Here is a 255,464-nt window from a genome sequence, read left to right on the forward strand (position 1 = left end):
ACCAGAGTCCACTGGTTCTCAACCTTTCAGCCAATGGGAATTAATAAATAGGGAAAAGTTAACACAATGAGTTATAGGGTGGGAGGACGTTACACAGACAGGGAGGAAATGAGGCCATGAATGGTAACACAAATTTTAAACTTGAGATATTGGGCCAATCGGCACGGTGGCACAACGGGTCACTGTCTGTGTGGAGCTTGCACGTTCTCCCCGTGTCTGCGTGGGTTTCCTCTGGGTGCTTCAGTTTCTTCCCACAGTCCAAAGATGTGCAGGTTAGGTGGATCGGCCGTGCTAAATTGACCCTTAGTGTCAGGGGACTAGCAGGGTAAGTATGTGGGGTTATGGAGATAGGGCCTAGGTGGAATTGTGGTCAATGCAGACACAATGGGCCAAATGGCCTCCTTCTACACTGTAGGGCTTCTATGAACCTAGAACTGTTTGCAAACTTTTCTGTCTGGTTCATTTTCAATGTTTGTTAATCCAGTCAGTTGAATGCTGAGCTTATTCATGAAGGCCCCGCCTTCTCAACCTTGCCCCTTATCTGAGGTGTGGTGACCCTCAGGTTAAATCACTACCAGTCAGCTCTCCCTCCCTCAATGGGGAGAGCAGCCTATGGTCATCTGGGACTGTGGTGACTTTACCTGTATCTTGAAATATGTGCTAACTAGGTTGTCTTGCCCTTGAAGGACCCAGTTTAGAATAAAGGCCAATGGAAGGATTTCATTGCAGTAATGAAGCGGAATCTGTAATGTTACTGTCTTCACATGTGTGCACTTGGCTAGTCAATCTGTACGAGCTCCACCTTGCCAAAGCTCAATCCTGTGAACCAGTGTCTGTAAAACGGGTTTATCAGCGGATTGTGACTCAGCCTAAATTTCAAGTTTGACACTCATGACCTTATCAGCATCGCTCCCATTTGAAATGAATATTCGCTATGATATTTCATTCCCTCTGACTGAATTCAATTGAACTTTGACATTTGTAAGTTTACAGTCCACTGCCTTCTCTTGCCTACTTAACCATTCTGTCCACAAAAGGCAAGCCGGAAAGGAAATCTTCCCTCGGGAAAAGAAAGAACTATTAAAATTTAATCATCCAAAAATTAATTGCTTCTCTCTTCCTGTTGCTGTATGATTATTCCCTGGTATAACTCCTTAGGATGCCAATCGCCCAGAGTACAATGCCTTGATTTCAATCTTTTTTTTCCAAAAATATTTGATTTGATTTATTATTGTCATATGTATTAGTACACAGTGAAAAGTGTTGTTTCTTGCATGCTATACAGACAAAGCATACCGTTCATAGAGAAGGAAAGAAGAGAGTACAGAATGTAGTGTTACATAGCTAGGGTGTAGAGAAAGGTCAACTTCACTTAATACTTTATTCATAAATCTCTGATTTATTCCAAACATTCCAAAATGACCATCACACAAAAAGCAATAATATTCAGGTTAGAGTAGAATCATAGACTCCCTTCAGTGCAGAAGGAGGCCATTCGGCCCATTAAGCCTGCATCAATAACAATCCCACTCAAGCCCTATCCCCGTAATCCCACATATTTACCCCGCTCATCCCCCTGACATCCCTCTAACACTAAGGAGCAATTTAGCATGGTTAATCAACTTAACCCGCACATTTTTGGACAGTGGGAGGAAACCGGAGCACCCGGAGGAAACCCACGCAGACACAGGGAGAACGTGCAGACTCCACACAGACAGTCACCCAAGCCAGGAATCAAACCCGGGTCCCTGGCGCTGTGAGGCAGCAGTGCTAATCACCGTACAACCGTGCCGCTCGAAGGTTCTTTTACAAACATCAAGTGGCGTTCTGAGATGCTTCAATACAGTAAAAGAAACATTTCAGACATTTCACAATGCTCTTACTAATGTTGCAAAGCTCCTTTAAAGATTGTCCACATTGAAAAAGTTGCACTCTGAGATAGATAGGTTCTTGATTAATAAGGGGATCAGGGGTTATGGGGAAAAGGCAGGAGAATGGGGATGAGAAAAATATCAGCCATGATTGAATGGCGGAGCAGACTTGATGGGCCGAGTGGCCTAATTCTGCTCCTATGTCTTATGGTCTTATGGTCTGTGGTTCAGTACAGCTGAGATACGTGTAATATTCACTGTATACACACAGTGAGTCATTGGTCCTGAGGGGGTTCCCCTTCCCTCAGTTCACTGTGGTTGAAAGGTCTCAGACAGCAACCTTCCCCCACTGCGCCTCTGCAGCAGCTGCCCCAAGCTTTAGTTTAAAGTTTATCTATTAGTCACAAGTAGGTTTACATTAACACTGCAACGAAGTTACTGTGAAAATCCCCGAATCGCCACACTCCGTCGCCTGTTCGGGTACACTGATGGAGAATTTAGCATGGCCAATGCACCCTAACCAGCACGTCTTTCGGACTGTGGGAGGAAAGCGGAGCACCCGGAGGAAACCCACGCAGACATGGGGAGAACGTGCAGACTCCGCACAGACAGTGACCCAAGCCGAGAATCGGACCTGGGTCCCTGGCGCTGTGAGGCAGCAGTGTGGCACTGTGCTACCCTCTACGTCCCAGCACGTAGTCCCGGACTTTGGAATGTGCCAGTCTGCAACACTCAGTCGGGGATGACTGATTTTAAAAATATCATTGTGGTGGATCTGATATCTTACGAGTTGGATAACATTTTTACCATGGGACTTCCTGATTTCACATGTGAAATGAGTCCCTTTTTTATTATCTCTGTCGAGCAAGCAGGCTGCAGCAGTGATATACTTTTGATACGTTGCTCCATTTTTAGAAGAAGGACCTGAAACAACAACTGACCAAAAATACAATCGGCTTCGAAACACATCAGGCAGCACCACGAAAGTGTGGCCATTTTAAATCACAATCATGAAATGTAAATGGTGTTGGGACACAGGAAGATCACCAGTGAGACTTTCTCGCCCAGCCGATCACTTGGAAATGATTAATGTTTAAAAAGTAAGGAAAATCAAGTTAATTTTTTTATTGTTAAATGACTTCCAAACTCGGGAAGGAAGATGCAATACTGCTCAGGGAATTGATCCAATCAGGTTATAATATAAAGCCTAACCACTTAAACGGAGCTCACATTTAGGTCAGAGACGGCACGGTGGTTAGCACTGCTGCCTCACAGCACCAGGGACACGGGTTCAATTCCAGCCTCGGGTAACTGTGGAGTTTGCACATTCTCCCCGTGTCTGCGTGGGTTTCCTCCACATGCTCCAGTTTCCTCCCACAGTCCAAAGATGTGCAGATTAGGTTGATTGGCCAGGCTAAATTGCCCCTTAGTGTCGGGGGCGGGGGGGGGGGGGGGGGGGGGCTAGCAGCGGTTACACAGATAGGGTCTGGGTGGAATTGTTGTCAGTGCAGACTTGATGGGTCAAATGGCCTCTTTTTGCACTGTAGGGATTCTATGATTCTATGAAATATTTGTGATGTGGGTTTCATAAATTGTAACCGTGACGGAATACTAATTATCTTGGCACCATTGATTCTTGTGGCTGAGAAATTGCCAGTAATTCATGCCCAAGTTTGCATTACCTTCCCAACCTAAATCTGATGGCACCTTTCAATTCTGTTCAGGTCATTGGAAAATGTATTCCAGTCATCTTTCCTCTTCTTTGGAAGGATCAGTTATTTACTGCACACATCACCATCCATCCTGACGAGATTCAGTGTAGATGTAAGAGAGAATGTTCATTCCTTGTTGAACTAGTGACGGTGTAATCGAAGACAAATTGACAATCTCACTGGCAGATGTTCAAGCATGTTCCACCTGTTATGCAGACCCATTTGAAGTAATTGGCTCCACTGAAGCAGTGGACCGAGGATTGGCATAAAACCTATTTGCCATGATTAGTGACAAACATTTCTAGCCCCGTTTCTCCTTTTAGCCTCTCAAAAAGATGTAATTTCTAACCAGACTTGACTATCCTAATGTAGTCCTACGCAGCCTCCCACATCTCTACCCTTTAGAATCATTGAATCCCTACAGTGGCACAGTGGTTAGCACTGCTGCCTCACAGCGCCAGGGACCCGGGTTCGATTCTCAGCTTGGGTCGCTGTCTATGTAGAGTTTGCACGTTCTCCCCGCGTCTGCGTGGGTTTCCTCCCACAGTCTGAAAGACGTGCTGGTTAGGTGCATTGGCCATGCTAAATTCTCCTTCAGTGTACCCCAAACAGGTGCCAAAGTGTGGCGATTAGGGGAATTTCACAGTAACTTCATTGCAGTGCTAATATAAGCCTACTTGTGACACTAATAAATAAACTACGGTGCAGAAGGAGGCCATTCGGCCCATCAGTTCTGCACCATCTCTCTGACAGAGCATCTTACCCAGGCCCTATCCCTGTAACCTCGCATATTTACCCCATTAATTCTAACCGAGCCATCTTGTAACACTAAAAGATAATTTAGCATGGCTGATCAGCCTCTTCTGCACATCTTTGGACTGTGGGAGGAAACCAGAGCACCCGGAGGAAACCTGTACAGATACGGGGAGCATGTGCAAACTCCACACAGACAGTCATCCAAAGCTGGAATTGAACCTGGGTCCCTGGTGCTGTGAGGCAGCAGTGCTAACCACTGTGACACTGTGTCACCCTCACAAAAAATACCATAAATCCATCATCCCTGATGCACTCATCATTGTTGTAAAATGTATTTCTCAATAGATATAAAAATATTGAAAAGATGGAAATAAAGATTGTATGGCTGACAGTCAAGTATCATCCAATTGGGTAATGAATCATTTTGCTTTCCAATTTAGTAGGAAGGCAGTACGTCACAAGGATGGATGAGTTGGCCAACATAATGGCTGGAGTGTGGGGGCAAGCCTTGTGATGAAAGCTCCAGGGATATGTTTAATCAGAGTTGGCAACCCTAGAAGAGCAAGGTTGCCAAAGTTAGTTGGGCGGCGAACATGTGATTGCTCTGAAAGCATTGGAAGTTATCACAGCGTGTTCCCACACTCCCTCAGACTGTTGGCCTTGTGCACAATGTGTCTCAGTGAAGCAGATTCGTTTTCACCACTATCTGGATTGTGTGTGAAGGAAGACTGGAAGACAAGATCGGAAAAAGCCGAGGGTTGTTTATCGAGAAAGTAATGCAGACTCAAACAGCTGAAAATCTCTCACAGGGCCTGCACCAACTCACACATACACACAGGCCGACATTTTGACTTTAAACAAAAGTGTCAAACAAGGGGTACTGATTTAGCCACCTGGTTTACAGTTACATTGTTCTCAGAAAGGTAGATGGAGCTTAATTTGGGGAAATATGAGGCAGGGAGAATAGAAAATGGAATTTGTTTTTTTTAAATAACAGACTGTTAAATATTGGTGTTCAGAGGGACCAGATATCCTTGTACAAGAAACACAAGAAGATAACATGCAGGTTACAGCAAGTAATTAGGAAGGCAAATTGTATTCTGGCCTTTAATCTAAGGAGTTGGAAGACAAGAGGAAGGAAGCTTCTCAGCCTTTTGGCGAAGAGCGTCAGATCAAGCCCAAGATCGGGTGCAGTGCCTTATCTTGGGGGGGGCGTGGGGGGTTTGGGGGGGGGGAGCATGGGGGGTGGGGGGAATGTGAAATTGCACAGGATTTCCCCTGGGGTCCTGCCCATCCTGACCCTGTGCAATTTCACAGTTGGGAGGCCATGCCTACTAAGACCCATTAAGTGGCCACTTAAAGACCACTTTGGGGCCTTTCCTACGCAGCCTCAATTTTTTGGCTGACAGGAGCGAGTGCGGGTAGGGTAGGAAACAGAAATAAATTTTTCTCCATCTCCGGCGGGATGCCGCAATCTGAAGGCCCTTCAAATTTGGGGTGCCATCCAGGATCTTGAAGCTCTGACTCTCCCTTCCCATTGGCCTACCCCCTGACATTACAATCACCCGCTCCTGATTTCTCCCCCAGCCATCCCACCCAGGCATCCCATACTCTCAGTCCCTGGTCTCCTAGGACTTATATTTGTGAAAGTCCTGACCCAGGCAGAGCGTTGCAGTACTTCTTCTGGCCACTGCAGTACTGTGCCTGGATGGGTTGGAGAGCTGTTGGCCAATCTTCCACAGACAGAACTTCCTTCCATTGGGTGAACGGAAGTCTCCCCCATTGCCAATCAATGTCCAAGGCTCGGCGGTAGTGTGTTATGCATTGACTCTTAGAATGGTGAGTGCCAAACAGAATCATAGAATCCCTACTGTACAAAAGGAGGCCATTTGGCCCATCAAGTCTGTACCAACCACATCCCACCCAGGCCCTATTTCCATAACCCCACACATTTACCCTGCTAATCCCCCTGACACTAGGGTCAGTTTAGCATGGCCAATCTCCTAACCTGCACATCTTTGGACTGTGGGGGGGAACCGGAGCACCCGGGGAAAACCCACGCAGACACGAGGAGAAAGTGCAAACTCCACACGGACAGTGACCTGAGACCGAAACTGAACCTGGGATCCTGACGCAGTGAAGCAGCAGTGCTAACCACTGTGCCACCATGCTGCTCAAACGATCATCGCCCTTGAAATTCTACCGATAGCATATATGCAGTTTTCATCTCTATAACCTATAGTACCTAAGGAAGGATTTATTTGCCTTTGAGGCAATGCAATGACAGTTCACGAGATTGTCTCTGTGGATAAGAGATTGATTCCTAAGAGGAGAGATTGATTGGAATGTGCCTATAGTCTTTGAAGGTTGAAGAATGAGAAGTGAGCTCATTGAAGTACAAGATCCTGTAGGGTTTAAGAGATGGTAGTTACTGAATGACTGTATCCCTTGACTGGGCAGTCTAGAACAAGAGGGCGTAGTGTTAGAGCGGTGCCATTTGGCACAGAAATGAAGAGAAATTTCTTTACTGAAATGGTTGTGAACCTTAAGAATTCTTTAATCCAAAGAGCTATGTTGCTTAGTCATTGAGTAAATCTAAGGCCTAGTTTGTTAGATTTTTGGACTTGAAAGGAATCAAGAGACCTGGGAAATGGGCAGGAACATTGAGTTGAAGTTGAAGATGAACCATGATCTTTATTAAATGGTGGTGCAGGCTCCAGGGCCTTACAACCAACTCTTGCTCCTATTTTTTAATGTTCTGAAAAACAATTCACTGTAATCAGGGTTCATTACTACATCTGGTCTACATTAATCTAGTTCAGCAGAAGGTAATAGGTGCAGATTTCAGATCATTGTTTAACACGGCCTGCTTATAGAAACAGCCATAAGCCTTGCGCACAAGAAAGCTATTGGGAAAAAGACAGGCGGTACTTTCCACTACCCCTCCCCCCAACCTCCATGGCGGGGGAGGGAGTCGCCATTAGCAGGACCGGGAGATCCCGCCTGCAGGAAGGGCCAGAAAATCCAGCCTAAAGTGCGGCAAGCTGATAAATAGCCTGGGCCTTCCCCTAATTTACCCAGGTGGAAATGCCTTTGCATAGAGGTGCTGATCTCATAACAGAGCTCTGCTTAGAATTGGTCAACACGACAGAACCGTTAAGCAGAATCCAGTCATATAGAATATAGAATGCAGAAGACTCGGCCCATTGAGTCTGCACTGACTCTCTGACAGACTAACTTGCCCAGGCCCTCCCCCCTCTCTATCCCCATAATCCCACACATTTACCGTGACTAACCCACTTTAACCTACGCATCTTGGGACACTAAGGGGCAGTTTAGCATGGCCAATCCACCTAACCCGCACATCTTTGGATTGTGGGAAGAAACCAGAGCACCCGGAGGAAACCCACACAGACACGGGGAGAATGTGCAGACTCCACATGGACAGTGACCCGAGGCCAGAATTGAACCCGGGTCCCTGGTGTTATGAGGCAGCAGTGCTAACCACTGTGCCACCATGCCACCCACTGTGCCGCATCACCTACTTCTGTTATTTCAGGTTGGCATAGCACCATCGAAGTTAGCAAGGTAAATGTGAGTGAAGGAGGTTGTCATAGTTTGTTCATCTGTGAAAGAAATTACTAAGCATCCTTCGCAGTATCAAAACAATTGGTTTCTTTACCACGCTACCCGGCTGTCCATGCTGTACGTGATCACGGTGGAAGGATAAATGTTTGACATCGGGCTCATATTTCCTCTTGTTAATTTGAACTGTGACCTCTTGTTTCACGGCCCTGGATTAACTTGAAATAGCTTTCCAGATTTATCTTTTCCAAGCCATTTGCTATCTGTCCGTGCAGACCCGCTGCAAACTGATCACGCACAAGTACAAGGCATCTTTTCATACTTTCCATCTGATGCTCAGCCAATAATACAGTTACTATTTCAAGGCGACATTAAATGTTTAATAGACTGGGGCACACCAAGCCATTTAGATTACAGACACGTGAGCTTGGATGCTGCCCAGTGACACAAATGCAACTGACCCCATCCCACCCTCCGCCACTGCCCGAGCACAGTGATCTTTTACAGTGACCTCCGCCCCTCTGAGTGACCTCTGTGCTGCACATGCACATTAACAGTAGCGGTGGTCTGTCAGACAGAGAGAGAGAGAGAGAGAGCTGTCAGGCCCCTGTTACTACAGGCAGCCGGAAGCAGCAACCCCTCCCCCCCCCCCCGCAATCGTGGGGGCACGGAGCCCAAGAGGCAGCCCCCGCCGTCCTCCCGCCGCCCAGACAGATCACGGCCCTCCATTGCCTCCTCCACTGATCGCAGGCAGAGTGACAGTGGGTCTCCCCCACCCCCCGCCCGGTACACCCCCCCTCATTGGCCCCGTCCCCTAGCACTGCCCAGTGGGCATTACCCAGGTGTCCAGTGGGCATTGCCCAGGTGCCAGGCTGGCATTGCCCAGGTGCCAGGCTGGCCCAGAGTGGCACTGCCAGTCTGGCACTGCCAAAGGGGCACCCCCACCTTGCACTCAGCCTCCCCAGGGGACCTCAATGGCCCCCGGTTCCACTGGCAAGGCCAACATGACTGTTCCCAGTTCATGGAGAGCAGGTATTTTCTTCGCTGGAGAGGACCTCTCCCGGCGAGGCCATAAAGGCAAGTGAGCCCGGACAATTGAGTGCCAGGCTCACTAAACACATTGAAATCAACATTTAAATAAATTTAAAATTAATTAACTAGCCTCTCACCCACTTCTGGCGAGAGTCTGACTGTGCTGGAAATGTGGGTGTCTTAAAATCGCGACAGGCGCAAAAACAGAAGCCATTTGCGCTAGCCGCTTTACACCCGATTTTACAACATTTTCCCGCTGCAAAACGGGCATGGAAAGGTTGCACATTCCACCCACTGTGTAAGTAAGCACATATCTCACATGAGAGCCTTTCTTCGCAATATCGATCAGCACTTATGTGTCGTATAATATTAAATATTAAAGTAAAACAGCTCTTTGCATAATTTCGAATAACTTTTCATCCCATTAATTATTATGAGGTGACTCTAGCAACGATAAAAGGTTGATCTCGGTATCCTGTGTGTGGTGGGAGGCTCATCTCCATTGCCAGAAAATTATCCAAAAACGTTGACCTCACGTTATCTCGAAGAGGGCTGGAGAATGGCAGATGTACAAGGGGATGAGCTGTCTGTGACTCACTCTTTGTATCATCTTTGTACCATCTGACATCTTTGTATCAGTACCAAGATTGCTCTGTGCAATTGGAGGCACATAAAGTAAATTAAAGTTTATTTATTAGTGTCACAAGTAGGCTTACATTAACACTGCAATGAAGTTACTGTGAAAATCTCCTAGTGGCCACACTCCAGCGCCTGTTCGGGTACACTGGGGGAGAATTTAGCATGGCCAATGCACCTAACCAGCACATCTTTGGAGTGTGGGAGGAAACCGGAGCACCCGGAGGAAACCCACACAGACACGGGGAGAATGTGCAGACTCCACACAGACAGTGACCCAAGCCATGAATCGAACCCTGGCCCCTGGTGCTGTGGGGTGGCAGTGCTAACCACTGTGCCACCGTGCCGCCCAATTGCCTCCTGAGTTGCGCAAAACCACAGAATCACAGAATTGTTATGGTGCAGAAGGAGGCCATTTGGCCCATTGTGTCTGCCCTGGCTCTCCAGATGAGCAACTCACCTAGTACCATTCCGCAATGGCATCATGCATTGTCATGTCACTGCTCCTGTGCTCCATCACACCATTGCAAACAAGACCACCTCGCGATGTCTGGTGACTTGTCAAAGTGAAAAAGAGTGGCTATCTACAAGATCAATCCCTACAAGGGTTTTGAGTTTTTCTCTGTCACTAAGGCTGCTCAGTGTAAGTCAACCTGAGATACTTCTTGGATTTGGGATCCTAAATCAATCATAGAGGAAGTGTGAGCTTTCATGAGAGATTTGTCTGTATGTCTACCTTTTTTAAAATCCTTCATGGGATGTTGACATTACTGGCAAAGCCAGCTCTAATTGCCCTTGAACCGATTGTCTTGCTAGGCCATTTCAGGGGGCAGTTAAGGGTCAACCACATTACCATAGGTCTGGAGTCACATGTAGGCCAGACCAGGTAAGGAGGGCAGATTTCTCTCCCTAAAGGACATCAGTGAACCAGATGGGATTTTATAACAATCTTGGGGTCTTTTAAGAGACTTCTGGATGAGTACATGGGATTTAATGGGATTGAGGGCTATAGATAGGCCTAGAGGTGGGGATGTGATCGGCGCAACTTGTGGGCCGAAGGGCCTGTTTATGCTGTGGCTTTCTTTCTATGTAATCGATGGTAGTTCCATGGTCACCTGAAGAAGGGGCTTAAGGCTCCGAAAGCTAGTGGCTTTTGCTACCAAATAAACCTGTCGGACATTAACCTGGTGTTGTTAAACTTCTTACTGTGTTTACCCCAGTCCAACGCCGGCATCTCCACATCACCATTACTAGACCAGCTGTCAATTCCAGATATTTTCAATGTGGTTGACTCTCAGCTGCTCTCGGGCAACTAGGGATGGGCAATAAATGCTGGCCAGCCAGCGACGACAATATCCCACGAATGAATGAAAAAATATACTTTTATTAATTAATTTTAAATTCCACAGTTCTCATGATGGGAATTGAAGTAGTCTCTCCAGAGCATTAGCCTGGGCCTCAATCAATCCAATGGCATTAGCAATATGCCCTTGCTTCCCCTCTATAGATTTTTTTACCCCACCGAAACCAGAACTATTGCTTCATCAGTGTGGGAACCAGTTGACCTTCTTTTCCAATGCTGAGGATAGGGAGCCACGTATCTGCTCAATACAATGAATGTGTTCAAAATACAGACAAAGCATACCGTTCATAGAGAAGGAAACGAGAGAGTGCAGAATGTAATGTTACAGTCATAGCTAGGGTGTAGAGAAACATCAACGTAGTGCGAGATAGGTCCATTCTAAAGTCTAACAGCAGCGGGGAAGAAGCTGTTCTTGAGTTGGTTGGTTGGTACCTCAGACTTTTGTATCTTTTTCCTGACGGAAGAAGGTGGAAGAGAGAATGCCGGGGTGCATGTGGTCCTGTTAGAAAATAGAACCACTAAGGACTGTACGCTACAATTCATGAGGGGCATTCAGACTTCTGTTCTGTACCTACTAACCCCTCGGGTAGCCCCATATCTGCTCAGGTTCAGGCCAGCACTTTGCTGTACTAACCCACTGGATCACATATCCAGCTCTACCCATCACAGCACCCCCACTGCCACCTCCCCTACCTCCCTTCTTCCCAGCCTCAGCTTCCCTTTTATATGCACCAGGCTTCCCAACCCAATCCTAATCCACCTTTTTGATTTGATTTTGATTTGATTTGATGTATTATTGTCACATGTATTAGCATACAGTGAAAAGTATCGTTTCCTCCATGCTATACAAAGCATACCATTCATAGCAAAGGAAAGGAGAGAGTGCAGAATGTAGTCTTACAGTCATAGCGCGGGTGTAGAGAAAGATCAACTTAGAGCGTGGTAGGTCCATTCAAAAGTCTAATGGCAGCAGAGAAGAAACTGTTCTTGAGTCGGTTGGTACGTGACCTCAGACTTCTATATCTTTTTCCCGACAGAAGAAGGTGGAAGAGAGTATGCCCAGGATGCGTGTGGTCCTTAATTATGCTGGCTGCTTTTCCAAGGCAGCGGGAAGTGTAGACAGAGTCAATGGATGGGAGGCTAGTTTGCGTGATGGATTGGGCTACATGAACGATCTTTTGTAGTTTCTTGCGGTCTTGGGCAGAGCAGGAGCCATATCAAGCTGTGATACAACCAGGAAGAATGCTTTCTATGGTGCATCTGTAAAAGTTGGTGAGAGCCTTTAACCAATTACATGTTAGTTGACATTTTGCGATATGTCTTATGCTTCTAACAAAAGAGAAGTAGGAAACGTGAGAAGATTAATTAAACAATGTGTGTGAAAGTTAAATAGAAATATTGGGAGATGAGAGGGAAAGAGCGAGACAGAGTGAAGAAGAGATTCCAGAAAGAGTGATAGAGAAAGAGTGAGGACTCCAGAATGAAAGAATGTGTCAAATGGCTAGTCTTGAGTGAGAAAAAGAGAGATAAAAAGAATGGAATAGAAACAGGAGAAAGAGGACTTGGGGAATTACAGAATTGGAAAACCGCAGTGAGACATTTTAGATTTTAAAGATTTATACTTTTACAAATCCTTATCATGTTCACACACTTTGAACAAAATTTTACATGCATAATGAAGAAATTTGGAATTGCTGTGTTTGTTTAGCAGAGGCAAATGTGAAAGGCAGCCTGTGTCAGCAAAATCCGGCAAATAGCAGTCGGATGGAAAATGAGTTAATCTGTTATTTGATAGGACTGCAAAAAGGATGTATGTCAACTAATGCACTTATTACTTTTCTCTGAGTTATTTAATGGGATCTTGAAAGCATTTCTGGACTCCCCTCTGAGCAAGGAGACAAATCCTCGGTTTAGCTTCTCATTAGGTGAATGGCCCCTTGGACTATTCAGTGCTGCCTCAGTAATATCCTGGACTGCAAATATTAGGCACTCAATAAAGTAAGTTGACTTGTTTTGAATGTGAGTAATGTGAGAGGTTTGCTATTATTTTGTGTAAAGTGAGGGCTTGAGATCTGTGAGTACAAACAGTCCAGATACAGGCAGCATGGTGGCACAGTGGTTAGCACTGCTGCCTGACAGCGCTAGGGACCTGGGTTCAATTCTGGCCTTGGCTGACTGTCTGTGTGGAGTTTGCATGTTCGACCCGTGTCTGTGTGGGTTTCCTCAGGGTGCTTTGGTTTCCTCCCACAGTCCAAAGATGTGCAGGTTAGGTGGATTAGCCATGATAAATCCAGATGTATGGCATTTTGTACTTGAGTACAAAGAGGTGTAGGTTAGATGAATGGCCATGCTAAATTGTCCGTTAGTGTCCCAAGATGTGTAGGTTCGGGGATTAGCTGGGTAAATATGTGGGGTTACAGGAATAGGCCTGGGTAAAAAAACTCTGTTGGAGGATTGGTGCAGACTCAATGGGCCTAATGGCCTCCTACTGCATTGTAGGGATTCTATGATACATGCGCATTTCCTCTTGGTGAAGTGCAGTTCTTTATGACGTTGGGCAGCTAAGTCCTGTGCTCCTGTTGAATGCCATTGACTGAGATTTTAACTGAGAGGAAAGCATGTTACTATCTATTTCTGTGCCACAAGCCAAACTGCTAAAAGAAAAGCAAAATATTGCTGGAAATCTGAAATGAAACAGACAATACTGGAAAATCCCAGCGGGTCCGGCTACATCTACAGAGAAACAGAATTAACATTTCGAGTCCGTATGACTCTTCAGTCATGTTTCTCTGTTTACAGGTGCTGCCAGACCTGCTGGGTTTTTCCAGCATTTTCTGATCTTATTTTGTCACTATTCTTAGAACAATACACAGTGATACTAATCCTGCCGTAAATTTAAATGTCAAAACCTTTCTGGCAGGAACTGAGAAGGCTGAATAAAGGGGAGCCAGTTTGTTCCTTCTCACACGGTTGTAACAATGGTTCTTTTGCCTGTCGTGTTCCTTCCACAATAGGATTGGCAATTCTGGTTAAATATATTTATTTTGGGAGGTTTCATCACCTTGCCTCCAACAGTTTGCCTCCTTAGGCCACCATTAGTCACCTGACTGATCCATTCTCACTGCACACGACCTTCCCACACCAATTGGAAACCCAACAAACTCCTCCTCACCTGTGTGGGTTTCCTCCGGGGACAGTTAATTCTTGACTGTCACTTAAACAGCAATTTTTCCAATCTCCATCATTTTTTATAACCAGTAAATGAGTGTTCAATGAATAAAACTCACAATTATTTTAATTCCCAAATGATTTTCTCTTGGCTTGTGTCCAGAGATTCATCTTTAGTTCAGAGACACAATAGCCCTGGATAGGGCAGCACGGTGGGACAATGGTTAGCACTGCTGCCTCACAGCGCCAGGGACCCGGGTTCGATTCCAGCCTTGGGTGACTGTGTGGAGTTTGCACATTCTCCCCATGTCTATGTGGGTTTCCTCCGGGTGCTCCGGTTTCCTCCCACAGTCCAAAGATATGCAGGTTAGGTGGATTGGCCATGCGTCCAAAGATGTGTGGATTAGGTGGGGTAAATATGTGGAATTACTGGGATAGGGAGGGGGATGGGATTGATAAGATGCTTTGTCGGAATGTAGGTGCAGACTCAATCGGCCAAATTGCCTGCACTGTAGGAAATTGTTGATTTGTAGAAATTTGTAGAAATTGTGGATTGAACAGTGTAGATTTTAAGTAAAAAGAGAAAATGCTGGATAAACTCAGCAGGTCTGACAGCATCTGTGGAGAGAGAAATACAGTTAATGTTTTGAGTCCAGGCAACCCAGATAGAAGTTCTGCAGAAGGATCAAATGGACTCAAAACATTAACTGTGTTTCTCTCTCCACAGATGCTGCCCTGCCTGCTGGGGTTAACCAGCATTTTCTGTTTATATTTCAGATTTCCAGCATCTGCAGTAGTTTGCTTTTATTTGATAGTTCCAGAATTGTTGGCTACCTTATTCAGCCGGAATATCTTCATAGCAAAGAAGGTGGCTATTCAGCCCATCATATCTGTGCCAGCTCTTTGATAAAGGTCATCCAATTAGTCCCACTCTCCTGCTCTTTCCTCAGAACCATACAATGTGTGTCCAATTGCCTCTGGGGATTTACTATTGAATCTGCTGCCTTTCAGATCCAGATCTTCCAGCTGATTACCAATGTATTTTTGCACTGTGTCCCTAGCTGTATGGTTTCTTCCATCATTTGCTCTCTGGCTAGCAAAGTTATAGATCATGCAGCATCCTACGCTCTAATCTTTGAATAAGTCTTGTGTGGTGGAGGCCCTTGCTGCCATTGACAGAGTTGTACCCCTGTGGTAGAGGTTGTCTGCAGGCCATCTTCAACCCAATCACAAAAGTTCTCTGCTCCTATGTGAAGAGCAGTCGACAAAGGCAACTCAGCTGACACAACTGAATCTAGGCTCATAGAATTTATCAAAAAAATCATTCTGAGGAAGTAGGCACCACTGACAAGGCCAGCATTGATTGCCCATTCTTAGTTGCCCTATGAAAATGGGCCTTCTTCTTGAATCTTTGTTTGATGCAACTTTCTAGGCCATTCCAGAGGGCAGTTAAGAGTCAACCACTGCAGACCAGACCAGGTAAGGACAGCAGATTTCCTTCCCTAAAGGACATTTGTGAATCAGAAGGTTTTTTTTTATGACAATGGTCATTTGACTTTTAATTCCATATTTTTTTTTAATTCAAATTTCACTATCTGCTGTGATGGGCTTCGAACTTGGGTCTCCAAACTAGGTAAAGACAGTGAGATTCCTTTCGTAAAGGACATTAATGAATCACTAGGCTGAATAGGCAGGAGTAAGGAAAGGTGATTCACCTCAGATGCAACTGAACTACCTCACAACATTTACCTCATCCACTTCTTCCTTCAGTAAATAACAAATAAATGAAGGACTGTGGAGGAATGGAGACATTTAGGGGTCCAAATAGAGGAATAAATAAGGAAGAATCACTGTTGGAAAAACCGCAGAGTTTTGATTGTAACAATGATAAAATTTGTTGGCAAAGATCTGGGGCAAAAACTTCCATTCATGGAGTGAGCACCAAGTGCAAACATGGAATGAGCTCAAAGTCACTCAAATTATACTGCATCATCACTAGTGACTGGGAGGGAAATCACCTCCCCATCCCCTGGAATATCGAGACTTGTCCCATTGGAGTTCATTATGACTTTACTGTTATTCAATAAAGAGTCAATTATAAAACACAATTCATATATTTAATATTGTCATAAGTGAATGGACAATTAGGTGATTACTATGAACAAATTGAGCATAGGAACATACAAATTAGAAGCAGGTGTAATTCATTTATTTTTATTTACTTATTAGTGTCATAAGTAGGCTTACATTAACACTGCAATGAAGTTACTGTGAAAATCCCCTATTCGTCACACTCCGGCACCTGTTCGGGTACGCTGAGGGAGAATTTACCATGGCCAATACACCTAACCAGCATGTCTTTCAGACCATGGGAAGAAATCGGAGCATCCAGAGGAAACCCAGGCAGACACGGGGAGAACGTGCAGATTCCGAACAGTCAGTGACCCAAGCTAGGAATTGAACCCGGGTCCGAGGCACTGTGAGGCAGCAGTGCCAACCACTGTGCCACCTCGTTCGTTCACCTTCTTGAGCTTGATCCATCATTGGCTGATGTGATTGTGGTCTCAACTCCACTCTCCTGTCTGCCCTCTTTTACCCTTTGACTCCCTGGTCAATCAAGAATATATCTTTCTTTTTATATTCATTACAGGGACATGGGTGTTGCTGGCTGGTCAGCATTTATTGCCATTCCTTAGTTGCCCGAGGGCAGTTTAGAGTCAACCAGATTGCTGTGGCTCTGGAGTCACATGTAGGCCAGACCAGGCAAGGACAGCAGATTTCCTTCCCTAAAGGATATTAACGGACCAGATGGGTTTTTCCAACAATCAACAATGGTTTTATGGTTATCAGTAGATTCTTAATTTCAGATATTTTTTATTGGATTCAAATTCCACCAACTGCTATTGCAGGATTTGAACCCGGGTCCCAATAACATTAGTTGAATTTCTGGATTAATAGTCTCGCAATAAAAGCACTAGGCCATCGCCTCCCCATATACTACCTCAGGTTGTGCAGGGCAATATATCTAGTAACAAAAAATCAAGTAGTATTACTTATAATTTTAAAATAAATTTCTAGATACTACTCCCACTACTTCCTTAGTTTCTGTTTATAACTCACTGAATCGTTATTGGACTCCAGTCAAGTTCCCCTTTTTCTCCGTGGCGGGTTACATGCAGTCGTCTCTCTCACTGAAAATTGAAAAGATCACTTTTGCGTGTAAGTAAAGTTTGCTTTTGAATAGGAATCTGAGCAGTACCCTGAGGTTTTGTCTTTTCACAATTAACTTGTGATTTTGATTTGAATTGAGATGATTTATTATTGTCACATGTATTAACATACAGTGAAAAGTATTGTTTCTTGCGCGCTATACAGACAAAACATACTGTTCATAGGGAAGGAAACGAGAGAGTGCAGAATGTAGTGTTACAGTCATAGCCAGGGTGTAGAGAAAGATCAACTTAATGCAAGGTAAGTCCATTCAAAAGTCTGACAGCAGGGAAGAAGCTGTTCTTGAGTGGGTTGGTACGTGACCTCAGACTTTTATATCTTTTTCCCGAAGGAAGAAGGTGGGAGAGAGAATGTCCGGGGTGCGTGGGGTCCTTAATTATGCTGGCTGCTTTGCCAAGGCAGAAGGAAGTGTAGACAATTGGGGAGATAAGCAGCTTTTTACAAGCATCCAGCTTGGCTGCTTCATCTCCACATCCTTGCTCTATACCATAGACACCGGTTCCATTTCATATTTTTTGTACCTTCCCCATCAGATCCTGCAGCTTTCCTGGGTCTGATCTGGAGGGGAATTGTTGGCGTTGCGTAGGGCTAGTTAAGCCGGACAGTGCAGACGCCCACCATTTAGCCCGGTTCTCTTGGCCTCAAGTACACTGAAAGAGGATTGTTTCTGATTTCAGCTGAATCAACACCAGGATTTGGCAAAGCGGTGCCAATGAGTGCAGAATTAATACTGCTGCTGCTCAGAGCTAAAAGGCATCATTCACTCAAAGCTAAGGGGAACATTCCCTGCTTCGAGTGCATGTGGGCACACAGCAGAAAAAGACTGCCAAATGCCACTGAATTTTCAGCAGATTTGACAGCATCTGTGGAGAGAGAATAGAGCCAACGTTGAAAAACGCTGGCTCTATTCTCTCTCCACAGACGCTGTCAGACCTGCTGAGATTTTCCAGCATTATCTGTTTTTTGTTTCAGATTCCAGCATTCACAGTACTTTGCCTTGACCACTGAATTTTGCTGTGTTCATTAAATCATTTCCGCGTCATGTTTTGAGCATTACTAAACCTCCTGCATGGGTAGCTCCGCTTACCAAATGTAGAAGAGGGCTGAACTGCCACCCAAAAGTGAGATGGGGGTGGGGGGTGGTGCGGGAAGGACATTTTCTCCCCATTCATTTAAGGGGAGGTAGTGGTATTGTCACTGGAATACTAACCCAGGGTAATACTCTGGAGACCCGGGTTCGAAGCCCACCACAGCAAAAGGTGAAATTTGAGTTCAATACAAATATGGAATTAAAAGCATAATGATAACCATGAAACCATTTTTTAAAAAAATCTTCTGATTCACTAATGTCCTTTAGGGAAGGAAATCTGCTGTCCTTACCTGGTCTGGCCTACGTGTGACTCCAGAGCCACAGCACTGTAGTTGATGCTGAAATGGCCCAGCAAGTCAGGGCAATTAGGGATGAGCAATGAATGTTGGGCATTCACAATACAAATAAAATCTGCAGATTCTCTCTGGACTGCCTTTTCATTTCACCCTTTAGGTTAGCTCAGTGAGGTATTTAGCGTGTTCATGTTCCTGGTCATTTGAGGCTTGTCTCGGTTACAGTACTTCCCCGAACTTGTTTTCTTTCACTTGAGGAACCCCTCACCTGACAATGTAGCTGAGGTCTGGAATTCACCATGTGGCAATGCACAGTGGTAAAATGGTATATTAGCCAAGTACTGGGGCTGATGCAAGCACTTGAGAGCTAATATGAGTCACATAACAAAGATTTTGCAATGGGAAATAGGGAGCTGAAAACACAGAGCAATGTGCTTATTCCGCATTTACAATACTTCAACAATTGGAACTTCTTCAACTGTCTTCTCCATTAACTATTTGGGAGATTAACTTTATGCTAAACATCAAGACGAGGACATGGGGCACAATGGAACAGAACATTTCTTTTTGTGATGCCCCAGGGTCATAGAATCATAGAATTACCACAGTGCAGAAGGAGGCCATTCGACCCATCGAGTCTGCACCAACAACAATCCCACCCAGACCCTATCCCCATAACCCCATATATTTACCCTGCTAATCCCTCTGATTAGCAATAGGGCAATTTAGCATGGCCAATCCGCCTAACCCACACATCTTTGGATTGTGGAAGGAAACTGGAGCATCTGGAGGAAACCCACGCAGGCACGGGGAGAACCACACAGACAGTGACCCAAGGCCGGAATTGAACCCGGGTTCCTGGCGCTAAGAGGCAGCAGTGCTAACCACTGTGCCACCGTGCTGCCCCGGATCTGCATTCCATAGGGAGCTTCAGATTACTGGGTGGAAAATTGCCCCGTGATTGTAGAATATGAGCAGCTAGCGGCAAAGACTGCATAGTCCTCCAAAGTGAGCATCAAACATTCGCAGGTCCGAACTGACACAGCCAGTGATAGGGTGTAGCTATCTCCGCATCAGCAATTGACTTTGAAAATAGATAGGACATCACTTGTCCATAATTAACATTGGGATAGGTATTTATCCAGAAAACTGGGGAATGAGCATGTGCAACTCCAAACATCCCAGCCATTTATATTTAGACTAAGAGCTACTCGGCCTTTAGTAAAAAAAAATTGTTAGTAGAATAAGTGATATTATAACTAATATGTCCTGCCTATGGTATACTCCTCTAATAAACTCTGTTCATTGTGCTATATAATGTTCAACATTTCAGAGTAATGTGTCACATCAGACAGAAAGTGATCTTGCTGGAATTATCATTGATTATCCCATTCTGGGGAACTCATGTTGCTCATTGCTAATCCTGTAACTGATAGGTTTTCAGCATGGTGGCACAGTGGTTAGCACTGCTGCCTCACAGCACTAGGGACCCATTTTTAACTCCCAGTTTGGGTCACTGTCTGCGTGGAATCTGCACGTTCTCCCCGTGTCTGCATGGGTTTCCTCCGGGTGCCCCAGTTTCCTCCCACAGACCGAAAGATGTGCTGGTTAGGTGCATTGGCTATGCTAAATTCTCCCTCAGTGTACCCGAACAGGCACCAGAGTGTGTAGGGGATTTTCACAGTAACTTCATTGCAGTGTTAATGTCAGCCTACTTGTGACTCATAAATAAACTTTAAAAACTTTAATCATCATATTCTCGAGAACTCATAGTACTCAATGTTAATCTTGTATCTGACAGGTTTTTAGTATTAACTCCTAAATGCAAATGGGGTTTGGGGCTCAACATCAAGGCTTATTTAATTGTCAGATTGTAATTGTTTGATGTGATAAATCAGTGGTTGTATGATTACTAAGTGTTGAGCGCAACCTCTGAACAAAGTTTGCCACAAAAAAGAATACTCATTTACCCTTCTCCCAAATTTCTCTCCTCTTTCTTGAAGGCAGGGAGGTCTTGTGGTGCAGTGGGTAGCATCCCTGCCTCTGAGCCAGACATTCAGGGTTCGAGTCCCACCCCAGGGCTTGACAGCCAACGAAGGTGCGTTTATAATGAGACTCCTGGTCAGCTATGTTTGATGCAGAGCAGCGCCTGTCAAGCAATAAACCTCTGGCGACAGACTAGTGACCTGTTCCAGGAATTACTAGCTATGGAAACAGACAGTGCTGCCTGAATGCACCACTGGCTGCGGGAAGAGAATTGGAACTGACATCAGCCCCACTTATCTGGACTGCAGGTCCACGGGGAACAAGTATCTGTCCCAAGCAGCCAAACTTCATCCCTGAGTCCAGACAGTCTGTATTGGTAGACTGAGTTGTAGGGAAGATGTTTTGACTTGTGGATGCGTCCAAAACTAGAGGCTATAAATATATAAGATATTCAGAATCTGGAACTGCTACGACAAGGTGTGGTTGAACAAATGGCATAGATGCATTTAAAAGCACATGAGGGAGAAACGAATCGAAGAATGTGCTAACAGATTATATGAAGACAGATATAGGAGATATGTGAAGTAAAAATGCCAGCAACAGCTTGTAATGATATGGTGCCGTTAATGTAGTAAATTTTCTTGGGATGGAAACAGGAGTGTTATCAGAGAAAATTTGACACAAAATTACTTAAGAAGATATGAGGGCAAGTGGTCAACGGCGTGATCAAAGAGTTATGCTCCATCTGAACTCTCCAGCCAATGAAATGCTTTAACTCTATCTGTATTCTATCAAATCCTTTCATCTCAATGAGAATATCTGTGTACACGCAAGCAAATACAAGGTGTGCCTATGGAACCCCTCTTCATAATTTAATGCTCTTCGCCCCAGGATCATTCTGATTAGTCTGTGCTTTACCTGATTTGATTTGATTTGATTTATTATTGTCACATGTATTGTTACACAGCGAAAAGTATTGTTTCTTGCACGCTATACAGACAAAACATACTGTGCATAGGGAAGGAAAAGAGGGTGCAGAATGTAGTGAATGTTGTGTAGTACCCCTTCCAAGTCCAATATATCAGCATATAACAGTAATGTTAATTCGTTCACGGGATGTGGGTGTCGCTGGCTGGGCCAGCATTTACGCTCATCCATGGCAGCATTTAAGAATCAACCACATTTGCTTTGGATCTGGAGTCACATGTAGGCCAGACCCAGTATGGGCAACAGATTTCCTTCCCTAAAGGGGAACCAGATGGGTTTTACAACAATCGACAATGGTTTCATGGTCATCATTGGACTTTTCATCCGATTTCTATTGAACTCAAATGTCACTATCTGCCGTGGTGGGATTTGAACTCAAGTCCCCAAAGCATTACCCTGGGTTTCTGGATTACTTGTTCAGTGACAATACCACTACGCCACTGCCTATGCAACTGTAACATAACTTCCATCCCTTTCTAGTCTGGCCAGTTTGAGATAAAGGTTTTTAATTTTTTTTGTATCGGTCCATTATTTCCATGATTTTCTTTTGTTCGCTGTGACTCTGTTGGTAGCACCATTTTTTAAAAAATCTTCTGATTCACTAATATCCTTTAGGGAAGGAAATCTGCTGTCCTTACCTGGTCTGGCCTACATGTGACTCCAGAGCCACAGCATTGTAGTTGACGCTGAAATGGCCCAGCAAGTCAGGGCAATTAGGGATGAGCAATGAATGTTGGGCATTCACAATACAAATAAAATCTGCAGATTCTCTCTGGACTGCCTTTTCATTTCACCCTTTAGGTTAGCTCAGTGAGGTATTTAGCATTTAGCACCCTATCACCTCTGAGTCACAAGACTCCAAGTTCAAGTCTCACTCAAGAACTTGAGTAAAAAAACTCCAGGCTGACACTCCTGTGTAAAGCACAGGAAATAATTTGTAAGTATTTAGGGTATTTTTTTTAATCCATTCGTGGGGCATGAGTGTTGCTGGTTGGCCAGCATTTATTGCCCATCCCTAGTTGCCCTTGGAGGGCAGTTGAGAGTCAACCACATAGCTGTAGCTCTGGAGTCACATGTCAGCCAGACCAGATAAGGACAGCAGATTTCCTTCCCTAAAGAACCAGATGATGGCTTTTTCCAACAATCGACAATGGTTTCATGGTCATCAGTAGATTCTTAATTCCAGATATTTTTTATTGAATTCAAATTCTGCCACTTGCTGTGGTGGGATTTGAACCCGGGTCCCCAGAACATTAACTGAGTTTCTGAATTAATAGTCTAGGGATAATACCACTAGGCCATTGCCTTCCCTGCACTGTCAGAGGTGCCACCTTTCAAATGAGATGTTCAAGCAAGGCCCGACATCTGCTTGCTCTGGTGGATGTGAGAGGTTCCCTGGCGCTATTTCATAAAATAACAACAGAGTTACCCTGATGTACTGGCCAACAGTTAACCCACAATCAACATCTGAAGAACCGATTATCTGATCAAGACCACATTGCTATTTGTGGGATTTTGCTGTGCTCAAAGATGGCTGCCAGATCCTGCATTACTACAGTATTTAAGTGGCTGTAAAACACTTTTGAGACATCTGGTGATCATGAAAAGCTCTATATAAATGTATGTCTTTCTTTATTTGATTTGATTTATTATTGTCACATGTATTGGGATACAGTGAAAAATATTGTTTCTTGCGCACTGTACAGACAAAACATACCGTTCACAGAGTACATTTTGATTTGATTTGATTTATTGTCACATGTATTAACATACAGTAAAAAGTATTGTTTCTTGAGCGCTATACAGACAAAGCATACCATTCATTGAGAAGGAAATGAGAGAGCGCAGAATGTAGTTTTACAGTCATAGATAGGATGTAGAGAAAGATCAACTTAATGCAAGGTAAGTCCATTCAAATGTCTGGCAGCAGCAGGTAAGAAGCTGTTCTTGAATCGGTTGGTACATGACCTCAGACTTTTGTATCTTTTTTCCGACGGAAGAAGGTGGAAGAGAGAATGCCTGGTCCTTAATTATGCTGGCTGCTTTGCTGAGGCAGCAGGAAGTGTAGACAGAGTCAATGGATGGGAGGCTGGTTTGCGTGATGGATTGGGCTACATTCACGACCTTTTGTAGTTCCTTGCGGTCTTTGGCAGAGCAGGGGCCATACCAAGCTGTGATACAACCAGAAAGAATGCTTTCTATGGTGCATCTGTGAAAGTTGGTGAGTTGTAGCTGACATGCCAAATTTCCTTAGTCTTCTGAGAATGTAGAGACGTTGGTGGGCTTTCTTAACTATAATGTTGGCATGGGGAGACCAGAACAGGTTATTGGTGGTCTGGACACCTAAAAACCTGAAGCTCTCGACCCTTTCTACTTCGTCCCCGTTGATGTAGACAGATACATCTATTCCCCTATTTATCTTTGTTCCTCTGTCTGGACCCCTAAATCTCTCCATTCCTCCACCGTCCCTTGCTTCTGCCCATTTTGAAAATACAGTGATTTCGGGCCAGGATAAGCATGGCTGCCGGGATTTTACGACCTCGCTCGGGCGAGGCAAGTAAAATCCTGCCCGAGGCCAATGGAGAATTCTGTTCTGTGAGCCTCCGCGGTTAAATTCCAGCCAGTGTGTCTGTCACAGGCGGATGCAGTCGGCCATTTCAATTATAATTTTACTTCAACGAGACGCTAATATCCTACCGAGCGGGGGGGTGCGGGGGGGCCAAGCTTTCTTCTGCCCAAATTTTATGATCTCACATTTCCCCTTGTCTGCCATGGTTTTGTCCAACCCAATCCCTCCTCCAACTTTCTTCTCCCATCCTCGATATTTACTGTGCCACCTAACTCAGTATTGTTCGTAAACTTGGAACACGATAGCTTTTTTTATTTCTTCATCTAGACCTTGTTGTGAAAAGCTGAGGCTCCAGTCCAGATCCCTCGGGGGGGGGGGGGGGGGCACTAGTTGCATCCCGATAATTGGAAAACAATCCATCGTAGTTAGCGAACTTATCAACTGGGCCATTTAGGGACTCAGAAGAATACGTATTCCACAAAAGCTGAGATGTTTTCTCAGCTGCGGCATTTGAAAAGTTAGCAAAACACATTTGACAAACAAGGACCCACAACTGATGGTTAAGGCTGATATATATATTTTTTTACAACATGCGCGAATTGCACTGAATTTACTTTGGCAAAACTTGTATTTTTGTAGTTTGCTGGGTTTCTGAAGGGACTTACAAATTATTTCCTGTGCTTTGCAGCTCAATGCGTCTTATTTTGCAAAAAATAGCCGTTCCACATGGCTTCCTGATCTGTTACGGTTGTGCTGCATGCAGCTGTACTGCTGTTAATAAACCTGGAGCATGCCTCGCTCACTTACTTTCCTTCTGAATGTGATAAAAGTAAAAATCTGAATCCTGACACTTAACAAAAATCCCAGCACGGCTAACTCAGCGCCTATTCTTCCAACAGTGGAACTGACCCTCGTGAAGTAAGTAAATTATAAATGTCATTTTAAAATTTGATTTGATTTGAAACAATTTTGCGATATTTATCCGGTCACACGCTAGAAGTTAAGCTTCTTTCTGTTTGTGGAAATCCAGCCGGTCGTCACGGCTTTTGGATAGAAGCGTTATGGTGCAGAAAGAGGCCATTCAGCCCATTGAGCCTGTGCTGGCCAAAAAAAGAGAAAAATAAAAAGGAATTAACTGCTCGTTTTAATCCCACGTTCCAGCACCTGGTCTGTAGCCTTGTAGGTTACAGCATTCCAGATGCAGATCCGGGTGTGCTCCAGCCTCAACCACCAACTTAGATTCATAGAATCCCTACAGTGCAGAAGAGGCCATTCGGCCCATCGAGTCTGCACCGACTCTCTGACAGAGGATCTTAACCAGGTCCTCTCCCCCATCCTATCCCCATAACTCCACATATTTATCCCACTAATCCTCCTAATCTACACACCGTGGGACACTAAGGGGCAAATTAGCATGGCCAATCCACCTAATCTGAACATCTTTGGACCATGGGACGAAACCAGAGCACCCAGAGGAAACCCTCACAGACATGGGGAGAACGTGCAGACCCCACAAAAAAAAGTGATCCGAGGCTGGAATTGAACCCGGGTCCCTGGCACTGTGAGGCAGCAGTGCTAACCACTGTGCCACCGTGCTGTGGAACATTCCATCTGCCACAGCAAATTCCTGTGCTAAGGGAAACAACCCCAGCCTATCCAGTCTTTCCTCACAGCTGGATACATTATTCCACTTCAGACCCCATCTCTGAAAGATTTTTATTTTTTGCTACTCTTTGTTTTTTTGCAAAATAAATCAGTGCTGCAGCTCTGGTCAATATGCAACATAGGATACAATGAACAGAACAGAATTAGCATTGAAGAGTTTGAGAAAGGGACTTCAAAGTAATAATAGCTGCATCGCTTCCAATTGTGGAGAAGCCAACAAAGTAACTGAGAGGTTAATGGAATGTGATATATATGAACGTTACAGCCCATGTCCACAGAGATTTTGCTGAGGCTTTAGGAAGCACGTGATATTTAAATTGCCTCCAGTTGTGGTCTCAACTGTTGCAAAAAAGGACAAGCATTCATTGGAAGAATGATTCCCAAGTGTAAAGGGAATAAGCTGTGAGGAATCTAACGTTCGACAGTCTAGAGTGGAGACAGTGGGTGTTACAATCGCTCAATGCTGGACAGGAATTGCATCTGCTGAGACAGTTCATTGTGAACTTGGACACTGGGACTCAGTGGGCTTCATTCCACCAACCTGAACTTGTAAAATCTTGTTTCTGAGAAAGGGGCGACTTCATTCAGGTGAATGAAATAAATGGTGCGCTTGAATCACATAAAGTAAGTGTGCAGATACAGCAAGCAATTAGGAAGGCAAATGGAATGTAGGTGTTAGAAGAGGAATAGAATATGAAAGGAGCTTTACTACAGCTGTACAAGACCACATCTGGAGTACTGCATGCAATTTTGACCTCCTTATGAAAATAAAGATGTAACTGCTTCAGAAGCAGTTTGGAGAAAATTCACAGGATTAATTCCTGGGATGAGTCTCATGAAGAAAGATTGGACAGGTTGGGACCATCCCCATTGGAGTTTAGAAGAATGAGAGATGATCTAACTGAAACATATAGGATCTTGATGAGACTGGGTAGGGTGGATACCTGGAGGATGTTTCCTCTTGTGAGGGAGACTAAAACTAGGGGGATGTAGTTTTAAAGTAAAAGAACCCCCCTTTTAAGACAGAGATTAGGAGAAACCTTTTCTTCCCAAGGATCGTAGGTGTGTGGAATTCTCTCCCCCAGAACGTGGTGGAGGCTGGGCCTTTGAATTTATTCAAGGCAGAGTTAGACAGATTTTTGTTGGGCAAGGGAATCGAGGGTAATGGGGGGCAGACAGGAAAGAGGAGCTAAGACCACAACTAAAACAGCCACGATCTTATTGAATGATGGACCAGGCTGGAAGGGCTGAATGGCCTACTCCTGCTCTTTTGTTCCTATGTTCTTCCATTTATATCATCCACACTGACCATGTAGGCTCACGAACATCTATATCTAGACACCGTCTGTCATAATCATAGCGGCCAATTATAACGATACTGCTTATGTTGTATTAAGTGCACTGCTATTTCAGGTAGTCTTTCTTATGAAATCCTTCTTTTATCCTTCTTCGATAACTTCAGCTTTCTGTCCTCCATTACTTTTCTTTGTCTCTTGGTCTCTGCTCTCACTGTGCCACTTTGATGCTCTACTGTTCCCTTGGATAAAGGTCAGAGATACAGTGCCACAATTCACATTTGTTACATGTTCATCACTTACATTGGACAGACTGAGCTAGTGGCAGTGCTCATGCATTCAGTAATGGTGTCCATATTAATCAGGTTACTCTATAACTATCACTATGTTTTATATTCATTCATGGGATTTGGGCATTGCAAGCTATGCCACCATTTAGTGCCCATCTCTAATTTCCCTTGTGGAGGCGGTGGTGAGCTCCCTTCTTGAATTGTTGCAGTCCATGTAGGTACATCCCCAGTGCTGTTAGAAAGGGGTCCCAGGACAGTGGCAGTGAAGGAACGGTAATTGGCTGGGTTGGATTTGTTCTGCTTTTGTGGACATAGCTGGGTAATTTTCCACAATATGGGTAGATGCTGGTGTGGTAACTGTACTGGAACAGCTTGGTTAGGGGAGCAGCAAGTTCTGGAGCATGAGTCTTCAGCACTATTGCCAGAATGTTGTTGGGGTCCATAGCCTTTGTCCAGTGTCTTCAGCTGATTCTTGGTATCACATGGAGTGATTCAAACTGGCTGAAGACTGACATATGTGATGCTGGGGACCTCAGGAGGAGGTCGAGATGAATCATCCACTCGGCACTTCTGGCTGAAGATGGCTGCAATTGCTCAAGCCTTATCTTTTGCACTGTGCTGGATTTCCCCCTCATTAAGGATGGGGGATACTTATGGAGTCTCCTTCTCCTGTCTACTACCATGCACAATTGGATGTGGAAGATTGCAGAGCTTAGGGTGCCAACTGATTTTTAGCTTTGCCTGGTGTTGCTCCTGGCAGGCTCTCCTGCACTCTTCATTCAACCAGGATTGATTCCCTGGCTTGATGGTGACGGTAGAGTGGGGGATATGCCGGGCCATGAGGTTACAGATTGTAATTGAGTACAATTCTACTGCTGCTGATGGTCCAGAGCACCTCTTGGATGTTCAGTCTTGAGTTGCTAGATCTGTTTGAAGTTTATCCAATTTCGCATGGTAGCACCACACAACACTATGGATGGTATCCATAATGTGAAGATTGAACTTTGACCCCACAAGACTGTGTGATCGTCACTCCTACCAATACTGTCATGGACAGATGTATTTACGATGGGTAGATTGGGAGGATGAAGTCAAGTATGTTTTTTCTTTTTGATGGTTCCTTCACCATCTGCCGAAAACCTAGATCAGCAGCTATGTCCTTTAGGATCCAGCCGGCTCAGTCAGTAGGGTGGTACTGAGCCATTCTTGGTGAGGGACATTGAAGTCCCCCACCCAGAGTATTTTCTGCACCCTTACCATCCTCAGTGCTTCTGCGAAATGGTGTTTAACATGGAGTAGTACTGAGTAATCAACTGAGGGGATGCTAGGTGGTAAACAGGAGGAGATTTCCTTGCCCATATTTGACCTGATGCTGAGACTTCATGGGGTCCAGAGCCAATATTGAGAACTGCCAGGGCAACTCCCTCCTGACTGTATAGCACTGTGCTGCCACCATCTCTGCTGGATCTGGCCTTTTGTTGGAACAGGACCTACCCAGGGATGGTGAAAGTGGTGTCTGGAAAATTGTCTGGAAGATTTGACTCTGTAAATATGACCCTGCCAGGCTGTTGCTTGACTAGCCGATAGGACAGCTCTCCCAATTTTGACACAAGTTGTTAGTAAGGAGGACTTTGCAGGGTCAACAGGGCTGAGTTTGCCATTGTCATTTCCGGTGTTTAGGTCAAAGCCAGGTAGTGCGTTCAGTTTCACTGCTGTTAGACTTCATAGTGGTTTGGTACAACTAAGTGGCTTGCTCGCCCATTTCAGAGGACAATTAAGAGTCAACACATTGCTGTGGATTCACATGTAGGCCAGACTGGTAAGGATGACAGATTTCAGGATGAAACAGAGTTTGCACATTCTCCTCGTGTCTGCGTGGGTTTCCTCCGGGTGCTCTGGTTTCCTCCCACAGTCCAAAGATGTGTGGGCTAGGTTGATTGGCCATGCTAAAATTGCCCCTTAGTGCCCTGGGATGCGTAGATTAGAGGGATTAGCGGGTAAAATATGTAGGGAAATGGGGGTAGGGCCTGGGTGGGATTGTGGTCGGTGTTGACTCGATGGGCCAAATGGCCTCTTTCTGTACTGCAGGGTTTCTATGATTCTATGATTTCCTTCTCTAAAGGACATTCGTGAACCAGATGGGTTTTTACAACAATCGTAAATTATAAATTGCTAAGTGTTTGGGATAATTGGTCAAGTACGGTAATAGAGAAAAAGGTCTAAGATGCCAAGACGTTGTGTGAGTTGGGATACCGGAAGGATCCAATGTGATAGGTTGATTGGCCATTTTACTGTCCGTGGCTGTTCTAAATGTTCCTCCCCACATGCAGCCACATGAGGTGCCGGATATGAGTAAATCATTAGTATGGATCCATGAGTAATCTCTGGGATTTGACCCACATAAGTAAAAATAATAAACATTTCCGTAGTATCAGAAGACTATAGGCAGCATCCTGAAAGTGACTGAGCTGAAGCCAATATTTTTGTACGGTCCTGTGATTTACTGGTTTAAAAAAATTGGCAATTTAATCTCCAAACTTTTCAGTTTGTGGCACTGTCTTCTGTGTGCAGGGACAGAATTGTTTCTGGCCATTTTGCTGCAGCTTTGCATTCCTGTTAATCCCATATTATTTGCAGAAAACCAAAATGATCACCAACAATTGTCAAAAGAATGTGATGAGACAATAAAGTACAGGGGTTAACAATCTAACATGTGACATCCTGGGAACCAACCCTGACACCAGAAAACCTTAGGAAGGAACAACGTCTGAGGACACATTACTTACTTACTCACTCACTCCTGGTGGTATGGTGGCACAGTGGTTAGCACTGTTGCCTCACAGCACCAGGGACCTGGGTCCAATTCTGGCTTCGGGTGACTGTGTGGAGTCTGCACGTTCTCCCCGTGTCTGCGTGCATTTCCTCTGGGTGCTCCGGTTTCCTCCCACAGTCCAAAGATGTGTGGGTTAGGTGAATTGTTGGTGTTAAATTGCCTCTTAATGTCAGGGGGATTAGCAGGGTAAATATGTGGGGTTATGGAGATACGGTCTGGATGGGGTTGTTGTCGGTGCAGGCTCAATGGGTTGAATGGCCTCCTTCTGCACTGTGGGGATTCTATGACACACACACACACACACTCCCTCCCACATACATACACACACTCCCTCCCACACACACACACTCCGTCCCATACACACACACGCACACTCCCTCCCACACACACATACACACACTCCCTCCTACATACACACACACGCACACTCCCTCCCACATACACACACACGCACACTCCCTCCCACACACACACACGCACACTCCCTCCCACACACACACACACTCCCTCCCACACACACATGCACACACACACCACACACATCCACACGCACATCCCCTCCCCCTCTCACACACTCCCTCCCACACACACACGCACACTCCCTCCCACACATACACACACACACACGCACACTCCCTCCCACACATACGCACACACTCACTCACAACACACATTCTTGAGTTTCAATTTGAGTTGCTTTCCTTCATAATGCTCAGTCACTTCTGCCTTTGACCAGTGTTGAATGTGTCAGCTCAGCTGCATCTGTTCTGGAACAGCCCCTAGTCCAATGCCTTGACTACTGTTGCTGAATATACAGAAGAACAAAATATGCATTGCAAAATCCCAGGCTGTGGAAAGTTGCAGACCATATTAGATGGACAGATCTGATATGTGGGTTTTCCTTTCCTCCTGCCGCTTTCCTTAAAAAAAATTCTTGAACAAGTTCCACAGTCTGTGCTAATTGAGGGCAAGTTGAGTTTAAAATGCTACAGCTGTCAGCTTTCCTCACTCCGAGGTTTGATTGAGAAACATCAAAGATGTGCATGAGCAACTGTGGCATTGGATATGGTAACCCTTACTCAACCCCCAAAGGTCAGGAAGGTGGAAGTATAGAGGAACAATGATAGTGATGATTCACTGTATCAGGGGGTAACTATTCGATAGCAATCCCTCTGGCTTGAATACTGAATAGTTATGTGCTGAAAATTGTCTTGGTAAGATTGACATGAAAATTAGTTAGTGAGTTTGTGTAAAATCCCCCATTTGCTAACAAAGGCTTCAATGCATTTAGATAAAATATTTATATGCTAATATTGAAGGCACTATTTAACCCAGGAGTTCCTTGTTTTCCTTCTATATGTGCCTTACATAGTGTGTTCAAGGCATATGACTCCACTTTAGAGATTAATGAAATGCACCCAAAACTTTCCATTTAACTTTCAAGGACCAGTAGTCATGTTCTCCTGACAGGATGGAGACAACAATAAAAAAAATGGAAAATAAAACAAAACTACTATTGTTTACAAATATTGTTCTGATGCCTTTCTTTCCTGAAGATACTGACTCAATCTGGCACTCAGTCTTATGAGCAATAGCCATCATGCTCATTACAATGAAGGAACGTTACCAGATTGAGAGAATTGTTCTCTGAGGAGAGATTAAATAGATGGTCTCTGGAACTAAGAGGAATGAAAGATTACCTTAATGAAACAAAAATAATTCTTAAGGGATTTGACAGATTAGATACTGGGTGGATGTTTCCCCTGTTTGGAAAGAACTAAGGATCACAGTCTCCGAATAAGGGTTTGATCATTTAGGACTGAGATTGCTCAGAAGGTTGTGAATTTTGGGAACTCCCTACCCCTGGGCTCAACGAAGACAGAAATTGACATATATTTGGGTGTTAGGGATTGTAGGGATGGGGGAGTAGAGGTACAGGCTCGAAGGGCCAAATGGCCTACTCCTGCTTCTATTCCCTAAGTTCCTATGGAAAGTTAAAATAGCTCTGACAGAGGTGTTCAGAGTCGCAACAGGTTTAGTTGAGGTAAATAAGGTAAAATCTGTTTCCACTGGTCAGCAACTTGAGCTCAGTAAGAAGTCTCTCAACACCAGGTTAAAGTCCAACAGATTTATTTGGTAGCACGAGATTTCGGAGTGCTGCTCCTTGAGGGCATAGAAATATCACCGAACGGAGGCAGAGTGGTTAAGACCATTTTTTAAATGCAGAGAGCTATGGAAGTCCTGACTGAAACAAGGTTGAAAGTAAAATCCACAACAACTTTAAAAGTGAAGTAAGTCATTCTGAAAGAAATGAAGAGATATGGGGAAAGATGGGTGCTGTCTAAAATGTGGTCCCCTCAACCCTGATTGTAGGTTTGGGTCAGTGAGAGGGTTAATTCAAACCAGCAGGAAATGCCTTTATTGTACATGACTATGTGCCCCACAGTGTGAACAGGCATGAGTTTGATTCATGCACGGATGTGTTCAGATTGTCATTTACAGTGAACAGCCTGCTGTGACTACAACCCACAATATTGTGTCAAGGAGGTACACACTGCACTCACTAATTGATTAGCCACTGGCTGTTCAGGAAGCCACCAGAATGCTGAAGTTGCTAAAAATACACAATGGCAGGTTTGCAATTACGCGTTAGGGGACTTACTTCCCATACAGAGGGAAACAGAGGTCTGCTGAATTGGATAGCAAATATCATGATAGTCAAATTAGGGCAGAACCAATGCACATTTTTCTATCGTTTGTAGTCTTTCTCCCCTTCTTGGTCTTTATGGTCCTGTCTCCCTTCTTTCCTTCCTTCCTCTATTGATTAAATGTCACAAAAATATGTAACCCACTCAACATCATTAAAGTATGAAAGCAGTGCAGTAACAAATTTTCAGTAATATCCTCATAGGCAGTTTAGGATTGTATTAGACTGAGTCAAATTAGATTATACCAAGATTAAATTATTACATTTACATGAACAACTCCACTAAGAAGAAACAAAAGCAGCCTCAGTAAAATGCCATCTCCGCTTAAAATTTCAATCCTTTGCAAATAAAAAGATCAGCCACAGTTAGTAATTCGCCCCAAGTAAAATTAACTGGGCAGTCATACCATTCCTGCATATCTATTTTGCCTGTGAATTAATTAAACATACCCAACTGAAAAAAGAATAAGTTGGAGTATCACTCTCTGTGTGGAATTTGCACGTTCTCCCCGTGTCTGCATGGGTTTCCTCCAGATGCTCCGATTTCCTCCCACAGTCCAAAGATGTGCAGGTTAGGTTGATTGGCTATGCTAAATTGCCCCTTCGTGTCCCGGGGTGTGTATGCTAGAGGGATTAGCAGGGTAAGTATGTGGGGTTACGGAAATAGGGCCTGGGTGGGATTGTGGTCGGTGCAGACTCGATGGGCCGAATGGCCTCCTTCTGCACTGCAGGGAATTCTATGATTTCTATGATTTCGATGATGGAAGTCCAAGGATCTCAAACGACTGGGTAACTAGCTCCCTGCTCTGCCTAAAGCAATTGTTATCCAGTTCCCCCCTCTCTGTGAATATTAACGGATAGCGGTAAATCACCTCCAGAATATTTACTGAACCAACTCAGGCCCTGCCAAAGAATCCCTTCCTTTGTTTGAAAATGGCCAGTGTCAAGCACCCAAAGAACAGCACTCCTGTCACTGCAGAAATTGGTTAATATCAAAACATAAACAAAAATGACTTCAGTGAATTAAGGAGCGCAGAAATTCGATGGGAATCAGAGCTTTAAACATGCTCCAGGATTATGCCACAAACCTTTCTGTGCCCAGGAAGCCTGGTTTGAAAACATATGATCTAAAAAAAAATTCTCATTAGCAGGTTATTTTGATTTCTGTTTGTGGGATCTTGCTGTGTAAAACAACAGCTGCTGTACTGCTGCCCCACCTGACAACAAACGCTGCTTATCGAGTTAATCTGTGGCATGGGTGGGACCATTTTGAAACATTTCTGAGAAAGGGCGCTATGTAAATAGAAGCCCTATTGCTCTTTGTACGCACGCATGGGAATTGCGGACAAGAAGTGTTCAGCTGATCTGTTGGGCCTGCTGTGTAACCTTAAGCAATGTGACTCACAAAGCCCACGCACCTCCGCTCTGTACCTACCAGCAGGGGAAAGGCGAAATAAAATTAAAAGCCAGTGTCAATATATGGAGGCGGGTGGAGGGTGGGGGAGGGGGGCGGTGGAATCTCTAAACGGGTTCCTCTCTGATCCTCTCCAAAATGGTGCAGGAAACCATGTATTGACCATTCCTTATATTATTCCACCTACCATTTATATGCTGTGCTCTCTACCCCAGGCAGCAACCGATCCTAATCTCACAATATTGTCCATTAGCTCTATGTTGTCACTGAAGTGTCTGTACATAGCTACATGGCAAAACCGGGCTCCGGTTACCTCCTGAACAGCGTTGGGCAAGAAACAGCTGACTCCTGATATGCCTGAGGATGTCTGAAAGATCCCAAGTATAAAGCTTGAGATAGAGGTAATCTTCTCTGTTACTGATAATGTATATAAAAGTCATTGACTGCTTACGCAGGTCCTTGGACATATTTTGGCAGCAAACTTTGCTCAGGACTCTCTGAAAATTCCCTTTATTAAATTCCCTTCAATTTAGTTTCCAGTCTGCCTTGATCACTGAAACTATAATGGATTCTAATACTGATCGCTATCCTGGATTCCAACACTGATCCCTGGTCTGCCTCATTGGCCCCACCCACTGGCACTGCCCCCACAGGCCCCGCCCCCTCCCATTGGCCCCACCCCAGCACTGCCCAGTGGGCTTCGTCCAGGTGCTAGGCTGGCATTGCCCAAGTGCCAGGGTAGCACTGCCAGTCTGGCACTGCCCAAGGGGCACCGACGCATTGCACTCAGCCTCCCCAGGGGGCCTCAATGGCCTCCGGTTCCACCAAAGAGGCCAACCCGACTGTTCCCCGTTCATGGGGAATAGCTGTTTTCCTCACCAGAAAGAACCTCTCCTGGCGACACCACAAAGGCAAGCAAAACCAGATGATTGAGTGCCGGGCTCGATAAGCACATTAAAATTAACATTTGCACAAATTTCAATAAATTAACCAGCCTCTCACCCATTTCTGGCAAGAGGTTGACCACGCTGGAAATCCAGGTGTCGTAAAATGGTGACAGGCACACGAACCGCCACCATTCGCACTAGCCACTTTACGGCCAATTTTACAACATTTTCCCACTGCAAAATGGGCGTAAAGCGGCCGTAAAATTCCACCCACACAGTTTATAACCAAATATTTGTCATTCTTGACCAATGGGAAGAGTGCTCCTGGAATCACCCCATAACAATCTAACCTTAACTTGTACCCTTTTGAGAGAAGACCCATCTTCAGACCATTCTCCTAGCCAATCAATATTGCATTCTTGACCTCTGTTTATTGTTGATGCTAGACTCACTGAAGCCCAAATGTGCAAAATGTGTCCTAACTATAACTCCATGTGTTCTTTGCTAAATGACAGTGTTTTGGTACTTAAACAGATGCTAACTTAAAGACTTCTTAACATTCCAGTAATGCATACAAATTAAAGCTTTTCAAAATGAAGTTTGTGTACAGTACAATTTGATAACTTAAGCCTTATTAATTACACAAATGTACCAACATGGCGAAGTCTAACACCACCTTTGAAAGCTTTCTCAAAACATGTATTTTCGCCATTCCTTCGACATTGCACTGAGGAGTCAATGTAGATTTTGAACACAACCTTCTGACTCAGAGGCTGGAGCCGAGGCTGATGCCTCATTTACTTTGGTTGTTTCTACCAGAATTATATGACTCATTTCTGTTTCACCAGAGGAGAAAGTGTGGCCCTTTTCAATCAGTGTTATTTTAAACAGGTTGTTATCAGGGCTAAAATAAAGCTGACTGAATAATCTCTGGACTAATGAAATGCATTCCCATATATACCCACAAGGTGGCATTTTAAAACATCCTAAAAATATTCAGCTAAATAATCGTCAGCATGTTAAGTAAGTTTATTTATTAGTCACAAGTAAGGCTTACATTAACACTGCAATGAAGTTACTGTGAAATTCCCCTAGTCGCCACACTCCGGCGCCTGTTCGGGTCAATGCACCTAACCAGCACATCTTTTCAACATTGTGGGAGGAAACCCAGGGGAGACACGGGGAGAATGTGCAAACTCCACACAGCTAGTGACCCAAGCCGGGAATCGAACTTTGGTCCCTGGTGCTGTGAGGCAGCAGTGCTAACCACAGTGCCACCGTGCTGCCCTCTAGAATAAGGCAATGTCATTACTGTTTAAAAGCCAACTGATAAGAAAGATAGAAATTGGTCTCAATGTCAAAATCATTTATTCCTCAGTAATAAATGGTATATTTTGGAGTTCTAGAAATTCCGATTGTATAATCCAGTCACACCCACCCCAAGACTGGAATTTTACAATCCCAAGGTCCAAGGTTAGTGGACCTTTAAATGTTCCGTCAAATTTTCTATCCCTCCCGCGACAATTCCTGTGGTGGATGGGGCCATTTACGTGTAGGCTTTTAGTGAGTTGTAAAGTGTAAACATGGAATTCTTACAGATTGCCAACATTCATGCTAACTCATGCTAGCTAATTTCCACTGAGATCTTGGTCCATGGGCTTGGTTCCGAACTCACTTTCTGTCTTTAGACCTTCTGTGTATGATTCACTCTACAGGGGTCATTTTCTGATTCGGTACTTCCCAAGGGAAACTTTATTCATTGGAGCGTGTGTTGGATATTTAGGTTTGAACTCTGCACTGTAACCTGAATTTTCAAGTTCAATGGTCAGAAGATTGTGTGTGGCCCTGGCTCAAATTTCCAATTTGGGCTTCCCCGTGGACAAGGCTCACTATCACAGGGGCGACACCGTCGCACAGTGGTTAGCACTGCTGCCTCACAGCGTCAGGGATCTCGGTTCAATTCCAGCTTTGGGTGACTGTCTGTGCGGAGTTTGCACGTTCTCCCCGTGTCTGTGTGGGTTTCCTCCGGGTGCTCCAGTTTCCTTCCACAGTCCAAAGATGTACAGGTTAGGTGGGTTGACCATGCTAAATTGCCCCTTAGTGTCCCAGGATGCATAGGTTAGGGGGATTAGAGCGGAAAATATATGGGGTTACGGATATAGGGCCTGGGTGGGATTGTTGTCGGTGCAGACTCGATGGGCTGAAAGGCCTCCTTCTGCACTGTATGGATTTTATGATTCTATTTTATGATTTATGAATTGGGAAATCACCCCACTGCATGCATACATCTAGTTATTGGTGGCAGACGGGTTCGGGTGCTGGTGGAGAGGGGGTGGGGAGCACCTGCAGGGAACAAATCTTTTGCGGCGGAAGAGAGGGCAAGGTGATGTTAAATGGAGGCTGCTGTTGGTGTCCCCCCACCAACCTTCCCACCCTAGGTCTGAGCCAACCCTCCGTCCCCGCCACCCCCCACCGCCGCTGAACTCCTTCAACTGGAGCAAGGATGGGCAGGCTGGTCTAGGCCTCACCCATCCAAGCGTAATATTGTGGCGAGGTCGGGATGCACAGTAGCCCGGTAGGAAGGTCAGCCCCTGCTATAAACCCACAGGCAGGGGATTGTAAAATTCTGCCCTAAGTAGAATGTAAAGCAATGTTTGTGTTTAACGGTCTCCTTATGTGTAATCATGTGTTTATGACAAAAAAAGTGATTTATCTTACCCCCACCGTACCAATTTCCTCTTCTCCAGCAAGCTGTACAGAGAAAATTCTATTAAACTGTATTGGTCCGAAGAGAGGCCAGAGGACAACTGGGTACGGCTACTGGGCTCCTGAGTGTTAGAACATTCTGGAATGCCAAGTTGTTTCAATTTAGCTGGCTTTGTGTTAATACTGGGGAGCCCCAGGAAAGTGGATTAAGTCACCTTGTCTATTAAGCCTGGCAATGTGGGATGCAGCTTAACATCGATCATTGATGACTGGTTGCTGCTTCAGGTGTTGCCGTCATTAATAATGGGGTCTGCGGTTAATTCAAGTGTCAGCGTATTTGCAGAACTCCAGTTTGCCTGACACTCCAAATCCTCCTTAAACTCTTCACAGGGACATTAAATCAATTGTTTGCTGAACTGAAATTTAGCAAAGTGATTGTGCCGTTTCATGTAGAAAACCTAAGGTGAGCTCAATGAAGTATGTCTAGATGCCATTAAAATTCACACAGTCACAGAATTGTTACAGTGCAGGAGGTCATTTGGCCCATCGTGTCTGCACCAACTCTCTAAACGAACATTATGGATTAGTGCCATTCCCTGGCCTTTTCCCCACACCCCTACACATTGTTTCTATTCAAGTAAAAATTGCTCAGTTCTGGTCGCCTCATTACAGGAAGGATGTGGAAAAGATTGAAAGGGTGCAGAGGAGATTTACAAGGATGTTGCCTGGATTGAGTGGCATGCCTTATGAGGATAGGCTGAGGGAGCTCGGTCTTTTCTCCTTGGAGAGACGTAGGATGAGAGGAGACCTAATAGAGGTATATAAGATGTTGAGAGGCACAGATCGGGTGGACTCTCAGAGGCTTTTTCCCAGGGTGGAAATGGCCGCTACGAGAGGACACAGGTTTAAGGTGCTGGGGAGTAGGTACAGGGGAGATGTTAGGGGGAAGTTTTTCACACAGAGGGTGGTGGGCGAGTGGAATTGGCTGCCGTCAGTGGTGGTGGAGGCAAACTCAATAGGGTCTTTTAAGAGACTCCTGGATGAGTACATGGGAATTAATAGGATGGAGGGTTATAGGTAGGCCTAAAAGGTAGGGATATGTTCGGCACAACTTGTGGGGCCGAAGGGTCTGTTTTGTGCTGTAGTTTTTCTATGTTTCTATGTTTCTAATGTCCTCTTGAATGCCTTGGTTGAACCTACCTCCACCACACTTCCAGGCAGTGCATTCCAGACCTAAACCACTTGCTGTGTGAAAAAGTTTTTTTTCTCATGTCACATTTGCTTCTTTTGCAAATCACCTGAAAACTGATTGTTACTGATACATTCTTGGATTGGACTGGGGCTGGTGTTAGGAATGGGTTAACAGACCTTCCAATTAAGTCCAAATTTGATGTCAATTATTCAGTAGAAGTCACTGATATATAAAAGGGCTATAGGTGGCACTGGGTGTTGATGAAGAATTGTGTGTGGAATTGGATCAGAGAAATAAAGATAGTTTATGAAGAAGCAGAACTTGTGTCTCATTTACTGAACTGCAACCAGGAGGTTCAAACGGCTAGTAGTCAGCAAAATCTAATTTTTGGCCACTTTTCAACTTCAAAAATCAGATGTTCCCTGCTGCAAGCGATAGGGCCACATGTGTCGTGTGCTGACCTTTGCTTGATACCACTAACTTGATGTGTGCACAACTCAGGATCCAACCTTTAGTAGAATGGGAATAATCCTGAGCTTAGATCTTTGGTGATGTTGCTTACAGACTATGTTCCAATTGGAAGGGATATTAGAACATTGCTCTAAATCCTGAATCTCTTCAATTTGCTTGCTGATTGTTGACTTTATTTCAAACTCTCTTTTTGGGCTCTTGTTCATTTTTTTGAAGTTGAATACTGTCCAAAAGAAAACATATTTATATTTACCAGGTTTCTCTGAGCTTAAACAGGGCAAGAAACAAATGTTGTGTCTAGAGGAGATGTGAATAGCAGAATCATGGGCAGTTGCCATCCAAAAACAAAACAGATAGAAACAAAACATCTAAAACCCCAAGAGAAAGGAACAAAATGAGGACAAAGGTTATGATCTAAACTTGCTGAACTCAGTGTAAAGTTTCCAGTTGCAAGGTATGAGGTGTGGTTCCTTGAGCTTTGTTGAGCAGAGGGCCAAGGACCTGAGTACTGTGTACAGTTTTGGTCTCCTTACTTGAGAAAGGATATATTAGCACTGGAGAAGGTGCAGAGGAGATTCATTAGGTTGATTCTGGAGTTGAGAGGGTTGGTTTATGAGGAGAGACTGAGTAGACCGGGACTATACTCACTGGAATTTAGAAGAATGAGGGGGGATCTCATAGAGACAAGGGAATAGATAAGATAGAAGCAGGGAGGTTGTTTCCACTGGTGGGTGAAACCAGAACTAGGGGACATAGCCACAAAATAAGGGGGAGCAAATTTTAGGACTGAGTTGAGGAGGAACTTCTTCACCCAAAAGGTTGTGAATCTGTGGAATTCCCTGTCCTGTGAAGCAGTTGAGGCTACCTCATTGAATGTTTTTAAGGCAAGGATAGATAAAGTTTTGAACAACAGTAAAGGAATTAAGGGTTATGGTGAGCAGGTGGGTGAGTGAAGCTAAGTCCACGAAAAGATCACCCATGATCTTATTGAATGGTGGAGCAGGCTCGAGGGGCTAGATGGCCTACTCCTGCTCCTAGTCCTTATGTTCTTATGTTCTTAAGGACAGCGGTCAGCACCAGAGCAAGGTGGAGAATTCAAATACCCTAGGAATAAGAATATCAGGGTCATGCTTGCAGACTGAAGGGAGCTGTTCCACAAAGTGGTCATTTAACCCACATTTGGCTTCTCCACTGTCTAGAAGAGTGCATTGTTTGCAGCGAATACAATCTACTAAATTGAAAGAAGGATGAGAAAATTGTTGTTTCACTTGGAAGGAGTATTTGGGGCCTTAAATAATGAAAAATTAGGAGATATACTTGGGTGGAAAGATGCTGTTGGAAGGGAAGGGAATTTTAGAGGAGACTGAGGAGTGAACCAGGGTGTTGCTGAGGGAATGGTCCCTTAGGAATGCTGAAAAGGATGGGAGGGGAAGCTGTGCTTGGTGATGTTGTCACGCTGGAGGGAGCAGGAATGGTAGAGGATGATGGAGTGAATGTGGAGGCGAGTGGGCTGGAAGGTGAGAATAAGGAGAATTCTCTCGTGGTTCTGAAAGTTGGGGGTTGGGGGGAATGTAAAAACAGAAGTGTGCAAAATGGACACTGTTGGAGGCTTGATCAACCATACTGGGAGGGGAATACTTGGCTGAGGAAAAAATAAGACATACTGGAAGTGCATCATTGGATTGGGGGAAAGTGGGTGAATGGAACCAAGTCCTCCGGGGCTGTGAGGAAGTGTGGCCAAGGTAGCTATAGCAATCAGCAGGCTTATGGTGAATTTAGATTGCCAGCCTCTCCACAGAAATGGAAGCAGAGAATTTGAGGAAGAGAAAGGGAAAGTCTGAGATGGACAATGTGAAGGCTATAGAAGGGTAAAAATTGGAAGCAAAGTGGATGAAATTATCCAGTTGAGGGTGAGGTCGGGAAATGGCACCAATACAGACAGCAATGTATCGGAAAAAGACTGAGGGAGTGAGCCTGAGTCAGACTAGAACAAGGAATGTTCCACATATGCCACAAAAAGGCAGACATAGCAGGCAAGTGCGTACCCATGGCAACACCGTTTTATTTGGAGGAAGTGAGTGGGGTTAAAGGAGACGTTGTTCAACGTGAGAACAGGATTAACCAGGTGGAGGAGGATGGAAATTGGTTATGCCTCCAGTCAAGAAGAAGCAGAGAGCCGTCAGTCGGTACTGGAAAGGGGCGACAGGGTGGTGGTGGTTGAGGGGGGGGGGGGGGGGGGGTGGAGGGGAGGAATGTTGTCGAGAGCTTGGATGACTATGGTCAAGAGGAGAGAGTTAGAGCCAAGAAATTGTTAAAGTGATGAAGAGTTACAAACATAGGTGGTAAGAGACTGGACAACAGGAGACAAAACCGCCAGGAAGAGATGAGCTCAATGGGGCAATGAGTCTGCCACAGCAATCCTGTTTGTGGACCTTGAGAAGGAGATAAAGGTGAGCTGTTCAAGGGCTAGGAGGTCGGAGGCCATGGAGGGAAGATCTCCAGAGTTCATGAGGTCAGTGATGGTGCTGGAAATGATGGCTTTGAGGTTCAGTGGTGGGGCCTTAGTCCAGGGTGAGGTAGGAGGAAGCGCAATCAGCCTCTGCTAGGTCGGGGTTTTATCCAGAGACCAAATATTGCCAAAACTTTAGCGAATACAAAGACTTGCGAAGGCAGTATCCTGGTGAAAATACATTTCTTTATTGACCAACGTATACTAGAAAGGCAGCTGGGCAGTCCAACTCCTTTCTAAAGTTCCATTAATTTCATCAACATAATTATACATTTTCCAAGTTCACTTTCCTACCCTCTGGTTCATCCCTACCAGGTATGAATCAATCATCATTAGTACATGTCAATCATCATTAATAAATGTCATATACCTTGGCCAATTACATTCTACCCTCTGACAGCATGGGAATTCATTGCTCCATAGAATCCAGAAGCTCCTGCCCTCTGTCACCTAGCAACTTGTACTACGCAAGTCAGAGAGTTCAAAGGTAGCCGTTCCACTGTCTCTTAGCAACGTCTATTATGTAGGTTGCAGGGTTCAAATGTTCTTTCCCACTTCTGGCGAGGCATCCCTTATCAGTAAAAATAAATAATCCTGTTCATTTCTAGTGACTGGGAACTTGCACTTTCCATGACTTATACTGATAACAAAACTGTACTCTGTGACTACATTGTTTTTAAAGAATGCGGATCTTTTCACTTAGCTATCATACCATTATGCCTTGGGGCAGCCTGCATTTTGGCCGAAGTGTACAAACCATCTTCAAAAATACATGTTTAAATCTTCTATCTATGGTTATATGTGTTTATATACAGACAGTACCTCTGTAAGATATTTACGGCAGTCTGTGATTTTTATCCAAAATTAATCCACTCAGCCTTTGTTAATGTTTTAGAATCATAGAAACCCTACAGTGCAGAAGGAGGCCATTCGGCCCATCGAGTCTGCACCGACCACAATCCCACCCAGGCCCTACCCCCACATATTTACCCGCTAATCCCTCTAACCTATGCATCCCAGGACTCTAAGGGGCAATTTTTAATCTGGCTGATCAACCTAACCTGCACATCTTTGGGCAGTGGGAGGAAACCGGAGCACCCGGAGGAAACCCACGCAGACACGAGGAGAATGTGCAAACTCCTCACAGACAGTGACCCGAGCCGGGAATCGAACCCGGGACCCTGGAGCTGTGAAGCAGCAGTGCTAACCACTGTGCTACCGTGCCGCCCTAAATCTCAGAGTATTTTGAAATTATTAAAACAAACTTTATTTAACAACACCGTTAAAATACAACAAAAAGAATCAGCATAACTTACCAATTGCAAGTACTTAAACAGGACAAGTTAGAATTCTTAACAGCTAGCTATCTCTATAGTTCCAATGTAAGCAATATCCTCACAGACATAAATCGCTCTTCAGAATAAGTTAGCACAAAAAAAACACATCGGTTCATGTGGATACTAGATTTCCAGCCGTTTAACACCTCTGGACAGAGATCCAGACAGACACCTATCTTCTGACTCCCATACAGCAGTTTCCAGAGAAAGATCTAATTTCCAAGCAGCAGAACTTCAGAGAAAGAGACTTATTTTCTGGGAGATCCTAGTCTCCAATCTTCAGAGAGAGAAAGAGCTACTTCTCTATACTGCTCCCAAGCACCAACTGAACTGGATTTCTTTCTGTGAGCCCAGCCTTGCCCAGTCACATGACTGTTCCTGTCAAAACCCTAATCAAACCCCACTCTGAAAACCCCAGCGAAAAACACTAACATAACAACCCTGCATTGTTCCAGATTAAAACAAACATTCCAGCAATTAATATCAATGATGCTGCTGCAGTAACAACAGGAGATGCCGGCTATAGGCAAAGCAGCACCGATAAATAGAAGGGATTGCAAAAAAACAAATCCTGCACCAGAAATATGACACAAATACATTTCTTAAAGGCACAGTATTGTCACACCAGGCAATGACAGCACCACCCTTGTTAGCCGATGTCGGAATTGGTCCTAAGAGAATGGAGTGAGTCAAGTTCAGAGGGTATGGGGGTCCCCACATGGCAATCAGTCTGTGTCTTTAAAATAGTTATCCAGAAGTGAGAAGAGGTTTTATTTCTTATAGTTTTTATTCCGAGTAGTGAAACTATCCGAAGTTAACGATTGGAATTACTTTTTCAGATGATTCACAGCGCAGGGCAGTTGTCCGTGGAAATTAACACTTCTGGTTAATTGCTGCATAAACATAAGAACATAAGAACTAGGAGCAGGAAGCTTTTTGGAGACCGCAGATATATTTTGCACATTGTTAGGGGGGTGAGGTGGGAGGGAAAGTTTTTGTGAGTCTGCTTAGTGTAAAATATAGCCCGATGATTCCCTTGAACCCATCGAAGGCACGTGTTTATTGGCTGAGGCAAACATGACAGCCCCTAAGTTGTGAAACTACACCTACTGGTCCACTCTCAATATACATTTATTGACCCAGAATTTGGGCATCTCACAGTGAGCAGCATGAGTTGAACCTTCCTCTTCATTTTCCCATTCCAATTATCTTTATGTTGCAAGTTTCTGGAAGTCCCAGTGAACAACAGTGCAGCGTGATCAATGGGGCATCTGGGACCTTGATGAAAAACTGAACCAATGGTTAATCTCTATACCCAATGAAATATGAGGATAGAGAAGAAAGAAAGCAAGTAATAGAGCAGGAAGTAAGATGAATTAGTGTCAAATTAGTTACAGAAAAAGAAGAAATAGAGCTCAGAGATTGGATTAAGATATAAAAAAACAGAAAGGAAAAGTAGAAAAAAATAAAAATTTAACCTTTAAAAGGTCTAGGGGAAATGAGGAGGGAAATGAGGTCCAGAGGAGGTTCACAAGAATGAGCCCTGGAATGAAGAGCTTGTCATATGAGGAACGGTTGAGGACTCTGGGTCTGTACTCGTTGGAGTTTAGAAGGATGAGGGGGGATCTTATTGAAACTTACTGCGAGGCCTGGATAGAGTGGACGTGGAGAGGATGTTTCCATTAGTAGGAAAAACTAGAACCAGAGGGCACAACCTCAGGCTAAAGGACGATCCTTTAAAACAGAGATGAGAAGAGTGGTGAATCTGTGGAACACTTTGCCGCAGAAGGCAGTGGAGGCCAGGTCATTAAGTGTCTTTAAGACAGAGATAGATAGGTTCTTGATTAATAAGGGGATTAGAGGTTATGGGGAAAAGGCAGGAGAATGGGGATGAGAAATATATCAGCCATGATTGAATGGCGGAGCAGACTCGATGGGCTGAATGGCCTAATTCTGCTCCTATGTCTAATGATTTTATTATCTGCAAGAGTGAGATATCATAGTTTCAATTGTTACTTTTCTGAGTCTCCACATTTTAGTGGCATTTGCGATCCCTTAACAGGGTCCACACACTAAAATAAAATAACTTTCCACCCCCAGTTTAATTTGTGTATGCCACACAAATCCAGCAATTTCTTCAAATTCACGCAAAGTTGACAACAAGATCTACACATTCATCAGCACATCTGTAAACTCCAACAGTAGTTGGATAAGTATGCCTCTTGTAGATAAAACCAGCCAAGTATTGCTGAGTAATTCAACTCTTCATTTGTTAAAATTCATTTTTACAGGATGTGGGCATCGCTGGATGGCCAGCATTTATTGCCCTTCCTTACCTACCCTCCATTTCAGAGGGCAGTTGAGAGTCAACCGCACTGCTGTGGGTCTGGAGTCACGTGGAGGCCAGACCCAGTAAGGATGGCAGATTTCCTTCCCGAGCGGACATTAGTGAACCAGGTGGGTCCACTAATTGACATTGGTTCCATTAGACTTTTAATTCCTGATTTTTATTGAATTCAAATTTCACCATCTGCTGTGGTGGGATTCGAATCTCGGCCCACTGTGCCACTGCCTTCTCTAATTCAACTCTTCATCTTCAGTAAAGACACAAATGGCCCAGTAACAAATATTTACCAATAAGTAGTAAGGCACTAATCCTCCTTGTTTTCAGTGTTTAATCTGGGGTAACAGAGTTAAAAGACTCAGTAGTCCTCCAGAACAAACCCATGTTTTTATAAACTCAGTAGGAAGTCTCACAACACCAGGTTAAAGTCCAACAGGTTTATTTGGGATCACGAGCTTTTGGAGCACTGCTCCTTCCTCAGGTGAGTGTTTATAAACTCAATCTGGTGCCTTTACTTCTTTCCCAGAAATCCATTATTTTGGCATAATTGGATTATTAAAAACAGTTTCAGTTTCTTATCGCCTGACCTTTATATCTGCCGTGAGAAAAAGTACGCCATTTCTGAAAATTTGCTAAAGAGCATGGGACAAATTTGAAGAAACAAACACAGATCGCTCAATGTTACAATTGCAAGACCACTGAGAGCACAATATATAAACCCAAGCAGACGCAATGAAATAGGACACTGCTGGAGCAGTTACAGAACATAAGCACACTGCAAAATGCAACAGCATAGTGCAACAATTTTGCTGTGGATTTCAAAAGTGCTGCAAATCCAAGTTCACTGCAAGAAGCAATCTCTTAGTGCTACTCATGTCAAGGTACTTGCTTTCATCTAGGGAGCCTTAGTCACTGTATTTGCTTGCATTTGAGTGTGACTGATAATACTGCAATCACCTGTGTGCTTCTAACAATGAAAGGGACAGCAACAAGCCCACGGAAATAATCATGCAGAAAAATTCAATTGGGATTTTCAAACATCTCAAGAACAGTACATGTGTGCACATTATACAAAGCTGCAGATGTCTGAGTGTCTTCCAACATTGGGCAGAGTGTTTAACGAACCTTGTTAGCTTATACTCACAGCTAATGCCATCTGAACTCCCATGACAGTGGCACGGTGGTTAGCACTGCTGCCTCACAGCATCAGGGGCCCAGGTTCAATTCCCAGCTTGGGTCACTGTCTGTGTGGAGTCTACAGGTTCTCCCCGTGTCTGCATGGGTTTGCTCCAGTTTCCTCCCACAGTCCGAAAGATGTGCTGGTTAGGTGTATTGGCCGAGCTAAATTCTCCCCCGGTGTACCCGAACAGGCACCAGAGTGCGGTGACTAGGGGATTTTCACAGTAACTTCATTGCAGTTTTAATGTAAGCCTACTTGTGACACTAATAAATAAACTTAAACTTATAATTGTGTTACATTCTTGAGAACACATTTTCAGGCGTCTGCTGTTCTCTGTGTAACACACACATGGTAACTGAATGGTATTTTATGTTTCTTTTCAATTCAAAGGTAAATGTTACAAATTAATAAGAGATGATATAACAGGGAGTAGCCAGGACATTCTGAATAATACTTCTGGATCTATAAACACCATCAAGGGAAATTTCAGAATATCATCCACCCAAAAAAAGCTTTTGATTCCATCTCGCTACATGCCCTCCTGTACGACACGCCACTCCAAATTGCTTGATTTCCGCAATGTAGGGTCCATTAAATCACCATGTCTTATAGAATAATTCAACATCTCAATCAATGCATACTAATGTATAAAGCACATCATGGGAAGCACATTAAGCATGAGCATATAATTTTGCTTTACTCATGGGAAGATATAAAGATAGGAATAGAAAAAAGAAAATAGGAGGAAAAACCTCTTCCCATTTGTGGAAGGATTGAGAATGATCGGGCATAGATGTAGAAGGGTCATACGGACTTGAAACGTTAACTCTTGTTTCTCTCTCCACAGATGCTGAGTTTATCCAGCATTTTCTGTTTTTATTTATCATAGATTTAAGTTAATTGACAGAAGAAACAATGGGGACTTGAGGAGAAACTTTTTTCACATGGTGGCACAGTGGTTAGCGCTGCTGCCTCACAACGCCAGGGACCCGGGTTGAATTCCTGGCTCAGGTGACTGGCTGTGCGGAGTCTGCACGTTCTCCCCATGTTTGCATGGGTTTCCTCCGGGTGCTCCGGTTTCCTCCCACAGTCTGAAAGATGTGCTGGTTAGGTGCATTGGCCATGCTAAATTCTCCCTCAGCACACCCGAACAGGTGTCGGAATGTGGCGACACATGGGTTTTCACAGTAACTTAATTGCAGTGTTAATGTAAGCCTATTTGTGTTACTAATAAATAAACTTTAAAAACACAGTGAGTGGTTAGGATTGGGAATGTGCCGCCTGAGAGTGTGGTGGAGTCAGGTTCAACCTGAGGCATTCAACAGAGAATGAATTATTATCTGCAAAAGGAGCATGTGTGGGGTTACAAAGAGGTGGGGAGAGCTCGTGCAGATAGAAGGGGCCAAATGGCCTCCTTCTGTGCTGTAACAATTCTATGATCCTGTGTAATGGAATTATAAATGCTGCCTTAGCTCCGAATCTTTCCCATAACGCCATAACCCAGCATGTAAGGGCTGTGTTAGGATTGAGGGTGGTCTAAACTGCTCTCCTCTCCCCACCTATTCCCTGCTGAACTAATAGAATTCTCAACAAAAGGTAACTGCAGAGACTGCATGGATAGTGAGTTAACAGTGGGGCATGGATTTTAATTCCATCCATCTGGAAACTAGATTAAATTATTTTTTGTCAACTACAGAGTCCAAAATGAATGGAGTCAGTAAGTGAGTACAGACCAGCAAGGGCTGTGTGGGAAAAGGAATTGTTTGCTCCAGCAGAGTAGACAGAGCTCTCCTTGGCTCAAAGGCTAAAAGTGCATTGCTTGGGACAGAGTAGAAGAAGGTTTTTTTCTGCATCCAATCTGTCTAAGTGCTGTCATGGTGTGCGGGAAATGTGACACTAACATTGCATGGGTGAAAACTCCCAGGTTGATAGAAGCACTCAAGTGGCTCATGAATTGCCTGAAGAACCTTCTTGGAGGCACTTTTCAATGACTCTAGTCTACTCTAACTTCCTGAGCTTACTTTTTGATTGACTCTTAGTTTTTAATAAGACTGGATTCTCATAAACCTGGATTTAGAGAGGTGGCATGGTGGGACAGTGATTAACACTGCTGCCTCACAGTGCCAGGGACCCAGGTTCAATTCCAGCCTTTTGTGACAATCTGTGTGGAATTTGCACATCCTCCCCATGTCTGCATGGGTATCCTCTGGGTGCTCCGGTTTCCTTCCACAGTCCAAAGATTAGGTAGATTGGCCATGGTAAAATGCCCCTTAATGTCCAACGATGTGTAGGTTAGAGGGATTAGCCATGGGAAATGTGCAGGGTTACAGGGAAAGAATCATAGAATCCCTATACTGCAGAAGGAGGCCATTTGGCCCATTGGGTCTGCACCAACTCCCTGTCAGAGCATCCCCCATGCCCTATCCCTATAACTCCACGTATTTACCCAGTTAATCCACACATCTTGGGACATTAATGGACAATATAACATGGCCAATTCACCTAGCCCACACATCTTTGGGCTGTGGGAGGAAACTGGAGCACCCGGAACCGGAGCAAACCCACCCAGACACGGGGAGAACATGCAAACTCCATGCTGACAGTCACGCAAGGCTGGGTCACCCGGGTCCCCGGCACTGTGAGGCAGCAGTGCTAACCAAAAATGCCACCATGCCGCCCATAGGGGCAGAGGACAGGGCATGAGTTGGCACAGACTGGATGGGCTGAATGGCTTCTTCCTGCACTGTAGAGATTCTATGGTCTATTTCCATCTGCATTTAAATAATATTTATTTCTCACTTTTTTTTATTGAGATGTGCTGGAGCCCAAAATGAGATGCCATCAGCAGCCAACTGCTCTGTGATTTTCCCACCTCTGTTCAGCATCTCAGTTTTGCTTCCCTAATAACTGATTGCGTGGTAGCAGGGTTATAATTTCCCTGTGCCGGACGTCAGTGCTGTTGTGATTCACAACGGGTCGCAGCGAGACGTTTCTCTGATAGGTTCACCATCAATATTTCACCAAAATGCGGAAACCGGGCCAGATTAATTCCACCCACCTCCCCCCCCCGCCTCTTATTTTTTCCTGTCAGCCCACTCGATTGCTGGCTTCCTGTGTGTGTGTTTCGACCGCCTTGTCATTTCCATTATGTCTTTAGAGTGAATATGAAAGATTCAGGAAGTTACAGCAGACCGGAGATTAAAGCAGCACTCAATAAAAGGAACGCCGAGGAAGATGTATCATTGTCTTCCCACGGGATCACTACCACATTCCCACATGTCAACCCCAACTACCACCTCTGATTTTCCTTTTCCCTGAAAACTCATCAAGGTTTTAACCCCAATTTTCAATGTTGGCTGTCTCCTCTCCTGGTGTATTTTTTCTCTCTCTCTCTTTGGGTCTGCTATTCCTGGGCAGAAATGGCTTTTATGAAATTGCAGATGGGCAAATCTGGAGTGCTCCTCCTTTGTGGTAAATGCGGTGGATGAGTCAGAAAACATTCTGCTGATTGGTTGAAAGGTAAACCACCCCAGGGATTGTCAGTCAATTACAGCAATCTACACTTCATTCACAGATTTATTAGCATGGGGAGGGGAGTGGGGAGGGCTCATTCATAAAAGTTCATTCACAAAAAAAAATTGCAACAACTCCCCTTGTCCACTCCAGGCACAGACAGACCTCTCGGCTTGTAACATCCAGCCCAAGGGTAACAATAGTGTGAGGTCGGTTACAATGTGTGGTTGGGGAACGTTGTAAGTGGTGTCGGTCTGTGTGCATTACCAGTGAGGATGGAGCTGCCGGAGACACATCTGCGGAGTTTGAACAGACCTTGAAGAGTGGGGACGAGCTGCAGAACACGTTCACCGTGAATAGTTGAAATCATATATCATTTCTGGTGCGAGAGATCCAAACCGCTTTGCCAAGTGCGAGTGTTGGGGCTGTTTCGCCTATTCCCCCCCCCCCCCCTTCAATGTGATCCGCATCCTGGGCTGGATTAAAAGGGGATGGAGAAAAGGACAAGTTTGTAATCGGGCGAAAGGCGGTTCAGGCTGAGCCGGTTACAGCAGCTTTTAGACTGTGTTCCTCCCAGCGCTCTCACATTTAAAGCGGTGATCCAAACTTTACATCATTGCAGTTTGATCTTTCTCTGTGTGTGTGTGTGTGGGGGGAGTACCGGGGAGAGGGGGAAGAGAACAGCTGATGGTGCATTAAACCAGCCTCAAATCACTGATTTTAGTAATGGCAAACAGATATTATCCTCACGCCAGTGAAACCATTTTTGGCCAAATCTAGTCTATGGGCACTGATTGAATTGGAAAGATCTGGAGCAGGATCGGTCACAGCAGTAGGCTATGAGAGATATTGGTTGTAATTTCACTGGACACGCAGGACTCTTCAGACAGCCCGGCATGATTCACAGGGCAAAGTACAACCGTTTCAGGAACGATTCTTTAACATCTTTGGACGAGTCGCCACCCAATGCTGCACTCAGGGTCAAGAACTCAGCCACCAGCTCGCCTCCTGGCTCTTCGCCCGGCTCTCCGGCAGAGGAACTTCCCTCCAAGGCAGAGGACATCTCCACCGCTCTGTGCGCCTTCATCCCCAAGATGACCAACCTGAAACTGTCCAACCCGGCCAGCCTGCTCGGCCTCAAAAGCTTCTCCCTGGGCGCCAGGGAGATACCCAGAGTGAAAATGAACAACACCTTTAGCGCTCAGAGTCTCTCTCCCTCTCCTCTCGACCTAACCAGCTGCCTCTCTGCATCCTCTCACCCCAAACAGGAACTCCACAAGGTGGCCACAAGCACAATGCAGATTGGAGGGACACAGCTCGCCAGTGAGACCAAAGGGACGCTACTTCTCCGGGGCGATCTGCTGGGTTCTGGAGCACTCTACACAGTGAGAGTAAGTTTTTCTTTAATCTCGATTAATAAAACTCAAAGTGGATTCATTGTGATAGAAAACATATTTCAGATAATTTAAAATACATGAATCCTTTGCACTGTACAAAATCCAAATATTGGAATCATAGAATCCCTACAGGGCAGAAGGCCATTCGGCCCATCGAGCCAGCACCGACAACAATCCCACCCAGACCCTATTCCCGTCACCCCACATATTTGTCCTGCTAATCCCCCTGACACTAAGGGGCATTATAGCACGGCCAATCAGTCTAGCCCACACATCTTTGGACTGTGGGAGGAAACCCACACAGACACGGGGAGAATGTGCAAACTCCACACAGACAGTGACCCAAGCTGGGAATCGAACCCGGGTGCCTGGCGCTGTGAGGCAGCAGCACTAACCACTGTGTCACCGTGCTGCCCATCTAGTATCTATCTGCACATGTTATCTAAATCTGTGATTTGGCAATTTAAAAATGACTTAATTTTTATGTGTAGACAACTTTAAAAAAACAATCAGTGCATTCAGCAGTAGTTCCGAGGGAGGGTCACATTGGGCTCAAAAGGTTTCTCTCTCCAGAGCTGTCAGACCTGTTAGTACAGTACAGACCTGAGTTAGTACAGTACAGTACAGTATGCTGATCTCTAATTCACCCTTTGTAATCTTACTCTAAAAAGATTTATGGGAAAAAAACCAAAGTAAACTTATAGAATGTACAGATCATGGACTATGTTGCATTTTCTCTCTTGGAACAGATATCCTGATAGAATATTCCAAGCCACAATATTGATTAGTTTTAGACTTTAGTAGCTGCATGCTGTTTATCCATATGTTTCCTGTCAACAGTGGCTGCTAGTGAGTCTCAGCAGATCGCGTGTGTGTAATTCAAGTATAGAATCCCCTACAGTGCAGAAGGAGACCATTCGGCCCATCGAGTCTGCACCGACTCTCTGACAGAGTATTTTATCCAGGCCTTATCCCCGCACTGACCCCACACATTTCCCACGGTTAATCCCCCTAATCTCTACATTTTGGGACACCTAAGGGTCAATTTAGCACGACCAATCCATCTAACCTGTGCATCTTTGGAGTGTAGGAGGAAACCGGAGCATCTGGAGGAAACCCAGGTAGACACAGGGAGAATGTGCAAACTCCACACAGTCACCCAAGGCTGGAATTGAACCTGGGTCCCTGGCGCTATGAGACAGCAGTGCTAACCACTGTGCCACCATGCAAGGTTTTTAAAATAAAATATTCCTATATTCACCAGAGCTTTTAATTCCCTTCAATTTCGTAGTGTCAGTGCAATAATTATTAATAATTAGTGTTAAAGACATAATATAGCTGATCTGGTTTAGAACAATTCACGATTGTGGAACAAATACATTTTAGAAGGGCGATTAATATACGTACAGGTTGAAATTGTGGCGAGTGTAGCAATAGTGTTGACCGCTATTTATAGAAGGTATAAATCTGTCTATCTGTTATGTAAAGGAAAAGTACCTGTCAGGAAAGGCACCATCACACTTTTTATGCTACACTTCCGTGTCACACTTATAGGCACATTTGGTGTAGTTAATTAGCTCTTCGCCAATTTCTTGCAACATTTAAAAAAAATAATACATTAGTCAGAATGTCTATAAAGGCAGGTCAGATATATTTTTATGGACTATAAGCATAAAAAGGGGATTAAAATCTGATTGCCCTCACTTTTCCAGTCATGGTTCAGTTGGTAGCACGCTTGCCTCTGAGTCAGAAGGTAGTGGGTCCAATTAAAAAATTCAGTTTAAAGTTAATTTATTAGTGTCACAAGTAGGCTTAACACTGCAATGAAGTTACTGTGAAAATCCCCTAGTCACCACACTCTGTCGCCTGCTCGGATGCACTGAGGGGAATTTAGCATGGCCAATGCATTTAACCAGCATGTCTTTCAAACTGTGGGAGGAATCCCACACAGACCCAGGGAGAACATGCAGACTCCACACAGACAGTGACCCAAGTTGGGGATCGAACCCGGGTCCCTGGTGCTGCGAGGCAGCTGTGCTAACCTCTGTGCCACCATGCCGTCCCAGCGCCAGACCCAAGTGTAAAAATCTAGGCTGGCATTCCAATGCGGTAAGAGTTTTAACAACACCAGGTTAAAGTCCAACAGGTTTATTTGGTAGCAAATACCATTAGCTTTCGGAGCGCTGCTCCTTCGTCAGATGGAGTGGAAATCTGCTCTCAAACAGCACTCCACCTGACGAAGGAGCAGCGCTCCGAAAGCTAATGGTATTTGCTACCAAATAAACCTGTTGGACTTTAACCTGGTGTTGTTAAAACTCTCACTGTGTTTACCCCAGTCCAACGCCGGCATCTCCACATCATTCCAATGCGGTACAGTGAGAGTGCTGCACTGTTGGAAATGCCAGCTTTCAGATGAAACGTGAAACAGAACCATGTGTTTTCTCATGTGTACGACAAAGATCCCATGCCAGTATTTTGAGGAGGAACAAGGATGTTATTCCACCCCCCCCCCCCCCCCCCCGTGTCCTGGCCATCACATATCTCACATCAACATCACAGAAATAGATTATCTGGTCATTATCACATTGTTGTTTATGGGAGCTTGCTCTGTGCAAATTGATTGCCACATCCAGATACACTTGAACAATAACATAAAAAATCGGGGCAGGAGTAGGCCATTTGGCCCCTTGAGCCTACCCCAACATTCAATAAGATCATGGCTCGACCTGATTGAGGCCTTGACTCCACCTTCTTGTCTGCTCCCTGTAACCTTTGAGCCCCTTTAGGATCTAAATATCTGTCTAATCAACCTGGGATATATTTATTGACCCAGACTCTGCTGCTCTTTGGGGCAGAGAATCGAAGATTAATGATCTTCAGAGAAGAAATTCCTGCTCGTCTCTGTCTTAAATGGGAGACCCTTTACTTTGAAACTTCCAAAGTTCTGCATTGGTAGTCAAGTGTTTTTAGGACATCCTGAAGTTGTGAAAGGTGCTATATAAATGTAAGTCTTTTTTAACGTTCTACACCTATCAATTATACTCTGATCTAAGATTACTATGTCTAATTTGTTAAGAAAATGAAGGGACATAAATCTGTTGCAACATTGTAAAACACTTTTTAGAATAAACTAAGGTTTCATGATCAATGTGTTAAATTTCCCTAGTTTATAATAAATATCAGATAATTCACAGTTGTTTCCTGAACTAAACAATGCATTAAACAATATAAATAATAAAGGAAAATAGGAACTGGAGCCAGATGATAATCAGGTCTTCTGAATTTGAGTATTGCTGAAAAAGACATTTTGTTGAAGCTTTTCATTTTGCACTCAACAGGACAACTGTAACAATACCAATATCAGGAGAAATAGCAGGGTTCCACTGTTTGAGAAGAGAGTGGTGATTGGTTGGAAAGTGGACCCTGTTTGGTAGGGATGTTGCCATGGAGAATGCACTTGCCAAACAATTGGCACTCTGTTCTTATACAATATAAAGTTATTGTTTCCCCTGACATTGGTATTCTTGTGATTGTCCTGATAAGTGCAAGACGAAGAGTTTTGACAAAGTGATTTTTTCCCCACAATACTCAAGTTCTGGACTGCCAAACGACTATCTTCTGAATTAAGTAACTTAGGGCTAAGAGGATTGATTGTAGACGTTCTACACAACTAGAGTACATTTTGAACATCACACTTCCTGAAGCACTGTGTGGCATTACACTGAGTAAGTCATGCAAATTTTATGGCACCCTTGTATTTGGTTCAGTGTTATGGGTACAAAATTTCAGTCATTTGCAGCTGAACCAGTAAAGGGCACAACTATCATAAGAAAGCAAAACTGCGCATGAATTTTCCAATGAAGGGAACAATATCTGAGAATAAGCAATTGTCAGTCTGCAAAATCTATTGCTTAAAAATGAAAATGAGAGCCAAAAAGTTTGCTTCAAATATTTTTTGATAATCCTTTCATTTAGAATACGTGAACAATGTTTTCTGTTGGGGGGGTCTCCACACGATCAGCTTTCAGCTCATGGGTTGCCCAAAATGTTTAGATCTCAAAATGTGGTTGGACCCGCAGTTTATATTCCCTTCTCCTGAGCAAGCGAGGGCAAATATGGATTTGCTTTATATAAACAGTCAAAGCACTGTCAAGTGTGAACTTTTGTGAGGTAAAGCCTTTTAGCTGTAAAAATCATGCAAATTATGTCAATGCTTGGGACTATTAATTTATATCTACAACACAACTATATGGGAGATTCCTCCCACATCACCAGTCACTCTCCTTATCCTCTTGTTTATGTTTTAGTCCATGTACAGACTTTGGTTTTGACATCTGGATTCCTGAGCCCCCTTGCATTGTCTCGGCCTAATCAGCAGTTGAGCACATGACCATTTTGCCTCCGCCATCACCTACATTTATTCTATTGGATGATAGATGATGACCTGATTTTACTGATTAGTACTGAACAACATTTTTCCCTCGGGGTGTCAAGTTTCCTCATGGCCTTTGCAATGTTATTCATGTATTTACATAGCTGTGACATGTGATGATGGTAAATGGTAGCTGAATCAACCCCCACCGAGGGCAGAATTAAATGAGTTGTGGTCGAGAGTTAATTGAGTATCCCGAGGACAGAGGGTGCATGAGAGTATTTAAAACCAGAGGGGTAACTAAGGTAAGGTGAAGTGAAACCAGGGAGAAATCTGAAAGTGAGTTGCTGTAGCACGAGTAAGTGGAACTTGGAGGAAGATGATGGGGTGGAGGAAGTACAGAGATAGCTTTCGATCCAGGCTTCCCTTTCCCCAGTACGATTACTTGCCATGTCAAAAAGCGTAGGCCAATGTTCAAGATCTTGGACTGTATTAGAAGTACATTTATCTGATTCACATTGCCCTCATTTAGTAATTATGATCCCTTTGTCACCTTTTAAATTATACCTTTCAGCATTCAGTACAAATTTAATCTATAGTTCAGTAAGCAGATGTCACATTCTGGTCTTATTCCAGTGTCGTCTTCTAATGTGGGCTTAGAAAGTAAGATTTACCCTTGTCATTTGGAAGTATGATTCATTCTGAAGCTGTATGTACACACAAGATATTTCTGGCATTGTGCCCAATGTGTCAGAAAAATCTACAAAGTCTCATAGGAAGTAGATTAGCTCCAGTGAGTCACTGCTTCTGCCACTTCATCTATCATTCATGATACTGAATATATATTTAGCTCTTTAGCTGTTCTTTCATGCTGACATGCAGTAGTTTCTTTTCCATTAGCATATTAAGAATAAACTATTACTAGACATCTGTTTATTTTGAACATCATGGGCCAAACTTTGGTCTTTCATGTGGAGAAACTTGTACACATTTGAATAATACTTAAACATGTGCACACATGTATATTGCAGCATATCCAAACTACAATGAATGATTCTATCTGGTTAAAATGGAGATACGTCACCTCTGTGCTAGCCCAATTAATTATACGTGCTAATGTGGACAAGTAGAAGAGTAATAGGGAGCCAACTGGCCTGGCATGCGAAAAAGGGATTGACTTTAATCATTGATCATATTGGGTTTTTTTAAATTTTTTGGATCATAAAAGCTCCTTGATCATTCAGGTTACAATTCTGAAGACATAGTGGAAACATCCTGCAAATGTCACCTTCAGAATGGACCAGACCAGCAACCGCAGAAAATAGTACAGTAGCTGAAAATAGGTCCATGACCCAGTCTACTAGACATCAATGAAGTCCCTTGCCTCTTACCTTGGCAGAGTGGGGCAGTACTGTTAAGCAGGCAATAAATCTGAAATTTATTTGGGGCGCCTGGTAGGATACAGTGAGAAGCACAGAAGAATATTAAAATGAAGACCATTCACTTTTGATTTTGACAGAAAAATGAACAAATGTAAACAGCTGAGACATCAGTAGGAGTCCCATATAATGAAGTGAAATTTGACTTGGTCAGTTACTACAAATCAATAACACAGATTATAACGGTCACAATACTTTAGAAACATCTTGAAAATATGTTGTTGACACATAAACATAAATAAGAGCAGAACTAAATAAACCATTTTAAATTGAGGTCCTCCTGTATCTAAATGCCACTGCTGTTTTTAGATATTCAGAACAAATTATAGTTCTATAAATATTACCCATTTTGTAAGTCACGCAATGTTGACTATGCCTAAAGCCATAGCAGCATTTTTATTTAACCATAGAATCCCTACAGCGCAAAAGGAGGCCAATTGGCTTATCGAGTCTGCACCGACTCTCTGACAGAGCATCTTACAAAGGCCTCACCCCCACCCACTCCCCGTCCTATCCCAGTACCTTGTGCATTTACCTTGGCTAATCCACCTAACCTACACATCTTGGAATACTAAGGGGCAATTTAGCATGGCCAATTCACCTAACCTGCATTTCTTTGGACTGCGGGAGGAAACCGGAGCACCCAGAGGAAACCCACGCAGACATGGGGAGAACATGCATAGTCCACACAGAGTCACCCAAGGTCGGAATTGAACCCGGGTACCTGGTGCTGTGAGGCAGCAGTGCTAACCACTGTGCCAACGTGATGTCCTCAAATGAGTGCCATGATATAATAAGAAGACTGTTGATCTTTGACAACGTTGAGAAGATGGGGTGCATCTCTGGTTTTGTCAATCTTGCTGAGGAGATCAGCCTGTAGGATTCTCCAATTGATTACTGCTGCACCAGGATTGATTCCAAAATGTTGTAAATTGTTCATCTCTGGCATTAAATTCTCACCCGTTGCAATGTTCCTTTGGACACCAGAAACCAGCTGGAAACAGCAGATGTGTATGGTTGTATTCTATCGTTCTTCAAGTCTTGCTCCAACATCCTTGCTCAGTGTAATAAACATTTAAAAATACACAGCAGATCAGGAAGCATCTGTGGAGAGAGAGTTTCAGGTCAATTACCTTCTCATCACAACTGAAGGAAGATAGAAATGGAGGGGTTTTTAAGCTAATGGGAGTGGATAGGAAGAACAAAAAGAAAGGGTTTGATAGTATGGAGGACAAGAGATTAACGAAAAAAAGACACCATGTTGGAGAAGTCAAAGAAAGTGGTCATGGGTATTGCAAAGAGGCAAAGGTTGCTCCCAGATGAGGTGCGAATGTGTTGCAGCCATCTGAATAAAATGTGAAATGATAAAGAAAGAAAAGGGCTGCACGGTGGCACAGTGGTTAGCACTGCTGCCTCACAGCACCAGAGACCCGGGTTCAATTCTGGTCTTGGGTGACTGTGCTGTGTGGGTTTCCTCCGGATGCTCCGGTTTCCTTCCACACTCCAAAGATGTGCACGTTGGGTAGATTGGTCATGCTAAATTGTCCCTTAGTGTCCAAAGATGTGCAGGTTAGGTGGACTGGCCATGCTAAATTGCCCCTTTGCGTCCAACGATGTGTAGGTTAGGTGGATTAGTCATGGTAATGACTAATCCACGTGCAGGTTTATGGGGGGTAGGGCGGGGCTAAGATGCTCTTTCGGAGTCAGCACCTGTGGCTAGTATCCTGAAGTCTTAGTGGATATCTTCTAGGATGCCAAAGCTGGAGATCAATCGGGGTGTCTCCTGCTATTGAGGTCAGTGAGGACTAATAGATTGGGAATGATGCTCAATTCACCCACACCATGAAGAGCTATGAATGATGGAGGAAGATGGTTCATGTCTCAATGGGTTGTACATCTGCCACTGATTGATTGCATTTGATTTTCCATTTTAGTATTAAAATTCCTGTCCCATTGGTTTAAGCAACTGTAACTGTCTCCATCTGAAACTAGGTTACCGCCATCTGGTGAAATTAGTGACGCACTTGTCTAGTTTCCCAAGCATAGATTTCTGTATTATCTGTCACATTTGTGAGAACTCTGTGAATCTTGTAGGAAATTTCAGTTATGGAACTCTTTTTTTTTTCAAATTGGATAAATGTGATTAATCAGTGTTAACTTCTTATTCTTATTTAGAACCGTTTTGACACTGGTTAAAATATCAATGCATGAAGTGCTTTCAAAGTAGGAAACGTTGTGTGGATAACTCCTGATCCAAGCTGAAACTCCAACTTTAAAACAGATTGTATTTTGACATTGTACATTTTCCCCTATCAGTTCATGATGCCCTTAAAGTAAAAAGTAGTGTGTCTTTTAACTTGCTCAAATCAGAATAGAAGTCGTATCCTGTTTTTCTTGTGGTATTCTCCTTGGCCACTTCCTCCCTTAGTTGCCATTTCCTCCTGTGTGTGCTTTTATTCCCTCGGCCCTACCATGCCTATCGAGCAGATTGTAAGGCTGAAACTTACCGGTACATCAGCTCTCAATGAAAGGCATTGATTGTCAGAATTGAATTGGCTTTTTCAAAGTCAGAAAGGCCAGTTTCATTAACTGTATATACACTTACCACTATACCGGCCTGAAGTCATTTCCTGAGCCTCTGTTGGTTCTATCAAGTTTCTTTTCTAACGGATCGCGTGTAAAAGCAAGAGGGGGATCTTCAACAATTTTATCACACCAGCAATATGATGTCTCCAGGTGAGGCATGGAGAAAAATAATTTGGCACCAAGTCAAAGAAGGAGATACCAAAGTCTTGGTCTTAAAGCAGGATGGAGGTGGTGAGGCAGATGGACTTAGGCTGATTATTTCAGAGCTTCAGCCCATGGCAACTGGTAGTATAGACTGCAATAGTAAAGTGGCTTGGGAATGTGCACAAAAAGGCCAGAGTCAGGGGAAGGATGTTTTTCTTTATTCATTTGTCGGACATGGGTGTCACTGGCATTTATTGTGTGGAATGCCGGCATTGGACTGGGGTAAGCACAGTAAGAAGTCTTACAATGCCAGGTTAAAGTCCAACAGGTTTATTTGGTAGCACAAGCCACAAGCTTTCAGAGCGCTGCTCCTTCATCAGGTGTGTGGGAGTTCTGTTCACAAACAGGGCATATAAAGACACAAACTCAATTTACAAAATAATGGTTGGAATGCGAGTCTTTACAGGTAGTCAAACTGTCCTGGCTGGAGACAATACACATCTCTTTAACCTGTGCTTAACCCTCTCTCCATTCACATTGTCTGTACCTTTAAGACTTGATTACCTGTAAAGACTTGCATTCCAACCATTATTTTGTAAATTTAATTTGTGTCTTTATGTGCCCTGTTTGTGAACAGAACTCCCACTCACCTGATGAAGGAGCAGCGCTCCGAAAGCTTGTGGCTTGTGCTACCAAATAAACCTGTTGGACTTTAACCTGGTATTGTAAGACTTCTTACTACAGCATTTATTGCCCATCCCTAGTTTCCCAAGGGAAGTTGAGAGTCAACCACATTGCTGTGGCTCTGGAGTCACAAGTAGGCCAGACCAGTAAGGGCGGCAGATTTTCTTCCCTAAAGGACATTAGTGAACCAGATTAGTTTGTCTGGCAATCGACAATGGTTTCGTGGTCATCAGTAGATTCTTAATTCCAGATATTTTTTATTGAATTCAAATTCTACCATCTGCTGTGGTGGAATTCAAACCCGGGTCCTCAGAACATTAGCTGAGTCTCTGGATTAAGAGTCTAGTGGTAATACCACTAAGCCATCGCCTTCCCTCGGAGGGGTTAGGTTTAGAGGTGGGGAGGAACAAAGCATGAAGAAACACTAAGGTTAGGAATTGAAACTGTGGGGCAGAGGTAGGTCAGTGAAGTTATCACTGAGTGGAATTTGATGCAGGATTGGATACAAAAGAATTTGGAGGAGTTGATGTTTACAGAGGTGGTCTGAAGAGCCGGTGCAGTTGTGTCGGGAGGTGAGTTTCAGTAGCGCATAGCACGAGGCTTTAAAGCAGGTGTGGGGGATGTGGTAATAGCTAAGGTGGTGATGGGAGAGGATCTGGGGTTGGAATCTCGGGGTTAAATGGAGTGCTGAAATGGCAAAGAATGTGGCTCAGCCTGAAGCAGTGGCTGGAGAGGGAGATGGAATCCAATAGCAAGGATATGGATTTCTGACCAGGAATGAAGCTGACTGCATCAGTCTTACCAGTGTTAAACTGGGTGAAATTGCATCTCTTCCAAAATTGGATGTGAGGCAGAAAACCTGACAACACTGACGCAGTGGACGAACGAGAGAGATATGGAGCAAGAGGTGGTTGTTAGCAGCATCTACGCATAAGATATATATATGGATAACATTGCCAAAGAAGGAATAGAAGGGAGCCAAGGATTCATCCATTTGGTATTTGAAAGATAATGGTGTTGGGGCACAAAGCAAAGACATTACTGGGTATGTCCTGTGTATGCCCAGAGAGGTGAGAGTGTGGGCAATCCCACTGAGCTGGAAAATAGAAGAGAGGTGCTAGAAAAGGATGAGAGAGCTTGAAGTACTAACACACAATAGTCCGTTACAGAGAATGCCACTTGGAACATTGATTCGGGCTGTCTTGCTGTAGCAACAGGAATGGAAACCTGTTTGGAGAAACTTAAACATGGTGTTATGGAAAGCAATGACATCTGCAAGGTCTTTGAAGGGGAAAGGGTTGCTGGGGATTGAGTAAGTTTGCAAGGGCCTTGCAGGTTTTCTGGGCTGGTGGTGGTGATGTCTGTGTTTTGAAAGAAAGGGGATGGTACCTGAGGGAGAGAACCATTTACAGTATCATTTAGCACAGGGAGTGGGTTGGGAAGCTCTGCAGCTTAATAGGATTGAATCAAGGGAACAGGAAATGGATTTGAGATTTAATGATGGGGTGAAGTTGGCTTGTAGAGAGTATGGAGACAGCTTATAACATCCACAAAATAGTGTCCAGATTGGGAGGTAAGTTGGGGAGAGGTGTTGAACCTAAAAATCTTTTGAGGGGCAGAATATCAGAGGACATAGAATCCCTACAGCGTAGAAGGAGGCCATTCAGCCCATCAAGTCAGCACCAACTCTCCAAAAGAGCATCTTACTCAGGCCCAACCATGCCCTGTCGCCATGGCCCCACGCATTTCCCATTGGCTAAACTTGCACATCTTTGGATGGAAACCGCAGTACAGAGGAAACCCACGCCATTGAACGTGCAAACTCCACATAGACAGTGACCCAAGCCGGGAATCGAACCCGGTTTCCTGGCGCTGTGAAGCAGCAGTGCTAACCACTGTGCTACTGTGCCGCCCTAAACTAATAAAGCTGTTCCAAGTTTTGAATTACCTTAATGTACTTCTGAGTGTGTTCTGAAGACAGAAAAAATGGTTTGACATTTTGTGAGACAGGATGTAAGAACATAAGAACTAGTTTGGGGATGGAGTAGGTAATTCAGCTCCTCGAGCCTCCTCCCCCATTCAATACGATCATGGCTGATCTTGCCTCAGCCTCAACTCCACTTTCTTGCCAATTCTCCATAAACCCATTACTAATTAAAAATCTGTCTTTCTCCTTCTTAAATTTACTCAATGTCCCGGCATCCACCGCACTCTGAGGTAGTGAATTCCATATGGATGTGCTATGCAGTTTTGATGACGACCACAATTTTCGATGCTTGTACCTGCACTGACCACCCGCTGAGAAGCTTCAGCAGAAATTGGAGTTGAGGTCATCCTGGGGTCATGCCCTTCCCATGTGAGCATCCCAGGAATTGGTGCAACTGGCAGGATAATATCCAGCGAAAATTCATCCATCCCCAAACTAGCCATACCTCCAATGATGGAAGCGCATGGTATGCCAGAATCGCTCCGAGCAGAAATTGGATCCACAAGTGTTTGAAATACCTATCACCAAATACGATGTTTGAATTTCTTAGTCTTGTGGCATCTTTGGTCAGCATAGCCCCCTCAGTGTTGCAGCAAGACCCTGTTCCAACATTCTGTCTTCACACTGAGGTAAGTGTCCAGTCGCACCAAAAATTGCAGGTGCCTCTGTCCGTTTGGAAATTTCCAACCTTGGAATTTGCGACTAAGAGTTACAGATGCCATGCCAGCTTGAATCCCTGCCACACTTCCTAGGACATAGTTGAGTGTGACAAATTTCGACCCTGTTGTTTCCAATAACTAATGAGATTGTTGATTCCAATTCTTGTGATGTGATCCAATTTTGGGTGTGCTTGACTCCTAATACCTCCTGCAGGGAGAAATGGATAAACCACATGGAAGTTTGGGTCATGTTGACCTTTGGGAGGGTTCAAATTGCAGATTAGAAAGACAAAGTTCTTGTTCCTTCCTCAGCGATCCCAGATTAGGTTAGAAGATCCTGACATGTTTGATGTTTAGTAAATTGATCTTTTTAAACAACACTTGAGTGAGTAATGGTGACCGTTATCCCTCTGTTCACACCCAGCTGATTCCTGCTACTTCAGGAGATTGTTCTGTTCATCAGATTTGGCATTACATGTCTCAAAGACTTTTAGACAGTAACCCAAATCTAAAAATAACTGCTCTTGGAAGAACTTAATTTCATGAATTTCCTTTTTCATTTGGAGATGAGTCTTTAAATATTGAACATATGAATGAGTCATACCAAAGTATATTCTGAATTTCGAAAAACAGCAGCAAAGGCAAAATATTAAGAAGTTCTTGCTAATTCTCTTTTCAAATATCACTAAAAGGAAGAGATTCTGGAAACATTTTTTTTCTTTGTTCTTTCATGGGATGTGGGCATCACTGACAAGGCCCATCCTTAGTTGTCCTTGAACGGAGGGCTTGCTAGGCCATTTCAGAGTCAACCATATTTTTGTGGCTCTGGAGTTGCACATAGGCCAGACCAGGTAAAGTTGACAGATTTCCTTCCCTGAAGGGACATTAGTGAACCAGATGGGTCTTTTTTCCCAATAATTGATGGTTCCACCAGCTGCCATGGTGGGATTTGAACCCGTGTCCTCAGAGCATTAGCCTGGGCCTCTGGATTACTAGTCCAGTGACATGACCATCATGCCAACATCTAATCTAACTCACCAGGCTGGAAGCTCAAGGGGCGGTTGGATGGAACATCAGTTTTACACCCTGCTGAATTCCACTCCATTGAAATTAACATGTGATATTGAGTGGGGTATAAAACCGTCATTCTGCCTGGTCTCAGGGGTTTCCGACCCATTGAGTTCAGTTAAAATGATCTCCTTTGAGTCAGAAAATATTTTATTGAAATATTTCGGGTTCCTCTCAGTAATGAACACAATTCATCCAAGGAATACCATTTTGGTTACCGTTGTGCAATGCTGCCAGTCTGACAGTAGTAACTGTGAAGTGGGAAGTTTAGTCTTTAAGGAGTAAGCCATAACGTGCAATCGATTTTCCAGGGAACACGCAAGTAGAGATTGGCTTCCCCAGTCAGTACTACTTTTTTCCTCCAGGTTAGGAGTGCAGCAACTTTTTCACCTAGGTCAGGATAAATGACACACAAACAGGCCACTCAGCCCAGCCAGTTCATAGAACATAGAACATAGAAAAGCTACAGCACAACAGACCCTTCGGCCCACAAGTTGCGCCGAACAGTTTCCTTACCTTCTAGGCTCATCTATAACCCTCCATCAATCTATCCAAAAGTCTCTTAAAAGACTCAATCGAATCCGCTTCAATCGACCACTACCGGCAGCCGATTCCACACACCCACCACCCTGAGTGAAAAACTTACCCCTAACATCTCCTCTATACCTACTCCCCAGCACCCTAAACCTGTGGCCCCTCATGCTGGTATTCATGCTGCACTCAAACCGCCTCCCATTTTTTCTCATCTAAATCTACTATGTGAGCTCCATTCCCCTCTCTCTTCACATAATGCTCATTCAACTTCTCCATTGCTTCAACCACTGGCTGTGGTAGCAAGTTCCATAGGGCAGCACAGTGGCTAGCACTACTGCCTGACAGCGGAAGGGACCCAGGTTCGATTCTGGCTTCGGGTCATTGTCTGTGTAGAGTTTGCATGTTCTTCCCACATCTGCATGGGTTTCCTCCCAAAGTTTCCTCCCAACTCCACGTTAGGTGGATTGGCCATGCTAAATTGCCCTCAATGTGTAGGTTAGGTGGATTAGCTATGATGGATCTGCTGGGTTGCGGGGACAGGGCAGGGGGGGATTCTCTTTGGAGGGTTGGTGCAGACTCGATGGGCTGAATGGCCTCCTTTTGCACTGTAGGGATTCTATGATTCTCACCACTCTTCGAGTGAAGAAGTTTCTTCTGAATCCCTTATCGAATTTCTTGGTGACTATCTTATAATGATGGCCTCTGGTTATGTTCTCACCCTCAAGAGGAAACACCCTGTCTGTATCTATTCTATCAAAATCTTTTACTTTAGGTTTTAAAGACCTCTATTAGATCATCCCTTAGCCGCCTTTATTTTTTCAAGAGAAAAGAGACCTAGGCTGTCAATCTTTTCCTGATTTACCTATTCACATCTCTGTAATCATCCTTGTAAATTGGTCTTCAGTATCGCCATATCCTTTTCATAATATGGAAACCTGAACCACGGTTCAATACAGGTTTAGCATCATTTCAAAGTTTGATTATAACCCACAGAAGTCAACGCTACCTGCCTGAAATGCTCTGGCGGATTAATTGACTATTTCTAAAACCCAGCTTCACTTCAGATTCCACAGGGTATCAATTAATCAAGGCTCTCGCATAATACTTTGTGTTTATATGTTGTTGAGTTGGCATGTGGCCTACACCTGGATTGGAGTATCGAAAACCCCACTGTATTGAAAAGAGGGGCAGTAGCACTGGCTGGGAAAGGGTCGCACACGCGCAGTTTAGATTTTTTTACATTGGTTGGGCCCATGTGCATGACCAACGGGACTTAGAGCTGAAGACAAAGGTCCCACACGCCTGCACAAAAAGCGAAAACTCAAAGGGAGCAAAAACCCAGGGAGAGGTTTAAAAAAAACAGATGAGACAGGGAGACGTTAAAAACCAAGTTTCCAGTAAGGGGAGAAGACATAGAAAATAGGATAACCAAAGAATCCTACAGTGCCGAAGGAGACCATTTTTGGCCCATCGAGTCTGCATTGACCACAATCCCACCCAGACCCTATCCCCACAACCCCATGTATTTAACCTAGCTAGTTCCCTGACACTAAGGGTCAATTTAGCATGGCCAATCAACCTAACTCACACATCTTTGGACTGTGGGATGAAACCGGAGCACCCGGAGGAAACCCACGCAGACACAGAGAGAACGTGCAAACTCCACACAGACAGTCACCCAAAGCCGGAATTGAACCCGGATCCCTGGTACTGTGAGGCAGCAGTGCTAACCACTGTGACACCATGCTGCCTCAAAGATTTTATTATAGTATAGAGACGTGCCATGACATATAAAAGGTTGGGAACCACTGCTCAGGGCATGAACTGGAGTGCTTACTAAGACAATGTAGACACTTCCTGATTTCAATGAGGTGTTTGATGTAAATATCCTCCAATTATGCTACTGTGACCAAGATGAGTCAGAGATGAGATCAGCATTCTTCCAGAATAATTTATTATTGGAACAATATATTGATTTTTATATGCTTTTTGTTGGGTTGCCTCCTCGAATTAAACTCAAAGAAACAAGGGTGTATTTACTTGTATAACCTCAAGAGAATGAGTCACATACTAAATGATTTCTTCCCCTGTAAGCATGAGCAGCGTTATGGTAATCGGTTTGTAGGACAGGCTATGAGTCTCTGTTTGTTAGTAATCTCAAGTTCACTCTTGTTTCAAATGCAAAAATATCTTTGTTTGGAGTGTGACGATGTTCTACCAGTTGTTGAATAAATTCCCATGTCCTTTGTTTCTAGTCTGCCTCTGAGTGACTGTATAGTGGGAAGAAGTAAGATAATTGAATGACCTGGACTGTTGCAGTAGTATTCTGATTACTCACAGTGACCAAGACTGGGAATGGCTCCATCGAACAATAGAACAGTTACGGCGCAGAAGGAGGCCATTTGACCCATCCTGTATATGCCAGTCCGAGGACACCCGGGTGCCCTTTCTAATCCCACCTTCCCACCTTGTTTGAATGGATCAGTTGGTTTCCAGAGCTTGTGGTCTGTCAACACAAGAAAGTGGGCCACTTTTGACAATGCGGGTATATCGTGTCAAATTCCTGATTATATTATCAGGAGAATTCGGTGGTTAATTTCCAGTGGAACCTGAAAGAGCTGAGAAGTGAAATATGGAAAAAGGCTACATGATCAATCTTTCACTGTACAGCGATGTAAAGACTTAGTTTGAGAGCCATTGTGCGCGTGTGAAAGGTGTAAATCTTGCAAAGAATATTTTCTGAAAAAGCCAAGCAACTCATATAAAAATAATTTTCAATGCCGTACAAAAGAAGCACTCCCCTAATCACCGCCATTCGTCAGTGCTCTTTCTATCAACTTAACAGAGATGACGATATCATTGGAAAGTAAGCATAGTATGTGCAGTATCAAATTGGCCCATGTTGCCATTAGAACAAGGCTTCCCAAACTGTGGACCATGACCGCCAGCGGGGTAACAGGATGAGATTTTGGGGTCACAAGCTCTGAAGCAAAAATGGCCACCATGGAGCTTGGACTGAGCGCTAACGGTTGCGAGGCCCCTTTGAATCCTTGGGCGCAATTTTACCACCCGTTCATGCCAAGCTCCCACAGCAGCAAAGTTGGAGAATTAGGCGGCAAGCCAAATCTCCATTCACTGCAGCGGGGTGGGAAAGTCCCGCTGGCGTGAGTGGTCGGAAAATTCCAACCCTTATGTTTTTTCCTATTTGTGGGTGTGGTTTAATGGACAGATTTTTGAGACCTAATTGCTGCTGCTGCTGCAGCAAACAAAGCATGCAAGTAGGTGGGCTTTTTTGTTTAACCCTAGAGTTCAAACAGTTCCCGCTGACCGGCTCCCAGCCCAGGAGCTAACCTCCCCCCCAACCAGGGGCTAAAGCTACCCCTTCATCCAGGGTCACTCAAAGCCATTAAAATAGGGTTAGACTGCAAAACAGTTTGGAAGCACTGCATTAGAAATTGATTTATCTAATGAATTCCTGCAGAAAATAGTGCAAATCTTTTCATCTGTAAATGTGTTAGCTGCAATTTAGCCGCTGCACTAGCTGCAGTGCAAATCTCATAATGGCGGCTAAATCTTGCACGAGGCCAAAAGTGGGATTTGCGCCAGTGAGGTTACTGACTGCGATCTTCCCAACCCCCCCTCCGATGTCACGATCAGGTTCATGCCCTGGAAGGGTGCGAGCCTGATTGATATATTTTATAGTAAGTTTGGATCTCATCATTGGGCTTTAGGGCAGCACGGTGGTTAGTACTGCTGCCTCACAGTGCCAGGGACCCGGGTACAATTCTGCTCTCGGGTGACTGTGTGGAGTTTGCACGTTCTCCCCGTGTCTGCGTGGGCTTCCTCCGGTTGCTCCAGTTTCCTCCCACAGTCCAAAGATGTACGGGTTAGGTTGATTTGGCTATGTTAAATTGACCCCACTGTCTGGGGTATTAACAGAGGTTATGTGGGGTTATGGGAATAAGGCTGGGTGGGATTGTGATCAGTGTAGACTTGATGGGCCGAATGGCCTACTTCTGCCCTGTAGGGATTCTATGATTAACACCACTACTTCCTTCAGTGTTTCGTCCCACCCACTTGGCGTGATACCACACCAGCGCAAATCACAACTTGTTTTCAAAAAACGAAAATCAGTCGTGGTGACCACATAGGTGGTGCTCAGGTAAGTATAGCCTCCCCCCCCCGCGGTGGTAGGGGCATGCCTGGGCTAGCATGGTGCCAAGGTGGCACTGCAGGGGTGGGCCATCTGGGGAGCCCCATTTGGGTGGGGGTGGTGGTCTCTATGTATGGTCGGGGTGGAATAGCTGGGAGTTGCCGTGATGCCTGTGAGGGGTGAGGGTCAATGCCTGGGGGGGGGGGGGGGGGGGGGGGGGAGGTACACCCAATGCTTGGGGTATCACCCTGATGCCTGGGGGGGTGGGGTGTCAATGTTTGGAGAGAGGGGCTGCCCCGATGCTTGTGTGTTTGAGGGGGGAGTTCCCGATGCTTGCGTGGTGCGGGGTCGACCTGAAGCATGTGGGGGCGTCCTCTGTGTTCGTGGGGTTGAGGGGGGAAATTTAATTCCAGCACAGATTAGGACACCCTTTAAAGATGGCGCCCTGTGGAGCGGGTCTTGCCAGATCTGTCAGGCCCCACCCTGCCCGAGAGGTGCCCCCAGATTCTCTGTGCACTGACTGCCAGAACATCTGGAGTGAAAACTCAGCAGTGCAGCTGGAGCGATACCCGCTGGTTTTCAGTCAGAATCTGACACTCTGCCAGATTTTGGGAAAATTCCGCCACTGGGTCTTATTATTTTGCTCAAGGTGCAGTCTCTAACCATAGAATTCTAATGATTTCAGCACCTCCTGCAATTCAAACTAAAAATCCAGATTCAGCAGAAAATAGATTTCATATTGCCAATTTTGACACATACCATCTTGCGTCCTTTCAATAAGATAACCACCCAAACGAAGTCTCCGAGAGCAAGTTGTGAATCACAAGTGCAGTTTTTCTGGATCATTAGACTCTTGATATTTGTATTTTAAAATATTGGACTAGATTTTTACGTTCATTGGCTGGGAGTGCGTTTGGCAGGGAGCACGTAAATAGATCGAATGCAACCCCATCACCTTCCCACTCACCCCATTATACATGGGCTAGGCAGGCACTGATATCATCAGCCCACCCGCCGTATTTAAATAACATGCTCAATTGATTCTGATAATATGTGCTGGCCACACCATGAGATGGTTGGCATGGGCAGTTAGGCATGAGTGGGCAGGCTGTCTTTTTTAAACTTCCTAAAAGATATGTGAGGAATATGGCTTTGAAGGTTGAGGGGTGCGCTTTGCACATTGGGGACAGCCCCTCGATGATAGTACCCCACCCCTTTCTCCCTAATGGTCTGCTCTATAAAACACACCATCCCTACCCCTTTCCCTGAACTACTCAAACACCCCCACCCACCCAAGACCCCAGACTTTCCTGGCTCCGGGATCCGCCCTTTTGGGCCTGCTTGCAGTCCTGGCTGCATCCACTAATGTGTCCTTGGTGCTGCTGGCAGCTTGTGAGGGTGCGATGGCCTCACCAGTGAGGGGCAGAAGTTCTACTGTCGGGCTATTCAGTCCACACGCAGCACGTTATGGTTGCCAGGTATACCACCCCCCCCACCCCCTATACAGCTATTTTTTTTGTTTATGCTAAAGGACTGATTCCAGGATCAAAAGAACTTGGACATCTTCAAACAGTGGAATTCTAACCAGAGTGTTTCAATTCCTGGACTGATGGTCACAACCTTCTCAACCCCTGATGCTGCCCCCTCATACAAACCTCTTCAGCTAAATGCCTCAGCACTATAATTCCCCAAATGTTCTTCCTCATTAGCAGGTGATTAGGTAGGCTTGCATGCTGCAAAACCTTCTACATGGTAGAGCAAACACAGTCTGACATTTGGATGTTCACACCCTGTCAGCCTCCTACATGTAGTCATTGACCTTGACAGACAATAGAGTCAAGGTTGAGTTGACCTAGCAAACTTTGGCTGAGAAATTGGTTCTGGCCTGTTTTCAGGTCCTGAGTGTGCCCCAACCAGGAGAACAAAGGCTAGCCCGAATTGAGTCACTGTTTCCTTTCAATAGATTGGTTCCACCTCCAAATGCAGCTCGCCTGTTTGAAGCAGAGGAATTCTGGTCCTCTTGCTTCACCTAAACCGTCCCTTGGGCAATTCCAAAGAGAGGGTGGTGACAATGGGCAGCTGATCTTGGATTGTTAGCTGTCCACATGGAGCCAGGAGGAGTATTCCTGAATCTCCCAGCTTCGTATCAACCTTTCAAAATAAATAGATAAACATGTTGCCACCTTTTCAGAGGTAGCTGCTAACTAGGCTGCACTCACTCCCAGAAAGCCCAAATAGAGCAGGCCTGATGCCTCCTCCCTCTTGTGCCACTTGTACCCCCTCTTGTCTTTTCAATATTAATTTGTTCTTCCTAAAAATTATTGAATTTCCAACATTATGAAAGAGGGCGATTGCTTGAATTTCACCTGGCCTAACTTAGTGACTTCATGAGAGGTAAATCTTCAACCTTTCAGACTATTGCTTATCAAACCTATTACACTGAAGCTTTACCATTATAAGTCCCTGTGCTGTTGGGGGAGGATGGGTAAGATGCTCTTTTGAAGAGTTGGTGCAGACTTGACGGGCCAAATAGCCTCCTTCTGCACTTTTTCAATGATTCTAATCTTTGTATTCTGCCAATATTTAAAAGGGTAGTGATAAACCCTCTGAAATGGTAGTCCTAATGATAAACAATTATTAGTAAAAATAATAATAAGATGGGTTTTGAAGATTTCAAATGATGGGGCTCTGATTCCTTTGGTCGCTTATTCCATTATGGGGTTGTCCTTGGGGGGGGGGGGGGGGGGAGAGATTGTTGATGCACTGTTACCTGCATTAGGCTCCCTTTAGTGCATATTTCACTCCATTCAAGAGGGCAGCCACCAACCTGCTCCTAAATTTTACACGCTGCTTTTTAACCACCTGTAAGGGGTTCACATCTCGTAAATGAATTCTATTGCTTTCAGTTTGTCTTCTCCCTTCATGAGAGGCATCAACTTTGGCTTTCTCAGAGAGCTCCAGGAACTGGTTAGGAGTCCCCAGTCTGTCACTGTTATATCAACTTGCTCTACTGTCTAACTCTAATATATATGTATATTGAATAAGCATCTAGTTTTATTTGCATGGTTTCTATTTATTTAATCATATCATAGAATCTCTACAGTGCCATACGGCCCATTGAGTCTGGAATGACTCTCTGACAGATTATCTCACCCAGGACACCCCCCCCCCCCCCCAAACCTCTCCCCGTAACCCTGCTAAATCCCCCCAACCCCCACATCTCGGGACACTAAGGGGCAATTTAGTATTGGCAAATCCATCTAACCTGCACATCGTTGGAAAAATGTTGAAACATCTTTTGCACATTTAAGAACAGTTAAACAAATTGTGTGCTGTCATGGTGGCTTTGTGTTAAAGCTTTTGCTGATTTTCATCTTTCTTGTTTCAGTACATGGGCTGTGTCGAAGTATTGCAGTCAATGCGGTCAGTTGATTTCAATACAAGAACCCAAGTCACAAGGTAAGCCAACAATGGAAAAGTGTAAAGTTTTAAAGTTTATTCATTAGTGTCAAAGTAGGCTTACATTAACACTGCAATGAAGTTTCTGTGAAAATCCCCGAGTCTCCACACTCCAGCACCTGTTCAGACTATGGGAGGAAACTGAGGGAGAATTTAGCATGGCCAGTGCATCTAACCAGCACATCTTTCGGACTATGGGAGGAAACCAGAGCACCTGGAGGAAACCCATGCAGACACGGGGAGAACGTGCAGATTCCGCACAGACAGTGACCCAAGCTGGGAATCCAACCCAGGTCCCTGGCACTGTGAGGCAGCGGTGCTAACCACCGTGCCGCCCCTAATGCCATAATGCTGGAGAAGAACAATCTGCATTGTTAAAATATATATACCACCACAATTTCTTTTGTTTAATGGTAATTACAAATCAGGAAATTTTTGAAAGCATTTGTTTCAAAAATGTTTTTGACATTTTCTTTAAGAAAACCTGAACCAGTTGGAATCGGTCTGTGAACGTATTTGTGGTTTTCTGCAGATTTGAGTGTTAGGTTGGGAAAACGAGACGGTCCAGCCTACAGATTTCTCAAGAACGCTGCCAGTTCTATTGGCAAACTAACATCATGCCAATTTGTCACACATTCACAAAATTGTTACAGTACAGAAGGAGGCTGTTGGGCCCATCACATCTGCACCGAGTCTCTGAATGAGGATTTTACTCAGTGTCACCCTCCTGCCTTCTCGCCATAACCCTGCACATTGTTTATTTTCAAATTTGAGTGCCTTGATTGAAGCTGCTCCCACCACACTCCCAGACATTCCAGACCCTAACCACTTACTGTATGAAAAAGTATTTTCTCATCTTGTTTTTGCTTCTTTTGCCAGTTACTTTAAATCTGTGCTCTCTGGTTCACCATCCCTTCGCAAGTGGCAACTGATTCCCCTGATCAACTCTTGACCAGGCCACACATGATTTTGAATAACTCTGTCAAATTTCTCGGCCTTCTCTTCTCTAAGGAAAAGGCGGCACGGTGGCACAGCTGCCTCACAGTGCCAGGGACCTGGGTTCAATTCTGGCCTCCGGTGACTATCTGTGTGGAGTTTGCATGTTCTCCCCGTGGACTGCTCCAGTTCCTCCCACAGTCCAAAGATGTGCGGGTAAGGTGGATTGGCCATAATAAATTGTTCCTTAGTGTCAGGGGATTATTAGGGTAAATACGGGGATAGGGCCTGGTTGAGATTGTTGTCGGTTCAGGTTTAATGGACTGAATTGCCTCCTTCTGCACTGTAGGGATTCTATGATTATCATAAATCTCTTCTGCACTCTCTCCAATTCCTTCACATTTTGTGCTCATTGTCCCTATTGATAAAGTCTAGGATACTGTATGCTTTATTAAATGCTCTCTCAACCTGTCCTGCCAGCTTTAATAACTTATGCACATCTACACCCAGGTGCACCCCATTTAAAGTGGTACCCCTTACTCTATACTGTCATTGCATGTTCTTCCTAACAAAATGTATCACCTCCCATATCTCCACATTGAACTTCTTGTCTACGGTGGGTATTGCAACTATCTGATCCACTGACCAGAATTTCTTTGAAATGCACAATTGTAAAATTTGGCAGCGAATTGTAGAGGAGTTATGGCACAGAAGGAGGCCATTTGGCCAGTCGTGTCTGTGGGTTCACTGCAAGAACAACTCCGCTGGTCCCACATCAAAGAAATCCAAGGAAAAAGTCAACAGCTGTATATGTGAAAACTTGAACCATTCCTTAAGGTTTCATCAGTATAATACAGTTGGCCAATGAGAAGTTTTATTTCACAGTTACCTAAAAGGTACTTTTCCAAACAAATGGGCTGGGTTTTATGACTGGTTTGAATGACACATAAAATCCAATGGGTAGTTTTCTCTCCACCTACCTGCCTGTGCCCAACATGCCTGAAATTGGACAGGGGATGGAGTGATGTCAGGCTGCTCCCCCACCTTTGGGACAATTAATGGCCACTTAAAGACTTTATCCGGCCAGCTCCAGTTTTCACCACAGTGTGGAGATGCCCACGCTCACTGGGAAGCCCGGCTTGTGTCGGGCAAATGAGAGGACCTCCTTTTGCAGGCCCACTGAGCCCAGTGGCGGCACTTCCTTCCCAAAGATCGTTCCTTCCTCTTCAAGACTACCAACAGCAGAGTTACCTGGGATCCTGTGTTTGGCAGGATTGCTCAAAGCCCCAGTTCTTGCCAGTGCTTCTGCTGGGAAGCTGTCTCGCTGCCAGCCAATCAGAATGGCCCGCACCTCTCATGGCAGGACTTCTTCCCAAGAAGAGGGCAGAAGTGTTACGGCAATTAACCCCATTCCTCGCATTAAATTGTTGTGGGGTAGCCTTCGGGCAGACTTCCCACCTTAACTTTAGCCAGGACAGCAGGAACCATAGCAACCCATAAAATTTAATCCAATGTTTCCATGGCAATCTAAATTTGTAGGCAAATTGTATGGGTGGCATGGTGGCACAGTGGTTAGTACGCCGCCTCACAGCGCCAGGGATCTGGCTTCAATGCCCGGCTTGGGTCACTGTCTGTGCAGAGTCTGCATGTTCCCCGTGTCTGTGTGGGTTTCCTCCGATTTCCTCCCACAGTCCGAAAGATGTGCTCCCACCATTCCACCCCCCCCCCCCCCCCCCAAACGGCTTTTCTTTCACTGGTTCTTTTAGCCCCTCTCCTCATTAGATTTTCCGTCTAGTTAAATATAAAATGGATAGCCCAGGCCAACGGAAATTCTGTGCCATGTCCAAACTTCCTTCCTGGTGCAAAATGAGCATAGATTTTATCAGCATGTGCACGATTTCTCCCCACCTCCACATAACCTAATGATGTGCTACTCAGGAAAGAGAGTAATTTAGTTTGTTTGAGGTGAAAAATCATGTTGCTGGGAGATGTAAAACAAATTAACTGGCTTCCTTAATGTGACAGTGGATCAAACACTGCTATGCAGTCACAGTAATTCACTGGAAATTGCATTTGGCCAATTTCCGGTTTAAAATTTCATACAGGTCTTGATACGACCTTAGTTACTCAGTTAATTTGTTTCCTAAGGAAGTTGGCAGTTATTGTTTCTGACTTTTTTTTGCATTATGTATATCATTTTTTTTTTCCCGAAGACAGTTCATGAAATCGCGGTTAATTTAAGTAATGTGGGAGCGGGTTAGCTCTGTTGGATAGAGGGTGATGCAGAATGACATCTACAGAGCAAGTTTAATCCCCATAGCAGCTGTGGTAGTTTATGGAAGCCTTACTTCACGCCTGGCCGCACACTTCTAGAGTTGGTGTCCTTCAAGTTATAGACAATCTATTAGCTCTCTCTAATGGGGAGTGAAGCTGATGATCCTTTTGTGAACTATGGCTAATTACCTATTATCTAATCTAAACATTTAATTTGCAATGAAGTAAACTGCCACTGTGCTCATGAGCACCAAAGTTGACAGCCGGTAAATTATTATTATGGTCAAAAAATTGATTCTAGTAGAAATATTTGTTGAAGAAAATAGTCAGTCAGAAATATAACTACAGAGTCTGGCACTGTGCTGATTCCAGCAAACGTCCATTTTCAGTATCAAACACATGCAGGTCAGAAGTACTTTGAATCAGCCCCACAATAAAACTCCCTGCTGTGTGCTCCTCCCTTGTGTCTTAATTACATCCTCAAAGGAGTTTACTTTTATTCATGGGATACGCGTGTGGCTTGCACGGCCACTATTTATTGCCCATCTCTAATTGTCCTTGAGAAGGTGGTGGAGAGCCACCTTCCTGAGTACAACTGAGTGACTTGCTAGGCCATTTTGGAGAGCACTTAGTAGTCAATCATATCTGTAATTACAAAGAGGCCAGACTGTAAGGATGTCAGATTGCCTTCCCGAAAGGACATTCATGAACTAAATGAGTATTTACAATAACCTATTAATTACATAGTCACCATTAATCATGCTAGTTGTGATGATACTGTCCCTTTAAGAAATGTTTTTTAGTCATGTTTCTTGTACAGGATCTGTTCTATGCACTCTGCACCATTTTGTCTGAATCCAGCAGCACTGTCTTGTTACTGCAGCAGCATAATTGATCTTAATTGCTACAATGTTTGTTCCGGTGTCACATAACCGGAAGAAATATATTCACTTTTTTATTCAGTCCACTGAGACAATGACAAATGGATCTGCTTTGCTGTTCGCTACAGAATGGCCTTTATGCTTGTGTGTCCCTACTTCAGAAAGTACATCTTAAGATCTGGCATCTGAATTCCTGATGGTTACGAGTATAGCTGAACCAAGTTACTAAATTTTCCCTTCCTTATTCAATCTTATTTCACTTTTTTCTATAGGCAGATTAAGGCTGTCGGTAAAAGATTACAATGTTAATTGCTTTCAGTATTGATTTAAACAAGTATTTTTAAAGACTGAAGCACTTACAAATGATTTGTAAAATGCAGCTACTAGAATTTTCTAAGAGTAGCAATGGAGCATAGTAGCATGAGAGGGTAAGACATTATAGACTGTTGATGGGAAATACGACTTCCTTCTAAAGTTTAAAGTTAAAGTTTATTTATTAGTTACAAATAAGGCTGACATTAATGCTGCAATGAAGTTACTGTGAAATTCCTCTAGTCGCCACACTCCAGCACCTGTTCAGGTCAATGCACCTAACCAGCATGTCTTTCAGACTATGGGAGGAAACCGGAGCACCCGGAGGAAACCCACGCAGACACAGGGAGAAAGTGCGAACTCCACACAGACAGTGACCCAAGCCGGGAATCAAGCCTGGGTCCCTGGCGCTTTGAGGCAGCAGTGCTAACTACTGTGCCACCCGTACGACCCAGTGTAGCAAAATTGCAAATGTATTTTGATCAATGATTTTTAAAATTTTATTACAGCTATTACACAGAGGATTTGGAAAGTCTCAGCAGGTCTGGTAACATCTGTGGAGAGAAAGAAACAGAGTTAACTGAGTTCCGAATAAGAATTGTATTGGATTTGAAATGTTTGTTTCTCTCTCCACAGATGCTGCCAGACCTGCTGGCTGGAATTATCCGATCTTGTATATGCGCTGCCAGCGAGAATGGAGAGTTTGGCGCTCAGCCAAATCTACGTTCACTGCAGCGGGACTGGAGAAGCCCAGCCACAGGCAAGATCAGAGAATTCCAGTTTTTCCAGCAGTTTCTGTTTAGATATTTAAGATCTCCAGCATCCGCAATATTTCACTTTTATTATAGAGAGGATCTTCCTCATTCCTTAAAAGTCTAAAATATTAATCTAAGTTTGAACTTGGATTTTTATACTGTGCATTGAAAAATAATATTTGCTTTGAAAATAATTTTGCGTTTATCTTTTGCTGAAGTGATTTTTTTTTGTTACTATTAAGTCAGTGACTCTTGAAGTGCAGAAGGATCCTTTTTAATTTTTTGAAGCTTAGTGTAAAGGATTGAAAGGATTAGTTTTCGAGCCCGTCATTTCAGGAATACAATCCAGCACTTCATTACTATACAATGATTTCATTGGATTAGACTTAAGGAAATTACTGGAAACCTTGTCTAAAAAAAAGCAAAATTGGCAAAGGGTTTGTTGTTGAGATATGATTTCAAAACAGCATTTAACTATCGTCTGTGTAGGCAAACAAAAGGGCGATTGTCTTATCTGATCCAGTGCTGGACAACGCTTAGCTTCAGTTTGAGATTCACATGGGTTCAGCCAGATGTGCTGTCCTACATGTACTGGCCAGGCCTGGTACATTTCTAGCTGTACATACGGATAGCCAACTGACTAAAGTACATTCCCAAAAATGAAGTTCTAGTCACAATAGGGTGCGTTATTCGTATTTGTTTCATGTCTAGCTCATTGAAGGAAGAGGACATTAGAAAATAATTATATAATATGATTGGAGGCTGATCAAACCTGCCATGCATCTAACTGAAGGAAATTCAATTTATATTAATACATGATTATAATTAATGGAATGAGTCATTCCCAGCCTACGAGCTGTTGAAAATATAATCAGAAGAAAAAACTTACTGATCTCCTTACTGAATATATCCTAGAATTATATATTTTTGTCTTTTTTTTCTTTAAAACTGCCCCATTTTAGTTGAGGCCAAAATGTGAATTCAGGCTCCCTAATCCTTGCACATATTGTAGGTCACAGTTTAAAATAGTTGTTAACACCTGAAACCTATTCATATGCCAGAATCTGAGGAGGTGATGGCCAAGTGGTATTATCGCTAAACTCTTAATCCAGAAACTCAGCTAATGTTCTGGGAACCCAGGTTTGAATCCCGCCGAGTAGATGGTGGAATTTGAATTCAATAATAAATATCAGGGATTGAGAATCTACTTATAACCATGAAGCTATTGTCGATTGTTCTCCCCTTTCGGCTGGACGATGTAGGATTTGAATCTGCCAATTGGAAATTTCAGTGGACCCTCGGATGTTGCGGAGTTTCATTGATGAATCCTAAGTGTGCGCAAGGAAAACGGTGCAGGTTGGAGGTTGTAGTATTCGCCTTGCTCCTGTCCAACTGTGCTAGCCAGAATGCACCATGGCAACCAGGTGAACATTAACCATTGACAACGTCATGGCACAAGCTGCATTTTAAAAAAACTCATGGATTAAGGGATTCACTTATTTCAGTTTATATGGTTTGCCTGATCAAATAAAGATTCAAGTTAGTGGTGGCGTTTGGTAGCAATGCTTTCTTTGGGTGTAGCTGAGGGAGGAATTGAAGTTCTGAGCAGGACCAGAAGGAGATGTTTGAGACATTCTGATGTTAAGATTGGACATTCCAGCTGAGGTTGGTCAGTCACGCACATATTTGAGCAGCACAAAAGTCATCCCTGGTGCTGGGCTACTAACCACTGTTGACTGTGGAGAAATATGACCTTTTTAATTCAAATAACCAATAGAAAAGAGGAGATATTGAGGGAGGAAAGAAACCAGCAAATAATACTTGCATCGTAAACCAAAGTTGAAAGCCCACATAAAGAACAGGAGCAGGAATAGGTCATAATGTAAATAAGTGAGAATAAGAGGTGCCTGTGGGATGTTACAGACAACATACTGGCCCCTTCAAGTTCTTGTAAAGCGGAGGGCGAACATTATGCATAATGAGTCCTCTATCTTTCCATATTAGGACTGTATAATATTGTTGCTTTGTGATACTCATTATATGCTGCTTAATTACATTTGGTGTTTATCAGCACTGGGGGAACCACTATTGTGTTTGAGCTGCAGTGAGACCACATTTAACATCAGAAACCACGCTCCTGATTCGGAACTACTTTCCAACAAAGCCAAAAGACTTAATACAAATTTATATTATTGTATCTCCTGTGGCACGAATAAAAATTGAATTGGCAAGAACATCCATAAATTGGTCAATCTGAACCTCTGCTTATTTAAATAAATAAGCCAGTTGCCCCTCATGCACCCAATTACAAGATACAGATAAATGAGGAATAAAGTTGGATCAACCATATCTCAGCCATTCTCTATCACAGCGTCCAGTTGTTTATTGATGGATTCCAAGCTTTTATCTGAACTATGCAATCTGGAAATTCTCCCCTACATGTTGAAAATTCCCTTTGCACGGCAAATGTTCTGATGTTGGTCCTAAATTCTGCATATTTGTACATGCGTTAGTTCAACTAATGGTAAGTTGAAGTAGTAGATTTATCGAACAGTACAAGACAGAAGGAAGCCATTCAACCCAGTGAGTCTGTGCCAACTCTTTCATGGAGCAATCCAGTTAGATCCATTTCCCTTCTCTTTTCCGATGCCCTTGAATTTGTTCTGCCTCAAGTATTTATCTAATTCCCTTTTGAAGGCCTGAATCTTTATCTACTAACCTCCTTTCAGGCGATGCACTCCAAATATACTCACTCATTGCACAGCAAAACTTTTCTTCGTGTTGCCTCAGGTTCTTTTGCCAATACGTTTGTGTCCTTTTGCTATCGAGACTTAAGAAGCAGTTTCTCCTTATTTACTCCTGTCTACTTCCTACATAATTTTTAAACATCTCTATTAAATTTCCTCGTGCCTTTTTTGATCTCAGGAATACAGCCCCAGCTTCTTCAGTCCGTCCATGTACCTAACTCCTCATCACAGGAACTATCCTATTCTAATTGCTTTTGTACTCTTATCAAAGCCTTCCTAAAGCGTGGTGCCCAAATTAATGTCATGCTTTATCTTTTCTATACCATTCCAACTAATTTCTCCGCTTGGCTACATCCCTTCAAAGCTGATTTTTCTATTAACTCAGTCTCATGACTTCTTGAATGTTTCCTTTGTGCCTCAGTGACTTGAACTGGACACAGTATTCAAGATGTGGTCTGAATAATGTACTGCACAGTTTAAACATGACTTCCTTTAACTTGTGCTATAATATGTGGTTTCTTTCCCCAAGTATTCTGCATTCCTTTTTTGTCTGTTGCCCATTATAACTGGGCAAAAGCATCAAGTTTACTAATACCCCTGGATCTCTGACTTCATGCAGCTATTTTGACACCTGATGTGGGTGTGTCTTCCATTTTCTTCCTCCTTGTGTTCAATAATTTATCATCATCTATATTAAATTTTATCTGGCTTGGTTTCACTTGTGTGCAAATTTTATCAAACTTATTTTGTAGGTTTTGATAGGCTGCCTTAAATTGTATTATTTCCCCTCATCACCCTATTGTATTATAAATGATACTGTATAGCTTACCATGAAATGGAATAAATACATCAATACAGCCCTTGACTCAGTGACAGCACTGTTGGTTCTCAGTCAGAAAGTTGTGGCAACAAACCCTGCTGCAGAGACTGGAGCATCTAATCAATGCTGACATTTCATTGAGGTATTGAGTGTGCTGCACCTTTCTGGAGGTGTTGCCGAAATTCCCTGGCTGTTCATGCCGGCAGGACGCTCCGGTCCTGCCGGTGGCGCACCCCAACCTGCAGGTTTCCCGCCGGCGTGAGGTAATGTCAATGGGAATTCCCATTGCAAACAATGCTGGCAAGCAACGCCCCACCTCCCACCAGCGGGAAACACGGGCCAGAGAATCTCGCCCCTTGTCTTTCAGATGAAGCCTCTGTCATCTCAGGCACAATTAGAAGAAGAACAAGGAGATTTTCTGGTGTGCTGGCCAATAATGGGTTCTCATCTAACTCCACTAAACAGATTGACTGGCCCTTTATCTCACAGTCATTGGTGGGATCTTGCTGTGTGCAAAATAACCACTGTGTTTCCCTGGTTAGGTGCATTGGCCATGCCAAAGTTCTCCCTCAGTGTACCCGAGCAGGTGCCGGAGTGTGGCAACTAGCGGATTTTCACAGTAACTTCATTGCAGTGTTAATGTAAGCCTACTTGTGACACTAATAAATAAACTTTAAACTTTACATTACAACCGTGACTGTCCTTCAAGCTACTCAATAGCTACAAAGAGGTTTGGAACATCGTGAAGCTATGAAAAGCAATACATAAATGGCAATTCTTTCCATGCCTCTTTAAATCTAACTCACAATAAAAAGTTGCATCAGAAACACATATTCCTAGCATCTTTATCATTAGGAATATATCTCTGTTGTATATATAAAACTAAATATAAAAAATTATATAATAATACAACTGTTAAATTTATAAATATCCTATTAAATATACATGTGAATGTTAAAGACTTATCACTGATTTATGATCAAATATATATTTAATTCAATTACTTAATGTGATTTTAAAAGCTGAAACTTTTAATATATTTTTCCTTCATCTCAATGTGAGCTGTGCTATTTTACGTTTTGGGTGTTTTTAAAATAGTGTCTTTCCTATAGTGATCTTGCTCGATCCTATTTCAGACTTCAGTAATTCTATGAATTCAGCACTTGATTTTTCTTTTAAAAGCAGCCCACTCTTTGTCGTGAACTGAATGAGGTTTCCACATAAGTGAACTTTTACATCCAGTCGTTTAAACGGAACCTTTGATCCTCCACAATGTTCTGACTTAAGTTTTTATAGTGATTTCTTTGTCTTGGTGGTGAATTTTTAAAGATAATTTCTTTTAAAAAATCTGAGGATATCCTTTATATTTTACACCATATTTTCCACATGGGCGTTCTGGGAGACTGGTCCCATTTTCAATACGTTCCAGCCTAATGGAACAAAAAGTTACTGGAATCAGATCACAAGAAATCCAATCTGCCAATCCGGCTTGTTCCATGCTTTTTTTACAAATCAAAGGAGATATTTCAAATAATTATTTATCTATTTTTTTTCTCTCTGTGAGCAACGCCAGTAGAACATTTGCCCAGATGGGCCACCTCACCCTGTTAAGCAACAGAAGAAAAGGAAATAGGTACAGAAACCTCATTGTGCCATCCTCTTGCTACTCTTCTCTGCAATGGTGATTTTTAAGTATCTGCTTTGATGTGGCAATTACGTAGCAAGGAAATATAAGCACCACAAAACCAAATGATGAGAATAGATATAATATGTAACAGTACAGTAGGTCCATTCTTTAAAATAGTTCGTCCACCAGTTCTTTCAGTGACTTTATGAGTACTTGGTTGGGCCTGGGACCACTTACGGCAGGATTCAACTCTGGGAGCATGTAAGATAGTCATGCAGCCTGGGAACACCCTGTGAGCATGTTACTTAGTAATGCAGAGAGCAGCAGCAAGAGTTGGCACGATTATGTTTCTGTATGCAAGAGCTTTTCACTGGCCCAATCTGGGCAATATTGTATTGCAGAGGAGTTACTGTGAGATTGAGACTGGGTCAAACAGGGGACATCAGGCTGTACAATCGAACGTTGCTGGAAACAGTTGTTAAGTTGAGATGGCTAAGTTTGTAATCTTTTTTTTCTTTTCCTGGACTTTTTGTTTTACAAAACTATATTTTAAAAAGTGTTCATGATATTTTTATTTTTCGGGATATGTGATGGAGGAATATCATGCCACGTGTATCAGTCTTTTTAGCAGCAGTGTGATTTGGGGTGTTTCTTTGATGGAACTTTTATAAAGAGCATTCTTGTGAAGGAATACTTCTACACAGTGAGATTGGTAAGATGATAATAGTAATTAGCCAGTTACAAAATAGGAAAGTGCAGCGAATACACACACTTAAAAAATTAGCAGGAGAAAATTGTCATTCACAGTGCATCCTACACTCATGTTTACTATGGACATACTAAGATTTGTTACATTGGCATGTGCTCTATTCATTACATCCTTGTAAATTGCTACAGAGAAGGTTATGGTGCAACAGTGTAATTCACATGCTGCTGTTCTTCAGTTGAGACAATTTCAGCAATGCGCTCTGCAATATATATTTGTTCTAAGGCTTGTGTGTATGGCTATAATAACCTCTCATTTTGACCCTTACTATCGTATCACTAGTGCAAAGCAATTGGACATAAATTATAAAACATTGATTTAGGAATATTTGTTGAATTCAGTGAGTGTTATTTCAAACACTATTCCCCAAAATTTATTTTTCAAGTCACCCACCCATGTCAGGTCTGAGCTTCACGCTCTGCTCTGCTGGCAAGACTAGTTGAAGATGTTTTCAATTAGGTTATGAAGATGTTACATTTTACTAAGTAGTCCATTATTTGGTGAAATGAGTTGGACTTGTATGTTAGAGCTACATTACAGTTTTCACACAAAGGCAGTATTGGACTTCAGAACTGTGAATGTTGTAATATATGGAGGCCATTTGAACAGTGACAGTTTTATCTCTCTCCCTTAGTCAAGGTAAACACTCAATGAAGGGAGTTCAGAGTAAATTAAACTTGTCACAACGGAACTCGCGCAATAGCTATTTGTTCTAAAACTTGGGGGTATGACTATAATAACCTCAAATTTGTTTTGCTTGACATGCTGCAATTTCTCTTTTTAATTACACCTTATAAAATTTCAACACTTTTTTTCAGTTCATTGTAGTTTGCAAACTGCATGATTAATTGCAAGATACTTAGATATTTTCAAAGGCCGAAAACATATCAGTGCATTTATTTGTTCATGAACAAAGTTGTTTGGGCAAAAGGATCAGTTTGAAAACTTAAGATGACCATAAGATGTAGGAGCACAAGTAGGCCATTCAGCCCATCGAGTTTGCTCTGCCATTCAATGAGATCACTATGATAATCCTTAATTCCCCTTTCCCACCTTATCCCCATAACCCTCGATTCCCTAATTGATTAAAAATCTCTCTATCTCAGCCTTGGACATATAGAATAGAATAGAATAGAACGCTACAGTGCAGAAAGAGGCCATTCGGCCCATCGAGTCTGCACCGACCACAATCCCACCCAGGCCCTATCCCCATATCCCTACATATTTTATCCACTAATCCCTCTAACCTACGCATCTCAGGAAACTAAGGGGCAATTTCATCATGGCCAATCAACCTAACCCGCACATCTTTGGACTGTGGGAGGAAACCGGAGCACCCGGATAAAACCCACGCAGACACGAGGAGAATGTGCAAACTCCACACAGACAGTGACCCGAGCCGGGAATCGAACCCAGGTCCCTGGAGCTGTGAAGCAGCGGTGCTAACCACTGTGCTACCATGCCGCCCTGTTACATAGTTACCGACCCTGTGTGGCAAAGAATTCCAGATTCACTACCCTTTGAGAGAAGTAATTATTCCTCATCTCTGTGTGACCCCTTACTCTGATATTATGCCCTCTGGTCCTAGACTGTCCCATAAAGGGACAGCATCTACCCTGTCAAGCCCCCTGAGAATCTTATATGTCTCAATGTGGTTGACTCTCATTCTTCTAAAACTCCAATGAGCACAGGCCCAACTTACTCAACCTCACCTCATTAGAAAATCGCTCCATACTTGGGATCAACCCAGTGAACCTTCTCTTGACTGCCTCCAATGCCAACATATTTTTCCTTAGATAAGGGGATCAAAACTGTTCACAGTATTCCAGAGGTGGTCTAACTAGCACCTTGTATAGTTTTAGCAAGACTTTCCTATTTTGTGCTGCATTCCCTTTGAAATAAAGATTAATATTCCATTTGCCTTTCCTATTAGCTGCTGAACTTGCATGCTAGCTTTTTGTGATTTATGCACAAGGACCGCCAAATTCCTCTGTGCTACAGCTTTCTGCAGTCTTTCTCCATTTAAATAACATTCAGCTCTTTTATTCTTCCTACCAAAGTGCATAATTTCACATTTTCCTCCATTATATTCCATCTGCCAAATGTTTGCCTCATTAACCTGTCTATACCTATTTGTAGACTCATTGGCCCAAATTCTGTGCCCGTTCATGCCCTGTCGACGCTGCAAGCGTGGACAGAGAATTTTTGTTCACTGCAGCGGGACTGGAGAATCTCACTGGCATGATCGGCTGGAGAATTCCAGCCTTTGCGTCATTCTCACTGCTTGCCTTCCCACCTATTTTTGTGTCATCCACAAACTTGGCAATAGTACATTCACTTCCCTCGTCCATGTCATTAAAATATATATTGTAAATAATTGTGGCCTCAGCACTGATCCCTGTGGCACTCAACTAGTTACAGGTTGCCATCTTAAAAATGCCCCTTTCATCCCAACTCTCTGACTTCTGTTAGTTAGCCAATCCTTTATCCATGCTAATGTACTATCCCCATCACCATGGGCTCTTAACTTATTAAGTAGTCTTTTGTGAGGTACGTTATTGAATGCCTTTTGGAAATCTAAGTACATTATAGCTACTGGTTCCCCATTTATCTATCCTATTTGTTACTGCCTCAAAGAATTCTAATAAATTTGACAGATGTGATTTCCCCTTCATGAAGCCATGCTGGCTGTGCTTGGTTAGATTATGTATATCTAAATGCTCTGCTGTTACATCTTTTATAATGGACTCAAACATTTTCTCCATGACAGATGTTGGGCTAATTGGCCCATAGTTACCTATTTTTGTCTCCCTCCCTTCTTGAATCAGGGTGTTATATTAGCAGTTTTCTAATCCATTGGGACTTGAAAGGCATTTAGTTGAATAATACATGCTCTCTATGAATTTGTAAAAATGAAGTAAGATTTGTTGTCAACTAATGTATGATGTTGCAAACTTTTATGATTATCTGCTAAATGCTATTTGCAATCTCTTTTGTGGTTGTTGAGTTGAAGTTGACCATGGCCACAATTTGAGTTTGTGATCAAGGCTATGTAGTAGCAGAGGGCACATTGATGGAGATGCTTCTGAACTGATGTTACCATTGCAGGTGTGATTGGTCTTGCCACATGCTTAATGCCAGACTACGTGAAGATCATTACATCACATCACTCACATAGGAGATAATAGATATCTGGGTACTAAACTTCTCATATCACCCAATCCGCCTTTTGATGTATTGTGTAAGAATGCATGAAACTCAAAAATAGATCTGATCCTAGACAAGCCGCCATTTGGTAACAAGGTCACAGAAGCATGTATCACTGTTGAACTCCGTGGTAATGATAAATGTGCCCTTCTTATTAATAGTTGATGAACCTGGATTCCCTCAATATCACAAGCAAAGTTATTCTTCAATGTGTGTATCTGGGATGGTGCCCACTTCAATTGGGGAGTAATGATGGCCGGCACCCTGATGAATGGTGGTGTTCTTTAGGTTTGGCTGAGTTGCAAACAAGGTTTGCTTCCTCCATGAGGCAAACAAATATCACTTGATGAAAAATAAGCACTGTGAACCGTTGACTCACTACGTTCATTCTACTTCTGCTTGTGTACGATTGATGTGTGTGGACATCTTGATCTAACCAGTGATAAAGAACCATATTTTTGTGACCACCATCCAACTCTGTGGGGGGTGTCACCGGTGACCCTGGATGGGTGTATGCCAGGATGAGTTTTCCTACCCACTGCAGCACTGACCTTCACTTGTGGTTTTTTCAACTTGTGATTTTATCTGCATTTGTTTCCTTCCTGTAAATTCTACCTGTCTCTAGAACAAATGGACAGTTTGTTTTAAAACCATAATCCCATACTTCATTCACTAATTTTATAACTTTTATTACGGACTTAAATTTCCTCCAAGTAAACATTGGGAAGATTTATACCATTACCTTGGGTCTCCATCCCAAACTGCATTTTCCAGCCAACAACTCCATTCTTCTCCCTGGAAACTGTCTGAAGCTGAACCAGATGGTTCACAACCTCAGTGTCATGTTTGATGTCATGATGAACTTCTAACCACACATTTGTGCCAACACATAAGATTGACTGTTTTCACCTCTAACATCCTCTGACTTTAGAACTGCCTTAGTTCATCATCCACTGAAACCCTAACCCATGCCTTTGTTACATATGAAATAGAAGTAGGCCACTCAGCCCTTCGAGCCTGCTCCATCATTCAATTAGATCATGGCTGATCTCATTGTAATCTCAACCTCACATTCCTGCCTACCCCCAATAAACTTTCACCCCTTGCTTATCAAAAATCTATCTAGTTTTGCCTTAAAAACAAAAGGTTCTGCTTCCAGCACTTTTTGAGGAAGAGAGTTCCAAAGATACACGATCCTCTGAGAGAAAAAAATTCTCCTCACCGCTGTTTAAAAATAAATGAGCAGCCCTTATTTTTAATAAGTTCCAGATTCTCTCACAAGAGGAAACATGCTTTCCTACTTACACCCTGTCTAGACCCCTCAGGATGTTGCATGTTTCAATCAAGTTGCCTCCTACTCTTCTAAACTCTCACGGATACAAGCCTAACCTGTCCAACCTTTCATCATAAGACAACCTGCCCATCCCTTGTATTAGTTTTGGAAACCTTCTCTGAATTGCTTCTAATGCTTTACATCGTTCCTTAAATAAGGAGATCAGTACTGTATACAATACTCCAGATGTGGTGTCACCAATGTCCTGTACAACTGAAAAATAACCTCTCCATTTTTGAAATCCATTCCCGTCACAATAAACAATAACATTATATTAAATTTCCTAATTATTTGCTGTACCTGCATTGTGTGATTCATGTCCTAGAATGCCCAGATCCCTCTGAAACTTACCCCTAGACTTAACTATAATGCACTCCTGGGTGGCCTTCCATGTTTTATCTTCCCATAAACTTGAGGCTATCCCAAACTCTGCTGCTTGTATCCTAATTCACACCAAGTCCCATTCCTCCATCACCCCTGTGTTCGCTGACCTACACTGACACCTAGGAGAGCAACACCTCAATTTTAAAAATGTCTTCCTTTTTTTTCAAATCCTCCCATTACCTCATGCCTCCCTCCCTCCCCTAGCTGCACAATCACTCAAGATATCTGTAATCCTTTAATTCAGATCTCTTGTGCATCCTCAATTTTAGTCACTCCGCCATTGGTGACCATGCCTTCAGCTGCCAAGCCCTGAAACTCCAGTTTTCCCTCCCAAAACTTGTTTACCTCTCTATGGTGCTTTCTTACTTTAAGATGCTCCTTAAAACCTACCTCTTTGACCTTGGCTTTTATCAGTTCTAATACCTTATTATAATTCAGTGTCAAATTTAACCTGATAACACTCCTGAGGGTTTTTTTAACTGGATCAGAGGTGCTATATAAATGCAAGTTTTTGTTGTTTGAAATGATGCGTAAATGTGGTTAGACTATCAGAAGGGACAGTTATAAACATCTACATTTTAAAAAAATAAATTGGACATTATAGTAATACCATGCAGTGCAACATGTACAGAAATGCTTTATTTTTAAATGCCTGTGAAGTTAGCAGGTTGGTGTTTCATTGTGAGGAAAAATGGTTGATGCTGTATTGCATTTCTCCAGAAGACGCTACTGATACAACCGGAACAAAGCACAAAAGGCACATAGAGAATTGCTTCTGTTGTACAATAGATACTCAGGGTCATGACTTGGTGGCTATTAGTTATGGCAGAGTTTCAAGAAGATTGAGAGGAGGCGTGGGAGTATTGCAATCTACTTTCATCAGCTTCCATTAATGAGCTGTTGCTGGATCAGTAGCAATGACCCAGAGTGGGTGATGTACGGAAGAGAACTGAAGGAGGGAGGAAATTTGTTATTGATTTTTTTTTTGCTTCCAATTTACATGAAGGTACAATAGCCAGAATATCAATTGAAGCTTTTTGTTCATCACAAAGGTATGAAAAGTGCATTTTGCTTAACTTCTTAGATTTTAATTTGGTTGCTTTTTAAGAATTATTGGCAGTTCATGGGAGATTAGGGATAGCTGATGATAGATTGCCTACTTTAGTTGAAAAGTCTTACAGCTGGAAAATTTTATACATAATCCCTCTTTTACCCAGGCAAAACTAGCATCAATGCAGGTATGAAGCTTAGATTAGATTGTAGATGATTGATAATGCATCATAGTGCATCGCTGTGAAGGGGCTTCTGTTTTATTACTGTAGACACTTCACATTTATTGGAAAGGATTTGTTTTCTCACTGTTCATACTGCTTGCCTATTTCTCTGCTGCTCATTTGATTATAGAATGATGTGAAGAAAGAGATTGAGTAATCATATTTTACTTGATGTCATTGAAAGCAAGGATTAAAATAAGTGAATCCGTATTTGGAGAATGAAACCTGATTTATCAATGGGATTTCACTTAAGTTTGAGTGATCCAGTCAGTGCTAATGACACCAACTTGTACGCAGTAGCTGACTCCCAATCTGAAGATCAATGAGTGACCAAATTATTGTTGGTAAAGATGCACAAAACTGCACGGTGTATCGACAAATAGAGGTTTAAATCCCTGATGGTTTCCTCTGCTTACTGGAAATGCAGCGAAGCATGACCCATGGCTCCAAATTCTGGGGGTGAGACCAATTACATAAATGGGAAAGCACCCACACTTGGCACTACTAGGAGTTTCAGAGAGCCATTTTGTCACCCTGTCAAGGGGTCTAGCTATAGATGGTCAGAAATGTGAAAGAAAATGTTTCAAACATTAAGAAACCAATATTATGAGCCTCAGTCTTCCGGCTTCACTTGCTTAAGGCCCCTGTATTCATACCCAACTTCCCACTAGGATTTCTCATTACTGGGAAGAAGATGACGACTGCCTAAAATGCCAGTTACTACCCATTCCCTCCCCAACCACCATGTCACTGTTTAGCTCTTCAAGACCCAGGTATTCTGGGTCTTCAGCATCATTCTGAGGACTGTTAGTGAATCTCAAGGAATATTAATCACAATGTTATCCATGTGCCTTTCCTCTATAAAAGTCTCAGACTCTCTTAGATAATGGTTACACTAGAACTTTGGCGTAGTTGCAAAGTGACAGCATAACTTGGGAGTTGAAACTTGACTTTAGTCTAGAGGGAGGCATTGAGATGCAATAGAAAGGGTCATCGCATAATACACAGGTCTAATTAACTTCAAGATGAATTTAAAAGATGCTTTTGCCATTTAACAGGGTCCCCTGGGGACTTCAGTCCAAAATGTTCGCTTGATTTTTTTATTTAAAGAGCATGCAGTTAGAATCAGAGAATGGTTACAGCACAGAAGGAGGCCATTTGGTCTGTCATGTCTGTCAGCTCTCTGCAAGAGCAAATAAGCTAGTCCCAAGACCCAGCCTTTCATTCAGTGCTTATCCAATTCCCTTTTGAAAGCCATGATTGAATTTGCCTCCACCACTCTTTCAGGCAATGCAGCCCAGATACTAAGCATTTGCTGCATTTAAGAGAAACAGCTTTTCCTCACAGTCACAGTTGTTTCTTTTGCCATTCACCATATTGATGTTGTCTGGTTTTTGATCGTACCACCTATGGGAACAGCTACTCTTTATCTACTCTCTCTGGACCCCCCCCCCCCCCCCCCCCCCACCCCCACCCCTCCCCAAGAATTTTGAACATTTTGATCAAATTTCCTCTCTACAGAGAACAGCCCCAGCCTCTTCAGTCTGTCCCTGTAATTGATGGATGATGCTTCATCCCTGGAACCATTCTTGTAAATCTTTGCTGCACTCTCTGTAATGCACTCATATCCTTTTTAAGGAATGGTATTCAGAATCAGACACAATACTGTAGTTAAGACAGACCCATTGTTTTCTAAACTTTCATAAATTCTTTGCTTTTGTACTCTATCCCTGGAATTCTACCACTCCGCCCACCATGAAATTGGAGTAGGTGAGGGGCGTACAACGGAAATGTCAGTTGACCTCGGGCGGGAATTTCCGGTCTTGCTCGAGCGAGGCCATAAAATCCCACCCTGTGCCACTATTTATAAAATCTAGAATCTTGTATGCATTTTTAAACTGCTTTCTCAACCCGACCTGCACCCTTCAATGATGTGTGCATGCAAACCCCACCCCTCCCCATTCCATGGCCTCTTTGTCCCTGCACCACCCTTTAAAATTGCATCTTTATTTTTAAAGTGCCACTCCTTATTCTTCCTACTAAAATGGATTAGTTCGCACTGTTCTGCATTAAATTTCACTTGCAATTACGTCTGCCCCCATTCCACCATGTCCTCTTGAAGTCTATCATTTTCCTCCTCATAGTTCACAATACTTCAAGTTTTATGTGAGATGTTGAAATTGTGCCCTGTACACCCTGGCCTAGTCATTGATATAGATCAAGAAAAGCAGTGTTCCCCGTGGAACTCCACCTATATCTGTACATCATACTCTAGCCTGGAAAAACAACTCTTTCCCACTGCTGTTTTCCTGTCACTCAGCCAACTTCTTATCCATGCTGCCACTGTCCCTTTTATTCCATGAGCTTCAGCTTTGCTGGCAAGCTATTATCTGACACTTTATCAAACAATGAAGTTCATGTATACCAACCACATCATCTGCATTTCCCTCGCTAACTCTCTCTGTTACCTCATCAGAAAGCTCAATCAAGTTAGTTAAGCACATTTTCCTTTATCCTATCAGTGCTGGCTTTCCCTAATTAATCCACACTTGTCCAAATGATTAAAGCTTTCTCAATACCGAGGTTAAACTGACTGGCCTGCAGTTGCTGGGTTTATCCTTGCACCGGTCTTTGAACAAAGGTGCAACATTTGCAATTCTCCTCTGGCACCGCACGTGTATCTAAGGAGAATTAGAAAATTATGGCCAGTGCCAACGCAATCTCCAGCCTTAGTTCCCTCTGTATCCTTGGATGCATCTCCTGCAATCCCACTATTAATGTTTAATACAGTTGACCTTTCTAATACTGCCTCTTTATCAATTGTTAGCCCATCCCTTGTCTCAATTACCCCCTCATTCATTGTGACTTAGATGGCAGCATCTTCCTTGGTAAAGATAGATGCAAAGTATTAATTTAATATTTCAACCATGGCCCCTGTCTCCATTTGTTGATCCCCTTTTAGATTTCTAATTGGTCCCACCCCTCCTCTCGCTACCCTTTTAATGCCTGAGAAGACATTTAGATTCCGTTTTAGGTTGGCTGCCAGTATCTTCTCATATTCTCTTTTTGTTTTTCACTTTCCCTCTGCACTTGGGGGCGGCACGGTGCACAGTGGTTAGCACTGCTGCCTCACAGCACCAGGGACCGGGGTTCAATTCCTGGCTTGGGTGACTGTCTGTCTGTGTGGAGTTCTCCCCATGTCTATGTGGGTTTCTTCTGGGTGCTCCGGTTTCCTCCCAAGTCCAAAAGACGTGCTGGTTAGGTGCATTGGCCATGCTAAATTCTCCCTCCGTGTACCCGAACAGGCGCCAGAGTGTGGCGACTAGAGGATTTTCACAGTAACTTCATTGCAGTGTTAATGTAAACCTACTTGTGACACTAATCAATAAACTTAAAAAAAACATTTTCCATATCCAGCCTGGTTTTCACTTGTATTGTTAATCTGACATTTGTGAGATGCACCTTAATTTTGCTCTATTCTCAATCTCCTTCATCATCCAGGGGGCTCTGGTACTGTTTACCCTATCTTTCCTAACCATCGGAATGGACTTCTACTCCATTTGAACCATTTCTTCAGCCCATTGTTCCATTACTATTTTGTCTGCCAATCTTCAATTCCAGTTTATTGGGGCCAGATCTGTTCACACCCACTAAATCTGACCCTCCTCCAAATAAGTATTTTTATTCCAGTTTGCACCTTGTCCTTTTGCATGGTAGATACAGAATAACTTTTCGAAAGATCATTTCATACCTCTTAATCTATTTATAAAATGTCTGGCATACAATACAGTATTTTAATATAAATGTATACACTGAAACACAGTCAGTTACTGATCTTGTAATAGTCAATAAAAAGAGAAAATGCTGGAAACATTCAGTAGATCAGACAGCATCTGTGGAGCAAGAAACAAAGTTAAGCTTTCAGGTTGATGACCATTCATCAGACAAGTTAGAATGTCTTTTCGAACTGGAAGCAATAGATTGGTTGGTTGATTTTGTGTTAAGAGAGTAATGAAATGGATGTGCCATGCTAAAGTAGCAGCCTAGCCTAAGCAGCCTATCCTCTCCCTGAACAAGAATGGTGAGAATCCCAAGAGGAAGAGTTTCCCCCATCCCACTGCTATCCTTCCGATGAGAACAAAAATCTCTGTCTGAGAGCTGCCACCCCAACTGTAGACAACAGCAGGCATTGGGTGATCTGTACTCTGCTACTTGGCTTATTTCCCCAAGCAGAGAAAGTAGAGGGCCTTACAATGGGAGACCATTTGAGAAACATTAACCGTAACATAATTAGATTCATTCCAAGACAGAAATGAAAAAAGTCGAGAACAAAAGAACTTGACTGGAACAGAGCAAATTACAATGAGATTAAAAAAAACCTCTGCCTTGACAGATTAATTGGAAGGGAAAAAAAAGATAAGTTCGCAACAGAAAATATCTAAACAGTTTGGGAAAGTTACAATCAAGTGTATGCCAGTAAAATATATAGGAGTGCATTGAACAAATGGAAAGACCAAACCTTATTTTAAGCCAAATAAAGAAACAAAGAAAAATGAAACCTAAGACAAAATAACAAATTTCCAAAAATTGAAGATAGGAAAGTCAAAATAAAGTTTGAGAACATTTGTAAAGATAATGAGCAATGAAAAGCCTTTTATGGACTAATTGGTAGGGGAGACAGTGGGGTAGTGGTATTGTCACTGGACTAGTAATCCAGAGACCAGGGGTAATGCCCAGGGGACCTGGGTTCAAATCCCGCTATGGTAGATGTTAAAGTTTGAATCCATCAACTCCCCAGGTCCCATTGTCAGATCTTCGCATCATCTTTGAACATGTGCAATCTGTCGCCCCACTGCACTCCACTTGCAACAAAACCTCAGCCATGCTGGGAGTTGTAATCCACAGTCCCAAATACATACAGCGTGTATCTGAAAATACAAATTGCCTCAAAAGGCCTAACAGATTTGGTGAAGATCCAAGTGGCATGTGTCAACCCCAGCCAAATCTCCACTATCAATACTGAGGAGATAAAATTGGTTAAACAGGTCACAGTGATAGAGCTTGGTTCGGAAAGAGAAATTCTCTGTCAAAATTAATCATAAATTGTGTTGCCTTTGTCATTGTAGACAATGTGCTACTCAGATGCATAAACTCGAAAATTTGTCTCACTTGTAGGAGCTGTAATATGCAAATTAATTATTTAGATCATAGAATCCCTACAATGCAGAAGGAAGTCTGCACCAACTCTCTGACAGAGCATTTTACCAAGACCCTATTCCCGTATTTACCCCACTAATCCCCCTAATCTGCACTTCTTAGAATCCCTACAGGGCAGAAGGAGGCCATTTGGCCCATCAATTCTGCACCAACCACAATCCTACCCAGGGCCTATCCCTGTAACCCCACTTATTTACCCTGCTAATCCCCCAGGCACTAAGGGGAAATTTATCATGGCCAATCCACCTGACCCGCACATCTTTGGAGTGTGGGAGGAAACCGGAGCACCTGGAAGAAGCCCACGCAGACACGGGGAGAATGTGCAAATTCCACACCGACAGTCACCCAAGGCTGGAATCGAACCCGGGTCCCTGGTGCTGTGAGGCAGCAGTGCTAACCACTGTGCCACTGTGTCATCCATAAATCATGTTCTTGGTTAATGAACTAAATGAAAGAGCAAGACCTAATTTGTAGGGCATCGACCTTGTGAGGAAAAGTGATTTTAATTAGGATTACTTGATTGGATGATATCAAGCTGATAGTTCAGATTTTTGGAATTCTGACTTTAACATCTGGTTAACGTTTCTTGATTGACCTCATTAGTTACCTGCATAAATAATTTGCCTTCAGATGGGATGGGTTTACTGTTCATGTCCTTAACGAACTGCTATTATTTCTGCATCTTTACAGGACTGAAAAATGCATTAAGTTTAGTTTATTTTTTAACGTCACTTATCAATAATTGCAATGATTTCTATTCCACAGAGAAGCAATAAGCAGAGTGTGTGAAGCTGTACCAGGTGCAAAAGGAGCTTTGAGGAGAAGAAAGGTAAATATTGTCCCAGCATGTATACTTTTTAATAATGATCATGTAAATCAATGTTAGATGTGGCAGGCACAAGTGTGGGCCACTTTGGATTATGCTGAGTTTGTATATTCTTTTGTAATCAAACAAATTATACGATATAGCACATGAATTCTAAAGTAGAAACTTGATTGAGAAATTCATATAATAATCAATTTAATTTGTAATTTATTCTCTAAAAAATGAATATTTCCCTTTTGTCTTCCAATGATTGAGCCAATTGGTATCGGTCACTGTCCTTTAGGGGGTTCTGATATCTAATATTCACCATTCCCATTAGTATTACTGCTCCCATATAGACCAACAAACTGTATCATTCAGTCTGCAGTTCACTGGTCTATGTTTTATTTATTAAAGTTTATTTATTCGTCACAAGTAACGTTTACATTAACACTGCAATGAAGTTACTGTGAAAATCCCCAAGTCGCCACACTCGGTGCCTGTTCGGGTACACTGAGGGAGAACTTAGCATGGCAATGCACCTAAGCAACACGTCTTTCGGACTGTAGGAGGAAACTGGAGCATCCGGAGGAAACCGCACTGACACAGGGAGAACATGCAGACTCTGCACAGACAGTCACCCAAACCAGGAATTGAACCCAAGTCCCTGGTGCTGTGAGGCAGCAGTGCTAACCACTGTGCCACCATGCTGCTCAGCTTACTTGTCCCCAGATTAGAAAGTCCAGGTTCACAGGAACCTGTCAGAGAGTCAGTGCAGACTCGATGGATCAAAGGGCCCCTCTGCACTGTAGGGATTCCATAGTTCTATGACTGTCCTTTGAAAGTTTGGTCTAAAACTCCAAGCCAAAGCGGACAAGAGTCCTCGAACTGAACCTCCTTTCTTTCTGACTAGAAAATGACTACCTACATCACCATCTGCTGAGTGAGCATAAAGAGTGTCTGATCCCTTTCATTAGTTATCTCAATCCATTATGAAAATAATAAACTATGTGGAGACCAAGACATAGTCAAAGGTGAAAAGAGAAGGAAGGAACGCTTCATAAATCAAGAAGTAGATGTTGTGTGACCCCAAACTAACTTTTAAAAAGTTATAGGTCGCAGGAAGGGTGAAAGGCTGCAGAAAATAATGAATTTCACAGTTGGAACCTCTCTCCCTTTTAAGGATATTTTTGTGTCTAAAGTTGATATGATTGCATTATTTAGATGGACTATTTAAATGGTGCAGGTTAATTAATATTTAATTTCCAGTTTTTTATAAGGTATTTGACTTTCCTTTACCTGGGTACAATTCCATGGTCGAGAGGACTGGCGACCTTCGACCATACTGTACCATTGTTATTTAGAAATCCCTTCAACAATGGGGACTCCTAATTTTCCCTCTGCAATGCCCTCAATGAGGCTCATGAGGTTGGTCTCTTGCAGTATGAGCTCCCTGATTGGAGCATCAAGGCTACTGAAACTCTGGATTCTGACTTTGTATCTGAAGTACTCTTAGGAATGGAATTGAGTTCATAAATAAAGGGAATCTGATGACGGGACACTGGCCTTGAGGTACTATTTCACCCTCCCACCATCTGAGGAAATCCCTGGCTTCACTCAGCATCTCTCCATGGTGACCTAGCCAAAATATAACAATCACCTTAGCACACCAATCATGTTGACAAAGTTTACCTTCCTGCCTTTTACAAAAATTTAAGGAATAAATATTTAGGAGACAAATTACTTTGGCCATGTTTGTAATTGCAGCCTCCCAGTAAAGGGTTGTCTACCATCTTGGGGAAAAGTAACCTCCAGTTTGCAGGAATGAACATCGTAATGAGCATCTCTACAAGCAGCCTCAACTTGATGATCCCACACTCCAAGCAGGTAAGGGTTTCTCATGAACTGAGATATCTTTATGAGGGTGATTTTAACACTTGGTGATGAAGTAAACTGCATGATATTGGTTATGTGTCTTCAGTGGGTAGTCTGCCCTGTCCAGACCTCAGGAGCATTTGCATAAAGTTGGTGACTGCTCGTGCCATTTACAATGCTACTGGGGGGTTGACTGCCTAGTAAAGGCACTGGATGGCAGAGCCACAGTATACCACTCCTGTCAGTGGGTGTGAGGCAGTGGTGTAGTGGTATTGTCACTGGATTAGTAATCCAAAGACCCAGGGCAAGATCTGGGGACCCGGGTTTAAATCCCACCACAGCTGATGGTGAACTTTGAATTCAATAAAAACATCTGGAATTAAAAATCTAACGATGACCATGAAATCATTGTCGATTGTCTTAAAAGCCCATCTTGTTCACTATAATGTCCTTTAGGGAAAGAATCCGTCATCCTTACCCAATCTGGTCTATATGTGACTCCAGAGCCACAGCAACGTAGTTGATGCCCTCTGAAATGAAGGGCAGTTAGAAATGAACAATAAATGCTGGTCCAGCCAGCGATGCTCAAATCCTGTACATGAATTTATATCTGCCAAAGCTTGCCGAGAAATAATTTTGTCCTAATTTTTTCTGTTAATGGCATGCTATCTTCCTGATAGCAATTTGTCTAAAATGGATACTGCATCAAATTCCTCTTCCCTGGTTTAGATTGCTCCAGTTGTATACTTAAAATAGCCAGAATACTGAGCATATTACATTTAACTTGTTGCCTAGTAACTTAAAACCTATCTCAACTTGCCATTATTTCTGTTTTCACTTATAGGCCTATTTAATTACAGTGTGTACATGCCAAGCTAATTGGCACCTTTTGAAGATATTTGTTTACAGTTCCACAATTTTGTATTGATCGACTCATAGCAAAGAAAAAGGATACAGAACAGATAGATAATCATTTCTCATGTTTGTTATAGCCACTCAGCAAAAAATGCAAAGTAAATCAGAAATTGGGACTCAAAATTATCATAGAATCCCTACAGTGCAGAAGGAGGCCATTTGGCCCATTGAGTCTGCGCCGACAACAGTCCCACCCAGGCTCTATCCCCTTAATCCCACATATTTACCTTGCTAGTGCCCTCAACACGAAGGAGCAATTTACCATGGCCAATCAACCTAACCTGCGCATCTTTGGAGGATACTGGAGCACCCTGAGGAAACCCATGCAGCCACGGAGAGAATTTGCAAATTCCACACAGTCACCCAAGGCTGGAATTGAACCTGGGTCCCTGGTGCTGTGAGGCAGCAGCGCTAACTGCTGTGCCACCGTGCCACCACTTAATTAGCAATTGGATTGCCTCTTTTACCGGCATGAAATAATATCCAATTTATTGTATTGATAGGAGTGAACCCCATCTTTTCCAACAACACTACAAAATAAACTTATTTTTCTTTGCAACAAACTCCTTTATTCCTCCTGCCTTTTAACTCAAGACGGGAAGCTTTGGACTTTTATAGGCCTGTCCCAGAACTGAACTTTTGGCGTGAGGGTCCGGAGAGTAGTCTGGGTTTACTGGGCTCTGAGAACACTTCAATGTCATGGAATGGGATAAACCACTCCTTATAAATACACTGTAAACTGGAGGAGAAGGATATGAGCAATGTTAGTGATGGGATTTACAGCCTTGCTCGAGCGAGACCGCAAATTCCCGCTCGAGGTCAACGGACATTTTTATTGTCCGCCCCTCGCCCGCTTCGATTCCATGGCGGGTGAGGTGGTAGAATTCCAGAGTAGAATTGTAACTGTAACCAAAATATAATGTTTAAAGTACAGAACACATGCCTTATTCACCCATCAAAGAATATAAAGAACCTGAAGCAAGCTTTGGTTACCTTTGTTGGTTATGATGTACAAGGTGACTGTTATGCAAGACAAAGCAGATGAGTCATCCTCCACTTTGTAATTCATTACTTGTGCAGCATTTACGTTGGTTGTACATATCAGATGGAATGCAAAATGCCTGAAAGAAAATGCAAAAGAAAAGAGTATTAGATAAAAGATGTCTGTCAATCAGATCAGTGGTGGGTTAGATGACCTACAAGCTGCCTAACTTTTGATATAAAATGTTCGTCTTAGTAAAGCACTAAAAAGACATTGAAATGAGAGAAGAATATGCTAATAACTGAGGTGCTGAAAGGATAAAGAGAAAGCCTGGGGAAATTGGGGGAAAGGGGGAAATAAACTGGAGATGCAAGGGGGCAGAAATTCAAAGGGAAAATGCTTGAAGCAGAGGATAAAGAAGTACAAGACATTGCCCCAGTACTGACTGAATCTCTGGACCCTGGTGTTATCTAATGAACGATGTTACCTGAAATGTGAACATATTTGCACACAGATAAAATAAAAATTCAGATCCAAGAGCTGCAAAGTGCCCAGGAGAAAGACTAGGCCCAATTTTAATTCACTCAAACCTCATTCACTTAGAGTTAAAATTGGGCTCCTTGTTTCTGAAGCATTCCTGCATTACAGCTTTCTCTGGTTACTTCCCAATATACTTCTCCAAAAGTTTGGTAATGCTAAAACTTCAGCTGCCTCATTTACTCTCTCTCCCCTTATGCTTCACTTCAATTTTCCTAACTTACCATCATTGTTACTTTATTAAGTGAAACTCTTCCTCTTTGCTGACTGAACCATGTTTGTTGATTTACTGACAAAGTGCTTACCTTAAAAAAAAAAATCAAAATTCTAATTTCTAATTCATTCTGGCCTCAATCTGCATGTTTGGTTTAGGGGTTATTTTAAACTAGAAAATAAATGTCAGAAATCCAGTTCTAGATTGGTAAGTGCTTTTTTGTTTTACAGATCATTGCCAACCACCACATGCAGTCAGTCTCATTTGCCTCTGGAGGAGATCCAGTGAGTACATCATCTCATATCCGATTATGATGCATCATTATATTTGCAGAAGGAAATGTATGTCTTGAACTGGATGTTGTTGGTAATGGGATATTGTGATCTGCAGTATTTTGCTTTTATTAATGTTGAATGTCGCTACTTTCCCTTACCACCCCACCTGTCTGCATCTCCTCGACTGCATGATATAGTAGCTAACGTGTGAAGTCACCGTCGTATCTATCCCTGCAACCAAACTAGAATTCTTGCAGTGCAGGAGGTCCATCGAGTCTGCACCAACTCTCCAAAAGAGCATTTTACCCGGGCCCTCCCCTCCGCCCTATCCCTGTAACCCCACACACTTACCATGGCTAATCCACCTATCCTACATCTCTTTGGACACCAAGGGGCAATTTAGCATGGCCAATTCATTTAAACTGCACATCTTTGGACTGTGGGAAAAAACCCACACAGACACAGGGAGAATGTGTAAACTCCATTGAAACAGTGACCCAAGATTGGAATTGAACTGGGTCCCTGGTGCTGTGAGGCAGCGGTGCCTGCCATTGTGCCACTTATCTAGAGCCAGATATAATCCAGTTGATTAGTAAATCAACTTTCTAGATCTTAATGTAAAATATTATAGAGTTTTAAAAAAAACATTGTCCCCCCACCCCACCCCCCCGTGATGAATTGGGTTACATGAAAATATTCTCAAAATGGTATATTTTTTAAAAATCACACTGTTTAGGCAGTGGTGTTTACAAATGAACATAGTTGGCAGTACAGCTAATTTTGCAGAATAACAAAATTGTTTCTGATATTTGCAAATGTGCAAAAGAAGCACAGGAGTTTAGATTATGGGCGGTGGTTTGGATTTCTGTCATTAACCCCACAAAGCAATAAACACTAGTTGAGTAAAATGGCAGAATTGCTATTGATTGTGCTTTTTGTGAAAAAGGTGCAATCGTATCTGCAATCATATTTATCTTGTACAATAGAGGCTGCACGTCAGAGTTATACTAAGCATATAATATAAATGACTCCTGTTTCCAAAAAGAATTGCTCCTCTGTTATATTATGTTATTCCAGAAAGATTTCGGAACTATATGTTCATGCAACTGCATCCAGAGTGCCATATCACTGACTACTGCACTATAATCTGTATGTCAAACAAAGTGTCTGCATGTGGAAAATGAGAGAATCAGAGAGGCACATTCGATGAAACTCCATCAATTTAGTCTTAAAGGGGGATTATTTTGAACTTCTGAGAACCACAAGATGTAACACCCTCCACAGCACGGTGGCACAGTAGTTAGCACTGCTGCCTCATAGCGTCAGGGACCTGCGTTCAATTCCAGCCTCGGGTGACTGTCTGTGTGGATATGGCATGTTCTCCCCATATCTGTGTAGGTTTCCTCTTGGTGCTCCAGTTTCCTCCCACATTCGAAAGATATGCGGGTTAGGTTGATTGGCCATGCTAAAGTGCCCTCTAGTGTCAGGGGATTAACATGGTAAATATGTGGGATTATGGGGATAGGGCCTGGTTGGGATTGATGTCAGTGCAGGTTTGTTGGGCCAAATGGCCGCCTTCTCCACTGTAGGGATTCTGAGTTAGTGGTTTAGAACTTTGTAAGCAGGGCAGGACATTTTTTTGTCTTGACTGTAAATGAACGGCTTTTACTGGCAATTAGGGCCCTGGAGAAGATGATGGAGACCTGCTGCCTTGAACTGGTTTATTTGGTAGCCGTGGCTTTTGCTACCAAATAAACCTGTTGGACTTTAACCTGGTGTTGTTAAACTTCTTACTGTGTTTACCCCAGTCCAACGCCGGCATCTCCACACCTTGAACTGCTGCAGTCCCTGTTGTGTGGGTACACCTGCATTATGGAAGGAGTTCCAGGATTCTGACCCAGTTATGATGAAGGGATAGTGATTACAGTTCCAAGTCAGGATTATCACAGAATTGTTATGGTGCAGAAGAAGGCCATTTGGCCCATGTCTGCATCGGCTCTCCAAATGAGCATTATGGCTTAGTGCCATTTCCCTGCCTTTTCCCCATACCCCTGCATACTGTTTCTATTCAAGTAGTCATCTAATGCCTACTTGAACGCCTCGGTTGAAGGTGTCTCCACCACACTGTGTACTTGTGTCTTTTGCAAATCACCTTAAATCTGTGCCCTCTCGTTCTTGATCCTTTTACAAGGGGGAACAGTTTCTCCCTATCTATTCTGTCCAGCCTCCTCATGATTTTGAATATCTCCATCAAATCTCCTCTCAACCTTCTTCTCTCAAAGGAAAACAGTCCCAACCTCTCCAATCTATCCTCATAACTGAAGTTTCTCATCCCTGCAACCATTCTTGTAAACTTCTTCCGCACTCTCTTCAATGCGTTCAGATCCTTTCTAAAGTGTGGCATCCAGAACTGACCACAATATTGCAGCTGAGGTCTAACTAGTGTCTTGTATAAGCTCAGCATAACCTCCTTGCTCTTTTTTTCCTATCCCCCTATTAATAAAGCCCAGAATACTATATACTTTATTAACTGCTCTCTCCACCTGTCCTGCCACCTTCAATAATCTATGCACCTATACACCCAGGTCTCTCTGCTCCTGCACCCCTTTTAGAATTTTACTCTTATTTTATATTGTGTCTCCATGTTTTTCCTATCAAAATGGATCAGCTCACACTTGTCTGCATTGAACTTTATCTGCCAATTCCACAAATTTGTATATGGCCTTTTGACGTTCTACACTGTCCTCTTCACAGTTTACAGTAGTTCCAAATTTTGTGTCAAACTTTGAAACTCTTCCCTGCATATCAAGATCTAGATCATTAATGTATATCAGGAAAAGCCAAGGTCCTAATACCGACCCCTGGGGAACACCACTGCAAACATTCCTCCAGCCTGAAAAATATCCATTAACTATTACTTTCTGCTTCCTATTATTCAGACAATTATGTATCCAGATTGCTACTCTCCCTTTTATTCCATGAACTTTGTGTCTGTTGTGTAGCACCGTATCAAATGCATTCTGAAAGTCTGAGTACACCACATCAACAGCATTACCCTCATCGACCCTCTCTGTTACCACCTCACAAAACTCCAGCAAGTTAGTTAAACTTGTAGGGAACTTGCAGGTGGTGATGTTCCCACGTGTTTGCTGACCTTGTACTTGTAGGTGGTAGAAGTCGCAGGTTTGAAAGGTGTTGTTGAAGAAGCCCTGGCGAGTTACTAATGATATTTCCTCAGTGAGATTTTGAAGAACCTTCTAGCTATGATCTAGAAAGCATTCCACAGTTAAACTATCTCAGTTTGAAAGATTGTTTTCTCCACTATTTATTGAGTTTTTTTAATTGTTCCATTATCAAGGACTGGGATGATATTCCATCGCAATTCTATTTGGAAATTGGAGACGGTTAGCCTACTTTGAAAGTTCTCTTCAATAACCATCGCACTGACTGAGAGTACATTTACTCTGATAGTTGAAGCACAGGTTTTCCAGTGCAGAGTTCAGGCTGCATTTGAAGTATTAAAAATGTAAAATTAATCACAAATAATGCTCTGGTAACTAATGAGCATACTTCTACTAAATAAACAGCTAAGGTATCCTTTACCACCTTGGTTATAACAATGGCTTGTACTTCAATCGAATGTCCCTAACATTATCAACATCCCAATGCACTTCACAGGTGTGTCATTGGACAAACCTTAACATATGTGAGACTGTCACTGTCTACTGAAATGTGTATGGGTAAGATTTGGCCATTACCTTTCTGGAGATAATTTTTTTTCAAGTATATACTTGCAAGCTTGGCTCCAGCATTCTATTGAAAACAAGACAAAAGTGAAGAGAGTTGGGCGCTTAGCTTGGACACCTGAACTTAACCCTTGATGAGGATGTCACTGGAGATTGTTTGCTAGGTCCTAGTTGGGTCCAAGTGCATGTCAAAAAGCGAGCTGGGGAGGTGAACCCTTCCTACATCTTTTAAAAATTCAACACGACAGGTCATCTAGGCAGCAGTAACAATGGTATCCATCAAGATGTTTGATGGACAGATGATCCCACTCACCCAGCAAATGTAAATTAAGATAAATTATAAATAATCCCAGAGACAATATATAAAATGGAAATTAATTTGATGAAATCCAAAAAGGATTTCTGTTTCCAAAGCTATTGCAGTGGGAATAGCAATCACTACAGTTGGACTAATGCAAATATTTTGATTGGCAAATAAGAGATTTTATTAGAGCAATTCGAACTCTCTTTAAGGAACATTTGTTCTAATATTTGACCTCGACTTACTGTATTAACACAAAAAGAGAAAGGAAATGAGAAAAAAATCCACTTATGCTGATTAGAGCTGCAAACATTAAACATCATCAAGGAAGTGTCAGAGCCACATCGCTGATTTACTGAGGCATCTGAGTTCTGAACAAACACTTCCCTCCCCAAGTGCCACTTCCTTCATGATTCATTGCTGATTTGTCAGTGATTATCTTTACTTGCACTGCAGACATGGATATTTATTTCCTGTCAATTGATTAATATTGCTTTCACTTGTTAGTGATTGTTTTTAATTACAAATGATTGAAATTAATTTTAGAAGCTTTCAGAGACTGTGGCTTTGTGATTATCTCGATGGGCGGCGCGTCTGCGATTTGTTTGGCAGTGGAGTCTTGTTGATAATTTTATTACCTCACTTTATATTGGTGGGACACACAGCTGCAAAGATCAAGGCGTGCAAATTGCAGTCATTTATTCATTAGCACACAGGAGTCCCTGAATAATTTTAAAAACAAGATGAAAATGGAAAATGCTACAAACGCATAGCAGGTCATTCAGCATCTGAAAGAGAATTGAGTGAATATTTTGGGTAAGGTCCTTCATCAGAATTGGCATGGTCAGTCAGTGGAACCCCATACTGTTTTGTCAGCAATGTTTCCCCTATTTTTACTTTTTGTGTGGCCTGTTTGTTGCATTGTGTGGTACGTTGAGATTGCTGCACAGCCCCATGCACCCACGCAATTCAGTGAAACATTGCCTGCCAGACCATGTCAAATCTGTTAGAAACTCCTGTGTGAAACATAGTGAGCTTTCTCTTTCAGGCATTGGCAAACCTGCTGTATATTTCTAATACTCGTGCTTTTATTTCAGATTTCAAGCTGACTTGGTCTTTTTATCTGCGAGGGGTTTGTGTTACGATGCATATAGAGCCCTCTCTGTTTTCCTATGTGTCCAAATCCTTTACTCCAATACCATTGTGGAAGTGCTCCTGTATTTTAATACTAAATTTCAGATGTATTATTACAATGCCGCTGAACTCATTTTTGCCACATGTTACAAGTGTTAACCATAAATCTCTCTATTTTAGGACACAACTGATTATGTTGCTTATGTTGCCAAAGATCCAGTAAATCAAAGAGGTACGTAACAGCTCTTGGGATTGTCAGCAATTTCTTTTGCACATTGCATTCCAACAAATCTAATGATACTCATTCTGGCTATTACACTGTATTAGTATCCTTGAAGTATAGGCTGTCTAATTTTACAATTTTCAAACAATGATGCAGTTTGCTTTTTTTTCCACGGGATATGGAAAATAAAATACATCACCAGCATAATTAGAAAGACAGACAGTAAATTGAATGCTATGATTGTATGCAATCCTGAGTTACCCACAGCATTGATCATTGTGAATATGTCCAACTCTAATTTATTGCTTAAATATTTCATAATGTTCAATTATCTATATACCTAATGCAGAAGAAAACAATGAGCTAAATATTAATACTTGATTCCTGTCCTTGATTAACAGTGTTAATGTTGTTTAGCAATAATCGAACATTAGTGTAAAATACAATCATTTCACAGTGAGCTTATTTAAAAGTGTAGAATTTATGTGACTTTCTACTATTTGATATTCAGTCACCCCAATGTACAATTTCACAAGCAAAATCTAACCCATTTTGCATTCCTTTCCAGCCTGCCACATCCTGGAGTGCTCCAATGATTTGGCCCAAGACGTTATAAATACCATAGGAAAAGCTTTTGAACTTCGCTTCAAACAATACTTGAAGAGTTCCCCTGTTGTTATTACACCTAATGAAAGGTCAATACAGTTTAAAGTCCGACTTAATACATGTATTCGGGTGTTGCAATTTTTGCTTAAGAATTTCCAAAATGTTGATAAGTATAACAAACTAAAAAGTTCAGAAACAAGAAGATATGATGAAGTGGTTTGCAAATGCTGCTATTCTTGTATTGCAGAAGACCAGGCCTTGCAATATGGAATGTGGAAAGTGAAGAGGATCAGAACCACGGCTACTATAATGAAATCCCAGGTAAACCAGCAGCTACCGGAATCCTTCAGAGTGCAAAAGTAGAAGAGGACTCTGCAGCCTACAGTAATGATGACCAATTGAAAAAGGATGGAGACTTGCCACAGGTTAGAGATGGTTTTTGCTAAAATGTCAATGTCGGAAAATGGGCGGGAATTTCTCTGTCCTGTCTGTCACGGGAATCGTAGTGGGCAGGACTGAACATTTGGCAGACCATTTAAAGTTCAGGTGGGAATTTCCGGTCTTGGGGTTGGAAAATCCCACTCATAGAATCTCAGATTCTTTCAATTAACATTCTCATTTGAAAAAGCTGACTGTCATTTTGCAATAATTTGAAAGACTTCTGCTGATTTTTCTGGCCATTCCCACTGGCGGGGTCTTCTAATCTTGCCAATGGTGATCTCCTGCCGCGGGTTCCCTGGCGCCAGTGTACAAATAACGGGAAAACCCGTTGACAATAGCAGGATTAGAAAATCCAGCAGCTGGCCAATGGTGGGTCACCTCCACTGCCACAAAACATGCTGTGGGGGTGGGCAGAAAATCTCACCCTTTGTCTTTTGTGAATATTTATATATATAATGTATAAGCAAGGCACATATTGCAAAGAATCGTCAACATTAAACAGACTAATAGATAAAACAAAGGCAAGGCTAAAGAGCAACTTTGCCAACATGGTAATTTCACCAACCATTTAATGACTTTGAATTTAATTTAACTATCTTCCTGAGTCTTACTTTTTGTCTCAACTCTCTGGTTTCTGGACTTTCTTTTGTTCTTTTGAAGCTGTTACAGGTCATTAAGTTTATTTATTATTGTCACAAGTAGGCTTACATTAACACTGCAATGAAGTTACTGTGAAAATCCCCTTGTCGCCACATTCCATCATCTGTTCGGGTACATTGAGGGAGAATTTAGCATAGCCAATGCACCTAACCAGCACGTCTTTCGGACTGTGGGAAGAAACCGGAGCACTCGGAGGAAACCCACACAGACACTGGGAGAACATGCAGATCTGCACAGACAGTGATCCAAGCCGGGAATCGAACCCAGGTCCCTGGCACTGTGAGGCAGCAGTGCTAACCACTGTGCCACTTTGGTCATGTGCCAAATGCAATGAACAAGATTAGAGTTGTAGTCCCAGGTTTACCTCCTAGTGGAGCAGAACTTCCATTTGCCCTTCTGAAGCATATATATAACCGGAACCCTGATCCAGTTTTCTGGATATGTAGGGAGGATCATTGCCATCAAGAAGGGCCCATTACATTCTGCAAAAGGTGCAGCAAAAGATTGAAGAAGATGCCTCACTGAAGGTATCAACCAAGACAAGTATCAACCTTCAGCAGGCAAATGTTGAGGGCAGAGCTGAGGGTGGGGAGGCTGTGGCAAGTCCCATTTTTCAAAAATCTTTAAAAGTCCATGCCCTAGACTGTGGATTGAGTTCCTCCTTTCCTTATTTTGAGATTCCTGCTTCACCTTTCATATGATATGCTTGTCTGTGAGGGGCACTGAATCTGACTGGAGTATTGTTATATAGAAAGTCCTTTTATATGTTACACTTGTGTTGAAACAGTTTGCCGTTCCCTTAATATTGAATACATTGTTTTACAGAGTGCTAACCCATCATCCATCGCCATTTATGAAAATTATTCAGATTCACAGAAACAAACCATCATTATGGCAGGTATGTCATGTATCTGTCAGTTTAAAATTGTAAAATTTGGTCTACATTGCAGAATCTTGTGGAGGCGTTGGGGGCCTTGGCCCTGCCTTTTTGCATAAATGAAAGAAATTCAGCAAACAAATTACAAAATATTCATGGAATTTTAACAATGCAATGAAAGTTTAATTTGTCGTACATGCAGTATGCCACATTTGAATATAGTCATTTTCACTTTTAACCCATAGTTCCTCGGTAAAGTTCCAATGTTTCTGCTTTCTGTTGCTTGTATTCTTAAAACACAATTTCAGTTCCCTCCACTTGTAATAATGACTTCCACAGAGGTTTTGGTACTGAATCTTATACATTTCTATTTGTGGATAGAAGGGAGAGCAACGCTGGCACTAATTGTCCATCTCTAATTGACCTCGAAGGTAGTGGTGAGCCACTGCAATCCATGTGGTGAAATAAGCAGCAAATCCAGGCTTGCTTTATAAATACTCTTAATCATACACAAAATCCTGAGGGTTTTAGTCTAATACTTTGAGTCCCTTAAGCTGACAGTAGCTCTGGAAAGCGCTATTTACTTGTATGCTAACCTTCTGAGGGTGATACAGGCTACCAGTACAGAATGTTGTGAGAGACATTTTATACATACACAATGCTGCTAAAGTTAATCATTCCATTTGTATTATTTTGGCCCCCTTCACCCAGAGAGTGGTTTGCCTACTACTGTTTTTTAAATTTAGAACTTTTTGTGACTGGTAGTTTTTATTTCTAGCGGCTACTTAGAGTCATAGAGGTTTGCAGCATGGAAGCAGGCCCTTCGGCCCAACTTGTCCATGCTGCCCTTTTCTTTTAAACTGCTAAGCTAGTCCCAATTGCCCGCATTTGGCCCATATCCCGTCTAAATGCTTTTTAAAAGACAAAATTGTACCCACCTCTACTACTACATCTGGCAGCTTGTTCCAGACACTCACCACCCTCTGTGAAAAAATTGCCCCTCTGGACACTTTTGTATCTCTCCACTCTCACCTTAAATCTATGCCTGCTAGTTTTAGACTCCCCTACCTTTGGGAGAAGCTATTGACTTTCTAGCTGATCTATGCCCCTCATTATTTTATAGACCTCTATAAGATCACCCCTCAGCCTTCTACGCTCCAGAGAAAAAAGTCCCAGTCTATCAAGCCTCTCCTTATAACTCAAACCATCAAGTCCCGGTAGCTTCCTAGTAAATCTCTTCTGCACTCTTTCTAGTTTAATATATTTTCTATAATAGGGTGACCAGAATCATAGATATGTTTCAGACTCCTTAGTTGTGATTGTTTAAGGTGTGATGAAATGGGTACACACAAGGCACACAACTTTTGTTTTAAAACATATTAGTGGATCTCCTCTTGCATTGCTCATGGCTAGAGGTTTTCCAGGAATAGAGATGTTTTATGCCAAGTTGATTTATCCGGGCATTAATTTTATCTGCATATAAAGAGCTGACTTAAATTCCAAATTGCTTTAACCTTACTGTTTGGAACTCAAAAATGCAGTATCCAAGATCACTTTGCTTGTCAGAGCATAACTTTAAATGATTTTATAATAGGGTAGATGCAAGAAGGATGTTCCCATTCCAGTGTCCAGAACCAGGGGTCGCAGTCTGAGGATACAGGGTAGATGGTTTAGGACAGAGATGAGGAGAAGTTTCTTCACCCAGAGAGTGATCAGCCTATGGAATTTGCTACCACAGAAAGTAGTTGAGGCCAAAACATTGAATGTTTTCAAGACGCAGTTAGATATAGCACTTGAGACGAAGAAGATAAAAGGATATGGGGGAAGGAAGGATCGGGCTACTGAGTTTGATGATGATGTTGAATGGCAGAGCAGGCTTGAAGGGCGAATGGTTTCCTCATGTTCCTATTTTCTATATTTCTGTGTCTGTTTCTATAAAGATCCTACATAATTAATATTTCAGGCAATTCATGGACTAGATTTCCACAAACAAACAGAAACATTCTGCCAATCAAAGCCACCAGCAGATCTGATCTTTTTGATGATCCATCTTACATGAACACACAGAATACGGAGAACCCCTCCTCTTCTGCCAAGAATGGAGCACCAGGACATATCCTTGCCAATGTGCGCAAGGATGCATATGACCAAAGTAAGTTTATTCAAAGAATCTACAGCCAAAACTGAAGCTTATTGTTACACTGCTACAGATGCAAAGTTTCAGAAGCCTCTGTTATGTCTTTAAGAATAGGTTATTCATTTGAACCATTTTAGAACGTAACAGCAATGCTCACACCCCATGAAAGAATTTTTAAAAAAAATATTCAACACATTGCACTCCTTCCTTCCACCTACTATGTACAATTGACATTATCGACTTACTCAACCTCGAATAACCAAAGTCAGAGTATCTGAAGCACTCTACCTTGCTTAAAGTGTAAAAATCAAATTTTCCCTTCCCACCTTGTAAAGGTTATCGAGAGACTCAAATATTAATGCAACCCTACACTATTTATGTGTTATCAGATGCATTCCAATATAGCAGATCTCACTCCATGCAGATGTGTGCATCACCAGTAAGATCCTGGCTGAAATTTTCTGATCTTGCATGCCCCGCTACAGCTGCCAGCAAGGATGGAGAATTTAGCGCTCAGCCAAATCTCGGTTCACTGCAGTGGGACCGGAGAATCCCAGCGGGCAAGGTCAAAGAATTCCCGTTTCTATTTTTTCATTTGGGTGCCAACTAATTTCTTGCGTACTTCTAGCACTTTCAGTATCAGCACAATAGTCAATTTGGGAACGAGGCATAAATTTGATGGGAGTGAATTGACCAACTGTTCTGTGCTCCTTCCCAAGCAAAAGGAAAGTCGGGTGGGGAAACAGGTGCCAAATTTGTAACTTCCCCTTTAACACTCTCTAAATGCCCTACAGGCATTTAGAGACGCAAGGACTGATTAGGGACAGTCAGTATGGCTTTGTGAGTGGAAAATCATGTCTCACAAATTTGATTGAGTTTTCTTGAAGCGGTAACCAAGAAGGTAGATGAGAGCAGTGCAGTGAATGTTGTCTACATGGACTTTAGCAAGGCCTTTGACAAGGTACCATATGGTAGGTTGTTGCATAAGGTTAAATCTCACAGGATCCAGGGTGAGGTAGCTAAAAGGATTCAAAACTGGCTTGATGACAAGCCAGAGGGTGGTTGTAGAGGGTTGTTTTTCAAACTGAAGGCCTGTGACCAGCTGTGTGCCTCAGGGATCAGTGCTGGGTCCACTGTTATTTGTCATTTATATTAATGATTTGGATGAGAATATAGGGGGCATGGTTAGTAAATTTGCAGATAACACCAAGATTGGTGGCATAGTGGACAGTGAGGAAGGTTATCTCGGATTGCAACGGGATCTTGATCAATTGGGCCAGTGGGCTGATGAATGACAGATGGAGTTTAATTTAGATAAATGCGAGGTGATGCATTTTGGTAGATTGAACCAGGGCAGGACTTACTCAGTTAATGGTAGGGCATTGGGGAGAGTTACAGAACAAAGAGATCTAGGGGTACATGTTCATAGCTCCTTGAAAGTGGAGTCACAGGTGGACAGAGTGGTGAAGAAGGCATTCAGCATGCTTGGTTTCATTTGTCAGAACATTGAATACAGGAGTTAGGACGTCTTGTTGAAGTTGTACAAGACATTAGTAAGGCCACACTTGGAATGTTGTGTACAGTTCTGGTCACCCTATTATAGAAAGTATATTATTAAACTAGAAAGAGTGCAGGAGAGATTTACTAGGATGCTACCGGGACTTGATGATTTGAATTATAACGAGAGGCTGGATAGACTGGGACTTTTTTTTTCTGGAGCGTAGAAGGCTGAAGGGTGATCTTATAGAGGCCTATAAAATAATGAGGGGCATAGATCAACTAGATAGTCAATATCTTTTCCCAAAGGTAGGGGAGTCTAAAACTAGAGGGCATAGGTTTGAGGGGAGAGATACAAAAGGGTCCAGAGGGGCAAATTTTTTCACACGGAGGGTGGTGAGTGTCTGGAACAAGCTACCAGAGGTAGTAGTAGAGGCGGGTACAATTTTGTCTTTTAAAAAGCTTTAGACAGTTACATTGGTAAGATGGGTATAGAGGGATATGGGCCAAATGTGGGCAATTGGGGCTGGCTTAGGGGTTTAAAAAAAAAAGGGGCGACATGGACAAGTTGGGCCGAAGGGCCTGTTCTCATGCTGTAAACCTCTATGACTCCAGCTAATATTGGAATTTTCACCCTGTACTTGGATCTCTAGCATTGACACCTTATTTTCTTTTATTTGTATAACCTCTACTCATTTTTTTTAGTTCTATCTGTTAAAGCTTTCATGAAAACAGCATCCAATACTTTAGAACTTTTCATGGAATACAATGTAGCTGTAAGAACTGTAATGATGCTGCAGAATGGTCGGGTACAAGTTTGATCCCCCCGTCTGTTGAAATCCCACTCTAATTTGCTCTGAACAGAAGGCAGGTGCTACCCTACGGAGTTTTCACCAAGTTTCTAATGACCCACAATAGCTGGCCAGGAGTATTAATACCCGGTGTCACAGGATATGCAAGGCCCAGAGGGATGAGCAAAAGGGGAAAAATAGATCAATTTAACTTTTATATGGAGGAACATTTTGTTGAAAAAACACGTGTAGCTTTGGCAGTGGTATAAAAATCAGGGTTCCAATGATTCTTGAATCATGGATGCTTCGTGGTTAGAAACATTTTGGTCGGGATACTCTTGGCAGAGTATGTTCCTTGAGAATTTAGCACATGGCTGGAATCCCACTGCAATATCAATGGAACAGGCCTAATGTTGCTGATGTTGGCTGACTTTCCTGGGTTAACCTTATTTTAAATAATTTAGTTAAGGATTGCTAACGGCATTGGATCTGGGGTAGGAATTGGAAAAATGCTCATGTAGGCTTCAAGTATCTGTGGGATAGGGTGGTAACCTCTGGAAGCTGGAGAACAAATTACTTATTCTTACCCTTGTAGGGTAGCGTGATTGTAGGTAATTGCCCTGCAATTAATTACACTCCCTTAGGGACCCTTTAACTATAAAATCCTGTTTATCCTCCAAATTATGAAATGCACTTGCATTCCTAGGCTCAGCAATTGCTATGGGGAATGCAGTGTTTGATATTTTCCCCTCACAATGGATCATTTGGAATAAAGGACGGATTTCACCAATCTCATTTGCCCTGCCATCGCTGCCAGTGAGAACGGAGAATTTGGCGCTCAGCCAAAACTCCATTCACTGCAGCGGGACTGGAGAATTGCAGCCGTAGGCGATGTCTGATGTTTCTGGCAAAAGATTCACACATTCGCTTGGACATACTTAATGTCTGCTGTCATTTTCTGGCAGAAAATTCTGGAAATGGTGGCAAACCACGACGTTCAAGCAGAACATCTCCCAACCTGACCTTCTATCATTCTGCTTTGAAAATACCCAGAATCAGGTGATTAGGAACACAAAATTGGTCCTTTCAACACAATGTTGTAATTCAGTAGGTATGTTAACCTGATGGTAGTTGTCTGAAAATTTAACCTTTGCATTAACTATACAAACCTGGACTAGTTAGAACTAAAAATCAACTTTTCTATGTGAATATTTTCAATTTAAAAGGAAGGTTCTTCACTGCTTCATTAATCAATCGCAACATGTGGAGAAGGGTTAACCCCTGTAGTATTTTTCAGACATTTGAAAAACTCAAAAGTAACTCACCACCTGACTCCCCCAAACCTGTCCACCACTTACAAGCCTCAAGTCAGGAGTGTTATGGAACACTCTCCACTTGCCTGAGTGTAACTCCAACAGTCAGGAAGCTAGACACCATCCAGGACACATCAGCCTGCTTAATTGGCACCTTATTCACCATCTTCAGCATTCACTCCTCCACCACCAACACAGTGGCAGCTGTGTGTACTATCTACAAGATGCCCTGCGCGGCATGAATTCACCAAGGCATCTTTGACAGCATCTTATAAACCTGTGACCTTTACCACCTCGCAGGACAAGGGCAGCAGATGCATAGGAACACCACCATCTGCAAGTTCTCCACCAAGCCACTCACCATCCTGACTTGGAACTATATAATCGTTCCTTCATCGTCACTGCGTCAAAATCTTGCTAACAGCACTGTGGGTGTACTTGCACCACATGGGCTGCAATGGTTCAACAAGGCAACTCATCACCACCTTTTCGAGGGCAGTAGAGGATGAGCAATAAATGCTGGCCTAACCAGGAATGCCCTCACCCAGTGGAAGAATTTTTTAAAAGCCCCTGACAAAATCTGAAAGCGCAACACAAACGTACAATTGCAACTGAACTACTCAGTTACAAATGTTGCATTTAAAGTTGAAGTTGATGCTCAAAGGAAGAATGATGCATTATCCAGCTTACATTTCTCACTGTTCTTTGAATTGTGATGAATGAACAGAGAGGTTCTTGTTCAACAGGGAGAGACAAATATGGCAGGGATGTTTAATCAGTATTTTATTGCCTCAGTTTTTATGGAGGAAGCTGAATGTAGGACTGTAGGATTACCTGGGGTAGATGGTAACCAACTATACATCTTGATGTTGTTCTATCCTCTCCTTTTTTAAACACCTTTTACAATCTGCACGTTTCCTAGAACTCTTACGTTTTCTCTCATTTGATCCCCTAAACCAGCTAAGATTTGTAACTTTTCCCATCTCTAAGAACTCCCTCAACGTAGTTTAAAAATTGTTTATTTGCCTTCACTCTCCTGTTTACCCTTACAGAGCTGACTTCCTTGCCCTTACCCTGACATCCCACAACCCCAGTCAGATGCCCGATATTGCTCTAAAGCACCACGACTATGACACAATTCTGAATACCACGGTTTAAGTAGTGTATTCGTTTGACAGATGCTCAGAATACTACAATAGATCCCACTCCAACCAGTGCATTTCATGTCCCAATGCAAGCATAAGGCAGATGGGGAGCAGCAGCCTACGTGGAGGGAAAGGTATGGATTGCTCATGGGTGGCTGGGGAAGCAGATTGAGCTGAATGCTGGGGTGTACATATGGGAGGGATAATGCTTTTAATGACTGGGTTTCTAGTAATTCTGGATATCCATGTAACCCACAGCAATAAGTTAGCCTTCCATGACCAAAGTGACTTACAATTAATAATTGAATCACAGATGTTCAATTAAGTATACTCCCAATTCTCATTTTCTACTTGGTGCACAAGCATTAGAGGACAACGAAGTGGGGTCACATTTGCTGACTTCTTCACGGTATTTGGAAATTTATTAAATTGTACAACTTACAACAAAAGGACTGCATCATAGTTACAGACCAAATGAACTTTTCTATGAAGGAGAATAGAAGATTAAAAATGCTGCAGTGACTTGTCTATGGGTTTGTCCTTGTGATGTATGACTATCCCCACAGGAAGTAACTATCACATTTCTAATGAACTATGTTAATAGAACCCCCTGCTCTGCAGGGTCCAGATGGAAATTAAGACATTAAATTAGATCATCAGCTCAGTGCAGATGAAGCATCTCATTTACAAGCGAGGGTTTGCTGAAACCTCCAAACTGGAAACCAGCCATTCCTGATTTTCAATCATTAGCAGTGCAGCATTTTTGTTTTATCTGCTACGTTTATATAAAAAAAACAAAAGTTAACAAGTAAGGCAAACTAAATCTATGCACTGCACTGTGGCAAATAAGCAATACAATGTTTTTTTCCTGAAAGTTGGGTTTACCTGTAATATGATTTTATGTCAATTGTCTTCTGTTAATTTTCAGCTAATTAACCAACATATGGTTCTAACAGATGAGCACATTAGCTGACAGTGCCTCTGCTCTTGGCCCACTAGTTTAACTTTGAAATGCAACTTGAGATGTGTAGCCTATGGTCCATAGTAATGTCAGGAATAAGGACCACTTTTCTGTTTAAGAAGCATCAAAAGAACATATTTATAGGGCGCGTAAGAAATAGGAATAGGCCATTCAGCCCTGCAAGCCTGCTAGATCTGATTGTGGCTTTAACTCCACTTGTCCGCCTGTCCGCCCATAACTCTTGGCTCCCAACTCAGATTTAAATATATTGTCACAAGGCAATGTCTCTTTAGTTTTGGAGATGTGATTCTTCAACTTTCAACTCGCTGGAAATTTTGGAATTTGAAACGAGACGGAACAAACTGCTTAAAAATGTAAAGCCACATTCCAAGGTGAAGGTGAGAAACAAACAAGTCACCCATGGGTGAGTGTGAAGAGAGAGACATTTCCTATAATCCAGACACCCATTAAAACTTGCAACTGTCTAAGGAATAGACATTAAAAATGCAAAATACTGGGTATTGAAACAAAGGTTGTCACAGACACACGCAAAGCCGCTTTTAAAAAAATACATAATGGGTGAGGTATTTCAAGACAAGGCTACCTAGCCACCTCAGAGATTGCAAATGGCACAGGTGGTATCAAGAAAGTCCTCTGCAGAGGAATCAGGCTGAAGGCTTCACTTTCTCACTCTCAATCTGTCTCTCTCTCTCTTGTTTGGAATAAGTACGTCACTTGGTTCAAGAAGCCAACTCCACCAGACATCTACCAGCGAAAATCATCTGCATTTGAGCTCATCCAAGCTGAGCTCATCCAAGAAGCCAGTTAACCTAAATTGGCCATAGCGTTTAAAATCCATGCCTCAAGGACAATCAAAGGACACTCAACCATATATTTTGTTACCTTTTTTATTGGACTCTAACTCCCCTCACTTCTGATACCAGTGTGTGTGCGCACTTGTGTGTATGTTTGAATGGTTGCACGAGGGGCTAATGCTTCATGGCAAATTTTATTATTTTTTTTAGATTTAGTGGTTAATAAATTTGTTTTCTTTGACTCAAGTAAACTACTTGATTGGCTCCTTAATGCTCATAGTTTAAAGAGTTAAATGCATTCTGATTTTGAAAAAGCTCATGCAAAAGAAACTTAAACTTTTGTGACCAGCTAAGGAGGTGGAAAGGGAGGAACAGTTCACCCGTCTCACCTTGCTATAACACTATTCAATGACCCAGCCTCCACTGCTCTCTGGGGTAGATCAATCACTGTTGTCACTCAGTACCGATCTTCATTGAAATCACAAAGGTTAAAGTTTCAAACTTGAGAAACTAGAATGCACACTTATTTTCATATGTGCCTATATGAAGCTTCTGGTTCTGATTTAGGGGAAAAATAATCTTCAGGGCATGCTACTTGCAGTTCCATTGAATTACTAAAGTAATAATAACGTAACTATCAAAGCTCAACTAAAGTGTTCTGAACTCTTATGTAGCAACAATTATCTGAACAGTCTTCAGAGACATTTGGTAGCAGATTTAGGACACATTAGATTGCGAGTTTGTAACATTAAACATAAAAATGGGCTTTCATGTATTGAATAATGCTTTAACATAAAATTAACATCTCAAAATTGATATGCTTAAAACATTACAGAACAATCCCTTCACTATATTAGATTAAAAATAATTGTTTGTGTGCTTTGCTGAAGGCTCAATGGACCAGATAGTATGGGACACAGCTGTAAGACTTGCAAAGTTCCCAGATATACTTGCTGGTCTGTGCTGAGTTAGCCTAACACAACAACGCATTACTGGAGATGCTTTAGTTGCTGTTGGGCATCCTTGGGTTGGGAAGGGTAAACACAGCTATAGCTGTCATCCTGATCACTGACCTGTTACTGTGTCAGGTGAGGCCACAATCAGACTTGGCTTTAATCTCCAGTCTTGCCCGCCATTGCTAAAGGTCCTAAAATGTCACTACCCAGGCTTACACCTGGAAAATGCTTTTTTTGTATTGGGGTTCCAAAGAGTTGATGGCACATGGGGAATTATGTGCCACCACAGAAAAGTAGACAAAATTGGAAAAGGAACATTAAAAGTACTGCGGTGATGAAATATAATGTAATTCTAGATACATTCAAAGACTAATGTTTGATGTATGTGATGCATGCTACTTGTCCTCTGCCTATGTTTGTCTTTATATTAAATCTTCTTGTTCAGTTTTTTTTGTCTTTAAGTGTGACTACACAGTATAATTTTTCGAACTGTGATTCTGTGACCATAGAACACGCAGATGTTGCTCAGAGCAGTGCGACAGTCAACAACCCCACAGTTGTCCCATTGCCTACTACCCTGTCTTCCATGAGAGAGCAGCTGATAAAGGAAATCTGGTACCGTGGAAGGATGAGCAGACAGGAAGCTGAGAGGCTGCTGATAAAAGATGGTGACTTTCTGGTGCGGGAAAGCATGACCACACCAGAACAATATGTCCTGACTGGGCTGCAGGGTGGACAAGCTAAGCACTTGCTACTAGTGGACCCTGAAGGCATGGTAAGATTTAGGATGCAGAAGCAACTTGCATTTTTTTGAATTTTTTTAAAAAACACTTTTTCTTGATCCATTTCATTTTCGAAAATTAACCATTGCAGAGGTTTTATTGAGTAAACATATTTACTAAATTCTATTAAGGAAATATTGCTCTATCATGCAAAAAATGAAATATTTTGAATTTAAATGCAAGTTAATTTGTCATAGAAATCATAGAAACCCTACAGTGTAGAAAGAGGCCATTCGGCCCATCGAGTCTGCACCGACCACAATCCCACCCAGGCCCTACCCCCATATCCCTACATATTTTACCCACTAATCCCTCTAACCTACGCATCTCAGGACACTAAGGGGCAATTTTAGCATGGCCAATCAACCTAACCCGCACATCTTTGGACTGTGGGAGGAAACCGGAGCACCCGGAGGAAACCCACGCAGACACGAGGAGAATGTGCAAACTCCACACAGACAGTGACCCAAGCCGGGATTCGAACCCAGGTCCCTGGAGCTGTGAAGCAGCAGTGCTAACCACTGTGCTACCGTGCCGCCCCATAATTGTCATTATGAATTGTGAATTTCTTGCTAATTCCTAGCCAGCATTGTTGATGAAGGAAACCACTTAGCCTTTTGCATAACTGCAGTAAAAGGACCATGCACACAGTACACATGTGTTTTCAATAATAGGTTAGTCCTGTTCCTGTAGCTATGACGATCTCAATCTAAACTCATACCTCTAATTGTTTTTTAAAGTTTTTAATCAAAGTTTGCTTTTTTTTAACTACTGTTTCAATTATTATATCATTGCTGGCTATCTCTCTGTCTGTCCTTGGTTATGTCACAGCTGATGTGAGGGAACTTGGGGAAATAAATAGTGATGTCTTGAGGAGTGTATATAATACAGAGAAGGAGGTGCTGGAAGTCTTAAAGCGCATCAAGGTAGATAAATCCCCGGGACCTGATGAAGTGTCCCCCCGGACATTGTGGGAGGGTAGGGAGGAAATTGCGGGTCCCCCAACCGAGACATTTGAATCATGGATAGTCACGGGTGAGGTGCCTGAAGATTGGAGAGTGGCAAATGTTGTGCCTTTGTTTAAAAAGGGCTGCAGGGAAAAGCCTGGGAACTACAGGCCAGTGAACCTCACATCTGTGGTGGGTAAATTGTTGGAAGGTATTTTGAAAGACAGGATGTACAGGCATTTAGAGACACAAGGACTGATTAGGGACAGTCAGCATGGCTTTGTGAGTGGAAAATCAGGTCTGTCAAATTTGATTGAGTTTTTTTTTGAAGGGGTAACCAAGAAGGTAGATGAGAGCAGTGCAGTGGATGTTGTCTACATGGACTTTAGCAAGGCCTTTGACAAGGTACCGCATGGTAGGTTGTTGCATAAGGTTAAATCTCACGGGATTCAGGGTGAGGTATCTAAATGGATACAAAATTGGCTTCTTGACAGAAGCCGGAGGGTGGTTGTAGAGAGTTGTTTTTCAAACTGGAGGCCTGTGACCAGCGGTGTGCCTCAGGGATCAGTGCTGGGTCCACTATTATTTGTCATTTATATTAATGATTTGGATGAGAGGCATGGTTAGTAAGTTTGCAGATGACACTAAGATTGGTGGCACAGTGGATAGTGAAGAAAGTTATCTCCAATTGCAACGGGATCTTGATCAATTGGGCCAGTGGGCTGACGAATGGCAAATGGAGTTTAAGGCAGCACGGTAGCACAGTGGTTAGCACTGCTGCTTCACAGCTCCAGGGACCTGGGTTCGATTCCCGGCTTGGGTCACTGTCTGTGTGGAGTTTGCACATTCTCCCCGTGTCTGTGTGGGTTTCCTCCGGGTGCTCCGGTTTCCTCCCACAGTCCAAAGATGTGCGGGTTAGGTTGATTGGCTATGCTAAAATTGCCCCTTAGTGTCCTGAATGTGTAGGTTAGAGGGGTTAGTGGGTAAAATATGTAGGGATATGGGGGTAGGGCCTGGGTGGGATTGTGGTCGGTGCAGACTCGATGGGCCGAATGGCCTCTTTCTGTACTGTAGGGTTTCTATGATTCTTCTATGAAATGCGAGGTGATGCATTTTGGTAGATTGAACCAGGGCAGGACTTACTCAGTTAATGGTAGGGCGTTGGGGAGAGTTACAGAACAAAGAGATCATAGATACCCTACAGTGCAGAAAGAGGCCATTTGGCCCATCGAGTCTGTACCGACCACAATCCCACTCAGGCCCTACCCCCATATCGCAGATTATGGGGTACATGTTCATAGCTCCTTGAAAGTGGAGGCACAGGTGGACAGAGTGGTGAAGAAGGCATTCGGCATGCTTGGTTTCATCGGTCAGAACATTGAATACAGGAGTTGGAATGTCTCGTTGAAGTTGTACAAAACATTGGTAAGACCACATTTGGAATACTGTGTGCAATTCTGGTCACCCTATTATAGAAAGGATATTATTAAACTAGAAAGAGTGCAGAAAAGATTTACTAGGATATTACCGGGACTTGATGGATTAAGTTATAAGGAGAGGCTGGATAGACTGGGACTTTTTTCTCTGGAGCGTAGGAGGCTGAGGGGTGATCTTATAGAGGTCTATAATGAGGGGCACAGATCAGCTATTAGTCAATATCTGTTCCCAAAGGTAAGGGAGTCTAAAATTAGAGGGCATAGGTTTAAGGTGAGAGGGGAGAGATACAAAAGTGTCCAGAGGGGCAATTTTCTCACACAGAGGGCGGTGAGTGTCTGGAACAAGCTGCCAGAGGTAGTAGTAGAGGCGGGTACAATTTTGTCTTTTAAAAAGCATTTAGATAGTTACATGGGTAAGATGGGTATAGAGGGATATGGGCCAAATGTGGGCAATTGGGATTAGCTTATGAGTTTTTTTTTAAAAAAGGGTGGCATAGACAAGTTGGGCCGAAGGGCCTGTTTCCATGCTGTAAACCTCTATGACTCTAAATGCTGAGCTGCCCAAATCCCAAAGAGAAAATTGAAACAGCTGCCAAAACAGTTTTTGCAATTTCTACAGTTTGAGAGATTCTGAAATCATGGAAATGATGTCCCCCAACCACTTGGATGATTTTATAGTAAAGTAAATGTTTATGAGCAAACTAACAAAATTACACTTAAACACAAGAATGGCTTCATTCAGTAAACAATAAAATCATAGAATTCCTACAGTGCAGAAGGAGGCCATTTGGCCCATTGAGCCTGCACCTGTAACCCCACAAATTTACCCTGCTCATTCCCCTGACATGAAGCAATTTAGCATGGCCAGTCAACCCAACCCGCACATCTTTAGAGTGTGGGGGGAAGCCGGAGCACCTGGAGGAAACCCATGCAGACACAGGGAGAATGTGCAGACTCTGCACAGACAGTGAGCCGAGGCCAGAATTGAACCTTTTCTTTGTTCTTTGGCTTTTAGCTGAAAGCCAGGGCAGATGGTGACAAGCAGGTAGAAGGGGAACATCTCAGCTTTGCTGGAAGAAAAACCATACAATGAAATAATGATCAAGAAAATGAATGCCAGAAATTTAAAGGGCAGCTACTTCAGGAAACCAGAGAAATGAAAGGGAGTTTCCAGTAAGCCTTAAGTTAAAGGGACAAAGATGAGCTAGGAAGAAACTGAGTACTGTTCATTCAAGTCGCAGAATTGAAAAGAAACTGGCTAGTGAGAAGTAAAAAAAGATACTTGAAATGGTTCCAAGCTTTGTGATACCTTACTACGGTTTGAGAGGCTAATTGAAATAATTGTGGTTCAATCGGTGGCTGAATGTTGGAATTTGTGTGGGTAAAAGCAGTCAAGATAAAGAAATCTTAAAGGGGTCGGTGTAAAACCTGGAGTGGATTTGCTGATAGAAGTGGAAAAGAAGCTTGGTTGAAAAGAGTTCTTTGGAAAATGTGGAGTCGATTTTGGAATGCAAACTGCTAAGTGAAAGTATTATTATAGGAGAATATTTTAAAGCGTGTTTTGGGAATGATATGACCATCATCTGGGAGTATTCTGAGGACAAATTCTCAGACACTAGCTTGGCTTCAGAGTGGAGTGTGTGTTTGACCACAGTCGACCTGTGTGATTTTTTTTAAAAAAGGACTTTTGTGCCAGTGAGACCATTGTAGTTTCAAATGTACTTAGTCATCTGTGTTAATCTTAAAACTTGTGTGCACTTGTTAAGCTAAGGGAGAGTAGAGGAATATTGTATTATAATTCATTTTCTCAAGTTTAATAAATGTTTTTTTTCTTGTTGTTAAAACTAATTAGTGGTCCTGTGACTCTGTTCCTCCACGTTTGGGGGGGGAAAAAAAGTAAAAGTTGCAGTCTTTTAAGCCAGGGTTCCATTCTGGGATCTTCCTGTCTAATTATAACGTCAACTGGGATTGTAATAGTCTATTTTACTCCCTGCCACGTGCACTTTTCACTGTTTGAAATACTGAACCAAGTCTAAGGCGTGAGAATTTCAGGAACCAGTTTGTCATAAGTTATGCATGTGACTGCTTGAGAAGTTGATTTCTTTTTAATGTTGATTTGTTCTCCATATGTCTCTCCATATATTAAGACTAATGGACAAGTTTTTTTTTAAATCAAAGAGCTTTTTTTACCAAATGGTTTAATTTATTGGATATTGCTCTAGTATTTAATGACCTGACTTGTCAGATCAATGATTTGAATGGATAAGTTGACATAGGATTCCAGTTGCCTGCAATGCTTGAGTTAGGTTGGATCAGTTGAGAAGGAACCATTAGTGGGAGTTTGCTAAGATTGGGGTTATGAATGGAAGTCAAGTTGTTTTAAGGTTAGACAGATACTGTTGGGGTCTGGGTTGCGTGTCTCTAAGTCTACTCCAATTGCTGCCAAATTAAAGTTTGTCAACCAACTTCCAAAGAGAAGTGTTGTTTTCCTGTTGGTTTAATTTTGTGTTTTCTAAATCTAAAGGACAATTAACATTCTTTCTCATTTCTAGGGGGGGGGGGTTCTTTAATTATTTTCTCCCACAATTTCTTTCCACCCTCAAATTAATAAAAATACAATTATTTTAAAAAGTCCCAAAGTAATATATTTTAACAAGAAATGCTATATGAATATATTTTTTCAGTCCTTGGAAGTATCTGACACATTCAATAAATCTAACTTACAAATGTTTAGGCTAACCTATATAAATATTTAATATTACATGTTAGCCCATTCCTGTAGAGGGCCTCCTCTATATATTCTGTTGTTGGTACTTTTAAAAAGTGTATTGCATTACAAAATAATTCACTTTTTTTGCATTTCTATTGTATTATTTCCCAACTTATTCCTTTTCTTTTTTTCCCACCATAATTACAGCTTCCTGATGGTTTGCTGTATAACTATGTTGACCAACCTGGCACTAATTGATACATACTAGAAGGTCCTAGATTTTGTCCCAAGCCAGTGCTGAGTTTGCTTATCTCGGCTGGGAGTGCCTTTGGTGCACTGCAATTGATTTCAGCACCTTGGCCCATGAAGGGGAAAAAAAAATCATCCAAGGTTCCCATTCCTGATCTTTACCTGGTGATCCCCAGTGGAAGGTCTGTCTTTGCTGGGTTAAGCTGTGGAAACCTCCAGTGGCAAATATCCTGCTGGCATTTACTGACGATAGTTTAAGTTGGCCAATTAGACAAAGTATTTAAAAGTGTTTCAAACCCATGGGACCTTACCCGAGCAGTAGGGACTTCGAGGGAAAATTGTCAGACAAAAAACAGGCATTTCTCTATTTAATATAAAATGCTGGATAAACTCAGCAAGTCTGGCAGCATATGTGGAATGAGAAACAGACTTAACATTTTGAGTCCATATGACTCTTCTACAGGACTGTTCCTTTGGTCGAATTTTAAACTGTTTTATTTTGTTCCAATTATGCTGTTCAATGTAGTCTTGTGCTGACAGAGCTCAAGGCAAAATACTTGCAGCAGTGAGAACTCTATTCTGCAGTTTGAAAATAATTAAAGGCATCAGTGAATAGGTCATAAGCAGTGAGAAAATTATTATAGGATGAAACAGAAATTATTGCCAAATGTAGATAGATATCATAGGGACCGGAGAAATGGTTGCAGACAGCAAAGAAATATCTCCAAGTATAGAGAAAATAGGAATTCTGGTTCTTGCCTGTTTTGCTTCCTTTTTTTAAATTCATTTATGGGATATGGGTCAGCATTTATTGCCCATCCAAAATTGACCTTGAACCGAGTTCACATTGCTGTGGACCCAGAGTTACATGTAGGCCAGTCCAGGTAAGATTTCTTTCCCTAAAGGGCATTTGTGAATTAGATGAGTTTTTACAACACTCAACCATGGTCCAGATTTTTACTAAATTGAAATTTTACCATCTGCTGTGGTGGGATTCGAACCCAAGATGCCAGATCATTACCCTGGGTCTCCGGACTTCAGTGACAATACCATTATGCCTCCTGTGTGTGTAGTAATATAGGTGTTTGTTGTTTCCTTCACAGAGTCTACTGGGAGTGGGGGGGGAAAGAAGTCCAATCGTAGTTAATTATTGAATATAGTTCATACTGACAGCTGTCAATTGAGCTAATATGCCTACTTATCCTATGACGCCCAGTCCAATTGTTATCAGTATTGATATTATTGTTTTTAATTATCTAAACATGGAACACTGCATTTTACATCCTTTGCACTGCATAATTTGTTGCTTTAATGAAAACTAAAATGTATCCTTAAATTTCATTCAGTTTATTTACAAGTGTTTTGTCTTCCTGTTTTTTCTGTAAAGGTGCGAACAAAGGACCGGGTATTTGATAGTGTCAGTCATTTGATCAGCTGTCATGTGGACAACCAGCTGCCAATCATCTCATCAGGAAATGAAATTTATCTTAAAAGAGCTGTCTAAAACAAACAGTAAGGAACTTGGACAAAGGAGTTTGCTTTTAAATATAGCCATTTGCACTTGCCAGGATATTTCAGAAAGCTGTCTTATTTGTGAGAAAACAGACTGCGAGGTTCCTTTCAAGAAATTAAAAATGTAAAAAAAAATTGTAGGCTGCAATGGTCACAATCACTTTGCACTTCTGACTTGAAGTATTTGCTATAAGAAAGTAATAACTTAAATGTGTCAGTGTATATAATGATATTTTAGGAATATAAATCAAGAAATAACAACAAAGTGTAATCACATCTACAGTGTGAATGTTTGTTTTCTTTATTTCTAAGCACAAATGGCATTGAGCACATGCAAAAGCCAATCCTAATGAACTGCAGACCATAAAAATGTGCCTTGATTTTAAAGAGATATTACAGAAAATGAAGAAGCTTTTTTTTCCAAATGGTTTAATTTGCTGTATACGGGTCTGCTGTTTGTTTGAAACCTGTTTCACTGCCTTTACATCAGAATGCTAGGAAGCAAAAACCTTTAGGAAATGGAATGGAGTTTAGTAATACTTTGCTTTGTGCCAATACAGTTTGCATTTTTGAGTACCAATTCCCTTATTGCTTTGAAAAGCACTTTACCAATACAGGGCTTTACTTTTTTCCTTTTTGAGGTGTTAAAAGATTTATCACAAATGTATTATACACACACACACACACACACGTACATATGTGTATTTGCATATTTGTATATGCATATTAAATAAATCAGTTAAATATTTCTAATGAAAAATTGTTTTTTCACATTCGAGTTATGTTATTTACTAGTGTACTGAAGCCGTTAGGAAAACAAACTGTGCAGGATCAGACAAAACGTTTTGTAAATAATAAATAGTGAATAATTTTGGATATGGCTTGTTAATTCTATACGTGTATTGCCTGCTGTATATTGTGAAGGGTAACAAAGAGAAAGTTAGAATTCCAGAAGCAGAATAATATTTTTAATATTTTGGCTGAATTTCCATGCTGAAGTACAATATGACAGTTATTTTCATCCTTTATCAAAGCATGGCACGATTATAAGATTTATTTTATTGTTTCTCTCCCATGTTTGCCACCGTCTGACTTAGTGCCAGACTTCAAAGAACGGATACAAGATATTTCTGTTGCATGATAACTCCATTTAATTGAAACAGTTTATTAAAGCAAATCAGTTCATTAAGTATTTTTAAAGTTGAAAGATTTAAATGATGCATGACTTCTAATGCAGTATCATTTGTAAATAATTTTGTGCAGCTCTGCTGTATAAAATAAAAGGTTATTTTATTCACTGCTACCTAATAATGCTTCGTGTTTTTTTACAATGGGATGCACTGAATAGTATGCAGTCTTTTAATTATTCAACCACTCGAGTGCCTATTTATATATCTTAAATTTTAACTTTCACTTTATAATATTAAAGAAATTGTAGAGTAAGAAGTCTCACAACACCAGGTTAAAGTCCAACAGATTTATTTGGTTTCACGAGTTTTCGGAGCGCTGCTCCTTCATTAGGTGAGTGTGTGACACACCTGATGAAGGAGCAGCACTCCGAAAGCTCGTGATACCAAATAAATCTGTTGGACTTTAACCTGATGTTGTGAGATTTCTTACTGTGCCCACCCCAGTCCAACGCCAGCATCTCCACATCAAAGAAATTGTAAATGGACCAATGCCATGTATATATTAGAACACAGTTAGTTCCAAATTCCAATTTTTATGATAGATTGCATGGCAAGTTTAATGTTAAATGCTTAACCAAAATGCAATTGATCCTCTAAAATAATCCCAAATGATGCTCATGAATACAATTAATATGAAATGCTGCTTTGAGCCTTTAATGTTGTGATGAGTCATCTTCTGAAACTGCAGTAAGCTATCTTCACAGAATCACATTTTGAAAATACTTTTCTTCCGTATTTCTCAACAATGCGTCTCCCTCTGGTGGGAAAAAATATACATTTTTGCAGCTTGCACTATTGTTCATTGACCATAACTTCCTCCTAGTGGTGGAAAGCCATGAGTTGCTGGAAATAGGAGAATTCCTTGTGAACTTAAATGCGTTGAAAAATCCTGATTGAACTCCTGATTCGGGCAACAGTCTTCAGCCTGCAGTGAGACAGCCTCTGCAGGTCCCAGCACTGTGAGGGAGGTTAGACCATACCTCCTTATGATGGGGCCAGATTGGGAATGTCCATTGAGATCATGCTTTGAAACAGCAGTTTCAAATTGAAGGCAGAGAGATCAAAAGGATTTCCTGCTACTATAAAGGTATGTTGAAGCTTTTTCCTTTCTTTTGTGTAATTTTATTTTTATGATTGGACATTATTCAATATTTATCAGTGAACATAGGTTTTGTTATTTTAAATCTGTGAAACTACTATATAAATCTGCACTATATAACTTTCTACATGGCATGCTTAAAAGTATTGGTATGTAAATTTAGAATATGACAAATAAAAATTCAGTCATGAAGATGAGAAGTCAGAACTTCATGGACGACCAGCTGGATACCTTACTGCAACAGGGTGAACAGAGGAGAGTTCATATTCCAGGCTGTGGGAAGTCTAAGCCATCTACAAAACTTCAATGGCTTGGAAGCAGGTTGTGAACATTCTCACAGCAAACTGTCGTGCCTAGGACAGCTGATCAGTGCTGGAAGAAACATGATTTAACACATTCAGCCAGGGTATATATATACCTTAATACATAAAGTAATTGCTAAAACTTAAAATCCTAGTTTCAAACTATAAAAGTTAAAGGGAGTAATGGTTGTTCAGCTTACTCGGGGCAATCTTACAGGCTCATCACGCCAGTTGATCAGTGTGACAAGCCAGTAAGATCGCAAGAGAGACAAAAACATGGTTTCTTGTCTCTAGCGACCTTACTGGCCCTGATCTACCAGCGAAATCAGCCCCGTGCCAAAATACTTATTTTAATATCATTAGTGAGCCCGGGACAGAATGGTCTGGGTTCACTTGGCTTAGCAGCCTCGCTGGTGATGGTCCTCACCGGCAAGGATCATGTATGGTCCCCAGCAACAGGGACCTGACACGATGGCCTCACAGGTGGACCGGAGGCCATTGAGGCCGGCTGGGTGGTCAGGGGTGGGGAGGCAGTGCCAATTTTGCACTGCCAGTCTGGCACCCTGGCAGTGCCACTGGGCACCAAGCAGTGCCAAGGGGCAGGGCCTAATGGGATGGGGTGGAGCCATGATGGGGCAGGACAATGACGGGGAGGTGGAGTACTCTGCAACGGGCATTAGCCGGGATGGTGATCGGCTGGGGGGGGGGGGGGGGCGGGGTGTATTGGGGCGGCGATTGGCCGGTGGCAGGGTATTGGGGCAGCGATCGACCGAGAGCACTATTAGGGCATTGATTGGCCAGGGAGGCCTACGATTGGGTGGGGATGTCCTTGGGAAGGGGCATATCTGGGGGGGGGCGAAGAGAGTGACAGATTTCTGTAGTCTGTGTACACTTGTACACACAACACTGAGAGATCAAGGCGCATGTGTAATACCACCCTTCGCAATCAGCAGCTAGCTTCCCGGTGAGAATAGACTCGGTCCACTCCCCCTACTGGCGTGAATCACATTTTGCTTCTTTTTGCACTAATGCCATACATTTCTGTTCGACAGCTCGCCCAAACAATGTGTATATTCTCTCCCGTTTTCACATTCATTCGGCACTTAGAATTTTTTGGTAAGATAGCCCCCTCAGTATTTGATGTGTCAGTAACATTGAGTTTGCTATGAAGTAGTCCATTCAATGTAAGTAAAACTGTCTCCTTGTTAATGTTCTGAGACGTCATAAAACGCTGTTTACCATAGAGATAGTTCAGCTCTGGTCAAAAGTGTTAGAATGGAAAAGGTCCACTAGGGCACAAGCTTTCAGCTGTCTCTAGAAGTTTTAAATGTGTTTCAGGACATAATAAAAAGATTGTTAAAAGACATTTATCTGTGGGGTTTTTTTGCTTTGTGTTGTTTACCAGTGTATTTATGCCTTCATTTAAACATTTCCCTGTTCAAATATGTTGTTTACTTCTATTATGTTATCCTGTTATAATTATCCTGTATTGAATGTTGTGTTTTGATGTTGCAATAAGACATTTTCTAGCATTTATAAAGTTTAGTAAAAAAGTTTATTAGCAAAAATATTGTTTTAAATCCAAAATGTTGATACCATATTAACATTTAACTCAAGCAGCTGCAGTATGACATTTGGAATAAGAACTACCTCAGCTTTTCCAAATTTTTGGCAATAAAGTATATCTTTGTTCTTTACCACAATGGTCCTGTTGCCTTATTTTTGTAAATAGGGAGGAAGGGAAAGTAATGATGGAGGGAGGGAAGCCAGCTGCTGACTGTGAGAGGCACTATTGCCTTTATCTCTCCGTATACTGTGTACAAGTGTACACAAAACACTGAAAGATCTGTCCTTCCCTGGCCAATCGCTGTCTTGATATTCCCCATCACCCGCTGATTCCCGTTTGTTTCCCTGAAGACCTTGCCCCGTGCCTTGGCACTACCTGGTGCCCAGTGGGCAGTGCCCCCACCCCCACACATCCCTAACCACCCGGGAGGCCTCAATGGCCACTGGCCCTACCAATGAGGCTGTTAAGGCAAGTAAGCCCGGATGATTCCGTCCCAGGCACACTAAAAATATTTTAATTCTGATTTAAATATTATAATCAGCCTCGAGCTGGCTTCACAGTGCCGGTAGTATTGTGAGAGGTGAGAAATGGGCATGAACCTGGTTTTTTGCGCCTCTCTCGATCTTACTGGCTCACCACGCCGATCGACCAGCAAGATGAGCCGGTGAGATCGTCTCTTATCTTTCTTTCATTTTTAGTGCATTTTAAACATCTCTTGCAAAAGATTAGCCCACCTATAGAATCTCTCTATGTCTCCTGCCTCCGTTTGCTGCAGCTAGAATATAAAAAACTGAGTAAATGAGCAGGCATACTTACCTAACATCGGGGCAAGCAGGCAAAGTTAGCGCTTTCCCATTACTTTTCATCAAACTGCTTCAGCGCTATGCTTCCGTGCAGACACTTTAACAAAAATCCAGTTGGAAGATTAAATGTGGCGCACTTTTACGGCACAGATTCGTGCATCAGGCCTTCTACATAGTCCTGATGTGTATTGGCAGCATGCGATCTATGCATGCCTGGAAGTTTCACGTTAGTTTTGGGCCAACGCTACATTACTGAAACCATGCTTTGCAAATAAAGTATTGCAATACGTAGGAAATCTGAAGGGATAGACAACACCCTGCACAACTTTAGACTTGCTGTGCAATTGAGGTTTCAACAGAGGTTGATGTTTATGAAAAGAAATTTCACTTTGATGAAATGCAAACAGGATTTAAATCAATGCAAGCCCATGTTGGTTGACCAGCACACATTTTGTTGACTGTGCTTAAATTTATTCTTGTCTTGAATTTGATACAGGTTTTTTTTCTGGATGCTGTCAATACAAAATGCTTCATTTCCCCAACCCTATTGGCTTGACAACAGGACATTCTTGGCAGTCGAGTGTGGTTTCGATGCAAACAGCGGGGACGATTCTCCCAGTCCACTGCGCTGCTCTAGCAGTGCAGCGGGCCGGGGAAGACATAAATGGAGGCTGTTTAGCGGGCACCCCGCTGGGCAGCACCGGCCTCTGGGGCCCAGATTTCCGGTGGTACGTAGCTGATTGGAATACTGAAATTCTGATTTAAATTTTATTAGCAGGCCTGGGACTGAAGTCTCCAGGCCCTCTTGCCTCTCCATCCCGCACCACCCCTCCCCACCCTGCCAGGAGTGGTTCACTCCAGCAGAGTTTCCAAGAGCTCCCCACTATCAGGGAGCTGGCAGACCGACTCTGCTGGAATGAAGAGGGGGCCATGGAGGCCCCAGGAGGTTGGGGATAAGGGAGGGTGCCCCCTGGGTATTGCTAGCCTGGCCTGCTGGCACTGCCCAAGGGGCAAAGTGACAATGCCCAGGGGGCACCTTGGCACTGTCCACTGTATTGGGGGGGGGGGGAATCTATGGGGGGGGGGAGATCATTGAGAGTGGGGGGGGTCCCGCTGCCACTCTGCAATCGGTTTGTGGGCAGAAGGAGGGAAGAGGCTGATCAGGGCTGGCCATCGCCGTGGGGGAGGTTGCTGCCAGGGGCTGGGGACTACGGGGGCGGGGGGAAGGATGGTGGGGAGGGGGGGACTGGGACTGCCGTGGGTCAGATGACCCTTTGTCAAAGCTCAAATTTTAATAGCAATAGCAGGATTAAGTATACAACAATACTTCCCTGGAGCGGAGAAGCTACGACATCTTCTTCGGAGCCTTTAATATGACATCGATAAAGACGAACATCTCGCCAAGGCCATCCCCACACCCCCTCTACTTGCCTTCAAATGACCATGCAACCTCCAGCAGACCAGCAAACTAACCAGCCTTTGGTAGAACCACCCTCGACACCACACAACCCTTCCACAGCAACCTCTGCAAGACGTGCCGGATCATCAACACGGATGCCATTATCTCATGTGAGAACACCATCCACCAGGTACACGGTACATACCGTTGTGACTCGGCCAACGTTGTCTACCTGATATGCTGCAGGAAAGAATGTCCCGAGGCATGGTACATCGACAAGACCATGCAGACGCTACGATAATGATGAATGGACACTACTTGACAATCACCAGGCAGGAATGTTCCCTTCCTGTCGGGGAACACTTCAGCAGTCAAGACATTCAGCCTCCGATCTTCGGGTAAGTGTTCTCCAAGGCGGCCTTCAAGACACACGGCAATGCAGAATTGCCAAGCAGAAACTGATAGCCAAGTTCCGCACACATGAGGACAGCCTATACCGGGATCTTGGGTTCATGTCACACTACCTGTAACCCCCACACTTTGCCTGGGCTTGCAAAATCTTACTAACTGTCCTGGCTTGAGACAATTCACACCTCTTTAACCTGTGCTTCACCCTCTCTCCACTCGCATTGTCTGTACCTCTATAGACTTGATTACCTGTTAAGACTCGCATTCCAACCATTATCTTGCAATTGAGTTTGTGTCTATATATGCCCTGTCTGTGAACCCAACTCCACTCACCTGATGAAGGAGCAACATTCTGAAAGCTCGTGCTACCAAATAACCTGTTGAACTTTAACCTGGTATTGTGAGACTTCTTACTGTGCCCAGCCCAGTCCAATGCCGGCATCTCCACATCATGACCTGTAAGTATAACTTTTACCAATTCAACATTTTCTTATCCCTAAACCAACATAAGTAATTCCTCTTCTGTTGTGAATGTGCACTCTGACTGACAGAGCAAAGAACAAAGATGTGTTAGATTTTCAATACATCTCCACATTTAGATTTTCAATGCCAGGGTTTGCAAATGCCTTAAAATAACTTCCGTTGTCCCAGTGCTCAAAATTTAGACTGGTGAAGCTCCTGCTATTGCTGTATACTAAATCCTGCTGTTGCTATTATTGTTTTTGCTGTATACTAAATCCTGCTATTGCTTTTGCTGTATACTTAATCCTGCTATTGCTATTATTGCTGTATACTAAATCCTGCTATTGCTGTATACTAAATCCTGCTATTGCTATTACAATTTGAGTTTTGACAAAGGGTCATCTGGACTTGAAACACCAGCTCTTTCCTCTCCTTACAGATGCTGCCAGACCTGCTGAAATTTTCCAGCATTTTCTCTCCTGTTATTGCTTTTGCTGTATACTAAATCCTGCTATTGCTGTATACTAAATTCTGCTATTGCTATTAGTGCTTTTGCTGTATACCAAATCATGCTATTGCTGTATACTAAATCCTCCTATTGCTATTATTGCTTGTGCTGTATACTAAATCCTGCTATTGCTGTATATTAAATCCTCCTATTGCTATTATTGCTTGTGCTGTATACTAAATCCTGCTATTGCTGTATATTAAATCCTCCTATTGCTTGTGCTGTATACTAAATCCTGCTATTGCTGTATATTAAATCCTCCTATTGCTTCTGCTGTATACTCAATCATGCTATTGCTGTATACTAAATCCTGCTATTGCTGTATACTAAATCCTGCTATTGGTTTTCTTTTGGTACTTTATTCCTAATCAAAAAAATCCAACCAGAGTCCTCACATGAAGGACAAACCAGATCCCAGCTGACAAGACAAGGATCGACATCTACATTCAACTCGATCGAACAAGACCCAAGTTGACAGGATGAGGCACTACACCCCCTCCCTGAGCTTTAAAAAGATTGCATCAGGTGAAGCCTCGGATTAACTTCATTGGCTTCCCTGAGCGTTTACACTTGATCTTAGTTGCCATTGCCGTTGCTGTGCAGTAAAATGCTGTATTTGTTCATGTTAAACACCTCACCTGCCCTTCAAACCGCCTAGCTCCGCCCGTCAATCATCCTCTGAGAGCGAGCGGCGGGGCCACGTGACGGAGTGCCGGCCAATGGGGCGGCCGCGCTCTTCCCGCCCGGCTCGAGCGCCAGGTTTGGAAAAACTCCCCCTCGCGCCAGTAACGGACAAGTCGGACTGCCACCGGATGTCCCGCCTCCCAGCCTCCCAATTGGAGGGTGGCCCCATTCGAATCCCACCTCTGGCCTCTCTATGGTTGCACCGCCTGTCACTCAACATACGTCACCCGATTTACATTATAAGGCTAGGTGGGATCAGCGGCGGTTGCTCCTAATGGTGGCCGGTGATGGGGGGAGAAGGAGTGAGAGCAAGTTAGTGGAGTCGGTCATCGGGTCCGTTATATAATTTGCTCACCAGGGCAGCTACTTAAATATCAGTATGAAGCGGACACAGATTCCGGCGTTAACTGCAACACTTGGTAAGTTACGGTTATTTTCAGTTTTTCAAGTTCCTACTGTACCCAAAACCAACCAACATCACCTCCAAATCAGCTGGAAATTAAGTGCTTGTTACTTGGGAGCGTCTTCATCATCAATTTAGGCGCCATTTCACTACTGCGATTCATTCTGTTTCTTAGAATCATCATTAGAATGTAAAACGAGGTCATTCGGCCCATCCTGTCCATGCTAGCTCTCCAAAAGAGCAACTTCCCGAGTCCCACTTCTCTACCTTTTTCTGTAATCTCAGATGCACTGCAGGAAGTCATCAAGCACCTTAGGCAGCACCTTCCAAACTCTCAACCATTATCTTCTAGGGTGGCACGGTGGTTAGTACTGTTGCCTCAGTGCCAGGGACCCAGGTTCAACTCCGGCCATGGGCCACTGGCTGTGTGGTGTTTGCACGTTCTTCCCGTGTCTGCATGGGTTTCTTCCGGGCGCTCCAGTTTCCCCCCACAGTCCAAAGATGTGTGGGTTAGGTTGATTGACCATGCTAAATTGACACTAGTGTCAGGGGGATTAGCAGGGTAAATATGTGGGGTTACGGGACTAGGGCCTGGGTGGGATTGTGGTAGGTGCAGACTCAATGGGCCGAATGGCCTCCTACACTCTAGGGATTCTTGGATTCTATTGACAGGGGCAGCAGATACTTGGGAATACTACCACCTGGAGGTTCTCCTCCAAGTCTCACCATACTGACTTGGAAATATACCACTATTCATTCACTTTTGCTGGGTTAAAACCCCGGAACTCCATCCCTAACAGTATAGTAGGTATACCTACATCTCGGGGACTGCAGCGGCTCAAGAAGGCAGCTCATCGCCACCTTCTCAAGGGCAATTAGTGATAGGCAAATAAATGCTGGCCTCAATAGCAACATCCCTTGAATGAATTTTTAAAAACTCACCATCCCACTCCCCTGCCTTTTCCCACATTTTCTTTTCACATTGGCCCATTGAGTCTGCACTGATATGTGAAACACCTGACAAACTACCTAATCCCATTTACCAGCATTTTAATCTTGAATTTTGTGATGTGCCAAGTGCTCATCCAGGTATTTTTAAAAGGATGTGAAGCAACCTTCCACCACTCATCCAGGCAGCACATTCCAGACTGTCACCACCCTCTGGATAAAAAGATTTTTCCTCTCATCCCCTAAACCTCTTGCCCCTCACCTTGAACTTGTTACCTCATGACTGTTCGACTGATGGGAACAACTGTTCCTTATCCACACTATCCATGCCCCTCATAATCTTGTACACCTTGATCAGTTTCCCCCGCCCCCTCTGCTTCAATGAAAACAACCCAAGCCTATCTAACTTCTCTTCATAACTTGAATGTTCCATCACATTGGGGCGGCACGGTAGCACAGTGGTTAGCACTGCTGCTTCACAGCTCCAGGGACCTGGGTTCGATTCCCGGCTTGGGTCACTGTCTGTGTGGAGTTTGCACATTCTCCTCGTGTCTGCGTGGGTTTCCTCCGGGTGCTCCGGTTTCCTCCCACAGTCCAAAGATGTGCGGGTTAGGTTGATTGGCTATGTTAAAAATTGCCCTGAGTGTCCTGAGATGTGTAGGTTAGAGGGATTAGTGGGAAATATGTGGGGATATGGGGGTAGGGCCTGGGTGGGATTGTGGTCGGTGCAGACTCGATGGGCCGAATGGCCTCTTTCTGTACTGTAGGGTTTCTATGATTTCTATGATCCCGGACAACATCTCCTATGCACCCTCTCCAATGCAATCATACCCTTCCTATAATGTGGCAACCAGAGTTGCGCACAGTACTCCAGCTGTGGCCTCACCAAAGTTCTGTAGAACTCCAACATGACCTCCCTGTTTTTGTAATCTATACCTCGATTGATAAAGGCAAATGTGCCGTACTCCCTTTTCACCATCCCACTAACATACCCTTCTGCCTTCAGACACTTATGGACAAACACACCAAGGTCCCTTTGTTCCTTAGAACTTCCAAGTGTCATGCCATTCATTGAATACTTCCTTGTCAAATTACATCCTTCCAAAGTATATCACCTCACTCTTAGGTTCAATTCCACCTGTCATTTACCTGTCCATTTGACCTTCCTGTAGCCCAAGACAATCAACCTCATTTAGCCACCCGGCCAATCTTTGTTATCCGCAAACCTCCTATTCCTACCCCCCTCTCCCCCTTCCCCATAGTGATCCATATTGTTTATATAAATGACGAACAATAGGGGACCCAGCACAGATCCCTGTGGTATGCCATTGAACACTGGCTTCCAGTCACTAAAGCAGCCTTCTGTTATCACTCTCTGTTTCGGTCCTCCCCACTCTTCTGTAGATTTCCTCACAAGTAGCTGTTTCCACCTTGGCCAGATCCTGCCTTATTTTACTAAAATTGGCTCTCCCCCAATCCAAAACTTTTCTTTTGAAACTTGTCTATTTCTTTGTCCGTAACAAGCTTAAATTGTACCATGTTCTTGTGGTCACTATCGCTAAAATGCTCCCCCAACACCACCTCAACCATCTGTCCAGGTTCATTCCCCAGAATTCGGTCCAGCACTGCGCTGTCCCCTGTTGGATCCTCCACAAATTGACCTAAAAGGGTCTCCTGTGCACATTTCAAGAAATCCATTCCATTCAAGCCCTTACCACTGTGTCTATCCCAATTAATGTTGGGAAAGCTGAAATCGTCTAAAATAAATTACCCTATTGTTGTTTTTACACACCTCTGCGAATTGTGCCCATATTTGTTGTTCAATTTCCTGCTACCTTGGGTCTATAATAACACTTAGCAATGTGACTACCCATTTTTTATTCCTAAGCTCTAGCCACAAAGCTTTATTCGATGCTCCCTCAAAGATATTGGCTGCAATTCTCCCATCCCACTGCGCTAATTTGCTAATGCAGCGGACCGGGAGAATCCCGCTGCGGCCATTCGCAGTGTTTGCGTGAGCGTTCGCGCCCCACTTGCGTCTCCCAGCGCAGGATTTCCGGTGGCGTCTGCTCCTTGCCGGAAATCGGCGGGGAGACGCACAGACCATTTAACTGGTCATTTTAATATTATTTGAATATGTTTAGCGAGTCTGGGACTGAAGTCTCTGGGCCCTCTAGCGTCTCCCAACCCGCCAGTGTTTCACTCCAGCGGGCATTACACTAGCTCCCCACTTTCGCAGAGCCAACGGCCCTACCCCACTGGAGTAAAATGGGCCATTGGGGCCCCCAGGGGATCGGGGGGGGGGGGGGGGGGGGTTGGTGCCTCGGGGCATTTATACCCTGGCAGTGCCAGTCTGGGCCCCCTGGCACTGGGGGGCACCTTGGCACTGTCCATTGGGGTGCCGAGCTGGCGTTGCGATGGTCGCTGAGCTGGCCAGCAATCAGGAGGCCGGCAGTGCGGGGCCACTGTGCATGCACCGATCTCGGCACTGACAGATCGGCATATGTGCAATGACCCGCTCAGTGCGCTGATTTCAGCCTCTCCAGTGGGAATAGGCCCCACCCCCCGAAATGTAATGATATTCACGCTGGTGGCCTCCGCAGTGCAGAGTATGGGAGATTCTTCTCTGCACTCCAACTGAAAAATCAGCGTGAATTACTCCAGTTTTTATGTGAATTCGACACTTAGAATATTTTGGGGAGAATTCCGCCCATCATCTCTCACTGCAGTAACTGACTCCTTAACTAATAAAACACTGACTCCTCCCCTTTAACCTCCTCCCCTGTAAATCTCAGAATGTTGAGCTGCCGATCATGCCCCTCCCACAACCACATCTCTGCTGTCCCTTTTATTCCATTGTCTTTAACTTTGCTGACAAGCCTGTTGTGTGGCATTTGATCAATATCTAATGATATTAAAACCCTAATAATGTGTGATGTTGGCGATTAGTTCCATGCTGGTGGTTGAATGTACTCAAATTTATAAATATTCTGGCAATCAAGTTGCAAAATTCAGTGACATAGGCATTGTGGAAACAAACCCATGAGCTGTTAATTCATTTACAGTTCTCATTTTGGTTTCAAAAGTTATTTAGATGTATGTCATTCTAAAAAATAAAAGTAACCCCATGTTTGTGCTTAGAATTTGAAGTGTATTAAAAGTTGCATTTTAAACCAAGTTTGTAGTGGTCACTTTAAACTATCATAAGTGTCAAATCTAACATTTTCCCAGTGTTTACACCTCTCATTTTAATTGTTGTATCTCATCAGCCACAATTGAAGACCACTGCTCGTGCAAAAAAAAATCTGTGGCTGCAATCTGAACAGTGACCACCAGTGAGTGGAATAGAACAGCTTGGTGTTACTTTTCTGGGACTGGTGTCCTGTTAGGTAGTGCTGATCTGGCAGCACTGCACTATGCAGGTTATAATTTGTGACGATTTGAATAGTTCTATATGGTAAATATTCAGAAAATGTACAGGTGGTTTATTGATTCACATGGCATCACCCAAGCTTGGCTCCCTTTCTGACAACCTTGAACCACCATTCACACCACTTCCACATAAAATGCCCGAGATGGTGAATGAATATCAAAAGACAAGACAGTAGTCCCTGTCACAGAATTACTTAAAGCTGACATGCCAAGCATGGCAGCTCAGATCATGTGTAAGTGTCTGAACACTTCTTTAAGATAGACTTTTAAATAATCTTTATTGGGATGCAAGTGCTGCTGGCAAGACCAGCATTTATTGCCATTCGCAATTGCCCTTAAGGTGCTGGTGAGACAATGCTACTTTGTTGCAGAGGTTTAATGCAATTGAGTCATTTCAGAGAGCAGTTAAGAGTCAACCAACCACATTGCTACAGATCTGGAGTCATGTGTAGTCGGCCAGACCAGCTAAGGATGGCAGATTGCTTCCCCTGAAGGTCATCAGTGAGCCAATTTTTTTAATGACAATCTTAGTTTCATGATAATTACTAGCATCATGAGAAATAGACACAGGAGTCCACCAAAAGAGCCATAGAAAAGCTAGTGTGCAGGAAGAGGCTTTCAATCCATCTTGTCCACACTGGCCATAGCTTGGTCCACAGCCTAGCAGATTACAGCGCTTCAGATGCAGATCCAGGTACCTTTTAAATGAGTTGAGCATTACAGCCTCAACAACCAGTTTAGACATTGAATTCCAGATACTCACCACCCTCTGGGTGAAAAAGATTTTCCTCATATAGCGTCTAAGCATTTTACCAATCACCTTAAATCTCTGCCCTGGCAATTGACCCCTCCGCTAGGAGAAACCAGTCTTTCCTGGGGTCTATCCTATCTAGGTCCCTCATAATTTTGTACACCTCAATTAGGCCACTCCTTAACCTCCTCTGCTCTAAAGAAAACAACCCTAGCCTATCAAATCGCTCCTCATAACTGCATTTTCAAACCCTGGCAATATTCTTGTAAATCTCTGCAATCTCTCCAGAGCAATTATGTTCTCTCTGTAATGTGGTGACCAGGACAGTATTCAAAATTTCAACAATGGCCTGACCAATGTTTTGCACAGTTCCATCATTGCATCCTTGCTTTTGTTTTCAATACTTCGCCCAATAAAGGGAAGCAGTCTGCATGCTTTCTTGACCACCTTGTCCACCTGTCCTGCCAACGTCAAGGACCCGTGGACACGCACTGCAAGGTGTCTCTCTTCCTCAACCTCTCTCAATAGCTTCCTGTTTATTGCGTATTCCCAGGCTTTGTTTACTCTTATCAAATGTATAACCTCTCACTTTTCTGGATTGAATTCCATTTGCTGCTTCTCCACCCACTCAGCCAAGCCATTGATACCATTCTGGAATTGATGACTATCCTGTTTGCTATCAACTACACAGCCGGTTTTTCATAGAATCAGAGAATCCTACAGTGCAGAAAGAGGCCATTCGGCCCATCGAGTCTGCACAACCACAATCCCACCCATGCCCTATCCGCATATCCCTACATATTTACCCACTAACCCCTCTAACCTATGCATCCCGGGACACCAAGGGGCAATTTAGAATGGCCAATCAACCTAGCCCGCACATCTTTGGACTGTGGGAGGAAACCGGAGCACCCGGAGGAAACCCACGCAGGCACAGGGAGAATGTGCAAACTCCACACAGACAGCGACCCGAGCCGGGAATCGAACCCAGGTCCCTGGAGCTGTGAAGCAGCAGTGCTAACCACTGCTACCGTGCTGCCCATTTTTGTCATCTGCAAATTTCTCAATCATGCGTCCCATACTTAAGTCTAAATTAGTAATATGTACAACAAAGGCCCTATGGAACACCACTGTAAACCGTTTTCCTTTTGCGAAAACATCCAACGACCATTACCCTTTGTTTCCTGTCACTAAATTTGGATCTAATCTGCCACCTTCACCTGTATCCCATGAAATCTCACTTTCCAGGGCAATCTGCCATCTGCGACCTTGTCAAATGCCTTTCGGAAATCTATGCAGACAACATCCACTGAACTAACCCCATCCATCTTTGCTTGTTTAAAAAGTTCTATTAAGTCAGTAAGATGTGATCTTCCCCTTTTTAAAAAAAAAAGTGCTGGCTATCCCTTATCAATCTGTGCTTTAAGTGACAGTTTATCCTGTCTGTCAGAATTGTTTCCAATAATTTGCCCACCACCAAAGTCAGACTAACTGACCTATAATTTTCTAGCCTATTCCTTATACTCTTTTTAAACAATGGTATAACCCTCCAGAGACTTCCAGTCCTCAGGGACTTCACCTCTATCTAGTGAGGATTACAAAATGATCCTCCGAGCATTCGCTATTTCCTCTCTAACTTTTATCCCTGGGGTACAATCCTTCTGGCCGTGTTGATTTATTTACCTTTCAAAGATGCCATTCCCTCCAGTACTTGCTCTCTCACTGTTTATTTCACACTGCTCTTTAACCAGAATGTCATCCCTCACAAAAGTGAGGGCCACAGACAAAGTGCTCATTGAGAACCCTGCCCCCGTGTCCTGCATCAAGTTTCAATGTACATCCAATAGGCCTTACCTCTTCCTTTGTTATTCCCTTGCTCTGAATGTACAGCTAAAATATCTTGGGATTTTCTTTGGTTTTTACCTGTCAATATCTTTTCATATCCTCTCTTTGCCTTCCTAATTATAGGTTGAGGTTGGAAAGATAGATTCTGTCACAGTTATAACTAACAATGTGTACAGTTACACTATCACATCATTGTGAAATAGTTTGATTTTGCTGTAATTGTATTTTAATTGCAGTTTAATTTGAGTTAGTGCAACCTGCCACCAGTGTGAGGTAAAGTGAGACTCAACTATTACTTGCATTTATATAGTTAAGACGAGTAACAATTTTTCTGATAGGGATTCTAATGCTGGAGAAGGTGACAGAGATAAAGTAGTGAGGCAATGGATAAATTAAATTCAAAAATGCTCATTTAAAATTTGAGAAGTTGGACAGTGCAGAAAGAGTTATTTAATTGGGACTGTTTGCAGGATCGAATATGGGTAATAGTAATTGGACGAGCTGAGGATTATGGAGGGTGGAACACAGAAGATCGGCTGTACAAGCATTGAAGTTGTGACCAGGGTATGGATGGTTTCATTGGATGGGCTGAGATAGTGACGGAGTTGGCCTATGATGCACAAGTGGTTCTAGGCACTTTGTGATGGAGGAGATGTTGGGTCAGATCCTCATTTCCGGACTGAATGGAAACAGTATTGGTAAGACTGAGGTGGCTGATGGAAAGGGTAATGGAGTTTGTAAAGGGAATATGGAATTTGTATTGTGAGCTAAAATAGTTAATTTTCCTAATGATTACTTGAAGAGAAAATCCAGCTCATCAAGGGCTGAATTTTAGACAAAATGTTAGAAAGTTTGCGAGAAATGATGGGAGAAATTGGAGCTAGATATTGTCATGATGATCTCATGTCTGCAGATGTTATGTCAAGAAGTATGTAAACGAGAAAGATGGAGGTGAATGGTAATGATGGATTCTTTGAGGGAATTTCTTTGTGATGTGGAAGCTGGAAAAACTATGGCTGATGATGCATATGTTAATGATTTGAGTAGATCAGCTGAGGGCCTCTGAGGCTTTGGAAAAAGTGGATGTCCTCAACCATATCAACTTTAGGGGTTGTGCTATGGGAGCGCAGGAAACCCAACTAAAGAGATTCAAACAGAGTTTTCTTCCTCCCTGCTTTGAATTCTACTTGGGCCTTTTAATATGTGACTTGCACTGCATAAGCTTTGCATGAAGCCAAAACCACTTTGCACTGACAAATCTATGATAAAACAAGAAAAAATTTAAAGGGATACATTTATATAGCACTTTTCCATCAGACATCTCAAGAGTGCTTTACAGCTGATTGAGTACTTTTTGAAGTGTAGTCATTGTTATAATGTGGGAAACCAGGCATAAACAAGTGTGATAAAGACCAGGTAATCTGTTTTTTATGGCTTTAATTGACTAATATGTAATACGAAATAAAAGTGGAAAATATTGAACCGATTACTTGGGATGAATGTCCTGCTCTTTGAAATATGAACATACAAATTAGGTGTAAGAGTAGGCCACTTGCCACTTCAGCCTGCTCTGCCATTCAGTAAGATCATAATTGATCTAATTGTAACTTTTGCCTACCTCTGATAACCTAGTGCCATGGAATCTTTTATATCCATGCCCACAAGCAGACAGAGGGGGCCTTAAAGTACTTCCATCGGCTGGTAGTGTGAGGCGGTGGTGTAGTGGTATTGTCACTGGAGTCCAGAGACCCAGGTCAGTGCTCTGAGGACCTGGCTTCAAATTCCATCACGGTGGAATGAAAAGTCCATGAAACCATTATCAATTATTATAAAAACCCACCCAGTTCACCAAATCTGCCACCCTTACCTAGTCTAGCCTATTTGTGACTCCAGATCCACAACAGTACCCTCTGAAATTCCTACTCCATTGAAGGGCAATTCGGGATGGGCAATAGATGCTCAGCCAGCAATGCTCATATCCCATGAATGAATAAAAATATTAAATTAACAAAAGACGGCACCTCCAGTGTACAATACTCCTCAATGCATTGCTAGAGTGTTAGCTTTGATCTTTGTGCTCCAGTCCTGATGTGGGACTTGTAGCAGAGGTGAAAATGCTACCAATGTGCAACAGGAGTTCAAGTCCAAGTCACTATTTTTTTGTAACAATTTACAGCATTTTGTAATAAAGTTGTAATCAAAGTGTTAATATTACCATAATTTTAAAAGTTGAAATTGTTCCTAGAAGTCAATGGTGTAATTATAGTTTGAATTTTAAATCACAATTTAAGTTTATTGCATTTCTGTTAGGGTTGTTTCTCTAAATCCTCTGAAGATGTCCATGAACTTTGACAATGTGGCTTTGCCAACCCAAGATGAGGATGAGGAGTATGACAGAGAAGATTATGAACGAGAGCAAGAGGTAATGCCAATTTCTTTCCATCCCACCTTTCCTATTTTTCATGTACAGCCCTTTCATTTTTTTATGAGCTGGGAAAAATAAAAATGTTGGCCAGGTCAGTGATTGTCCCCGTTTTGATATGAGTTTTCTGATTAGCTGACATTTCCTTCTGCATAAATCCAGCACTTGCATTATTATAGGAATGTTTCATTAGAAGGATAGTAAGTTGCTTCAGATATGGGACTAATATTGTGAATTTCATCTTAAAAGGACTATTGGCAGAAGTGAGGCACCTTGGCGCAGCTTATGTGGTTGTTTATTAATTGCTCACTTTGTTTTGCAAACAGTTTCATTTGGAAGTCATCATTCATCTTGTACCTCTTGCAGCATTTTCTATATTTGGGATATTAATGGGTGAGCAAGGTGAAGTTCCTTCACAATAGAGCAGGTGCTTTGAATCTATTTCTCGTACAAATTTTTTTCTCTGTTTTGCATTTTCTTCTCTCATTTTGCTTTTTTATTTGTTTTATTGAAGAATGATCAGGATTGTTACTGTGCTGCTGATTGGAAAAAAAGTATTGAAAATCAATTTCAATTTATTATTGAAGGTTGGTCTTGGACTTATGGCCATTTCTAAGTTGCTATTGCAATGAGAAGCATCAGTAAACAAATGACATCTCAGGGCATTTTACCTGGTGTGGTGTGAGTGACTGCCCTTGACATCAAAGCAGCATTTGACCAAGTACGGCATCAAGAAACCTTAGCAAAACTGGAGTCAATGGGGATAGGGAGATAACTCCTAGCTGGTTGGAATCATTCCTAACACAAAGGAAGACAATTAATGATTGTTGGAGGTCAGTCAGCTCAGTTCCAGGACATTGCTGCAGGATTTCCTCGGTATTGTCCTCGTCATTGCTGTTTTCAGCTACTTCATCAATGACCTTCCTTCCATCATAAAGTCAGAAATAAGAATGTACGATGAACAATGTTTAACACCATTCATAACGGCTCAGTACTGAAGCAGTACATGTCCAAATGTAGCAAGACCTGAACAATATTTAGGCTTGGGCTGACAAGTATCTTTTGTGCCATACATGTACCAGGCAATGTCTCCAACAAGACAATCTAATCATTGCCCCATTGACTGCCGAGACTCAGGAAGGCAGCTCACCACCACCTTCTCGAGGGCAATTCGGGATGAGCAATAAATAAATGCTTGCCTAGCCAATGACGCCCTCATCCCATGAATGACTTTAAAACAAAACCTGAACAAAAGGCCAACGAATACATAATTTATTATTCAAAATGAATTCAAAGACAGTACTGTTCTGTTCTGTTAAGGTATATAATGAGATGTTACATTCGGGTACTAAATTAACTGCAATATTACATTGTAAAAATTATTTAACTCTTGTTCAGACACAGTGGGGTTATTCTTGTCAAAGGGTGTAAACAGGCACTAAGTGGGTGCTGTGCTATTAAGACATTCCTGTTTGAAACTCTGGCGGATGGGGAGTGGGTGGTGGGGGAGGTGTGGGACTAGCAGGGAGAAGGACACCACCTGATCGTCCTTTTCATTTCACTGCTGGCGTTGCACTGTTTGACCTCATTTCCTGCTCTAGAAGTGATTGCTGAACCAGAAAATTATGTGCATGATGAGATGAGTGGTGAACGCAGGTTTCACGTAGACAATCTTGTGGAAAATATAAATACTGTCACACCATCTGACATGTTTGCCAAGATTCCAATTATCTGCCCTCAAAGTTGGTGACTACTTGTTATTGGCTAAGATTGACCACAGGGGCAACTTTCAAGGGAGCTGCAATGTTTCACTTGCAGGTGAATGCAAGTTCATCAAATGATCTGGTACATTTCCGCAACAAAAATGCCAGCAGCTCTAAGAAGAAACAGTAACAGATTCCACGCTACGGAATCTGTGGAAAACTATAATTGAAGGATGGGCTGATGCAATTCAGCATGTCCATGAACAAGTGAGACTATTTTGTCTTTAACCAGGACATTAATAAGGAGTCATTTTTAAAGGCAGGCAGGTCATCATGCCAGAATCTTTATGACCTGACATTCTTCAACAGCTATTTAATCACTCTCGTGAGAAAACTCTCAGAAGAAGCATTCTAAAGGCTAAGTATGAACAATAACATCGAAGCCGCCGTCCAGAGGTTTAAGGCATGTCAAGAACATATGTCAAGTCAACACAAAGCATCACTGATATCCATATGAAGTGCCTACCTTACTTTGGCAAAGGTAGCCTGGAGTTCATAAAGTGCATACGGGACAGTTTCTTGGATCGATGCATTATTGAACCAAACAAGAAGCAGACTGATCTAGTGATCAATGAGACGTGATTAATCACTAGCCTCCATGGCAAAGGAGTTTTTAGATGACAGCAATCATAACATGATTGAATTTCATTTTGAAGGGTTGAAATGTTGGTCTAAGACTGGTGTTTTAAACCTGAATAACAGTAAGGGTGTGAAAGCAGAGCTAGCTAAAGTGAAACTTTCTCTTATGGGAGAGTATGGAATGAAGGGCATAGTTTAAGAATAAGGAGTCTCCCTTTAAAGGTGAAGATGAGATTTTTCATCTCAAAGGGTTGTTATTCTGTTGAATTGTCTTTAACAGAGAGCAGTGGAGGCTGGGTTATTGCATTTGTTCAAGGCAGATTTAGACATTTTTGAGTCAAAGGCTATAGGTGGCAGTTGAAACCTTGAGGAGAGCAGCCATGGCTGAGCAGGCTGATGGGCTGAATGGTCTGCTCCTAAATCCCATGGTCCTTGGCTTGAAATCCACATTAGTGTTGTATTTAGTCCAAACAGTTGGCTGTTTTTAGAGGGCATTACGACAAGGGATAGCCGCCAAAATGCTGTGCAGCTTCCTTATTACTGAGCACTAGCAGATGTTTTAAGTGACAATCAGCTCCTTAACCTCTGAACAATGTTCCTAAATTAAGCTCCTTTGACTTGCCCAAAATGCCGGGTTCAGTTCAAAACCCAATCTTTGCCACCTTGGAGGACTGTTTAGTGCTGTTGAAAATTACCTCCACTGTTTCATGAAATCCAGATAAAATAAATTGGGAGATTGGGTGCACTTCAGTTTTCACAGCAAGTTATAATGCTAAACAAATGAACATAATATTTCAGTGCTCGTGCTTTCAAAATTTCAATTTGTGCCCCTTCCTGTAGGGGGGAAAGATTACAAATGGAGTTTATATCTGAACCCCTTCCTACACTCTGCAGTTTATTAAATCAAACGTGAGAAGTCACAAATGTACACAATGTAAAGGTAACTAAAATTGTTCCTTAAAAGCATGGTATCTGAAAGTAATAATTGTAGTTGATGTTAGGCTGTTCCTGACAAATAACTGGAACCTGCAATGGAAACCATGTACCACCTTCAAATGGGGAAAATCTCTTTAATCTCCATTTCAGAGCTGTTTCTTATAGGTGAAAAGAAAATATGCTAATCTACTGCACCAGCCTGTTTTGAAGAATTTCAAATTTTCCCAACAAATCTAAGCACAGCTGATATGCAAAGTACACAAAACCCACTCCAGTGTCAGAGGAACGCGCAAGTTGAGGCCATGATTTTGTTGGCATTGTGGAGGAAGCTTTGCATATCACTGTACTATTGGTTAGTAAAGCTTTTTGGGAACTACGGATGCAAATTAGAAAAAAATTCCACTCTAAACATTGATCTTTCTAAATTAACAGAACAAGTTGGAAATGTGTTTTTATTTGGGAGGGGAGAGGGAGAATTGATAGTGTATCCTTTGGTGGAAATTAGAAATGGTGTCTGATTGTAGTAACATTTTATTATTTGGTGATTCTTTATTTTCAGCTGCACCAATTACTGTTGACTGGACTTCCAGATGACATGCTGGAGGACAGCAGAGACATTTCTTCTCCAGAATTGAATTACTCTCGCTGTAATGTCATTAACGGGTAAGAAATTCTTTTTATAGACTTCACATGCCATTCGGTGTAATTGGTAGGGCTAGTAGTACAGTAGACAGTATTTTACTAGGTAAAAAAACTATGAAGGAGAGGAAATAAGTAATAATTGTCAAGAAATGTAATGACCAAAAATGCAACCTAATGAAATTAATTCTGACATCAACATAAAAATCAATCAGTCTCTAAGTCTGAGAATGTGACTACTTGCTCAATCCATAGAGAATGAAATGTAATCCTGTGGGAACATGTCAATTTTGGCAAAAAGGTCCCTTTTAGTGTCCTCTTCACTTTGTAAATGGCCAAATCCTGTCAAACTCCCACTACTTTAAAAAAAAATCCACCTCTTAATTAGGTTTGTTACAGTACTACATAAGCATTAATACCTGGTCAGGGCTTGGGATAAATACACATGCACTAATTGTAATTTGGTTGCTACCTCAAGAGCAGTGAATTGTTAAATTTGATCCTTACATTGTTGCAGTGCACAGTATATAGGATGGGAAGTTTTAAAGCAGATGCCCCATAATGTATATATTTTTCCTGATTACAAGGTACAGAGAGGAACAGCTTGGTGGAGGCGAGAGGTAGAGGAACTAGAAAACATCATTGGCTTACCCAGGCTGAACTTAGTCAACACCTCTTGTCTAGATTATGAGACAAGTTGCTGCCTGTCCTGCTGAGTTTTTCCAGCGTTCTGTTTTTTTTTCAGATTTCAGCATCCGCAGTATTTTGCTTTCATTTTATAATTTTGTGTTGTTACACTCCTAGAAAGTTAATCTGTTCTTAATACAGCTGCTCTAGCAGCAACACTTTGATGTCTCGATGTATTGTTGCTGTAGCATATGAATGCTGCACAACTAAATAATAGGGGATCAAGCTTTATTTAGATTATTGTCTAAATTGGCACCCCATTGGCTGAAAATATTAATTAAACTTGTTGTATTTAACTAATCATTACCTTGTTGTAGTCAACAAACCTGGGAACAGAAGGATGATTGGACTGAACAGGAAGGAAGCAACATGCCAAGGGATAAAGATAGTTATTCCAATGAATATCCCTTACAAATTGGGCAGAATGGAGTAAGTTGTTTATTTTCAGTAGATTTGTATGTATTTTAATGTACTAAATTAAACAAATCTGCAACTAATTACAAAGGCTCTTTGTAGAATTGATGTTATGCATTGGCACCATACAAATCTGCAATACTTAATGTGCTTAAAAAGGCTGCGGCAAATTTCTGTCTTGTGTTCGAGAGTGCAAGTATTTTTCTGGTGTGAATTAGTTGCTGAGGAATAATAATACTGAGATGCTCTGTGTGTATTACAGGTGGTTTCATGTGTGTGTTATCAGGGTCCAACACTCTGATTCCCCTCATAATGATTGATATTTGTTAAAAATTGCAGTAGAAATTCTTATCTTGAATCTAATTACCTAATTATCCATAGGCTGACAGTGAAGATTTTGTATGTAATATCAAAGGGACTATATGTACAAAGTTGAAGATCAACAAATGAAAGATCAGGCTGAGAACAAATCACATCTCGATGGGTGGAATCAAAACCGCAAAGATGAGCATCTGTTCATGAAAATTAGGGTTATTGATTCCCCTGTGTGCAGGCTATTGAGGGTGTTATTAATGTGAATTATATTAATGAGAAAATATTTGATTCAGACCATTATCAACTAATTCTTACACTCAGCCAGCAAGCTATCATGGTTACATTAGTGGACTGACTAATTGTAATGGACAAAATGAAGAGTTCCATGACCAACTGGGGAAAATGCCAGATTACTCTCCAAGTAAAAGGGACCAACGAGAACATTTCCAGGTAGCTTATTTCTCAAATATTTTGTTCATTAACTTGGTGCTTTAGATGATTTGATTTGCAACTAAGATCCAGCCACCTCTTAATAAATTTAAATCTAATGGTCCATTTTGTTTGCATGCTTCTTTCAATATTTCCAAATAAAGTGGGGCGGTGAGTGAGAGCACACAAATATACAAATTAGAAGCAGGAGTAAGCCATTTGGCTCTTTGAGCCAGCTCTGCCATTTAGTAAGATTATGGCTGAACATAATCAGCATTGTCCTAACTCCTCCACAACTTGAATTCGAATCATGCCCAAGAATGATGGGCTGCAGCACTGGTCATCAGTATTCCCTCTAAAATAGTTTGAGTGTTTTTCAATCAAGCCCCTAGTTGGCACAAGACTGCAACAACGACAGCATCAATGCCATTAACTCAGCACTAGGTGCCAGTTTCATTTCATGCTGAGAATGACTGGCTGATTTGGAAATGGAATTGATAGACTAATGTAGAACGAATCTCCTCAAAGGAGATTATATTGTCAAGGCAGCTTAAATCAAACTTTGATCCTACATCTGATATTTTAAGTTTTGTAGGATGGACTATGTCACTAAGTATTGGCAAACCTTGCATTCAGTGATCGTTAATATAATTCTCAAAAATTTAAAACTGGAGGAAAAATTGCAAAAGCTAAGTTGCAGATAAGGAACTTCTTTCAAGGTTGCAAGTATAATAAAAGTCGTCATTTTATATATTATTTAATGGAATGTGAGTGTTGCTGGCTAGGCCAGCATCTATTGCCCATTCCTAGTTACCCTGAGAATGTGGTGGTGAGCTGCTGCTCAAACCACTACAGTCCATGTGAACTACTGCAGTTTAAGGAGGCATCTCGCCATCACTTTCTCGAGGGCAACTCTGGGGATGGGTAATAAATGTTGACTTAGCCAGTGATGCCTACATCCTGTAAATGAATAAAGAAAGAATGAAGATACACCCACAATGCCGTTAGGGAAGGAATTCCAGGATTTTGACCCAGTGACAGTGAAAGAACGGTAATATAGTTCCAAGTCAGGATTACATTTGGCTTGGAGTGTTACTTGAGGTGATTGTGTTCACAAGAATCTGCTGTCCATGTTCTTCCAGGTGGTAGTGGTCACAGGTTTGGCAGGTGCTTTCGAAGGAGCCTTGGTGAGTTCCTGCAGTGCATCCAGTAGGTGGGACGCACTGTTGCCACTGTGCATTAGTGGCCGAGGGAGTGAATGTAATGGCTGGTGGATGGGGTACCAGTCAAGTGGGCTTCTTTGCGTCAAGCTTGGGTGTTGGAGCTGCATTTATCCATGCAAGTGTAGTTTATTCCATCACACTCCTGAATTGAGCCCTGTGGATGGTGGACAGGCTAAAAAATTAGCGCAGCGGGTTGGGAGAATTCCCCCCCACCTGGTTTCTAGAACGCTCTCCACTTGAACCACAGTTGTTATTTCTGGCATTCTCTAAGTGCTTTGAATGAATTCAATTTTGTTCAAGTGTAGTCAAATTTGCATACTGATATTTATATAATCAGTTTTTATAATGAAAAATTATTGATTACTTCATTATTTTTCCTATTTGCATTCTGCAGCATTTTAGTGCAAATGAACATATTTCTAATGAAGCTGTGGAACTATACAAAGTGAAGTATAACCCTTATTCAGCTACTCATCCACCTAAAGGGCCTTTTAAAGCAGATGAAACAAGTTTGGACAACAGATTTGAACAAATGCAGAGCAAGTTCCTGGATAGTGGTGAAGGTAAGTAATACTTTTGGGTTCATATTGTCTCTGCATTTTATTTAATGATTGTCAGGCATTGAATTATGAATCAAAAGATATACCCAATATTGGCAGTTAGGTTCTTGCAAATGAATTCTGATAAGGACAATGGGGCAGCAGCTTACCCGTTCAAACCCCATGTAGGGATTTATTTATTTTACACAGCTCTACTTGATGTGAATAAGGGGAAAACAATTTACCAAGGAACATTCAAAAGCCAATTGTTTCACTACCTTTGTAGAAACTCTTGCAAATATATTTCCTTTCAATGGAATTGCATGCTTCCAATGGTGTAACATTCAACCCATCAGCAAGGATTTGTTATAGAATGGAACCTTGTCAGCAACAAAATATGGGTACATGCTGCTGACCTGGAAGAAAGCTATCTAGCAATCTCTGGTGAAAATTTCTACTTTCCCGATTGCAGTTTAAATTTTACACAAAGTCAAGGGGATGCCTTGTTTTTTTCAGCAACACTGATACCAGCGAGCAATTTGACGAGCAAGCAAATTGAAGTATTCACCCGCAGAAAATCTGGAAGTTTAAATTACTTAAACTTTTAACAAGCTTGAAAATTAAATTATTTCTATTAGAGCAGTAGTTAAAATAAAGGTAGAGGAGGCGATTCTCCCAGCCCGCTGCGCTGCTAGAGCCGGGAGACATCAGCTGTGTTGCGGGCTTCCCGCTGGGTGCCAGCGCGGAGCGGAATAAATTATTTAAATGGAATGTTTCACTCCAGCACTTGCAACAGCTCCCCACTAATGGGGAGCTGGCGGCCTGACCCTGCTGGAGTGAAGGGGGGCCATGGAAGCCCCCAGGAGATTGGGGGTAAAGGGGGGGGAGATGCCCCTTGGCATTGCCAGCTCGGCCCCCTGGCCCTGCCCAGGGGGCAAAGTGGCAATGCCCAGGGAGCACTTTGGCACTGCTAACTGGGCAAGGGCTGTGCCAGGAGAGTGGGCAGTGGATGTTGTCTACATGGACTTCAATAAGGCCTTTGACAAGGTCCCTCATGGCAGACTGGTGAAGTCACTTGGGATCAGAGGTGAGCTAGCAAGGTGGATACAGAACTGGCTCACCCCCACTCTGTGCCCTGCTCCTTGGCGCTGCCCGGTGCCCCTTGGGCATTGCCACTCTGATTTTCCAGTGACGGGGGCCTAGCTGGCAGTGCCCAGGGGGCACCCTCTACCCCCTGTAGGGCCTTGATGGCCCTCCTTCACTCCAGCAGGGTCTGCCACCAGCTTCCCATAATTGAGGAGCTTTGGAAAACACCACTGGAGTGAAACACTCCTGATGTGGAGGTGCCGGCGTTGAACTGGGGTAAACATAGTCCCTGTCCTGTAATATTATCCCAGATTTTGGACTGTCAGGTTTTTAGTTCCTGTGATTATAACGTGGGCATTATCCTCCAAAGGGAATTCCTTTCATCCTCTCTGCTGTCTGTGCTGCTTTGCCTTAGCGCTGTTGGAGCTCCGGCCGCTCCAACAGCGCTAAGCCCCGCCCAATAGACCGGCGCTGTAAAAAGGCATATGGGCGCAGCTGCCAGGCGCGGATTTGTTTGATGACCGGACCCGGCACTTAGTCCCGATTTGGTAAAATCGGCCCCCAGGTTAAAGTCCAACAGGTTTTGGCGTTTGCTACCAAATAAACCTGTTGGACTTTAAACTGGTGTTGTGAGACTTCTTACTGTGAAACACTCCTGCCAGGGTAGGTTGTGGGGAGGGGGGGGGGGGGGGGGGGGGCGTGGCTAGCAGGGTATGGAGACTTCAGTCCGAGGCCCACTAATGACATGGAGATCCTAATTTAAATATATTATAGAGCTCCACGCTGATTTCTGGCGTGGAGCTGATGGCGCCGGAAATCTGGTGGCCGGTGACTTGTGGTGATCGTGGCACCCAGTGGGAAACCTGCTAAACGGCCTCCGCTTGAGTCTCCCGGCCTGCTGCTGAAACAGCACAGCGGGCTGGGAGAAACTCCACCCTGCTGTTTGTTTATACTTGTACTAGCTCCCAAGAGTCATGGTTGTTCCATTCATTTTCTGTTCCTTGTGTTGTTTTTCGTGATATTCTTGGCTATGATATATCTTGTTATCCTATAAATATTTGTGCCAGCACTGCAACTAACATTTATTATAGACATTACATTTCCTGGAAAAATCAATGCATTCCATTATTAATGAAGATATAATTTTATTTAATTAATAAGCCATTGCAATACATATTTGCAAAAAGCCAGCAAACTTATTCAGCTTTCTGTCTTATTTATTTTTAATTGTTAGAATATTATTTTTGTTCTGCAGCTTCTACAGAAGCTCATCAGTTTGCCCAGTTACAAATACTTTACAATGCACGAGGAAGGCAGTTGGAGGAAATGCAACATAAACAGGAGGAGTTTGCCCGTGAGATCAGATATTTGAATCACCAGCTTGCCATGACCAAAGGTAAGAGTAACCTTCTATTTCAGCAGATGTAAGTTATGACTGTTACTACTTTATTTAAGAAGAGGTTAAGTGACATTCTTGGTTAATTGGTGATATTCTGTTAATGATTTCCTATTTCATGGACGTGCTGTATCTTAGCCTGTTGTTTCTGAAATAAATTGAAATTTGATCCTGAATGTTAGTAATCAATTTGAGTGCTGTCAATATTTGCTACTTTTACTACAGGAGTGCCTTTCACCCAAAATTGGTGAGGAGAATGTTCCATGAGCAGTTTATATATTTGTGTATGGAGGCACAAGTAAAATAGTATTTCTGTGAAATGTTATTGTGCAAGACAAATTTATCAAAATAGGATTTTTGTTTTGCATTACTGTAAAGAAAATGAAGAACGTTGGGTGTGCCTGTGTGGAGTGAGTGTCTGTGTCTATTTATATATGGTACTTATCTGCATCATCAGCACATCCAAAAATTTGCAATCAATTAATTACTTCTGAATTGGTATCACTGTTATTTATGAAATAGTGGCCAATGCACCAGCCAATTTTCACATGGTAAGGTATCACAGTTCAGTGACATAAGCTGTTTTTTTTGTCGCTGGTGTTGGTTGAAGGATAAATTTTGGCCAGAACACTGGAAGAAATGCCTACCTCTATGAATAGAAGTATAGGAGCTCTTTTATTCACTGGAATAGGTAGAGCACCAATTTAACATCTCAAAACATTTCCACAATACTGCACAAAAGTGAATAGATTATGTACTCGAGCCCTGGGGTTAAGCTGTTGATCTGTTTGCTTTATAGTTTGAGGTCAGTTGCCATGAGTGCTACAAATTGTAATATAAATAGCTATGAAGTAAAACATTTTCATTGAGCTGTGTTGCTTTACAGGAGAAAAGGACGGTGTGGCTATCAGTTGTCAGGAGTTGCAGAAGCTACTTCAAGATGCAAAAGAGCATGAAGTTCATCTGGAAGGCCAAATTAAAGCATTGGAGTCCAGGGTTCAGGATCTGAGTGTCAGCGAAGAAGAGGCAAGCATAAAAGAATATTGATTTTCCTTAGAACCACAAATCTGTACGCCTTCAGGATTTCAAATGAAATTTAGCACTCACTGCAAACATCAAATCTGTTTAACTGAGTAATTATAGAATTGCACATTTTGCCAACTTTAGTTTTTTTAATGAATGAAAGCATTTTTTGGTATGTTGAGGGAGCATATGCTTTACCTCCAGGCAATGGGACTCTTATCAAATAATTTAGCATAAAGGCTTGACTCAATATTTACCCCAGAAATTAGATCTAGAGATGTGTGCAAGATGCTTGGCATAGTGAAGCTTAGCCCATATCAATAAGGAATCTGCCTTTTTTTTTCATTTTTATGAATTCGGATTGATGCACCCAGATGATCAAGTATAACTGGACACACAACTAGGACAATCTCCCATGATGTTTAAAAGAATACATTATGCAATGCAATTATATATAATAACGCAGTCATGCTGTTTGTTACAAAACTCAATTATATAATTGTGTAAATGGAATTCATTGATTTCTTGAATGTTGTATGAGCTAAAAAGTGCAACATAATTTAATTCCAATGCGTAACTAATCGGCTTCGCTTAGTCAGAAGCATTGTAGTTTATGTTCGTGTTCAGGTCTCACTCCAGGACTTGAGCACATAATGAGGGAATGTTACATTGTCTAAAATTTTCTTTTAGAAGTGACATTAGGCTGAAACTCTGACTTGTTCATGTGGATGTTAAAAATCCCATGACACTATTCAAAGAGCAGGCAGTTCTAGCAACCTTATCGTCCATTAAAAAAATTGGTTTGTTAGCTATTAATTTCATCACAACAGGAGGATCTGGTAAACAACAAAGTAATTGCTCTTTTCACCTACTTGGCAATAATATCTATATTACATGGTAGTTAATTGTTTCCTGGTGCATTTTCCTTGGCAATGCCTCTACCAATCAATCAGCAGTCTCTTTTCCTGCAGTATAAATTGTTGTTCACTTTGCTACTGGTATTCTTGTGAACTGTCCTGATGAGTGCAAGATGAAAAGCTTCAACGGCATGTCTTTTTTTCAGCAATAGCAACATAAAAATTAGGGCATATGTGTGAGATTATTGTGGAAGCTGAAAGATCATAAACTTGTATTAAAAGCCATGATAGGAAAAAACTTTCTCCCAGTATAGAATTGTTTTTCATGATTAGAGCAGCTGTTCAGCGGCCTTGACACTGTTAATAAGCCCAACTATAGCTCTTTCAATGAGACTTAACTTTTTCAAGGATTTATAACATAGAGGTTCTTGTCATTTCAGTGGTCACAATCGATCATGAGCTATATGGAGTTCCACAGCATAGTCTATGGAGAAGCATAGAATCATGTACAGCAACTTGTGGATTTCTGCATTTGTCCTCTTGTGCAGTTCCAGAAGTTGCTCTTCCAAGGAGTAATGATGGCAAATGCTGACAGCACCATCGCTACCATTGTAAAATCCAGGCCACTTAATAGTATAAAGTTAGATGAATTTTTGTCTTTGGTTCACAGATGTCACGCAATTACCATATAGTGCTCACAACTCTTTGTATTAATTTAATTCTATTGAGTGAGGGTTGTTAGTGCTGGGGAGTGGAGCATTTTTCATTGTATTTTTCATGTCGTTAATTTATTAAGTATTAGCGTCACAAGTAGTCTTACATTAACGTTGGAATGAAGATACTGTGAAAATCCCCTAGTTGCCACACGCTGGCGCCTGTTCGGGTACTCGGAGAATTTAGCATGACCAATGCACTTAACCAGCACGTCTTTGGGATTGTGGGAGAAAACCGGAGCACCCAAAGGAAACTCAGGCAGACACTGGGCGAGCATGCAGACTCTGCATGGACAGTGACCTAAGCTGGGAATTGAACCTGGGTCCCTGTCGCTGAGAGGCAGCAGTGCTAACCGTATGGTACTTCAAGAAAGATGCTAGATTCAGAGAAAAATCTACTCTGTTCCATTTTGTGCGACAGCGCACCATCTGGACAGCAGCCTTTACTACACTAGTAAGATGTTTCTTTCCATTTACTATGCCACCACGCCTTTCTAAGGCTTTTCTAGGTGAGACAGCCAACAAATGTTAATTGTGAGGCAATTTCTGCTATACTCCTATGTCTACAAGAAACTGGATTGAGTTGGATAAAATCCATTCTACATGGGACCCTTGCACCTGGCTTTTGATGCTGACAAGTTGAGCCAAGATTCTGCAGTTGAAAATTCTTAACCCACTATGCCACTCTGCACAGTACATTTTGGAAATATTTTGTATGTTTTTATTAATTTGCTGATATTGCTAGTACTGATTTCTCTATTGTCTGCAAAATGGTTGCATGTGAAGCAATCATTTTTAATGGACTATTACTTGGCCAATTATTTGGTCCACTTGCAATTGTTCATCTTGCTTGAAGTGGTATGGACATAATTGGGGGGTGATTCTCCCATCCCGCTGCGCTGATTTTTAGCACAGCAGGCTGGGAGATTAAAGCGCCGGCCAATACACGCTGGGTGTCCGGCCCCGAGTGCGTCTCCCAGCCCTGACGCAGAGCTGCATTCCATGTGCAGAAACTGATTTTCATATCATTTAAATCCAATTAGCAGACCCGGGACTGAAATCTCCGGGCCTGCTATCCTCTTCTATACTCAGTTTAATTATACATGTTTGTGGGATTTCTGTGCAGGCATTGAAGAACCAGAAGATTGCTGAGGCAGCCATGGAAAGTATGCAACAGCAACTGTCGGAGCTCTGTCGCTCAGAATCTCTCACTCGTGCCAGAGAGCAGCATGAAACTGTCATTAATGCACTTAAACACAAGCATGAGGAATCACTCTTAGTCATGCAGCAGACTCTTGATGCAGCTAGCATTGCTTTGGAAGAACAGGTTAGAATCTGGCATCTTTAATTATGAATAGTATTGATTTTTTTATACTGCATTGATGCTGCAATTGTTGTTCTGCCGGATGTACCTATTGGCTGCTTAAAATGGTGGAATTCTCCCAATTTTCCCCTCCCCACACCCTGATGGCCAGCCCCGATCGGCCCTTCCCTCTGCTAGCAATCCTGACTGTACAGTGGGGCCCCCCTTGGCACTACCTGATGCCTGGTCAGCAGTGCCAAGGTGCCCTTGGCATTGCCACTTTCCCCTTGGACACTGCCAAGCTGGCAATGCTTGGGGGGCACCCCCTGACTCTCTGGGGACCTCCACGGGGGGGTGGCACTAGTGGGCCTGAAGATTTCTGTCCCGGGCTCGCTAATGAGATTGAAATGATAAATTAAATAATTTATTCAGCTCTGTGCAGGATGCCCAGCAGGAAGCCCGCTGAATGGCCTCCGCTCATGTCTCCTGGCCTGCTACACTGCTAGAGCGACGCAGCGGGCTGGGAGAATCATCCCCTTATTCTTTGTAGTAATATGTACATACAATTGCGTAGAACAATTGAAGGAAATGTATTCCAGTATAGGGCCTATGGCAAAAGAGGAGACCATTTTGGCAAACCTGAATGATGTCAACTAAAGCATAATGAAGTCTTTATTTAATTTCAAAAGATTGCATTATTTTTGGAAAGTTTAAAAAATTGTTTTAAACAAATACATTTTATGTATGCTGTGTATTGTGTAAATCACCAGCACAGTTCAAAATGCAAAATGATGAATAAACTTGTTTATTTCTCCCCTTTTTCTTTCTCCTCATCCTCTTCTGTCAGAAAGACAATTCTAAGCGACTTGAAGAGCAGGTTAAACAGTTGCAAAGGCAACAGGAAGAAGCCAAAGTAGAGAAAGCGGAAATAATTAATGGGCTAACGAAAAGTTTAGAAGCAAGTCAGCAGCAGTGCAGGGATTTACTGCAAACAGGTTAGAAATCTACTTAAACAAATGCAAGATCAAAGTTGCATTATGATTTTTATGCTTATGAAGGAGTGTGTCTTCCTTTCTATCAGCTGCAACTTTTGATTATTCGTATCTAACCAGACCACATTTCCTAGTCAGCATGTCCTACAGTGAAAACTGTAATACCTTTATCCTTACAAGTATGCCACGCCTGACCCAGAAATGGTGTAAAGTTTGTTTGGGATAATTAAGTCTCACGAAGCTCAGACATGTTTTTTCTTGGTGCCACTATAATCTTATAGATCCTAACCTCTAGCTCATGATAGAGTAAGTACTTGCTCAATGTTAAATTCTAGCACCATAAACCCATAAGTGGGTGGCACAGTGGTTAGCACTGCCGCCTCACAGCGCCAAGGACCCGGGTTCGATTCCCGGCTTGGGTTACTGTCTGTGTGGAGTTTGCACATTCTCCCCGTGTCTGCATGGGTTTCCTCCCACAGTCCAAAAATGTGCAGGTTAGTTGGATTGGCTATGCTAAATTGTCCCTTAGTGTCAGGGGGAGTAGCTAGGGTAAATGCACGGGGTTATGGGGATAGGGCCTGGGTGGGATTGCGGTCGGTGCAGACTCGATGGGCCGAATGGCACTGTAGGATTCAATGATTCTAAACTATATTGTGTGTGTCTGTTTCAGGTTCAATGCAGGAGATCACGCAACTTCAGATCCAACTTCAACAAGTCCGGTCTGCCAGGAACATCAGTGACAGCATGAACAAGGCTTTACAGGTCATTGCTATATTAAGTACAAGTAACGATGTGATGCTTTCTAGAATGCTTGAGAATGTTTTCGATTACTAGTGCTCTGGGTAAGCTTTTACATCAATAGTATCAATTTGGTTTTCTATATTTGATTCATCAAATTGAATGAAATTTCAGAAAATGAGAGACTGATGGACTAAAGGATGATACTGATGAGTAAAAATATAAAGAAATGAATAACATGAGAAAAATTGTATCTGACCATTGTACTTGTTTCTTTCTACTTGAATAGCCCACATGGTTACACTTTGGCTTGAAAGCATGGCAAGAACACAATACTCTTGTTTGATGTAACTTTGAAATATGACTTCCTGATATTCAATTTAGGCTATTTTGGAATATTTCTGTATCCGTGCTGAAACATAATTTTTAATTAATTGTTTGCTTTATTTCTGCTTTGGACCTATATTCTTCCCCTGTACCCCCTTTACTATCCCCTTTAAAGCAAAATATCTCCCCTCAAATTCTGTAAATTGAAATAACTTAATTTTTTTTTCAGGAAGAGCTGGCTGACTTGAAGGAACAGATTACTTTTTATGAATCTGCTGCTAAGATTGATGCTCTTACTAAAGATGTGCAGGGAGAATCTGAACTTCCAATGTCAGATTCTTACATGGACCTTGGTATCAGGAATGGGAACTGGAAAATTCTCAGGTTCCAAAGGTAGAAATTGCAATGAACCTTAATTATAGCAAATGTGAAATTCTTCTTGCAGTCATTATACGTCATTATCCATTTTTAAAATCTTTTTCCACAATATCTTTCAAATTTTTTTACCTCTGAAGGATTCATTATTCTATGGAGTGTAACAATGTAAAGATATGATATTTATTTAACTTGTTTATTTGCTCCTTTTTGAAATGGTGCATTTGTTTGCTGTCTTGCCTTATGTTATGAAGGCAACGTGTTGCCATCTTTACAATGAACAAAGGCTTATTAATGGTCTGTAAAATTTGGTTCCTCGCAGCCTGTTTTTCTGGTGCTATCGATGCCATTTTAGCTTCATAGTAACATTTGAACATATGAACAAAGAGCAGGTGTAGGCCATTCCCTCGAGCCTCCTCTGCCGTTTAATAAGATCTGATAGTAAACTTAAATCTGTGTCCTGCCTATCCCTTATCAAGAATCTATCCACCTCTGCCTTAAAAATACTTTAACATATTCACCCCGAAACCAGAAAATCCCACCAAGGTCAACAGACCTTTCCATGGTCCGCCGCTCGCCCGCTGCGATTCCTGTGGCGGGTTTAGCGGAAAATTTCATCCCTCTGCTTTCACCCCCTTTTTAGGAAGAGTGTTCCAAAGACTCATGACCCTCAGAGAAAACATTTTGTTTTAAATGGATGGCCCCTTATTTTTAAACAGTGACCTGTAGTTTTAGACTAAGTCTTGTAAACCTTCTCTGAATCCAATGCATTTACATCCTTACAGTGCCAATTATGCAGTTCTCGAAATGTGGTCTCTGTAATACCCTGTACAACTGAAACACAACCTCACTATATTTCTGTTCAATTCCCCTTGCAATACTGATAATATTCAATTAGCTTTCCTAATTACATGCAGTATCTGCATGTTAACCTTTATCAATTCATGCACTTGGACACTTGGGTCCCTCTGCACCTCAAGAGCTTTGCAATCTTTCACCATTTGGATAATATGCTTTTTTTATTCTTCCTGCCAAAATGGACAATTTCACATTTTCCTGCATTATACTCCATTTGCTAGATCTTTGCCCATTCACTTATCCTATCTATGTTTTTTGTAGCCTCCTTATGGCTTCACAACTTGCATTCCTGCCTATCTTTATGTCATGATGTGGAGATGCCGGCGTTGGACTGGGGTAAACACAGTAAGAAGTTTAACAACACCAGGTTAAAGTCCAACAGGTTTATTTGGTAGCAAAAGCCACACAAGCTTTCGGAGCTGCAAGCCCCTTCTTCAGGTGAGAAGGGGCTTGCAGCTCCGAAAGCTTGTGTGGCTTTTGCTACCAAATAAACCTGTTGGACTTTAACCTGGTGTTGTTAAACTTCTTGCTGTATCTTTATGTCATCAGCAAATTTGACAACCATCTCTGCCGTTTATATCAAGGAAGTGTTTGATGTGTGGTGTCAAGGAGACCAAGTAAAACTGAAGTCAGTGGAAATTGTGGGGTGCAGGACCTGGGGATGCAGAATTGGAGGGGTGATGGAGGTGAAATGCTCAACTGTCCAGAGTCGTAACTATCACAAAGAAAAATGGTTGTAGGAGATGATCATTTTGGCCCTAGCAAGAGTCTGTACATCCACCCATCTCAGCTGTTTTGTCATTGACCTTGCCATCATCGTATGGGCAGAAATGAGATGTTCATTGATGATCGCAGTGTTCAATTCCATTTAGAACTCCTCAAATGCTGAAGTAGTCCAGGCCTGCATGCAGCAAGACATGAACAATATTCAGGTGTGGACTGATAAGTGGCAAGTAACATTAATACCACACAGCAAGGAAATTACCATCTCCAGCAAGAGAGTCTAACCACCTCCCCTTGACATGCAACTGCATTACGAACCCTGTATTCTCTACCATCAATACCCAGGAGGTCACCAGAAATCTAACTGGACTGCTCACATGGCTATAAAAACAAAAGTGCTGGAAAAACCCAGGTCTGGCAGAACCTGTGGAGAGAGAAACAGTCAATGTTTCGAGTCCAAGATGAAGTCAAGTCAGAGTCATGTTGGATTTGTGATGTTGCTTCTCTTTCTTTTGCCACAGATGCTGTCAGACGTACTCAGTTTTTCCAGCACTGTTTTCATTTCAAATTTCCAGCATCCGCAGTATTTTGCTTTTATCTTGCCACATGAATGCTGTGACTATAGGACTAGGCCAAAAGCTGGGTTTTCTGTGATGTAAAGCTTCTGCCTTTTCACCATCTACAAAGCACAAGCCTGATGCACTTGCCTGGATGAGATTTCCAACAGCACTCAGCTCTACATCATTCAGGACGGAACAGCCCACTTGACTGAGACCCAGTCCACTACCTTAAGCATTCATTCCCTCCACCAATGGCACACTGACTGCAGTGTCTCTCATTTACAAAATGGACTGCAGCAACATGTAAAGCTGCCTTCAACAGCACCACCCAAAAAGGATATGTTGGCTTTCGTAACTTGGGTCATCTGCTGGGGTGTGTGTCCATTCAATAGCACATGTAGAACTGGCTGGGTGTTAGCAGTCAGCAGAAATTTGGAGCATGGGGCCTGGATTCATTGCGCATCACAATCCCTGTTCCTGTTTTCAGGAGCAGTCAAATCTTGCTCCCTTATGCTCTTTATTCTGACTTGCGGTGACAAGAATTGTAGAATCCCTATAGTGCAGAAGGAGGCCATTCGGCCCATCGAGTCTTTACCGACTCTCCAACGGAGTATCTTCCAAGTCTATCCCCTCTCCATCCCCGTAACGCCACACAGGAAGTTAAGGAGTAATTTCTATTAGTTTGCAAAAGCAGAGATTGACATGTTTGAGATAGATCTACTCTGTGAGTGGCTACTGGGTTCTAATGACCATTGTGGAGGTAGATTTTGTTTCAGGAAAGGTTAAAGTCAACAATACAGATGTATTAGATTAGAAACTTCTAGCTATGAGATTTGGGCATGCCTAATCAAGATACCTGGGTGTGTCTTTTTTAAACTTACCCTTTCTTCTCTACTTCTATCCCTTGAAGCACAATGCGACATGGCGGTTCTGATAAGATGTCTAAGGATGAGATGATAATGGAACTGAAGGCTGAACTCGAGCGATCACTGAGCAGCATCAGAACAAAACGTCATCAAGTTACTCAGTTTCAGAATGAAACTAAAGAATGTCAAAAACAAATCGCTGAGCTAAAGGAGCAGTTACAAAATGCTGAAAAAATGGCAAGAAGTCATGAGGTTAGCTATACAATTAATTATTTTAAATGTCATGTTTTATGAAGTAGTGTTGAAAATAAATCCTTCTGCACTTAATTTAGTTGACCTACTTTGAACACAATGAGGAAAATGTAATCACTTCAATCCACTGACCATCAACTCAGTGCATTGGCATTTCTGTGACTAAATGTATATGTTGGTTAACATTTAAATTGTTTTTTCCATTAGTTCATAAAAGGGGTTAGATATCTTCAGTGTACTGATTCCCTTGTGAGCTCAGTTGTGGCAGGAGACTCCCTGGAGGACAAAGCAATCCCTTAGAGATTCCTGAAAGCATTGCTGAGGTGGTCAGATATCACCTCAGACTCTCAAGTCCCTGGATTGTAACCTACCAAAATGGAGAAGGGTCATTTGGGAAGGCATCAAACTGATTGAGACTCTTAATTGGGAACATACAGGGGCAAAGTCGAGACATCCGAGCAAACGTGCGAACCTCCCAAAGCTCATCTACCTGGCCCTTCTGTGCTACCTGCCCCACTTGTGGTAAAGTCTGCAGATCACTCATTGGATTTATTGGTCATCTCCTAACCCATTGAACCAGAGTGAAAGCAAGTCATCGTCAATCCTGAGGGACTACCTGAAAAGAGTCAGATGGCTATTTGTACTTCACATGTGCTAAAGACATAGAAAACTGATTTCTTATGACTACTTGAATTATTTACTTTCATTTTTCTCTTCAGCATTCTGTTATGGCATCTTAAAATATTTATTGTTTTTGCTCTTCAGCATTATTGAGTAATAAAGTTTATCTTCTGTAAAGGTCAGTTAGACTGACAAAGGCCAGCTGAGGGCACAGAAGGGCTTTTGTGCCCTCAGCTGGCCTTTGTTGGTGAATTTTAAATTGGAAGCACAACTTAATTGTGAAATATTAGTGTATTAAAAGTGAGATTTTTAAAAATTTTCTGTTTTCCCAATCAGCTGCTGTGTGAAGACTTAAAGCTACATAATTGAATTTATTTCTGTGTATTCAGGTGAGAGCCAGCACATTGGAAAAGCAGCTGGAAGCAGTAGGACCCTGCCCATCAACCTCTGAAAAGGTCCTCAGAGAAGAAGTTGAGAAGCTCCAATGCAAGATGCAGGTTCTACTCAAAGAGATTGAGGTGAAAATTGAATTCCAGCTCAAAATGTAACTCTTCAATCGGTGCGCAACCAGATAATGGCATTTCTTGATTTAATATTTACTTTAAAAGCAAAAGCTTCTGCTCTCTTATTTAGGATAAACAGCAGCAGATTGAAAAACTAACTGATAGTGAGAAGCAATTTAAAGAAGCAAACCAGGAGTTATACAGTGAAATGCGTCAAATGATTCAGGACTTTGACCAGGATAAGCAAGAAGCGATTGACAGGTACAATGTAAAACTATTGATTAAATGAAGTGGATGTTGGCATATAAGATGAAAGCATTTAACAGCACACTTCAGCTCAGTTTCAAAGATAAGAGAATTTGTGCATCTGTCTAATGCATTACTTTGATGTGAATGGTAACAATAAAAAAAACTTGTTCTTGTATGTTTGCTTCTTTTATGTGATGCATCACTGCAGATCTGAGCGAATTCATCAGCAACATCATGAAGATTCCAAACGCCGGCTTCAACATGATCTGCTGGAGCAGCACGAATTGGAGAAAGCTCAACTGACTGAATTTTATAAACAGCAAATCACACAAGTAAAGTGAGTTTGTGATGGAATTAACTCCGTAAAGTCTTTGTCTAATTAAATTGAGTTAGGACTCCATCAAATGTTGTTCAGTTGTATGAACCAGTGTTGACCAATAAAGTTTGTTAACAGGTGTGGCTGTGGCAATACATTTTAGTCACTTGCATTAACTTAGTGTAAAACGCTTTACATACACTGACACAATACAGGTAAATATACTGCACCAGCAGTTTACACCATTCTGTAACCAAGGAGCAAAGCACTTAATGATCAAAAGACATGCATACACTGCTTCATTCTTGCCATTTTGCAACTCACTGTTTGAAGTACACATACAAACACCATCCAAATAGGTGTATTGAGATCACCAGTGTCATTGCTTTTTTCATTTGCTATCACATGGACATGTAGCATACATTCATACTGGTTCATTCAGGTTTTGTGTCTGAACAATACAATATATCTAGAACTGGCTGTGGGTATTTTGTGACTAATGAAATGATACTCAAATTTCTTGATGGATTAACAAGGTATGATGGAATTGTATTATTTTTCTGGACCAATATTTTCCCCTAAATCCTTTTTCATGCATTAGTAATCATCTGGAGCAGCTGAATCATGAGATGTCTGGAGTGCAGGAGTGCTACATTACCATCTGTAAAGAAAAAGACTCCCTGGAGAGCAAATTGAGAGAAGAAATGTCCCTCAAGTTATCAACAACTGAGCAGGAAGTTAGTGTTTAATATGAAAAAATATTTATCATTCGTGTTCAATGGATGTTTTCAATGTCATAATTTGGGATGAGAAATCACAAGGTGCCTATTCATTTTGTGTTACGTAATATTCCTCATCCTACTTTTACCTTTACAAGCCTCATACTAGTGCCACTAGTTCTTAAGTCCAGGCCTTGTCCCACTGCCTGAATGGTGAATGTAAAATTGTCAGGCTGACTAAATGTAGCTTTGGGGAGGAGATATTTTGTCAGGTCTTCTGGCTGGGTGGTTGTAAGTTTTTCAGTTGATATTCATATATTTCACAGAGCATGTGGTTTGGAATAGAGTGGCTCTAATGGGATCTTGTACAATATAAAAACAAATTTTCTCTTTGGTCAGTTGAGTATCTTAAATAATTTTTCTCCTACCGATAATGCTAGTTGGAATGTGCTCAGAACAGAGGGAGATCCCGAGTTCAGCATGCTTTCAAATCTGTTACTATTTCATAACATTGCTTTAGGTGTGTTCCATTTTGACTATAAGCCAAAAAAAGCCTAGTAGTTTAAATAGAATTACCAGAGTGTATAGTTATTGTCATTATTTGCAACACTGTCCTTTCACCATTTAAAATCGGAGTTCAAATTCTGCCTTGTTTGATGAGTTTAAATTCTTTACGATCCTAAATGAGCTAATTTTGGGAGGTACGACAAAATCATAATATTGTGGATACTATAATTCAGAAAAAATCACAGAAAATACCCAGCAAATCTGGAAGCATTTATCACTGTTTTCTTCTGGTTTATTAACTACAGCATCAATTATCAATAATCTCACATGGGCGATGTCTGCTGTGCGAAATAGAAATGTCCCATTTGAGCAGTAAGGCAGTGTTTTTTAAATTTTTTAAATTTTATTTATTAGTGTCACAAGTAGGCTTACATTAATACTGCAGTGATGGTACTGTGAAAATCCCCTAGTCGCCACAATCCGGCGCCTGTTCAGGTACACTGAGGGAGAATTCAGTATGGCCAATCCACACAACCAGCACGTCCTACGGACTGTGGGAGGAAACTGGAGTACCCAGAGGAAACCCACACAGACCCGGGGGAGAATGTGCAAACTTCACACCAACAGTGGCCTGAGGCTGGAATCGGACACAGGTCCTTGGAGCTGTGAGGCAGCAGTGCTAACCACTGTGCCACCCACGGTAATTAACTGTGCAGGGTATCTCTGCACAAGAATCCCCAGAAAATGTCGGAGTACTCCTTGTCTTAACTTCTAAAATGCAGCGTCTTTCGTTCAAAGACCCTCATTGCAGAATGCAACAGAAGTAATGGACCAAGAGAAAAATGTAGAATTCTTGAGGTATGGCGGTCATGTCATAGCGAGCCCAGATTCAAATAGCCAAAAAATTAATCAGCTTTTAGACCTTTTGATAAGATCTTTTTCCATTCTCAATTGTATTACTGCTTGTAGAAAAAATAACATTTGCTCTTCAATATTACTGTGCTTTGTAAAGTACTTTGAGGGTAATTTTTTTTTCAGATAAAAAGGGCATTTTCAGAAGAAATGAAAGAGCGTTTGAGTGAGCTGCAGGCTGAGTTGGAAGAAAAGCACAAAGCTGCAATGGTAGCTGCAAAGGACCAATGGATGATGGAAAAAGCAACTGGTATTGAGCTACAAATTGAGAGGCGTGTTGTACTGGCCAAAACACAGTGGCAAGATGAGCAACAAAAGGTGATAGTGTAGCTTGCTAATAACATCAGTGGTCAAAATGTAGTGCTCTGTTGATCCTTTGTTATCACCACCATCTTTGTAATGAGGAGCTTGTAGATTTATTCTCAGCCTAATAGAATAAATCTCCTGTGTGTTCAGACTTCATTAGTGAAGTAAAGGGTTACAAAGATTTTTTTAAATGCTTACTTTTTGAATTTTACATTAATTTATGTTCTGATAGTTGTATATGTTGCTTTGCATTTGTAATTTAGTTTTGCCTTGAACTAATTGCTCTATTTTATCACTGTAGAAAACTAATCCCAAATACAAATTTTATTCTAACAAAATCACAAAAATGTTGGTGCTATTGCCATCTTGTGTTTCCTCTGAATCACTGGAATTATGCAAGTAACTCATTAAATGTGAGATTGAGGATGCTTGGGATCCTGAAGATAAAAAAAATTATGTTTGTATAGCAGCAATCATAATCCCTAGCGTGCAGAAGGAGGCCTTTCGGCCTGCACTGACACCAATCCCACCCAGGCCCTATCCCCATAACCCATGTATTTACCCTGCTAGTCCCCTGACACTAAGGGGCAATTTAGCATGGCCAATCCACCTAACCCGCACATCTTTGGACTGTGAGGAAACCGGAGCACCCGGAGGAAACCCACGCAGACCCTGGGAGAACATGCAAACTCCACACAGACGGTGACCTGAGGCCGGAATTGAACCTGGGCCCCTGGCGCTGAGAGTCAGCAGTGCTAACCACTGTGCCACCATGCTGCCCCAATTCATAATCCAGGGATGGCCCAAAGAACTTCGCAGTCAATTAAGTACGTTGAAGTATAGTCCCCATAATGTATGGACATGTGGCAGCCAATTCATGCACAGCACAATCCCACAAGCAATATTGTAATAATTACCAGCTAATTGTTTTTCCAGTTTTTTGGGATAATTGAGTAAAATATATTGGTCAGGGCACTGGAAGAACCTTGCTACTATTCTTTCAATAGTGTCATCGGGTCTTTTGCATCCACTTGAGAGGGAAAATAGTGCTTCACAGAATTGATTACTTTTGAAAGACAGTGAGGCACATTTTCCCATCCCGCCCGCCAAGGGAATCATAGTGGGCGGGGGGCAGACCATGCAAAGGTCCGCAGGCGGCGAATTTTCTGGTTTTGGAGCGAGTGCAACCGGAAAACCCCACCGAATGTGAGATGTTGTTTGCATATCTATCACCTAGATGCAGAGTAAAAGATATTTTAATTTCAGGCATTGTCATTGAATGTTTCAATTTTTCTTTGTTAGCTTAAAGACCAAGCAATGTGTGCAATTGAGGCAGAATGGCAGCTTCGTCTCCATAAGGCTGTAGAAGCAATCGAGCAAAAGACTTCATCTAAGATGGACCAAATTTGTCAAACTGAGCAGCTCCCTGGCGCAGGAGTTTATACGTACGAAGAATTAGAAGCTCAGCTTGCTAGTTTAAAAATGACATTGGAGCACCAAGCTAAGGAGGAAAAGATAATGGCAGTTGGAGAGGCCTCGAAACAACTTGAACTGGAACTGCAGAAAAAGCATGAAGATAATGTTGCCAAATTGGTAAGATATCCAACAATGATGTCAACACAATGTGAAAAGCAATGACTAGTAATCTGTAAATATTGACCTTTCCAAAGCACTATCAGTCATTGAAAGGCTTGATACACTTTTTTCCATACAATGCCTCACCTCTGAGACATTCCAAAGTGTTTCACAAATTAATTACTTTTGAACTGGGTTAACTGTTCTTATAAAAGCAAATGTGGCAGCTAGTTTTGTGCAGTGCACCATCCCACAAACAGCGATTGGATGGATGAGTGACATTATTTTGTTGTTGGTAATGTTGGATTGAGGGATGAATTTGGTCCATGAGTGCTTAGAACACTCTGTTCCTTTTATAGTAATGGCATACAATCTTTAATATTAGCCAGATATATTTGACTTGAAGTGTAGTACTTATTCAAGCTTGTCACTCTTTAATGCTTTGATAGAATATTAATGAATACTGCTTTTAATAAATTATCATAAAGCCCCAATGTAATATGATGGGTGCATATATGTTAGTGTTGCTTTCTAGCAATTTCACAGTATTTACAAGACTAATAATCTCAATGGCTGGCTGATTATTCTGTGTTTGACAAGAACTAGGAGCAGGAATAAACTATATATCCCATCCTCTGCCATTAAATATGAGCATGGCAGATCTTGGACTTAAATTCACTTTACTGCCTCATTCCCTGATTGGCCAAAAATCCGTATATCCCAGCCTTCAATGTATTCCAACAATGTAGCATCCACAATCTTTGGGTAGAGAATTATAAAGATCTTTGAGTGGGGTATGCCCCATCTTTCAGTTTCCCTGAGCAGCCAAATCGATTTTTCAGCATCTACCCTATCGAGTCCCTCAGAATCTTTTATATTTCAATGTGATTGCCTCTCGTTTAATTCTAATAGGGGCCACATTACATTGACAAATCTTTGGCCATTGCTAGTAAAGATAGGTGAAGATTTGGCAGATTTAAATCTCTACAACAATGCATCATTGCTCCCTGATAACCAGAGTGCCTGGAGTTTTCCCATTTCAAAGCAGATACTGTAATTTTCTGCACGTTTCTACTGACCTTGCAAGTATCTGTCAATTGAGGGAAACCTTACTAAGCAGAAGCAACTTGCTTCTAATTGATAGCATGATGCCATATCCCAAGTTCTCAAATCCTTCCTCTCATTCCCATCACCACCTGGCCTGTGCTCTGAGTGATTCGTCATCCTCTGGATTTTCAACCTCAACCTCAGCTCCCCTCTTCTAACTTCATTGCTCCTGTGCTCCCTAAGCATCACCCTTCGCTTAAACTTTCCTGCCCATATTTGTGACAAACCCTTCAACCTTGCCATCTCCCAGGGTCTCTCCATTCCTGTGGTCCCTATTGCCGAGCTGCCATAAGTGACACTTACCACCCATATCCTGTACCCTTTAAAAACTTACTTCCTTCTGCATCTGTCTTTAAAGAATTCCTTCCCCTTGTGTTTACAGCTGCAATTTAAACTTTCCAACTACTGAACTTTGGCCTTCCATTCACTACAATACTTTGCAGCTGTCAATTTTCACGACCATTACATTGCCTCCAGATTTTAATGTCCTCATCCCAAGAAACACTGCCATCCTAATTATTTCCCCCAAAACAACTCCAATTTTTAGTTCCTTGCACCTAAGTGGCAGCATGCAACATCACCATACATCATTGGATTTGGCTGGATCACATCAAACTTTTTCACACCTTGTTCTCCTTTGCCAAAACCACTCTGTATTTTCAGATTGTCCTGAAGGCCAAAGGTAAACCCCAGGCTAATTTCCCAACCACCAGCCGTCTCAAAATTCCATCACCTCCACCAACAAATGAGGAGTCCATGGGCTTCTTTATCATTTTGATTGAGATCACCCATTCACTTGTCACTGTTGCTTCTGCTCCTTTCTGCCCGTCTACCAGTCAAGCCTCTCTTTGCTGTAGCCCTGAATTAATTTATTTCTCTTTCTACTTGCCCTCCCATCTCTGCTTCCGTCATGCAAGTTCATCTCGTCCATGAGTCCTATCATCTGTTCTCTTGGTGTTAAAAAATATAGATTAAATCATTAATGCTTCACCTTCGGAACTGAACATCATTACTGAGATACATACACCTGAGTAATATCGCCAAAATCAGCTAGTGCATATAAAATTTTGATTTCCATTGTAACATGATTTGCTCTTGCTCCTTCATTTACATTGTTTAAAGGACACCATAATTCTCTTCCTCTGGGTTATCACCAGCACAGTAGTAAAGTACTTCAAGAAAGCAAGAGGAAATGTACTCCATGATCCTATTGTGGAGATTTTTCAGACCTAGGTAATATTGCAGGGAGTACAAGATGTTCCAACAGCTGTTTGCCAGGGCATTGGTCAAAAAGATGTCTGAGCCACAGCTTAATTATGAAGAAGTGATTCAATTGCTAAGCAGTGACTTGTATGTTTTTTCTAGATATGCGACCATCTTATTTTATGGATACTTTTAATTTGTTTGTCAGTTGCTTTTTTGTTGTGAAGTAACTGTCCTGACCTTTCAGGTTGAAACGACATTAACAAATGCACGTCGTCGTTGGTTGGAAGAAATGACTAGCCTGCCTGAATACAGGGCCAACTTACAAATTGAGGAGAAGAAATGGGAGAGAAAACATGAACAAGATGTGGCAAAGCAGGTAAAACTTTGGAGGGGTAGCCATTTTGTACAAAACATTCGACTGTCTGGTTATAAATGCATTCTTCTAAATTCTTGTGTACTAAAATTAATAAAACTAAGATGCAATGTAAATCTTTTGAATATTTATTATGTGCAGAGGTTTCTTCTGTGCAACATTTGCAAAAAATGATTTCTCTTAACCCCGTTAGTATATAATTCTATATAGGGAAGCATCTACAGTAATACCTGTACATGTTAAATCATAACAGAAAATACAGGATAAACACAGCAGGTCAGATGCGAGACGAGCATTTTTGCTTTGAACCTTGTCATTGCTGTATTAATTAATTTAATCTTATGCAGTTTGGTCCAAGAAGATATTTATGTTTCTTAAATTGGTTTGGTAAATTGATAACTGCTTGTTATTTACAGGTAGCAACAGTCATTAAAGCAAATGATGAAAAATGGAAGCGTACTTTGAAAGGGATTGAGAAAGCTGGATTCAGTGTTAAAATGGCAGAGCTGCAGGAAAACATACTTGTTCTAGAACGCAAATTAGAACTTCAGAAAGAAGAAGCAGCAGCAGTAGCTAAAGCTGAATTGGCAAAAGTTCGAGCTCAATGGAATAAAGCAAAACAAGAAGAGATTAATAGAATTCATGAACTAAATGAAAAAGATTATCAAGCATTCTTGGCTGAGCATCGAAATAAGCTCAGTGAAGTTCTTAAGGAAACTAAAGAGGAATTTATTCGGCAGAAAAATGAGATGCTTGCGCAAAAGGAGGCAGAATTAAAACTGTGTCTCCAACAGAAGCAAAAAGAATGGTCAACCCATCAAGAGGAACAGATGAGTTGTGAAAGACAGCAATATGAATCTGAGCTTGTTGCTGAAATTGAACATTTTCTGAGTGAAATCTCAAAACACTTTGGAAAATCTAAACCTGCATGTTTCAGAACCGAGGAACATTCTAATATGGCCAAGTCCATGCATCAGCAGGTTGTTAAAGTGAGGGACCGTCTCCAGAAGGTTTGCATAAAAATGTTTGAAGAGATCCTTGAAACTATCCAGAAAGAGGTAATAATAGCAATTAATTTTGTGCTGACAGTTCAAAAGTATAATGGCAACTTATCTTGATTATATATTCCACGTTCATACTGAATACTTCAAACTAAATTTGTGTTGGAAAATTTTACGGAGGATTTGATATTGTTGCACACACCTGTCCTCAGCAAATATATAAAGAAGAGCTAATGCTACAAGGTCTCTAGTTGAGAGAAGTAGCTGCATAAAACAATTAAGGGGCTGGATTATATTAAGACTTTCCTTCACGCTCTTGTTGGAAAACTAGAGCTCTGTCCATGCATGACCACTGTCTTTTTGAATGACCATTTAAATTTACGAGTAGCTTTATTTTAAAGGCAATGTTTGATTGTATAGAAATTGCTATCTATCAATCCTCTGTCATGCTCGTGTTAGTTGAGCTCAACCTGTGTCTTGAAGGGCACTCTAATAGACCTTAGCCTAGAACTGTTAGAAGAAGATAAAAAGTAAAACAGGAGATTTTGATCAACACCTAATGCCAACTTGGAAAAGTGTGCGCATATGAGCTGGAAATGGAATTGGCCAAATTGTGATAGCTAACTCACAGCTGTGTAGGTTTACAGATGATGACTAACCACCATGAAAATATAGCCCAATATGAATTTGTGCCTTTAGAGAATTGGTCCTGCCAACAAAAGTAAATTTTCAAAAAGAATCCATGTCCTGTAAGCACCCATGATGGATTCTGATGTATTCTCCCATTTCTTTGGGTGAGTGTTCAGCTAAAAAAATCTTTTACAGCTTAAATTGAGGTCTGGCTCATGGGGGACATTAGGCCAAATCTGTTGATTTACATAATTGGTTGCAAATATTGCATTCTAAATCAGTGTTGGAGGGATGGATGGTATCATTCGCTTTGCTTTGTACGTGTCCTGAAGGTACTTGACTCTGTTCTCCAAATGTCAAAATCGTTTGTTGACGGAGACTTCTCCACTTGGGTTTTGAGGTTGCTTTCTCCCCATGTATTGGGATCCAGCTCATATGCACACACAAGCTCTGTGGTTGGCTTTCAGATTGACTTTATATGGAAGTTTGGGATATGCTGTGGTGCAAGTTTCTGTACTCAGCTGCATGTAGAGTATTGTCTTTGGTATGTGGGAATACTCCATGCAAGCTGCATGATCCACCCAGCAAAGCTGAGCTCTGATCATACTCTCCATGCCATGTATGCAGCACTTTGCCAGAACCATTGCAAATAGATCTCAGACTATGAAGATGCAATGGCTTCAATTTGCTTTGTGATGCCAGTAGGTTGTCCATGTCTAGCACCTATAAATTGATGCAAGAACCACTACCTCACAGACTTTGATCTTTCTGAGACAAACTGCTTTTTCCAAAATCTGAGTGAGTCTGCCAAATACCCAGCTTGTTTTTGTCAGGCCATAGTTGATTTCTTCATCCAGCATAGCATTATTGGAGAGGATACTCCTAGTTTAGCTAAACCTCTGAACAGAGGGGTGTGTTGTTGATGGTGACTGAGAGATCTTGAAGTACATTGCCAAGGAACAATATCTCTGTCATCTTGAAACTTATTGTGAAAGTGTTCTGAGGCTATGGCAAAGCAATAAACAAGCAGCTGAATGTCCTCCAGAATATGTGCTGTGAGAGCACAGTCACCCACAAATAAGAGTTCACTCAGTAGCTATTCAGTAACTTTTGTGCAAACCTTGAGCCTCTGCAAGTTGGAAAAGGTTGCCATCTGTCCTGAACTGAATGTATGCTCCCCCGTTGAGATCTTTGAGTATGCACTCGAGCATGGCTGAAAAGTTTATGGCAAACAAAGCTGGAGCCAATACACAGCCTGGTTTCGTACCATTGGTGATAGGAAAGGCATCCAATGACATGCCACAGTGACTGTAGAAAAAAGTAATATTCCATGATTGTCATAGATGGGCTTGCTTCCTTTCCATTTGCAGTCTTGGGGGGGCAGTGCCCTAGTTCCAGATTAGGGAGAAGAGCTTATTGAGTTTCCTAACCATGTGAGTCCCGCCATACTTCGAATACTTCAGATGGGATGCCATCATGTCCTGGCAGCTGCCTGTAGAAAGCTGTTTTATGGCCTTTAAAGACTTCTGCTTCAAAAGGATCAAACGTAAACTCTTAAGTGTGGTGCTGTGGAAGTCACTCACTGACATCATTGCGCACTGTTGATAGTGTAGATTGCAGAATTACTCTGCCCAATGAAAGCAAACCCCATGTCTAATTTGTTAGGAGCTGATTGCCATCTGTTCAGAGGATCACACCATTGGTTTTGTATCATAGGCTTATTGCAGACCTTCAAGTAGTCTTCAGACAACTTTCAGCAGCAGCTGCTTGAAGCTCAACCGCCTCATTTTCCCACAACAGTAGCATGAGTTTAAGTAGCTCCATTTCGACATAACTGTGGTGTAATGTAACACATTCTTGCTTGGGGAATTAGTCATGTTTGTTTGGGGTCAAATTTGGTCTCCTTTTATATTAAGTGGATTTTGGATGCCTTCTTTACCTTAATGGCCTACTCCTATTTCTCAATCAACCCATTTCTGATGACAAAGAATTTTGTGGTGTTTGTCATTCCAATCAGATTTTGAAAAATTATTTTGACTGGCTTGTTTCATATGTTTGGTGCAGAGTTTCTTTCTTTTTCTCTCTTTCAGGAGGGCAAATTGGATCTGCAGAATGCATTAAGAGAATCTGAAAGGCAACATGAAAAATACAAAACTGAAAAGGAAGCACAGCTTAGAAAACTTGAATTATCTGAACGTCAGCTTAAGCAAGAACTGGAGCATTTGCAGCGTAAGTTGAAGGCTTTTGCACAGCAAAGTGAAACCAAATATGATATTTGTTATTCTTTCCAAAAATTAAAATAGTCACTGTTTCAAAACAACAGTTCATATTTCCAAAGTAGAACCTGCCTCAAACTTCACCAGATACTTCTGACTATGTCGATGTTATCAGTTTGAGCTTACTTTTCATTAAATTTTTGTTTGGCAATTGAGTTTCATTTAAGAAAATTATTCATGGCAGCGAATTTACTTAACTCCTTTTCAACTGTTAATTATAGGTGATAACCAGCAAAAAGATAGAAATTTAACTTTCTCTTTTTATAAACCAGTAATTGTTCCCCAATCAGTGAAATCATTTCAAGCCATCAAAAAATAATCTTTAATGTTGTCAATTTATTTTGAATGTGTTTTGTTTGAACCTTTTCAATTTAAATTGCTCATTATTGAACTTTCATTATTTCCTTGCATGAACACTTATAAAAAGCTGGCTCTGTAGATATTAAGTTTTCTTTTCTTCCAACTATCTTGCACTAAATCTACCATGTGACTGCATTAGCTAAGGATAAAAGGAATCATTAGCTTTTATCACTTAATTAAGAAATTAAATCTATTTTTACCCGATATTTTTAATCAACCCAAGATTAGGAATTCATATCTTGAATATAGAAGTTAAATGTAATTATTTTCTTCAACTGAACAGAAAATGTGCAAGAAAATGAGGGGAGTAGAGGTGGCCTCTGTCATCATTCACCAAACTGGAAAATGGCTGCTGCATATTTATTTAGTGTATAGGTTATACTATTGATATGTACAATATTAATACTTGTCATCCCTGGCTTCATTGTTCAGTCCTCCGGTCTGCTTCTTATTTTCTCTTCAGCTGGCCTTGCACCTTCTGCCATATCCATGATAGGTGCAAGAAAATAGACCAGGCAATAGGAGAACTATGGCAAAGTGGTTTTATCAGAACTGAAATGTCATACATCTCAGCTAGCCTCCAATTTGACTAACCCAATAAATATTTAGTTACACCTCCTCCTTCCATGGCTAATTGGCCACTTTTGCTTCATTAAGAATTGGGTGGGTAGCAGATAATTCTTGATTTCCCCACTCACCCAAAAAAGGTAGCAGGGATTAACAGTACAAAGCAAAATTGTATCATTTTCCCAACAATTCAGGGATGCGACATAAAACATAATTACTATTTCACTTCTCTCCAGGCAAGCTTGATTGGCTTCATGAGGCAAAGATTTGCAATGCATATTGCTGAAAATGAAACGGTCCCTTCCAGTACCCGAGTGTCTGGAGAGCAAGGGACAAGTTCTACCATTTCAAGTATAAATCTGTTGCTCCTTCTTCTTCAGAACCAATATTTAAATAAGCTAAATTACAATAGATATCAACAGTGATTGGGATACAGTTGAATTTTACATTAGGTTTTGAGGGGAAGAAGACTAGGTCTAAGACTATGAAAGTAGAGCCAATTAAAGTGAACTGGCAATTTAGGTTAAGAGAGAAGTCAAAAGAGATGCAGTGACAGACATTTAAGGGGATGTTTCAGAATACGCAGGATAGATTATATTCCAACAAAGAAAATTTTCAAGGGGAGGATCTGCCATTTGAGGTTAACTGAAAAAATTAAACGTAGTACCAAACTTAAAGAAGTATATAATTCTGAAAAGATTGGTGACAGTTCAAAAGACTAGAAAGGATATAGGAAACAGCAAAGAATGACTAAAGATTAATGAGATGAAAGTTCCATTAGGTTGGGAAAATAGCGAAGGAGACAAAAAGCAGGAAACTGCTACCAGTTAACTTAACATTTGTCAAGGTAAATGTCAGCTATTATCAAAGACTTTATAACAGGGCATTGGGATAAGTTCAAGATAATCGGGCATAGTCAAAGTGATTTTGTGGACTTTATCCAATTCATTGGAGTTTTTTGAAGAAATAACAGGTGCTGTGGATAAAGGGGTGGATGTACTGTACTTAGATTTTCAGAAGGCATTTGATAAGATGCCTCACCTAAGGTTATTGCAAAAAATAAATAAATAAAAGCTCATGGTGTAGGACAGTGGTTGTACTGTGAAGACCCCTCAAATGTGCCATGAAAAAAGGTTCAAAATTATTAAAAATTCATGTAATTAAATTAAAACTAAGCTTCATCTTCAGCTCTTTGGTAGCATCTCCAAGACCTGATGAATCAGACCTCCCATGCGTGCAGCAGCTGGAAAGAGCTGTGCATGCACAGTTTAGATTTTTTAAGTTGGTCAGGCCCATTCAGATAACCAACAAGATTTGGATCTGAAGACAATGTTCCATGCATTTGCACAAAAAGCGAAAATTCAAAAAGGGCGCAAAAACCCTAGGAGAATCAAGAGAGACAGAGAGGTAAAAAATGGCGCATGCTGTTTTGAAAATCACAATATTGTGATTACATTGTGGAACAGTGGTTAGAATTGCTGCCTCACAGTACCAGGGACCAGGCTTTGATTCCAGCCTTAGGTGACTGTCCGTGTGAAATTTGCATGTTCTCCCCATGTCTGCATGGGTTTCCTCCGGGTGCTCCAGTTTCCTCACAAAGTCCAAAGATGTGCTGGTTAAGTTGATTGGCCATGATAAATTGCCCCTTAGTCTCCCAAGATGTGTAGGTTAGGGGGACTAGGTGGGTAAAGACATGGGGTTATGGAGATGGGGCTTGGGTGGGATGCTCTGTCATAGTGGGGCAGACTCAATGGACCAAATGGCCATGGTAGGAATTGCATGATAAATATTGAAACCATGCCAATAACTTGTATCTATAGTTCTATTTAGCTAATGCCTAGAAGGAGATTAGCTTTATGTTGAGACTTCTGTCCTGCACTTTAACTTTCTCCTCTCTTTAATTATGTTACTGCTTTTTACTCATTTCATTTTTCTACCTGAGATAATGGTACTCAAAATATTAACACAAAAGCAAAATACTGCAGATGCTGGAAATCTGACGCAAGAAGAAAAAATTCTGGAAATCTCAATCAGGCAACATGTGGAGACAAACAGTCCACGCTCGTGTTGATGACTTTTTCAAAATTTTAAATATTGTATGAACTGGATAAATTATTTGTGAACTGTTTTTTTACGGAAATCAAGGTTCCCTTTATAGAGTTTACATTTACATTGTATTGTTTACATTTTTCCAAGTCAGTGGCCCAGGTTTTGCAATAGCTGGCACTGAAGCTATCAGTGCTTAACATTATTATGGTGGAAATCAGATTTTTGGCATTTGCACCATGCAGAGTAAAACATGAAAACTTGTGTTTCCCAATTTTCTCTGGATTTTCCACCTATGTCGCTGTTTTCTCTGACGGCAAACACGGGCTGCAAACCACCCCAAAAAAATATTTTGCTAGAGTACTGTTCAGAGAAAATAGGAGGTGCCTCAACTTTTTTTTATATAGCATAAGGGTATGCCATAACATTAAAGGGTGGGAACATTGGTGTAACGGATAATATATTGGCATGGATAGATTGGCTAGCTAACAAGGAACAGTAGGCATAAATGGCTCATTTTCCGGTTGGTAGGATGTGATGAGTGATGTGCCATCAGTATTAGTGCTGGGGCCTCAACTCTTTATAATTTGTTTAAATGATTGGGACGAAGGGATCGATGGTATGGTTGCTAAATTTGCTGAAGACACAAACATTGATAGGAAATTAAATTGTGGGAAGGACTTTAGGAAGCTAACAAAATAGATGAGTTAGGTGAGTGGGCACTGATCTGGCAAATGGAGTGTAATGTGGGGTTGTCGATTTTGGCAGGACACAAAAAAAGGCTCATTATCAAAGCGGTGTGAATTTGCAGAATCCTGAGATGCAGAAGGATTTGGATGACCTTGTGCATGAATTGCAAAAGGCATGGCAAGTAATTAGCAAAGCTAGCAGAATGTTATAATTTACTGCAAGGGAAATTGCACACTAAAATAGGGAAATTAGGCTTCAGTGATATACAGCATTTGTGAGACCACATCTGAAGTACTGTATACAGTATTGGTTTATTTAAGGAAAGTTGTAAATGTATTAGAAGCAGTTTAGAAAAGGTTTACTAGGTTCATTCCTGGGATACGGCAGTTGCCTTATGAGGAAAATTTCAGCAGGCTAGGCTTGTATCCACGAGTTTGGAAGAGCAAGAGACATCTTGATTGAAACATGTGAAATCCTGAGGGGATTTGAAAGAGTTGATATTGAAAGGATGTTTTCTCTTGTGGGAGAATCTAAAACTCGGTCAAAATAAGTGGTTCACCCATTTATGACAGCGATTAGGAAAAGCATTTTCTTGCAGTGTTGTAAAACTTTGGAATTTTCCTCAAAAGGTAATTGAGGCAGTCCTTGAATATCTTAAGGCACAGGTAGGTAGATTCTTGATAAGATGGTGAACGATTATCTGGGGATGATGGGAAAGGTGTTGAGGTTATAATCAGATCAGCCATGATCCCATTGAATGGTGGAGCAGGATCGAAGGGCTGAATGGCCTACCCCTGCTCCTAATTTGTATGTTTGTGTTTTTTCCTGTTGTAACACCACTATGTCCCTACATAGGAAACTAACCTAATATCTTGAAAAGTTAATGTAGAAAAATGCTTTAAAAATGTTATGCTATTGAAAACACACCAACGCATCTATGTTTACAGACCTAGTTTCTGGGAAGGAAAACCTAAGCCCCGAATACCCATCATATGAAGAACAATGCAGACAGCAAGCACAGAAATTTCAACAGGAAAGTCAACAGCTCAAGAAAAAGCTGGAGAAAATGTGTAAGCAGCTTCAGTACACTGTTGATGAACATAAAACTGAAATTCAACATCTTAAAGGTCAGTACTAGGACAGTAATTCAACTGAGGCTAAGGTGATACTTACCTGAGGGTTAGTTAAGAAAAACATGCAAAGCCATTGGGCTGCCTTCATGTTTCTCCTGCCCTTATTAAGGACCACACCTTATTTATTTTTCTTATGGTATGACTGTATAGATCAGAAGTTACCGTTTCAATTTATCACAATTTTTCACTACGTTCTACATAATTTTGTTCCCTGCATCCCAGGGGTAGTCTGAGTAAGCTTTGGAAATCATCTCCCTAAACCTATGTGTTATTGCTGTACCTGATTATTGATACATCTATATCTGCTTCACTTAGCTCTGATTCTGTTAACACATTTTCAGCTGTCAATCAATGTCTGTTATTAGTTTCAAAATTATGAATGCTTCCCAATGGTCAACGTATACAACCCCTGTTTACACTAATAAAAACAAAATATAGGAAATGTGCAGCTGTACTCGCAGCATCTAAGCGGAGGGAGCATTAACATTTTTGGGCTGACTGCCTTTCTTCAGGACTGGTAAAGGTTAAAGATGTAACAGGTTTTAAGCAAGGTGTTTACTGCACAGTAATTAGCACTGCTGCCCCTCAGTACCAGGGACCTGGGTTCAATTTCAGCCTTGGGTGACCTGTGTGGCACTTGCATGTTCTCCCCATGTCTGCGTGGGTTTCCTCTGGGTGCTCCGGTTTCCTCCCAGAGTCTAAAGATGTGGAGGTTAGGTGCATGGCCATGCTAAACTGCCCCTTGGTATCCAAAGATGTGTAGGTTAGGCAGATTAGCCATGGTAAATGCATGGTGCTATGGGGATAGGGCAGGGGCTAGACCTAGATAAATGTTCTTCAGAGAGTTGGTGCAGACTTGATGGGCCGAATGGCCTCCTGCACTATAAGAATTCTATGATTCAAGTACAGAGGTGGTAGAAAATAAGAGAGAGTCTGAAATAGGATAGAAGGTAGGAGATATCAGATGACTAAAGGGATGGTAGTGCATGGCAAGATAAGGTGGGAAAAGAAGCAAAGGTGCAAACATGAAAAGCTACTTATCACCAAGAGCTGTGTTAAAAAAGCAGAAAATGGGGCAGAGATTGTGATTTGAAACTCAGACCTTTTGAGGCTGTAAAGTACCTAATCGATTAGGGAGATGTTTGTTGGTACTGGTGTTGCACCTATAACATTCAAGGCTTCTCTGCTGCAACCTCCAAAAAAAATAAAGATGTATTTGAGAACAAGCCCTTAATGTGAAGTGGGGAAAAGGTTACCTAGTTATAATGGCCATATGCTAAGGATGTGGAAGGTATTGATCCATGTGGCAAGGCATAAATTCACAGAATGAGGATTCTTGTGCCTGTGGTAGGAAATGGCATTTTCAAGACCTCTTGGAGATCAATTAGTTGGGTTTTTTATTTTGATTTTAATAAATTTTCCACTCTTGTGATCAAAAATGGTGTTCAAACCACCTTGTGCATTCAAAAATGTCTGAAACGTGAATTCTGACATATATGCTACCCAGCACAAAATCTGTCGATACATAACTTTATGCCAGCAAGAGCTTGTGTGATGTGATTTTCTGAGGCAAGCTAAATTTTTCATGTCCTTAAGAAATGGAGCTGTGGTGGACTTTCCACTTGAGGCCTTCAGTTCACAAAAGCAAGAATTCCCTTGATCTTTCCCCTTATCTAATAATTGGAAAATAATTTTCAAATTCTTCTATCACTATATTTCCTAGAGGAACATGAAAGAACCATAAAGATTATGCAAAATGAAAAGGAGGATCTTGTAAGAAGATTGAAAGAAAATGAATCAACTAGCAGTAAAACGAAGGCTTGGTATGTTCATATTCTTAGTCTGATAACTCTCAAAGATTGCAGTGCATGTTATTTTATATCTCATAGGTTTGTTTTCTTTTAGTAATTAAGTGACATTAAATCTCACTTATCTGTTCGTATATAATTAAGTTTGCGATCCTGCAGTGCATTCCCAGAAGACAGTTTCTTTAATGGTTTTCATCACGAGCCATACAGTACATGAATCCCACCTTTGCGGTTTTTCATTGCAATATTTTGTTTTCATCTCAGAATTATATAAATCCTTATTTTTGTGGATTTTGCTTTTTAGTTCTTGACATTTCACTGTGTTTTTGGCACCAATTTGTTCCAGAAAAGAATATTTCAGGTTTTTTTTGAGCAAGTAGTTGGGTTGAATCTCACCTTTCTATGCTGACTGTATGGAGTTAAGTTTTTATATCATGTAGGGGTTTCGAACAGCTGGTGGCAAACAACAGTGGGGATAATTAAACAAACACTCAATGAAATAAACTTAAACTGAATCAGGCGGACTCGAAAGGAGCCTGGTTTGTAAAATTGTAGCCCTGATTTTTCCCTGCATATTTCCTTTAGTATAACTTCTTTCATGGACTGTGGAATTGCAGAATTATAGCTACTGTAGTATATGGCATAAGTGACACTTTTGTGGTTGTGTGCACCTGTATGTCAGTGAGTAGGAAACCAGGCATGACATGGATGGTACTAATGCTCCATTATACCTTTGCTCTTCTGCATATTTATTTTTATACGGTGACCTTCTCCAAGGGTATCAAAGTCTTGCTTTCTGCAATTGAGCATAGAAAACTATTTTTTAGCCTTACCTTGGTGTTTTATTCAATTTTGACATATTGCAGAGTTGGATATAGGCCCTGTGTTACACAGCATTGAATCTGTCTTTTTTACACTTCCTGGTTCTATCTCTACACTGGAGCATTACTGAAATGAGCAAAGTGCTATTTTGTGGTGCAAATCCCTGCCTATCCCAGATGAATACAGCTGTTTCAATTGTTGCTCATGTCATTTTAATGAACAAATACTTAAGTAACAGAATTCCACACCCTCCACACACATGCACACTACCTAACCTAATAGGTCGGAGCAAATGCACATGGAATCACAAATTGTGAATATTCAGGTTGATGATGAGGTAAGATTACTCTCATTCAAAATTATAGTGGTGTTCAATTTGCCTATGAATGTTAATCTCCAGATATACTTTATTCTGGCTAGTTTTTAGTTTATTTTGGTTCTAAAATTTGGGTGATCCTGCTGCAGTAATATATTGTACAATGAATGGTATTGGGAGCAGGCCTTCAAATTTTGGGATCATTCAAGTATCTACCTATATGTTCTATGAGGATGCCACAAGGAACAGCCTCCGTACATGTCAATCAGTCACCAGACCAAGTCACAGATATGGTCACTATTCACAGAATATGAAGGTAGAATAAATGTAAATCACTATGGTCTCAGGCAAGTAAATCTTGGGTATCAAATTTAATTAGTCATAGTAGACGAGATGAAGCCCAATAAAATAAGTACTCTTGTATGGAAAGCTTCCTAACATGATTTATTGTTCTAGGACTTTGCTATTTCATACATAGATTACATAGAACAGTACAGCACAGTACAGGCCCTTCGGCCCTCGATGTTGTGCCGAGCTTAGTCCGAAAACAAGATCAAGCTATCCCACTCCCTATCATTCTGGTGTGCTCCATGTGCCTATCCAATAACCGCTTGAAAGTTCCTAAAGTGTCCGACTCCACTATCACAGCAGGCAGTCCATTCCAACCACTCTGAGTAAAGAACCTACCTCGGACATCCCTCCTATATATCCCACCATGAACTTTATAGTTATGCCCCCTAGTAACAGCGACATCTACCCGAGGAAATAGTCTCTGAACGTCCACTCTATCTATCCCCCTCACCTTATAAACCTCTATTAAGTCTCCTCTCATCCTCCTCCGCTCTAAAGAGAAAAGCTCTAGCTCCCTCAACCTTTCCTCATAAGACCTACCCTCCAAACCAGGCAGCATCCTGGTAAATCTCCTTTGCACTCTCTCCAATGCTTCCACATCCTTTTTATAGTGAGGTGACCAGAACTGTACACAATATTCCAAATGTGGTCTCACCAAGGTCCTGTACAGTTGCAGCATAACCCCATGGCTCTTAAACTCAAACCCCCTGTTAATAAACACTAACACACTGTAGGCCTTCTTCACGGCTCTATCCACTTGAGTGGCAACCTTCAGAGATCTGTGGATATGAACCCCAAGGTCTCTCTGTTCCTCCACATTCCTCAGAACCCTGCCATTGACCCTGTAATCCGCATTCAAATTTGTCCTACCAAAATGAATCACCTCGCACTTATCAGGGTTAAACTCCATCTGCCCATTCGTCCCAGCTCTGCATCCTATCAATATCCCTTTGCAGCCTACAACAGTCCTCCACCTCATCCACTACTCCACCAATCTTGGTGTCATCAGCAAATTTATTTCATGTAATATCAATTGTGCTTTCAGAGTTTTTCCATTTTTTTCTCTCCTTTCAGTTTACAGGAAAATTGGACCTCTGAAAATTCATGCAAGTTAATCCCTACAAAAGGATTAGAAGAAATTCGACATCAGTATTTGAGGGCTGTGGACAAAATTAAAGGTAATTACAGCTAATCTGATGGTTGCATGCAAGATACCATCACTAAGCGGCACTGTGAAGACAAATTTCATCCTCTTAAGTTGTTAACCAGAATATTTCCAATTCATCCTTTGTGACTGTATTCCTCGTTTTGAATTTGCTGTCCAAAGCATATTGTCATATTTATCCATTTAATGAATTGCAAAAAGATTATTATCAATATGCCAGCCAGCATCTGTTAAGTTGTTTACATGTAGAAAAACATTTGGGTTCCTGTACCACTCTCAATTAGCTGTATCGTGTCTTCTCTCCTATGGTTAAAATTAATTAAGGATGTCCATGTTGGAATGTGAAACAACTACCTTATGTATAGAATGAAAATCTGGAGAAAGGCAATGCGGTTCTGTTTGGAAAAAGATTTAAAGGGACAGACAGCCTAAGTGGTTCTTCAGTTAATAGGAAAGCTTAATCCTTCTCCTTAGTATGTGGTGACTAATTTGATTCAAAGTGCCAGCATTGACTTAGACATTGAAAAAATAGTCTGGACCGTTTCTAGCTGTTGCAGGCAGTGGGCTGGGTTTAACTCGCCAGCCGGCCTGCAGAGGGAGCTATTGCACATGTACAGACCTCTGATTCTGCACATGCGCAATTCCAACAACAGCCCATTTCCGGCGAGAGGCTGACCTTGCTGGAAATCCGGCTCTCGTAAAATCACGAGAGCTGAGAAATCGGGCGTAATCATGTAAAATCGCAGCCAGAGTGCTAGTTCAACATTTCCACCATTTCTTTGTTTTCCACCATCAGTTACCCAGACTCTCTGAGGACCAGCACTAGCTTTGATTACTCTTTTTGTTTTCCTATTTAATATTTGTAGAAACTCTTGGTATCCTGATCTTTTTATATTACTAATTAGCTATCTCCTCGTACTCTTCTTTCTGCCTCCTACCTTTTAATCATTCTTTGCTTCTTGAAATCTGTCCAATCTTTTGACAGATTTATACAGTGATTCTTTCAATTTCTTTAACTTAGCAAAGACTTAACAAAGTCTTTAACTTTCTTATTTTACCTTCATTAGACTAAATCTGAGAGTTATTAAATATCTGCTTAAAAGTCTGCCACTGCAACTCTATTGTTCTACCTTTTAACCTAGTTTCCCAGTTAATTGTAAACAGCACTGCCTTCATACCATCACAGTTACCTTTATTTAGGTTTAAAACACTAGTTATGGACTCATAGTTCACCTTTTCCATTGAACATGAAGTTCTATCATGTCGTGATTGCTATCACTTAAAAGATTCCTTTACCATGAGAAATTGATTAATCTGATTCATTGCATGTTACCAAGTCTCGGATAGCCTGCTCCCTGGTTGACACTAAAACCTACTCCTCTAAGAAATTGTCCTGTAATTAAAGACTGCATACCCTGTTAGGGGGCTTACAAACTACTCCCAGAAGTGACCTTTTTCTTTACTCAAGCCAAAGTCATCTCTTGGTGCTGAACTAATGTCATCCTTAATTACCGGAGCTACTCCACCACCTTTTTCTAGCTTACTGTCATTCCGATGTATCAAATTCCCTTCAGCATTCAGCCTTGGTCACTTTTCAGCCATCTCTCTAATGCCTGTCAGGTCATACGTATTTATCTCTATCTGTGCTACAATCATCCTTTTTGTTACAAATGCTATATGCATTTGGATACAGGGCCTTAAACTCTTTTACAATTTTTTTACGATCTCTGGCCTTATCTGCTGGACATTCTTATGATTTCATAGAATCTCTACAGTACAAAAGGAGGCCATTTGGCCCATCAAGTCTGCACCAACCAAAATCTCACCCAGACCCTATCCCCGTAACCCCACGTATTTACCCTGCTAATCCCCCTGACACTAAGGGGCAATTTACCATGGCCAAACAACCTAACCCTCATGGTTTTGGCTGTGGGAGGAAACTGGAGCACCTGGAGGAAACACATGCAGACAAGGAGAGTATGCAAACTCCATACCTATATATGTTGTATGTTCTGTCCCTTCCTGTCACACTCCAGTACTCATCACCTAAGTTGCTGCCCTGTTCTATTACTTTGTTGTTTCCCTTTACTTGTATTTTATCTCATGATCCCTTTTCTCTACCATCCTGGTTATACAATTTGCCCGAACAGTGGTCCCAGCACAGTTCAAATGTAGACTGTCCCAATGGTACAGCTCCCACTTTCCCATGTATTGGTGCCAGTGCCCATGAATTAGAACCATAGAATCCCTAAAGTGCAGAAGGAGGCCATTTGGCCTATCAAGTCTGCACCATCTCTCCAAAAGAGCATCTTACCCAGGCACCCCCCCTGCCATATCCCTGTAACCTTGCACATTTACCCTGGCTAATGCACCCCACCTACAAATCTTTGGACACTAAGTGCCAATTAGCATAGTAAGGGATGTGATTACCTGCTGGAATAAAGTATCCAGGTAACTCCCCCCTCCCTGATATGTCACTGTATCCACAGCTCATCCTCCAACTCCAGACTCTGTGCTGAAGCTCCTCAAGCCACAGACACTTATCTGCAAACATGTTTATCCTGAATCACAGTCTTCCAGAAACTCTCACATTCTACAATTACAACACATTACATGCACTGCCATCCTTTTTTGATTTAATTAATTTTCCTTTTTCATACATTCTATTTAGTGCCCCTTCTTACCACCACTTAACTGTACTAATTTAAATTTTTGTAATAGAATAAACCTTTACTGTTTAAAATATTTAATGTACATTTCTCTATTTTAATTTTCAGTTATATACACATGCTTCCCATGATTAGTGACTTAGGTTGTGGGTTTAAGCGCCACTCTATAGATTGGAGCACGCAACTTAGATTTACACTTCAGTGCAGGACTGATTTAATTGTGCAGTCAGAGACATTAATGCTAGGCCCTGACTGTCTTCTCCATGTGGTGTAAAAGATTCCATGGCAATATTGGAACAAGAGCACCAACTTCTCATTGTTTTTGTGAACCTTGTAGTGTACAAATTGACTATCAACTTTACAGTACATGGCCTTTTCTGACCTCAAGACATCACAAAGTGCGTCATATCCAGTGAAGTATTTTGGGGTACACTTTATAAACGTACATTATTTCTGTCTGAGAGTTGAATGTCTTTACCTCCTATCAGAGAAACAAAGTTTAATGCTGCAATTTTAAGCTCTGACATAATTTAATTGTGTATCCTGAGATCTTTTCCTTTCGTGCAGGAGACATGATGCGTTATATTCAAGAGAGTAAGAAGCGAGCAGCTGAAATGATTCGTGCAGAAGTATTGAGGGAACGTCAACAAACCGCACGAAAAATGCGAAAATATTACTTGACCTGCCTCCATCAGCTCCTAGCAGACAATGGGCAGAATGACGGGTAAAAATCTTTATGGTGCAGTTTCTATTAGACCATTGTTTACTGTGATTTCCAATATATTAATGATATTTCATGGTGACGAGCTACCAGTTTGGGATTTTAACAAGCATATTTTTGTTATTAATCCCTATAAACCCGTACCAATAATCCAGTCTGAAAAGCCCAATTACAGAAACTGAAGTTTATGATAATTTGACAATTGTGGGCTTAAGAGCCAAGTTATTTATACCAGCGGTATTGATTTATATAAAAAATTTTGAATTTGTTTCATAGTGCTGAAAAGAGGATTATGAATGCTGCTAGCAAACTGGCTGCAATGGCCAAAGCTTTAGAAACCCCTCTTCCAAATCGTAAGCGTGATAAAACTGAAACTCTGGCTGGTATGTATGGTATTTTGGAAAATTGAATCTTCAAATTTTCATTTTTATATTCATTGTTTATTTATAAGGTTGTTTCTGTGAGTGTTGTGTTTTATGTTTTGACTTTATTTGAAATGTATGATGTAAGGGAGTCAACCAAACTCATAAATATAATTTTGCTGATTTTCAGTGGCATGTTGGTCCTGTGCTCTTATGCCAGGAAGTAGTAAGGTATCTACCATTGGTTTCAAGATATAAGTTTTGAAGCATCTGATCCAAAGAGTAGACATTCCTTAAAACTGCCATGCATCTTCACAAAACAGGCTATACAGACTGCCTAATCTCTTGCACCCTGTTATAAGTTAGTAAAACATGTGTTTGGGTACGAATCAGAAACCCCAAGGTATATTGCAAAGTTAGACTAGACAAATGGGCACTGTGTAAAACAGCTGAATTTTAAACAGCTGTCGGAAGGGCAGTGAAGCCGGGTTGCAGGGCTGGCCAGCGACTGGGAGACCAGCTGTGCGGGGCCACTGCGCCTGCATCGATATCCGCTCTGACAGATCGGCATGTGTGCAGTTGTCTGCTCAGCGCTATGCTGCCAGCCTCTCCAACAGGAATAGGCTCTGATTTTCAGCGTGAATCTCTCAGAGGCACTTTACAGTGCTCAGAGTGTGGGAGATTCATTTTGAAAATCTCACTCAAAAAGTCAGCGGGAGTTACTCCAGTTTTATGCGTATTCGGCACTTAGAATTTTTTTGGGCTGGAAAAAATAGGGTTTTAAAATTAATTTAGTGTCACTGGCTAGACCAGCTATGTTGCCCGATCCTAGTTGCCCTTCAGCAGATGGTGGTGAGCTGCCACCTTGAACCACTGGATAGATAAATTTTTGAACAGTAAAGGAATTAAGGGTTATGGTGAGTGGGCAGGCAAGTGGAGCTGAGTCCACGAAAAGATCAGCCATGATCCTATTGAATGGCGGAGCAGGTTCAAGGGGCCGGATGGCCTACTCCTACTCCTAATTCTTATGTTAATCCCTGAGATGTAGGTACACCCACAATGCTGTAGGATGAATGCAGTTCCAACAACACCAAACCTTGACACCGTGCAGAACAAAGCAGCCCACTTGGTTGACACCCTATCCACCGCCTTCATCATCCACTCTCTCTACCACCAATACAGTGTGGCAGCAGTGTATACCATCTACAAGATACACTGCAGCGATTCACCAAGGTTTCTTTGACAGCACCTTCCAAACCTGTGATTTCTACCACCTAGAATGACAAAGGCAACAGATGCATGGTTACACCACACTTGCAAGTTCCCCTCCAAAACATTCACCATTCACTGACGGAACTATATTAATGTTACTTCAATGTCATTGGATCATAATCCTGGGACTCTCTTCCCAATAGCACTGTGGGTATACCTACAGCACACAGTCAAGAAGGTGCCTCACCACCACCTTCTTGAGGGCAATTAGGAGAGACAATACAAAGCTGGCAATGCCCACATCCCGTGAAAGAATGAGAAAATAATATGCTGTGTCAACTTGTACACTGCGATTTATTGTATATTTTCCCAAGCGAGAGTAGAAAAAAACGTAGATAAAAAGGGAGCTTTAAATTAAAACAGGTGCCTGTTTTATACTTTAAATTATAATGTCAAGTGTCAGCATTGATTCAATAAATTAAGTTGGATTATGTGTAAGACCATCATTATAGAAACTTTAACCCATTAACTTTAAAGTGAGGAATGTGTATTTGATAATGTAGTCTACAGGTTAGTAAGTGATATAAAAAATTAAAATGCACTATATGAATAGATAACAAATGGCATGGTAGTTGGCTTTGATTAAGTGTGTGTTAGAATGTATGAAGATTAAACCTTCAAACCCCTGTCTTTTAAAATTTTAATGTGTCTGGAGTATAATAAAAGGACATGGGGCGGCACGGTGACAGTGGTTAGCACTGCTGCCTCACAGCGCCAGGGGCCTGGGTTCGATTCCCAGCTTGGGTCATTGTCTGTGTGGAGTTTGCACATTCTCCCCATGTTTGTGTGGGTTTACTGCAGGTGTTCGGGTTTCCTCCCACAGTCCAAAGATGTGTGGGTTAGATGAATTGGCCGTGCTAAATTGCCCTTTAGTATCAGGGGGACTAGCTAGGGTAAATGCATGGGGTTATGGGGATAGGGCCTGGGTGGGATTGTGGTCAGTGCAGACTCGATGGGCCAAATAGCCTCCTTCTGTACTGTAGGATTCTATGATTCTATAATGGCAACAGTATTTTAGTGGCTGTGAAGTACTTTGGTCCAGCCTGTAGTTGTGAACAGTGCTATGTAACTGCATGTTGTTTTTCTTATCTGAATTGTGGCTAATTGCTGTTATCATTACTGTGATCTATATGATGAAAACTAACTGTTGCAAAAAAGCTGTCATTTGGTGTTTACAGTTCAGGCAGGATAATTTCCTATGTCAACTTTTGTATTGTGTCTGGCTTTCACTAATACCTGATGATATGACTCCCTTTTTATTATGTGCCAATATTGGGACTTATTGCCCAATGTTCTAAGTTTTCGTGTGGATGTATTTTTTTCTTTTTGTATGCATGTGTTTTATCATTTGTTTTCTTCTACCTAAAGCACCTCCAAATGTGAAAAGTTCAGAACAATCTCCGGTCATTTCTGAGAATAACCACGAGGCCACTGGATCCATGCACATGCAGACAATCCCTGGTGAGAAACCATCTTCTAGTGAAGACCAGGTCCGGAGATTCAGAAAACACGGAATAGGCAGTGAAATTCATAAAGCATGTGTGGCCCGCTCTATGAACAAGACTTTATATGGTCCAACTGCAAAGAATGGCACTCCAGATGAAGAATTCTTTACAAATCAGAAACAAGTTAACATTCATAAGACTGAAGGAAAGTCTGGCATTTTACAAAAGGATACTGTCTTGTTGCACGAGATGAAGACTGGCCAACAACTGAATGGTGCTATGTCAAAATCAAAGCTTCACAAAGCCGCTAGTATTGCACATTTTCAGAACTCACCTAAGTACCTTTCCCAAATGTGTCTTAGCAAAGCGCATAAGTTCAACTCTACTGATAGTCTTACAGACAGAGCATCTTTGTATATGGCTCACAATCAGGACGGCGTCTCGCCCTCAAAATGTTTTGTACATTATTCAGAAGAATATGTCTGCTCCAAAACTATGACCGGGGCATCAAATGATGTGCAAGAAACCCCCGAAAGAGATGATGATTATGTTTCCAATCTTGAAACTATTACGTCCTGTAAAATGGGCACATACAATTTTAGACAGGCTGAAGGAAAAACATGCCATCTAAAAGATTGTAGCACTCCTATAATATGCACAGGATCAAGTGGCATTTCCAAGCCATCGTCATCTACAAACTTGCCACATAAAGCTATAATGGAAAACGGTACTGCGCAAGTGTCACCTTCCATTTCCTCTGTAGCCTCTGAAATGAGCTCTCTTTCAGACACAGAGCATGCTTGCATTTCAAGTAAAACATTCCCAGTTGTGTCAAGGATGCATGGAGAACAAACACAAAAAGTTACAGAGAACAGCCTTTCTACTTTTAACAGGGACCAGTTTAATATGAGGACAAAACCTCATCAATATATTACGTGTATTGAGCCTGAACTGGAACTGAACGATGAAATAGTAAAGACAAGTAAGCCATACCACGTGAAAGAATATTCCCATAAGAAGTATCCATCACGCATGTTCCCCAAAGTAGACATGGACAGTGGATTTGACAGTCCTTTTCTTAACACATCTTGACTAACAAAAATGATCTTGCAAACAAATCCTCTAATCTTTGACACCTTTATGCCACTGGAGTAATTGTATAGGTTTCTTTGAGTAACTTGTTAATGATTCATGATTTTGCTAAATAATACTGTAATATATTTGCACTTATTTATGTTTCTAAAATCTATTTTTGTACCACAAACCGATTTGTTTTGCTGTTGGTTTCTATGTTCTGATGTTTTTGGGGACAAAATGTTTATTTTAAGATATCATGCTAATAAAGTGCTCTTTTTAATAAGTCTTTGTCTGAAAGTAGTTTAAACACTGAGCAGTAATTTATTGTTTCTCCAATTCCGTAGCAAGTGTTTTTAGTTGCCTAATTCACTTTTAAGGGGGTCTGTTTATTCTTGATCTGATTTTTTTTTTGTTCTGTGATGTCTTTTATAATCAGGATGTGGAGATGCCAGCGTTGGACTGGGGTAAGCATAGTAAGAAGTCTCTTAGCACCAGGTTAAAGTCTAACAGGTTTATTTGGCACTAGCTTTCGGAGTCTCAGGCTCCTTCATCAGGTGAGTGAAGACTTGTGTTCACAAACAGGTCATATACAGACACATAGTGTCTTCAATAGAGATGCATAAAGTAGTTGAAGCATGCTTCCTCTTTTTTTATTTTTCGAAAAACTGAATCGATACTCTGCAGGATTATTTTACTTTCTTATAAATCCTTTTTAAATGTATCCCATGCGACATTAATGGCCTTGTTCTCAATTCCCATTTTTTTATTTTGTCAATAATCCTCCCATTTTCACTGCTTTTCCCTAATTATTTACACAAATTAGGTTAGCAACTATGTGGTGGGGTGGGGTTTATATTTATTGCAATCCCCGTGGAGGCCACTATCCTGTGAGATGAATTTCCCAGTGACAGAAATCAAAAGACAAGATTTCACCATTTTAAATTTCAAACAAACTAAAATCAACATGGCTGCCTGTTAATTAATTTAATCTAATTCATCCAACTAAACAAAAAAAATACAGGTGTGGGAGCAATGTGACATTTCTTTGGAACTGAGAGGTAGGAATGGGATTGGTTTTGTGCTCTTGAAAAAAAAAAGTAGGTTAAGGGCAGAGCAGATGTAGGAAAAGAGGTCAGGCAGAGGTTAGAAAACCAGGGACCTAAAATGACAGATACGTCATGGAACTTGGGCAAAGGAAGTAGTAATCATTCTAAAGACATAGCTTGATCAGAGTAGTGTTAGTAGCAAGATGAAGGACAGCACTGTCTGAAACCAAAAACTTGAGAACAAGATACTGTTAGGGAACCAGATCAAAAACCCCCAGGTATATTATGAAGCCAGACTAGACCTCAACGACTTTTCTATTTTGGCTTAAGGATAGGATGTTTCACTCCAGGTGTGATTCTACTGACTAACTAAGAACATAAGAAATAGGAGCAGGAGTAGGCCATCTGGCCCTTTGAGCCTGCCCCCGCCATTCAACAAGATCATGGCTGATCTGAAGCGAATCAGTTCCACTTACCCGCCTGCTCCCCATAACCCCTAATTCCCTTATCGATCAGAAAACTATCTACCCGTGATTTAAACATATTCAACGAGGAAGCCTCCACCACTTCAATGGGCAGAGAATTCCAGAGATTCACTACCCTCTGAGAGAAGAAGTTCCCCCTCGACTCTGTTCTGAACCGGCCCCCCCTTATTTTGAGGCTGTGCCCTCTAGTTCTGGTTTCCCTTCTAAGTGGAAAGAATCTCTCCACCTCTACCCTATCCAGCCCCTTCATTATCTTGTATATCTCTATAAGATCACCCCTCATCCTTCTAAACTCCAACGAGTACAGACCCAATCTGTTTAATCTCTCCTCATAAGCCACACCCCTCATTTCCGGTATCAACCTGGTGAACCTTCTCTGCACTCCCTCCAAGGCCAATATATCCTTTCGCAAATAAGGGGACCAAAACTGCACACAGTACTCCAGTTGCGGCCTCACCAGTGCCTTGTACAGTTGCAGCAAGACCTCCCTGCTTTTATATTCTATCCCCCTCGCGATAAAGGCCAACATTCCATTCGCCTTCTTGATCACCTGCTGCACCTGCAGACTGAGTTTTTGCGATTCGTGCACAAGGACCCCCAGGTCCCTCTGCACAGTCGCACGATGTAATTTTTCTCCATTTAAATAAAATTCCAATTTACTATTATTTCTTCCAAAGTGGATAACCTCACATTTGCTAACGTTATATTCCATCTGCTAGATCCTCGCCCACTCGCTCAGCCTATCCAAATCTCTCTGCAGACTTTCCGCAGACTAGGGAGCTTTTATCAAAACAAACGTTATTTAACAACACCTTAACTATAACAAATTAATTAGTTTCACCTTTAACAACTGAACAATTATTAAGATACTAGTCTTAACTGCTAACCCTGCAGACCTATCACTACTAGTTCCAATCAAGCAATATTTATAGGCTTAAACCCCTCTTTAAGATTCGTTGGCAAAACACAGGCATACTTGCTTGTAACTTGGGTTTCAGAAAGCCTCTGGAGAGAGAGAGACACACACATTTCTTCTTGCAGCTCCAGGCTGCAACTCTTTTTTAAAAATGAAAATGAAATTGTTAATTCTTGCAAGCTTAGCTCCTCCCATTAACTGTCCGACCATCACTGAATGGTTTGGGTCTCACCTGGGCCACTCGGCTCTTGAACCTTCCTTCCATCAAAAGATTATAAGTGACGACGTTTGTTGATCATTGCACAATTTTCACCACCATTTGTGAGTCCTCAGACACTGAAGTTGTCGTGTCCTATTACAGCGAGACCTGGATAATATCCAGGCTTGGGCTGACAAAGGGCAAATAACATATGTGTCACACAAGTGCCAGACAATGACCATCTCCAGTCGTAACCATCTCCAATCTACCCATCATCCCTTGACATTCAATGGCATTGCTATCACTGAAGAGGCTCTGATACGCTTACTGCCCTCGAGGCACATGCTAGGGCCCTTGCACATCGATGCATACCTTGGTTACCCGAACCTATTTGGGTGGAGTAATATCCTACTGGTCTTAGTCTATCCCCATGCTGCTGAGCCTCTGGCGGCTTGAATTTCATCGTTCTTGTGATAGAAAATATGATCAAAACAAATCAGATCCAAAATGGTCCCTGTATGTTGTGGATGCAAACCATAAATATCAAGAAGACAAAGAATAACTTTCAGCTTTGAATTTTGTTTAATTTTCATCAATAACAGCACATATGGGTTAATTCAAAGCAAGCCTAAAACACATTCCTGATGGTATTATGAACACACAAGAGGATATATTCCTCCATACAGCTCAAACATCGTACTCTAAGCTTTGAGTGGATGTCATGCAACCTTTAAAATTGCAAAGTGATTTGATTTATTATTGTCAATATACAGTGAAAAATATTTCTTATGCGCTATACAGACAAAGCATACTGTTCATAGAGTCATAGATAGAAAAAGGAAGGAGGGGCTACAAGAATGTAGTGTTGCAGTCATAGCTAGGGTGTAGAGCAAGATCAACTTAGTATGAAGTAGGTCCATTCAAAGCTCTGATGGTAGCAGGGAAGAAGCTGTTCTTGAGGTGGACGTGACAAAACTTTCTACTTGACAGGACGTGGGAGCATAAATATAAGATCATTACTGACAGATTGAAGAATATAGAACAAATATATTTACACAGTTTCAAAAAATGGGAAACTTGCTATTGTATGGAAATTAACAAGACAGCATTGCTGCATTTAAAAACAGGCATTCCGGGGTAAGGGCCAAGATGAGGAGCGGAAATTAGAGTGGGAGAAAATTTGCGTAAAATATAAGTATCGATGTTAATTACAAGGTTGTGTTGGAAAGGCTGGGGTTGTTCTTGGAGCAAAGATTATTGTGGAGAAATTTGATAGAGTACAAGATTATGACAGGCTTAGATAAGAGAGGCAACAAAATTATCCCAAGACTATGGAACACATTTAAGACTTTGGACAAGAGATGCAGGGGCAATGTGAGGAGGAACTATTTTACACAGCAAGTGGCAATGATCTGGATGGAATTTGCTGCCCACAGGGGTGGTGGAAGGGCAAATTCGATGGACACTTGAAGGAAATAAATTTTCAGGCCCATTGGAAATGGGACTGAATGCATTGCTCCACAGGGAGGCAGTGTGGACTCAATGGGCCGAATGGCCTCCTTTGTTGTGGCTTGGTGACTTTATAAAAGTGGAAAGACATTTCACATACAGTAGCCAAGAAATGAGACATCAGGCGGCCGCTTTCACTGTGCAGGCTGGTGGCAGGCAAACGGAAAGTGTGGTACCTCCTCAACAGACTGCTGGGCCCATTGAGGTGCCCCCATAAAGGTTTTCCCTCCCATTCTGTCTACCCTCCTCCCTTTGCACCCCTTGATGGGGTTCTTTTGCCCACTTTGCTGGGGTCTTTCAGCCTGGTCTCAGCAATATCTTCCCCCATCACACCCATTCACTGTTCACTTGGGTTTTGGTTCCTCAGCATCGCCCTAGTGGACCAGAACACTATCGGATGTTTGATTGGCCAGTAGCTCTGTTACACTGGCTATTCTGCTATCAGGGAAATGAAGGGGTGCTGTCCAACTCGTCTCCAATGAGCATGGGCAGGTTGAGGATTATGACTCCCACACTGAAATGTCGGGTAGATGAATTTCTAGCACTGTGGATTGGTATAGTTGCTAACTGTGATTAATTAGAAGTTTAAAGTACAACTTTCAGAACTCCTGTACTTTTCACAACTTGCAACCTGGTTCTGGAATGATGCAATAATGTTCATCTATATTGTGGACACATGGGAAAGGTGGAGAGCCCTATGCACAGTTTGATCGTGTAACACCAATTGAAAAACAATCAATCAGTCGCACATCCATTAAAGCATCTGCTATACAGAAAATACACACAAATGTCATTTTATTGGGGTAAAGGCTTACACTGAGTTTGATGTACAATGCTCAAACCAGTATGATTTGCTGACTTACTTGGTTAACTTACACAAGGATATCAATGTGTTGCCAAGGCCCCTTCTTGATAAACAAAGGCTGTATGAAATAGTTGCAAGCATCTACCAATATAAAGGTAAATGTAGTATGATGCTTGGACAGTGTCTAAAGGATGACATAGACCATGCACAGTGATTCTGTTATTAACTAGGCTCCAGAGGAATGGAATCCATCATGTGCTGCATCTGACGAATCTGTTTCTGTAACTGCTCTTTATCCTGCTTCATTTTTGCCTCCAGTATGTGTCTTAAGGATCCAATGCTATCGTAAATAGCTGAAAAGCCTTAATAGCAAAAGACAAATCATCAAAAGTGTAAAGCATGGCATCAAGTGTCGTGGATACAAAAGAACATTAGAAGAAATTCTAAATTATACATTGGATTTAATACCAACAAAATACTGTGGATGCTGGAAATACTCAGCACATCTGGTTGTAACCATGGGGAGAAAAACAGAACTAATGTTTCAGGCGAAAGGTCCTTGACCTAAAACATTAACTCTGTTGTACACAGATGCTGCCAGACCTGCATTCCAACATTTTCTGTTTTTTTATTTTGTATTAGATTTTCTAGAGGAGATTCCAATAAACTAGATTAGCAGGAATCTGGTTCAATGACTATTGTGGGAATAGATCTTCTCCGCACAAGTGAAAGGCAGCTAAGCTTTCAATTTGAACAAATCTCCGATGCCCCAGAGGATATCGGCACGCCTTATCCCATTGAGACACACAGACCTGGAGATCCTGAATCTGGTCTCCTAGGCTGAGCTACATTAGGTGATCTCAGCAGGATTGCAACCGACTTCCTTGGCTATGGAATAGGAAAGTCACTCGAGTTTCTCACTCCTCACTGCTATTCACAGGTGTCCCTGCTGAAAAGCACCAGCATGTCAATAATATTGTGTATTGTATTGAGCTGGACTGTGATGCTACACAAAGTCGAGCAGCTTCTCCACAGCCTCTTGTCTAAGTTTGCACATTGAGGAATTTGAACAAAGTACAATATGCTTGCTAGAATGAGACTTGACAATTTAATAACAGGGAGAGAAGGTTTGGACAACTTTCCTTTTTGAAACAAATCCTTATACATGACATCAAGTTGGCTTGTGTGTAAATTATGGAGCCATAAAAACACTGATTTTTATCTCACCAACATTAGTTTCAGCTTCAATGTTCTCTATTTCTTTCCATATTTTTTTCTCCGTGTTAACGATGACCAGATTCAGTTTCTTCTCCACATGTTTTATGTCGTGGAGCTCCGAGTTCATTTTCTGTCCCGCTTCTAATTTGTCAAGTTTCACGGACAGCTGGTTAATCCTCTCCTCAGTTGATTTCTCGCTGCTTTCCTAACACAAACAGAAAGTCACATCTCCATTACAGAAAACAAACTGACAGTCACAAGAATACATCCGGATCTGGCACGAAGGAAGATGGCTGTGGTGATTGGAGGTCAATGATCTCAGCTGCAGGACATCATTGCAGGAGTCCTTCAGGGTAGTGTCCCAGGCCCAACCATCTCCAGCTGCTTCATCAATGACTTTCCTTCCATCATAAGGTCAGAAGTGAGGATGTTTGCTGATGACTGCACAATGTTTAGCACCACTCACTACTCACACTCCATCTCCAATTACAATTAGAGCCAGACAATATCCTGGCTTCGGCTGACAATTGGCAAGTAGCATTCATAAGAAATAGGAGCAGGAGTAGGCCATCTAGCCCCTCGAGCCTGGCCCGCCATTCAATAAGATCATGGCTGATCTGAAGTGGATCAGTTCCACTTACCCGCCTGATCCCCATAACCCCTAATTCCCTTACCGATCAGGAATCCATCTATCCATCTCTCCACCTCTACCCTATCAAGCCCCTTCATTATCTTATAGGTCTCTATAAGATCCCCCCTCAGCCTTCTAAATTCCAACGAATACAAACCCAATCTGCTCAGAGTCTCCTCATAATCAACACCCCTCATCTCTGGTATCAACCTGGTGAACCTTCTCTCCACTCCCTCCAAGGCCAATATATCCTTCCGCAAATAAGGGGAAGTTGAACAGAGGGATCTGGGAATACAGGTACAGAATTCCCTAAAAGTGACGTCACAGGTGGATAGGGTCGTAAGGAGTGCCTTTGGTACATTGGCCTTTATAAATCGGAGTATCGAGTATAAAAGTTGGAGTGTTATGGTAAGGTTGTATAAGGCATTGGTGAGGCCGAGTTTGGAGTATTGTGTACAGTTTTGGTCACCTAGTTACAGGAAGGATGTAAATAAGATTGAAAGAGTGCAGAGAAGGTTCACAAGGATGTTGCCGGGACTTGAGAAGCTGAGTTACAGAGAGAGATTGAATAGGTTGGGACTTTATTCCCTGGAGCGTAGAAGATTGAGGGGAGATTTGATAGAGGTGTATAAGATTTTGATGGGTATAGATAGAGTGAATGCAAGCAGGCTTTTTCCGCTGAGGCTAGGGGAGAAAAAAACCAGAGGGCATGGGTTAAGGGTGAAAGGAGAAAAGTTTAAAGGGAATATTAGGGGGGGCTTCTTCACGCAGAGAGTGGTGGGAGTGTGGAATGAGCTGCCGGATAAAGTGGTCAATGCGGGGTCACTTTTAACATTTAAGAAAAACTTGGACGGGTTCATGGATGGGAGGGGTGTGGAGGGATATGGTCCAAGTGCAGGTCAGTGGGACTAGGCATAAAATGGTTCGGCACAGACAAGAAGGGCCAAAAGGCCTGTTTCTGAGCTGTAATTTTCTATGGTTCTAATACTGCACACAGTATTCATGCCATACAAGTGCCAGGCAATGACCACCTACAAGAGAGAATCTAACCATTGCCCCTGTGACATTCAATGGCATTACCTTCACTGAATTCCCCATTATCAACATCCTGCAGGTTACCATTGACCAGAAACCGATCTGAACCATCCATATAAGTACATGGGGATCAGTTAGCTCAGTTGGCTGGACGGCTGGTTCATAATGCAGAGTGATGCCAACAGCACGGGTTCAATTCCTGTGCCGACTGAGGTTATTCATGAAGGCCCCGCCTTCTCAACTTTTCCCCTTCCCTGAGGTGTGGTGATCCTCAGGTTAAATCGCCACCAGTCAGTTCTCACCCTCTAAAGTGCCTCTGGTCATCTGGGGCTATGGCGACCTTACCTTATATATATATATATATATATATATATGTACGTATTTAGTTGTTGTAGTTAATAAATACATTTAACCTACTTTAGATTATGAAAACGTCATTAAGACCGACCAAACGGTATCCAGCCCCCTACAACACCTTTTTCTGCACTTTAATGTAATACTTACAGTTTTATCTTTCACGTTTAAGGAGATTAATTCTATTTGATGCAACAATTCCTGCTCCTTTTTAGTTAGTTTCTGTTCCAAATGGGAACAACTGGACAAAACCTGATCCTTGAGGTCTTCAGTTATGCTCTTCATCCTTTGAAAGATAATTTGTGACATTTTCTGGCAACTTAGAACAAAAGAGCAAATAAAACAGAGTTGCGTATTGCTATGGGTTGTACCTGTCTGAGTTATGACATATCCATTGCAATCCCCACAGATCTACTCAATGGGGATATCTTGATCGGCAGTGGGTCCCAATGTCGATGGTGGCGGGGCGGGGGGGGGGGGGGGTGGCAGGACTGCACAATGACACTCCAAGATCTCAGCAGCTGGTTTCACCAGGTGAGAGCAGGCTCTCTCTTCCTCCCCCACCAGCGAGAATCATACCCTGGCTCTTTTTAACTAAGAGCCGCATCATTGCGACTGGGAGCTCGCCCAAGCATTGGCGCAATTCTCTCCTGTTTCACGCTCGTTCAGCATTTAGAATCTTTTTCATAAAATTCCACCCAACCTTTCCGATTAAGTTGATTTATTAGTGTCACAAGTAGGCTTACATTAACACTGCAATGAAGCTACTGTGAAAATCCCCTAGTCGCCACGTTCTGGCACCTGTTTGGATACACTGAGGGAGAATTTAGCATAGCCAATGTATCGAACTAGCACGTCTTTCAGACTGTGGGAGGCACCCGGAGGAAACCCACACAGACACGGGGAGAACATGCAAACTCCACACTGACAGTGACCCAAGCCAGGAAACGAACCCAAGTCCCTGGTGCTGTGAGACAGCAGTGCTAATCACTGTGCCAGGTACAATGAGCTGAAGGCCCTCCTTCTTTGCAGTGTGTATCTGTGATAAATCAACTCTGTATTCATCTTGTTCTAAACTCAGAGTATGTCTTTTCATTGTGAAATCTCTCCCAATCCTACATGAACAGAGCGTGTGGACTATACAGCCAGATCCACCAACACAACTGGAGAACTCGGAGCGCAGGCGAGGGGACAAACTGGCTCCTCTGAAAGAGTGCAGGATCATTGGGGACTCTCAAAGAAAAAGGGGGATGGGAGAGGATAGGCTGTTTAGAGGGCACTCAGGACATTCATTGCCTGGTTACCATATGGCCAAGTGCTTGTAGATCACTCACCCCTGATGGAGTGTGAGGTGGACACTCACCTAATACCCAGCAGATGGGGCTGTTCACTGTTCCGTTCCCTAGTAATCTTGATCTTCATTTGTTGCTCTCTAATAGATTCTTCAGCTCTCTTTAAAAGTTCTGAAATCTGTTGAAAAATCGATACAGTGCAAAATAAACATAATGGAGTCGGAATTGTGTCATGCTCTCTTAAGGCAGTACGGAAGCACAGTGGTTAGCACTGCTGCCTCACAGCTCCAGAGACCCAGGTTCGATTCCCAGCTTGGGTCACTGTCAGTGTGGTGTTTGTACATTCTCCCAGTGTCTGCATGGATTCCCTCTGCGTGCTCCAGTTTCCTCCCACAGTCCGAAAGACGTGCTGGTTAGGTGCATTGGCCATGCTCAATTCTCCCTCAGTGTATCCGAATAGGTGCCGGAGTGTGGCAACTAAGGGATTTTCACAATAACTTCATTGCAGTGTTAATGTCAGCCTACTTGTGACTAATAAATAAACTTTAAGGATGCTGAATATAACAGCTTGAATATATTTAGAGAAATCGGTCCCTGTGTCTTATTAATATTGAATAGTTGGGATACCAGTTTTAAGTTGTTCTAATTAGGACCTTGAGAATAGTGTGTCTGTGATGCTATTTAGAGGCAGCCTTGCATCTCTTAGGGGGGAGGCATAGTTTGATTGCAGCTCTCTTGAGCCTGCGTGGGCACTGCAGACATGCCTGAAACAGATGCTAAACGCTGCCCATCCCTCTGAGTGCTCAGATGCTTCCGCAGTGTGGGGGTGGTCTTATCCGGTGGGAGAGGCAGGCGCTGTTCCCACTGCAGTTACTGAAGAGGATCCAGATTAGTGGCCTGGTAGCAGTGGCTTGAGTTGGCAGAGGAAGTCAATGATCGAGCACTGCAGCCAAGGCAAGAAGATCAACAGGCTGAGAAGGTTGCTGTGCTCGGGCTCAGAACTCAGTCTACCCTGCTCTCTTGTTTTCCCCGCCTCTGTGCTACCTGTAGCCCCGCAGCTCACAGACCTTCCCTCTCTGTTTGTCAATCAATATACTGCACCTCCTCCTGATTCTGCTCACACGCTCTGCCTCTCCTACTCTATTGCATCCCTCATTTCCCACAGCTCTGCCACCATTCTCACCATTCAACCATGATATGCACAGCGTCAAGACATCTCATTCAGCGGCCACCAGCACACCCGCTTCCATCCTCTGTAGCACATGGTGCATAATATGAGGAAGCAGATTGGCACAGGAGCAGGGACAGCCTACATCCACATCCTGTGTCCACACGAGGAGGAGATCCTGGACATTATGGGCAGTGGTTGAGTCAGACTTCCGACCACTAGCGAGTTTGGAGGATGGGTCGCACAGATATCTTGTTCTCTTGCTCTCTTTTTTATTTCCTTCCCACTCCAATATCACTTTGCACATTCTCCACAGCAGCTGCTTTCATCTCTCTCTCTCTCTTTCTTTTCCTGCATACTCTCAGCAATAACACAACAAGTAGAAGCAGGAATAGGCCACCCCCAGGCCCTTCAAGCCTGCCCCGCCATTCAATACGATAATGACTAATCTATGCCGGCCTCAGCTCTTTTTCTGTGCCACTGCCCCATAGCCCTCTATTCCTCGATCTATCAAATATTTATCCACCTCCACTTTAAATACTTCCAATGATCCAGCCTCAACTATCCTTTGGGGCAGAGAATTCCAGAGATTCACCACCCTCTGCGAGAAGAAATTTCTAAGCACCTCAGTTTTAAATGACTTGTAGACGATCCCTGCTCCTTTAATTTAGGCTCAGAAGTTCTACAGGTTCCCCGGCAGCAGAGGAGGAGAGTGGCATTATGAAAGAGGCATCATTCGATCTTACCCTGGCAGATACCAGCACAGACACTAGTGCACCCAGTCTAGTTCACAGTTAGGTCTGATGGGCCTGGGCAGAGATAAACCGAGCATTCATGAATCTAAGGGCAGAAACAATGCAAAAAGCGGCCTCCTCCAAAGAAGTACTTGCAACCGAGGCCTGCTGCAGACCTCCAACAGTCCAGACCTCAGCAGAATGATGGCAGTATGTCCTGGGTTCAAGGAGGGGAAAGTCAACCATCGTTTCTGTTTCTGACTGGGCTGCACAGTGGCACACTGGTTAGCACTGCTGCCTCACAGCGCCAGGGACCTGGGTTCGATTCCTGCTTGGGTCACTGTCTGTGTGGAGTTTGCACATTCTCCCTGTGTCTGCGTGGGTTTCCTCCGAGTGCTCCGGTTTCCTCCCACAATCCAAAGATGTGCGGGTTAGGTGGATTGGCCGTGCTAAATTGCCCCTTAGTGTCAGTGGGACTAGCTAGGGTAAATGCATGGGGTTATAGGGATAGGGCGTGGGTGGGATGTGGTCAGTGTAGACTCGATGGGCTGAATGGCCTCCTTCTGCACTGTAAGGGTTCTATGACTGCCGTCTAGCATTGCTGGAAATGTTCACTTAAGGACAAGATTGAGTTTGGTCATGATGAAATTCATTGCTGAATGGCTTGCTAACCACCTACTACTGGGAGTGTACTTACTTCACATATAATTAATAGCCCTTTAGCGAGGCACCAGAGAACGATCTGTGGGACAATATCTCAGCAAGGGTTCAAAGTAATCAAGAGAGGGAGGAAATTGGTGCAGAAAAATAAATTGCAATGAACCTCTCCAAAATGTTGAATGATTCTTGGGTAACTCAATAAGCTTCCTTTTTAATGCAAATACTTTAAGCAGTACTCACGATTATAATAAATTGACTTGAATTCTTTCCTTTCCCTGGTAATTATTATGTAACACTGGTAAGGCACCGTGTAGACAATGAGACACAATTTCCACGGAGCATTCTGCTGTTTCTGTGGGATTTCTGTCAATTCCACTGGGATCAACAGTGGCTAACACTCCTGTCCGTCGGTTGAAGGTTGTGGGTTCATGGCCCACCCCAGAGCATCGAACGCATAATCGAGTCCGACACTCCAGTGCAGTACCGAGGGAATGTCGCACTGTTGGTGGTACCGTCCTGTAACTGAGATGTCAAACTGAGCTTCCGCCTCCCCTCGCAGGTGGAAGGAAAAAATCTCACAGGGCTATTTCAAAGGAGGAGTTCTCCCCAGTGTCTTTCAGCCAAGATCAGGACAAACCAGATGACCTGGTCATGATCACATTGCTGTTTATGGGGCCTTACTGTGTCTCCTACATTACAATGCTACTGTACTTTAAAAGTATTTCAATGGCAGCCTTGAGGATGTGAAAGGTGCTACATAAATGCAAGATTTTCTTGCTTTCTCCTGCTGAATTTACAGTGGGAATCACTGGTAAAGCTGTCAGATTCTGACACATACCTGCGATTAAAGCTGTGTTTTCTTTTGCAGCACCACACAAATCTCTGCAATTTGCACAGACTTAAGTTTTGGAATAAGGACCCAATCTGAAGACTTCCTTTATGCTCATTAAATAAACAGTAATAATAATTTATGCCCCAGCGTTAGAACCGTTCACCAACAATAATGTAATCATTTCCTTGTGTTAAATATTTACACAGAGCGGCTGAACAATGCGCCATTCACAGAAATTGTAAATCTATATGGATGAATTCAAAAACTGCGCTCTGTACAAGGTTAAATGGCGCTAAAATTCTCAAAAGGTTAGTTCGCAATCCTGGAACCTGATGCAACTCGGTGCGAGAAGAGGGAGACTTCCGTGCTTAAAAGTGAAACAGAAAGTCAGTTTCAGGTGGAGTTGTGGAGTTTGACTGGGAATAGTTTCAGCATAATATAAAAGATGATTAATTTTTAAAGAGACATTTCAGAAAAAAAGTAGTTCTCAAAAGGCGAAAAGTTCACATGGTGACGATATTTTGGTTCTGTTTAAACATTTTGTGAACCAAACTTTATGTTTCATTGTACATTTTCAAAATAATTATTGTAGATTTTTATTAGTGGCCAAAGGGTCAAAATTATTTCCTTTATGAAAGGAATGTCACCTTTAAATGTAAATCTTTCGGGGTGACGTAGAAACATAGAAACTAGAAGCAGGAGTAGGCCATTCGGCCCTTCGAACTTGCTCCACCATTCATTTTGATCATGGCTGATCATCAAATTCAAAGGGCAGTATGTGAGAGGTATAACATCTGTGAACTATTTTCTCTTTCTCTCTGTTACACATTAAAATACAGTGGATTTCAATTTGTACTTCATTCCACTAACCTTACAGAGAGTCTGGACAAAGTATTTTTCCTTGTCCCTACTTAATATTATGGATAGACAAATTTCTTTGAAAAATGAATTTTTTTTTAATGTGACTACACTCTAAATGTTGCATAGGATCTATTTTCTATACCACTAGAGGTCAACGGACCTTTGCATGGTCCACCCTCTCCGCCCGCTACGATTCCCGTGGCGAGTGGGACAGAAAAATTCCACCCAATATCTTGATCCCACCCGCCCCCACCGATATTCCTTGATCCCTTTAGCCCCAAGAGCTATATCTAATTTCTTCTTGAAATCACACAATGTTTTGGCCTCAACTACTTTCTGTGGTAGTGAATTCCACAGATTCACCACCTTCTGGGTGAAGAAACTTTTCCTCCCCTCAGTCCTAAAAGGTTTACCCCTTATTCTCAAACTATGACCCCTAGTCCTGGACTCCCCCACCATCAGGAACATTCTTTCTGACTCCACCCTGTCGAATTCTGTCTTAATTTTATAAGTTTTTATGAGATCTTCTCTCACTCTTCTAAACTCCAATTAATATAATCCTGCATCACAACCACACCCGCCTCTTCCAACAAACCCCACCCACCACCCAGTTTCCCCCAAGTTGAAGAACTAATCTAATGTACAAGTGAAGCCATTTGCTTAAAACATAAACGGGACAGATTTCCCTCTCATTTCATTGACACAGAGCATCATCTGTGTACAAGTTATTGAGGATAATCTGGGTGGAAAGACAGAGTTTGCATTTACATAGCACACCTCTCAGCCTCAGGAGCGCTTGACAGCGAACAGATTGTTTTGAATTGCAGTCACTGTCGTGATGTAAACAGTCAACAAAGTCTCGCAAACAACAATGAGATCAATGGCCAGGTAAGCAGCTTTGCTGATGACAGATGAGGAATAACCGTTGACCAGAGTAGCGTGGAACACTCCGATGGTCTGCTTCTCACATCTCTATGGGATCTTTTATTTCCATCTAAAGTTTATTTATTAGTCACAAGTAGGCTTACATTAACACTGAAATGAAGTTACTGTGAAATTCCCCTAGTCACCACACTCCGGCGCCTTTTCGGGTACACTGAGGGAGAATTTAACACGGCGAATGCACCTAACCAGCACGTCTTTCAGACTATGTGAGGACCCAGAGGAAACCCACGCAGACACAGGAAGATTGTGCAGACTCCACACAGACAGTGACCCAAGCTGGGAATCGAACCTGGGTCTCTGGCGCTGTGAGGCAGCAGTGCTAGCCACTGTGCCACCCTCTAAAACAGGCAGATGGAATCTCAGTTTAATGTCTGACCCAAAAGATGCCAACTCCAGCTCCCTCAGTACTGCAGGGAAGTGAGAGCCCATGTGTACAACTCCCAGTTGTGGAAACCTGAATGACGACCTTTATTTTGCCTCTTTAATGTGTTCCATCCAGGTGAATCCTTTCCTCACAATGAGGCTAATTTTGACTTTGAACATTCGTGAAAAGTGGACAGGATTGAATCTGGAGAGCTGCATAATGGGCGGCTGGTAAGATGTCGGCCAAAGTTAAAATTACCACCAATATACCCAGGTCCCCCCAGAGACCTTCATACAAAAGTATTGTCTAACAACAGGGTGTTAATTACATTTTTCTAATATGAAATAAATATGACAATTCATAAATAGGACATGCGGATTAATTACATAGTCAGCATGAGCCATGAAAGACAGAACCGGTTAGTCGAGTGCAATAGCAATACCACAAACAGTGTTAGTGACATCAAACAGTCAATTATCAAATTAATGAAATACTGTTTTACTAACAGAAAGCAAGATCTTATTTGGAAAAGCGATTGAAAATGGAATCCTTTGCCAATCAGCTACCAAATATTCACAGGGCAAGAGCTTGACTTTTAATTAAGAATACTGTGGCAACATCACTTGGATTGTGATCTAGGTGCTAAATTCCTGGAGCGATGGAGGATGGTTCTGTGGCAGGCAACCTGCAGAAGAAAAGAAAGTCTCGCCATTTAGATAGCGACCGTAGGATGTCCCAAAGCATAAAGCATAGCATCACAATGTAAGAAAGTATGGAGGGGATTTGGACACTTGCTCTTTGTGGCTCTTACGTAGATCCTGACACTTGCAGGGGCTGGCTTGTGAAATTACCCCAAAAATTTGGCCGGTGCTTTATTGCGGAATATAAATAAGAAAAATTTGTCAGAACCTATTTTGCAACTATAACTAATCGCAGAGCTGAGATGAACACAAGGCAGAGCAAAGCATGCACCAAGATATTTAAAGCAGCCTGACTCTGGGATTTCAGATGGGGTCACAGTCAGCATTTTGTGGGTGACTGGAAGTCCCCCCCACCCCACCCCCACCCAAGGCCTTCCCAAGAATTTCAGGGACAGTGGCTCAGATTTTCCAATCAATGGTGAAGGAATGGTACCCGACATTCCGTACACTTGCACTTGTCCAACCCATTTTGGCCCAACATTTTTCACAGGGACTTGGGACTTTCTGATGAAGGGTCAGGTGGGAATTTCCATCCACACGGGCCCCAAATTCCAGAAATTCCCACCCGAGCTCAACGGACCTATAACTGGGCTGCTGAATTCTCTGCCTCGCCCGCTACGATTCCCGCGGTGGGCGGGACGGGAAATTTTCGACCTCTGTTTCTCCACGGACACTGCCTGACCTGATGAGTATTAGCAGCTGTTTTTATGACAGCTGATTTCCTTTGTGTGCTTTGCGAGGATTTCATTTATTTATCTTTAGTGAATGAGTCAAACAGCAGCTAGTCTGGTTTTTATTGTTGACTTCACTATTGTGAACATCCACAGTGTCAGATGGTTTCCACAGGAACAATTGTCCCGTGGTCTCCAAGGAGCGAAAAGGCTGAAGACTGGGGTTTTAACTGAAGCCAATGAAAAATAGCTCCAAAGATGGGTCTTGTCTTCGAAGCACGTGCTCTGCAGGTTGAGTGACGTTTGAATTTTCCAAAGAATGAACAGCCAACATGTCATAAGTGATATTTATAAATCAGTGCGGTGGCGCTGATAGCAAATTTAATTAAATAGATGAAGATATTATTGGGTATAATGCTTGTTTTACATTAGAATTGCAGTGCTGGTATGAAGATCATAGAATCCAGCAGTGCCGAAGGAGGCCATTTGACCCATCGGGTCTGCACCGACCACAATCCCACCCGGGCCCTATTCCCAAAACCTCACATAGTTACCCTACTAATCCCCTAATACGAGGCTCAATTTAGCATGGCCAATCAACCTAACCCGCACATCTTTGGACTGTGGGAGGGAACAGGAGCACTCGGAGGAAACCCACGCAGACACGGAGAGAACATGCAGACTCCTCACCAACAGTGACCCGAGGCCGGAATTGAACCCGGGTTCCTGGTACTGTGAGGCAGCAGTGCAAACCACTGTGCCACCATGCGCTATTTCACTTTTCACTGATAAGTAGTTATAGTGTAAGTCCCAAGTCAGAGTCCAACTCATTTCTGAAGCAAAGCAGAATAAGACTTTCGGGAAGAGGGAATCTCAGTCCACTTCACCCAATGTCTGCTCAGTCTCCTGATACCAGATTTAACAATGAAAATTATCTCTGCCCAGCTTTGGGTCCTTGGAACATATTACAATAAATTGGGTGAGTTGTCACAATGTCCTTGCACCTCCACAGGCAGCTCACGCATTTGAAGGAATAAGCATCGGTTCAATTTCCTCGATGGCCTTGTTGCATCCATTTTATGCCAGTCCATTCTGAGGTCTAATCTCTACCCCATAAATTACAAATTCATGGCACAGCAGTTAGCACTGCTGCCTCACAGCGCCAGGGAACTGGGTTCAATTCCTGGCTTGGGTCATTGTCTGTGCGGAGTATGCACGTTCTCCCCATGTCTGCGTGGGTTTCCTCCGGGTGCTCCAGCTTCCTCCCACAGTCTGAACGACGTGCTGGTTAGGTACATTGGCCATGCTAAATTCTCCATCAGTGTACCCGAACAGGTGCCGGAGTGTGGCGACTCGGGGATTTTCGCAGTAACTTCATTGCAGTGTTAATGTAAGCCTACTTGTGACACTAATAAATAAACTTTAAATTCTTAGCATCAATGTGGAGTGAATACCAGCACTACGATTCTGATAGAAATGATGTCTATGGATAATACATCAAAATGTCACAATATTTTATAAGCCAGAATGTGCAATTGCCACTCTTGATAAACGGTGTTTGACAGGTCGGGTACCATCACTTCAGGCCAGTACTTGTTGGCAATTGAATTAATCTAACAGACTTCACATTCAGGTTGCTCGTCCAACTCATTGAAAGATCTACAGTATCTTTTACCATCTGTATAAGTTTTTAGAAAAAGATCTCATGAGGCCTAACACAACTGCACAAGAAACGTAAGGGAATATCCCTGCAAGACAAAACTAAATTAACAGTCAACAGAGAAATAATTTAGATTGTTAATTCTATAAACTGTCCATTTTCAACTGCTTTTCCAAATAGGCTCCTGCCATCTATTATTTTACACATTCAGGAAAATATATGATCAGCTTTTTCAAAACATATTCTTTCATGCAATACGGACATCGCTGGCAAGGCCAGCATTTGTTGCTTATCCCTAATTGCCCTTAAACCGAATGGACTGCCACACCAGTTTGGAGAGTATTTAAGAGACGACCACATTGCTGTGGGTCAGGAGTCACATGTAGGCCAGACCAGGTAAGGACGGTAGATTTCCTTCCCTCAGAACATTCGCGAACCAGGTGGGTTCACATGTTTCATGGTCACCATTATACAGTAACTCAGGAGCTTATGGTGCTTTTTAAAATTCAGCATACGTTCTACATTAAATGTAAAGGACCATATTTTGTTTAACCTGCCCTTCAACATCCTTTATTTTTGCTTCCAAGGTCAGTTTTGCTCTTTGTTGCTCTTTGCTTAGGTCCTGAATTCCTTCGTAGATTGACACCAGGTCAGCTGACAGTTTGACAATGCTTGCATCACACCTGAGGGAGGAAGCAGGGATAGAGTCACAAGACATCCCTCATCAACTGTTAGACATTTGAGACAAGTATCTACAGGGAAATGGCTAATGTACTGTTGGGATAATTTTCCATGTTTGGGATGATGTGTGTACGGAGCCTCATTGTCTCCAGTGATTTTCCACAGCATGCTGCCGGGTAGGCACAGTTCTTCCGGTGCGGACACAAGAAATGTAGATACAGGTCAGCTTGTTCTGCTTTCACCTTGGCACTCTGGCCAGGATGAAAGTTTCCACCCTCCAATAGCTAATAGGGCTCAATAAGCAGAACAAGTTTGGACCGGTTCAATACAGTTCCTCGTCAACAAAAGAACCACAACATAAATATGTCTCTAATCATTACTGCCATAACAATAATTCTAATACAACAACGAACCAACTCTTTAGTTGTTAGTTTGTTTTAATATTTTGATCTTTCCAAAATAAGTAACATAAATGTCACTGGCATCCTTCCATCTATGAAGCATGATGGATACACAGCAAACAATCCATTTCAAATGGGGTGTCTTCACTGTGGCGTGCCTTTGCTGACGACTGAAGAGGAATCTCATTGAGAGGCAGCTTCTGCCACAAGGGCCACACATGAAGCTTCCAAGTGTCATTGTGGGTTGTTTTTTTCCTACTTTGGCACCTGTGGCCAGGCCACTGCAGCCGCTGCTCATTATGATGATGCATGCTAGCCCGCATCAGGTGTCGCCATTTTTCACTGCTTTCAGCTAGTGACTCCCAGGTGCGATAGTCAATGTTTGGGGCCCGCAGGTTATGCTTGCAAGCATCGTTGAAGTGGAATTTTGGGCGTCCCACTGCTCACCACACAGAAAGACCTCGGATATAGAATCATAGAATCATAGAATCCCTACAGTGCAGAAGGAGGCCATTCGGCCCATCGAGTCTGCACCGACCACAATCCCACCCAGGCCCTACCCCCACATATTTACCCGCTAATCCCTCTAACCTACACATCCCAGGACTCTAATGGGCAATTTTTAACCTGGCCAATCAACCTAACCCGCACATCTTTGGACTGTGGGAGGAAACCGGAGCACCCGGAGGAAACCCACGCAGACACGAGGAGAATGTGCAAACTCCACACAGACAGTGACCCGAGCCGGGAATCGAACCCGGGACCCTGGAGCTGTGAAGTAGCAGTGCTAACCACTGTGCTACCGTGCCGCCCTATGCGATAGTCTTCCAGCCTGCAGACATGTCCAAGCCAATAGAGCTGCCTCTTAGAATCATAGAAACCCTACAGTGCAGAAGGAGGCCATTCGGCCCATCGAGTGCACCAACCACAATCCCACATAGGCCCTATTCCCGTATCCCCACATATTTACCCTGCTAATCCCCCTGACACTAGGGTCAATTTACCTTGGCCAATCAACCTAACCTGCACATCTTCGGGAGGAAACCAGAGCACCCGGAGGAAACCCACGCAGACACGGGGGGAACATGCAAATTCCACACAGACAGTGACCCGGGGCCGGAATTGAACCTGGGTCCCTGGCGCTGTGAGGCAGCAGTGGTAACCACTGTGTCACCGTGCCGCCCACATCTTCTTGTTGAGTGCTAACAAACCTGAGAAGCCCTGCCTTTGAGAGGACTGATGTGGAGATGCCGGCGTTGGACTGGGGTAAGCACAGTAAGAAGTCTCACAACACCAGGTTAAAGTCCAACAGGTTTATTTGGTAGCAAATACCATAAGCTTTCGGAGCGCTGCCCCTTCGTCAGATGGAGTGAAAATCTGTTCTCCAACAGTGCACAGAGACACAGAAATCAAGCGTTCTCCAAGGCGGCCTTCACGACACACGACAGCGCAGAGTCGCTGAGCAGAAACTGATAGCCAAGTTCCGCACACATGAGGACGGCCTAAACCGGGATGTTGGATTTATGTCACATTATCAGTAACCCCCACAGCTTTCCCCCTGATCTTGCAGAATCTTACTAGCTGTTCTGTCTGGAGACAATACACATCTCTTTAACCTGTGTTTAATGTTCCCTCCACCCACATTGTCTGTACCTTTAAGACCTGGCTGGCTGTAGAGATTTGCATTCTAATCAGTATTCTGTAACTTGATTTCTGTGTCTCTGTGCACTGTTGGAGAACAGATTTTCACTCCATCTGACGAAGGGGCAGCGCTCCGAAAGCTTATGGTATTTGCTACCAAATAAACCTGTTGGACTTTAACCTGGTGTTGTGAGACTTCTTACTTTGAGAGGACTGCCACATGTCCTGCCAGGAGATGCCCATAATGCACTGCAGATGGTGAAGATGGAAATTGTCGAGCTTCTTTTCTTGACAGCTGCAAGTCATCCATGTTTTATAGCCATAGAACAAGGTGCTGAGAACACCATCAGCTAGGTCCTAAGGGTCAGCTTGATGTTATTCATGTATGTATTGTGAGTCAACCAAAGGTGGTATCTGCTTTCTCCATGTGTGTATCAAGTTCTACATCAAGGGACAGACTGGCTGTCACTGTGGACCCAAGGTAACAGAATTTGCCAACAGGTGGGCTGTTCTTTAGTGCGATCTGATACAGAGATGCAACACCGTGTCCCTTGAGTACAGTCTTTTGGTGCTTATACCTAAGGAGAACAGTTTGCAGATATGTGAGAGACAGTCCATGAGTCTTTGTAGCTGTGTTTCTGTGTAGGCGCTAGTACAGTATCATCAGCATAGAGGACGCCGCTGATCAGGATGCAATGTGTTTTTGCTTTCATTTTGGGTAGAGTGCACAGCTTGCTGTCTGACCCAGCGAGCAAGTAAATTCCTTCCATACCTGCAGGGAAGACAAAGGTCACAAAAATGCAGAAGAAGATGCCAAACAGAGTGAGGGTTAGAACGCAGCCCCTGTATCCGTTCTTCATGAAGTCCATTCCTCACTCTGAAACGGTCAGATGTGGAGCCTTAAAACTGCACAGCACAGTGCACGTCATCATGGAAGGTTCAAATGAGACTGAAGGAGCTTTGGTGGACATCCAATTCTCCCCAAAATCTTGCAGAGATGGTAATTAAACATGATATCTTGGGGAAATAATAGCATACTATGTGTGTTTATGACCAGTTTCTTATATTGCATGTTCTCCTCGAGTGGTCTTCCTCCCGGTGCTCCGGTTTCCTCGCACAGTCCAAAGATGTGTAGGTTAGGTGGATTAGCCATGGTGAATGCATGGGGATAGGGCAGGGGAGGGGGGGGGTGGGGGGGGGGGTGTGGGGGGGTTGCCGGATAAGATGTTCTTTCAGAAAGTTGGTGCAGGCTCAATGGGCCACATGGCCTCCTTCTGCGCTGTAGGGATTCTATGGTTCCGTGGAGTCCCTGCTCTTAGCTGTCCCAATAATGGAATCTCGAAGTTGAAATCAGACACTTTTATTTGAGGGAGAGGCAAGGGCCCAAGGAGCCACACAGTTCTCCACAGAACAGCCACAAGCTTTAGCAGCATGTGTTCAAAGCCAGAAAGCAGTTACCTGCTTAAACCTTTGCTCCCATGGTGCGATGACAATAATCTCTCCCTCAATGTCAATAAAACGAAGGAGATAGTCATCGACTTCAGAAAACGTAGTGGAGAACATGCTCCTGTCTACATCAACAGGGATGAAGTGGAGATGGTTGACAGCTTCAAGTTCTAGGTGTTCAGATCACCAACAATCTGTCCTGGACCCTCAAAGGCTGATGTTTTAGTTAAGAAAGTCTACCAACACCTTTACTTTCTCAGAAGGTTAAGGAAATTTGGCATGTCCAATTTTTACAGATGCACCACAGAAAGCATCCTTTCCGGATGTATCACAGCTTGGTATGGCTCCTGCTCTGTCCAAGACCACAAGAAAGGGTCGTGAATGAAGCCCAGTCCATCACGCAAACCAGCCTCCCATCCACTGATTCCATCTACACTTCATGCTGCTTCGGGAAAGCAGCCAGCATAATTAAGGACCCCACGCACCCCGGACAAATTCTTCTTCTGTTGGGAAAGAGGTGCAAAGGTCTGAGACCATGTACCAACCGACTCAAGAACAGCTTCTTTCCTGCTGTCTTCAGACTTTTGAATGGTCCTATCATATATTAAGCAGATGTTTCTTTTCTCCCCAGCTATAACTGTAACACTATATTGTGCACCCTATCCTTTTCCTTCTCCACTGTTTACAGTGTGAACGGTATGCTTTGTATAGCGCGCAAGAAACAACACTTTTCACTGTATCCAAGTACATGTGACAATAATAAATCAAATTTAAAATGTTGAGTCAGTGCAGTGAGTAATCGCCTGCTCACCACAGACAACTGGCTCAGTCAGCGAGTGACGCTGATTCAGGTCAGTGTAGAGTCCGGGAGTGGGTTAACCATCTGCCCTTCCAACTGGAGGTGGGGGGGGGGGGATCCAAAAGGGGATTAAAAAAATGAGAGACAAGTTCTCAAAATTAACCTGGTTCTCTGCATATTTCCTATACTCTGCCTTCAATATTTTGATGTGGAGATGCCGGCGTTGGACTCGGGTGAACACAGTAAGAAGTCTCACAACACCAGGTTAAAGTCCAACAGGTTTATTTGGTAGCAAATACCATAAGCTTTTGGAGCACTGCTCCTTCGTCAGATGGAGTGGAAATCTGCTCTCAAACAGTGCAAACAGACAAAATCAAGTTGCAGAATACTGATTAGAATGCGAATCCTACAGCCAGCCAGGTCTTAAATGTACAGACAATGTGGGTGGAGGGAACATTAAACACAGGTTAAAGAGATGTGTATTGTCTCCAGACAGAACAGCTCGTGAAATTCTGCAAGTCCAGGAGGCAAGCTGTGGGGGTTACTGATAACGTGACATAAATCCAACATCCCGGTTTAGGCCGTCCTCATGTGTGCGGAACTTGGCTATCAGTTTCTGCTCAGTGACTCTGCGCTGTCGTGTGTCGTGAAGGCCGCCTTGGAGAACGCTTACCTGAAGATCCAAGGCTGAATGCCCGTGACTGTTAAGTGCTCCCCCACAGGAAGAGAACAGTCTTGCCTGGTGATTGTCGAGCGGTGTTCATTCATCTGTTGTCGTAGCGTCTGCATGATCTACATTGGGGAAACCATGCAGACGCTACGACAACGGATGAATGAACACCGCTCGACAATCACCAGGCAAGACTGTTCTCTTCCTGTGGGGGAGCACTTCAGCAGTCACGGGCATTCAGCCTTGGATCTTCAGGTAAGCGTTCTCCAAGACGGCCTTCACAACACACGACAGCGCAGAGTCGCTGAGCAGAAACTGATAGCCAAGTTCCGCACACATGAGGACGGCCTAAACCGGGATGTTGGATTTATGTCACATTATCAGTAACCCCCACAGCTTGCCTCCTGGACTTGCAGAATTTCACGAGCTGTTCTGTCTGGAGACAATACACATCTCTTTAACCTGTGTTTAATGTTCCCTCCACCCACATTGTCTGTACCTTTAAGACCTGGCTGGCTGTAGGATTCGCATTCTAATCAGTATTCCGCAACTTGATTTTGTCTGTTTGCACTGTTTGAGAGCAGATTTCCACTCCATCTGACGAAGGGGCAGCGCTCCGAAAGCTTATGGTATTTGCTACCAAATAAACCTGTTGGACTTTAACCTGGTGTTGTGAGACTTCTTACTGTGTTCAATATTTTGGGCAGTAAATGGGCAGTGAAAACAGGAAGGGAAGATTTGTAAAGTAAAAATAATTTCTGGTGAAAAGGACCCAAGCTCTGAGGCTCAGTTATAAATAGTTTGTGATATTTGATAGAATTATAAGGAATGTAAAACATGACACAGAAGACATTTGTCTTCACAATAGGCAGCAGCACTTGTTGATTCATTACACAATACATCAGTGCGTGGTTTGCTGAAAGGCAGTCAGATAGAGCCAGTCAGGGAACCTGTTTGTCTACTCTTACCTCGCCACCCTGCCCCGAAGCTCCCCAATGCCATTCAGATGACGGAGTTCCAGGCTTTTCACCACAGCATTGGTTTCATGGCTTGTATTATCTCGTGTCCGAATTTGTTCCTGCAGCACCTGAGGTAGATCGGAAGGTAATTATTTTGGTTTGGTTAGGTGATGAAGAAGAACAAGAGAATTTACACTAATGTGCACATAGGTATATCCTGGATTATACTGCCTTAAACATCAATGCTTTGTGATTAATCCTTGTCCAGGTTCCAGTGTCAATTTAATACTGTGGGTTGCACTCTCACCTCTTGAGTCAGAACGGTGCGATCAAACCACGATTGAAGAACATTATTTGGATAACTGTTTGCCAACTTTAGTTCACAATATTGCAGGATTGTTACATTGTTGGAGGTGCAGCCTCTCAGCTGAGATGTGAAAACAAATTGCCTCATCTGCTTGCTTAGGTGAAGTTCAGTAAGAAATCTCACAACACCAGGTTAAAGTCCAACAGGTTTATGTGGGATCACAAACTTTCGGAGTGCTTCTCCTTCATCAGGTGACTGGAGTGGATGAAGATAAAGTAAGGATAACAAGGCATGAGATTGGGCGGCACATTGGCATGGCGGTTAGCACTGCTGCCTCACGGCACCAGGGACCCGGGTTCGTTTATGGCCTTGAGTGACTGTCTGTGTGGAGTTTGCACATTCTCCCCATGTCTGCATGGGTTTCTTTTGGGTGCTCTGGTTTCTTCCCACAATCCAAAAATGTGCAGGTTAGGTGATCTAGCTATGCTAGTGTCCCAAGATGTGTAGGTTAGATAGATTAGCCATGGCAACTGTGTGGGGTTACGGGGATAGGGTGGGGAAAGGGCCTGGGTTAGGTATTCGGTCAGAGAGAGTCGTTGCAGACTTGATGGGCCAAATGGCTTCCTTCTGCACTGTAGAGATTCTACGATTCTATGATTGGCCTTCAGAGTTGGTGGGAAACAGGAGAGACAAAACCGCTACCTTGTTGTATACTTCACCCCATGTTCCATGGATAAGTAATTCATACTTGATGTAGAACAGGATTCCAATTTGCTATCACCCATTTCACACTAAATACCAGAAATAATTTCATAGAATCCCTCTCTTGCAGGAGGAGCCCATTTGGCCCATCAAGTTTGTACCCACCCAATTTTTTATCTTACCCTGGCCCTATCCCTGTAACCCCACATATTTACCCCACTAGCCTACACATTTGGGACACTAAGGGGCAATTTACCATGGCTAATCCACTTCTCCTGCACATCTTTGGATTGTGGGAGGAAACCGGAGCACCTGGAGGAAACCCACGCAGATACGGGGAGAACATGCAAACTCCACACAGTCACCCAAGGCTGGAATTGAACTCAGGTCCCTGGCGCTGTGAGGCAGCAGTGCTATCCACTCCCAACTTTTGGTGAGGGGGACAGAGTTCTCCTGGCAGCCTGAACAACATTCATCTTCCAACAACATTGCAGAAACAGACTAATTGGCAATTCACCTTTTTAACGAAACCCCATCTTGTGCAATTTGCGTCTCAGGTCTGCCTATAGAGTAGTGACTTCACTTAAAAAGAATTAGGTGGTGTGAAACATAGTGTCACGTTCAGTGGGCATGAAAGGGAATGATAAAAATCAAAGTATGTTCTTTCCATCTATGATTCATTTCTTTCCATTTTTGAGGTACTCTAGACCGGGGTTCCCACATGTGAGTGAGCAAAGCTGGTCAGCAGGTCAGAAGCAGAGGGATAGAAATTGCACACACATCTCTAAAACTATAATGCACATCATGCACTTTGTTGGGTTACGCGGGACTTGGTGCAGGCAACGACTCTCACTGAAAGCAGGAGGTGGTTTTACTGTAATATCACAATGGACTGATGAAGGACATTCTATGGCAGCCTAAACAATTTCCTAGACTCTACTTCGGAAAACAGGTATTACTGGTTTCTGTGTTGAAAGCATTTCAAGATGTTTTAATGTTTCATACCCCGTATTTCAAGTGAGTCTGGAGTTTTTTATGACTGATTTTGGCCTCTTGATAAGTTAGAAATATTTTCTGCCAAATAGTTTGACAGCGCAGTTTTTAATTGTTTGCACTGGGCTGACAAGTGGCAAGTAACATTCACAGCACACAAGCACCAGGCAACGACCATCTTTGATAAGAGAGAATCTAACCATCTCTCCTTGACACACAATGACATCACCATCGCTGAATCCCACACTATCAATACGCTATCCGGGGACTTACCATTGACCAGAAATGTAATTAAACCAGCCATATAAATATTGTGACTACAAGAGCAGGCCAGGGGCTGGGAATTCTGTCGTGAGTAACTCGCATCCTGACTCCCCAAAGCCTGTCCATCATCTACAAGGCACATAGCAGGAGTGTGGTGGAATATTTTCCATTTTTAGATAGGGTGGATAGTGAGAGCCTTTTTCCTCGGATGGTGTTGGCTAGCACGAGGGGACATAGATTTAAATTGAGGGGTGAGAGATATAGGACAGATGTTAGAGGTAGGTTCTTTACTCAGAGAGTAGTAAGGGCGTGGAATGCCCTGCCTGCAGCAGTAGTGGACTCGTCAACATTAAGAGCATTCAAATGGTTATTGGATAAACATATGGATGATATTGGAATAGTGTAGATTAGAGGGGCTTTAGATTGGTACCACTGGTCGGCGCAACATCGAGGGCCGAAGGGCCTGTACTGCGCTGTAATGTTCTATGTTCTATTTGTGTGGGAGTGTGCAGATCTATCGATTCAAGAAGCTTGACACCATCCAGGACAAAGTAGCCCATTTGATTGGCACCCCATCCACCATGTTTAATATACACTCCTTCTACCACTGATGCACAGTGGCAGCAGTGTGTACCATCTAAAAGATGCACTGCAGCAATTCACCAAGGCTCCTTCGACAGCACCTTCCAAACCCACAACCTCTACCACCAAGAGAAACAAGGACAGCAGATGCATGGGAGCAATACCAGCTCCCAAGTTCCTCTCCAAGTCACACGCCATCCTGACTTGGAACTATATCACTGTCCTTTCACTGTTGCTAGGTCAAAATCCAGGAACTCCCTGCCTGACAACACAGTCTGTGTTCCTACAACACATGGGCTGCAGCGGTTCCAGGTGGTGACTCACCACCACATTCTCAAGGGCAATTAGGAATGGGTGACAAATGCTGGCCTTGCCACCAATCCCCAGCATCTCATGACAAAGACAATTTTTAAAAGTATCTATTTTTGACCATGAGGATCTCCATGGTAATCCTTTTCAAGTTTATTTATTTACTAGTGTCACAAGTTGGCTTACATTAACACTGCAATGAAGTTACTGTGAAAATCCCCCAGTCACCACACTCCGGCACCTGCTCAGGTACACTGGGGGAGAATTTAGCATGCCCGATGCACCTAACCAACACGTCTTTCAGACTGTGGGAGGAAACCGGAGCACCCGAAGGAAACCCATGCAGACACGGGGAGAACGTGCAGACTGTGCGCAGATAGTGACCCAAGCCGGGAATCGAACCGGTGTCCCTGGCGCTGTGAGGCAGCAGTGCTAACCACTGTGCTGCCTTTTTATTTTGAAAGGAAGAAAAAGAGGAATAAAAAACATGTGGTTTCACTGGAGGAGAATGTTGCACAATCATTATCTTCTAATTTCCCACATAGGCAAGTTAACTCTGTTTGAAAAGAACTATGGCTCACCAGGGAAACAGTGATAAGAATTGTGTCACATGCTGGAATCTGACCTTGAGCCAAACACCACCATTTACACAGCACCGAGTGTCTTTAAAGGTCACTTCTGCTTTAAACCTTTATGCCCCAGGCTCCTTCCAAGCTGTACTTCCATTAAGTGCAAGGGTTATCAATGTTCAAGTGTGACCATCAGCACTGCTCTCTTCCCAAGCAGCTGCCCTGATTGGTTTAACCACCACGACCCCATTTATTCATCCCACAAAGAAATCTTGGCTCCTTGGAGACTGCATGACCCCTTTCAGCCCTGGCTATCAATAGCTCCATGGGAATGAGTTCCATGTAGTAAGACACAAACTTCAGGAATACACATTTGTTTATTGTTGCTGGAGAGGTCACAGATGTTTGGTAAACACCGTGTACCGTGCCCAAAGCTCTGTCACATCTACCTGGCAATGACCATGAGAAACCAGTCGCATAGGCTTCAGATCAACAGGGAGCTGCTGGCAGACTGTGTTACCTGCTTCAAGAATACCTGCAGCTAACCTGCACTAGCGGCTCAGCGAGAGGCAATCGTGGTCAACAGACTTCCCCTCCACCATCCGGCGCGCTGTACTTCACTCTTCTGGGAAAGGAGGGTGCAACGGCCCAACATGCAAACACGTGAATTAGGAACAGTAGGCCATTCAGCCCCCCCTGAGCCTGCTCTGATATCCAGTACGATCACGGCTGATCTGACTATGGCCTTAAACAGGACAATCTTCCTTTCAATCATCTCAGGCAGCAGTAGCACACCCCATCTCACCAGCCCTCAAACAGGACTACAAACGCTCTTCTGCTGAATGGCCTCCTCACTGATAGTGCAGCGCTGCATTTTGCCTTTTTTTTCAGAAAGAGCTACTTTGAATACATTTATTGCCTTTTTAAAGGCTGAAAAACAGATTTTTCCTGATGTGCTACCGTTTAGCTTTCAAGTGTTTTTAAAAGCTTGCTCATGAGTTGTGCACATCGCTGACAAACTGGGCCAGCATTCACTGTCTGGCCAGAATTGCTCGTGAAGAGCTGGTGTTGAGGCACTTTCTTGAACCACTGCAGTCCCTGGTTAGATTGTCAGCTAATGGTTTCTATTCTGATCAGAAAAGATAATTACAATAACAAGGGGTGGGGGGGGGGGGTTTAAAATTAAATGTTACCCAGTATTAATCTCATTCTTCAAAAATATTTGAAAGGAGAAAAGATTATGAATCATAGGTTTAACTTGAAAAATTCACGTGCTTATGAGAATTATAGCTACATTTACATTTTGATTATTGAATAATAGGGTATGTAATAGCTAACAGAAAAAGACTGTGACACTGTGTTTTAGTACAATAAGCATACTGTTGACAGACCTTGGCTCAGATCCTGCTCACAAGCAAAGAACAAAGTCAGAACTCTCTCCAATGTTATAGAGACAGGTGCACTGAGTGGGAACAGTATTACAGTTCTGAAAATCCACTGTCCAAACTTGCATCAACATATGACATCAATCTGCCAAGCTGGATCTGAAAAACCATGCGCACAGGCAGTGTAAGCCAAGTGATGTGTCATACCACAACATCTTCTAAGGGTGCAGTTGAGGCAATCTCTGACAACAGTATGCAGAAACTTTGTTTTCAATTTTCAATTCCGGCCTTGGGTGACTGTCTGTGTGGAGTTTACATGTTCTCCCAGAGCTGTTCTCTGGGTGCTCCAGTTTCCTCCCACAGTCCAAGGATGTGCAGGTTAGTTGTTTAGCTAAATTGCCCCTTAGTATCCAAAGATGCGAAGGCTAGATGGATTGACTATGCTAAATTGCCCCTTAGTGTCCAAAGATGCGCAGGCTAGGTGGATTGGCCATGCTAAGTTGCACCCTAGTGCTGAAAGATGTGCAAGTTGGGTGGATTGGCCATGCTAAATTGCCCCTTAGTGTCCCAAGATACGTAGGTTAGGTGATTGGCCATGACAAATATGCGGTCTTACAGGATAGGGCGGAGAGGAAGGTCTGAGTGAGATTCTCTTTCTAAGAGTTGGTGCAGATTCGATGGGCTGAATGGCTTCTCTCTGCACTGAAAGAAATTCTATGAATTTACAGTCATCATATGATTCATTTCCAACTCTTCCCATTCCTTCCTTGACATTTCTACCTCCATTTCTGGGGATATGCTGCCAAGCCAACATCTATTGTAAGCCCACAGACTCCCACATTGTCTCTTGATCTGAGCTGTGCTGGTGTGTAAAGAAATGATGTGGAGATGCCGGTGTTTGACTGGGGTGCGCACAGTAAGAAGTCTCGCAACACCAGGTAAAGTCCAACAGGTTTATTTGGTAGCAAAGCCTCAGTGCTGAGTGTTGTGAGACTTCTTACTGTGTAAAGAAATAGCATAACTTTATTGGGATCAGGCAGAAATTGGCAGCTCTTGATTGGGAGAGGCTGTTTGAGGGTAAATCCACATCTGGTATGTGGCAGTCTTTTAAGGAACGGTTGTTAGGGCTACAGGACAAGCATGTGCCTGTAAAAAAGAAGGATAGGAAGGGTAGGATTAGAGAACCGTGGATAACCAGGGAAATTGAGGGACTGGTCAAAAGGAAAAGAGAGGCGTATGTTAGGTCCAAGCAGCTAAAAACGGAGGGAGCTCTGGAGGAGTATAATGAAAGTAGGAAAATACTCAAACGGGGAATTAGAAGAGCAAAAAGGGGTCACGAAATGTTCTTGGCAGACAGGATTAAGGAGAATCCCAAGGCATTTTATTCATACGTTAGGAACAAAAGGGTTGTAAGGGAAAAAATCGGACCTCTCAGGGACAAAAGTGGGGACTTATGCTTGGAGCCCAAAGAGGTAGGGGAGATCCTAAATGAATACTTTGCGTCGGTATTCACTAAGGAGAGGGATGTGTTGACTGGGAGTGTCTCGGAGGGGAGTGTTGAACCGTTGGAGAAAATCTCCATTACAAAGGAGGAAGTGTTAGGTTTGTTAGAGAATATAAAGACTGACAAATCCCCAGGGCCTGATGGAATCTATCCAAGGCTGCTCAGGGAGACGAGAGGTGAAATCGTTGGGCCTCTGACGCAAATCTTTGTCTCGTCACTGGACACAGGTGAGGTCCCAGAGGATTGGAGGATAGCCAATGTGGTCCCGTTATTTAAGAAGGGTAGGAAGGATAACCCGGGTAATTATAGGCCGGTGAGCTTGACGTCCGTGGTGGGGAAGTTGTTGGAGAAGATTCTTAAAGATAGGATGTATGCGCATTTAGAAAGGAATAAACTCATTAACGATAGTCAACATGGTTTTGTGAGGGGGAGGTCATGCCTCACGAACCTGGTGGTGTTTTTTGAAGAAGTGACCAAAATGGTTGACGAAGGAAGGGCCGTGGATGTTGTCTATATGGATTTTAGTAAAGCATTTGACAAAGTCCCTCATGGTAGGCTAGTGAAAAAGGTTGGATCCCATGGGATAAAGGGGGAGGTGGCTAGATGGGTGGAGAACTGGCTTGGTCATAGAAGACAGAGGGTGGTAGTGGAAGGGTCTTTTTCCGGCTGGAGGCCTGTGACTAGTGGTGTTCCGCAGGGCTCTGTATTGGGACCTCTGCTGTTTGTGATTTATATAAATGATCTGGAAGAAGGAGTAACTGGGGTGATCAGTAAGTTTGCGGACGACACAAAACTGGCAGGACTTGCAGATAATGAGGAACATTGTCAGAGGCTACAGAAGGATATAGATAGGCTGGAAATTTGGGCAAGGAAATGGCAGATGGAGTTCAATCCTGATAAATGCGAAGTGATGCATTTTGGTGGGAATAATGTAGGGAGGAGCTACACGATAAATGGAAGAACCATAAAGGGTGTAGAGACGCAGAGGGACCTGGGTGTGCAAGTCCACAGATCTTTGAAGGTGACGTCACAGGTGGAGAAGGTGGTGAAGAAGGCATATGGCATGCTTGCCTTTATAGGACGGGGCACAGAGTATAAAAGTTGGGGTCTGATGTTGCAGATGTATAGAACGTTGGTTCGGCCGCATTTGGAATACTGCGTCCAGTTCTGGTCGCCACACTACCAGAAGGACGTGGAGGCTTTGGAGAGAGTACAGAGGAGGTTTACCAGGATGTTGCCTGGTATGGAGGGGCTTGGTTATGAGGAGAGATTGGGGAAACTGGGATTGTTCTCCTTGGAAAGACGGAGGATGAGGGGAGACTTAATAGAGGTGTATAAAATTATGAAAGGCATAGATAGGGTGAACGGTGGGAAGCTTTTCCCCGGGTCGGTGGTGACGTTCACGAGGGGTCATAGGTTCAAGGTGAAGGGGGGGAGGTTTAACACAGATATCAGAAGGACATATTTCACACAGAGGGTCGTGGGGGCCTGGAATGTGTTGCCGGGCAAGGTGGTGGAGGCGGACACACTGGGAACGTTTAAGACTTATCTAGACAGCTATATGAACGGAGTGGGAATGGAGGGATACAAAAGAGTGGTCTAGTTTGGACCAGGGAGCGGCGCGGGCTAATTGTTCCTGGTTTCTCGTTTCAAGGCTTCATTCTACAATCATCTTGCTGGTGCCAGTACAGAGTGAGACTGCGGATAGTTGGGAACCTGTCTCGGGGGCAGGGAATTCATATGGTGTTCGTGGAAGTGGAAATGACTAGGGTTGGGAAGCATTTTCCGATCGGGGCCATTGTGATCTCCTGGACTCGTTTCGATCGCCTCAGGGGGTCGGAGAGGAATTTCCCAGATTTTTTTTTCCCCATATTGGCCCTGGGGTTTTTCACTCTGGGTTTTCGCCTCTCCCTGGAGATCACATGGTCTGGAATGGGGGGGTGGGGGTAAGTTAATAGGTTGTAATGAACAAAGCATCGTAGCTGTGAGGGACAGCTCGGTGGATAGGATATTGGTATGTAGATAGGCTGGAAAATTGGGCGGGGATCCTGGATTCAGGATTCAATCCTGGACCGGGGAGCGGCGCGGGCTTGGAGGGCCGAAGGGCCTGTTCCTGTGCTGTATTGTTCTTTGTTCTTTTGTTCATAAAAGGCCAGGTGCTTCTGAACATAGAGGCAGGCAAAATCTAAAAGGAAGTTATCCAGGGTCACTATTGCACATTTTTCTATCAATAGGAAGAGATTGCCATGCCTGGAGGTCTGGCCTCTGTCAGAATATTGTGTGATTGATTAAACTATAAAGGCAAAGAGAGAAAAGAAAAACAAAATGATAAACTTATAGCCATAAAATAAGGAGCCTAATTAATCTGCACTTGCTCCAAAGTTATTTTTGTACCAATATATAATCTTGTTAGCAAAGTGTTATTCATTCTTGGGGTGCAGGCATTGCTGGCAAGGCCAGCAGTTATTGCCCATCTCCAGTGGCCCTAGGTTTTCTATCTTTCGTTGAGTTTGTTACAACTAACTAGGTCGTCACGACTCCTCAAAAGGCAGTTAAAGAGTCAACCATGTTGGCAAGTCATATAAAGACCAGACAAAGGACATTAATGAACACATTGGGTTTTGGTGACAATCCAATAGTTTCATTCTCACTTTACCAACAACAGCTTTTTAAAATGTAAAATAACTTTTCAAAATGGAATTTAAATTCTTTAACAAGTGCAATTTGAATGGAAATTCTCCGGATTATCAATCCAGGTCCCTGACAGAACCACTCACTACTTTATCATGCCCCTGTTCATTTTTGAACCTTGCACAAGTCAGGTTTCTGGAAACTGTCTGGGTCCATCCAATCTGTGAATAATGATGGATATCGACGCACATCGACGCACAGTGCTGAATGTATTTCCTGTGAAATTACTCGATGCTGAACTGGAGCAACAATAGCTATGTTGTCAGAACGGAAGTAGCTCACCTCCTGAACCCTTAAAATCTCTACACCATCTGCAAGGCTAAATAAAGTCAGGAGTAGGATGAAATATTAACCACTCACCTGGATGGGTTCAATCACAGCAATGCTTAAAAAGCTTGACATCATCCAAGATGGAGCAGTTTACTTAATCAGTGCTCTTGTCACTGGGATCAGGATCCACTCTCTCCACTGGTGCACTGTGAATTGCAGTGTGTATAATCTACATGATGTACCAAAGTACCTCGCTAAGATTATTTTGACAGCACATCCATCCTCTGTGGACTTCTGTCAACATTGGAACAACATTCCTGCCAAGCTCCACGCCAAGTTGCACAGAATTTAATCCAAGGCCCAGAGCCTTGCCCACGGGCTGGACAGCCTGATCCCTGTGTGATCTTCGTTCAGAAAGGCCCACCTGAACTAAGACCCCAGGCCAGGAACCGGCACCCCCAGGAGCTCACAGCCAATCGCAGGGTAGCAGCTCTCCTTTGTAGTCAATGGCAGCAGCTGACGAAGGACCTAGCCACAACCCAGGATCAACAGGGAACCCAAGATCAAAGGCGAGTGGGAGCAGGATGGGGGTCGGAGGGGCTGGGGTGGAAGGGGGTTGGAGGCAGGGATGAGGGAGGTGGCTTTCAGTGGGTCACTCCCTCCCCGATGCCAGGTTCCTCAATCGGGCACTGAGTACGTTGAAAGAGGGTTTCCACCTACACCATTCTGCTTGAGTAAATGCGCCCTCCTAAATAATGGCTGGGATTTCCGGGGCGGTGGGCATTAAATTCCAGACAGAATCCTCACTTGGACCAATATTACTATCCCTTCATCACCATCAAACCTATTTTGGAATTCACTACCCAACAATACCACCCCACAAGGACTACAAATTTAACTGGACCAGTCTCATAAATACTGTGGCTGCAAAAGCGGATCCAAGGCAAGGTATGCTGCAGAGAGTAACTCACGTCTTGACTACCTAAAGCCTTTCCACTATCAGCAAGGCACAAGTCAAGGCACAAGGCACATTGAGGAGCCAACTAGGGATTGGGCTATTTTGTATTTAGCGTTGTGTAATGAGAAAGGGTTAATTAATAACTTTGTTGGAAAGGAGCCTTTGGGAAATTGTGACCATAATATGATAGAATTTTGCATTAAGTGTGAATGTGAAATTCTGAAACTGAGGTCCTACATCTGAAGAAAGGAAATTCTGAAGGTATGAGGGACAAGTTGGTGGATTGGGGAAATACACTAAAATATTTGGCAGTCGACAGGAAATAGCTAGTGTTTAAAGAAATACCACAGTCTGCAACAGAGATACATTCCTGAAAGGCACAAACACCCAAAGGATAAAGTAAATCAACCATGGTTAACGAAAGGAGTGCATTAGATCAAAGGAAGTGGTTTATAAGGATGCCAGAAAAAGTTGTAAACCTGAGGATTGGGAGCAACTTAGAACCCCGCAATGGAGGACCAAGAAACTGATTGAGAAAGGGAAAAGAGAATATGATTACAAGCTAGCGAGGAACATAAAGATGGACTCTAAAAGCATCTTTAGGTATGTGAAAAGGAAAAAATTATCTTGGACAAATGTGAGCCCATTACAGGTGGGGACAGGAGAATTCAAGGGCCACCGTCTCCTAGGAAACAACTGTTTTAGTAAACATAAAAAATATCTAATTTCGCAAACACATATTTTATACCCATAGTTTGTCTTATGTTAATTTAAAAGACTGAATTTGGTCCTGAACGAGTTAAATTCTTTTCAATATCATTACTGCATTTCTTACCTAAGGAAGTAGTTTTAACTGGTCAGGATTGCATTTTTTCTGATAAATGGTTAAAAGAGTTTCATTTGTAACATAATAGAGATCTTTCATCGTAAGAATCTGCTATGGTGACATGTAGGGGAGGAAAATGGAACCAAAATAAACTGAAGAAGAAGCAAAGAAATCTGAAGTGGGAGAAAGGATGTGATAAATAAAACACTCTAAAATATTATAGCACAGGTTAAATATTGCTTCTGTTTACTAATAAAATTGATTTCTAGGAGACGGTGGCCCTTGAACCACTACAGCACTCTCTCTCTCTGTTCATTGATGGGAAATGGACATCGCTGACACAGTCCTCATTAATATCCCATTCCTAATTCCACTTGGAAGGGTAGTGCTGATCTGCCTTCTTCAACTGCTTCAGAGAGTGTGGTAAAGGTACACCCACAGAACTGTTAGGGAGGGAGGATCCAGTATTTTGGCCCAGTGACGATGATAGAATGACTTTCACACTATTTTAGATATGTTTCTGAGGTTACTTGAGGGCCTATTTGTACTAGGCTGCCTATGATTACCTCAACTAGCCAAATTGCTTTTTAAACTTTGAATCATGTTAAACTGACGATGTGATTATATGAACTTAGAATCTAATTTAGGGATCCAAGTTGGTTTGTGATATTCTGCTATTTAAAGGATATCAAAATGCATATCTGCAAACTAACTTCAGTTTACATTAAATGACTTCCCAGTTTCTAACATCTAGCATCAGTCAATTGATCATTCTATCTTCCCATAGAATCCCTACAGAGCAGAAGGAGTTCGTTCAGCCCATCGAGGCTGCACAGACCCCAATCCCACCCAGGCCCTATTCCCGTAACCCCACATATATACCCTGCTAATCCCTCTGACACTAGGGTCAATTTAGCATGGCCAATCCACCTAACCCGCACATCTTTGGACTGTGGGAGTGGGAGGAAACCGGAGCACCGGGAGGAAACCCACGCAGACTGGGGAAAATGTACAAACTCCACACAGACAGTGACCTGAGGCTGGAATTGAACCTGGGTCCCTGACATTGTGAGGTAGCAATACTAGCCACTGTGTCACCATGCCACCCCGTACTTAACAAACTTTGCGGAGTCAATTAATTATTGAATACTATACTACAGCTGAGAACAAGATTTTAAATTTGTACTGAGAAATGATCTATTAACACAAAAGTTCAAATGCAAATACTATCTAATTTAATCTGGAGGTGAATCAATGAGCACCTCATGCCCTACTAAAGTGAGGAAGCTTTCTCACTGTTCATTGCTTCCTCACACAGCTACACATATGCACTATTTACACAAGAGACAGAGATCCTGCTTATTTGACTGGGTTGCCAACAACATCACGAGTGCTAGTGCAAGACTGGAAAGTAATGCAAATGACGAGAATCGAAACTCAATGCAATTGGAGAACAAGCCTGTGGCTTTCCTGGTGGGTAGAGCTCAGTACAACACTGGGCACTGCTTCTACCAAGCAAACGATCAGGGTATCCCAGGCTGCTAATATTTGAAACAGTTTATACCTCAATCTGTTGCAACATGGGTTAAGTCTTACCTCTATGTCCTTGTTTAATTGTTTCACAATGACTGTGATATATTTTATATGTTCCTCCAAGAGTTGCCGAGCATAAATCTCTCCTTCCACTTTGCTTTGCAGAGGCTGTGATTTTGAATTAATGATATCCTTGGTATTCCAGCCCAGATCCATGACGGTTTTGTCAGGCTGGTTGATGTAATCTTCTAATTGGCTCGCCCGCTTGGAGGGTGTACTGGGAAGACCTGGGTCTCTGAGTCTACCGTGAACAGGAATGAGAAGAAAATATTATTAGCAAACAAAAGCTTGAAGCAGAATGATTGTGGCTAATGTGGTAACAATCTTTTTTTTCATTCCTGGGACATGAGCATCGTTTGTTGGCCAACATTTATTGCCCATTCCCTTGAACTGAGTGGCTTGTTAGGCCACTTCAGAGGGCAGTTGAGAGTTAACCACATTGCTGTGGCTCTGGATTCACATGTAGGCCAGACCAGGTAAGGATGGCAGATTTCCTTCCCTGAAGGACATTAGTGAACCAGATGGGTTTTACAGACTTTATTATAGACTTATCAACCTGAGATGCTGTCTTTCATGTCTTGTGGATCTGAATCCCAAATCTCTCAGCTCTTCTACAGCACCAAATATACATCAACTCAAAGTAAAGTTCCTGGGATTTACTTTTTAGAAAAATATATCTCACACTTACTAGCATTGAATTCCACTTTTAACTCATACTCTAGCTAATCAATGAATTGACAATAACTCCTATTTTGACATCATCTGTAAATGGTAACATCACTTCCTGTAAGCCTAAATCCAAATCATCTGTGTTTGGATACCTTATAATGCAATCAGTATCTGGAAATAGTTGAGATTATTCTGAGCAGTGAGCCCTATGGCTGAATGAACTTCAGAAAAAATATCAATAAAATAATGGTTCTAACAATATTTTCTTCTTTCATGCTATAATCAGCTTTACTTATCAATCCCTTTCAATAATTTGCTGGTTGAGGAGGGCATGGTGGCACAATGGGTAGTATTGCTGCCTCACGGCTCCAAGGACCCAGGTTCAATTCCAGCCTTAGGTGATTACCTTTGTGGAGTTTGTACACTCTTACTGTGTCTACATGGGTTTCCTCCGGGTGCTCCAGTTTCTTCCCACAGTCTAAAGATGTGCAGGGTAGGTTGATTGGCCATGCTAAATTGCCCGGTTAGATGGGATTCGTGGGGTTACAAGGATAGGATCGGGGTAAGATGCTCTATCGGAGAGTCGGTGCAGACTCGATGGGCCGAATGGTCTCCTCCTGTACTGTGGGGATTCTTCTATGAGAAGCTTGTCTTGGTTGATAAGGAATGCTGTTTGTCAGAAGAAGATGCAAGAAGAGTGAGAAAACTAAAGCCGGGAATGAGAAAGAGGAAAGGATAATAGAAACGGTGTATCACATGGAATTTGTTTGACCATTATTGTTTTTCCATAGGAGGAATTTTTCTTGGGAAAATTTTAAAATAAATTTCTAAAAGAACAAAACGGCAGATCCAAGACATGGGCAAATGAATCCATTCTGTTGAACATCTGTGAATGTGCCTCTCAGCTGGAGGCAATTCTGAGAATGAGACAGAAGAATTCAGCAACCAAAGTTGCAAGGAATGATGTTACACACATGTGCGACACACATCTACATATAACACAGGGGAACCAACAGGTAAAGCAAACTGAGAGGCAGTAAACAGCTTTGCAGCATCATTTTAACCTGAAGATTCAGAGTTAAGTGGAAGTTCCTTTAAGTTTACTCAGACGAGGTTTGACAGGGCATGGAATTCATTGGAATGGACAAATCCAGCAGTGACAAAGGCACGAATCAGAGTTTCAGCAGAAGGAGAGCTGAGGAGGGGGTAGAAATGGGTGATGTTACACAGGTAAAAGTAGGCCCTCTTTGGGATGAAGTAATTTGGAGTGGGAGGCTCAGCTTAGGGTTGAATGGGATGCAGAGGATGGAAGAAGTGGCTGGAGAGAGGGATGGAATCTGTAAGACAATTGCTTCGATCTAAATGTCCATTGAAATTGTGACTTAACCAATAACAGATGTCGGACAAGCAATCTGACGTGTAGAGGCAGGGGAGGAGTGGTAGATAGGTGGAGCTGAGTGTCATAGAAACATAGAAACCCTACAGTGCAGAAGGAGGCCATTCGGCCCATCGAGTCTGCACCGACCACAATCCCACCCAGGCCCTACCCCCACATATTTACCCGCTAATCCCTCTAACCTACGCATCTCAGGACTCTAAGGGGCAATTTTTAACCTGGCCAGTCAACCTAACCTGCACATCTTTGGTCACCAGCATAAAAATGGGAACTTGACCCCAAGTTTTAGAATGATGGCTCCGAGGATGAGGAAGAGGAAGAATAGGGCAAGAATCATGGGGGGACAGGAGAAGCAACTATTCTGGCTACAATTGGATGGGTAAGAGTAGAACCAAGCAAGATAGCTCCATTGAGCTGGATAATGGGTATGGTTTGGTTGACCTTGTCAAAGACTGCGGAGAGAGTGAGCAGAGGAGTTTGGCTTGGTGTGAGGTTTAGACTGGTGGTGCAAAAGGGGGAATCCAAGAACCAGGAGAGGCAGCTGAATAGATAGTTTCAATCTTTGTAAGAAAGAACTCCAGAAGCTTGTCGGACTTGTTGCAGTGAGGGTGGATGGAACAAAGAGGGACATAAAGGAATAGTCGTGGAGAAAATAAACTCGAAGTTGGCTATACTTTCCAGGGTGACCCTAGAGTAGGAGATGGTTTAGGCAGAGGAGAGTGAGGCCCAATAGAATTTGATGTGGTCCAACCAGATGTAGTAACGGGTGGTTAATCCAGGTTTATCAGAGATCTGCACCCTTCATCTAAGAAGTGAATGTGGGGACCACAGGAACAACAAACAGGATGGGAGCAATGATTTTGCTGGGTGAAGACGAGGGAGTGGTTGAGCAGATTGGATGCTGCAAAACTATTGTGATGAATGGCGGGTCAAAAACTGGGCAGCTGGCAACTTGAAAGCGTGGTAAGTGAATTGGGTAGGTTTTTTTTCCCAGTCCAACTGCAGAAGGAGCTGGGTTTGGAAGGAAGGGTAGGTGGCTCTGGATGGTGAGGGGGAAAAAATATCAATGAAAGAGAAAAACAATCAGATTGTTGAAAAATAAATTTCAATTTGCTATTACCCACACTAATTGTTCACTCCAGATATTTATCCAATTGAAATCTCATATCCTATCTCTGAGTCACTCTCCACTCCCAGGTCATTCTTCCAGCCCCAAGCCACTGCTCCGCTCTCACATTCACATCTCAGTCTCAATTATCTCCCAGTCTAAGCGCCATATTTACATAGTTCAATTTCACTTGATTACTGTGGTGAACGACTGTAATACTGTCTGTATATGGGATATGCCTGGGCACGCCCCTGCTGCCTCAACCCGGGGCTCCGCCCCTTTTGCCTCAGTTCGGGTTAGCCTTCGGTTTGGGAGTGCTTCTGTTCTTGTTAATAAAAGCCTGTTGTTTCGCAACATCTAGTCTTTGCGTGAATCAATGGTGCATCAATTTTATTAACAAAATGTTTGAAATGGAGCCACTCCTGAAACCTGACAAATTGTATTTGGATCCGCAGGCAGTCGGCGCTTCTAACTCTTTCGATCACTGGCTGCGCTGTTTTGAGACCTTCATCGCCTCCTCCTCCTCCGTCGTCGTAACCGACATCGACAAACTACACGTGCTCCACGCCCACGTCAGCGCTCACGTCTTCGCGATGATCCGAGACGCGGAAACTTACCAGGAGGCAATCGATCTCCTCAAGAGCCAGTACAACCAGCAGCAGAATGAGGTCTACGCCAGACATCTGCTGGCCACTCGCAGACAGCAGCCCGGGGACTCGACTGAGCAACTCCTGCGCGAACTGCGTGCACTCGGCAGAGCCTGCAACAGCAAGGCCGTTTCAGCCGCCCAAAACGCCGACGACCTGATCAGAGATGCCTTTGTCGCAGGCATCAGGTCGACCTATATCCGGCAGCGCCTGCTGGAACAAGGTGGGCTGGACCTGAAGAAAACTGTGGAACTTGCCGGCTCACTGGAGGTGGCATTCCGGAACCTCGAGGCCTACACCCCCGACCACGAGGGCGCACCGTGAACACCGCGACCGCAGCCAGCGCTGTACCTAGGAGGGCTGCAAACCTACGCCACGCCCCGTCCCGAAGCCGAACTAACCACTGCGGCAATCCCCGGAGACCCGAGGTGCTACTTCTGTGGCCTGGAGAAGCACCCACGACGACGCTGCCCGGCGAAAGACGCGATCTGCTCCGGCTGCGGTGTGGTGGACCTCAGTTGTGCCTTTGTCCTATATGGACCACCGTTGTGTGTGCTTGTCATACCTGGACACATCCCCTTCCAGTTTGGGTCCTCCCCTCAGCACCTAGTATAAAGGTGGCTGTCTCCTCCCCCTTGTTCAGTCCAGGTCGGTTATTTGTTGGGATCTGCTCCTGATTCTGTTGTGAATAAAAGCCTACACTTATATTGGCATATCGGTAGTCTTTCACCTTATTGATAGCGCATCATGCGGTAAGAAGGGTCATTACATGAAAGTTTGCAGGGCAAAATTGGCCCCCAGTCCCAGCAGCACCGCGTGCGATCCGCGGGAGGGACTGCCTTCGACACCATCGACCGGGTGTGATCCGCGGGTGCCGCCATTTTGGATGCCACCGGCCGCGTGCGACCCACAGAGGCCGCCATCTTGGACGCCATCAGCCACGCGCGACCCACGGGAGCTGCCATCTTGGGTAACGTCAGCCGAGTCGTGGGGGCCGCCATTTCGGTCGCGTTGGACCAGTCCAGGCCTCACCAGTTCGCCTGGTCGATGATGGACATCAAGCTAAACGGCCACACTACTAACTGCTTATTTGACAGTGGGAGTACGGAGAGTTTCATCCACCCTAACGCGGTGAGGCGCTACGCACTGCCAGTACTGCCAATGCAGCAATCAATCTCTATAGCTTCGACGTCCCGGTCAGTGAATGTCCTCGGGTACTGTGTAGCAAATCTGACTGTACGGGGCACGGTGTACGACAAGTGCAGGCTCCTCGTGCTGCCACAGCTCTGCGCTGCCGTACCACTGGGGCTAGATTTCATGTGCCACCTTGGGAGCGTCACTATGGTGTATAATGGGCCTTTTCCCCCAATCTCCGTCCAAAATCCACAGCTAACAGACCAGCCACCGCGCACCACCTGTGGTCTCTTGACCCTCAAAATCGCCCCTCCCTTGCTCTTTGAGCACCTCACCCTCGACTGCAAGCCCATTGCCACCAAAAGCAGACGGTACAGCGCTGGAGATAGAGCGTTCATCAAGTCCGAGGTGCGACGCCTCCTGGGGGAGTGGATCATTGAGGCCAGTACCAGTCCCTGGAGGGCCCAAGTGATGGTTGTCAAGACTGGGGAGAAACTTCGCATGGTCATTGACTACAGTCAGACCATCAACCGATACACGCAGCTGGACACGTATCCCCTTCCCCACATATCTGACATGGTCAATCAGATTGCACAATGTTGGGTGTTCTCCAACATTGATTTGAAGTCTGCATACCACCAGCTCCCTATCCGCCCGGAAGACCGCCAATACACCGCCTTCGAGACGGATGGCCGTCTCTACCACTTCCTTTGGGTCCCTTTCGGCGTCACCAACGGGGTCTCGGTTTTCCAGCGTGAGATGGACCGAATGGTGGACCAGAACGGGCTGCGGGCCACCTTCCCGTACCTGGATAACGTCACCATCTGTGGCCATGATCAGCAGGACCACGACGCCAACCTCCAAAAATTCCTCCACACTGCGGCACTCCTCAACCTGACCTACAATAAGGAGAAGTGTGTATTCCGCACGCGCCGCCTCGCCATCCTTGGTTGTGTTGTGGAGAACGGGGTCATTGGCCCCGACCCTGACCGCATGCGTCCCCTCCTGGAACATCCCCTCCCCACCACCCTCAAAGCACTGAGGAGATGCCTAGGCTTCTTCTCATACTACGCCCAGTGGATCCCCAATTATGCGGACAAAGCCCGTCCACTCATCAAATCCACATCGTTTCCCCTAGCGGCGGAGGCCCGGCTGGCCTTTGACCGCATCAAAGTGGATATCGCGAAGGCCACGATGCACGCTGTAGACGAATCCACCCCATTCCAGGTGGAGAGTGATGCGTCTGATTTTGCCCTAGCCGCCACTCTTAACCAGGCGGGCAGACCCGTGGCCTTCTTCTCGTGCACCCTCCAGGGCCCTGAAATTCAACACTCCTCTGTCGAAAAAGAGGCACAAGCCATCGTGGAGGCTGTGCAGCACTGGCGCCACTACTTTTCTGGCAAACGGTTCACCCTGCTCACGGACCAACGGCCCGTTGCCTTTATGTTCAGTAATGCGCAGCGGGGCAAAATCAAGAACGATAAGATTTTGAGGTGGAGGATCGAGCTCTCCACCTACAATTACAACATTTTATACCAGCCTGGGAAGCTCAATGAGCCCCCAGACGCCCTGTCCCGGGGGACCTGTGCCAGCGCGAACCTAGACCAGTTACAGAACCTCCACGATGACCTCTGCCACCCAGGGGTTACCAGGTTCTTCCATTTCATCAAGGCCCGGAACCTGCTCCATCGAGGAAGTCAGGTCTGTAACCAGGCACTGCCAAGTCTGCGCGGAGTGCAAGCCGCACTTCTACCGGCCGGACAGAGCGCACCTCATCAAAGCCACCCGCCCTTTCGAATGCCTGAGCGTTGACTTCAAAGGCCCCCTCCCCTCCTCTGACCGCAACGTGTACTTCCTCAACACCGTTGATGAGTATTCGCAGTTCCCCTTTGCTATTTGCTGCCCGGATATGACCTCGGCCACGGTCGTCAGGGCCCTGCACAGCCTCTTCACCCTGTTTGGTTTCCCCAGCTATATTCGTAGCGACCGGGGTTCCTCTTTTATGAGAGACGAGCTGCGCCAGTACCTACTCTCCAAAGGCATAGCCTCGAGTAGGACCACCAGCTACAACCCCAGGGGGAACGGACAGGTGGAGAGGGAGAATACGATAGTCTGGAAGGCCGTTTTATTAGCTCTCCGGTCTAAGGGTCTTCCAGTCTCCCGCTGGCAAGAGGTCCTCCCTGATGCGCTACACTCAATTAGGTCACTACTGTGCACGGCTACCAACGCCACCCCTCATGAACGAATGTTTGTTTTCCCCAGGAAGTCCTCCTCGGGGACCTCACTACTGTCGTGGCTGATGTCCCCTGGCTCTGTCCTGCTCCGGAAGCACGTGCGGACCCATAAGTCGGACCCCCTGGTCGAAACGGTCCGGCTCCTCCACGCCAACCCCCAATACGCCTCTGTAGCGTATCACGACGGGCGGGAGGACACGGTCTCCATTCGCGATCTGGCCCCCGCAGGTACTACGTCCCACGGCCCCTCACCCCCAGCTCCCAACGTCGTCCATGATGCACCAGAGTCGCAGCACGCTCATTTAGCCCCCGTGTACGGCACGCCTGAGCCCCAGAAGCAGCCTCCACACACCCGGCAATCTGAAGGCGCTACGGACAGCTCCACCGGTTATGGACTGGCATCTGACCCATCACCGCGGCCTCCTGAACCGGCACCACGGCCGACACTGCGGCGGTCGCAGCGGCAGATCAAACCCCCGGAGAGACTGAACTTGTAACTTGAAGCAATAACTTGTGACTGTCGTTCCACAACCTCGCCCCCGCCGAACTCTTTTTTAAACAGGGGGTGAATGTGGTGAACCACTGTAACACTGTCTGTATGTGGGATATGCCTGGGCACGCCCCTGCTGCCTCAATCCGGGGCTCTGCCCTCCTCGGGGTATAAAGGTGGCTGCTCTCCGCCCCTTTTGCCTCAGTTCGGGTTAGCCATCGGTTTGGGAGTGCTCCTGTTCTTGTTAATAAAAACCTGTTGTTTCACAACATCTAGTCTTTGCGTGAATCAATGGTGCATCAATTATCCTTTAAAATGATTTCCCTGTAACTGTTCAATTCACTTTAAGAAGAATTTATGGCTGTGCTTTTGTGGTAGTTTACCATCCTCTGTTCAAAGAGTTTGTTCTAATCTCTCTGATTTGCGATTAGCTTCAAATTGTGCTCTCATCATTATTATTCAGTGGACAAGTGGCAACAGTTTATCTACTCCGTCTTAACTTTGTTGGGTCATCCATTAGCTGCAGTGAAAAGGCGCATTAACTAGAACAAAGAACAAAGAACAAAGAACAGTACAGCACAGGAAACAGGCCCTTCGGCCCTCCAAGCCTGTGCCGCTCATTGGTCCAACTAGACCAATCGTTTGTATCCCTCCATTCCCAGGCTGCTCATGTGACTATCCAGGTAAGTCTTAAACGATGTCAGCGTGCCTGCCTCCACCATCCTACTTGGCAGCGCATTCCAGGCCCCCACCACCCTCTGTGTAAAAAAGTCCCTCTGATATCTGAGTTATACTTCGCCCCTCTCACCTTGAGCCCGTGATCCCTCGTGATCGTCACCTCCGACCTGGGAAAAAGCTTCCCACTGTTCACCCTATCTATACCCTTCATAATCTTGTACACCTCTATTAGATCTCCCCTCATTCTCCGTCTTTCCAGGAAGAACAACCCCAGTTTACCCAATCTCTCCTCATAGCTAAGACCCTCCATACCAGGCAACATCCTGGTAAACCTTCTCTGCACTCTCTCTAACGCCTCCACGTCCTTCTGGTAGTGCGGCGACCAGAACTGGACGCAGTACTCCAAATGTGGCCTAACCAGCATTCTATACAGCTGCATCATCAGACTCCAGCTTTTATACTCTATACCCCGTCCTATAAAGGCAAGCATACCATATGCCTTCTTTACCACCTTTTCCACCTGTGTTGCCACCTTCAAGGATTTGTGGACTTGCACACCTAGGTCCCTCTGTGTTTCTATACTCCTGATGACTCTGCCATTTATTGTATAACTCCTCCCTACATTATTTCTTCCAAAATGCATCACTTCACATTTATCCGGATTAAACTCCATCTGCCACCTCTCCGCCCAATTTTCCAGCCTATCTATATCCTGCTGTATTGCCCGACAATGCTCTTCGCTATCCGCAAGTCCAACTCCCCGAACCATTCTTCAAAACGATTACCCTCATCCCCTGGAAATATCCTGGTGAGCCCAACCTTTCCGCAATGGAAAGTGGAAGGTGTGCAAGGGCAGTCCAGAGCAGATAGACTCATGATGTGGTTCTCTGCCACCCTGACCCTTCCCTTCATTTCCTTTAGTAAAAAACAATTTAGTAAAAATCCAAAGGTGTGCGGGTTAGATGGATTGGCCATGGTAAGTTGCTCCTTAGTGTCAGGAGGACTAGCAGGGTAAATACGTGGGATTACAGGGATAGGGCCTGGGAGGGACTGTGGTCAGTACAGATTCGATGGGCTGAATGGTCTCCTTCTGCACTGTAGGGATTCTATGATTCTATGAACTGTCCTGCCAGCATAGGACAGTTTAGAAACTCAATTGGACGAATGAATCGAACCTGTGTCCAACCGAGTTATAGTGCTCCAAATAGTGTGATCCAATGACTGTGGTATTAGCTTAATCATAGAATCTCTTCCTCACCGAGGGGTTACAAATCAGGAGTGTCACATCTGGATGGTATTTTCTCTCCCTGGACCTGGGGAGCTGAAGCTAGCTGTCAACTTCTGTTAGCCTGGCTCAGATCAGTAAAGTCTTAGAATCATAGAATCCCTACAGTACAGAAGGAGGCCATTTGGCCCATTGACTCTGCACCGACAACAATCCCACCCAGGCCCTAGCCCGTAACCTCCCGCATTAACCCGCTAGTCCCCCTGACACTAAGGGGCAATTTAACATGTCCAATCAACCTAACCTGCACATCTTTGGAGTGTGGCAGGAAACCGAAGCACCAGGAGGAAACCCACGCAGACACGGGGAGAACGTGCAAACTCCACACAGACAGTGACCCAAGGCCGGAATTGAACCCGGGCCCCTGGCGCTGTGAGGCAGCAGTCCTAACCACTGAGCCACCGTGCTGCCCATATTTTATGGTAAATCTAAAGTAATTCTAATCTGGGTTTAAATTAATGTCTACATTTCTCTCTGTATATTTACACAAGTGTTGAGAAAACCACAGATGATAGTAGTCATAGAAACAAAATGCAAAAGCTAAGCTGGAAGATCTGTCAGCTCCACATGTGTAATAAGCAACATGAATTAAATGTCAACTAGAGATATCTGTCAAAGCAAGAGGACCGACCACCCAAACTCATTGTTTCTTTTTAAATGAATGAAAACTATTTCACCAATCAAATTTGTAAAATTATCCTCTAATGTCTTTTGAAGCTCTCAAGCGAGTAATACAAAGTCTATTGCATTGTCTGGCTTTCAATAACGTGGGAAAAATTCCAAATTCCATACTGTATTCTGGCCTCAAAGATATATTCAGGTACAATGAGTACCGAGAATACCTGTGATGGACTGGGGTCCTGTCCTCTGGGTGTACCCTGCCTAACCCCCAACGTCTGTCAGGATAGGCTCCGACCCCCGGTGCCCCTGAATTGGAGTAAATGGTTAATGAAAGTGAAGGGAAGACTACCTAAGTACCTGTGAATACAGTTTTGCTTTCCCCTTCCTTTGTAAGATATAAATTGTAAAGTAAATAAAGGGCTGTACAAAGCTGTATGAGTGCACACCCAGTTTTTCCTCAACTGGTATGTTTAACATTTCTATTCCTGTCCATCACTGGGTGGTTGATTTGATTTATTATTGACACATGAATTGGGACACAGTGAAAAGTATTGTTTCTTGTGCGCTATACAGACAAAGCATACCGTACATAGAGTACACAGGGGAGAAGGAGAGGAGAGGGTGCAGAATATAGTCTTAAGGTCTCTTGCAGCACGGTGGCACAGTGGTTAGCACTGCGGCCTCACAGTGCCAGGGACCCAGGTTCGATTCCTGGCTCGGGTCACTGTCTGTGTGGAGTTTGCACATTCCCCCCGTGTCTGCGTGGGTTTCCTCCGGGTGCTCCGGTTTCCTCCCACAGTCTGAAAGACCTGCTGGTTAGGTACATTGGCCATGCTAAATTCTCCCTCAGTGTACCCGAACAGTGTGGCCGGAGTGTGGCAACTAGGGGATTTTCACAGTAACTTCATTGCAGTGTTAATGTAAGCCGACTTGTGACTAATAAATAAATAAACTTTAGCTAGGGTGTAGAGAAAGATCAGCTTAATGTATGGTAGGTCCATTCAAAAGTCTGATGGCGGCAGGGGAGAAGCTGTTCTTGAGTCGATGACAACAGTGAGCAAGAGTGGATGCGTGAGGATGATGCAAGACTGACGGGTGTGACATAGCATGGCATCAAGTTTCCTGGTATGGGTAGCTCCAAACAGAACCAGACAGGAGGAAGGTTCCTGGATCAGCTGCTGTAAGGATCAGGCATGTGCGAAGCATGGATTCGAGCCAAAGTAAATGTCTCAATGGGAATCGATGTGGAATGATAGTGTATAAAAAGGTAAACAGGAGAAAGCGGCACACAAAAGTTGCAGGCCTCATTTTCAGTATTGTTCTCACAGGGGTCTAACCTAGATGCAGAAGTGCATTAAATCTGGTAGTACTGATCCGCCTATGACTGAATAGCTACAGTGCACTCTACAGTGGAAACCGTATCGACCACAAAGTGTGTATACTTGATCACTGGTTTGTATTAATTTAGCTGATTCCAGCCAGGGACTACAAAAGGTCGTGAATGTAGCCCAATCCATCACGCAAACCAGCCTTCCATCCATTGACTCTGTCTACACTTCTCGCTGCCTCAGCAAAGCAGCCAGCATGATCAAGCACCCCACGCACCCCGGACATTCTCTCTTCCACCTTCTTCCGTCGGGAAAAAGATACAAAAGTCTGAGGTCACGTACCAACCGACTCAAGAACAGCTTCTTCCCTGCTGCTGTCAGACTTTTGAATGGACCTACCTTGCATTAAATTGATCTTTCTCTACACCCTAGCTATGACTGTAACACTACATTCTGCACTCTCTCGTTTCCTTCTATATGAATGATATGCTTTGTCTGTATAGCATGCAAGGAACAATACTTTTCACTGTATATTAATACACGTGACAATAATGAATCAAATCAAAATCAAATCAAAATAAAATCAGAGCAGTTGAGATGCACAATGGACCCCATTCTTTCTCTACCTTGTCTAGTATTGAGTGAGCTAACAACTCTCCATCATGTGGTGGTGCCAGATAATCTCAGAATCAGATTCAAGTGCGATGCTCTCTATGGTGGGAAAAACTGTCAGCGTTCAGTGTCCAGTATCACACCCAAAGGTTCAGTGAGATTCTGGAGGACGGTTAGCACACATGGGAGTACCGCAAGCAAGGGTCGCCTCTTTCAGGAAAGAAGCAAAGGAATTAGCTCATCGGAATCTCCTTACCAAATCACAAGTATAGAAAATAGATCCTATGCAACATTTAGAGTGTAGCCACATTAAAAAAAAATTCATTTTTCAAAGAAATTTCTCGATCCATAATATTAAGTAGGGACAAGGAAAAATACTTTGTCCAGACTCTCTGTAAGGTTAGTGGAATGAAGTACAAATTGAAACCCACTGTATTTTAATGTGTAACAGAGAGAAAGAGAGCCAGTTGAAAATAGTTCACAGATGTTATACCTCTCACATACTTCAAAATATGGATCTCAAATACCCAGCCAAATGTTATGGAACTGGGCTATAATACGCCACACCTTTATGGTCCTGGGAAAAGATTAGGCAGCTCTGGGAGTTTGATTATGTTGACAGTCCTGGGTTTCCCATATATTTCCAATTTGCGGTTCCAGATAAAGTGCCTCCTGCAATCAGCACTTGGTTGAGGTTATCGAGATGGAGGACCTGACGGCAATTATCACAATGGCTTCTTCACTTGAAACAACCATCCTTGACATAATAAGACTGTTTGTGTCCAGAATTTTGGGTTAAAATGTGAAACTTGCTACCACAAGGAGTAGTTGAGGCAAATAGCATGGAAACATTTAAGGAGAAGCTTGATAAACACGGGAGGGAGAAAGGTTTTGCTGCGAGTGTCCGATGGAAAGGGGTGAGTGTGTGGACATAAACACTGGCACTGGGAGACTTGAGCGGAGAGATGGCAGATGGAGCTTAACCCGGACAAATGTGAGGTAATGCATTTTGGAAGGTCTAATACAGATAGGAAATATACAGTAAATGGCAGAACCCTTAGGAGTATTGATAGGCAAAGGGATCTGGGTGTACAGGTACACAGGTCACTGAAAGTGGCAATGCAGGTGGAGAAGGTGGTCAAGAAGGCATACGGCATGCTTGCCTTCATCGGCCGGGGTATTGGGTTTAAAAATTGGCAAGTCATGTTGATGCTTTATAGAACCTTAGTGAGGCTGCACTTGGAATATAGTGTTCAATTCTGGTCGCCACACTACCAGAAGGATGTGGAGGCTTTGGAGACGGTACAGAAAAGATTTACCAGGATGGTGCCTGGTATGGAGGGCATTAGCTATGAGGAGAGGTTGGAGAAACTTGGTTTGTTCTCACTGGAGCGACGGAGGTCGAGGGGAGACCTGATAGAAGTCTACAAGATTATGAGAGGCATGGACAGAGTGGATAGTCAGAAGCTTTTTCCCAGGGTGGAAGAGTCAATTACTAGGGGGCATAGGTTTAAGGTGCGAGGGGCAAGTTTTAAAAGAGATGTACGAGGCAGATTTTTTACATAGAGAGTGGTGGGTGCCTGGAACTCGTTGCCGAGGGAGGTAGTGGAAGCGGAAACAGTAGTGACTTTTAAGGGGCGTCTTGATAAGTACATGAATGAGATGGGAATAGAGGGATATGGTCCCCGGAAGCGTAGGGGGTTTTAGTTAAGTCAGGCAGCATGGTCGGTGCAGGCTTGGAGGGCCGAAGAGCCTGTTCCTGTGCTGTAATTTTCTTTGTTCTTTGTTCTTTGAACCAGTTAGGCTCAGGGACCTGTTTCTGTGCTGGAAATTCCATGTAATTCTATATCATCTTTACATTAAACAGATGGAAATTTTAAAATGAAGATATGTTCCTAAACAAGCAGCAAGGACTGAAGAACTAATGGGAGATGTATCTAAACATACTGCTACACTGACTCATTATTGGTCTTGAATAGAATTATGTGGGTATACCTTTCTCTTAGTGAGTGTATGTGTTAAGCATCCCCATCCCCTTTAGTGTATTTAAATGAAGATGCAAGTTGATTAAGTGCACTTTCATGACATTAGGTGTGTAATAGCTATTGTACAATGGAGCAGATAATTTGGGAAAACCTGTAATAATGCCATCCATTATCCAATTGAGACACTTGAATAATGCTCTGTGAGGAAATGCAGCTAAAACAAACACATATCTTATACTCTCTTATCCACCAGCCCTGATTTTAACTTGGGAAGGAGCTGTACAACAAACAGCTACTAGAGATTTGAACTCCCAGACCTCACCTTGATCGCCTCATCGAATGGCCTGTCTGAAATTGGGGAAGTATCTACTGGCAGGTGGAAGCACAACATCGGGCAGCAGGAGGCCTTGAGTGGACCAGAAAATTGTTCCCCAGCTCTCAATCATATTGCAGAGTGGGGTTCAGGATGGTAGGGAGGGTGACACGGTGGCGCAGTGGTTAGCACTGCTGCCTCACAATTCCAAGGACCCCAGGTTAGATTCCAGCCTTGGCTGACTGTTCGGAGTTTGCACGTTCTCCCCGTGTGTGTGTGTGTGGGTTTCTTTCCACAGTCCAAAGATGTGCAGCTTCGGTGGATTGACCGTGCTAAATTGCCCTTAGTATCTGAAGGTGTGTAGGTCAGGGAGATTAGCCACGGTAAATGGGTGATGTTATGGGGATAGGGTGGGGGAGAGGGCCTCATTAAGATACCCTGTCAGAGAGTCAGTGCAGACTCGATGGGCCGAGTGGCCTCCTACTGCACTGTAGGGATTCTATGAAAAGCCTGAGGTAGGAAATTGCCCATTCCTAAAGTGGTTGTTCAATGAAATAGTGGCCCAGGGTGTTGGAGTTTATAGTATGTGAAATTTCTGATAATTCTGGTTGTTTTATCTCCACATGGATTTGGAGGTGGGGTCGGGATTTATTCCCAACTAGGGAAAAAGTTCAAAGATCTGTTGTATCAGCCTTTAGTCATTCCGTTCTCCTGCTGGTCAATTTAAAAGATGAATATGAAACCCAAATAATTGAACACGAGGCATTTCTAACTTTCTCTGGCAGTTTATGGTTAGATTAAATATGATTATGATTTTATTATTCAGAGTTAACTTTTCACTATACCTAATTGATACCTTTAGTAACTGAGTATTATTCAGTGTGGTCCTTCAATCCAACACCTGTTTCTTTGCTTGCTGAAATAGATACAAGTTTGACAAAGACCATTAAGTCCAAAGCGTTGTGCATCATGATGTATAACTCAACTTGGCGTGTAAGACAACCCCACTGTTTGGCCCCCAAAAAAGCATTTTTTTGCAATTAGTCAGCGTATAAGCCCACTCCCCTCACGACATGTTAAGACTCGCATTATTACTCAACCTCAATTTTTCACCCCACAAACAGATGTTATACTTAATCGGTACCTTATAACTGGGGAGATCTTGTGGGGTAGTGGGTAGTGTCGCTGCCTCTGAGCCAGATATTCCAGGTTCAAGTCCCACCCAGGACTTGAGGGGCAAGGGAGGTGTGTTTAGAATGTGATAACAGGTTGAGTATCAACCTGCAAAATCCTTCCAACATGCCAACGGCAGGTGGCAAAAGCGAGAAAGGCTCCTGCTTGAGGCAGTGTGGTGCCCCTCAAGCTGTAAGCCTCTGGCGACAGGCTAGTGACCTGTTCCAGGAAAAGCTAGCCATGGAAAAAGATGAAAGTCTGCCTTATTGCACCGCGAGATGTGGGGAGAGAAATAACAAGGACCTTACAACTGGATACAAAGGATCAAGCAGGCAAAATGGGCTGTGTTATGAAGATGTGTGTGAACTTAAGGCCATGCAGAGCGGACGCCCCACGGTGAATGGCAAAGGTGGCAACCACCCAAACACATGGCTCACTTTTATACTTGACATATAAGCTGACCTCCATTTTTGGAGAAATTTTTCAAGGCTTCAAATGCTGGCATCTCCAATATTGTACCAATGTGTCTTTTGACAGTGTGCTCACGTCTTCTCACTGACATAGAATGTGTCATTCTAGGACTTTTATATCAATAGGTTATAGATAAAATCAACAATAGTAGTTATATATTTAATATACAATGATACCATTCAACTCACCAAAGATCAACTGCTCTCCAATGTTGGCATCAAGTGCTATCTAGATGAAAAATGCTTTAACCTCAGTCGCCTCTGTGCCAAAATGAAACTGACACCATAAGTATGTGTGATCGACAGACTGCGAATGACTGCAGTGTCATTGCACACTCCACACCAGATTTGCAAGTCACTTTCAATCTCTTCAATTATGCATACAAGAAACTCGACCCATCCTTGAATGTTGCCAAAACAAAACTCATTCCCACATCTGGTCAGCCAAATATGCCCCCCATCCCCCCAACATTGAAGGGGAGACTCAGGGATATGTCGAGCACTTCCCATACCTTGGCAGCCACCTCTCTGAAAAGGCTCTCATTGACAAGGAATATTCAACACTGGATCAACTGTATCAGCACAGCCTTCTACAAACTCCGGCAGTGAGTACTTGACAACAAAGATCTCCACGAGTCAACGAAAGTCCTAGTGTACAGAGCAGCCGTCGTCAACACACGCCTGTAGGCAGTAAGCCCTGGACTGTCCATCAGCGACACATAGCAGCATTAGAGAAATTCCATCAGCAATGCTTCCGCCACGTCCTCGGGATTCAATGGGAGTAGTGTCGCACAAACACTAGTGTCCTTCTTGAAGACAACTCCACAAGCATTCAGGCAAAACTCCTGAAAACTCAACTTCGATGGATTGGATGTTGTGTCCAGATGGGCAAAAACTGCCTTCCCACCAATTTTTTCAACTCTCAAATGGCCAACATTCCAAGGGAGGACAAAGAAAATACTTCACAGATGCTCTGAAGCTCCAGTTGAAGCGCAGCAACACTAACATTAACGACTGCGTGGAGTTTGTTCCCAACCCTTCAGAATAGCTTAACCATCAAACTGCATCACGCTTTGAGTCACTAGATCTTACCAATGAAGCAGGGCAGCAGCAGAGGAGGAAAGAAAACAAACCTTGTAATTCAGATAGCATTACTTCATGGGACCTCCTGTCATGTGTCCCAAAAGATTGGTGGGTCAAGAATTGACCTGTTTAGTCACACGAGAACCCACGGCAGCAACTTGTGATAAATGTGATAAGCTGTCTAGCATGGAGCTGGTTCATAACCAAAATTACCACTCAAGATTTGAAGATGTTTGTTTTGACTGGTTTTTGCTGGGTTTTGTGATGGTTAATTCTTGGTGGCTTGGGTACAGCTGGAACAATATTTTGGCATTGATTCCTGACTGGACTGTCCAGTGCCGAGTGCATTAATGTTTTGCAATAATCACTTGCGATATGGTTCTCTCTCGATATGCCCTTCAATGGGTCTGATCTCAAAACACATTCATAGAGTTAATATCAGGCCAAAATTTTTAACCACCTGGATAGGCATATGAAGTTTCTAGCATTAAATGATTTTCGTGCACAGGAGAAACAATGATTCAAAGGACATTTAAATATTAATAACATCCTTTGAACAAAAATGGAAAATGCAGTTAGGATTTCAATTAAATGTAATATTTCTGTTAAGTTAGTTTTACTAACACAGCATTTAGTGATTTTTGTCATTCAGACTGAAGATTCTGGAGAACATTTTCTGCATGTGTTTAGTGGTGGTGGTACTGAAGAAATTTAAGGAATTCAATGAGTATTGCACAGCATTGACTTGTTTTTCAAACTGGAGGCCTGTGACCAGCGGTGTGAACACAGTAAGAAGTCTCACAACACCAGGTTAAAGTCCAACAGGTTTATTTGGTAGCAAATACCATAAGCTTTCGGAGCGCTGCTCCTTCGTCAGATGGAGTGGAAATGTGCTCTCAAACAGTGTTTGAGTGTTTGCGGCAAACAGTGTTTGCGGCCTTCGCGACACACGACGGCGCAGAGTCGCTGAGCAGAAACTGATAGCCAAGTTCCGCACACACGAGGACGGCCTCAACCGGGATATTGGATTCATGTCACACTATCTGTAACCCCCACAGAGTTTCACTGGCTGTCTTGTCTGGAGACAATACACATCTTTTTAGCCTGTCTTGATGCTCTCTCCACTCACATTGTTTTGTTTCTTAAAGACTTGATTAGTTGTAAGTATTCGCATTCCAACCATTATTCATGTAAATTGAGTCTGTGTCTTTATATGCTCTGTTTGTGAACAGAATTCCCACTCACCTGAAGAAGGGGCTTGCAGCTCCGAAAGCTTGTGTGGCTTTTGCTACCAAATAAACCTGTTGGACTTTAACCTGGTGTTGTTAAACTTCTTACTCAAACAGTGCACAGAGACACAAAATCAAGTTACAGAATACTGATTAGAATGCGAATCCCTACAACCAGCCAGGTCTTAAAGGTACAGACAATGTGTTGACCAGCGGTGTGCCTCAGGGATCAGTGCTGGGCCCACTGTTATTTGTCATTTATTTTAATGATTTGGATGAGAATATAGGGGGCATGGTTAGTAAGTTTGCAGATGACACCAAGATTGGTGGCATGGTGGACAGTGAGGAAGGTTATCTCTAATTGCAGCGGGATCTTGATCAATTGGGCCAGTGGGCTGACGAATGGCAGATGGAGTTTAATTTAGACAAATGCAAGGTGTTGTATTTTGGTAGATTGAACCAGGGCAGGACTTACTCAGTTAATGGTAGGGTGTTTGGGGAGAGTTACAGAACAAAGAGATCTAGGGGTACATGTTCATAGCTCCTTGAAAGTGGAGTAACAGGTGGACAGAGTGGTGAAGAAGGCATTCGGCATGCTTGGTTTCATCGGTCGGAACATTGAATACAGGAGTTGGGACGTCTTGTTGAAGTTGTACAAGACATTGGTAAGGCCACACTTGGAATACTGTGTGCAATTCTGGTCACCCTATTATAGAAGAGCACAGAAAAGATTTGCTAGGATGCTACCGGGACTTGATGGATTGAGTTACAAAAGAGAGGCTGAATAGACTGGGACTTTTTTCTCTGGAGCATAGGAGGCTGAGGGGTGACCTTCTCGAGGTCTATAAAATAATAAGGGGCATAGACAAGGTAGATAGTCAATATCTTTTCCCAAAGGTAGGGGAGTCTAAAACTAGAGGGCATAGGTTTAAGGTGAGAGGGGAGAGATACAAAAGTGTCCAGAGGGGCAATTTTTTCACACAGAGGGTGGTGAGTGTCTGGAACAAGCTGCCAGCGGTAGTAGTAGAGGCGGGTACAATTTTATCTTTTAAAAAGTATTTAGATAGTTACATGGGTACGGTGGGTATAGAGGGATATGGGCCAAATGCGGGCAATTGGGATTAGTTTAGGAGTTTAAAAAAAAAGGGCGGCATGAACAAGTTGGGCTGAAGGGCCTGTTTCCATGCTGTAAACCTCTATGACTCTAACTTGCAACCCTGAGTCAATGTCCTTGAAGCAACGGCCACCACCATAGATGAAAGCAACTAAATAAAAGGACATCACAAATAAGACCATATTACACCAGTACAATCATACATCGCATCTCAACTTTGCCTCCTCTTGATTCTGCCGTTTAAAGTTCTGTAGATAATTGAAAGAAATTACCTCATTTTAACCAAATCACAATAAATCACTACAGAATCATACCTTGGAATCACCAGCACTGAGGACTAAATGTACTCTTTGTTCCTTCCAAAAGGTTTCATCTTATATTGCCCGAGAAAGAAATACTGTATGTGTGTGTGTAACTACATTTGGGAATTAAGATTAATATTTTTCAATGCTGGGCAATTATATAAAATATACAAATGTATAGTACAACATTGAATTTTTTTCATTGATTCTTTCCTTCCATTTGTTATGCTTAAATAAATCATGTTCTGCTTTTTTAAGCGTCTTTCTATATTTGCACAACCAATCAGTACTCATCTCTTAATGGAAAACTACATAATCTTCTCATGACAAGGACTGACTTGTATGTTTTTGATTCCTATTCAACCAATTCTAATTAAAATTGTGATCTAATTTGGCATGAACTCCCAGTAAGAGAATTCATTGCAATAATTATGCAATACTCATTCCCTTCAAACCTACCAGCTGTTACTGCTTATCTGCACCCCCAAGTTAACAGTGAATTACAATAAGGATCTCCACAGTTAAGTAATGATTATACTGAACATTCAACCTTCCTTGAAAAATGTTTATTGCTGGTAGGCTCCATTAACTGTTCAGACTAACGCAGTTACTCAAAGGAACTATTTAATGTAATGCAAGCTTATGCAAGGTTGAAAACAGGCAGCCTGAAATATGGAAAGCAGCTCTTTTCAGCGAAATATTTTTATACAATGGGTGAGATTTTATGGCCTCGCTCATCCTGAAACCGTAAAATCCTGCCCAAGGCCATAGAATCATAGGATCGGAAAATCCTACAGTGCAGAAGGAGGACATTCGGCCCATGCACCAACCACAATCCCACCCAGGCCCTATCCCCATAACCCCATACACTTACCCTAGCTAGTCCCCCTGACACTAAATTTAGCATGGCCAATTCACCTAACCCGCACATCTCTGGACTGTGGGAGGAAACTGGAGCACCCGGAGGAAACCTACGCAGACACGGGGAGAATGTGCAAATTCTGCACAGACAGTGACCCAAGTCGGGAATCGAACCCGGGTCCCTGGCGCTGTGAGGCAGCAGTGCTAGCCACCGTGCCACCCCAAGGTCAACGGACCTTCCCATGGTCCGCCCCTCGCCCACTCCGATTCCCGTGGCGGTACAATTCCAGCAATAGCTCTGATGAAATGTCATCATGATCCGAAACGCTAACTGTTTCTGTCTCCACAGGTGCTGCCTGAACTGCCGAGTGTTCCCAGCATTCTTGTTTTTATTGCAGATTTCCAGCATCCACAGTATTTTGCTTTCGTCCTACATTTTTATATGTATCTTATTCCAGACACAAAATACTTTATTAGAGCATATTTTTCTGATGCAAAGAATCAAAGAAGGCAAATGACGGTTGGTTGGGGATGTAATTGCTTACAATCGGTTTGGAAATCTTTAGGTATTACGTAACATCCATAATTGTACAAGGTTGTACTGTGCTGATATCAAAGTTCACATTTGGTTTAGCACTTTGCAATGGCTGAACAGAATCATCTAAAGTTTCAAGTCACACACACCATCAATAAGTCCTGCAGTAAACGAATGTCCAGTCCTTCACTGTCAAACTCGGTTTCTTTTATAGTAATTATATTGCCAAGAATTTGTTTTCATAACCATCATTTTCGGAGCAGTGTGAGTGCACAATGTGGGGTTCTACTGTCTGGCCTCACTGCTATCTTAACAGAGAATGTGGAGATCCAATAGGCAGTGGAATGTTTCAGGTTATATATTAAAGAGATAATTGGAATGTAGATTACCACCGGGTATAATTGAGGCTTACAGCATAGGTGCATTTATGGGAAGGCTGGATAATAACATGGCCCGGGGGGGGAGGGGGAGGCAGGTGGGATTGGGTCAATTAGCTTAGATGGTTAGTGTTAGGTGCAGTATATCACCAGCAGCATGGGTTCAATCCCTGTACCGACTGAGGTAGTTCTTGTAGTCTGCCTCCTCATCTTGCATTAAGCAACCTTTGGACAATGAGGATGCTAAATGGAGAGAGAGATGAACAGGAGAGAGGAAGCGATATGTTGAGTTTTAGATGATTGGTGGGGTGTGGGGAGGAGGGGAATTCAACATCAGCAAGGACTAGTTGGGTCAAACGGTGCATTTCAAAGAATGATGGTACGAAAACAAATTCTCAGCAATATAACCATTATGAAAGAGACTTTAACTCGGCAGTGAAAGACTACGTAATTGTGTCAGTGCTTTTCTAACCCAAGAAATTATTTTAAGGTGGTTCCAAAACTTTTCAACATTCAGCTGGGAGTAATTTAATTCAAGTGCATAAACTACCTCACAGTACAATTTCAAACCCTCTTGCTGCAGATTTATTTAACTTATGCTGCCCATTTTATTAAGTTTCATCCATTAGTGAGCGATATCGCTCATTTTTGCATTCGGTCTAATTTGTTCTGAGGCTGAAAATGAAGCAGTTCCATTTACTTTAAATGAGAATATCTAACTCAGTCTTTCAGGCATTTCAATTCTCATCATTTCAGTGGCATTTCCTCCTGGTAAGCAGTTTCCCTTCAGCTTGGAAAATGTGGAAGATTTAACTCAAGCCACTTTTTCTTAATTTCAGAAATGGGACGGGGACGTCTCTTGAACTGAGCCAGGCCATTTCAGAGAGTATTCAAGAGTGGATCTGGAGTCACATGTAGGCCAGACCAGGTGAGGATGGCAGATTTCCTTCCCTAAAAGACATTAGTGAACCAGATGGGTTTTTGCGACAATTGACAATGGTTTCACAATCATCATTAGACTTCTAATTCCAGGTTTTTTTTATTGGATTCAAATTTCGCCATTTGCCGTGGCGGGATTCGAACCTGAGTTTCCAGAGCGTTACAAAAACAGAAAATGCTGGAAAATCTCAGCAGGTCTGACAGCATCTGTGGAGAGAGGATAGAGCCAACGTTTGGAGTCAGGATCACTAGTCCAGTGACAATACCACTATGCCCACCGCTTCCCCTTTTAGTGAGATCTCTTGAGTATTCTCACTGGCATCTATTCCACATGTGAAAGATCTGCAAAGCCTGTTTGAGTTGTGTAAAAGTATTATAGTGATAATTTAAGCAGGATGTGTGACAGGGGGCAAGGTGTAGCACAGAGGGCACAAGTCTGTCCTATTTCCAGTTGCAGAAATGGATGTTGGCTATTTTTGTTTAAATGTTGTTTCAGATAGTCCTCACCATGAAATTGGGGGTAAGCATCGACACAGGAGCTCCTTCCTGTCGTAGCCAGGGATGCTGATGTTGGTCTTCACGTGATCAGGCAGCTCCTTGACAACCATTTCTTCAGGAGTCTCCTTTGGGTTGGCCTTCACCGAGAGAATGGACGGTTTTCCGGGATGGAGAGAGCGCAGAGTGGCCACCTTCTCCTCCACTTATACCTCCACCTCCTCTTATATCTTCCACTTATACCTCTTCCTCTTCTCCTCCTCCTCCAGTTCGCTATTTGTGCCTGCGCCGATGCAGTTGCCATAGCAGCCAGGAATTGTCGCGTTTTTAAGCTAGGTGGGAAGTGGTTCAACTTCAACATCCACCCAGCCGCATTGTAACCCCACCTCCCAACATGTGGCTCACCCATTCACTCAGGTATACAGATGTTCATGAATTGGGGATATTTTCTTTATTCATTCGTTATGGTTGCCTTCCTCATTGTGTGCTACAAGGTCCTCAGACCTCTCACCAGCCATTGAGATCCTAATACAGGTTCTCTTACCATCTGAGCTCACCATTTGGCCATGGTTCCTAACCCTGAATATGGGACAAAAACAGAAAATGCTGGAAAATCTCAGCAGGTCTGACAGCAACTGAGGAGGGAGAATAGAGCCAACATTTCAAGTCTGGATGACTCTAAAGTTGATGTTCAGTTAAGAGTTAAAGATCTGTAAAAGAATTAATGAATTGCAACAGTTTAAGTTTTAGTTGGCACCTGAAGTTTTGGATGACCCTACGTCAGAGCTTCCCCGTATATAGGAACCCTACGTAGGCCCCGGGGTGCCCAGCCCACCCCTTAGGACCTCAAATGCCCCTGTTGCCCATATCTCTATATTTTTGTCCTTTTTTAAAAATTATTTTTTAAAAATTTTATTCCATTAAAAACAACCCAATTCAAACTCCCCACGAGAGAGACACAAACAAGATCCAAGCGGACAAGATGAGAAATTGCACCCCATCTTGGGCTTTATCTGACACTTCATCACATTCATGGGATGTGGGCAAGCATTGCTTTGGCTTGCTCGACCAGTTCAGAGGGCATTTTAAGAGTCAACCAAGCACCTTGCTGTGGATCAGACCAGGTAAAGCCAAAAGATTTCCTTCCCCTCAAGGGAATTAATCAGTTAGTGATGGTTTCATTATTAGACTTTTAATTCCAGATTTTTATTGAATTGAAATCTTTCACGCTAGGATTCAAACCTGGGAACCCCAGAGCATTACCGTGAGTCTCCGGATTAATAGCCCAGTGACAATACCACTATGCCATCTCTATAGGTAACTGAAATAGATACCTACACCACATGGACT

The 255,464-nt window shown here is 42.9% G+C and overlaps 3 protein-coding genes across 5 annotated transcripts; 2 read left to right on the forward strand and 1 right to left on the reverse strand.

Moving 5' to 3' along the window:
* Positions 1-17,262: 17,262 nt before the first annotated feature.
* Positions 17,263-127,785, forward strand: LOC144511260 (SHC-transforming protein 1-like). 3 transcript variants are annotated; one of them, XM_078241402.1, is made up of 13 exons: positions 17,263-17,342; positions 51,891-52,013; positions 73,034-73,104; positions 96,403-96,466; positions 98,210-98,329; positions 101,196-101,249; positions 106,602-106,653; positions 107,213-107,339; positions 107,498-107,675; positions 109,177-109,249; positions 111,192-111,380; positions 119,353-119,618; positions 126,355-127,785. In XM_078241402.1, the coding sequence occupies exons 2-13, from the start codon at positions 51,918-51,920 to the stop codon at positions 126,469-126,471; spliced, it is 1,407 nt and encodes a 468-aa protein (XP_078097528.1). In that variant the 5' UTR covers positions 17,263-17,342; positions 51,891-51,917; the 3' UTR covers positions 126,472-127,785. The 3 variants fall into 3 exon arrangements, with proteins under 3 accessions (XP_078097528.1, XP_078097526.1, XP_078097527.1); XM_078241400.1 differs by lacking the exon at positions 17,263-17,342 and having other exon boundaries at positions 51,413-52,013; XM_078241401.1 differs by lacking the exons at positions 17,263-17,342; positions 111,192-111,380 and having other exon boundaries at positions 51,413-52,013; positions 126,355-127,779.
* Positions 127,786-135,181: 7,396 nt separating this feature from the next.
* Positions 135,182-193,678, forward strand: cep152 (centrosomal protein 152). Its single transcript, XM_078241407.1, has 28 exons — positions 135,182-135,320; positions 144,591-144,702; positions 148,540-148,643; positions 149,624-149,735; positions 150,357-150,485; positions 152,082-152,250; positions 154,568-154,708; positions 155,595-155,734; positions 158,428-158,628; positions 159,452-159,599; positions 160,267-160,358; positions 160,891-161,054; positions 164,088-164,295; positions 165,306-165,434; positions 165,550-165,680; positions 165,877-166,005; positions 166,586-166,721; positions 168,249-168,440; positions 169,731-170,021; positions 172,561-172,692; positions 173,106-173,747; positions 176,411-176,549; positions 181,207-181,386; positions 183,116-183,215; positions 185,764-185,867; positions 189,091-189,247; positions 189,521-189,627; positions 192,247-193,678. The coding sequence occupies exons 2-28, from the start codon at positions 144,616-144,618 to the stop codon at positions 193,413-193,415; spliced, it is 5,433 nt and encodes a 1,810-aa protein (XP_078097533.1). The 5' UTR covers positions 135,182-135,320; positions 144,591-144,615; the 3' UTR covers positions 193,416-193,678.
* A 4,764-nt stretch (positions 193,679-198,442) lies between these two features.
* Positions 198,443-235,857, reverse strand: LOC144511022 (protein FAM81A-like). Its single transcript, XM_078240996.1, has 8 exons — positions 235,799-235,857; positions 231,040-231,277; positions 218,093-218,211; positions 212,040-212,169; positions 202,962-203,068; positions 201,749-201,884; positions 199,588-199,783; positions 198,443-198,722 (listed from the first exon to the last, which is right to left on the reverse strand). The coding sequence occupies exons 1-8, from the start codon at positions 235,855-235,857 to the stop codon at positions 198,583-198,585; spliced, it is 1,125 nt and encodes a 374-aa protein (XP_078097122.1). The 3' UTR covers positions 198,443-198,582.
* Between the last annotated feature and the right edge of the window lie 19,607 nt (positions 235,858-255,464).

This window comes from Mustelus asterias, chromosome 24, assembly GCF_964213995.1.
Source record: "Mustelus asterias chromosome 24, sMusAst1.hap1.1, whole genome shotgun sequence".
Lineage (NCBI taxonomy): Eukaryota > Metazoa > Chordata > Chondrichthyes > Carcharhiniformes > Triakidae > Mustelus > Mustelus asterias.

What these genes read in the sequence shown, in the direction of transcription:
- LOC144511022 (XM_078240996.1), bottom strand. Translation starts at nt 235,857, where the DNA reads ATGGCGGCCCCCACGACTCGGCTGACGTTACCCAAGATGGCAGCTCCC. An exon ending in TAAAGGATGTTGAAGGGCAG is followed by an intron (nt 203,069 to 212,039) that starts GTTAAACAAAAT and finishes ATTTTTCAACAG; the next exon opens with ATTTCAGAACTTTTAAAGAG. An exon ending in TGAAGCTGAAACTAATGTTG is followed by an intron (nt 198,723 to 199,587) that starts GTGAGATAAAAA and finishes TTTGCTATTAAG; the next exon opens with GCTTTTCAGCTATTTACGAT.
- LOC144511260 (XM_078241400.1), top strand. Translation starts at nt 51,462, where the DNA reads ATGAGAGATATTGGTTGTAATTTCACTGGACACGCAGGACTCTTCAGA. An exon ending in GAGCACTCTACACAGTGAGA is followed by an intron (nt 52,014 to 73,033) that starts GTAAGTTTTTCT and finishes TTCTTGTTTCAG; the next exon opens with TACATGGGCTGTGTCGAAGT. An exon ending in GTTATTACACCTAATGAAAG is followed by an intron (nt 107,340 to 107,497) that starts GTCAATACAGTT and finishes CTTGTATTGCAG; the next exon opens with AAGACCAGGCCTTGCAATAT.
- cep152 (XM_078241407.1), top strand. Translation starts at nt 144,616, where the DNA reads ATGTCCATGAACTTTGACAATGTGGCTTTGCCAACCCAAGATGAGGAT. An exon ending in TATCAACAACTGAGCAGGAA is followed by an intron (nt 166,722 to 168,248) that starts GTTAGTGTTTAA and finishes TTTTTTTTTCAG; the next exon opens with ATAAAAAGGGCATTTTCAGA. An exon ending in AGAACTGGAGCATTTGCAGC is followed by an intron (nt 176,550 to 181,206) that starts GTAAGTTGAAGG and finishes CTATGTTTACAG; the next exon opens with ACCTAGTTTCTGGGAAGGAA.